The following is a 288358-nucleotide window of genomic DNA, read 5'->3' as shown; positions in this document are numbered from 1 at the left end:
GCTGCAGAACATGATATAGTAGAGAAGAATACATAGAGAGAGACTTTTCTGGGAAGATACTGTGAAATTACAGGAGACGGTGCGCTGCAAAGACGTGTACTGTTTTTTTCAAAAGGGTGAAACAAGCTGTAAACAACTATCCAGGTGCTGTTACTGCATAGCTAGGATTGTAGCCTTCACCTTCTACTGAATAGTAGATGGCAGAGGACTGACTTTTCTGCGTTGCGCTACCAAAATGCACATCATTTTTTCACAGGCTGTGCAGTAACACATGCTGCAGTGTAAGATGTATAATTTTTTTTAGATGTTCTTAAGTTGCTGCTTTCTGCAAAATGGAAATGGTATACTTTTCTGTATTTGTAGTAAATAAACTTTCTAAGCTGTTTAAAAGTGGTCTGTGTATTTGTAACTTATTCTTACGTGGATGGTATACAAGAGTCATGCAGTTTCCCCTAAAAATAATGTTTCCATTGAAAGTACTGGATTAAATTTTAAAGTATTTTTTGTAAACATTCCTCAGTTAAGTAGTGTTGCATTGAGATTATCACTGGTTTTGTACATGTCTCTTGGAAGGAAATTGAGGTGCGTCAACTTGGATATTCTCAGTGCTGGTGCTGGGTGTTGTCTTATATTAACAGGGAAATTTTTGTCATAGAGTGGCTGTAAACTTCAAACATCTGGAAGTTTATATTTCTATCGTAAGATAATCAGCTATTATCTAGGCAATTATTACATTGCTTCCTTCCTGTACCCCCCCAACGCATTTTTAGATTTTTGTAACATTTTTACTGTAGTTGTGGGTAGCATCTAAGTTGAGTTAGTAAGAAACATCACTACCTTTCTTTTTTCTTTTTTGTTTTTCAATTAGATTCATGATACCAATGGCACTGTCAGCATCTTTGTCACTGCAAGAGTTGAGAACCAGGAGATTTAAAATATTCTGAGTCACTGTGCTGAACATGGGAATTTTATGTTATAAACCCTGAATTAGTCAGAGTTCCTTCAGAGCAGATCTGTAATCCCATGGGGCATCATTCATTGCATTCCTTACAAGCTAGTGGGAGAGTTAGTACTTCTAGAATCAGCTTTCAGCTAAGTCATATGAAGGTGCATGTGCCCTTGCTGTGGCAGCAAAGTCCAGCAAAATTATGTAATAGAAATGTGGTATTAGATAGAGCTGTGAGACTTAAAGGGTTTTCCCTGTTGTATTATTCATCTTTCACCTATTCCAGGACCAACAGTCCATTTTTACTGCAGCTGCTTATAAAATATGATTTGGAATTAAGGCTCTCCTATAACAGCCATGATTAGATGTTAGGATCAGCATCAGTAAACAACTGTTGAGCTTTATTGCTAACTGTATCACTTAACTATGGTTTGCTGCAGACAAACACATATTTTTGGAGTTTCATTAGAAAATATGATGATGCTTTGCTTCTGAACTGCATCTGTTCACCTAGTAAATTTGGTAGTAGGGAGTTAAGTGGCTTACAAGGCTCTTAAGCATCCGTAGGTTTGGTATGAGTCGCAGATATATTGTTGCTTAATAACTTAGCTATAACACTTCTTAAATTTTTTTAAAATGACAACGCTGTCATTATATATGTACATTATTTTCTTGCATAGGATGCATTCTAGTCTAGTTAATGGTTATTTTCCTACGTAAAGCTCACTTGTACTTTTCAGTGCAAGTGTGAAGTTGTTATGCTCTTGGATGAATTTACTGAGGTTTCTCTTTAAATGTTAAATATAACATGTAAATTAAAAATAAGTCTAAAAACACAAAAAGGATGCGAAAGTTTTTAAAATTTAAGCAAGGCTGTAAGCCATACAACAGATGACTTCCAGATGAAAATTAACAGTTTTGGAATAGTAAAAACTTGTTACTGTTATATGTTTTCACTCCAGAAGAAAATTACAGCCTTTTGAATCCTTATGGTCTAGTTTTAGAATTATCTATATTGTGGCCATTTCAGCACGGCTTGGAATGTGCTGTTCAGTAGTGAATATGAAGAAAAAGCATCTCTGAACGTTCACGTGTATCGGTCATAGTTTTATATTTCTTGCATACAGAATCATAGAGTGGCTTCAGTTAAACAGAGCTTTCTCTTTGCATGTATTTTAAAATGTTGTTTTTCCTTACAGATATACCACAGATGAGACCAAAGCCACACTATGTAATGGTTAAGAAAGATGCTGAAACCAATGAGGCAATATATTGCACAAAGGAACCTTTTATTAAGGCTCGTGTTATTGTCATTCGGTGGTTGGTGTCTTTCTGGCTTGAGCCAAAACCCCATACAGGACCTCATATTCCTGGGATTGAAGGTGAAAATGTGCCAAAGAATATTCAGGTAAAGCCAAATACACAACATTTTCTTGTTTTTATGTTTTTCACTTACTAGTATTGCCAGCAGTATACAGTCTTTTGATCATTATAATTAATGAAGAATTGAAAAAGGGAATTTCTAAAAAAAAAAAAAAGAAATTTCTGCTTATGAATTCAGTTTAAAAGGAGTCACTATAGTCCTTTTTTTTTAATCTGCTAAATATTTGTGTTGTAATCAAGTAAAAAGCTTTGAAATACTATAAATTTTATATTTGTTCTTTTTTAAACAGTACAGAGAATTCGTGAAAGAGTATTTCTGTGTGATTTAAATTGTGCCATTCAAATTGTATTACTAAAATGTGCTATGAAATACTCTCTTAATTTTTCTTTCAGAGAGCAGCTGCTAGCATGGCTTCAAGAGAAGACAGCAAAAATGACAAGCAGGATACTGACAAGCAGGATAGAAGTGCAGAGCCAGAACAATCGCATTCTAATACAAGTACTCTAACAGAGAGAGAACCAAGTTCTTCTAGCCTCTGCAGTATTGATGAAGAACATTTAACTGATATTGAAATTGTCCGCAAAGTCTTTTCTTCTAAAAGAAGTAATGTCAATTTTCTAACTGAGATTTTTCGACAGGTAAAAAAAATCTTCCTTAGAATACAAGAGCAATAAAATTACACTATAAGTGATCGTTATGTCATATTTTTTCAAGTGTATTAACTAACTAGAACATTATTTAAATGTACTTTTTTTGGTCATTTTGACTTAAAAATGCTTTTAAAATTAGAAGATATTTCAGAATCTTCACCTCTTATGTAGAATGTCTCTGGGCCCTGCTTTTTCTAATTCTATTACTTTGATAACCAGCTTGAGAGAATTTAGCTTGGACTTTACAGTTTGACAGGAATGTTTTATCTCTTCAGCCCCATAGCTGTTATAACTCACAACCAAACTTAAATATAAGTCTGCAGCTGTTCAAGATCTGTTTTAGCAGCAGTCAAATGACCTTACCTTGTCAATATTCACCAGAAAAGTGAGACAGATGGCTACAGAAGGTAACAGATTCTGTTTGTAACTCTACTGCAACCAGACACATAAGCTGAACATACTCAAGATAGTTTTTTATAGCTGGAAACTTTACTGAACAAATTTAAACTAAGAGTATATTCCAGAATATCAAGTCTTTTTTTTGTAATACGAAGATACATTGTTTTGAGTTCAAACCAAGACAATTAATGGAAGATAGACTTTCTTTATGCCCTATAGCTTAAAGACTTACAGGTGAAAAGGTTTTTCCTAATAGTATTAAAGAAAAATTCCCAACTTTCAGTTGAAATGCAAATAGATTTCTTTAAAGAATAGGAAACTAAACATTAAAAAACTCCAGTATTTCTGGATGAAATTGATATTATTGAATGAGGTGGATGTCAGAAGCTTAACAATATCCAGTGTGTTGAAGAGTTTGGACACATTAATGAAGAAAAAAGCAGTTACTATGTGGAAACTGTCACTCGAAGGTTGACAGTCTGAGACATTGAATGGAGATTCTAAATTAACAGAACTATTAGAACTCCTTCCTTTTTTTTTCCCCACACTTATTTTTAGTGTGATATTCATATGATATATCCATTTCTGGAGAGAGAACATCTTGTTTTTGTCATGTGGGTATGCCTTGAAGGCATGGTCAGTGAGTTTTCAACATTCACACTATAGACTCCATAAAACTATGTGCTAGTATGGTTTATCTGTTTGTTTTTTTCCTAATACTACTAGGTCATTATAGTCTTTGATAAATTTACTTGTGGTTAGTTGAAACCTGACTAATATTAACACTTCCTGATCTCTGACTACTCATTACAGGTACAGCAGTTACATGAAACATCCTGGAGAGGGCAGAAATCAGTCATACACTGACTCAAATACATGATTTTTTAAAACAATAATTCTGAAGTCTTTTCAGTGAATCATTAGTTTTAAAGCTACTACTCTGACTACTCTGAATCTCTTTTAGATGAAAGTAAAATATATGACTATGAGTAATGAATATTGCTTGCATTTTTATTAGAAGTTTAGAACTGATTTAATTCTAGTCTTCCAAGTGCTTTAAATGGAAGGTATTGTAGAAGAAACTTCTACTCATTTGTTTTCCATGCTTTTGATGAGTATTTAGGCTTTAATTTCAGCAGTGCAGACACTGAATAGATCCATCTGTGTAGATTCTCTTGTCTGTCTTTTTTTGCAGAGAAGTTTTCAAGTTTTCTTGATAGAGCATTTTCTTTACGACCTGTTTGCACACTTTCACATTACAGATGAAGAAAGTGAGCAAACATTTAGGCTTGTGAGAAATCTGCTAGTCAAGATCCTACAGTGGTTGTACTTTATTTTCTCTTATCCCTTAGAGCTTGCCTATTATAAAGCAGTGCTTAAGTGAGTTTGAAATTAATCCTAATGCTTCTTTACTTTATACACTTTGCACCTAAAAATGTTCAGCTCTAGATAGCTTCTAGCTTGAAGCCACACCATTTTAGCCATTTTTCAAGTATTGTAACGGGGTTTTGTTGGTTTCTTTGTCTACTCCCAGGCATTTCTGTTGCCAATATGTGAAGCAGCTGCCATGAGGAAAGTGGTAAAGGTGTATCAGGAATGGATTCAGCAAGAAGATAAGCCTTTATTTATGAAAGAATCTGAAGAAGTAATGCAGTGTGCAACTGTAGATTGTGATGAAAATGTTGTAGACCGCAATTCATCAGAGAAAGCAAAAGAAAGAGAAGAGGTGAAATACTGTTGACTGCTATTTCTGCATCTTTTGCACAGCGGGCAGAGGCTGAGACCAAGTGGCTTATTCAACAGATTATATGTGGTTTGGGTTGATGTTAAAGCATCTGTTGGGGGAATGAAGCAACAATAATTAAACAGTGTGTGTATGAGCTACCAATTTGCTCTATTATCTGTAATTTTTTAATGTGTTTAGTTCAATTTTAAAAAGTCATAAAGTTTTATAAACTGGTTTCAAGGTATGGTTTGTATAATAATAACATATGCAAGCTTTCAGCTGAGTACAAGTTGTATACAAATAAGAGTGATGAAAATATCAAGTATTTAACCAGGTACTTGAAAATAATTCCTACAAGCCTTTTAAAACATGATGCTGTCTTTAAGATACGTGTTAAACTTCTGTCTACAATTTATTACTACATACTTTTTCTTTAATGTAAAACAAAAATACCTGTCAAAAAATCAATGTGAACTTTAAGGGCAAAATATTTTTCAGGAAAAAGCTATGAACTCCAGTCATGTTAGGAACTCAAACTGGGCAAGAAATGGCTGTTACCAAGAGACTTTGCATAAAGTATCTGAGATTGATAATGAAGAGCAAAATGTACGAGCTGGAATGCAGTCAGTATTACAGGTATGGAATAGACTTAATATTTAATTTTCATCCTACTAGTAAAACTCATGATGTCAGCACGTAAAGAATGGAATATAGTATTCTTACAAAGGATTCCCATGCTCTTTCAAAGCATCTCTCAATTTTTCTAATTATTTTAGATACAATCAAGAGTTTGGAGGGTTTTTGAAATGCATTTATGATCATGTAAAATACATGCATTTTATGTATAGTATGTACATGTACAAACTCACAAAAGTGTGTGCATGACTTCAACCTTCATAATATTCGTCTATCTGGAAGAAAATTGATTCTAAACGAAACAGATATTCATTTGCTACTCTGTTCTTTCCAATAACAATGTAAATGACCATTCTAATTAAGATTTCTGCAGCTTGAAGGATTTCCTTAAAAAGGATTTCCTATAATGCTATAATTAAATATAAAAATAAACTTTGTAACTGAAATGAATTTTATATTCAAACATAACAATTTAACCTTCTTAATCTTTGCATACAATATGTAGAGTATGTATGAAATGCTACTAAGAGAAGAAAGAACTGTCTCTCAATTTGAATTAATATTTAAGTTTACGTATCTGTGAACGCTTGGGAGATTCTCCATGTTGATGTTTTTTAGACAGAGGATCATTTGAACAGCAAATATCTTTCTTAGCTTGGAAGATTTAAAAGATGCCAGACTCGAGGCATACTACCTCAATACAGTGTCTGAATTTGAGAGGTTTTCAGACCTGGAACCATGTTTGCCTTTTCTGTGAATCAATAATCAAAGACTTTTGTCCACTGAATTTTCTTCCTGTTCCTAGGCTTATTTCTAGGCTCTTAGAGACTTTCATTCTGAAAGCCTTAATTCACTGTCCATTGACATCAGTGCAGAACTGTCATTGACTTTTCAAAACGTTGAATCATTCAGCCTTAAGAAGGCTAGATCACCAGAAATAGTGTATGAGCCGCAAAAGTCTTTGCTAGACATTTTTTTATTCTTTGTAAATATACATTATATTACCATTTTTCATCCCAAGAATGTTACATTAAGCAATAATACACTAAAGAGCACTTGAGAGGACAGAATTATTTTCCATCTTAACAATTAGTGTGTTGGCCAGTAATTATTGGCTTCTGTGAAAAATATGAATGTATTTGGGCCCAACCTCCTTAATATCTCAACTCAAATTGATTAAAAAAAAAAACAACCTGGAAAAAAGTTAAAACAGTTATTTAAGCTCTAATAATATATATGTTTTTTTTTTTTTAATCTTGTTGCTGCTTAATGCTAACATAATATCATTCCACTGCACAAGGAGCAAAATTTAGTCAAAGCAATTCTTAATGCCACTGACTGTTTTTCATTTATTTCTGCGTATTATGAGAATTATATCCTTTTGGCTCTGAGCATACAGATTTGAATTCTGTTAACTCCAGCATGTATTTTGGCAAGCTTCCTAATGTAAATATCTAGGAAGTGGTATTTGTGAATAATCAATCTTGACAGCAGTTAATTGTGGTAGCATTTATTGTTTATATAGGACTATTTCAAGTAGTTTAGCATGTGTTATACTAGTCTGTTGCTGGCTTGCAGGGGAACTTTTATGCTTAAAGAAGCAGTAGACTTCTTTACTGTCACATTTTGTCCATTATATTAAATAATTGGATTGAGTAATTTATTGTACCATATATCTAGGAGAACAAAGATATACAAATGTTTTATAGAAAAAAAGCATTAAAATTAATAAGTCTTGTTTTATTATCAAATCAAACTTACATGTATTTAAATATATACTTCTGAGTGTATATGCAGCCGATTTTGTTAATCATGGATTTTGTCTTTCTTGATTACTATTAGCAGAATTGTTGAAAATATCAAAGTGCTTCAAGCTCATTACGCTTTTTTTTTTAACCTGTAGGTTTTTATAATAAATTCTTCAAACATATTCTTTCTTGAGCCTGCAAATGAAATTAAAACTCTGTTGGATGAACACACTGATATGTGTAAACGGATTCTTAATATCTACCGTCACATGGTAGTTCAAGTTACTATGGACAAGAAGACCTGGTAAAATGCTGTTGTTTTTATCTTAAATTATTATTTCATAAGATAAATGTGAAAGTGTTCTTTGTGGTAAACGCAATAGGATGGTATTGGCTGTGTGAATCAGTTTCTCTAAATCAATAAATACATGAACTGTAACATCACCAGCAACTTGCGATAGGGAAATTGGTGAGCTCCTCTGCTGAAGCCAATAGTCATTGCTAGCTAGTTTGAGACAGCTTAGCCTTAACAAAAAAAGAAATAAGCTGGTGTACATGGACTACTATTAAGTAGCTAGTGATGGCTTGCTTTTTTCCAGGAAGTTTTTCTCATGTATGAGAGTGCTAAGTATGAAGTCATGTATGTAGCTTCACAGTCTGATTTGAAAATAGACAAAAATACTCAGTTAAGTCTGGATAATTATTATAATGGGATGTGGGTTGATCTTCATCTGCAATTAATTTCAGTTTTAAAAGTTTGTGCAAGAGTCCATCTACTATTTAACAGTGTATTCCATTCCAGTGTTTAAGTTGCATAGGAGGAGCCTCTTACCAAGTCATTTGCATTATTTCCTCCTCTCTTTAAATAACTGTCTCTAATGAGGTAGTATATTGCCACCATTCTCTATTGCAAGGAGGCAGTAACAAGGGGATGTCAAATGGCTGATTTATTCCATTTTAACTTGACTTGCATTCAGTCTCTCACTAGTATCTCCTGGGTAAGTACCTTATACATCATGTGAAATTTGTCTCCTCTCATGAGGAAACAAGTAATTACCAATGGAGAATTAGGAAAAGTGACAGAAAACAGATCTCACTGAGTTGCTGTTTTCTTCCTCAGTATCTCATCATTTTAAAAAGTGACTCCAGACTGTGATGACAGAAATTCTACGTTACAAAATAATGAAGCTTTATTTATGATAATGTTACATTGTCAAAACCTGTCATTTATACATTAAAAAAAAAAAAAAAAGACCTTTACCTTACAATTTCATTAATTTCTTTTACAGCAACCAAGTTAGGTTGTTTGCAGTGTATTTGAGAAAATCAAGCTCAGATATTATTTTTAGAACTATCTTGGTATATATAGAAATATAACAAAGTGCTGACTTTAAATTTAATATTGCTTTGCAGGGAACAAATGCTACTTGTGCTGCTCAGAGTTACTGAATCTGTGCTGAAAATACCACCCCAGACTTTCTTGCAGTATCAAGGAAGAAAAAATTCCACTTTAGCAGGAAGACTTGCGGGACCTCTTTTCCAGGCAATTAAACCATAAATTCAATTTAATTAATTCAGTTTAATTTTAACCAAGACACATCAACTACTGTTGACTGATTTGTCATCTTAGGACATTGATTGTCCAGATAATGTGAATGGCGTGGGTTAAGCATTTGGCTACATCTTATACTGTCTAAAATTAATGGCGTTCTAATAATTGTTTTCACATCACAGTGAAATTAAAAAGAAATGCATTTCATTAGTTGAGTTAACTGATAATTTTAGTCCAATTCCGTTGCAGAATAAAATCTTAGCTCAGGTCAGCACAAAGTCTTCCGTGCTATCTTTGCCTATTGAACTGATTTTTGTATTCCTTTTTATATCTATAATAGATGACTTCAAACTTCATATTTGCAAAATGATGTTATGATGCCTTCTCTATAATGTCCTCAGATTCTTTAGAAGGGGAAAAAAAAAAAAAGGACAGTAAAGTTACAAATGTGATGAGAACTAATTGAGAATAGTGTTATAAAACTGTCTGGCAAAACTTGTAAAATATGGTAAGATCTTACAGAAGTTAAATCAGTTGCTCCTATATTTAAATCAAAAGCACATGTTAATTGATTATTCATGAAAAGTCTGTAAGTAATGGTGAGGAAATGAACACAAATTTCTATGGCAGTTAGGTACTTCTTTTTAAGCAGTAATGTTTGATTATTGTCATCTTTTGTTGATAAGCCAACATTTCTCATTTTATTCTTAGACTCTTATAGTAGCTTGGATCAAAGCAAATCTAAATGTGTACATCTCTCGAGAACTTTGGGATGACTTACTGTCTGTCATGTCATCACTGACATACTGGGAAGAGCTGGCCACTGAGTGGTCACTGACAATGGAGACCCTAACTAAAGTGTTAGCCAGAAACCTGTACAGTCTGGACCTCAGTGACCTGCCATTGGATAAGTTAAGTGAGCAGAAGCAGAAAAAACACAAAGGCAAAGGTAAGACAACACTGTGGTCATCATAAGAATCTAAGCAGAACTAATGAGATGTTAGATCATCAGAGCTTTAGTCCAGTGTTTTCAGGATACAGTTAGGCTTCTCTATCACCTAAAATAACCTAGTTTCTATAAGATAAAGCTGCTTTTTATAACCACCACAAAATGCTACCACAAATGTGCAGTCCGGCAAATAGGCTCGTAAGAATTTAATTCTTAAAGATGTGTAGAATTAAACCAAAAATTGTATGCTGCCATGGGTTATACCTTTCTACTGTTATCAAAACAATTAAATAGTTGAGTCCCCAATCGTAATGCCTTGAAATTAGGGAAGATTACATGTCTGGTGACAATTAAGTGGGTAGAAAGTGGCTATTGCAGGCTTAACTGGAACATTGATCTTGAAATCTTAAAAATGTTGATAAAAGGTGAAATGTTAGATGAATGTAGGTTTGGAGAAATAACTCACTGCAAAATCATGGAGAAGATTGGTTTTGTGAAAGTGACTGACTGTTGAGGTGAAAGTATACTAGTGCCATGTTTATGGTATCAATTTTTAAGCTGATTCCTATATGATGTAGAAAAAACTGTGTGGGACAAAACATAGGGAAAGAGGGTAGCTACTTGCTGATATTGCTACTGTTGAGACAGGAAGTCTGTCCTTTTGCATAGAATGCTGAATTGACATCAACAAAACCTGGATTCTGTTCCCAGATTAGAAACTGAATTTCTGCGTGTCACCATGAGAAATGATTTCTGCCTTGCTTTAGTCATCTGTAAAACAAGGGGAATAATACTGATCTTCTTTAAAAAGAGCTTTGAGATCTAATAGTAAGAGGCAGAATTATGTGTAAGACGAGTAATAAGGGTGGAGAACAAGTATGGTTTTCATCTACTTTTTAATCTCTCTGTATTCTGATTGATGTGGTTCTCCATTCAAACCCGAGGGAAGGTACTCACTACTTCCCTAGTGAGTGAGAAATAATCAGTGCCCTATTTTAAAGAGAATGTTCCTATAAGCTGTTTGTAGTAAAGTAAAAAGTAAAGTAAAAAATTTCACGTCTCGTTCCTCATCTTGGGCACAGGCATTTCACACTTTCATTTTCTTCTTCTGCTACATGACAGCTGAACAAACTTTCTTTTCTCTTCAGTTGACCTTGAGAGTTTGTTCCAGACCGTACATTTTTGTTTGCCTGTACTATATAGATTTTTTCTTTTGTCCATAAGAGAGTTTAAAAAATAAGTATGATGTTGGATAAGAATGTATATTGTTATTTTGAATACAGTCTTTAAAAATATTTTGAACTGTCTGCATCACCCATATGGAGCCACTTGAGAAGAGTTTATGCTAACTTTCAGTAGCAAAATTCCAGATAAAGCTTCTTGTTAACTGTGGGTTGCAGAACTAGCTCTAGTGGATTTGGGAAATAATTAATCACTTAAATATTATGCCCAATTTGTTTGGACCTGCTCATTTGTTAATTATAATGAATGTGTACTATGAAGGCACAATTTCCAAGGAGATGCCCTTTAATGATTTAATTGTGATCACAATTTGTGATCATGAGTCAGTTCAGTGTGAGTAAAGAAATACATTGCAAATGTTTTTTCAGTTCACTGGGATATCTTTTTTTCTTTTTCTTTTCTTTTTTTTTTTTTTTACAGTTTTTGGAAGATTCCGCTTATGAGCTGTATTTAATTTGATATAAATCTCAATTCTGATTTTGTTACATCTTTACATCTTTTTTTGATCTCCTTACACTATTTTCTTTTTGTGTGTGTGTGTGAATTTTTGAAGACTTATGTTTCTTATGTTATTATGTTCTTATGTTCTGTTTTACTTAGTTACGTGTTTGGTGTTAAAATATTTTATCTTTATTTCATGTTCCTCAAGTCACAGTTATTTGACAAACAGTGGCAGTGTTAATGGTACATCATGTATGATTTTGCATGTTTTGTCTAATAGAAATAGCAAAAGTTGAAAGAAAACATTCTATTACACATCTTGCCTATGATCTTTTCAAAACCAGTTTTCCTGTGATTTTGGACTCACTTGATCAGAAAAGAAAATCACAATCGCATGATAGCACTTCTGAAACAGTTTCAGGATCCCTCAGTTAATGCTGAGTGGGCTCAGAGATACTTAAAAAAAATAGTAATTAGCTGCTTGGCTTTTAGCGTCATGCTAGCTCCAGTCATTTATTCTATCCAACTTTAAATCTCTCTGAAAGAGCACAACTCTCTGGTGATGCTAGCATAGAAGTGTATAGATTTGCAATTCTATTTTTGCAGGAGTTGGTCATGAATTCCCCAAGTCTTCAGTGGATAAGTCCTTTTCTAGAGGCTGGAGCCGTGATCAGCCTGGACAGGCGCCAATGAGACAACGGAGTGCTACAACCACTGGATCTCCAGGAACTGAAAAGGCAAGAAGCATAGTACGGCAGAAAACTGTTGGTATGTATCTGTTAAGTGCTGATATAAGTGACATTTGAGAAGGGAGAAGGAATTAATAATTGGCTTTGTAGCTACACGGTTGACTTTTTTCCATAGAAGTATACTTTCTTAAGTAACTAGTTGAAGATGGAAGTGTAAATTGTGCAGTCTTGCATGTTTTGAGGGCAGCTGAATAGCTTGTTGTTACTACAATTGCAGTAAATGAAAGTAATGCAGATATAGTTTAATTTTGAATAAGTTGATTGCATGCTTAGCCTACATTAGAAAAATAATACAGTTGTAAGTGTGTGAAAAAGACAAAAAAAAAAAAAAAGCTGGAATGGTTTGAGCAATGTTATGGATAGGTGGCTCTTTAAGTCTGCATTTTCCTAAATAGTGCACAAAATAAGTTGAATATTTTCCAGCTGCAGAAAGAAAAGTGCAAGAAATATATACGTATCTGCATAATTCATAAAACCTGTTTTCTTTTACTATACCCAGAGTCTTGTGTTAATGAGAGATTGGTGCAAATGTGTGCAGTTCGCTGTTTCTGAAGTGACTTACTTCACAATTTCATTACTTGCAGATGCTCTTTAGTTAGAAATGAGTGATGCTAGACAGTGCTTTAGGTGGGTCGCTCAAAAGAAGACTCATTTCCATTTGTATGATTTGAGTGCAATGTCTTATTGAACTGGACTTCTAATTTCTTTGTTCTCTTGTCTCATCTTGCGGATCTTGGTGCTATCCATTATGTGAAGGAAGGTTATACTCTCTGTGCTTTTTCATTTAAAATAACATTTTAAGGACTATCTTTTGCTTTTTCACTATCTCTGTAATAGTAATGACTTCAGTCATGATGCATTTTTTTCTTCACTGATACTTCTTGGGAGCAGATACAATCTGGCACAGTTTAGGAAGCAGGAATGCATATTAGTAGTTGAATATGCATTCAGTTATGTTAGCTTTTCAGAAATGAACATAGTTATCTTGTCACAAAGAAAAGATTTTTTGTGTTTTTTTTTCTGTCACAGATTATTTTGCCAACGTTTCTATTTGAACATCTAAAGAAATTATCTTACTCCATTTTTACATTTTGTTTACTAGTAGCATCTGAAGTCTTCTATTTGGTTGGCAGAGCTGATTAGTTGTAAACACTACTCCAAAAATGTGTATTTCCTGTATTCAGATGCTACACAGCTTTTCCTTTATTTCATGCTGACTGCTCTAGCTTGACTCAGCATTTTTCCTTAGAGATCACAAATACTTTAAATGTAATTTCTGCTTCTCTGTAAATAGTCTGTGATTGACTGTTGCAATGTTTTTCTCGTTAAGTCTTAATTGTCTTAACAAGGTAAAGCTCATGTTAAAATTTCTCCCTCTCATACTGTTATTTCAGATGTTCTGTAAGAAAGTTATACCGCTTGATCAGTTTTATAAAGGTTTTATTTTGCTTCTATTTGAAAGATGACTATTCATATGATGTTAGCCCTAAAATCATTGAGTTTATCTAATCAAGCTATGTATTGACCTCATAAGTAGCAAACTAATCTGATTTTAGTTTCACTGTACTTTAGCTTCCTTCATTTGGTTCCTTGTCTACTTACATATTTGATATTAATAAGCCAAGTTTATACTTTTATGACCAGTTAAAATTTCAGATCTATTTATATTGTAGTACACCACTTGTGGATAAGCATCTCAGTATTGGTAGGATAGTTTTAAAAGATTAAAAGCCCAGACAAAGTTGCCAGCTCTGGAGTCCCAAACTCTTCAGGTTTTAAGGTGTTGATGAAGCATATACTACATAAGCATATGCCCTTCTTACTGTCTCAGGTCTGCTACGAGTCCTGATAAGGTTCTTCCTAGTTTGCACCAGTTAAAACAGGGTTGCATATTAAAAAAGTGGCTGACAGTGACAGTAAGTGAAATTTTTTGTATAGCATTTTGCTGGTCAGATTGTCTCCTTCAATTTAATAGTAATGCCACAAGCAAAACCAGGAACTGAGACAGACCTTGGACGTGTTGCATGATAACTGATATACTATATATTTCCTGTGATTGTGAGTAATATGCTCTTTATATCTGAGTAGGGGAGATGTGCATGTCGAATATTTTATGGTAAGAAAAAGCTGGGTTTTCTTTTTCTTCTGTTTTTTGTTGTACACATTTTGTGTACGTCTGCAAACCTTTGTTTTTCGAGCCATCCTCATACCAGCGCACATCTATGGCTGCACCAACTTTGTGTGTATGTGGTTTACTCAAACAAAAATCACAGCTTTTCTGATATGCAGTGTGTACATTTTTAGCCTGAACTTATGTAAAGTAATTTTTGGTAAAGGGCCTTTAAATGTGATATGCATACGGGTTGAAAAATCTTTTTAGGGCAAGGTATGGAATTTGTAGCCTAGGCAGCAGGTCCTAGTCCTATAAAAATATCAGGACAGAAAGAATCTAGGATTCCATTCCTCTGCTTTTTTTCTGTAGACAATAGTGGAAGGTTTTAAAGCAGCAAATACCTAGTTCACATCCTGGTCTCAAATCTGCCTCTACTCAGCTAATTAATTGATATGACACATCTTATTTAAAATATTCAGGGAGATCACGTTTTACAGCATCTCAGAGTAATTTTCCTTTTAAGTATCTCTAAAATTTCCTTCTTCCAAACAGTCAGTGAGAAGTCCTGACCCCTCTTGCTAGAATCAATGTAAAATGGTGGGAAAGATTCAGTCAAATTAGAAGGAACGCTTCTCTTTAATGATTTGCATTCAACATGGTATCCAATCTCAAGAGTTTGCTGTTTTCTAAGTAGCTTGATATTTTTTTTTCCCTTGCCTAGATTCATTTAAAAATGCATAATGATGAATGCAATGCAGCTAACTATTGCTGTATTCTGAATTTTAATGTTGTATCTCTTAAAGAGAACTTACAACTGTGCAGGTAATTGCTTTTTTTAAAAAAAAAGTTGCTTTCTGTCTTATGAGGTTAAATGAATGGCTTCATTCTTAAAACATTTGTCTTTCTGAATTTTTTTTTTTCCATACTGACGTTAAGATTCTGCTTAAGGTGTGCTGCATTTGTCAAATGTGTTTTCTGCTCTATATATGTTGGCCTACAGAAGTTATCTTCTTGTTGCTGTGTTAGGGACAGTTCTCTAACCTGATGTGTAAGTGATTTGTGCTCCAGCTTTCCTGTACTCCATTCTGTTCTTATGACTTCCATGCAGATCAGAAGCACTGAAATTTCAGAGGGTATATTCCCTGTTGTTTTGAAATTATGCATACAAAAGTTCAAAGACTACCTAAATGCTGTGCTGGCAGTGTTTAAGATGCACTAAATTTTCCTTAAAATAAGCTCATCAACAACTGTCTTAGCATAAGTTCTCAAATTTGCAATTATCTGAAAACTGCTTGAAACTATAAACGTTACTTTCTGAAGAACTTTTGCTGTACTTTGAGATTGAATGCAATATCAGTTCTTGCGATATCTTACTCTGATAAAGGAAAACAAGTGTAATAAATGTTCAATTCAGATCTATTGGAAAAGCTATACGTATGACCTTGATCCTATTCCTACAATTCTTATTTAAGTTTTCTTTCTATAGGGACTGTTGGCAGGAGAGCAGATACAAAAGAGATTAATTAGGATCAGTTTAGCAAGATTTATTCAATATCTAGAAAAATAAGAATGTAACACTTTGTTGACAAACAATTTCATTTCAATCTCTTCATTTTTAATGCAGAAACATGCTGTATTGTATTGGAAGTTTCTCCACATACAGTTGCTTATTTTCTTTTCACATTTTTGAATCTCTTTCTGAGAATCTTGAATTAAAGACTATGGTTACAGGTAAAATTTAGATATACTTGTCTGTGAGTAATCCAAAGGAAAGTAGAAAAATATAAATGTAGAGTAAGTTGTTTTTCTGTTTAAGAAAATCTAAATTTCTGAGTGCTTGTGGAGTGGCTTTAACTTTGATTTTTCAACCCTTGATGCAGTAGGAAAAAACTGTTAATTAGTTTCTTGGTTTTCGAATGCAAAATCTCTGTAATAGTCGTAATAAAGGCATTGTTACTGCTTTACATAAAAATTAAAAACTCAAAATGTCTTATGTGTCCACTGATTTTTTTTCTTTCTTACAGCTCTGCCAATATCTGCCGTGCTGAAATGTTTTAATTTTTAAATTTTCTTCCTTTTTATCTTTGTTTTCTCTGTTGCTGCTTTTTCTGTGACACGAGCCTTTCATTATAGTCACTCTTCTTTTTTCCTTCCCCACTTCTTTCTTTTCCTTTTTAAAGCCATGAGAAGCCGATCCATTGGTGAATGTGCTCTGCCATCGGCCTATATACGCAGTGCTAAAAGTGCTCCTGTTCTGATCCATACTTCCAAACCCTTCTTGCCTGATATTGTTCTCACTCCCCTTTCTGATGAGCTTTCAGGTAGTGCCACCTCTGCTAATTTCTGCACCCCCTTTATCACTTTTTTAAACCTTCTGCTTTCAAATTCTGCAAAATAGTTAATTTTTTGAAAGTAAAAATACTTGGGGGATGGGGGGAGAGGGGAAGAGATTAAGAACGAATATTTGGAGTTATGTAAAATATCATGCTATTTTCCAATTCATTCTGGAACTGTTAGAAGTTAGTGCTGTGCCAATGTTTACTATCATAAAAAATAAAACAAGAGGAATATCTTGCTTTTATAATTATTTGGTAAGCAGTAATACAACTTCTGTCTACCAGAGAGTACAGCTCATGTAAAGATTTTGTCATTAATAAGGGAGGAAAAGGAGGAAGTTTTAGTTTGACTTGCCATTTACATCTTTCTTCTTAAATTCCTGATTTCAGTTCTGGATGTTGTGTGGCCAGCCATGATAATGATGTAATTTAGCTCCCATGAAAAAAAACCCTTATGAAGTGTGTGGTTTCATTTAATATGCTTTACAGAGTGCCTGATTTTATTAATATATAAAAATATTATGCATATATATACAGTATTGGATTCTGGATTCTACATTTGGTTTTCCAAATCATCTGTCTTTACAGATTTGTAATTTTCTGTAATGTTGTATTTGGCCACACAGGATGATTAGCTAGAATTTTTCACAGTAGTTTTCTTTTGGATAATTTTCTTTCAGCAAATAGATAAGACAGTTAGGATTATTTCATATGAAATGTTACAGATAATATTGTCATTTTTTTCCTTGTATTCCAGCTATTGGGTAGAAATTAGTAAAGTGTAAGCTGACTGTTATATTATACCTTTGTCTCAATGAATGAAAAAAACAAAATTGCATTCGGAAGGCTACATACAAATAGGACTTAGTATATTTTTGTAAATAAGATAGGTTTAATTTTTTTTGCACTTCTCACCTGCCTCTATTACCCAAGAAGAATCAAGAACTGTACGTTGGAAATCAGACTTTATTGTCATATACATGCCAGAATGTGCATGTATTTTAGCATACATGTTTCCCACCTAATGCTGAAAAGCTGCCTTTTCTTTCCATCTTCAAGCAGAAAAATAGGAGGTTAGGTTGGTGTAAGGAAAGTTGCAATCAATTGGGATTAGCTAGAACTGCCAATTTCACTTTCTTCCTTAGTCCAGCTTCTTAGGAAGCAGATAGTATTTCTTCCAAATAAGTGCACTGTTAAAGATACAGTCCTCTGCAGCAACAATTGTAACGTGTTTGGTAAAAACTCTTTAGGAATTGTTAGATTCCCATTTTGATTGTAACTAGTGTGCAGGCGTGAGCTCTGATTTCCATGGAGGCTGTTCATTTGGATTTTAAAACATTATCTATATTTTCAGTGCTGATATTACAATAACAGTGTATTTCCTTAATTTCTTCTGTTTTACAAAAATGAATTTTCTACTGGCACAAGCACTACATGTTTGTATGAAAATCTGTGTGTACTTGTATGTGCTATTCACACATACGTGAGCGCCTGTTAAGTAATACTGGATCAATGTTGAAATAAATCTAGCTGAATTTATTTCAATGTGTGGAGCTGCTTGGCGTGCTTTTAGAGTTCTCCATCCAGTAATTTTTAACATTCTAGAAAATCATAATCACTGCATGCTTGCCTAGTATGCTATCCTTAGGCTGATAAAAGTGGAGTTTATCAAACATGCATATTGAGGCTTAGGATGAGATCACTTTATCATATTAATTTCATCAGTTATATTATTATACAAGTTTTAGATGCATCCTGTGATCCTCAGATGCTGCCTTCATTAAAACCTATTTCTTAAAGCTACGCAGAAACTATTTAAGAATAATCCCTGCTAGTATCTGCCTAAATCAATTAAAGAATCTGAAATACTAATTCTAGCTAAAGAGTGACACCCTTCATTTCAGAGGATGCTACTCTGTATAGTCAGTAATAAACAGAATAGGAATATTGTTGAAAAATTTGCTGTCGATGAAAGCTGAAGAGAAAGGAAAAGGTTAATAAATTGTGCACTATACAGCTATTCTCAGTTCATGTTTATTTTCTGAAAGAGCTTGTATGTCTACTCTCACCGTAGACTTCTATGTCTTGTCTAATAGCTGCTATAGAGTTCAGTAAACTTTGAATCAGGTCAAACTTAATTTTCAAATTAGAGTTTCCTTGAAAAATTGAACTTTTCATCTTATTTCAACACATATGTTAAGTGCAAATGTATCTGATTCCTCCGGGTTATATGCTTTGCTCAGAAGGAAATTATGACAAAATTCAGCTTCAGCTCTGACTTTCTCAGAAAAGTGTGAGCACTTCAAAATGGCCATTTAAGGTGACTTCGGATTATCATAATGTTGAAATAGTTGCTGACATCTATGAAGTAATCATCTGAAATATTTTAAAATCAATTCAACGTAATTTCTTGGTTTTGACAATAACACATCAGATTTGAGGGAGGGGAAGGGGCTTAAATTGTGTGATATCGTGAATTTAAGTAAATGCAGTAAATTTAAGTATCACTCAGTGCTGAAGATTAGACAGAACAACAAGGTAAGTCTGTTTACTGTGGCAAGTAAGTGTTGTTGTTCATTTAAGCTCTTTATTGTTATTCCTGTTTTTAGAAGAGATCTAGAACAAGTGATAGGCCTTAAAAGATAAATCTGGAGAATAAATGATTCTATGAAAATGAAGCCAGTGGAAAACTAAGCTGTTTTTATCTTATGTTTCAAGTTCCTATCCCATAAAGAGCGTTGAATTCATGCAATTTTTTGAAGAGACACTTATCCTTGTCTGTGTTGTTGATTATATAGTATTTAGTATTCCTATTTATCAAGAATTTTGATGAGGAATGTGAAAGTTCTTTATTTTGGTGGATGATATGAAGTGGGCTGAATATATTTCTGTACATTTCCTCAACGACCCATGTTGAAACTGTGGCTTTCTTGCAGTTAACTATGACTTATACCGATGGTGAAGTATTAGCAGCCTCAATAGAGACAAGGAATTGCTAATTTAAGTGGTCATAACAATGGTTCTTGTCTCGTTGTAAGTAAAAGTGATTTTACTTCAATGTTAACTGTTGTGTGGCTGCAGGATTTGTTCAATATCTTTATTATCAAATTCTTAATTTGATAATTCTTATGAGTTCCTTGGGTAAAACTGAAAGAAGGTAGGGAGGTTAGCTTCCTTTTAGCATTTAGTTTTGCAATTTCAAGATGAGACATTTCACAAAACATCCTTTTAGGGAAAAAAGATATAAATATATATATATCCATTATTTATAGTCATCTTCAGCTCTTCTCTGTTGTTTAAAAACTTTAAATAAATAAATAAAAATTCTGAGTCTTCAGGTACACACTACATTATGTTTGCAGTAATATATAACTTTACATTACTATTGTTTCTGATATTTCAGTAATTTATGTATGTTCACATAAGTTATGAAAAAAGTAATAGTTTATCTCTTCAGTAGACAATACTAATTTGCCAGAAAACTTACATGTTCTCTTTGGAGTTGTGCATTTTTCTGAAGATGTAAATTCTATGAAGAGTAATACTGTTAAGCTAATTTTTACAGGTAAACATTTCTTCAAGGTAGTTGGAATAATATTGCTTGAATTATTGAACTTATTGGCACAGCCCTAGCTTTAACTGTATTTCCAAATGTTCCATGGTCTCACTGTTCTCATGCATGTTAACATTTAAAACTGTGTTCTGATGGTCTAACTCATTTATATTGCATTTTGTACTGGATATTACATGTGTTTGTTTTTAACACTCTAGTACTGAAAAAGTATTTTCATTGTACATAATTAAACAAGGCTCTGGACTTTCCTGGCTTTTTCAATCACATGATTAGAATGTAGCAGTAAATACATTTTATTTTTCTATGTAAATTCTGGTTTGTATTACATACGCTTTTTTCCTACAGACATTGATGATGCTCAAATTCTTCCACGTCCACCTCGAGTCAGACATTTTTCACAGAGTGAGGATGCTCCAAGTGAAGTTTTTGGTGCATTAAGTGAGGAACAACCACTGCCACGAAGCAGCAGCACCTCTGACATCCTGGAACCATTCGCAGTTGAACGAGCCAAAGGTGCAGTTCCTGTCATTGACAGTTCATCCCATCATGCTCCAAGTTTACAAAGTTCCACTGAGACCTCTTCAATGCATAGATCCACTGAAAGCCATATTACTGATTCAAATAGCAGAGAGTCCTCCTTGGAAGTTGGGGATAGTATTTATGACCATCTTTGTCATTTAATAGGGCCAGTAGAATTTGCAAACACAACCTTTGAACAAAACCAGTATGTTGACCTTGAAGGTGAAGATGATCTTCTTTCCTCTCTGAGAGAATATCTTAAAGAAAAAGAAGAACTTTGCGGTAACTTTGAGATAGATGAATGTGAGGCTTCTGCTCACGAAGGTGATACATCAGTAAATAGGAATGATAGATTACCACTGGATGGATTAGAAAATAGTGATCAGACTGGTCAATGCACGAATAGCATCACTGTTACAGAAAGACCTGATAACCCAGAGCTGCACCTAGAACAAAACCAAAGTGGCTTTATAAGTAATATTGCGCCTACTCAAATTGACATTTTTGCAAGAAATGAAGCACTCGATAAAGTCAGACAGTTAAATATTGATAAACAGTGTGAAAGTCTGTTTGATCATGGGCCAAGTAGTCCTAGCATCAAAGAAGGAAAAAGATATCTGTACAGGCAAGCAGCCACTGAAGCTGATGTAGATTCAGCTGTGGAAGCAGCATTAGCTGAAAAGCATAAAAGTGCTCAGTTTAACGAAAAAATAACCAACTCACGTGTTATGCATGCAAAGAAAATTCTTCCTAAAGCACAAGTTAACCCTCAAATGCCTCACATCACAGGTACAAGCAAGCTGTCACCAACTAAAAGGAGTATATCTGAAACAGTAACTCATAGGGCCAAAATCATGAAAATAACAGCTAAAAAAAGAAATAGCGTTCATGTAACTTTTAGACCATCTACAGAATCGGTTCAATTTTACAATCCTCTTGAGAACAAAGAGGCTGCATGGAAAGCAAGACTTCGTAAACTTAGTGGCTTCAACAGTAGTGGTAGTGGTAGCAACAACAGCAGTAGCAATACAAGCACCAGCCCGTCAGCTGCCGTGGAGCTGGTTAGACCTGGAATGTATAGACCTCTAGATGCAATCAGTGCTGCTTCACTTAGTAGCAAGCAAAGTAAGGAAATTGCAGAAACTCAAACAGCCATGCTGCAAAAGGAAACTATTGCAGTTAATCAGTTCCATAATCGTAGTGCATTTAGATCATCAGGTCAGGAGTCAGCGCAACAGCAGGGCTCCCTGGGTGGTGTTTATAAAACTGTTGTACATGCTCTTTCGAAGCCGAAGGCAAATGTTTCCCCACAGAGGCAGAACAGAATGCCAGCAGAGGCTCCACTGAGGGATCTGTACAGTCATGTAATGGGCTATTTTGGAAGGAGAGCTGCAGGTGAGCACTGACAGTGTGCAGAGTGCAAAAGGAGAAAGGCAGCACCAGTTTGGCTTAATGCAACTGAAGCAAGCTCTGATAAGCAATCAAAAGGCTTTGGGATGATCACTGCTTCTCCTGTTTGGTTATGCATGCGCCTATAGCCAGCTGATTTTTCTCCCAGCCTAAGTTACTTTTACATACTTTAAATTACTAATTTTCCTTTTAAATATATTTGGTTGAACCTCTTTGCTGCTGAAGACCATCAGGCTAGGGAAGAGGAAGAGACAGTAAATGACCTAATAAAGACTAAGCCTTGAACATTTTGAATTTTCATCTACCATATAGAGCCTCAAAATTCCGCCTACTGAATGACTGGCACGCGCACATTATATCAGAATGTGCTATTCTGCTCCAACTACTTTGTTTGTCAGAAGGACCTGGCTACCTACCAGCTAGGTTCAGTTAATTTTATTTCTGGTTCATTTAGTGTATTTTCTTCCTCCTCCTCTCCCCCTCCTCCTTATCCTCCTCCAAAACAAAAAGGCCCCTCAAATTTACATTTGGAGGTCAGTTTAGATATCTTTTTAGAAGTAGTTTGGAACAGAAAGCTGTTACTGAAATGATTTTGTTATCACATTTCTCTGTGAGTAGTCTTAAGGTTTTGTGTGACTCTTTTTTGAATTGTGCTGTAGGCCTTTCTGTATGCACTCATCAAAATTGATACAGTTACATCTTGGCAACATCGTGGATGTTCATGAAGGTCTCCTGATCGTCCTCCTGCTTACTGTGAGACCTCCATGGATTGATCAAAAAGAAGGCTGTCGCTCTGATATCCATTGGCTTAGTACAAATCATAAATAACCTTAAACGAACAATAAATTAACTTTCAGCAGTAATGTAGGTTTTCTTTTTTCACCTTGTTACACTGGCATGATTAACAGCAGATTCTGTAATGCATCCTGCATTGAGATGTTAATGCCACCTGAGGGCAGTCTGTGAAAGCAGAGCACCATAACAAGTGGGCAGTGATGTGATTGTCACCTTCCTCAAAAAAGTTTTCTGCTTCTATGCAGAATCTGAACTTCTGGAGAAAAATTATTTGAAATCCATAAAATCTAGCAGAGCCTCACTATTAGGATAAACAAAAACCCTGTTGTGGTCCCATGAGAGAGGACACTGAGGGAAAAATTATTGCAGAGGAAAAATGAACTGAGGTAACCTGAAAGCTTTAAAAGATCATACAGTTAGGTATAGCATCCACAGTCAGATACAGAAAGTACAATTCTATCAAAAATACAAATTGATAATTGAGTGAACTTAATAGTTCATCACCGTTGACCACCTAGAGATTGAATTTTCATTCAAAATAGTAGCATGTTATTTTATTACATAACATTTTTTATTTGCACTATTTACACTAAATGTATACAGTGCCACATTGCTCTTCATTAAGAGTGCAATGAAGGAGTACCTATAGGAATTGTATAAAATTTTTAGGATTTATTACTTATTTTTTTTTGTTATATGGAGGAAGAATACATGCTGTATCCTTAAAGCAAGCATTAACAACTTTAAGTAGTGCTTACCTATAAGCTTTCTTGCTCTTAAAGGTTTTACTGGAAATTCACTAACACCTGCTTAGTGGGAAGAAGTGGTTTTACTAATTCCTACAGTAGAATCTGCTTAAAAAGTGGGAGAGTCTTAAAATGCATGTTTGGCAATTTTGAATTTTTAATTTCTTCTTATTAGCAGGGCTTCTTTGTTTATCTTTTGTTTTGAATATGTGTTGATGTGTTCTTTACTATATACAATTATTCATTTGCTTTTAGCTAATAGAGAGGACATGAGTCAAAAGCTGCACCCTATTGATAGTGATATTGGCAGTAGCAATACAAATGTTCCTGACCTCATGGATGAATTTATAGCTGAGAGACTCCGCAGTGGTAGTACACTGGTAAGCCTTTGAACTTCTCCTACATCTTATGATATGTAAGTCTGCATGTCTGTGTGAATATTCGTGTCATTTATGAATGATTTCATAAGTCAGCTCACTACTTAATAAGATAGTCTTACTCTGGATTTTATGTATCAGAAAGACTTCAGAATATCACTAATATATTCCTTAGCTGTAAATCATTTTTGTCACAGGCTTATGTTATTTCATGCATTTTTTCTGTCATTTCTATTAGAATTTCATTCTTCAAGCAGAGCAGAAGTAACTGGCTGGTGACTAGTCTCATTGAATTAAATGGTTTTAATTGCAACTGAGAAGGTTGTCGTACACAGGCAGTTTCAAAGCAAATGTTCACGTGTAAATTTGATGTGCTTAGTGTGTTGCTGTATTTAGGCACCATACTGGAGTACAGGAATGTGGTACTATTCTCTACAATTTTAGTTAGTGCAACGGACTACAAAACTACATTTGCATGTTTTTCCTTTTTTTTTTTTCCTTTCACTTAGAAGTGTTGAATAATTTCTTGCAAATAACTTTCTGTTAGAAGAACCATTTTTTTGTATTATTTCTTCCTACGCTTTTCCAGCAATGTTGTTGTGGTTATGTTTCATAATGGAAAATTTCAATCAATTTTAAGTCAATAATTTCTGGTTACCTTTTAGTACTTGCCAAACAAAGCAACTGATTTGAAGTGTTCTGAGGGCTTAGTTAAGTGTCACAGAAGGGGGACATATTCAAAGAAATGTTGAAAATGAACAGAATGGGTAATAATTGAGATTGTTTCAAAGCTGTGTACCTTTAAATTATTATTTTTTTAAGGAAAAGGTTATTTTAGACATGTCAAGTAAAAGTTGTGTGTAAAAGTTGTCAACGAATATCATAGTTGTTGCAAATGAGGAACAGAAGAAGATTTTTCAAAGTGATTGGAAAAATTGATTTATTTATCATCATCTTTAAAAGGTGGTAAGACAGGGCCTGTAGGATTTGTTCACATGTATGCTTTTTACTCTGTTGCTTTGAATTTATTTTTATCAGACTTTGTTTCATCTTGAGTTGCAAGATGAAAATGCTGTTTTGAAATACATTAAATATAAACTTCAGGATGCACATCAGTAAAACAGAAGTCATCACTTCTGTTTTTCTGATCGCAGGAAAAAAAAAAAGAAAAGGGAGCATTATTCATGTTCACATAGATGGGCAGGAATGTTGATTGTTAGTCAACATTCAAAAACTATTAATAAACATTTGAAAAATTGATACTTTTCTCAGGTAGGAAAAAAAAAACAGCCCAAGGTAAGTTTGAATAAGCACTATGAAACTTTGCCTGCCAGTGAAGTTGCAATCTAGCACACAAAAATGGTTATTCTGTCTTAAAAAAAAAAAAGAGTACCAACTTACTATTTTTTGATTGCTTGATCAATTGAATACTAAAACCTTGTATGTTGTTAGAATTATCAGTTAAAGTAAATAGCTAATTTGTAGCAGGATGTTAAAGGCAGAAGTGAAGTGACTAGACATAAGATAATTCGCCTTTAGTCCCTTGATTTTCAATGCATAAAGAATTCAAGCTGTTTCATAAAAAGGCTTATCAATGTTTATCTTAGTTCCCACTGAAGCAGACAGCTGTACTTTTCACTGCCTTTTCTGCTCTGTGAGGAGTCTTAAAGACTCAACTAGAGCAGTGTACGTTTACATGAGCAAATATGTATGTGTTGTTTCTTCTACATGCTCTTTTTTTGTCTTAAATCAATGCTAAGGTTTTGGCTTACACATAGGAATATTAACGTGTGAATTAGGAAAATTCTTTTGCTTGTGGTGTATGTTAATTTTTTTGCTTGTATCATCATAGCCTATTGACCAAAACCCAGCAGATTTCCTGAAATCTTTTTTTCTGCATGATTCTGAAATCAAGGTTAACAAGACTTGTTTATCAATTTAGACATAACTTGGAGGTAATGTGTGTTTTTACTATTTTTTCCAAAGTCTTACCAAATAAAGTGGGGCATATTTTGGTTTGTATCCAGGTCTTTTAAGGTTTGTGCCCAAGTATCCATTGTGAAAGCAAAATTGAAATTTACCGAATTGTGTGACGGCACGGGTTCTTTGCTTCCTGCTTTCTGGGGTTTTGGAAAGTCTTGCTCTATAGGATGATGACAATTTTTGGCTTAGGTGCTGTGTACAACTAGTTACATACAGACATTTGTGAATGTGTGATTGCTTTTCCTATTATAAGTAAATAAGTCATCCAAGATTGTAAAATACTTCATATCTCTTCAATATTTAGAATGTGACAAGACGAGGAAGCAGTCCTGGCAGCCTGGAAGTTCCAAAAGACCTTCCTGATGTATTGAACAAACAGAATCAAATGCGGCCTATAGACGACCCAGGCGTGCCTTCCGAATGGACATCACCTGCTAGCGCAGGCAGCAGTGACCTCATCAGTTCAGATAGCCACTCAGACTCATTCAGTGCCTTTCAGTATGATGGACGCAAATTTGAAAGCAAGTATACTTTTTCAAAAGTAGGAACGTTTTTGGTTGACTGCTTGTGAACTTCCTTTTCCTAATTTTTATAAACTAAATACCAGTATTCTTCTGTAAAGAGAGCGTATCTTGATTCCCCATTGAAATCACTACTAATTTAATGGAACAAAGCAGAATTCATGAGAATAACATTTGTGTAGTATACTAATGAGCAAAACAGCACTGAAACACTGCTCTACAAAAACTGAACAACAGTGCATAGAAGTTAGGAAGCGATACTGTCTGTGTAGTTTTCTATTCATTAGAATGTAAAAATGAAAGATAGCTTCAGAATTTATCTTACTTCTGAAAAAGTTTAGGTAAAATGTAAGGAAGGTCATCTAATATTTTTACAGTGGTCTTTTTATAGCTATAGATTGATAAAGATACTAAGAGTGTTATCATGGTAAAACTAGTAAGCTTTTTTTAAAATAACTTAATATGTTTTTCATTCATTTCCTGCATCTGTTCCTACTTAAATGCATACAAAGGTTATTGCAGTTGCTTAGAATTGTGATTTTCATAATTTTTTATTATTTATCGTATATATTGTAATGTATCGTATTACATAAGAGAGTAATATTATTTGGTAGAAGTATTTATTGTATTTCTATATGTATTGTGGATATGTAGATGGTAGGTAGCTAAGTGATGCTAATTAAACTATGTTTCAATGTGGCATCTTCTCTTAAGTGTTGAGAATGCAATTTGCCAGAATGTCATTTGTCATAATATTTTTAGCTTGAAGTTAGTTCTTTAATGAACAAGTTGGCTATTTCTAAGCTTATAAATTTTGCAAATAAATTCCTTAATGTAATTTTCCATTATTTTTACTTTATTCTCATTTAGGTACACTTACAGCGACTAAGCAGAATACAGGACATGCAATAGGAATGTCTTCTCCAGAAGTTCAGTCGCAGTTTTGTGACAGAAATGAGAATGTCCATAATAGCCAATTACTTTCTGCTTTTACATCTTATGTAAATTGTGCAACAGTGTGTTGGAAGCATAGGAGATGTACATACAAGTTTTACATGGAGGATTTTGGAGGTGCTAGGCTTTTGTATTTTATATTAGTGGTATTTTTAAGTTATCAGTTAATACAGCTCTTTCCTCATACAGATTTCAGCTTTGGCACAGAGGCAGGGACACCAGCTTCCGCTGATGCTGATGCAATTTCAGGACAACAACAGAGTGCTGAGGAACAAGAAGTAGCCAGTCTAACTACACTCCATATAGATTCGGAAACAAGTAGTTTGAATCAGCAACCATTGTCTGCTGAAGCTGCAACTGTTACTGGTAAAGTAGTTAATAAATAAATAGTCATTTGTTTCAGAAATTTTCCACCCATCTTGAAGCGTTCAAGACTCAGCTTCTGCTATGAATCTATATTCTGTAGAAGACGATTCTTGGATTTCAGTTATTTTTTTATTGCCGTTGTACACCCATTGATGGGTGAAATTACAAATGGAAAACTTTTGTCTGACCTAGTTACCTTCATAATCCTTTACTTGGTGCTAAATGCCTTTTAAATCCTTAGTGAGAAAATCTATACAATTATCAGAGAAAACTGTTAGCACATAATGTAAGCTAGATCTTACGAGTGTTTTTATACTACTGTAGTCAAAAAGCTAATTTTCAGTAAGCTATTTTTTCTTGAAAGGCTTTGCTGGTGCTTTCAAACTAGTACACCAAAGTCTTATGGGATTCCTTTGTGTACAGCTGTCTTAACTTCATTGTATTGTCTGTTGTGAAATTTGAATCTTATATAACGTGCAAAAATGTTCTTGTGACTCGTAAAATCAGTTTCCATTTGTGTCACTTATTTTTCTACTGGTATTTTTCCTTTTTTTTTCTCATGAAATAGTCTTTTACAAACTAAATGAGAGTTTCACAGCCCCAGTCAGTCTTGAGGCCCTACCAATTTATTTTACAAATATTTATTGAGAAAGGGAGAATAATGCAATTGTCAAATGATACAAGTAAGCAAATTGAATGGGCTGCTTTCTGAAAGAGAAAATCTTCCTCTCTGAGGAGTGTTTAGAAGGAAGATCTCTTACCATATTTTGTGAATGAAACATTCATAGACATTTTTATATTCCTTGTTCCATAACTGTTAAATACTATCATGCCTAACAAGTGTAGAACAAGTATACCTATTTATCTGTGACAGCTTACACCTACGTAGGTTCTGTTCTCTATGACAAATCAAAGTGCGTTTTCAGAGATGTTTAAGGACTGTCTTCACTTTCTTGTAACTATTTTCATGTTCAAAAATTGCCTTTCTGTTGAAAGAAGTATGATAAAAGCTTTTTCAACATTGTTGTTTAACTTGTTCAACAATAGTGAGGTTGACTTTTATTCTCTTTACTGTGTACTTGTTGAAAGACCTCACAGAGAATCTGTTCTTTATCTGTTTGTTTGTTTGTATGTTAATGATTTCATTGCTGTTTGGTTGTTTTGTCCAAGTTTGCATTGTAATTGACAAGATTACAATTAATGACTGAGTTGTCCACTGAGAAAGTTCTGTGGCTGTCTTTTCTTGTTGTTTGGACCACTGTTTTAGAGAGGTGTTTTTTTGTGTGTCTCTTCAGTGCCCCCACAAAGTTGGAGCCCATTGTCTAATTTCTGTTAAATTCACACGTAAGAAGAAAACAGTTTCTTTGAAACTTTTTGAAACATAGGCAGCTGTACAGTGTAAATCACATGCATGAAGAGTCACCTGATAGGGAAGCTGCAGTTTGAATTCGGTGTGATTAGATAACAGAAGATCCATGTGGAAACTCAACTTCAAAGCACAGCGTCAAAGTTGAAAGCATGTGTACTGGAGTATCTTTTAATGCTTAGAAGACTTCAGTAGATCAGCAAATTTTCCATTGTTATTTCTGTCTATTGTTTTCCATCATATAAAATCTCTTTCCCCCCTCCCCTACTCTCCTTCCCTCCTTTTTCCCTCCCACTTTCCTACCCCATCACTCTTTTTTTCTCCTTCTCTTGGTCAATTTCAATCCCTCCCCTCTTAGTGAACAGAATGAAGAAGTAGGAAAGGATTTCGTAGGGCACCTTTAAATGTGTATTTTACATTAATTTTGTACATTGAAAACAAGTGGTCAGTGTCAGGTGGATGGTCTCCTATACTTATAAATGCAGAATATGGAGTGAAACAATATTCTGTGTGTGAATTAGTAGTGGAAGAGGAAAGGCATTGCCACGGTTTGTCATTTTACAGAATTTAGTGATGTTCATATGTATGCCTGTCTCTCCTACATAGATGCATTGATTTAAACTGCTGGTAAAAGCTGCATTGTTTTTCAGTCCAGTAGTGCAAGTTTATTTAGCATTGTTTCTGTTCTGATAACGCTTCACATTTTTTGTCAAGTTCTTTAAAATGTTTAATTTTCTTTCAAAGAAAGAACATCTAACAACCAATAATTTGGGAAATTACTATTTTTAAGAGCCTCACCTTTTCTTTTATGTCCTTAGAGTTTAGTTTTACCTCCAGCACTGAACTTCACACATATTGTAATATTTTTTGAATCAGTCATTTTCCAAGAGTTAAAATTCAGGGACATTAATTCTTCCATTTTAAAATGTCCTGATGTGTAGGGAAGTATATAGTGAATACCTGTTCTTTATTTCTACTGCTGTCTCAGTTTTCAGTATGAACTTGCCGTTTTTGGAAGAATCTTTAAGCAAATTCAGAAAGTGAAATTTGTTTAGCAGAAGATAGTGCAGGAGCCAAGTAATAGTGTGTGCTGCTCCTATGTAAATATCTCCGTAGAGTAGATCAAGTAACTGCCTAGAGAGATTGCTCTGTGTTGATCATGGAAGGATGCCTTTGCACACTGCCATTCAAAAAGCTTGTATTCTTCCTTCAAGGAAGTAACATTCCTCTAACTATACATAGAACATTCCCTCCATACAGATTTTCTGATCAGCAGATAAACATCAAAGAATATGAGAGCTGTTGGAAAGGGTCCAGAGGAGAGCCACAAAGATGATCAGGGCACTGAAGTACCTCCCCTATGAAGACAGGCGGAGGGAGCTGGACTTGTTCAGCCTGGAGAAAAGAAGGCTGCAGGGTGACCTCATTGCAGCCTTTCAGTACCTAAAGGGAACCTACAAACAGGAGGGGAATCAACTCTTTGATAGGGTAGATAATAGCAGGACAAGGAGAAAAGTTGAGAGAGGGAAGATTTAGGTTGGATGTTAGGGGGAAGTTCTTTACAGAGAGAGCGGTGAGGTGCTGGAACAGGCTGCCCAGAGAGGTTGTGGATGCCCCATCCCTAGAGGTGTTCAAGGCCAGGTTGGATGGGTTCCTGGGCAGCCTGGTCTAGCACTAAATGTGGAGGTTGGTGGCCCTGCATGTGGCAGGGGGTTGGAGATTCATGATCCTTGAGGTCCCTTCAAACCCTGGCCATTCTGTGATTCTTTAAATATCAGTCCCTGGTTTGAGCTTTGATTTTTAAATCAAACTGCACACATCCATAAACCTGGAAAAACAGTTGTTTCAGCAAAATTTCTGCTTAAATCCCTTACTCAGGAGAAATCTACATGCAAGCAGAATAAACACATTTAAAATTATTTTGATTGAAAATAGAGCTCTGTTAGTCCATTCACCTATCTGATTTTGATGTTCATCTCTTGCCTTTCCTGTATGTAATTTGTTGTCTCTTGAAGCACGATTCACAGGGAAATCTGATAGCAGTTTTTATATCATTTTCTTTTTTGGCCAAATTTGTTACATTAAAGTATTTAAATTTTCTTTTAATGCTGTGTTTAGAAATTTCAGTAGCTCAAAAGAACAGAAAAGGCTTTTAAGGTAACTGTTAAAAATTGCATTTGCAGGCTCTGAAAGTGCTTCTCCAATCCAATCTGCTCTTGGATCCCGATCACAGACACCCTCTCCTGCCACTCTTCATGCAGATCATATTGAGCAGAAGGATCTGCAACTGGATGAGAAGCTCCACCACTCTGTTTTGCAGACGCCAGATGACCTAGGCAATATCTGGAATAGAAAACATAAACCTGTTTTTCCTTTCTTTTGAATGCAATACAGTGAAGTAGATAGTATCCCATTAGCTGTAGACAATCCTGTACAAAGCTATTTCATCTGCACTTTTAAAAATATTTAATTGCAGTTATCTTCTCAGAAAGCAAACAAAGACCTTTCTACATTTTGTCTTGCATTTCATTGGAACTATTAGCAGTGGATTTCTAGTCAATATATTTATAACTGTTCTTTTTTGATACATAGAGTTGTGCCAACTTAACCTAGTATGTGGTCCTGCCATGGACAGTAATGTAAAAGTAATAAGACCTAATTTTTAAGTAATGTTTTTATTTCTTCTTTTCTCTTTAATATTTATACAAGTTTATAAGTTTTAATTACTTTAACTATCCAAGTTATTGAATTTTAGAATACATCTGCTTTGTAAACACAAAGTTCTCATTTCTCCCCTGGTCAGTCTCATGGAAACAGAAAAATGTCTGATGGGTATTTCAGACCCTTTTTTCTTTAAAGTAGTCTACTGATGAACACAAATACCATCATTTTACTTTATATTTTGTAATTTGCAACCCAGAAGCCATCAGTGTCTCTACCACAGTGGTCCAGATCTTCAAATGAAGAGGCTATGAGATTAGGCTGAATTCGGATTTCATTTTCATTTTGTATGCCTATGGGAGCTGCGTGAAGATCTCAGCAAGTTCTGGTGCTGAGGTGTTTTTAAAACCTATGTGAGAGGTACAGGAGGAAGAATGTGGATACCTTCTGCTTTAAAACTGTGGTTTCCTTAGGTAGTTTGCTTTGGCTGTTTAACCACATAAAGTGTGAGCCATTGTAACGTGAGCATTCTTTCTATGGTCAAACTGGAACAGATCTTCCACTAAAAAGGACATACATTGTGTAGAGATAATGTGTAACGATGCATAGGAAGAATGAGGTGAGAGCGGAACTGCCACATTAGGTTACTGAATTAGGGCTCCAGTAGTAACCTTGAATGTTACTTGTGGACAAAATATATAAGAAACAAAACAATGCTTCTAGAGAATTTGAAAGTAGTTATGTAGTTAAAGTTTCAGTTTTGAGATGGCTTAATGGGTAAGAAATATCTTAATCTAAAAGTCTGATTTTTTTTTTTTTCTCTTTCAGTTTTAAGGAAACTATGTATGTAATAGTTCTGGCAGAACTTTTCTTTCTGTAAAGAGGTAGATCTCACTGTGCTTTTTTCTTCCTTTGCAGAAACTAGTGAATTCCCCTCGGAATGTTGCAGTGTTATGGCTGGGGGAACACTTACAGGATGGCATGCCGATGTTGCTACTGTGATGTGGAGACGAATGCTGGGAATTTTAGGAGATGTCAACAGCATCATGGATCCAGAGATTCATGCCCAGGTTTTTGATTACCTGTGTGAACTGTGGCAGAATCTGGCCAAGGTAAAAAAAAAAAAAAAAAAAAAAAAAAAAAAAAAAAAGCCTCTTATCCAAGCTGTTTCAACAAGAGAAGGATTTTCAGAGGGAACAACCATCACTTTATATATTTCCCTTACTTTCATTTTATTTTATTTTATTTTAATAATTGCAGATAAGAGACAATCTTGGTATTTCAACAGATAACCTCACTTCACCATCTCCACCAGTTTTAATCCCACCACTGAGAATTCTAACACCTTGGCTGTTCAAGGTAAATTTGAGCACTAAGCGGTGAAACAGAAATAAAGATATATTGTTGCAGAAGTGTTTAATTTACTTTTTTCTTTTACGAATAATCAATGTTTTTTTAAACTGTAGGCAACAATGCTGACTGATAAATACAAACAAGGAAAGCTACATGCTTATAAACTCATTTGTAAGACAATGAAGCGAAGACAAGATGTATCTCCAAACAAGGACTTTTTAACTCATTTCTACAATATAATGCACTGTGGACTTCTTCATGTTGATCAGGTAAGTTTAACTATGATGTTCTAGTTAAAATGAATACTAAAACTAAAAATGAAATAGTCAGAAATACTGGATTTTTAGCTGAGTAATTCACTTTTCCTTTAAAAATAGTTATGTGACTGGTACTTTTTCCAGGCTTTGGTAAATGGGCCTATATGTTCTTCATTGTAATCAGAAATGCTTTTTTGTGGTCTATTTTAAGCAAGTAAGAGGGCAGAAAAGGTGTTCTTTTTCTTTTTTTTACTGAGTGCTGCAGACTGAAGCACGCAAGAATGAAGGAAGCAGATATCTCTAATGTCTACTGGTTTTATTTGCTCCCTGATGGGAGCAAATGGGAAAGTGAATTGTCATCACTATATGTCTGGTGTAGTTACATCAGGTATAGAAACTAGCAAACAAAGACATTTAATCAGAGGAGTAGATCTTACATGTTTTAGTATGAACAAGTCTGAAAATAGTACATGGATTAAATGTTCTTTTTAGAGATTCACATTACAAATGTGACTGCTTCATTAAGCCTACAGTCCTATAATTTAATGTGTTGAATGACTATTATGACTATACCAGCAATGTTATAAAACACTATGTCTTTATATGTAGTTGTCTTTATATTATGATTACATAAAAGATACATAAGAAGTTAACGCTTCTTTTAATATTATACTAAGGTGACGCTTGTTGGAGAGGATTTAAGCATGTTGTTAAGAAGATATGAGCAAACTTATCTAGTGGAAAGTGACACTGCCCATGGCTGGGAGGGTTAGAACTAGATGTTCTTTAAGGTTCCGTCCAAATCAAAGCTTTCTAAGATTCTAAATAATAGCTGGTTATCTCTCTGTCTGTTCTGTAGCTATTTAAATGAATTGTTAATCATTTATAAAACTCTTACCATCTAAACATTAATGACTTAATACAAAGGTGGTACAGTAGTGTCCAAGATTAAATTGATCTATAAAGTATACTATACTTACATTAAGATGAGTATACATATGGAATGTAACTTTTTTGTGCTACTTCTTGCTCAGTAGTGAAACCTAGAATGTTCCAGTTGGCACAGTGAATTTACATGCTTTTTTATTCCCAATTTTCTGTTCAATATCTGCCTTTTTTTCATTATTTGTTCATGTTCTTGACATTCTTTTCCTTTTTTTTATTCTTCCTCGTACAAGGATATTGTCAATACAATCATCAAGCACTGCTCTCCTCAGTTCTTTTCACTTAGTTTGCCTGGTGCCACCATGCTTATTATGGATTTCATTGTAGCAGCAGGAAGGGTGGCAGCTTCTTCTTTTCTCAATGTAAGTGTTCAACAGTTCATTCTCATTAATGGGCAAGTTAGAAGGATTTGAGAGAAAACGGAGCAGTATTTTTCTTTGACTGAGGTCTTAATTTGTCCAAAGAAGTCAATGTAACAGCAAATACAGACACTGTTAGTGTTTCATTCTAGCAGGCTACACATGCAAGTCCTTTATGGAAAATGTAATGTGAAGAATACTAAAATTGCTGTTGAAACAGTAATTTTAGAGTTCTAGAATTTATGATTGCCATTTATCTGCGCTTCAAAATGTTTTAAAATGAGTGGTCATTTTGGTTATAACTTCATGTTAGAAATACAGCTATATTTACACACATACATACACACTGCAATGACTTTCATAGTCTGACTTGAAAACTCCTATGTCTGATTATGTTGGCCTTTTGTATTTCCGATATAGCACCTAGGCATCCTCAGCTTTTTATTGCAACGCTGATGTGATTATCCAAGTGCTGTTGACCTTGTGTGACTGTATTTATCAAAAGTCCCTAATACTCCAGTCCAGTTGTCAGTGACTTTTGGCTCTTCTCATATAATTCACCTTTTAACTACTTCTGAAATTCAGTTTTCCTTAAAGCACTATCAGAGCTGATCTTTGCATCTTTTTATGCTTTTCTCTATCATGTCCAGCAATGTTAGCTGTCCAGGCCTAGTTACTTAGTCATTTTTCTGTAATCTTAGCAAATCCTTAATTTCCTTTTGGCCAGCTTGGAAAATGGGCATAGTGTGTGTATGAGTAGTTGTCCACTGGGATATGATCTCAGTTTGCTCAGCTTTAGAGAATTTGGAGAAGGAAAAAAGAGATAACTGTGCAGAGTTTCAGCCATTGTTCTTATTTAAGGCAGCTAGAAATGTCATCTTTCTGACTGCAGTGAAAGTATGTTTCCCCTCACCTGTTTTTCTTTCAGGCACCAAGAGTTGAAGCGCAAGTTCTTTTAGGATCTCTTGTCTGTTTTCCCAATTTATATCATGAACTACCAGCTCTTCACCCAAACATTCCTGACATAGCTGTGTCTCAGTTTACAGATGTTAAGGTGGGAAATTTAAAGACTATTTGAATAGCATTCTGCCACCAATTAAATTATAATATGATGATGTTCCAGGAAATAATGACTAAATTTTTTCACAAGCTATTTCAAATAGATCCTATAAAATATTGTGAAACATTATATTAATAAACTTAGTGTTTACATAAGCTTTGATAGTAACCTGCAGCTTTAGGGACATTTTGCTGCAGTCCAGTCAGAATTATTCTTGACATCATTCTTAAGGCCTGTAGTCACTTGTTCTATGGATACTTCCAAGGACTTTTCTAATTAATAGAATTTTGATTAGGAAAAAAAAGATCATTTAGTACCTGCCTCAAAGTAACTAGCAGATGAATACTTTCTGTGATATCCTTTGTGATTGTTCACAGAAGTTAACTACAGGATGATCGTTGTTTGTTGGATTTTTTTTCTTTCTTTCTTTTATTTTTTTCCCCATGATACTTCATGGAAATGTTGGATGAATCACCAGAAATTAGGACAGTAACCTGTGAGATGTTCTTGAGTTAGCACAATAATGTACTTCTGTGTCAGACTAGAAATTGATATAGTGGCAGCAAACAGTTCTGACCAGAGACCTGGAGAGCCAGCTACATGATGTGTCTGTCTGTCTCATAATAAAATTCTAATTTTCTAACATTTTATGTGATTGTGTAATTGGCAAACCAGTGAGCACTTTCCTCTTTGTTTTAGGAGCTCATAATTAAAACTGTGTTAAGTTCAGCCAGAGAGGAGCCATCTGGTCCTGCACGGTAGGTCATACAAAAAGAGCTTCTAAGTTAGTAGTTACTTTTATATATTATGCTATTTTGAAGAAGGTAAATTAAAGGTTGTAAAGTAAAACTTTGTATTCTGTTCATGCTTTTCTTCACTACCATCTAAACAGTGGTCTACCATTTTAATTCAGAATGGTTTTTAAGTAGCTAAGCTGCTGTCCATCATATTTGAGAAGTCGTGGCAGTCTCATGAAGTCCATGATATTCTGGGCAAATTTCATCCTTGTCTGCTGCTTTGAATGCATTCATCTGAATATTCTTGATTTAAAGATGTCAATGAGTAGAAATTTAATAGCAAAGTTTTGTTGTCTTTAAGCAAGGTATTCTTTATTAGCAGTGCTGGGGTAGCATCGAGATGAATCTCCAAGAATGCTCCTATAGTTGATCGTTCGTGAACATGTTATATTTTCATGTGTATTACATATTCATTACATTTCCAAGTTCATTATCCTATCCACCCCCAATGGTTGCCCAACAGACATAGACGTATTTGGCAATCTTCAGTGTCATCTAGCCTTTTAGCACCGTGATTGTGCCCTGTTTGTCCATTCTTAGTCCTTGGGGTGGTCGTTTACTTCCTCCCAACAGTCCTTTTGTCCCAAAGATTCCTGTGGAATGCAAGGACAATCGAGAAGTCTCTGAACGCACAGATAAGGAAGACAAAGGGAAACATCTTGATGCAGTCTGTCACATTCTAGGCATTCCGTTGTTGCTTCTTTTGCCTTGTTAAAGTAGACCAGCCTTACAACATGTCTCCCCATCTACAATGCTACATCACAGTTATCATACAGTGGTGTTGCAAGCAAGTATTAACAGAATATTTTGCGTAATTACTTCTTGAAATCATTCTTTACACTTTTTCACTCAGAGGGTGGTGATGCACTGGAATATGTTGCCCAAGGAGGTTGGGTATGCCCCATCCCCATCCCTGGGGGCATTCAAGGCCAGGCTGGATGTGGCTCTGGGCAGCATGGTCTGGTGGTTGGTGACCCTGCACATTGCAGGGGGGTTGAAACTGGATGGTCTTTTCAACCCAGGCCATTCTATGATTATATGATTCTGTTTCCAGATTTTAGAGGAGGAAGCAACAATAAAAGTTACTTTTAATATTTAATCAGAGTGCATACAGTCTTTAGCATTCATTTACTCCTCTTCCATTCATCCTTCGTTATTGCCAATCTTTAAATACTTAAACATATGTGAAGTAATAAAGTACCCTTCTCCCATTTATTTGTCTCAGAAGCTCTAAACAAATATGAACAAACTCACACTGGGTATGAAGACTTTCCTCCACAGTTTTTTCTTTGTCTTAATAAAATACTTTTAAAAGATAAAATATTAATATTAATTCAAGAAGTTAATTCAAGAAATTAAAATATTTATAAATGTTAAGAAAGATATTTTAAATCCATAAAACAAGCAGAGATGCAGGAGTTCTTAATTGCTTTTTGATTTTTCAGTTAGTCCTTCCTTCACTGTGCCTTGACAGAGGGAGCTGGTACTTATTGTTTTTTTAAGTTACAGGATTGTAAAGGTTTTTGGTGTAGAAAAAAATATTTATTAGGCTTTAGCAGGACATGTCATGAATATAAGAAGTGTGCATATTCTTGTAGCATGCCTTTCAAGTTATTTATCCTCCAATATTGCTTTGCAGATGTGTTGCTCTTTGCAGCCTTGGTATTTGGATCAGTGAGGAGCTAGTTCATGAATCTCATCATCCTCAGATCAAGGAAGCCTTGAATGTGATTTGTGTTTCTTTAAAGGTGAGAGACTAACACTTTTGTGATATATTTTACCTTGACCACAAAATCCCATCCGCCTACATTCTTTGTCTGTTCACTTCTAAATTTGCGAGCCATTGCGTTATGTAGTATAGTTTCTCAGGCATCAGCAGATGCATAGAGGTAGGTACAGTGCCTACACCACATGCTTGGAAGCACTGGAAGATGTGTGATTCCCTGTGGTGAAGTTCTATACTCATTTCCAGACAAGGTCACTCAGGCCAGAATTTGTTAGGCAAAAAAAAAAAGAATCCAAAGACTGATTAAGGGTTTGCATTAAAGTTTAAAGTTTATGTGATTAAACTACCTGTTGAAAGGGAATAATGAGTAGTATGATTTTGGGAAGAGATAACTTGTTTTTATATTAGAACAGGAAGTAACTAGCCTGCTTACTCAGGCGTTTGTCTCTGTGGCCGTCTTATAACAGCAATTCATAGTCTTTTTTCCTGTTTACATGGTTACCAGAAATAAAAAACGTTGATTAAAACTTTGCTTTCTGTTCTTTTGCCTATGCTGCTTCTTTTTTAGTCTCATTAGTACCTTAAATGTTAAAAGTTATAGCTCTGATTTGCAAGAAGCTGGTTTAGGGTAGAGTTTTATTCCAGTGTATTTCTCACCTTTGAATTATTGCCATTCAAAAACTTTTATTTAGAAATTCTTAATTGTTCCATCCACACTTCATTGCCCAGGTGCTTCAGCTTTCTTAAAGCTTTTTTTCTTTCTTTTTTTATATATATGTGAGATATACCTTTCTCTGATAGGTTAATAGAATTGGACTTGTTAAGAACACAATCTAAGAAGCCAGTGAATTAGATCTAACTATTTTTATAACATAATTATTCTGAATTCAGAAGTCAGCACTTGGCCACCTTGCAACACACACCTGCACCTGTCATAGCTTCACTGCTAAGTAAGTGAAATTAGAACATGTAAACTAATTTATTAGCCTTTCAATAAAGGAGGAATTCTAAAGTCACTCATCTTTATCAGATAAATAAAATAGGATTTTTCCTGATAAAAACAGTAGTACCTAATTATTTTCTGGGTGATATGTGATTTCTTAGAAATAAGGTTTGGAGTACTTATTTTCACTAAAGACAGTACTTAAGTAATAAGAATATATTTGAAGTCCTTCCCTTCCCCAATACCTTGAGGCTATTGCATGTAATTTTTTCTTCTGTGAATTCTGTGCTGTCTTCAAAAGTCAGTAGTTTGACTATGCTAATAACCAATTTGAGTATATCTTAAGCTCAGAGTTGTAGAATTTTCATGTGCTAGATGAATGAAATTCCCCTGTAGAATTGAATTTGTGTTTGATATTTGATGCACAGTTTATATTTTAATGCAACTATAGCACACACCTCCTCAGTTACATGTCCTGTGCATTAACACTTTAGAGAAATACACCTCTGCCTCTTCTTTTCTTTGTTTTTCCCTCATAGGAATCTAGGGCAGCATGTACATCAACTAGCAAGAATGGAGAGCAATTGTACAAATGCACTCATGTCTGCCTTGACAGTAACAGTTCAGGAGCTGTTTAAAGCAGGCTCCTGTGCAGTATCATTTTCCAACATTTAAAAGAGTACAGAAAAGAGGAGAAGTATAGAAGCCAGAGTGCATTCATTTCCATTCAGACAAGTGCTGTACGTAGCAGTCACTAACAAATAACTGAACAATTAATCTCACTATTTTTAGTACTGTGTCTTGTACATTAGATACTTGACTGTTCACCTGCCTCGGTTCTCAACAAAGACCTCTGATTTCAGAATCCTGGAGTTTTTCTCCAGTGATATGTTAATAATAATGCAGATAAGAAGTTAATTTGTTTGTTCTGGCTTCATGATATTATCCTAACCAGTCTGAGGTTAAACATCAAAGAGTTCTTTCCCATTTCCTTCATTCTGTGCAACTTACTTGTGGTCTGATCCAGACCTTGGATGTTAGCTGATAACATTTGTTTTTGATTATAAAATCATTTCTTTTATATTTTGCAAAAGTTGTGAATGTGAATGAGTACATGAGAGCCACATGTTGGATTAATTCCATCACTGGAATTCCTGACCACCTCACCACTTAACATACTATTACATGAAGTCACAGTCATCATTACTGCACTGTGTTCTTTTCTAGTTTCCAAATAAAACAGTAGCTCAAGTTGCCTGCAGTATGCTGAACATGCTGATACATTATGTGCATAGACTTCAATTGTATCAAGCTGATTCACCTTTAAGAATTATTCAAGTAAGTAATTTATTTTTTTTAAAGTAAGATATATTTCACTAATATTAAGATACCACAGTATTGACAAGTGTGTTTCACAAAATGTGAAACTGATATTATCTTACTGAACATCAACAGTATGGATTCATGTAATATTTACTTACTGACTCCAGTATTAACATGGCTTTAGCATGTCTTTTTTTCCTCCAGGATAACTTCATCATTATATGGATGAGCATATTTTAAATTAAGTAAATTATTTCATATTAGATAATGGCAAATATATACGTTTAAGTTTAGTAAGAAAGCAGCTATTTAATAGGCATCTGCAATTGTATTTTGCATATCAATTGATGTGTCAGTATAAAGCAAATATATTTTTCTTTAATACACTTTGAATAACAAGGAATTAGGCTATGGCCTCTGTGAGTCGGAGCAGAAAAAAGATAGAGGTCTCCCAGGTAACCAGAAAGGGAATTGTGTGGAAGCTTCTTGAAAGGCATAAGAAGGATTTCTCTGCTCCTGTGCAGACATATTATTGATTAAATGAAAAGAGGTTGTTTACAAGTTCTAGTATTTCAAGAAATAATGAAATTAGTATGGTCCCATATACAAGCCATCAGGATAATTCCTGCACCCTACAAATATGTGGAATTAAGTTCTCTTCCTGCCTGAGTATTTGGAGTAGCCATGTGAGTGCATTGAACCTAAAGATTTTATGTTACTATGAACTTATGTCAGTCATACATAACATTTTCCTGCATCTGAAATTCAATTAAAAGGGTTTTATTTATAAAATAAAAAAAAAAGGCAAGAAATACTATGATTTGTCTTAAAATAACCTAAATGTAATTCAGCTATGAGTCTAGTATTGTGTCCTATTTATGTGCTTAAAAAATCACTTTAAACTTAAGTACTTTATTATTTCTAATTGTAAAGAAACTATGCTGTATTTTCTCCAGATTCTGATAGCAACAATTACCCATCTGCTACCTGGTACAGAAGCTTCATCCTATGAACAGGACAAGAGGGTAAACATTTTTAGTTTCTTTTTACTTACAAATAACTTACAAATGTGTGACAGTTTTGTTACAAAATTTAAAATATTCCTTTAAAGCAGGAATCCAGCTTAGTAAATATAATGCAGTATTGTCTTCCCAGACTTACAACAGTGTTCTCTATGCAAGTAGAGACTTCTGAATGACTTTCTGATTTTTTTGCTGAAAAATATGCTTTTAAAATTAATTGAAATAGATTGCTTTCAGTCATTAGAAAGTCTCCTGTCGTCTTCTATCTTTAAGTTAAGCAAGGTAGACTTTTCAGACTTGGCTTATAGTGAAAATCTATTTTCAACTTCTTGGGAGTGCATTTCAAAATACTCAGAAGGTTGTGAATTTTTATTATTTCAAGTAAATTTTTCAGCAAGACAGTCTGTAATATTCAGATGAATTTAATTGTTGACATCCTTCAAAACAATTGCTGTCTTTTCATATTTTCAGTGGATCTGAGTCCCCTGTTTATGATGGACTCTTTTTTCTTATACTTATAACCATCTTATACTCTCAGTTGTGCTTTCTGCCTCCAGAAAGTTTTGTCTTCTCTGAGTTATATTAGTTGCTCCAAAAGTAATCTGTCCTATTTATTTCCAACAGATACAAGGAGTATAATAATGCTGTTTAATAGAACAAATTCTCAACTGCAAAATAATATTTTTCAACATAGTCACTTCCATTAGCTTTGCATTTTCAGTGAAGAACAGGAGCCTCCATGCTGTGCTCGTAAAAATTTGCAACAGCAGAGGTAATCTGCTATCACTACTACTTTCAGAGCAGCCTTTGTGTTTGGCTTTGTTTTTGGACTAGGGGACCAAGAGCTGTGGGACACAATGGTCATTTAAATTTTGTCCCTTTCTGGATCAGTTTGTCCACGGAAGCTCTGTTCTTCTGGACTTCTCATTGCAGTTAGAACTGCAATTCATATGTCGATCATTTTGGCCACCAGATCTACATTTCATCTCTCCTCTTTGCTTGAGAAGTCAGTAGCTGTTGTAGAATATTGAAGTATATCATGTTAACCAACTTTCAAGTTGAGGATGATTCCCATATGTGAAAACATTCCCCATGAATGAATGCTGATAATTTTAAGCCAAATACTGCATCAAAAATGTACCAAAAATATGTTGAAATATTTTGATAAACTTAGTCCTAATGGCTTTCGTAAAAATTGCTTTAATGTAAAAATAATTGGAGACATTCATTGTTCGATCTATTTTATGGTGTCTTTGTGAGGCAAAATTGCAGTGTATTATGTGAAACAATTAAGATGTTTATGCATCTTTTATTAGTGAATTGCTTAGGTGGTTTTTTTTTGAAAGACATATATTTGGAAAATATTTTAGAAAATCCCACATCTATTTATCTGGATTTTTTCCTCTTCCACAGCTAAATTTTAAAAATTAAAAGCAAATATTTGTAGTAAGTTATTAATAATTTGGTGTGTGTGTCTTAATCTGTCTCTGTTCTAGTCTTTAAAAATATCCCCTAGAGGGAGTTGGTTGTTTTGCTGACTGAGTACAATAGAGAAAGCAGTTGTATTGCTGTCAGATGATACCTCATGCTGCGTAGCAACATTGACAAGATGTGAAAGAAATTCTCTATTATTTATAAAACAGTAAATGTATGTGAATTTGTCCACTTTTGTGTAATCCTTGATTCACTTTAACGTGAGATCTACATTCAGAATAGTATGTCTGCATTAACTTGTATGTGTCCAATCTGTCATTTTGTAAACAGCATCCTGCAGACCAATTCTGAAGAATCATGGGTATCCTCACAAGTACTGTAGCCACTTACCAATTTGTCATAATGAGAAACTGTTGTATGGATAATCTTTGTTTAAGTATTTAATTATTAAAATAAAGCAAAAATTTTTACTCATACTATATAGCATTTGAGCAAACTGTGGTTTTTAAACAGGTGTGACCTGTAATGTCTGTGTAAGTTTGCCAGGTTCTCTAAATTGAGAAAAGAAAGCAAAACAGAGAAATAAAATACAGTGATAACTGTGAGGTAGCAAGTGCTGTTTTAATTGATTTGTAATTGAAAGTGTTTGTTACAGTTGGTAGTTTCCTTACTTCTGTGCTTATTGGATTGGATAATGGCCTTGCCATTAAAGACCTTGCTGCAGCCTCTCCACGCTACAGGAGCGGAAAATGATAAGACTGAGAGATCTGTTCTCAATTGTATTTATAAGGTACTTATAAATTATAAGTTTCTTTACTTGCTAAATCAGAATTTCTAGACATGAAGGAAGCGTCAGCTTTCATGAAAACAAAGACAGAACTTTTCTGTAAACTAACCTCATTTTACCACTGAAATTGTTCTGTCTTTAATCTTGTACATTTTGTAATTAACTGTGTGATCATTGGTATATTTGGAGTTCTTAATATTATCTTACCACTTTGTGATTAACTATATTAGGTTATATATGCCATACCAGTAGCAGACGCTTGTGTTGTAGAAGACCAGCCATGCATTTAAGGCATACAAAGATGTAGCTTTTATGTACCAAACGATTTTCTTATCAATAAGCAAAGCAAAGTTATCTTTACAGGTAACTTTATTTCTTTCTGTAAATGTCAAGCATCTAAAATTTCCAGGATTTTGTCCTTATTACCTGTTCTTACAAATTAATTTCAGTGTAAATAAAATTAAATCTAATTTCTTATAAAACCATCAAACAGAAATTTCAGTAATTAACGTAATGAAATCCTGGTTTTGTTGTAGGTTCTACATGGATGTGTCTATGGATCTCAGTGTTTTAGTAACCCCAAATATTTTCCCCTAAGTCTTTCTGATCTGGCATGTGTGGATTACGATCCATTTATGCATTTAGAAAGCTTGAAGGAGCCAGAACCACTGCATTCTCCAGACTCGGAGCGTTCTTCTAAACTTCAACCAGTCACCGAAGGTTTGTCAAACTGCCTAAGTACATTTTCTTTCAAAAAGGTTTTAACTTTGTTTTCCAGTACTGAAATGTTTATTTAAAGCATAAGTTTTAAGTCATACCTTGACACTAGGTAGCAACATACTTTTGAGCAATTGCTATTTGATTAACTGAAATAAGTATCTTCTGAAGAACATGAAGATCAATTTGATATGGATTCTTCTGTGCACTGTATCAACAAAAAAAATTTTGAGTACTGGAACATGAATAAGCATTATTTTTCAGTAATTACTTTCAGTAACTTTTTTTTTTTTTTTACAATTTTATTCCTTTTTCTGAGAGTATTTTGGGCTTCTTTTTTCTTTTCTAAGCTTGCAATATTTTAAGCTTGTTGCTAATTTTTTTTTTTTTACTTACTATACTTTGTTGTTGATCTCTTTATGCTTTTAGAAGAGAAATTTTCTCTCATCTGCTTGGAACTTTAAGAGACCTGGGAATTAACTTTTTCTTCAGATCTCAAAAACAAAAATAAATCAAGAAACTAAGATACAGAAGAGCAGTATTATACAGCATATCTAGTAGATATGAAATGGCTACATCGGGAAGAAAATTGAAAAAGATGAGATTAATACAGGCACCAGAAACTCTGTGTAGTGCTATTCTCCAACCATATTAAGTTGTTCCATTTAGGCTTCCTTAAAGGTATTAAGAACCAGATAAATGCAGAAGCTCTTTGTAGCAGCTGTGTGCTAACAGCAGGTGATTTTGTGGTCTGTAGTGACTACGTGCTGTTTTTTATGTAGAGAAAATGGCTAATCATTGTGCCCTTGTCTAAGGCATGCTTCATCATCCTCAAGTACTTTTTTGGCCAAAGAATTCTAAACATAGAGCTGTCCCCTAATAAGCTCAGTATTGGATTGAACAAGTCTGATTTGAGAACTATTGGCAGGAGGAGCTGTAATTATTAAATTTACTGAAGAATGAAGCAAGGTACTATAGTTGGCTTTTTGTCAAATGGCTGTGGTTCTTATTAGTAAAAAGTAATCATCTGCTGGGTCAGAATGAAAGAGGCTTCGAAAGATTCATTCTGTCCTAATTACAGTCTCACCTATACATATTATGTAAAGCTAATATTTAAAGCATTTGCCAAAATTAACTTCCACCGCATGTTCTATTACAGTGTGGAGAATTGTAGTAGCTTTTTATGCCTGGCATCTTTTGTATTCAGTAATAATCTGTAATTATGGGTTTGCAGCAAATGCTGTGTGGCTTGTTTAATCTGACAATCTGAAAAGACAACCCTGAATAGATTTCTCTTTAAATGAATGTAGTTGCACAAAGCCTTAGCATCGATATCTTCATTTTGCATTTCTGTATGTGATCTGTTTCTTTTGTGATTTCTTGTTAAATTTCTAAATAAAAGTAATTTCAGGCGTTGCTTTTCTCTGTCCAGATAAGTTAAAGAAGCCATATGTTTTCAAGGTTTCAGAGCTCTGGAATTTTAAGTCAGTTGGTGAAATTTAGTTGACAGATGACAGTGCTATAATGCAACCCTGGTCTTGCAGCCATGGCACTTCTAGCCTACACTGGCATTTTCTAACCCATCACAGAACATCTGTTCTGTTGGCATTGAGGGGTGGAAAGTTAGTGTGTAGTGACCAGTCTGGGGCTCATTCAAGACAAGGGGAGTCAGGTAGCACACACTAGCAGCAGAGTAGTATGCTAGTGGGTCAACTTCTTCTTTAGTAGAGTACAAGTACTATCGTATTTTTTTTTAAGATAATGGAAACAGGTAAAACAACAGTTGTAGGGAAATCAAAGACGATGGGGATTGCTAGACTCTTTCCTTAAGATCACAAGCAAAAATGAAAGCACTGAAACAGCATAATTTTAAAGACAGGATGGTTTTTATCAGTTGAAGAGATGACTGACATACGCACTTATGCCTCCCATTGTTCAAGATCAGTCGTGTTACGGTTGTGTGTCAGTTCATTTTGTGGACACTTACCCACAGTATGATGCAGAATGAAACAAGTATGTGGGACTTTCTATGATACAGCTATACTGTGGGGACAAGATCTATTCGGAGGTTAGAGCAAGCTGCCAATAAACAACAGGACAAAGATTTATTAAATCCTCTGGAAATAGGCAGCAGCAGGAGAGAAGACGACTATGCCCGTGTTTGTTTCAGTGACTTTCCAAGGGCTGTCTCAGAGGAAATGCTATATACTGGATAATCATTGAAACTGTTTTTCCTCCTTTTGGCCTGCCCAGGGAGGTGGTGGAGTTGCCGTCCCTGGCAGTGTTCAAGAGGGGCCTGGATGAGGAGCTACAAGATATGGTTTAGTAGCTTGTGGTACTGATAGGAATGGGAAGGTGGTTGGACTAGATGATCTTGCAGGTCATTTCCAACCTTGTGATTCTATGATTCTTTTTATAGGTTTCAAGTGAAATGGTAAATTGTAATGTAAGGTGCACGAAGAACAATTTTGAAATTGTAGTAAGATATTAAAATGTTACATTTAGATCAGAATGAGCTTTTAGTAGCTAAAAGTAAGCAGCTTTTCTTGCTTTATCATAACTTCCATAGTTGAAATCTGTGGTGTTTTTGTACAAGTACAGAATTACAGGGCATATCTACCTAAAGGCTGATGAGCAGATCCTCTAACTAGCATAATCAACAGCTTCCCCTAGCTACATTATAGGCATATGGCTGTTTATGCTAATTATCTGCATCTGTCTAGCTTAAATTCAGCATCACAGCAATACAGGTGTGCTTTCTCCAAGGAGGGGATAGCATTACAGCCATTCACTCCAGAGTTTAGTTGTATTCTGCCATGATCTGCTTACTTGCTTCAGACAATGAATGTATGTGAGAGAGAATTAAAATGGAACCTTTTGATAAAATATTTTGGATTGTTTATATTAAATGATAAAAATATTTATTAGAAGTAAAATTGAGGTCTTTTTGTAATGCTAACATATGTGAGAAAGGTGGTTACATGAAAATATATAAACATCTGCTACATATCTTCTAATATTGATTAATAGCAAAATCAGACCAATGAATTCTAGTTGGAAGGAAATAATATTTTACAGGATTTTTTTTTGCAATTTTGGGCAGAAACACTTTGAGTCCTGTTCTTCATAGATCACAAATCTGTTAAAGATAAATGAGATTGGAAAGGCAGTAGTTCCATCGCATAGTTTCAGTTATATCAGATGTATCAGCTATTGATTTTGTCTATTTTTTCCCATTTCTGTCATTTCTTCTAACACTTTTTTAACAGTTTTGTTTATACTGATCATTTTTCCTAATATGTTTCAATTTCTAAGTAAATGATCTTCTCCATCCAATATAAATTTAGTCTTTTCTTTAAAAATTAGGAAAATTATGTACTTTTGCTTTACTTTGAAAGCTTTGATGCTGATTGCCTTTTTTACTGGAACGAGACGAAAAAAAAAACACCACGTTTTTTTTTTAAAAAAAAAAAACAGTTTATGCATGTTAGCACAATTTGTGTTTTGTGAAATTTATTCTAAACAGAGGTTCTTCCTATACCCATAGCTTAAAAATAGAACAAGGTAAGACTTTCGTAAGCTAGTGTAAAATTTAGGTATCTAAGCTATGTTGAACTCTCTTGCGCTTCTTGTAAAAGTAATGGAGAAAAAGGAAAATTTCCATAGAATGATTCGTCTCATTTCTCCAATTTGTGTTTATTACTGAGATGAATCACTATGTACAGGTGCATCATTCTTTTAGGAAGTTAAAAGGATAAACAGAGTTAAATTTTGCCATCAGTCATTACTTTTTCCTTCTACTATATAACTGCAGTTGTTTAGAAGCTGTTCAGCCAAAGTTGAAGTAAAGAGTTAACAACACATCCTAAGGAAATTCAGGAATCATCCATTCCTGGCACTGATACAAATTAGTGGTGATAGACCTTCGTTCTTCTCACAAAAGAGGTAATTTCAGGAACTGAGAAAAATAGCCAATATAACATGCTTCTAGCAAATTACCAAGTGATCATGTACACATACAAATTGCATTGCCCAAGTGAGAGACTGTACCATTGTAAAGAGAGCAGAGATGTGTTCAGTCAGTATTACATATTGGCAAAGCAGCCAGTAACGTGTAATGTTACAACTTGGTTTGAAGAATTTGTGGTAAAGTTCTCATGGTTGCATTATTGCATATTTTGATCTGCCCTGCAGAAACACAGCATGTGGTTTGGATATGCATTTTAAGAATCCTAGTGGAATGTCCAGTTGTTCCTGTTTGAGGAGGTGTGCTTCTATGATCAAAATGCTAAAATGTGCCCTTTATGTTACAAATTTGATTTAAAACTGAGAAGTGAGAAGTACTGTACTGATTTTTAGAAGAGGCTTTTATAGATTTATATTTGAGTTCTTTTTTATTTAAATTCAAGAATAAAATTTATACAGGATCACTGTGGTAGTATCATTCTTTGTATCATTATATCACCTTTCCTTTCTGTATGTCATGAGGCTCATAAGGGAGTATCTTTAGTAATATAGACACCAAGTAATCATTATATGGTTTGAGATTTTTAGGATTTTCCAGAGAACAGTAATAGTGATATCTTACAAACTATGGAATCCCTCGTTTCTTTGGTTGTTTCATTAGAAATACACTAAATGCAATTAACCTACTCAGTGTGAGACTTCACCTAGCTGGGAAGCTCACATCTGTTCCTAGGAATCTGAGAAAAGTATTTTCTTAGTTATCTGTGCATTACCAAACATTTGGCATTAAATCTGCTGACAGAGATGAGCCAGCATCTGCATTCTCCAGCTGCTGACTAGTACTGCATTGGTAGATTATTCTTCAAGCATCCAACTTGATTTCTCTTTGTCTTGTATACATTTGCTTACAATTCCTTCTTATGTTTCAGCAGATGGCACTGTAACTTAATTTCCTTGTATGCTATCAGTATCTGAGCATTTAATTCAGCTTCACTGAATATTTTTATGTTTATTAATTTTTAAACCACAAGAAGGCTGTAGATGATAAACAAACAAACAAACAAAAACACCCACACGTAAGATCGAATATGTTTTTATCAGTTTCCAAGACCTTAACTCATCAAAATATTTGAGTTTTTCTGAGTTTTGGAATAGGGTAGAAATTAAGTTGATTTTACCAGTTATTAACAGACTGAGATGTTTCGGTTTTTGCAGTTCAAATCTAGTGCTCCCTAAAAGGTATGGAAGAGCCAGAAATCCAAGTGTTCCTTACATGCTTTACCCAAACCTTGGGAGAAATATAAAAGGAAATTTGTTTACTTCTGCAGATACTAACTACATCCAGTCCTTCAGAAACTAACTGTCATGGCAGTCATTATGCATTACAAACATTTAGATAGTGTTGTATACAGGTGGAAGGTATCCAAGAGAGAATGTAAGTGGCAAAGCCTTAGAGAAATACCAGTAAATTTCACAGGATAAATATAAGATGGGCACTTTTAACTTCTCTTTCCAACTGGAAAAACTTGGAGAAAAACTTTTAAAAATGCAATTAGGATGTGAGTTGTATTTTTTTTTTTTTTTAACATTGCTAATGTTATTATGTTCAGTGTAGGTAGCCTAGTCTTTGCTGTGGTACTTTAAAATTATCCAGTGTTATTCTCAACCTAATCCACATCTATATGCTCCCCAGGGAAATTAAGATGAATTAGAGATTTTGTCCATCTATGTTCCTTTGCTTTTTATAGGGTAATGATGTGTAGAAATAATTAAAAAAAAAATTGCAATTTGAAATGATCTTCTTACAACATAATTATGATCTCTACTTCATTAGTAATTTAAGATTTATTTTCACTAGACTAAAGAATGCTACTGTTTATTTTAGGACCATGCTGATTACCAACATATGATAAGGAAGTATGGTAGGCTGTAAAATAATTAAGATACTTCCTTAATTGTGTTAAGACTTTTCATGTTAGTTATATATCAAATCAGTGTTTATCAAAAAACATATTTTCCTAATATTACCATGCTGTTTGCATTGCTGATCCATTCTTTTAAACTCCCAAGGAGGAAGAGGCCAGAAAACCAAGTAAATCTCAGTGTTGTTTCCTTAACTCTTACTTAAAAACCTATGTTCTTTCTCTCACAGTGAAAACTCACATGCAACAAGGATTAATTTCTGTTGCTGCTCGTACTGTGATCACACATCTAGTCAACCACTTAGGCCACTATCCTATGAGTGGAGGACCTGCTATGCTAACTAGTCAAGTGTGTGAAAATAATGACAATCCATACAGTGAAAGTCCTGAACTTTCTCCTGAACTTTTTGAGAACCCAAACCTCCAATTCTTTGTGTTAAACAATACTTCCTTGGTGTCTTGCATACAAATCCAAGCAGAAGATGACATGCCTGGGGGAGGACTATCTGCTGGACTTGCGTCTGCTAATTCAAATGTCAGAATTATAGTGCGTGATCTGTCTGGCAAATACTCATGGGATTCAGCCATTTTGTATGGACCATCATCCTTATGTGCATCTTCACAACAAACATCTTTTGCCCTTTCATTATCTCAACAAGAAAAAGCTGAAGATCCTCTTTCTTCTTTTGAGCATGTGGAGGATATATCTGCAAGGGATGGAATTACACTCCAAGTAAAAAGGAAATTCAGAGACACTGTACCAACATGGGATACAATTAGGGATGAAGAAGATGCCCTTGATGAGCTCTTGCAGTATTTAGGTGTTACAAGCCCTGAATGCTTACAGAGAACTGGAGTCTCACTCAATATTCCTGCTCCTCAACCAGTCTGCATCTCAGAGAAGCAGGAGAATGATGTCATCAATGCAATTCTGAAACAGCACACAGAAGAGAGAGAGTTTGTTGAAAAACATTTCAATGATTTAAATATGAGGGCTATGGAGCAGGATGAGCCAACATCGCAAAAGCCCCAGTCAGCATTTTACTACTGCAGACTACTTCTCAGTATACTGGGAATGAATTCTTGGGATAAAAGGTAAAAAGAAAAGATGAAACCACATTTTTATGAACTCTTTTTGAAAGAATTGCACTGCTCATACTGTGTAATAATAGTTGTTCATGCAGAGGGATTTTGCAACTTGCAGCTAAAGGAAAATGGCAGTTTTCTTGTGTATTTCAGCCTGTCATTTAGACAGACGTAAAGAAGAAGCCTATTCCCATTATTGCTACTTTCATTCTTAGTGTTGGAGGGAGAATTGGAGGAGTTGTATCTTTTCTAATAATCCTTTCATCAGCTGTACTAAGCTGTACTACCATGGGTAGACATGGCATATTTTTACTTTCTTGCTTCCCTTGTATGTTCTTGCAAAAATTGTTACGTTTCTATGCCAGAATGAGTCTTTGAAAGTGTCACATTCTCAGCTATTGTGTTGCTGGGTGGTGTCCTGCTGCTCTGCCTGCTAAGAGCATGCTTGCATGCAGCTTCCTTGTTAGCTAACTAGAAAAGTGTCTTCTACTATTTATTTTGACATGAACAATGTTGAGGTATTGTTTAGAACAGGAGACGACCCACTTTTGGTTATGAACTTAAATGTCTCTGCTTATGTTATCATTATGATTTGTGTTTAGGTGCATTTAGGTATATGTGCACATATACGTAGATATGTAAAATATTAGCATCCTAGAATTTAAGAGTCTGAAGCCTTCTTTTGCCATATCTGTCAAATTCTGTATTACAGACATTGAAATACTCTCTTACTTTGAAGGAAAATGGATATTCTGTAACTTATGTCACCAAGTTACTACTGGAATCAATTTTTGTTTTACTTCAAAAATTTTGGTGTTATGACCTTTAACTCCTCAAGGCAGTTTGTTTTTGAACACCGCTGCTCTTAAATTCATTCCACTGTTTTATAGGGAATATTTAAAGTGCTTTTTTTATTTTTAGAAGTGCCTTCCTTACTGTAACAGATTGTTTTGTGTTTTCTTCAAATTGTTACAGCTGGCTGGGTGACTTCTGAGCTATATTCTGTTCTCTTCAGTAATTCAGATGAGCAAAAGTTCAGTATTTAACGCACTAACTCCTTAGAACAGTTAATTGCTGGAGTGTCTTTTGGCACTAGTAAAATGTGCAGATTGTATAGGTGTCAAAAGCCATTCTGCCCATTCTTCTGCAGGGAGCAGATTGATTGCTGCTGTACCCAATAGGTTGAATGGAGAAGACAGAAAGAAATAAAGTTTGCTTTCAATATTATAATGGATGTAGAAGATTTCCTAGAGTTAAAAATGGCTTAGATTTTTTTTTTTTTAAGATACCTTAATCATTTTATGTAAGAAAGGATAGTTGAAAAGGCAAAAGCATTTGCTGGCTGTTTTTACTTGGACTTTGCAATGTTCTTGTACAGTTCTTTTACTGTTCTGATGTTTCATAACTGAACAAGTAATAAGGTTACAAATTTTTCTATTTAGAAGGAGCTTTCATCTCCTGAAGAAAAATGAGAAGTTACTTCGAGAGCTCAGAAATTTGGACTCAAGACAGTGGTAAATTCTTCTAATGGCTACTCTACCTTATTTGTTTTATATGCTTGTATTTAAATAGCTATAATTTGCATAGATGAGAGAATTGAACTGATGTTAAAAATAATTTTTTTAACTTTTTTTTATATATTGCAGTATATTGTAGTTATTGTTGTTACACTGAAATTATGTTAATGCTACTTGTAGAGTGAAAATCTACAGGTCAAATATCATGAAATAGAACAAATTTCAAAATAACTTGGATTTACTAGAACCTGGATATGTGTAACATGGGATAGTTTTAAAACATTCATATGTAAGTGTCTACTTTTTTAGTTTTAGCTACTTGTTTAGCTGTTTGCCAACACCATTTGTATTTGAAGACATGGAATTGTAGGTGGAGATGTAGCATAGAATTAAAAAGTTGTATAGCTTTACTTTACTTCCACAGTCTTTTTTGAAATTTAAAAACCCATGCTCTATGTGTAGTGTTTGCATATTTTGGTTTCATATTAGCAAAGGCACTGTTATGTGATGACCATTCCATGTTTTACAGCCGAGAGACCCACAAGATTGCAGTGTTCTATGTTGCTGAGGGACAAGAAGATAAACACTCCATTCTTACTAATACTGGGGGAAGTCAAGCCTATGAGGATTTTGTAGCTGGCCTTGGATGGGAGGTATTTATTCAATTTTTTAATTCTAAATTTGTTTACAGAGAAAATGATATATTCCTACAGTTCTTTGGCTCTTTAAATTACCTACAAGTACTGTTTCTCTAATAGGATGCAGAGAAGAATTCTAATTTCATTAGCAGTACTAGATATTTAATTCTAAGCTCTTTCGATTTAGAAAAGTTTATGCAGGCAGGGATTATTCATTAATATGCAATTCCGTACTTCATGGACTAATGAAGCCAGGCCCTGTGTGCCTGTAAGGTATGAAGTTCACTGAAGCTTTAGTTTTGTTCAAATTTGTGAATCCTAAGAATATGAGAACGCATCTTTACTCATGTTCTCTTCTAGCTCCCTTCCACTGCAGGTATATGTATATTCACAACCACTCCACTCTCTTCACATTTCTGACTGCTGGAACAGACATGCTGCAATATGCCCCATCATCTCTACAGCACTTCAGTTCTTCAGTCAGTAGTCTGATATTGCTAAAAAGATTTCCCTTTTTCGTGCCCTTTGTTTCAGACTGCAAAAGATTAACTTCCTGAGACACAGCTCTGTCTCACAGATACAGGAATCACTCCTACTTCTGGCTGGCTATGAAAAGTGGCCATCAATTTTTAAAATTCAGTTGAAAGTGGATTTTTAAAAAAAGTTGTATATGAACATTGTATTTATCACCCGATCATTTTTTTTTTTCCTCCTAATGTCTCCTGGATTTTACTTTTAGGTAAATCTCACAAACCATTGTGGTTTTATGGGAGGACTGCAAAAAAACAAAAGCACTGGATTGACCACTCCGTATTTTGCTACCTCAACAGTAGAAGTAATGTTCCATGTGTCAACAAGAATGCCTTCTGATTCAGATGACTCTCTAACAAAAAAGGTACATGTTTCTGATTAAAAGATTTCCTTGCAGTAATAAAACTAGGAAAGCAAAGATCATTCTAAATGAAAATCCAGTCATTTTCTCTTAGGAAATAAATTGTAAAACACGATACATTTACCGACTGATAGTGGGTATTTTACAGAAAGAGATTAAGCCATGTAAACTATCTGTCATAATGGTGAATTTTGAGATTATTGCAAATACTGATGAGATCATATGAATACTGGTGAAAAATGAAGGAAGGTAAGTGTTTGTGTTGATGAAAAGAGTGCATAAAATTGTTTTTTTATATTTGAGACTTGGTGAGTACTTTCAAAAATGACTTTTTATTTACTGAAGGGTCACACGCTGTCTATTAAACTAATTTTCCCCTTTAAAAGTTTAAAATGTTAATTTGACCATGCTTATCACATATCAGGTGTTTTGTTTTGGAGCAGACACGAATGTTCAAGAGTGATAGAATCTCTCATTGACATACTAAGAAAAGAATGATATTCTGTATTGGTATTTTTTCTTTAGAATTTTATAAATTCCATATTATTGTTAATAAGTTACCTTCTCGAACACGTGTCCTGTTATAAATGAACAATTGGCTATCATTAGATTGTCCCCTGTCCTACATACATACATCTTCAGATGTGCTAATCCATTCAGTAGACACGTTAATGAGCAACGGTTGAAGTGTAATATTGAAGGAACTGAAGCTGGTTGACCTCAGTGTGGAGTTTAATACTTGTAATTAAATTAGACAACAGACAGTCAGTAAAGAGAGTAATAGCCATGCCTCTGGCAAACTTCAGTTATTAATGACTTTTTGTTCTCTGTGTTCAACTTGAAGAAAAAATATAATTGTTGTTCTTGTTATTATTATAGACTAACTGTGGGTTCTGACTTCTCACTGCTCCATCTTAGACTGTTGTTTTTTGTTTGTTTTTTAATTAAAGATATTTCTTTTTGTGTGCCTGTAGTGCTGGGTCCTTCCTGTTCTTTATTTCATTAGGTATAGCCAGAGTAATAGATTGTTAGTGATTTATAAGAGTGGTTTAATAGATAATATAACTAACTTTAAAATAAGGTTGCTGCTTTTGTTCTAGTATAAAGCAAATATATATTGCTACAACATATATGTTATGTTAACTGGCTTCTGTATGTTTTTAAAGAAATTTGATTTTGTGCAACACAGCTTATAATTATGTTTACAATTGTTGCACGTAATGTTTGAATTAGAGGATTGTAGAGTGTTGGAAAGGAGAAAGATGGATCACAATGAAAATTAATTTTTCTCAAATAATTTTCAAATGCCATAGGCTTCAGCAGAACACACAGAAAAGATCTCATGTCTGTTTCCGCGATCTGAATCTGCATATAGCTGTTCTGCCAGACAAGGTTCAATGCTGGTCCAGGCCTTCTGTAATTTAACTTGCGAAAGTGGTGTCAACTGGACTTTTTAACAGCTGCAATTTACCCCAGGCCCATTTCTATCCTCTTTCACAATCTCACTTTTTAGTAATTAGGAATATTCGAGGTCTGTATGGATATGTCAGTGGAGTATATATCAGAAGGTTGAAATTGTAACGTTGCTGATGGGCATTTACCAAGTTCCTTTATTCTCTGTGGCTTTCTTTCCTGTTTCTCCTCTACATTTGTTCTCTATTTATTTAAACAGTTTTCCAATGAATGAAGGCTTGTGAGCCTGTCTTTACATCTCTCCTCCCTTCTCTAATATCTCCATTTCAATCCATTTCAATCAAATTTAATAGAGACAGATTGGAAAGTATTAATTTCATGTATGTTCAGTGAAAATAGGCTAAGTAAAGGAGTAAGAGAGACTGTTAGTGCTGATCCTACTTGTCAGGTAAAGACTGTGTGGAAAGAAGCATTAGACATCAAGAAACCATCACCAGAGGTACAGTAAGTGTCATCCCAAATTAGAGAAAATCAACTAATTCAAATCTTGGGAAGAATCATCAAGTTGGATCAGGAGTTATGAGTAGGGAAGCAAGTTTAGTGCTTAATTCTTTTAGTGGTTCTGAAACTACTTGTGCTGCTTACACTGTAGATGGGTCAGAAAAAAAATATATTTTATGTCCTGTGCAAGCTCACACTCGGTAGAATGGACTTCATTTCGGAATTGTGCTGAGCACAGTACTGTTCATGACCTCAAAAGAAACTTGAGTTTTGAGTTTCTCTGCAAGTCTTTCACGTACTTTCTTTATCTATTTCATTCAAAGAGAAAAACAAGCAAACTTCCAGTACTTGGCTTAGAACTGCTGCTGTTTTTATACTGTAAATGTGCCTAGAGGTGCATGATAGGTCCATTTTATAAATGGAGATCAAATTAAATTAAAACAAAACTTCTTCCTGCCTGTCCAGCTACTACAAAATCAAGATTCTGCAGTTTCAGAGGCCAACCCAATTTTAAACTTATTTTCCATCCATCTTGCAGAGTAGTAAATAAAACTTTTAAATGTCTTGAGTACCTCTGAAGCATTTATTACTGAAGACATGAAAAAGAACAAGAAATAGTATGAATTTGGGAAGCACAAATGAAAATGTGAATATATAAAGGAACTTAACATCGAAATGCGTATGTAAAGCATGCACTTAATTTAAAAATACTGAATTAAAGATTTAATACCAATAATATAACCCAATTTGTTTCTTTTAGAATTAAGAGTTAGATTAAAAAGCATTTTAAAAGCCTTACAAGGACAAGCTTACAAAGAAGATGTCAGAGTTTAATGAAGCTGCAAAGACTCAGTTTATAGAGTGAAAAAGCTCATATTTGTGCCTCTACCTTATCACCTGTCTGGTTCCTCCTTCCTTAGCCAGATGGAGGAGTGGAAACATTGTAGGTGATATGCATAAATAAACAGTAGTAATGTTATTAACAACTGGAGTACTAATTCATCTTGGGCCTTTGCTGTATTACATGATTCTAGTGTATCTTTGATGTTGTCCTAAAAGAATTATAACTCTCAGCCTTTGTAGCTACTTTTTTATTCTGTCTCGAGATGTATCAGGGAGTTGAATGTTTATAGACATAAATTATTAGTATTTTTTGAGTTACAATTAAATACACATGCCACTTAAAAATCTAAAACCGCAACAACAAAAACCACAATACCATAGTTCTTAAAGTTGTGTGAAAAATTCAACCAGAGGCTATATATATTACAAAGAGAAGTGCTTCCTACATTCAGTGGGCAAAACTGGCTGCAGTATGCCATTACTTCAGATGTTTCTGCTCCTTCTGTTCTTGTCATAATGAACACTTTAATTTTTGAAGAAGCAGCAAATTTGGGGATGTTGCTGTATCAGAAGGAAATATAATAGCCTTTTTTCTCCCTCCTTTAGGTAAGTGAATATTAGAAATTACAGTAATTTTGGCAAGAGTTCAAGGGTTAATGCAACAGATAAATAAAAGGAATTTTTGTAAATTGAGCCCTGCATTATTTCACTTGTCTTGCCTTTCCAAACCTAACTCATTTAATTTTAAAAAGTAAATACTTAAATTCTTCCTGACAGTGTGCTTTGCTTTTACTATCGTTTATTACTTCAATTATACTTGGTATCACTTAGAACAATCTGCCATTTGGAAATTTCAGTATAGCCTGCAGCTTAGTATTAAGTCTGGCTGCTATTGTAACATGTACAGCATATGACACTAATGTATCAAAATTAGATTTGATCATCCCTCCTGGTTATATTTATTTCACGTTTCTTTTGTATTCAGTTAACATAAATGTATTAAGAGAGCTGACACATGATGATGGCTATAGAGTAAGAATATTTTAAAGTATTTTGAGTTAAATTTGAAATTTCAGGTAACCTTACTGTTGGTCATTTTTATATATTTATTTTAATGGAGTAGAGTTTCAAAGCAAGCCTAAAAAAATCTGCTCATCTCTGACATTTCCTCAGGCTGTCTTCCCGTCAGCTCAGGTTTAAAATTGGTAAAACAGAGCTCTTAATCTATTTCTCATTGCCACCTTTGCGGATCTCTATGGATAACATGACCATTGTGCCTGTCACTTATGCCCATAGCCGGAAATCATCTTTAATTTGATCCACTTTTCTGAATTCTTACATTCATTTGGTGCTTATTGCTCTGTTCCTTTTTTCCATGTAACATTTCTTGCAATATAGCCTTTCCTTCTCCACACACACAGCTAAAATTTATCTACTGTGTCCTAAACTGCTATATTGCTTGCTCAACTTTCCATTCTCTGGGCTTATTACATCCTTTAAGAATGCTACTGTAAAAGGTATTGGACTTTTTACCATTTCTTTGCATTTCCCCATTTCTGATTTGTGTACTGCCTTATACTTCAACAGTAAACTATCAAACACTGTATGTGTCGTTATATAATATTTCATATTTTAGAATATTGGTATATAACTACAGTTCCAGGTGTTTTGGCTGCAGTGTATTACCAGTTACTTGAAGTATAACACAGTTTTAGCAAATTTTACTATTTATATTATTGTTGTTCTTCAAATCTCTAGTAAATATTTGCACTCAACTGCTTGCAGTCGTACATACAAAGCTCTAAGTTTAGGAAAACAAGGTCAGGAAATTATTTTGAAGATACAATGGCTAACACAACTGCTGATGGAGAGTTTTGAATAACCGTTGACACAGATTTCAATCTTATTACCTGTATATTCTGTACATGCCACATCTGATTCTGCTAGATAACAGTGGAACCACACTTTCTTCTTCACTAGCTATGTTGCTGTCTGTCCTGTGGATTCAATACACAGAAATGGTTATAACTCAGTACCTTTGTGCCACTTGTGTCCAGGGCACTGATTTCTGTGATGCTTCCAATTCAGTCTCGAGGAATCCAGATTGAAATTGAAAGAGGTTAAACTCTGACCCTTCTGTGGTGTAATAATTACAGTGTATGATGAATTCTCCTAATGTTTGCTTGCAGGAGAGCTTTGTGGTGGAGCAGCACTCAGTTTCAGGGTCATTGCAGAGGGAACTGAAAAAAGAAGAAAAATTGAAATTCTTCTTTCTAAAAAGTTCATGCAAAAGCTAGCAGACCATCAAAAGCTTTTTGAGACAATTCCAGGTATTGGATCTCTTCCATGAATCAAGTGCGTTCATCAGTCAAGTTATAACCATTCAAACTTTCTCGTTAGCATTGCTTACTGACCATGATGAGGTCATGTGAAAGAAGCAGTAAGGAGCTCTTTTTTAAGATCAGAACTCTTTTTGATCTGCTCTTGAAAAGTGAATAGAATTATTTATCCAAGATTCAATTCTTCTCCAAGCATAAAGATAAAATAAGCAACACCCAATCTTTTACAGTTGCGTATTCTCCTGTTGCTCTTCTTCCTCCTATGATGAGCACAAGGCATTGATCACAGTTTTGATTTTGAGTACATTTTGTTATAAACTAGCACACACAGTTAATACCATCATTTGCCTACTCACACCATATAAGTTTGACACAATGCACTGTGTGTCACAGAGATGCCATTCTACACTTAAAATAAGTCTTTGTCAAATCATTTTTGGGAGTACTCATGAGATGAAGGACAGCTGACAAAACTTGGCATTCAGTGGAATCATCCAATTCATTGTTCTTTTCTTCTGAATAAGTTAGTGTTTTTAGCCTGGAGTGTATCTTCATACCTCTATGGAAGTAATAAAACAAATTTCCAAAATGGAAAGAAAAATCACTGATCGCTTCGGTACACTTGGCATCCTAAATTATGTGCTCTTTATCAGTAGTCTTTGTGAAATAACTGCACAATAGACTTTTATCACGCTTTATCACTCTCCAAAATCTATACCATTCTGATTTGCAAGTATTCATCAGTAGTGATGCTCCATCTCAGTAGCTATCCCAGAAATGCAAGAATTGTTGTCATATCTGATTAGCTGTAAATTTTAGTTACAAATACGCAGGGGCAACCTTTGATAAATGAAACTCAGGTACATCCAGAAACTGTACTATCTAAACTCGATATGTTTAGGATTTTAAAGCTATTTATTTGGCATGTAGTTTGTCTCTATCCATTATTTGAAATGTAACAGTGCATTATTGTCTCTGAGTCCGAAGATGATAAGTAAAGTCATCTTCTAATTAATAGTTCAATATTGCTGAAATTAAGAATCGTACTGTGCAGTGATGAGTGTATCAGTGATGGGTGTTCTGCTTTTTGGCAGTCAGTTCATTAATGGTGTACCAGATGACTGACCATACCCCAATCTAGGATCACGCTGTTGTTTCATATTTCACAAGATTTTCTATCTGACCCTCTTACTTTCTCTTTGATAAGGCTGTCTCATCCTTCCTGAACTTTTCACCTGCTTCTGAGTGTGGGCCTGGCAATTCCACGTGCCCTTATGTCATTATCATATTTTGATGCATTGTTTGTCACTTCACTTTGGAAGGTGGAAGACTTTTAGCCCCTCCCAACAGCTCCACAGTTAGTTGTCTTTTACAACACGTTATTGTAAACATGTCATCCAAAGTTTCTGCAGCTGCTGTTCTTGTATTCCATATCAGTAGTTCAGGTTGCTGCCTGGTTTTGTTCTCATCTAGTCAAATAAAACTCAACATCCTGAATGCTGTTGTAACCAAGTCTTCTCTTGGTCTAGGTTTATGGTTGGCACAATAGCATTCAAGTGCACTTCAAAGTAACTCAGACATCTATAAAAGAGGCAAAAATAGCTCTCTTCAAAGAAACTGCACTCATGGTTCTTTACATATATGTATGATCTGGTCCAGGTAAAACAAATGGTTTGTTGAGCATCACAGAAGGCATGGCACTGATGCCGTCTGTCCTTTGCCCAGTCTGATACTGAAGAAAAAGCTTTTATTGTAAAAATAATGTATCAGTTTTCAGTCTGATACAATGCAAAGCCAGCAGAGAAGAACAGAAGCGTGGGTTTTTTTCTTATTTTTCTTTTTTTGATTTGTTTTTGTAAAGACTGCTACTTATGACCAATATAAGCCTTCAGGTAAGACAAAAATAGTGTTCCAGGAGACTGTATAAGAGAAACAAGCAAATATTTGAAATGATATTTCTCTGTGTATGTTTTCCTCTTATTTAAAGTGCAGTTATATTGTAAAAAAAAAGAAAAAAAACCAGAAAGTTGTTGACTTTTTATACAAAACAACAACTTGGAAGTGCTCAGATTTGTATCAGCATGTTACTTATTAACAGCCATTCACAGTGCTGTCCTTTGAATAACATCAAGGCAATTGATTGACAAACTCAAGTTGGCCAAAGCTGTGCAAGCGACCTGAAAACTGTGGATAAAGAAAATTGTCAGCTATATCTGGTGATGCACAAGGAGAAAAAAATTGTGGTGGACAGTTTAGAATTTGGCTAGAATGATGAGGTTAAAAGACTGGTCAGATTGATGTCTCTTAAACAGATGTTTATCTATCTATTTTTGAAATTCATATGGAATTTAGTAGATAGTTTACTGCCTGTCAATGATGGCAGTCTTGAAACCGTTTTGGCAAATCAGAATGAATTACTTGGCATTTTTGAGATAAAATCAACAACATTTTAGCTTTTATTAGTCTCTATTGACATGATTGTTAATTTAAATAGTAATTGGCAGCAGTGTATAAAGATCCATAGCAAAAACCAATACTGTAACTGAAAACATGAGAGAACTGTAGTGTAATTTATTTTATTCCTCTTTATTTTCTTTTCGTGGGTTTTTTTTTTTTTTTCCTATTGAAATAAGAGCACTTAGTATAGCTGTATGGATACAGAACATATTTAAACTGATACTCTTTTATTTCTGCTTTTCCAGCTGAGACATTTAGGGAACGATGAAGTACACATTGTTTGGTCAGAGCATACTCGAGATTATAGAAGAGGAATAATTCCAACAGAATTTGGTGATGTTCTTATTGTTATCTACCCCATGAAAAACCATATGTTTAGTATCCAGATCATGAAGAAGCCTGAGGTAAGCCAGGTGGTGGGTTGTGTTTCCTTCATGTGTTTATACCCAGGGAACAGTGAAAACTGATTGAGCATACGCACAGGGCAGAGAGAAAGTGTATTCTTCCTTATGTTCCAAGTTCATGAACTAAGTTCTATTTTGTATGCAGGGCTTTGGTGTAGTAAACTGATTCAACAAGGTGATCTTTCTTCAGCGTTGACAATTACAGCGATAGGAGGAAATGGGAGAACTCAGAACAGTGCATAGCAAAACAAGTAACTTGAACTTGCAAAGGGCTGATCCTATCAAGCAAATCTGCTGGCATCATAAACTGCAAAGAAATCTGCAATGTTCTACTTAATTATTTAAATTCTAAGATAATCTTTGAAATTTTCTGTATCAAATTGATACATGATTGTGGCCATTAAATCATAGCCTGCTTGAGCTTTTCCATCCATGTCATATTCCCCTTTCTTCTTTCTCAAAGCCAATTTTCATCTCCTGGACTCAACAGGAACTTGAAAATAAATTCAGCAAAGCAAAGACCATTCAACTCTTAGGCAGATGAACACATATCCTTTCTAATTTCTGTTCATCAAATGACTGGGCTGTCAGTGGTTTAAGATAGTGAACGCTGACCGAGTAAAAGTCATCATGAATGTTTGTACTGCAAAATTTCTCTATATGATGTCACTCGCCATAAGTTTCTGTGCTTCATATATTGAAATGCTTTCTTAAAAGTGTTAAAATTAATTGAGATATGACAGAAGTAGGAGCATAGGAATTCATCCATGTGATAACTACCTCTGATTATTATAGGTATGAAATGATACCCAGTATATGGTCTTGTTATCACAGGGTTCCTTGTATTTTAATTGATAAGTGTATTGTTTTCTTTACTGGCTTAAGTACAGCATGTTATGTTATGGGGGATATAGTAAAGGGCTTGAATGTTAAAAAGGAAAAAGCAGACTGCCTACAGTATTGTTATCTGGCCTTGCAACCTCATAAACATCATATGCATGACTATTCTTTGGATTTTTGGCAGCAAATTTTGAAAATAAGCTTTGATGAGACATAGTATTAAAATGGTTGCTTAATTTTCTTAAAATACTTTATCTGTTACCAAGGATATCAAGCAGTTATATGGCTGTATGTTTCCCTAAGAGAAAAGGTCTGTCATGGAGCACAATAACTGGTCTGATTATCTAAGAATGAGGAGAAAAAAATTATACCCTTGGGCACTCTATTGTTACTGTTGATTGCTAATTGTTACAGCTTACATCTTGCTTTATGTTGAATTTCTTAATTTTTTATTCAGGTTCCATTTTTTGGTCCACTCTTTGATGGTGCTATTGTGAATGGAAAAATTCTTCCTATTATGGTTCGTGCAACAGCTATAAATGCAAGCCGTGCGTTGAAATCGTTAATCCCTTTATACCAAAACTTGTATCCTTTCACACAAGTGGTTCCCAAGGCATATACATTCCCCTGCAGTTCTACTGCTATGATCTTCACCTTTTATGTCCTCTTTTATTTTTGTCAGATTTAAGGATAATGTTTTCAATTTATGGTGGTGTCATTGCCATAAAAAGCATAGCAAAGCACTGAAAAAGACCAGCTTTTTTAAATAAGCAAATAATAGATTCAGCCCTAAAAAGTCATTTATTTCTGATATTTTATAACATGGTGTAAGTTCTTATCACTTTGTCTTAATTATTATTATGACCGATTAGTGGTCTTAGCCTTCCTAAAGCAACAATGTCCTGGTGTTACTAATCTTTTTCTACTTAAAGATATTAAGTATTTCCCTAATATTAAAATTACTTATCTGTATTTTCTAATTCCAATGCTGCTTTCCTTCAAATTGTGTAATTAGTTCATTTTTCTCCTAAGGATTTTGTTTAGCTCAAAATATAGTGTTGTCAAAATGCAGTTAGTGTCACTGTACAGATGTCAGAAAAGGTGATCTCATTTTTTGGTTGTAACTGACATTGTAGTATTTTGAAAGGGCTTCTCTAAGGCGAATAGATTTACCAAACGAAATTAAAAAACATAAGGTAAGTCAATCTTTTCTGCTTCTCCCCTTCTTAGGACTGAGTTCTGTTCTGTTCTATACCTGTTACCTATGTCAACAAGAATGTACTATTTTTTGTTTTCATAAATTGAAAGATAAATTTGAATTTTGATCCAAAAGAGATTCTGTGCCTAATTTCTACCCAAGCTGTATATATTTGTATTTTTCATGTGATATATTGTTATTAGAACACTTTTTTTTTTAAGGCTGTTAATACTCATGGAGTTTTGGATTTGTTCTTCCTCTAGATATGATGAAGTGGATTTAAAGATGAGTGATGGATGGTGTTTGGTGTGATAACAGTAAATGACGTTTGTGTCATTTCTGTAGATGACAGATGTTGATTCATGGTATTTCTATGCTCAGAAAGGTCCGATCTTTTTGTCATTACTCAAGTAGCTTAATCAAAGAATTTAAAATGTATTATCATCATTATACCATGAAAAGTGATGGCTTATAGCATTATATTGATATATAGTGATGAGCAATTGGAAAAACATTTACTTTGAAATAGCAAACTTTCAGTGCTGAAAAATACATTCACAAAAACATCTGTGTTTCAGATTCTGTATAGAATATACAAGTTTTTATAAATTCCTCAGACATAGCTTGCCAACTCGGTATGTAGGAATTGGCCAGGTCCTAAGAGCTGTTTATATATGTTCACTTACAATTTGATTCTCAGTACTTTTTTTTAATATACTTTCATCAATTCATCTCATGTCATTTATGACATTGCTTCCATAAAACTGTTTATATGTGTCCCTTAACATGGTTATTATGATAACTGTATTTGGTATTAGATAGTATTGGTTGGTGGTTTTGTGCTCCTTAATATGTTCAGCATGGTAACTGTGAAAAGCATTAACTAGCTATAATATTAGATATTATTAGTTGGTAAGTTACATACCATCACTTGGTAGGCTTAGTAAGCATCGTTTGATTGGGCACTGATTTTAAAGAGTGGATTTGTTAAGTACTCTTTGGAATTGTTTTTCTACCTGACTTGGAGTATTGTACTCAGTGCTTTGCATAGTACTTCAAAAATTAATGTGGGGCATGAGGTCTTCTTTAAAAGCTGTTGGTTTGGAGGGAGATTAGAAAAAAAAAATTCTACTTCTTTGGCCTGAGGGGAGTCAATTGATTCAATAGGAAACGGAAAGTAAATAGATAAATAAACTTCAAAATTTGGCCACCTTCTCTATGGTTTAAAAACTCTTGAAGAAAAATGTCATTTCAATGCTTTAGGTATTCAACCTATTATCATATTTGAGGTCTAGAAAGAATTTCCCTCAGATAAGAATGGCAAGGACTAGTAGGAGTTTTCCATAACACAGACATGATCTCCTAGCTAGGAATATTTGAAAATTGAATCCAGTTTGGTTTTGCAATAGAAGGGAGTCAGAGATGTTGAGGATTGTCCACTCTTTTCCTCTGGCATATTTTAGCTATGGCTCTACTAACTTTCAAGTTTGTTGTAAACTGAAGGGTGTGGGGACAGGAGGATTTTATGGTCCGTGGTTAAATAGCATTTATGTAGACCTCTCTAGGCTTGATGACTCTTCTGGAAGACAGAACTTAATGAGCAAATAAAAAGAGGGCTTAGAGTGGTGTAAATGATATTTCTGAAGAGGGAGGAAAATAGGAACAGAAAAGACATTTTTCAGAAGCACACCAAAAACAGAAATCCATCTCAAAAACTGAAGCTGATAATCGAGGCCTCCCACATGTCCAGGAACATAATGGTCAGTAAACAAAACTTCCTAACTGATCTGCTTGAAATTAATTTTTATTTGTCTATGAGTGTCTAATATACTGGAGCTGTGTTGTTAATTTTGTAGCAACTGTGATGAAATTTGGCTTATTGTGGGTCTTCGGGGGAACAAGAATACTTCAGACTTCTGTTGAATACATTAAGAATTCAAATCCTATACTTGTGCATTGACTCCCCTTTAACTAACATAGTTGGCCATCAGAATCAGGGAATTTCAATACCAGTATGGATATCTCTGTTCCTGCAAGGCTGTAGTTAATTTCACTGTGCTGTAGAATATTTGGTGGAAATTTTCTGACTGTGTGGAGTCGATACGTAGATCTGTGTTTATGTATACTTGAGGAATATTTACGTTGTGTTGTAGATCTTTGTAATGAAAATGGGTCATGGTAAACTCTTGATTAAGCTAGTTGTGAGTTGATTTGAAAGTATATGGCATGTGAAGAAAGTGGCACTGAAATGGGCCCTGTTACTTCCAAGGAGGCTTTATCTGTCCTTTGAGTTGGTGCTTTTTCTAAATGTGGACCTATCTGAAAAAAAAATCGGCTGTCATTTGTAATCAGCTGAGATATTCATTCCTCTTCATGTAATCTGATTGCAGCTTTTCCTTTATTGCTCTAGTCTGTTAATCATGATGTGGCAATGGGTAGCATGTGTGAATAGTATAATAGTGGTTGCATGGATACAGGAAATTCTGCTCATCTCCTTTTTATAGTCTGCTCCAACTTTGAGAATGTGTGATCTGAAGCAACTTCCTGACACTGAAATACTCAGTCATTCACCTTCCTGTTTCTGATGTTATTTTGACACTTCTGGTAGCAAACTTAAATAGCTTAAAAGATTTGATTTTGTTAATGATTTTTAAAGGTTTCATCTGCTCTGTTTTTATTCTCTGCTCAGAATACTGTAATAATGTGTCAGTATGGTAGTATTTTAAGATTTAAAATTTACTTTGTATATTAGCAGCCATTGCACGGGCATGGCAAATGTCTTGCTTTGACTCTGATGCTTGCCATTTTCATCGCTGTTGCTGCATGAAGAGAGAATTGCCATTCATGGATTGAGCTTCTTTGTTAATTTGTGGGATTTGCTTTAGTTTTTTCCTTCAAGAGTTCTTCAACCCCTCATTGTCTTTCAGTGATCTTACTTTTGTTTAACTCCTTCACCGATAGGCAGCATGTATGCACACAGTAACAGATGATACACTCAAAATACTTGCATTGTTGTGCTAATGAAACAGCAGTACCCTTTTTCCATCTGTGTTTCTTCTCATTGCATTAGGAAGTGCATGCGTATCTCACGAATACGTACCAACTGCGTGTATGCTGGAAATACTGCTAAGATTTATAACTGCAGGTGTAGTAATGGTACTGGATGTTGAGAACAACCATTCTCACTACCATGTAGAATAAGAAGTCCATCTTTTAGGGGATAATCGAATATTTTTTATTTACTGATTTCTATGCAAATTTCTGATAGGATTGTTTTTATTAATGGCTTCAATATCAGAGCACACTGTTAAATTCTGAATTTAGAAGTTACGGTGTAGGAAATCGATCAAAATGAAATATTTTGAGATGTATGTATCATGTATATATAAAATATTTAGACATGTACTTGAACTTCCTGAAGTCAGTCAGATGGCAAAATGTACACAAAGATGATGTTTTTTATGTGGAATTGTCCAGTGATCCAAGTAGTTAAAATTGTGCTTATCATACAACAGATCAGGAAAAATACTGAAACCTCATAAGAGTGAAATCTGAAAAATCTACTCTCCTACTGTGTTACACATTGTACACAAATGTTGGAGTGCTAACAAGTATTCCACAGTATCTGGAATGAGATTTGTCTGCAGCTCAGGCACCGTAATGCTTTCTTTCTATTGCAATATTCCTCCCCATAAGGATGCTACCTAGCAGCACACATTAAGAAATCCTACTTAGCATCTTTTAAATCTAAAATTTGTTGAACTTTTACAAATCTGGATAATTTTACCTTACCCACAATAATCATACCATAATTTTCACTTCTTTGTAATAATCTACCGTGTATTTTACCTAATGCAAAGAATTCATCAATTATTTTGATTTTTTTTGCCTTACTAAATGGTGAACTTAAATACCAAATCTATAATGCTGTTTTAATTATTCAGTCTACAAAATATCATAGAACAAATGATAATTGAAAGGATTTAATTATTTTTTTGTTATCAAAATTGGAAAATTTACATCCACTCATCTTTTTTGACATTGTATTCCTAAAGAGTTGGTATTTGATGTATTTCAGCTAGCCTTCTTAGACAGTTGTCTTCCAGAGATTAAAGATATTGACTTTATGATATCTGACAAGGCAATCACTACTTTACAAATAAAATAGTATGTTTGAGGGGGTCTTAGAAGTTTCTTCTGTATTAAAAACTCATAGTACAGAAGGAGCTTTCTTGCTTGATGTGAAGGACTCAGATGCCCCAAAAAAGGGTTTTATTTGAAACAGAAGCATATTTATTTGTTATGTCTGCCTGATAGTCATTAGGCACAAGATAGAATTTCAGACACCATTTATATTTAAAAAAAAAAAAAAAAAAAAAAAAGTCTAATTACTAATGACATACAGTGAGCAAAGTGCATGTTTCGCACTGTCTGGCCACATTTAATTAAGATATATTTGATTAACTTGGGTTTGTGTAGGATTTGTGAAGGTTCTGGAGGTTTCTTACTAATACAGAAACTTAGATATTAAAACTAGAAGATACTTACTTTGGCCAGCTTTTTTGTATACTTTGTAGATATTACTTTATATGCTTTACAACAAATAATTGAAGATTTCAGGATTTCAGTGAATATTTATCCCGCCCCTGAGTCATACTATTGAAGCCTTGTTCAAATAAGAGTCATGCATGAGTTTGTCATATGAGCCTTGTTGTCTCTTCCAGGAGAAAATAGTTATTTCTAGAATCTATTTTACTGTTTGGCAGTGGAAATCTTTTTCAAGTTCAAACAAGAATCACAAGGTAAAGAAAATTATAATCAGTATTTCCTTTTACTTTGACATGATCTGTTTTTCAATTTTCCCAAGTCCTAGTTTGCTGACAATTCTTTTGATCTTCTTAATTCAAAATATCATTAATTAAAGGCATGCATACAACAGTAAGACAAGAAAAACTGAGAGTTTCCCAGGAATCTGTAAATATCAGATTGTTTTTGTAGACTGTTCAGTTATTTCTGTTTCAAGAAATAGGATGACAGTTTCTCTTTGCATTCTAAGACTTAAATGTAAGAGGAAAGTTCATCTCTATGTAGAGTCATACGTGTGTGTGTGTGACAATTTGTAGGTATGTAATGATAGTAATTTTTTATACCATCTTTATGGATTTTTTTCCTTGAACTAATGCATTTAATTAATGTTTTTTCCCTCGATGCCACAAGCATATTTGAACAAGAAGAAACTGTTGTAAGAAAAATCCCAGAAGTATCTTTCACTATCCATGGTTTACAAGAAACCAAATCCCAGGATTTGGTTTCTTGTAAACCATGGATAGTGAAAGTACTCAAAATGGCAAACAACTAATGAAAAAAAGCAAAATGAGCAGTCCATAAATAAATGCTGTTTTTAAGAATGTTCATATCCAAGATTAGTGCTGTAGTATGTTATACCAAAAGTCAGTGCAGTTTGAATATCTCCCGTAAAGGAATTGTATAATAATGGCAATGTAACGAGAACCACACAAAGTAACTTTTGTATGAGTAATAAAATCACATTGAAGTTTTCCCCATTAAAAAAAAGGACCAAATAAAAAACCAGTGAAGATTCCAAAGCATAAGTTATTTATGTTCATTAAGTATTATTTGAATCCTATCATAGGAATACCTTACCTGACTATATATCTAATGTTCCACAGTAAATGAGGCAAGTATTGATTGACATATGCTGCTTAAATCGATCACCTTGACAGCCAGAATTACGGTAATCTGTCAGTGTTAATGACTGTCTTTCAAGCTTTGATACCTCTCCTTCACTCATCTTGTCTTGCCTCTCTTCTATTTGAAGTGCATTTTCTTGCAACCTCTGGTTTTTTCAGAGTAGGTACTTTTGTAGTGTTTTTTGTCCCCTGAGTCCAATTTATTGGCTTGATCGTGCAATTAGACTTAAAATGCAACACCAGGGAGCAATAGTGTTCTGAGTAACAATTGGACCTCAGGGGTAGTGCAAGCCTGTTCTCAGCTGTCATTTATTAGTTACCTGTTGAAAGAATAGTTCTGTTTTGCTATGAATAATTCCAAAGCATCACTTTAAATGCCTTTGATTTTAGCCACTAGAGACAACTGATTGAACCAACATTTGTGATAGGCTTTTAAACTCTTGCCTTAGTTTTTGTCATACAGACACTTGAAGTAACTGCTGGAGTGATACTTGCAGGTGTGTGTACAAAGCTGCTGTTTCTACTGCATTTCCATGTAGACACACACATCATTTCAGTTGGTTTTCTTCAGTGCTCCTTTTCCTCTGAATAATGCATCTCTAATATTAGCAGTGAATAGAAACCAAAAGCACTGTGTTGCAGTGTAGTGTATTTTCATGCATAGATTCCACGATTTTTTTTTTTTTTTAATTTTTTTGCAAAATATGCTATGCTTTTCTCTAACAGCAGTTCTGGATTTGTATCTGTTCAGGTAAACAGATTTTCTTTAGTAATTTTACTGCTTCTGGTCCCACAGAACCTGCCTTCTCTACCCCAGTAGCTCTTCTCTCTTTCTCTTCTCGGGCTGTTGGCAGAACCTAGCTAGGACACTAGCAGTGCCTGTTAAGAGCTGTAGCTCAAGCACTTAGGTTTAAGAGTAAGTACTGTTGTTGTCATCACATCAAGATATCATAATTTGGTTTTGAATTAGTAGCATCTTTATTATTTATTCTTCCCAAATGAGTGCATGAGACTCTCTTGAAAATAGTAAAAGAGCAAAGAGCAAAATATAAAATAATACAAAACTGATTAATCCCACTAACACAATGCTCTGCTAATAATTGTAAAGAGTGTTCTGTTAATGGGGAGACAGTTTGAGGGGGATTCAGGTATTTTTGTATTGTTCAGAAGAAATATAGGGCTTTTTACATCTACATTCTTTCATTAATTGAATTTAGCCATCTGAAGGGGCTGGGGAGATCTACTGTTCTCTGTTTAAAAAAAAAAAAAGTCTTGATTTTTGTATAAAATGTGGATAGGCTTATTCAAGTGGCATTATGATTTAGAATAAAAGGATGTTGGTGGGCTACCGTGAAAGGCAGTGAAATACTTTCTCAGCCTGCTAGAACTTCTGAAGTTAGATCTTGTCAGTACAGATGGCTTGAAGGAGGGAAGTTCTTTGTTACTGTGTCTTTTTAAGGTAGGAAGTTTGGGGTATATTGTAAATTGAAAATTAGTAGAACAATCACTCTTTCGTTATAAAATGCATTTTAAAGGTCTACATATCCCTCTTAAAAAAAAAAAAAAAAAAAAAAAAAGGCAGAAAAATAAGGCATATTCCTTAAACTGGAATAGAAAAAATAAACTAGTTCAATCATATGCAGAGTAATTGCTTTGTACATAACACAAAATGACAGGTTTTTTTGTTAATACCTACTTAACCTTATTAATTAATTAAACGGTTTGGATAACAAAAGCCTATTGTTAAAATGTTAAGACTCTTGCCCTCTTAAGGTGTTAAAATTCATAGAGATTCCTTCGATAGCTCTCAGATGTCTGAGAATAAAAGGAGGGAAGACTAAACATTTTATTTCTGATATTTCTAGGATTTAAAGAAAAGAATTAACAACAACAACACTATTTAAACCCTGCTTTTATTTTGCTAAAGAGAGCACTGTTTGTTGATATAATCCTTTACTGGTCATGAATTCAGCCCTAATAACAGAGAAATTGCTTGAAAGTTTTGTATGCTAAAACTCTGAAAGCTGGATCTATAAAATAATAAGCATGTACCATTGCATATGGTTGATTCTCTTATTTAAATTGGTGGGAAATGTAGGAGGTTATTGGTAACAAGCAAAACTGACAAATACTAGTGTCTGTGAGATAGAATTTTAGGGTGAGCTGAATAAGATAGTGACAAACTGTTCCTACATCATTCTACATATGATAATCATGACAGATGATGATATGTACCAAATAAAAAAACAAGGAGATAATAGAAACAAGTTCATTAGTTGTCTTTGTTCTCTAAAACATCTCCAACAAGTCTGTTGTCATTTATAGAGTAAAGGGTTTTATATAATACCTGTAAATATGTGAAAATATCTAGCTGGAATATATTCCATGTAACTATATTCACTAACTGAAGAAGTCAAAATTACAAAAAAAAAAAAAAAAGGATATGTGTATATAATGTATTCTGGATGTGCCACAGATTTAGTAGAAAAAAAAAACAACAACAATGTAATAAACCAGCATAAAGCAAGGATTAAAAGTTACTATTGCAGTAATTGGAATTACCATATGGTAGTCCAAAGAACATGAGTCCTAATCATGGCCCGGCCAATCAAAGTAATCACAATATACTTTCTAGATGTTAGAAAAAATAGTGTAATTGCTGATTAGCTGCAGCTGAATAGATCTTTGGGTCACAAATGTATCTATTTCCTTCAGAATGCTGCTTCTTCTGAACATAGAAGAATGAAGGGTATTAGAAAATCTTTTAATTTCTGCTTGCCAAACCATAGTTACCATCCATCTGTTCATGCCAATTGTGGAAAAAGGTCAGTTTTCAGCAAAGCCATGTATTTCACAGAAGGTATGTGAACTGAAATTTCACAGGGGAGATGATGGTTCCTGATTCTTAGTGATAAACCATTGGGGCCAGCAGGGTTGGCATATGGTTCGGCATGATATGAAGGCTTGGGTTCCCTGGCTTCACTTCTTTGGCGTTGAACTGATAAAACCTGGCTCTTAAGTATTGTTTCACTGGACACCAATCATGGGCAGCAGGAACTGCCCATTTAACTCTCTGTGGGAAGGGAGCCCAGACTGCATTCACAATAGTACCATTGTAGTGTTGCAAACTGCTCTCAACAGCTTGACAGCACTAGGGAGGAGGGAGAAGGGGCTGATTTACTAATTGCTATTCAAAATAAAGGAAGAGGGAAGTAACTGAAAATTCGTTTTTGTTTTCATCATTTGAATGAAAGATGCCTCTGCCAGTTTTCTAGTTCTAAAAATTGCAGAAGACTTTGCTACCATCCAAAGAGGCTTACAAGTAGATTATCTTGTATCCACTGCAGCAGCCCACAATAAAGATAAAACATTCTCTAGGTAGTTGTAATGATTATTCACGTGTAGATTGGAATTAAAGACAAAATTTCTCATTTGAGAATTCTCTCTGTTACTGTGTAGTGTGGAATTGCAAATTAATTTGTATCTGTAGTCTTTTTACTGAACAATACTTGATGTTATTTTATATCTTTAATTTTTGCAGTTTTCAGCAAAGTCTTTTTGAAAGGCGTTTTCATAACTGTTTCTCTCATCAATGAATACATCTATATATGCAGAGGTACTTAAGATAGAAATTTAAACTTTTGAGTAAATGAGAACAGTGGACTTCAGCATTCATGCAACTACTTGAAGCAGAGCCAGTTTTGCTTTTGTGTTTTTACATGCATGAACCTTGATTGCTGGAGTTTAACCCAATACAGTGCTGAGTGTCGGAATAGGGATAAGCCCCTCTCCCCAAATCTGGAGTCAGTGCATGTGGCAGCACTTCCCTCTGGCCTATATATTATTTGTAGGCTAAAGCAATGGTTGAAATGGCTGGACATACCTCCCTGGCACATTTGGGGTGGCATTCTTAATAAACTTCAGCCCTTTGGCTGGTCATGTCGTTGCTTCTTCTGCCGCTTGTCTGTAACGCAGCAGTGCCACATTGGAAGCACTTTGTGAGCCATCCTGTCTGCCTCGGGGAGCCTGCTTCCAAAGGAGACCTGAAGCTGGGTAGCTGTGATCGTCTGCAAAATAATTAACACAACCCACCTTCAGGTTTCATTGATTCTTGTCTGGGCAATGTTAGTAAGACAAATCCTCCCTGGAAGGTGAAGTGGAAATTCTGCCTACATGAGAGCTGCAGCACTGTACCTTCACTGTTTTATTTTCACCTCCATAGCCTGTTACCACAACATAGGCTAGCGGGAATGTTTGTAAATGCTGTAATTAGTCTTCTGACTACATCACAAGTAAATTTAATGAGTAATCTGTTACAATCTTGAGGTATTTTTCCTTCCAGTACTGTTAGTCATTTGATCACACTGTTGTTCATGCTGAATTGCAGTTCAGGGGTTGTAAATTTTGTACACAATAAATGGTAGCAAAACTGAGACTTTCTTCTATGTTTGTGTTAATCAGCTGCTGCTATATTTCAAACAGATAATTCATTGAATGCCCGTTCTTCCTCTTACTGCAGAGAAGATTATATTTAAGTCAAGATTAATGGATAGATTCTGATGTTAAAACCCAGTCTCTGAGCCTGACATTCCCTAGAGGCATATAGTGCATTAGTTCAAGCCAATATGCTGCTTATCATAGATGCTATGACACTGTCTTGAATGACGGTTTACTGTACTTTGTTACTGCTTACTCTGGTAATAAAATCACTATATTGTGTTCTTGATAATTACAATATTAAATAGAAACTTAATTTGATTACTGCACATTTAGATACAGATAGTTCTTAAGTAATTGCCCGCTGTAAAATTTCTGATATTCATTTTTTTCACTCACGAGGTGTGTTCTGTCAGTTTAATACTTAGTGCAGTCACCTTAGCTGAAAAAGTGTTGAAAAAAAGATCACAATGGGATTTTCAGTAAAAGGCAGTACCTTTTATCTTTTTTTTTCACTTGAACCATCATTCCTTAAGATGCTTTTGTTTGCCAAAGTCCTTAGAATAAAATAGCTGTAAGGCTACACAGAGTAGAAGAATTCAATAAATAGTAGTAATTCTGAATTTTTTCATCTTACCTTGGAAATTGCTAGAAATCTGGGCATCAGTGTTGTCTTTTTTTTTTTTTTTTTTTTTTTTTTGCATGAGCAGTTGATCGGAATTAGAATCTATTCAGTTCAATAAGTGTAATCTCAAAATATTTTGATACGGTTGCCTTAAAACAATAACTTCTTATATAGTTGTTTTTTATATAGTTCAATTCAAGAGAATACTTATACTGAATGTGAGATTTATGGTAAGTCCATTACACTTGCAGTTTAATTCTACGCATCTTCTATGTGCCTTTTCTAAAGGAGCTTGGTACAAAGTGGTTACATTTTTCATTTCATAATTGAGTGTTTTAAGTGGTTAAGCATGGTCCAAATTTTATCTAATTCCAGTTTGTGTTAATGGTGCTACACTCACACTGCTTTAGCACCTGTTATGGATTTTGAGTCATCTGGCAGCCCGTGGGACTTAGATAAAGAAGTACCAGGTGTCCTGCCTGTCTCTTAATTGAGACGCAATGTAAACAATATAGACTTGGCAATATGGTTACAGGAATGGATTAAAGCCTCGCTTTGTCTGCTCTGATGAATCACAGCTTTTTCTTTGCAGAAGATGTTATAAACCACTGAAGAATTTAGTTAGCTTTAAGATCTGATGGAACAAGATAAAAAATAAACAATGCATTAAGGTTGTTCCTAGAAGGACAGTACTGGGTTTTCCAATGAAAATGTAAGCATCAATTACAATTTCTTGCAATAATTTAGTAAATTTGCAAGTGCTTACACAGTAAAAATAAAGATTATTATATAAATCCAGATATAGTCAATGCCTTTCAATGTATAATGTAGTGGTAAACTAGGCAGAAAGCAATACACTGACTCATAAGCACTCAGTGGCTGCAAATTTGCCTAGACTATGCTTGCCCTTTTCATCATTTAACTGTAGTGTATTTATACTGGAATTAATCACCTAGTACTTTTAAACAAGCTTCTAAATGGCAAAAATGTATGTTGTTATAATTTACCCCCAAATTTTCAATTCATTAAAATATATTGAACTTTTTAGTAGCATGTAGCAAAAATAGCATGTAGTTTTAATTATATTCACTTAAAGAATTATTTAAAACAATTTTCAAAATCCAGAATGATGAGATTAATTTGTATGGATTTATCTATTCATTTCCGTATTTTAATCATGAAGATATATGCCTCAGAAATTGTGTCAGAGAACCCTTTGGCAGTCACAGTTTGTGTTGAGAAACATTTTCATTAAGGATGCTAGATACTGTGTTTTATGTTTATTTAAATTCTGTAGTCTGTTACTTACTTTTAATACTGATTTAATTTTTAACAATATGTCTCCTTCACTTGGTAGTTTGTCATATTAATGCATTACTTTTTAAATTTACTGGGTTTTGATAATTAGCACTGAGTCCCTTCCACAGTTTTAAGATATCTTCATGAAAGGCAACTTAGAACTTTAAAAATATTACAGTGGGTCCTTTGAGTTTAATGTTCTGTTTTATGAGTAAGGAAATAGATTGTTATGTTTTACAAAAGTGCTGTCACTAATACTGAGAATACGATTTCTCTGGGGGTAAAAATCACCTTAGAAAACTGTAAAATTATTCACCTTTTCAGTAGTGTCAAGCATTGTAATTTTTTTTTTTCATCTCTTTAACCTGAAAATCTTGCGTTGGATATGAGAGGCATAAACTGAATTCTACTTTATAAATCATCGGTGATGTGGATAAACTCCAATTGCGTATGCAGGCACTGCTTTCATTTACAGCATATCTGTGTAAGGCACAGAGCAAAATGCTTATGTGCCAACTTTTAATATTGGTAATATTTAAGAAACGGAAAAGAATCTAGGCTGACTTTGAGAAATAAGTTGCCATGAGTTAATAGAAGTTACAGTTGGGAAAAAGAATCTTTGTATACCGTGCAAAATAGATGCAGGAGCCACTGAAGTGCATTAAGTAGGTGCTACTTCTACAGTCACTTTTCAAAGTAGAACAGAACTTTAAGTATTCCTCTCAGTGTGGCCAGTTGATACTGATCACCCACCTACATAGAAAACGCAGCTAGTTGCAGGGCTTCCAACACTAGATCAATAGCATCCCAACTTAGATCCGTAATTCTAAGAGGCAACAAAAAGTACAAATTGTTGTGACTCAGTATGACTTCAACTGATTTGACAACCACTGAACAGTCTCTTTCAGAGTGAGATTTTTCTGGAAAAAAAAAAACTTCCATTTTTACAAGTATGATGGTTGGGTTTTGTCACATTCTACTAAGGTTGTAGCCTTAGGTTTTAATCTGTACTTGTTATCTTTTTCTGGAGTCAATCATCCTTCACTTCTTTATGTCAGAAATTGAAATTTACAAGGAAGAATCTGCCTAATATAATCGTTGCTCTCTTCATTCTAAATACCTCAGATTGTAGCAATTAATTCTGTGGGGTCTGAACACCTTTTCAGACCCAGGAATCTAGAAGCTTAAAGTCCTACCAAAATCTGCTATTCATTGTGCCTCACTGTTTTCTCTCTCTCTTTTTTTTTTTTTTTCCTCTTGTCTTTAATATCCTGGGAGCTTTTTTGACTGTTGACAATATTGCACTGTTATTTTTCCTTGCAGAGAAGTGAGCTTCTAAATTTGATGAGGGGGTAGATATAAACAAAAAGGTGCCATCATAAATAGCTTTTCTTAAAACATCTTTAATCTCTTTTATACATTGTGCATGTAGTCAAAAAAAGCAGCCTCTTATAGGTGTCCATTGAGCCTATGAACAAGTATTTCTGGATGGAAGACTTTCATTTTCCAGTTAAAAATTGAGCAGTACTTTGGCTACTGCTTACCTAAACTGTTTTTCAAATGCCTGGCTTGTACTCTCCACAATCATATCAATATATATTGACTTCTTAGATGATTTTGCTAACAATTGAAACTGCCAGGGATGCAGCTGTACGTGTATTTCTAACAATAGTTCGTAATTTAACTTGAGAAGGTCCATCATGCTATTTAGAAATGCATTCTCTGGCTTTTGTTCTAAAACGTATTTCTAGGCAATCATCAGAAGATTCTCTCTTCCCTAGCAATGGAATCAAAGGCTTTCAGATTCTACATACCGTCAGTGTTGTGATCACATATACACTGTGACACCAATACACTGTTTTGTTGTGATATGCTAAATGGATGTGCACATATATATATACATAAGCATCAGAAGGAAAGATTTATTAATAAAACTTTCATAGAGGTGCTTGATACTGAGATTTTTATTCAGTTTGTCTGGATGAGAGACAGTGATAGGAAAAAAAAAACAAAAACCAAAAGTCCACGTTTTTACTCTCTTTCACATACCTTTTGGAAATTCCTTCCCTTTTGTTATAATTCTGATTTCTAAGAAAACGGTTGTGTTTTCTCTTTACTGGGCTTAACCAGCCCACCAATTAAGGGGCTAGAAATACCTGCAGCGTTGCTGGGCTTACAGCTTGAAACTTTGTAGTTGTGGAGTATTTACTGAACTATTGTGACTTTGATGCCTTTTAAATCCTGAAATCATACTGAAGTCATTTACTAAAATGGAAGCTGTAGCATAACATTTGATTGTTGTATCTGAAATGGTAGATGCTTTTTTTGACAGGTGGAAAATTACAGGATTTCTGCCATTCATGTCTTTTGGTACTTCACACATAAAGTCCTTTAAAATTTTTTTGAACAAATGACATAGTGACCTTTCAAAGAGTATTTACAATCATTAGAGATCTTTCTATAATCATTTTTGTGTATTACTGAACTGTGCCTTCAACCCTTTTAAAATTTTCTGTCTTTGAATGCGTTTTCCAGCATAATCTTTCTCCTTAGAAGCTCCTTAGGAAATCTGTTGTGATAATACATTTTCTCATGCCTCTTGCTCATGCCTCTGTCTATCTGTTGAGTAGAGGTTGGCGTTTCTTTACTCATCTTACTTGTAAGGCAGCAGTGCATAGAGTTTTGAAAGTATGCTTACTGGATCAGTTCCCACACAAATACAACAGGAGATAACTCAGTAGTTATATCAGTCATCTAGGAAATGAGAGAGTGGTTTCCAATTTTGAGGCCACATCTACTGCCTCTTACAAGAATGTCATTCTAGCCATTGGAACTGAGGACATTTTGTAATAGGTGCACTTGGTTCACTGCTGAAATTGCTCTTCGTTTCATAAAATATCCTTATCACAGGGAGAGTACGTGCTCATCTGTATAGAGCAGAGGTTATAGTACTTTACTGAGTGAGAAGAGTTCCTGGCTTATGGCCCCTGCTCAGGAAGTCTTCAGTGTCAGCACTAGAATTTCTTCTCCAGCTCTTTTGTAGATCTAGCACATAGATGCTCCTGTAAGACAGATTACGCAATTTTGAAGAGCCGTATTCTTAATTAAAGTCTTGACAATTTTACTCCACATTGAAACTACCTTTCCTTTGTATTTTCTCAGCTTCATATTAAATGAAATATTAGGATTGGTACTCCCGTGATGATTATTATGTGCTAATCATAAATTTGTTCTTCTTTAATTGTTAAATACTAGATAGGTTGCTTGCAATACATATTACTCAATTCTAAAGCTTACAGGCTGACTTTTTACTCAGTTTAGAAGGATGTAAATACAAATGGAGACAAAAAGTGTGCTTAGATTGAGATTATAAACCTATGGAAATGATTACGAATAGATGATTTGATATAAGAATTTGAAAGATGGAGACAGTAGACGGGGCTGGGCAACGGGAAGTACAACTTACAGAGATTGCATGATTAGAATTGCAAGAAAGAAGAATTTGAGACAAAAACCTAGAGATGTAAGTAATTAGGAAATAGATTTCCTCATCAAATGGAAGGATGACAAAACTGTGAATAAAAAAATGGATCTGTGAAGGAATTGTTTTGAGTATGAAAAGGAGATGAGGATGGTGCATGAGGATGCATGGAAGAAAAATATTTTACTTGTATTATCACGTCATATGTGTAACCATGGACAGTGTATAAACATGACCATAGACCACAGTCTCATTATACTGAGATGTACAGACAAGTGATGTTTGTGTCCTTGAAGTTAAAAAGTTAAGGAGGATGCAAAACATAAGGATATGTGAAACAGTAGTGAGAAGTATGAATGGCTGTGTGACCTCCATGCCAACAGATTATAAGCCTTCAGATGTCTTCTTAGTAGTTTTGATCAAATAGTTATTGACTATTGCAAGGAAATGGCAGATTGAAAATGATATCCAAAGAGAATGCCCTGTCAATGCCTTATGGCTCTGGGCAGCCTGGTCTACTGGTTGGCAACCCTGCATATAGCAGGGAGGTTGAAACTAGATGATCATTGTGGTCCTTTTCAACCCAGGCCATTTTATGATTCGAAGTGGGATGCTCTGAAATTGGACTCTGCAGTTCTGAGTATACAAAAATTCACATCAGTTGTAATGCAAATGAAATGTTAGTTGCAGTGACTGCAGCTTGAATGACCTACATAGGCACATTTCTGGCTTGTTTGTTGTTGTTATATTGATTGTATATTGCAGGACTACAACTTCTAAAAAAAATACAATGAAATCATTTCATCAGATCTTTGTATGTTTTATTATGCTTTTTGTGTTAAGTTATGTATCTGCCAATTTTTAGCTGACAGATTTGAGTGAGTGTCTGTACGGTTAATGTATATCTTGCACTTTTATCCATTCTTTTTTTTGTCAGTTAGCATCTTCTTCAGAAGCAGAAAGCTTATGGCACGTTAGTTTGTGTTTAGTCACAAACTTTCTTTTTTAGTCACAAACTGATTCTTGCTCCGCTGGTTTTGTCTGTGTGTCCTTCCCATTCTGTCTTAATTGGAATGCCAGTGGCAACATCGACTCACAGTAAGAATATAGTCCATATTTCCACTGTTATTACTAGTCTTTGAGTTTGTGTGTGCCACTCAATTTATAGGTGCTAATAACTCTTCCCTAGAGAGCAGTATTTTAAAGAATAAATGTCTAACCTAATAGAAGTAATGCAGAAATTAACCTCCATGGGATTATGTCACTCTTGCAGATAAATAGCATTTAAATGAAGTGTAGAGCTGGATTATCTCAGTCACAAATGCATAAAAATGAAGATTTAAAATACTGGAATATTCTTCAAGTACATGTGAGTAGATGTAAGTATCCAAACCTCAGCTACTCATTTTCTAACACAGAGGAGCTGTTCTGATGAGGTTGTATCTTCTTAGTGCAAGTTTTGGACTTGACTTTCACATCTGATTTGTGGATGTTTTTTTAGCAGAGTTCTGTTTTTGATGCAGTGCGGGTAGTTTTGAAGATTGCTAAGATGAGAGGCAACCAGGCCAGCTGAGTTACCTTTCTCTGGGTGTGCTAAGTGTGCATTTGAATTAGTCTTCTAGAGCTGATATAAGCATGTCCTCTCCACTGAGTAACAAAAACATCATTATCCTCCTCAGTCAGCATCTGTGTCAAGACTTCTTTATTTGGTTAGGAGATGGGTGCATAGACTGGAGAATGAGAAAGTCCTTGTTGCATTCAGAGTGGTAACTTTCCTTCATTTCTGCCTTATTTGTGTGTAAGCTTTGGATATAATAGGATAACCTAAAAGATTTTCTTCAGAGACCTCTGAAAGTAGAGCATTTGAAAAGGAGGTAGGTGTCTCCACCCTACTTTACCATGAACCATTTTACCCATTCAAGCAGACTTTTAAAAACAGCTTGTTTTGATAGCAGCCTGTTCTCCTGTGGGCCTTCAGCCTTTGCTTCCTGGCAGCACCTTTGGTGCGAAAAGAGAGTGATCAATTGGGAGACTATCAGTGCCAGCATGCATAGAGTGATAAGTTAACACACCACTGGGAATTTCTAGGGCCCACCAAGATACTTCACTTCTAATGTGCTAACAAGCTCATTTTTCTACCTCTTGCCTCTTCAGTTATTTTTTTTTCTCAGAAGAGCTTAGAAGTTGAGTGCATCAGGCATAATGAAAAGCTCTGTAGGAGGGAGAAGCAATAACCCCATTTTTCCCTTTTCAGCCAAATAGAAAATTAGTTTCTGGTAATACACAAAGGCCAGTATATTTTGTGCAAGGGGCACTGCTGTGAATCAAAGGACTCTATTAACTGCAGAAAATTCAGCAGCTGTGAATCTCCCCCAATGAAAAAAAGTGCTTTTCAACAAGTTGTGAGATACATAGTATTATTTAGACTTCAACCATCAGTTTCATCCTCTACCACTTATATGTAGCCTCTTTAAAAATGTGCTATATTACTCTTCTCTCTTAAGGCTCAACACTGTGTTTATCCCCCAACCTAAGAGTCTTTACAATAGGAGATTTTTGTATTTTCTCTTGTCCCAGTGCTTCTATTATAGCTTCTCAAGATTGAGAATTCTGCTGGGTTTCAGCTCTCTCTGGATCCAAAAGACAAAAATTGGAACACAGATTTTAAAGGTAAAATTGTTTTGCAGTTTCACTGCATAACAAAGTTGTGGTCTAAGGAAACACCACTAAGGTGATCGTATTCAGTAGAAAGTTATTTTCAGATAATACATTCTCTCTGCATTCCAACATATTAGATGTACTGCAAAATATATAGCAAATACTGTGCAGAGGAAAAGTTCTGTAATAGTTGAACTCTACTTTTAATAGCTAAGATGAAGGGTATTGTTTCCAGCTGTAATATAGGGCTGAGAATTTTATTATGATAACTGAAAAACAGTTATTTAAAATGTTAGCAATTGTTAGTAAAAACTTTAGTCACTTCTAATGCAGTTCTCTTGTTTAATTTACTAAAATATGTGTGCAAGATACAGAGATGAATATTATCCCCATTTCACAGACAAAATTGAGTCTCGAAGTTTCCTCACTCCCTCTCCTGCTCAAAAAGAGCAGCAAACCAGAAGTCAGAACTCAGAACCTTTGAGAAACTGATTCTGAGTACATTCCTCCACTGAATGCTGATTTGGATTTTATTGTGCATGTTTTTTGTTTGGTTGGTTTGGTTTTGGGGGCGGGGGTTGGGTTTTTTTGGGAGGGGTATGGGAGGCAATATATATGTACGTATGAGGCGAACACAATCTTACTATCAACAGATAAAATACAGAAACAAAATATGCACAATCATAACTGTCAAGAAAAAATTTTGGTCATGTTGTGATTATGTGAGATAACTTGGGAAAATCTCTGTCATTCAGCATATTGAGTCCAGCTGGAGGACTTTGAAAGTTGTCAGAGAAAAGGTTAACTGATTTCTCAGTTCAGGAACTATACGACATGGAGTCAGCATGGTAGTTTTTCTTGATAATTGTATGTTGCTGCCTGCTGCTCTACATTTTGACAGCCATTTCCATAGTTGCTTTCGTGAACAGCAGAAATATTCTCTCTTTTTCTCGCTCTCTCTGTGCTAACAGCACAATCAGGCCTGCTGGAACAAGCAGCCTGGAGAGGGTTCTTCAAAAGCAGCAACACTTCAAGACACTGCTCTCTTGTCAATAATATCAGAGAGGGAGAACAAGGTGAAAAGGAAGAAGTACAGTATTTTGCTGTCAGTGCCCTGCCAGCTCGCTGTTAGCCGGTATTTAGGGGTCTTGCAGATTTTTTACAAATACTTTCGCGTGTTTTAACAGCATAATCAATTAGGCGTTTTTCCCAATACCCAAATTTAACTCTGTATTTATCTTAGCTGCATGTGTGTTTACGGATTATGGAAAGAGTTGGTCATTGCAAAGTGCAAAATAAATTATTTTGTTAATGCTCATGTTACTGTTCATACTGTATTCTTAAAAATGTGGGTATTTAAATTTAATTTTAACCAGAGTAGCCAAAGCATTTTGTTTAGAGATAACATTTAAATTGCTGTAGTTTGAAAAGATTTTCAGAAAGTGTTATATGAAGCTTGAAAAGGGAATAATCTAACAGTAAGGTTCACATTGTTGTATTTGTCGTAGTTTCTGTTAATACAGTGCTTCAGATAATCTTATAGTTATGTAAGGAATTAAAAATAAGTGTGTACCGTCATTGAAATACATATTTAACATTAAGAGCTCTGAATTACTAGACACTGATATTTAGCAATTACAGTACATGATAAAAATTATTCCTTAATTCTCGGCTAAACCAGCTATGAGGAGAGAGCACGATACCTGCAAACAATTGTTCAGCATCACCTAGAACCTACAACTTTTGAGGATTTTGCTGCTCAGGTTTTCTGTCCAGCACCTTACCACCATTTTCCCTCAGATGCAGGTAAGAAGAACAGTGAAGAACTGTTCTTACACAATCTTACATCAAATGCAGTATCCTTACTTATAAAGAATGAAAATGCAAACCTTTTCATATCATTAATGGTTTTCATTACTGTAAAAGACTATATATATCTATTAAAGAACTTCTACAAAGTTACCTTTAGCCCTTTTTCTTTTGTCTGGCGTCATGAGCCAATGCCAGACAGTAAGACTTGGCAAGCTCCTTTAATATAGCAAGTGTATTTTCACAATGTATTTTATTGCATTCCCCCATATAAAATTTCCATGGCTTGTCAGTACTGATTCATGTAGGCTAGTGTAGGCTTCTTTAATGTCAGTACGGCTTCTCTGTAAAAAAAAAAGTTTTAAGCTCTTTGCATTTTTAGAATGAAAAGTTCAAAACTAGAAACCTGAGAGCCTTGCAGTCATCTGTTTCCAGGTTGTTAGTTGCAGAGTTTTCTTAAGGTCATTTTTGCTTTCCACTGTTTTATAAGAGGATACTGCATTTTCAGTTACTAATAAGAAAATTGGTAAGAAAATGAGTAACTCAAGGCCTTCCTGTTCTGAAATTTCCTGAACTCCTTATGATTATTTCATTTATTTTATTTCCCCTCTTTTTAGATCATTAAATATCAGTTCTGTTTATCTGAAGGTAAGACAAAGTGTCCAAAAAATCCCTTTGTTCCTATTACTTTTTACTAGAGCACTAAGCTTGTAACCAGATTGTATGCAAACTTTCCTTGTTGCCCTCGTTCACACTAAAAAGAATTTCACACTGATTGAGAAATGACCACTACATCTTAAAGTTTTAGTCTTTTACTAACCTCAGGTCTGCATGAAGCACTAACACTGGTTCTGGGATTAAGGTAACTAATGGTAGAGACAGTTGTTGAATGAGTAACACTTTATTGTATTGACCTTCGTTTCTCAGCATGAACAAGTAGTACTGAATGGCAGTGGTGTGTTTTGTACCCTGTACTGTCTTTCATTGATGTTGTAAGGCATTCTGCAGTGATAACATAGGAGAGAAGGAGAAGAAGAATGTGTAACACTTGAAATTCTTTGTTCAGAAACCACTATTTAAGGTCAAATAAATCAAAGTGCTATTGAGGAAAAGCTGTAAATGTAAAAAAAATAAATTTTGTAAGAATTAATTTGGTAAGTTATTATCTCAAAATTTGTTTGTTAATTGATAAATTATGCAGAAATAAATTTCAGAATTACAAAAGCATTCTGATGAAGTCTGCAGAAAGAATGACTGAGAGGTGTTAAAACAGTGAGATTCTTTGGTGTGTAAGTATAAACCATAAATAGAAGTTAGTTTCAGAATGTAATTGGTAGAGCTATCCCAGTGTAAATAATCAAAACCAAGGGGAAACTAAATTAAAAGGCAGTAATTTAAAACTAATTAAATTAGTTCAAAGATAGTAACATAATTTAATGTATGACAGCATTTGAATAGGAAGAATCTGTAACTGGAAACTTTAAAAACGGTGACCAGAGACACCAATCCTTGCCACTTTTCCTACCTAATGCTCTCAGTATGTATTCAGCATCAGACATTCCACATAGTGTATATTCTAGTGTGCTTGTATCAGTTCTGCCTGTTCACTTTTGGAAATTTCATTCCAGGCTAAGTAGTTCTGTGTTCTTCATCCAGCTTATTCTTTCAGGGAGAAGCAAAGCTGCTTCTCTCCATTGCACCAAACTAATACAGGGCATTGTTCCACAGTGGCAATTCCTGTGTTCTTTTAAAAATTGTCTGAGTCATACTTACTTACTCTAACTTGATCTGGAAAAAGAATTCTGAAAAAAATTGATTTTTGTCTTAAGCTTTCTCTCCCATGTAATGTTTTTCTGCAGAAATCTCATGCATTTCACATCTGAGTGAATGCGCATGTTTATACTCCACAAAATGTGATGTCTTGTCCTAAGGGAGACATTCTTCTGGACCTCGTGCCATATAGTAGCAGTCATCTCCCAAGCTTGATTAGTCTGGAAACCACCAGTTTCCAGTTCTAATGAAGGTATACCTGTGAGCAGGGTAAATGCAGATGACCCTCAACTTTGAAGGACCATGGTCCTAAGAAAGATTCCACCAGATTTCTACTTTCCATGGATCTGGCAATTCTTGAAAGATGAGTCTAGAGGTCTGACTTGTTCCAGGACTGCACATAGAAGTGGCACTGTAGTCCTGCCTGGGCATCCACACACATTCATTGCACCCAGAATGACTCAAAACTTTGCAGCCTACCTGCCAGATGTTTTCACATCACCTGAAAATTTCTGACCAGTTTCTAAAATTATGTTGCAGTTATTTTTCAAAATTAAAAATATTTTGTCTACTTTTTATGAAAAAAGACCAGAAATAACCAGAAAATACTTCCACATGTTAGATATTACAGACTTGGTTATTTACTTGGATCATGATCTCAAAGCTTATAGTTGTTGAATATGTTCAATTTTTATAAATAATACTACATACATACAGTTCCTTACTCTGAGACAGATATATGGAAGCAGTGAAGCTACAAAAGCCCACTGCAATTTTGTTGTGATCATATCAGCCACTTTCAGCATGCCAAACTTTTCAATTAAACTATGACAACTGGCCAATAGAGAACATGCTGTTCAGTGACAGTGTACTTTTTCTGTTTATGAAAGCTTCAGTCCTCAACAAAAACTGTTTCCTTCCTTAGAGTGGTTGCTCATTGATACAATGTTGTTTTGGCAGCAGCTGTTTTATCTAGATATGTAGGTTATCCTGTCAAAATATCTGCAAAATCCCCCTTCCCAGGCTTAGGGACTTGACTAATGTAATGTATGTATGCTTTTTTTTTTTTTAAATTGAGATTTACCTCTGTTTAGTCACAGAATATAATTCATTTGTTACTGCATTTTTTACTTTTTGCTGTCTCTAAAGAAAGAGTAACTGCAAACTAATATTTCCTGCTATACAGCCATTGAGTAAACCAATTTCTGTGACACCAGAGTAGTCCAAGGAAACTGTCAGTGACAAGCTCAATGATATTGAAGGGCTTATTGACCTCACGATGCTAAGATTCCGAGTTTTAAATTGTATTGATGATTTACTTTTGGTTCTTCTTTGTGGTACTTTTTTTTTTTTTTAACTCTCTCTGCTACCATAAATGGGACCACAGTATAGTAAACCTCATAGAAAGGGAACCTCTCAGCTATAGTATCTTACTTGCGATGCCAGCAGAAGACCTTTTGATCTTATTAATCATTCCTGTGTTTTCAAGCCAGAGTTCAGTACAGTTCTGTTGCCTCTCTCCCACAGTCAGCAGGGATGCTGACTTACATGTAGAGAAGTGGGGGAATGTGGAGTCAATGGTTCTTCAGCCTTGTACAAGAATATCTCACGTTCCAGAGCTTGCGTCATCATCCCTGCTGCTTGTTTGCTGTGTACCTTTGAATAGAGAATTTGATAATCTTTTTTATTCTGTCTTAGCCCTTCACAGGTGGTGGTGGTGCTTTTCTCACTGCAGAGAGGTCTAACCAATGCTCTTGCTGATGGTTGGAGTCTGTGATTGAAAACATGCTTAAAAGCAGGAGAGTTTTATGAAGGCTGTTTGTCTAGTAAGGCTGCGAAGAGTTTCTCATTATTCTTCTCCAGTCCAGTCTTATTAAGAATTTTTTGTACTTCCAAGTCAAATCAAAACCACGGAACTTAATAAAATTCCACATTGGACAACCGAAGCTGAAACATTAAATGGTTCTGAATAGCTGCTGACCACTTTGGTCATAGTAAGCTGAGAATCCTCAGCACTTTGAAGCAGTAAATTCATTGTGGACTGCAGCAACCTGATCTAGCTTTAGCTAGCTTTAGATGTCCCTGTTCACTGCAGGGGAGTTGGACTAGATGACCTGTAAAGATCCCTTCCAACTCAAATGATTCTGTGATTCTCTGACTGCTGGAGTCCCAAACGAATCAACTTTGTACACTTAATGGCGTCTACTGAAAAAAATGGAATTTGGTTGCCCAATTAAAAAAGTCCCATACATATATGTACCAAGGGATGACATTAAAGCAGCATGTACAGTTCTAATTCTGATATTTCCTAGCTTTTGAACGTTTGACTTTATAGATCAATTGTTTTGTAACTACATTTAATGTGTAGGTTTTTCCATTCTTGTTCTTGCTTAAGGCATAGGACAAAAGAGAAACTGTAACACTGATTAATAGCCATCATGATTCATAAGCAAAAGTGTAGCCTTAAGATCCACCACCAATTTCTGAGAACTGGGGCAGTGCAGTGATTTGTGGTGACAGCGAGCCATCTTACCTCTGCCTGAACCTCTACCAGTGGAAAGAGTGGAAATGTTGCCAGTGGATGTTCAGTGTTGCTGATACAGAATAGGTTTCTCCAGTAGTCAGCTTTCCAGACAGGTTCTGAAAAGTATTCTTTGCTGGACGTAAGCTCTTCCACTCATATTCCATAAACCCATTTTGGTTGTGCATCTTTCTTGTGTCTGGCTCCAGCTTTTTCTCTCCTACCTAGCTCCAGCCCTCCAGGTCTCCAGGCCACTCATCATCTCTGCCTCTCATCTTGCTTGGCAACTGCTTTTGCAGTCATCCTCTCTGTACCTGCTTCTTGCTTCTTTTCATCTTTTCCCCAAACTATTGATAGATACAATGCTTTGACCCTAGCAAGGCTCTGCTGAGTGGAACTGATAGCCTGGCCAGCTTTGGGCTGGTGTTTGTGAAAGTGGCAGAGGGCACAAACTATTCAATTGATTGTTCTCTTCTCTGGAGGTCAGGCAAGTCAGGGCTTGAAGCATCTTAAAATCAGAATTTACCAACATGGACAAATGGTATTTCCTTTGGTGGTTGTTCACAGAAATGATACTCAGAAAAACACTGATCACACAACTGATGTGATACACCAGAAACTCAACAGGCAACAGATCAGCGCCCCACTGCACTCGTGGTCTAAATTTTCACCTCTGCAATAGTCAGAACTGTTGAGTGAGATGTGCCATGTAAATGGGTGTACTATGTTGTATCTGTATCCCTTTTAAGTCAGTCTGTAGTTAGGATTCCTTTTTATGTTTAAATAGCTCCATTCTGAGACAAATAAAAATCCTACTGTCTTTAGAGGATCCTAAAAATTGCAGATGTATTGGGAAAATGTCCCCTTTCAACTCTCTTGAATAGCTTCCATGTTCACAGACAACTGAAACAGCTTCACGCTGTGATCCCACACTATCAAACTGGTATCAAGCTGATAAAATGCTCCGTGCCAGTTCGGTCAGTTGTCAAGCTTAAGAGACTAAAAAAAATGAATGACTTTTAAACATTTTTCAAGCTCTCAAAAAAGTTAACTCATCTGTTTTGTTTATTTTAATTGAATTTTCTTGTTATAGGTTAATTGAGAAAAAGGCCTTCTTATTTAATGCTATTTTTATAGTTTGGATAACTAAACATTTCATTGCACAAAGATAGAAAACTTCAAACTTACACTGAAGGTTTTAAAACTTGCGAATTTATATAACCACACTGTGTGTGTGTGTGTGTGAGTGCATATAGATATATATTCATATCTAAAATCCAAAGAAAATAAGTTATGAATCAGTCTGTTGATTCCCGTGAGACTTTAAATATATTTTAAGTGCCATTATTCTTCACTCTTCTGGTGTGGTATGTTCAGATGTGAAAATCACTTTACATGACTTCTGTTCTTTAGCAACTCTAAGTCAGTTTCTTAAAATTGGACTATATGTGAATTCTGTGATTTCTAATGTCTGTTTGCAGTAATCATAATCAAAATGTTAAGATATTACAAAAATAATACCCTGATTGAAATAGTTTAAGGCTTTCCTTATCCAGCCCTTGATAAAATTTTGAAGTATGGTTTTACTCCTTAACTTGACTAACTAGTTCAAATCCAGTGTTTTTTCTTCTTGACGTGATTTCAGAGTCTCTTGTTGAGATTGGCTATAATTGTAGCGTACATAAAAGGTGGAACAGCTGGGGAGCAGAAGCCATATGTCAAACTGCCATTTGTTTTTCCTTCTCGGTTGTGTGTACGTGTGTGAGTATTTAACTGTTTTCACAGACTTTGAGAAAACGTTGCAGACAATGCTTAGGATGTATCTGTTGCTATAAACAAGGTTGCTGGATCTGGATAATGTCATAGAATTCTTTTCTTTCTCTCTCCCTTCCTTTTTTCTTGTAATGCTTAGTTGGTAAGTATGACACCGGATTTCTGAGCTGTTGCTTCATTGCACATAACTAACTCATCACTCTCTTTAACCTGTAGCATGAGCAGCAATTACATAATGAAATTCGAAATTCTGTTTTCTGTACTCATCTGTTAATACCCTTCAATCTCTGCGGTTCGTGTCTCATGTCTCACACCTGTTATCTTTTATCTTTTCTCCTCCCCCTTCCTCACTTCTTTCCACTTCTCCTTCCTCATCACTTCTTCATTCTCAACAAAGAAAGAAATGCTGTGATATTTCTTCTCCTTCCAAAACCTCCACTAGAAAGCATTGGCCACATCAAGGTAAAGGGCAAAGGCTTGAAACGGAAGGTCTTTCACGCTAGCTGTGAATGGTATGCTGTGCAAAACAACAACGGTTATTTTCTGTTCTCTAACTTCCACCGTTTGAAATGCTTTAATTCCTTGTAAAATTAGAACAAGATAGAATTTCAGAAAATGAGAGTGCATGTTTCCCTGCCTGCCTTTTTTTATGAGGCGCAGTAAGTCAGGCATTATCGTGCTTTTCCAGATTGTTTGGCAATGAAGTCTCCAGCTCATGAAGAGAATTGCTGTCCCCAGCTGGGGAACAAATAGCAGCCCTTTTTCCTCCCCGTCACCTCAGTGGCTGCTGTAAGCTGGAGAAAGAGAGTGTGGGGCCTTGGTGGAACAGGCGGGTAGTTGCCAGGCCAGGAGGGCTCCAGTCACCCAACCCTTCAGGCTTATGGCAGTGCTTTAACTGTACTCTCAGGCTTCCTACCTGAATTTTTTGCCATGATTTTATTTGACAGCAGTCTTTCTAAAGAAAAGAAAAGTTCTGTTTTTAGCAGAGAGTTTTTGAACCCATTATATGTGAAATGTTAACTGAGAGAGAAATATCTTCAGTTCTGATTATTGCATTATTATTATTATTTTAAAAGGATTGCTGTGATGCAGACAGAATAGCAGGTGATGTTCTTTCTGACTTACCGAAACTGGCAGAGGTTTTCCATTGACTTCTGCAGGACTGAGCTGCTGTCTGCAGTTTACACAGCTTGGAAGTGGTCAGCAGCAGTGGGGGGACTGGGGCCAGGCAGCTGTTGGTCTCTGCAGATGGCTGATCAAGTCAGTTTAGCTTTGTGCATGTGAGTTTGCAGCGTCCCAGTTCTGTACTCAGGAGGCAGTCATGTCGTGCTGCCTCTTTCCCATAGTATCTATTGGCAGAAGCAGGCAGAGCTGTATGAGAAGGGCTTCTGTGGGGACGTCGCTGCGGAGCAGCTCTGGGCGTGGGGATGAGCTCTGCACCGTTATCTCAAATTCATCTTGTTCCTTTTACAAAGAACGTGGGATGCACAGTGCATCCAGCTCGTATGATCTGTTCAAGCTTTGCCTTGTGGGCCCTGCAGGAATTTGGAGCACTGACTGAAGTTCAGGTGGGAAGAGGCGTTCTGCTCTCCCAGCTCACTCCACCTTTTCAGTTGCATCCCCAGAGCTCCCTTGACACACGATGGGCTCTTATCTTCCATGCTGTCATAAGGATTGAACTCTTTGGGGCAGTGGCCTACATAATCCCTCTCCATCCCCGGAGGGAGCTAGAGAGGGGTCAGTCCCGCTGCATAGCAGAGTTACAGTGCCCACCTCAGTGCTGCGTCAGTGGCCGAGGGCGGTGGTTTCCGTGGCCTTGCAGCCCGGTGCCCCCGGCACCACCCTTTATCTAGAGCTGGTGCTGCGGCAGTCACTGCAGCCACCCGCAGCTGGTGAGGGGCTGGTGCACGTGGTGGGCTGCTGGCAGCACGGGGCTCCTGCCTGCCCTCGTGTACGGATGCCCACGCCACGGCACGGAGGCAGCACTGACAGCCTCGGTTCTTGCTGTCCTCTGCAGGCTCCTGCCCAGAGACTCAGCCGGGAGAGCCTCCAGCAGCAGCAGCAGCAGCAGTGCAGGCGGATGGAACAGACTTAGCCTCACCCATGTCTCCTCGGACTAGCAAGAGCCGCATGTCCATGAAGCTGCGGCGCTCCTCGGGCTCAGCCAACAAGTCCTGAGAGCGGGGTGCACACAGCTTCCTGACAGCACCCACAGCCTGCAGCTGGAGGACGGCACCCGGTCCTGCCTACCCATCTGTGTGCTTGTTTTAAACAGTGACACTGGAATTTTACTTTCGTATTTTAGCATCTTTTGTTTTTAGTTGTTGTTTTTTTGTTGGTTTTTTTTTTTACTCAAACCCCAGGCTCTTTTTTTTTTCCTCCCCCTTTTTTTTATTACAATTTTTTCCCTTTTTTTTATTTAGTGCAGCCTGCCCTCTGTACCTGTTACTGTGCTGGGTGATGTGGACACCTCCCCAGAAGTCCTTTTTAGCTCTGGTTGATCTGAGTGACATGAGAATTGGAGACTGCCGTTTGGCTACACCATATTTATTGTGCCCCATTGCAGTTTTCTCTGAAACAAAGAAAGAAATATGTACAATTTGAAAAATGAACGTACAGTTTTAAATTGGAGTTGCACTTGTAAAGTCTCTGTCAGATGTCACAGTGCTAATGCACAGACTGTGTGCAGATTATTTATGTTAAGAATGAAATACTCCAACAGTCTTTCAGGCATTACAGAGCCCAAACAGAGTAACTTGCACGCAGCAGCAGCTCCTTCCTCACAGAGCAGTGTGTCATGTCGTAGCAGCGCAGGTGGTGCCATCATCTATGCCAGAAAAGATAAAAATCACTGTGCTGAAGTTCTCCTTCTGCTTGGCTTCCAAATATTTTTATAATGTTTGCTTTTCAAAGTGGTATCAGTAGTCAATGCCACTGAGTTCCGTGAGTTCTAGCCTTTCTTACCAGGCTGCTGGGCTATATGTGTGTCATTGTTCCTTAAAAACCAACAACAAAAAAGCACTTTCCTGACCTAAACTCATTGCTCTGATGCTGTGTACTGCGGAAGCAAAGGGAACACGCTGCAGGATTGGACCTGCGGTGCCGCTGATTCGAGCCCCGAGAGCAGCTCCGTACACGCATTCCACCCATCCAGAGATATTTTCCTACCGGAGATGAGATGCTCGCATTTTGGGGCTGGCAAACAACAGAATGCTGTTAACAAAATGTAGCATGGCATCGGTACTAACTGCATGTGTAAATATATCATATGGGCAACAGTAAAAATATAAATTATGTATTGTCATTCATGTAGTATCTACAAATTTGTAATGGTTGAAGAGAAGACATGCTATTTAATAATACAATAAAATTATTCTTACCACCTTTTGTGTATTAGTCATTCACCTCAGCCGCTAGATTTCTGCTCCAGTTTGTAAAAGGTCAGCAAACTGCACACAGGGCGGCTGCCAGCGATGTGGGGCTTCCACTCCTACCGAAGCTCAGGCTGGGAGCCAGCTCTGAGGGGCACTTCCCCATCCACCACAGGAACGTGTGGGATCCCCATCCCCAGACTGGGGAAAAAGGTGCCCGGCAGCACAAAGTGCAGCTCAGCGCTGCTGCTGACTGTAGGAACAGCCAGCAATCGTTGGGTCCGCAGACCCGTAGCCCTTTTCCTTTGCTCCAACAAGCAGAGAAAAGAGCATGGTAGTTTAAAAACACTGAGCTCAGTGTGATGAACAGGCACTTCTAGCTGAACCTCAGTTACCACCAAGGGTCTCACAGACGTGCTGTTACAACAATGCCCGTTCTTCTGTGCAGGGCACAGAGGGCTGCAGGTAGGGCCTCGGCGGGCGGCACGGAGCAGCCTAACAGGCTGCTGGATGCTTTCTGTTTTCCGGATCCTGGAACCCAAGCACAAAATGAAGCATTATCACTTGCTCTCAGCCCTCGGGCATGATACATGCAAGCACCCTGTTGTGTGCAACAAAATACAGAACTAGGGAATTCATGGCTTTTAATGAAAAGATGGAAATACTCTGCATGCTCCTTTCCCGGGTTCGGTTTGGTTCTTCAGCTTTTCCCCCCGGAATTCAAGCAAGGCGTTCGCTTTGTTTTAGACCATTTATTGAATTTGCTCGTCCTTACTTTTGGCCTCATCCGCGATCACATTTGGAAACAAGCAGCACCGCGTGAAAATAAATAAATAAATAAATAACCAACCGAACGAAGAAATACGGCCCGGGACGCCGGCAGCGGGCGGGAGGGCCGCGCCGCGTCGGAGCGCTGGGCAGGACGCCGCAAAGCACGGGGCTCTCCGCACTACAGCAGCAGCGGCCCGGCCCGACCCGGCTGCGGGACACCGGCTGGCAGGAGCGCGGAACCCGTGGCAGCCCCGGAGCCGCGCGCACTGTGCCGGAGCGCGGACGCACGGAAGGAGCGGGAGATGCGTACTTAGCATGGAGAGCAACGCCTCGCGTCTTAGCAAGCGGACAGCACGAATAAGTTCCCATACGATTTTCTAGCTATTATGTGACCGGACACCGACTGAACGGGAACATTCACCTTCCTGACTATTTGGTACATAATACAGCGAACGAAACACTTCACAATAACTTCAGTGGTGAAGCTCGGGGGCTAAGGCTATTGAAACAAGGTCGCTAGGTCGGACTCCTTTCTCACGAAAAAAAAATAATTCCTCTCTGTAAGTACCGCCTGTACAGCCGCGCTCCCGCCCGGGCCGACGGCAGCCCGGTACCGCCCCGCCCGGGGCTGCGGCCCCTCCGCCTCGCGGCCGCGCGGACACGAACCGCGACGTTCCATAGGAATTACAGCGCGGCCGGGCCCGGCCCGGGCTCGGGGCACTCGGCGGGCTAGCAGCCCGGGCGGACGGGCACCTGGAGCAGCAGGACCTGCCTGCCTTCCGCCGGGTGGCACTTGCTGGCGTGCCGCGCCAGCCCGGGCGCGCTGAAGAAGGTGGCGGGGCACTGCTTGCAGGGGAAGCCCTGCCGCTCGCCGCCCGCCGCCCCGCCGCCCTCGGGCCGCCCGGGCGGCGGCGGCGGCGGCAGCAGCAGCTCGTCCCGCACGGCGTGCCACAGCCGGTGCTTGTCCCTGATGTCCGCCGAGGGGAAGCGGGCGCCGCACAGGTGGCAGCCGAAGGAGAGCTGCCCGCGCTCGGGCGGCCCGAGGGGGGCGGGCCGCGGGGCGCCGTGCGTGCCCAGGTGCTTGCGGAGGTAGGCCTGCCGCCGGAACCGCTTCTGGCAGCACGGGCACGCGAACGCCTCCGCGCCGGGGGCCGCGGCGCCGCTGTCCGCGCCGCCGAGGTGCTGACGGGGCGGCGCGGGCGGCGCGGGCGGCGGGGCGGCGCGGGGCCGCCGCTCGGGGCTGTTCTCCTTGCCCGGCGGGGCGGCGGCGGGGCCCTCGGCGCTGGGGCCCGGCCGCGGCTTGTGCCAGCGGCGGTGCGAGGCCAGGTTGGCGGGGCAGCTGAAGATCTTGTGGCACTCGGGGCAGCGGTACTCGACGCGCACGATGCGGGAGCAGCGGTGCTGGGCCAGCGCCAGCGGGTCGGCGTAGCGCTCCTTGCACAGCTGGCAGATGAACTCGCCCAGCGGCGTGCGGCCCCCCGGCGGCTCCGCGCCCGGCCGCCCCTCGGGGCCCTCCTCCTTGATGCGCAGCCCCAGCACGGGCGAGGTGGTCACCTCGTCGGCGAAGCTCAGCTTCCGCGCTGCCTTCGCCCTCTTGGCGGGCGCCTTGGCCCGCGACGGCCGCTTCAGCGCGGGGACGGGCGGCGGCGGGGGCGCGGGCAGCGGCGTGCGGGGCGGCGGAGGCAGCTTCTCGGCCGGCGGGAAGGCGGCGGCCAGCGGGAAGGACTCGGCGGAGGCGGGGGAGCTCAGGCACCGCTCGAAGAACGCCGCCCGCGGCCCCGCCGCGCCGCACGGCCCCCAGCCGCCGCACGGCCCCTCCGGATGACCGAGCCCGGCGCCCCCGGCACCCCCGCCGCCCGCGGTCCACGTCGCGGCGGCGGGCGCGGGGCGGGCGGCGGCGGCGCCCCCCTCCTCCTCGCCCTCCTCCTCCTCCTCCGCCCCCGGCCGAGCGGCGGGGCCGCCTTCGGAGGCGGCGGGCGGCGGCGGCGGGGCGGGCGGCGGGTCCCGCTCCCGGGGGCGCGCCCGGTAGGAGCCGCCGGGGCGCCGGCTGCGCTTGACGAGAAAGCCGCGCGGCATGGCGAGGCGGGGGACGGTGGGAGCGGAGCCCGCTCTGCTTTATACCCCCGCGCCCGCTCCCGCCCGGCCGTCATCCTCCCTCCGGCGTCGGCGGCCAATGAGGAGTTGGGGCCGGCGCTGGCGGCGGCGGGGGCGGGGGCGGCCGGACCCGGCCGGGGCTCCCCGCTGCCGGGGCCGGCGCGGAGAGGGCGATGCGGCCCCCGCGGCGTCCCCCGGGGCGCGGCAGCTCTCTCCCTGCCGGAGGGGGAACGGTACGGGGCGCGGCGGCATCCCCGGGCCCAGCAACCCGGCTGGGTCACGGCAGGAGCGCCCCTCGCTGCCCTTCGCGGGCCGTGCCGGCAGCCGTCATCCGCCGCGAGGCCGAGCCGGCCGCTCTGCCGGGTTGCCTCCTAGGAGCTGGAGGGGCTGCAGGCACGGCTGTCGGCGCACGCCATTCTACCGCACCTCGAGGGCGTTTCCGCCGGTCACAGTGCGGGCGTCAAGGAACGCCGCTCCTCGAGAAGCTCTGCCGCTCGCAATGCTCTGTCACCCCGGGAGCTGCCGCGATACGGCACCCGGCCGCCTCGCCGCTAGGCATCCTGCGGAGCGAGAGGGATGTAAGGCCGAGCCACGGGGCAACGAGTGGCCGCAGAGCCGGCTGTGCCCCGCTGCGAGCCGCGGACACGCGTGGGTGCCACGAGTCTGCAGCCGTGCGCGGAGCGGGAGCGGCGGTGTTCACCGAGTTGCTAACAGCCGCCCTTGGAAAGTAGTGCTGTACGTGTGGGGAGGAATTGCTTTGCCACGGTTCCTCCGAGCCGCCTCAAGTTGTCAGCACCTCACTTTCGGGTCTCTCGGTTACCCGGGCTGAGCCGGGACAGTCCCACGGCGACTTGGCGAAGCAGCGTGCCATGGCCGATGCACGGGCTGGAGCCTTGCTCCGTGCGTTCTGCTGTGCCTGGAGCCCAGCCCCAGCCACGGCTGTGCCGTGGGGACCCACCGAGAGCATCCCCTGCCTGCAGAAATGCGGGCACATGGGGACGGCATCCCTCAAGCCGTCTGGCACCCCTCAAGCAGGGAATTTGCAGCAGTGGTGGTGAGGATGTGAGCCCTCGTGCAGAAACAGAACTTGCCCCACCTGCTCCGAACACTCAGCCACTTGTCTGTGTAAGTGCTCTGATTACATTTGCTTAGCAAACTCTTAATCATGTTTTACATTACTCTCCTATTTTCCCTCATTTTCATTGTTGCACTGAATTTTAAATTAGATTACAGGCTCTGTGGGCTAGAGATCACCCTTTGTTAGTACAAACCACTCTAATTGGGACCGATGAGCCGTGCTCAGCACAGCTGGATCCCTCCCTGTCTGACTGCGTGATTTTTCCTAGTGTTTGGTTGACCTTTGTTACTGGGACTTCCCAACTGCATTTCTCACTGAATTACCGCATCCCCACTTACAAATACACCGCGTTTCACTGCTCCTCTTGCAGAGTGTAAATAGCTCTTTTGATTTGCAGTGCTTGTCTCTCTGCGGTCACGTTGCACAAGGAGCCTGTGGTAGGAACGCCCCACGTGCCTGCAGGCTGAGAAGCCTGATGGTGCCTCTTCCTTTCGGGAACAGCCAAGGTCGTGCCAGTTGGACACCATCAGGTGCACTGGGTGTGTTAACTGGTACACCAGACATTTCCAGCAACAGCACCTGTGCTGCAGGCTGGGGCTGTGACAGGAGTGTCCCTGGGTCCCAGAGTCCAGACCTGTCCCCAGAGGATGCAAGAAGGCTGCAGGCACTACAGAGCCTCCCAGCCTGAAGCAGCACAGCCCAAAGAACTGCTCCAGCCCCATCCCTTATCACCCTCTGTCCTTCTGCAGCTCTTTCTCTAACAATGGTGTTTCTGAGCCCCCTGGGCCTTGCAGCATCCACAGCACCAACCCTGCCTGGCTCCATGGATGTCTGGGCCTGATGAGCTCATTGTCCCATTGGTGTTTCACACAGCAAGTGCCTGTGAGATGTTAACAAAGATACTGCAAACCTGTTCTGGGATTTGTGCCTGGTTTTGCCATGATACGTGTATCATCATCTCTGCCCCTTCTCCTATGCTGGCTTCCAGTTGCTTGACTCCCACTTAGAGTTTCAGTCCAGATTATTTTCGCCCCAGCCCCGGTGAAGTTCTCCCTGTCGACTGTCCTTGCACTGGATCTGTGAGCTGCCAGGTTTTCAGGGTTGTCATGTGGAGTTATACCCTTATCTTCAGCCTGTATTTCTTCTAAAATTTTAATAATTAAGAATTTCAGGTAATTTATTAAAATATTTAACAATTCTGTGCACATGCACATACAGATCCTGAATCTGCAGGATTTTTATCCACTGACATTGAATTCCACTGGCACCATCACACTGCTGGTGGCACAGCTCTCGGCCCATCTAACCACAGAATGACAGGGAGCTTTATGTTGAAGGTTTCCTAAGCAAGGAACTGATTGCTCTCAGGAGAACCGGCCAGGTCTCCTGCCATACGCTGTGTTCTCTGTGGTCTGATCAAAGAGGATTGGGCTTGATCAAACGTATTGGCAACTTAAGTAGAACAGTCATCTGTAGGTGAGACTGGATTAGCCGAAGGGTTAATCCCACATTGTATGAAACTCACATTTCTAGCTGAAAAATGCAATGGCATCCATTCTGATGTAGGCCTGGTGGGGGCTGGGGAATGAGGTGCGATGCAGTGTCTCAGTAAATTGGTGCAGCTGCATTTGGAGCTTCTGAGCAGTCTTCAGGCACAAAGAAGGAGAGGAATGTATGTATGGCAGCGTTCCCGGCTGCGAGGGAAAAGTCTGGGGTGAGGTCTGGTTCTCAGAGGACCCCTTCTGGGGGCTGAAGGGGCAGAGAGAGAGAGAAGTGACTCTGGCTGCTTAATAAAAGAAAAAAATAACCACAGCTTTAAAAAATAAAAGTCAAAACTAAAATAGAAAAGGACTATAATCAGAGGATTAAAGAATATTCTCCCCTTCATGTGTCCCCTCCCTGCCACAAAAAAAAATCCTTGTGGTCGAGTTTTTTATATATTTTTGAATTTCAAATAATGTTGACTTTTAAATCTTTCCTCGGCATCTGGTTTGCAACGACAGAAGCAGCAAGCTGAAGGCAGACAGCAGCTGCCTGTCCCCGGTACCCACAGTGGCACTGCCAGTGGAGCAGCCCCAGCCCCAGCACTCACACAGACAGGCCCCGCTGCTCTGGTGCTTCTGCTGGGCTGCCACTTGGAGCCGGTGGCAGGAGCTGGAGGAAAGCTCTGCATTATGATGGTCTGCGCTGTCTAATTTACCTGACCTTGATGGTACATTAATTGGGTTTTGTTTTACCTGAGGACAATCTGCCTCTAGGGGGAAATTACGCTAACAGCTGCTGTGTTTTCTTTATTGCTCAAATATTAGCCAAAAGGTTTCCAGAAGAGAAGGTATGAAACACTTTGTTCTGTGGACTGGAGGGATTTTAAGGCATTTTAGAACACTATGAAAGCATTCGCCCTCTCTTCTTTTTTGCAAATGGAGTCAGGCCATTGTTGCCCTGGTCATAGAGCTGTCGATGTGGCCATGATGCTGTCACTGAGCAGATGAAGACAGGGTCACGGTGCTGTGGCTTCTGGCCCTACCCCTGTGCCAGAGAGCTTGGGGACCCTCAGTGTACCCACAGAGCGACCTGTCCCCACCTCCAACTCACCAGGCCTGCTTCAGGGCCACTGGGACCTCTCCAGGGAGCTGCTGACATGCCCAAACTCCCACCAGTCCTCCAAGGGCCTCCATGGGACCATCAGGGCTGTTGTGATTTCATTATGGATTTCAGCTGGTGTCCCACAGGCTGAAGCCATTTGCCATTACAATTTTGCTTGTAATGGAGTTATTTATTGATCTCACAAAGTCATAAATAGGAAGCTCAGGCGTTCTTCAGCATGAGATACCCAGCAGTCTGTTTCCTACAAACATCATTATATGTCGTAATTCACTGAAAAAGATACTCATTTTTATGGAAATGTCACAGTTATTAATTATATGAATAGCAACAGCAGCTCCCAGTGAGATCGCTTCCCAGCTGCATGCTGCATGGATGTATGCACAGACAGGTGGGCAACTCTGCCTGTGAAGAGCACAGCCTGAAAGATGACAGGAAAGCAGGGTGAGAGAGATGGAGCTCACTGGGCTGCGTAACTCCACACCTGCCTCCAATAGAGTTCAGGCAGGAGGGAGAAGCCCACAGTTTCTCTGTTCATTTCCCTAGAGGGCTAGATCCAGGAGGATTCTGGAGCACAGAGGGCAGGACTAGGAGAACCACAACCACAAAATATTTTGTTGCAGTGCAGGGAAGTCCTCATCATCCCTCCCAGCAAGCTGCTACCACTGTCCAGGAAAGATGTCATGGTCCATAGCCATAGGATGCTTGAGTTCTAAGACTTAGCTCCTTCTCCTAAGACCGTGTGTGTGCTTCCAAAAACTATAGAATCTGCTCCAGGTAAGGCAGTAGAACATAGAGGGAAAAATGAAGCTCCTAGGTGAGCTGCCCGCCTCTGCCCATACCCAAGCACTTGTTTACAAGGCAGAAGAGTGCAGGCAAGGAATAAAGGACCCTGGGGAAGGAACACTTTTGGGCTCTGGGAGCTGGCGAGCTCCCATTTTCAGACTGGTGAGGCTGCAGCTGGGTTACAGCGGGTCGCTGGGGGGAAGCTGTGCTCATAGCAGTGGTGAATGGGGGGGAACCCCCCGGGCATGAGGACAAAGTGAGCTTCCAGATGAAGAACTCAGAGAAGGAAAAATGTGATGGTGCTTTAGGGTGCAGTGAGCCATGGCTTCTGGCATGGAGACTGGGGCTGCCTCCAGCAGCGAGGAGTAGCACAGATCAGAACTCACTGCCTTTCTCAAATCGTACCATTCTTTAAAGATATTTGTGCAGTTAGGAAATTGCTGTGTTTACTCCCAGGTCAGAAAAAACACAGGGGATTCAAAACCAGCATCAAGTCTAAGGACGGCAAACACTGGTGAAGACCAGCAGTCACCATACGAGATTCTCCAAATGTGTCTGTTTTGCTTCTTCTGTGACATTTGATTAAAGTCTTGCTATCCTGGCTATTAATTAAAGTGTTTGAAGGTGAGGCTGAAATTTCAGCTCCCCTCCCAAGTTCACCAGCTCCACACTCCTCCTCCTCCAAATATGTTTTTGCTATAAATTACTGGCACTGTTTCTGTTGATAGTCAACATAATCAAACATTTGTAAGCATGCTGTCTCTTCAATCTGTTCAGTTGATGCACTTTACCTGATCTTTCATTAAAGTAATCAAAACACTTGCTGTGCCGCATCTAATGAATGTTGCATGTATGATTAAGTACTTTCATTCATATTGCAAGTTTGATTTAATGTAATCTGCCTTTCAGACAGCCATTAGCCCAGCTCCTGTGTGAATTCGATTAATTGGCTGAATTCTTCCAGATGTCCATTAAGTATTACAGGAATTTCTATGTAAAAACAGCAGGGACTGTCTAGCAGAGAACCAAACAATGATATGTTATATTGCTGCCATGACTTACAAAAAGCTAGATTCATTTTCATTAATAAAACATCTGTACTCCTGCACAGCTATGCATCAAGATGCATTTATTTTATATGTTTATTTCTCTTATGACTATAAATAGACAGTTAAACAGAAGCACAGTATGTTCTGTTGGAAGATACACAAACAGAAAAGCATTAGAAGTGAAAAATGGGAATAAGGAATGGCTGAGTTAATTCTTCAAATAAGCATCAGGTGTTGGAACAAACAAGGCAGCCTCTCCTATAGCTGCATGATATTTCCTCCAATAAATACGTTTTCCTTTAGATAGCTATGAAACTGCAAAACAGGCAGGTCTGGAGTTGAAAAGTCCTGTGCCTGTTCTGTGCTACAAGGTTTTGTCACACCTTTAGGTGGGAGCCACAGCACTGCTTAGCATTTTTAGATAATATAAAGAGTAAAATTGCCATTAAAATAAACGTTTCCTTCTTAATGCTTAAAAAGGGGATTTTCTTCTTCTTCTTTTTTTTTCATTTTGCCATTTAGAAAGGAATCACTTTTTCCTAAAAAGCAGCTTGAATTTTAGTGTCTGCCATACTGAGCTGTTGTGAGGACAGAGATGTTTTCAGGGGCGAGGAGGATGCTTCTGCATGAAAATGGGGCTCTCAGCTTTGCACTGAGCTTCTCAGCTGTAAGAGGGCCTTCTAAAGCACCACGTGGGTCCAGCAGACCTGCTTTCCCCTTCTGCTCCTCTACCCCCACCAAATGCCCTCCTCCCCTTGGGCATGGCCAGGAGCCTGGAGCAGCAGTGGAGGAGTTTGGTGCTGACTCTGAGCAGCACTGACCTCTGCACAGCTCTGTTGCCCTGATGCTCCCTTCATCTCCCCAAGGGCAGGGAGCTACCAGGAGCCGTGCTTTCCTTCACTGCCCCTGTGTTCAGGAGCTGGTGCAAGCCAGTTTGCTTTCAAAGGTTGCTTTAAAGATGCTCAACTTACAGGAGACAGTGGAAAGAATACCGCCCAGCAAAATCCAGACTGTACAGCAGGAGAAATTCAGATTTGCTGAACTGTAGCTCCCATTCTCTGCCAGGGGCTCACACAGTCATGCTGTTCGCTCTCGTTTGTTTACACGCTGCCTCCTGGTGCCACCTCTTTCTCCATTTCTTGGTTTTTTTGCCATGTTCTCTACTACCCTCATATAGAAAATGCACACAAAAACTCCTGCCAGCCTTGCACGTTTTTAGATCTCAATGCTATTTCTATTCTGCAATGAAAAACACTTTAAGACAATAGTTGTGCTGTGAGACCCAGGCAACAAAATAAAAGTCCTACCCTATGAATTTCAGCTGTCATACCAAAATATTTGCAACAGCTCCTTGCAACATTCCCCCTGCAAATGACAGGGGAAAGCAAAACATCCATCTTTGAATGATGGCACTGATCTTCACTGCAGGAGCATTAGGTTGGCAGTGAGAGCTGCAGCCTGCAGTGAGCAGAGGGCTGCAGCGTGTGCGGGGGGAGCAGAGAGGATGCACTTCTCTGTGAGCTGCACAGCCCCAGCAGCAGCACCAGGAGAAGCAGCTCCCCAGTCTGAAATGCATCACAAAGCCGGCTCCCAGCACAGCCAGAAGCAGCTCTTGGATTGTTGTGCATGGCAAAATGGTGTAAATATCATTTATTGGTGACAAATTTCAAAATGTAGCAAAACAAACGGAGCCCAGGCAAGTTTACAGAGCTGTATGTTTTTTCAAGGCAAATGCGGACATGTCACATCTTCTTTTGAAGCCTGAGAGACTGAAAAATTAAATCAGTGGGCTTTGTTACTGATGTTTTTCTAATACAAATGTTTTGAAATCCTGCCTTTCATGTGTTGCTTACAAATAAGCAGAAATGTGCGATGAATCATCTCAGCTTTTAATTCCTTTAATAGATTCTTATCTCACCCACTAACATCTAAACAATTTTTGTTTCTGCAACAATCCCTTCCTCAGTGGTAAATATTGCTCTCAGAAAACATCTTGTTGTTCGGAGGTTCATTATGTTCATTCTGTGGCTGAGACTCATTATACTCACTTATTTATTTAAAAGAACAAAATGACAGCAAATGCCTGCATTTATCCTGTTTCGCTTTACACATTTATAAAATATATTTCGGCAGGAAGGCCCAGCCACTTGCAGTTTGGATGAAGCAGCTGGCTGCCCTTCGCAGCCATCACCCCCCGACAAAGCAATGCTTAAAGGCTGTGCTGCAGTCTCACCTCGCTCGCTAAATGAGGCTCCGCCGAAGCTAATGGGTGATTTGGCAAAGACAGGAAAATAATTTGTGAACTATTTGCATTTTTTTCAGTGACAAAATAAAAACTTTGGGAGTCATTACAGAGAAAGAAGCAAATGAAAATGCCTCTGTAAGACGTGGTAAAATGGTACCCGTGGAACCAGTCCAAGAAATGGTCCGGATACCTGAGGATGAGTTTGAAACTCTGAAATAACAGCTTACCACTGTAGAGGTTGCACTCTGCTATGCCAAAAATCTTCACTATTTTTCTTCAGAAAAGACATCAACCCTTTAAACTAGCATTTCACGTGCCCAAAATCTGTGTAGCAGATTTTTTCCTGTTCGTGTTACTGTGATACAGTCCTATCACCACATCTGCTAAACCAAACCTCAGGTCCCATGATGGCACCTGCTGTTCCCACCAGACCACACATGTCCCCAAAAGAGGCACTCGCTGGCTCAGTCATAGCAAAAGGCTGTTGAGATGCCGATGTAGATAATTGAAATCAGCCTAATTAGAAGAAGAGAGAGTGGCTTGGCCTCGGCGAGCTGTAAAATACATTTTTAAATAGGCCGTTGATACAATGGAGACAAGGTGAGAAATGAGAGAGGAGGGCAAAGGTTGGGCTGTATGGCCATTCTGGGAACTGCCTGAAAAACAAGAACAAGGCTATTCAGGGAGGAATCGTTAAGGAAAAAAAAGTCTAATCGGAGACTGAAAGATAGGAAATAGAAATATGACACGGTATCTTACAAAGCAGAGGTCAAAAAGACATCAGTAATTAATGGTGAAAAGATAAAGAACCAAGCACTTAATTTAAAAGAAATAGTAGGAGAAGGCATAATGGTAATGCCAGGAAAAAGAGATTTTGCAGAAGTAAATGAAAATGAATAAGATCTCAATAGGGGAAAAATGGATAATTGAAGAAGTAGAAGAACTGTAAATTGCTGTAGAAATTCGCCTGGAACATAAATCAGTTGTTTAGGACTGAAGGCAAAAAACATTTCTGAATTGATCAATTTTTTCTAAAGGACCTCTAAGCACACACCACCTATTTTACTCTGATATCCTTCCATATTCGGTTTTTGTGCGTGGAAAATACAGGTGAAAATGTCTACTGTGTTTGGAAGTTTAAAGCCTACTTTCTGAAGGTAAGACCAATGTGTTTCACTTCTGCTTAACCACCAGATACCTACTGGAAGGTAGGAAGCACAGGCCATGAAAACTGAAAATGTCAGATATTATCATTAGCATCTTCCCATATTCTCTGCTACTTTTCTGAGCAGATAAACAAAAAAACAAAAACAAGAAACAAGCAAAAAAGAAAAGCAACCCCAAGAGCAACAAAAAAGATAATGCTGAGGGTAAAACAGCAGGGGACAGTCTGCACTGGTACAACCACAATTATTGTCTTGACCCAGAACCAGGCAGTAAATCTCAAGAGGAAACACTAACAATCCCCAGTGAATGTATGGCTCCTCCACAGCCACGGAGCTGAGGCTGTCACACCACATCCACCAAGAAATATACGGAGGAGCAAGTGATTTCCTTACAGCCGGTCCTTGAATTGTTTCTGCTTATTTCTGAGATACGCCCCTTTTTCTTTTCTCCAAGAACTACGTGAGAAGACGTACCTACCAAAAAAGAAAGAAACAAACAGAAACAAACAAACAAAAAAAGCCACCAAAATCCCACCACGATTGTTAGGCGTCTTGTTAACCAGGTCAGGCTTATCGCAGCCATTGGACTTCCCGTGAACCCTCTTGGTTGAGCCTCGATGCCGAGGGCTGGAGATGACTGCCCAGCCTGCACATTCCCGCAGGACAGCAGACCCAAACAGAGCCACAGAGAATTTATATCTGCTTTTTAGAAGCAGCCGCTGCACCGGAGTTATGATGTATTATGCGGCACTACAGAAGCCCTTACACCGGTGACTGCCCCAGTCTTATCAGACAAATTAATAACCACATCAACCTGACATTGCAGAGCCAGCTCAGACACGGCAATTCCCAGGGGCTGGATCACAGTGCTGAACTTGTACATGGATATGCAACATGGGGTGTTGCAGTCTATGAGGTGCAATGAGTCTGCCTGGCAAAGAGCGGCAACAGGTTCACCTGGTGGAGCTGCAGCCCAGGGCAGGGCAGGGAGCATGTGCTGTGTGTGAAGGGGACCTGCTTTAGCAAAAAAGGCACGGTGCCTTCTCTCAAGTGCTGAATGGATCTGGCAAAAGGCAGTTTGTGACATTCTGTGTATCCACAAGACTTGGCAAAATATTCCCTGGCACCCTCAAAAACAAAGTAAAAGAAATCTTTGCAGCTGTAAGTGCTGAGTGAAGGCACAAAGCCCTTGAACACCGTAAGTCACAGCTAGGCACATCCTCTGAACGCTGATCTGTAATCCCCAAGGGATCAGAGGACTAATCCCTTCCAATAATGGGATGAGCTGGGAGTCCTATCTTCTCAGGATTTATCCCACACTCCAGCACATGTGTCTTCCAGCAGAATAAGAACCACTTAATATATACTGAATTCGTATTTCTACAGCCATTCATTTTAAATCCTGTAGGAAAACCTGAATTACAGAAGTTATCTCCAGCTCACCAGTGGGATATTCCCAGCCAGCTCGGCTCAGCAGCAGCATTCTTGCACCCTCATGGCCTGGCACAGTGCACCTCCTTGTGCCACGCTCCCTGCCACCCTGCCAAGTGTGTACTTTGTGTTCACTAAGGAGACAGCAGTGGGAAACAGTGGGCTGGAGTCTGTTGCTTGGGCAGGACAGCAGATAATAGGTACTACCTGTGAAAGGAGAGCCAAGGGATACACTGCTATTTAACCTTACATTTTGTTGGCAAACAGTTGAGACTCTTACCTGAAAAGTGATCTTCATGGAGCTCTATTGGTGTCCTCCTATGGGGCTATATCAGTCATATTTATTTGTGCCATCTGAATGCTACATCCAGTGGAATGATGTTTGCTTTGTAGCAAAACTGTTGCTGGAGAAGTTTTTGGTTCCTCTGAAAGGGAAAAGCAAGCCTGACATCCTCTGTTCTCACTTAATTACTGTGTTTTCTTCATGTCAGCAATCTCCCATGGATGAAACAATCAATTCTCTGGTCAAGAACAGATGAACAGCTAACACATCTGAACCGAAATGAGAACAGAAAGGAGATATGAAATAGAGAAAAACAGACTTACAATGAAAATTAGCCCAATCTTTGGCTGTCAGGTGATAGTCCTGCATCTTCCTTTTCCCATCAGCTGTGTTTTCTCATTCTTCTCTTATATACCCACATAGCTGCTTCATCTGCAAATTGGCAGAGTCACAGGGTTCCCTTGGCTCTTCCTCGGCAGCACTTGTCTCTAGCTGCAAAGACCTTCTCTTATTTTGCCAGGGAAACATTCCAGCATTATTAACTGCAGGTTTTTCAACATTACTTTAATCTTGAAAGACTTTTTTAAATCAACAGCAGCAATGCTGGCACATGAAGACTATCCCTTAAGCCCTGCTTTGGAAAGGCGAGGCTGTAGCAAAAAAAGCAAGAAAAAAAAAAAAAAAAAAGTGGAAATGCAACAACATAAAAATCAATCTAGAAATTATTCAAATCTGTCCTTAACAGCCAGAACTGGATGCTTACTATGCAAACCTGGTAAATGAAGTAGGGTCAAAAATCAGCATTATTACAGTTTTCTAGGAAAACATAGAATATCTTGATCTCATTTAAGTGCTGCCTCAATAGAATCACTGCCTGTGGTTAGGGATGTGCCCATACTAGAGAAGTGGCATTTGTTTTCCTTCCTGTGTCTGCTTGCATGTTTCTCAACATAGTTCTGCAAGTTCCTGGAGTCATAAAACTATGTGGTGGCCACATGCCTGTGGCTGGACAATAGTTCAGAATAACACAGTCTGAGAAAGACAACAGGCTCAGCATCTTCAAGCCTTCCTCTTGCCCACAAGGATGGTGTATGCCCCGTCAGTAAGAGAACAAGCATCTTCCAACCCAAATTCACAGAATCACAGAATCACAGAATCACTAAGGTTGGAAAAGACCTATAAGATCATCCAGCCCAACCATCCACCTATCACCAATGCTTCTTGCTAAACCATATCCCTCAACACAACATCCAAACGTCCCTTGAACACCTCCAGGGTTAAATTCACCTTTTACTCATCACTGCAGTTGGTGGGAACAAGTGATGGTGACAGGGTATACTTGAAGAGGATGTCAGAGTGATAAAATTAAATATGTAGCATTAAATGGAGCAGAGCAATAGCTTGCTCAAGGAATCAGAGACAGAGCTGGAGCTCAGCACCAAACCTGCACAGGGTCACTGCTGCAATCTTGCCTTGGTGTCCGAGAGTCACACCCAGTCAATGGAAACAAAAATGAACGTGCAATGGGTCTGTTTACCATTTCAAAATACTGTGATAGAAGAAACCCAAAGGAGATGGATAAAGTATTTTTCAGATTTAGATATTTTAGGGGGTTCAGCAAGCCAAAACACAAACAAACACAAATTTTCATTTGTCTGGCAATACAGTTTTATGTCCCATAATAGTTTCCATCAGCATTAAAGTCAAAAAATTGCCAATAAAATAAGAGCTGCCGGGATTGCTAGGAAGAATTTTGCGACAGGCAACTTCCTGTTAATAGCCCCTTATACGCAATGTTGTGGAAGAGAAAGAGGTGAAAAAACACTGCTATAAGCAATATGGCCATTTAATCTGTAACATGGGAATGTATTTCTGCTCTTTTTCCCTCCCTAGATTCATTTTATGTTCCCATCAGAAGGTTAATTGTGTTAACAGGAGTTATGGCCACAGGGGAAAAATGTGATTGAATGCTGAGTGCAGTTTTAGCTGATAACCTCCGAGTGAGTGAAAGGGCACAAAAAGGAGCTGATCTCCTCTAAAGGGGTTGTCAGTCATTCAGGAAAAATGCAGCTGTGGGAGAAACAGCCTTATCTCCCTGGCCACGAAGAAGAGAAGCTATCAAAACAATCTCGAACCTGCACTCATCCTGGGCTGTGTGCCTGTGCCTGTGGATCTGACAGCCGAGTTAAATATGAGTGACTGGCTATGCTGTGGGCTTGAACAAGGCAGCCCTGATTCATGCACATTCTTGAAGACTAATTAGATTGCATGAAAATATGTAATTAACAACAATAGGATCAAAACTATTATATTTCTAAAAAGCTGGCATGAAATCCTGACACCTTTAACCTGGCAGCACAAGTCCTGTTCATTGAGCTGGTAACATCATTACTTTCCAAGATTTTAGTTAAACAAGCATCAAAGTCTTTCCCATATATATAAACTTAATTAAAAATGCATGAAAAACAAGGGCTTCCTTCTCCATTGATCATTTAGGTCAATGTCTATACTCATTCTGCAAAACTACATAGGATTTATGGTAAATAGCTTAAGGAAGAAGAGATTGTTTTGTTTTGCTTTGTTTTGTTTTTAAGGTTAAATATTTCTGTAGGCTGCAGTTGATAAGAGTGGGTATTTGCAGAACTGTCCACATTCACAGAGACAGGACAAAGGCCCAGAGCAAAGTAAGGGCTAGAATATGGGCAGTAGGTTGGCAGCTGGTATGCCCTACAGGAGCGCTGCAGACTCTAGAAACACAATGCCTTCTCCACCCTCCACTCTCCATGTGTACCATAGAAATACCTGCTGTTACAGTTGCATCAGCAATCCTTCTCTGCTTTGAACATGGGAGGGATGCTAAATCTCCAAACAGAAGTGGCCTCTTCCCACTGAGACTCTGGTTCTGCTGCCTTTACAGCGAAGATCCTTTTCTTACAGAGATAAAAATATTTATCGGTTTGCCTGGTTATATCCTGGATATACCAGTTCAGTCTTCTAAGAAAAGAAAGTAGCTGGAAAAGAAGTGCTTGGACTTTTATCTTAAAATGCCAAAATATAAACCTACCGCTCATTTTCCTCCAAAGCTTCCAAGTACAAAAAAGTTCTGTAATATTAACATCAACAGTGCAACCTGAACAAAACAACTGAAATGCTTATTGACGCAGTAGCAGGGAAAGCCAGTTTGAAATATTTGATCCTAACACCAGCTAAGCAAGTATGTGTAAAGTGTAAAGCCTGCACTTGTTGATTTCTGAGATAAAAATCAATAAAACTGTCCATAACCTATAACTCCTTGGTTTACCTCTCCATAGAGATCAAAAGAGAGTAATTAGATTTCTGCCTGACTAGCAGGGGTAGAAAACTGTTTCATTTTGGATCAAAACCTTCCCAGAGGATTACACCTTCTAGCCACTGCCTATCAACACTTAACAATTGCTTCTGTATTTGACTTTGACAGAACTAGCAGAATGTTACTATCTAATTTTCAGTGCGGTTGATACAAGGTTTTGAAGCTTTGTTCTAGTGTCAGATTTTAAAATTAATTCTTCCCCCTTTGTATTTTACATTTTTACTCTCCTTGGTGTTTTGCAACATACAATCTTGCTAATGCTATAAATAATTAAAAAACAAAACGACAATACCCATCCAACCCCTAATTTACAACAAGCAAGAAAACCTTAATCTATTATTGATGATCCAGCCTTTGGACTCAGATATAATTCTAAACAAGCAGTTGTCTGCCTTGGATTGTCTCTGCATTTCATATTCAAATGAGGTTGATGCTGTTGCATATATTTTCATCTGATGACATTTTAATATCACCAGATGCTATTGCCTGCATAAGAGATAACTGCTTCAAATGCAGCCTCCTTCCCCCTCTAAGCACAGCAATATTAAGGGGCAGCAGAAAACAGGTCATGTTTTAAAATAACAGTTTTATAACGTTTGCTTCTATCACCTTATTCTCACATTTCAACAGTCCTCCAATCTTTCAGTAATAATGGCTTTTTAAAGAGAAATGTCACTCTGCATTTTGATCTTCCTTAACTCAGCAGCTTTTTGAGCAATCTGAGAGCATGAAATATCAAATAACAAATAGCTCTCACAACAACTTCACATGCTAGATAGAGATTAATCTATCAGAAAATATGTGACAGCTTAAGTTCAAGTTCTGTGTAATGAGCTGTGTTGATGGACAGATGCAATAAATTCACACCCTGATACAGAGGACTTTGTCAGATGAAGCCCAGGTCACAGACAGAGTCCCCCAGCCCCCTGTGCCTCCTGCTGTACTCCCTGTGAGCAGATGGGGGCATTTTGCACTCACTTGCATACAGGATTAGCAAACATTTCCATTTGCACAGCTCTGAGCATTTTTTAAAAAAATGAAAATTAACCTCATTTTTAGAAAGAACTGAAACTTGCCATATTTAAGCCATGACACATTATTTATTTATACAAATGCTTGAATTGTGTAAAATTTGAGCTTACTTTAAGTGTATGAGTTTAGATTGAAAGACTGATTCACAAGTCCCGAACTCCCCAGTGCAATATTCATGCACCTTTAGCATCTCCTCTTAGGAAGCTGTTTCCACTAGGACAGTTTGGATGCTTTCTCCCTTCCATGACTGAAATAGACTCAAATGCCAGCGCTCACTCCCCAAAGACAGAAACATGGCTACACTTTGTGGTTGGTGATAACTCTGCTCAGCACATCCAGAAGTAACATCTCTAAGCAGCAGACAAATGCTCCATTTCTGCAAATTCGTAAAGATGGAACAATTTGTCCTACTTCCCCACTTTTTCATCCTTGCACATCTGTTCTCCATCACAACAGCTGTTGTACATGCAGAGACACTAGTTTATACCTGAGCAGTGGATCCGTGTGGCTTTATACGGGGCTGTGACTGTTTGTGAAATGTGGCAGTAAACACTGTAGACTTACATATACATTTTTGAGACCCATTTCTCTAACCTCAGGACCATCAACTTATTTTCCTACACTATGCTATATTTTAAATCAGATTCAATTCTGTCGTTGGTTTTATTTTTCCCCTAGAAAAACATATCTTTATCTAATCTTAATCTTTTATCAGTTTCCATTAAATCTTGTCCAGATGCATTAGTATTAAAACAGAGACAGTAAAGATTTTCTATTCTATATCCACTGAAGAGTTACACTGGTAGAAACAATTTTATGTGCAGTTCCACAGCACAATTTCCAAGGGCAAAGCCAGTGTTAGATGATTTCACTTCTCTCTCATGAGATTTATTTTTCCCACCCATTGGATGGACAAAGCTATTTGAAGAAATGTGTCCTAATTTGCACCAGTTACATATGTTTTTAGATAGGTATATATTTAAAGAGTTACTGTGTTGTTTTAAGTAGTTGTACTGTGATAACTGCTCAGGGAATTAAACTAAATCAGAAATTCCTCAGCTATTGTCACCACTGAAGACATCATAATAGGAAACAAATATGCATTTTGCTGAGATGCAGATATGCCAAAGGGATCCATTCCTAAACCACACCCAAAAAAAGTGTCTTGACCTTTCAGAGGACATCAAACAGTTAGTAGGAGTTAAGGGAAGGCATCCGAGGAAACACAACTGAACAAAGTGCTTGTCTTTATGAGACCTTCATGGTCTGGTAGTGATAGGACAAGAGGGAATGATTTTAAGCTAAATGAAGGGAGATGCAGACTAGACATTAGAAAAGATTGTTTACTCAGAGTGGTGAGGCCCTGGCACAGGCTGCCCAGAGGAGCTGTGGGTGCCCCATCCCTTGAGGTACTCAAGACCAGGTTGGATGCAGTCCTGAGCAGTTTGATCTGGTGGGGAGCAGCCCTGCTCATGGCAGAGGGTGGAACTAGGTGATCTTTAAGGTCCCTACCAACCCAAACCATTCTATGATCCCACGATTCTGTGATTCATGTTTATTTTGAAGCAGTAGCCAACACGCTTTGTTGAAATGGGACTAGTGACTTAATCATGAAGTTATCTGTATTTTGTTTCACATTAGGTAGAATAATTTTATTAGATAACCTAAGCACCTAAGGAGGACAGTTACATTCTAGTGACATTATCTGAGCCATTGTTCACCTGGCATTTGGGCACTTCATGTTCCTTCTCCTTCTGATTTTTCTGATGAGAGGACTTTTCTGGTCTCCATCGCTACCCTCCATTTCTCCCCTGCCTTATTCTTCTTTCTGCTCTGTGAAGGAGGGAGATTTCTGTCTGCATTAAAGTCACACCAGTCAAGAAGTACTCCCTTGACATGTAACAGGCTGAAACACAACAGATTCTGAAGAGCTGGCAATTGCAGATTGTTCTACGATGCCCTTTCTCTTGGTTCTACTTTTGGAAGCAGGTGATTGTGTGAAAGATACGTACAGTTCCTTTCCTGTGTGCACGTGTGGTTGTACGACTGTGCACCTCAGCTTCACAGGCATAGGAATTGCACACAACCTATTTCCAGGCAGGCAGTGTTCTTAGACCTTTCTCTATAGATGCCAATTAGAAGATCAGCCTCTTTTCTCTTCCCCTCTTTGCTATTAAATAGCCACACAAAAGCCGAGCTGACAAATTGCTCTCTCCATGGTGTAGGACAAAGACAGACAATAGATCAACATCATTTACTATACTCAAATCCTATTAATCACAGATTAATGAGAACATGTCTAGAGGGGGAGAAATTACCAGAATGTAGGCATACTGTCTTGTTACTCATGTAACATCTGCTGTAGCTTTACCTTTAGTGTCATGTCATCTTTTATCACATTGAAATAATGTTTGCTCCAGAAAAATAATTAAGATAATGTGTCCATCTTTTAGCAATCACTGAGGTACAGTAGGATTACGTTTCCCAGACATTTGGTTTGTAAAAATCTCTCTTAACTACTTTCTGAATATTTCTATAAATCATGTGATTAATAACAATGTATTTGTAGGCATTAATAGAAACATGTTATCTTTATAATTGTTAATTATAGTTTTTCATTATTTTTTCCTCTGACAAATTATACAAATACAGAAGTAAAACTACATTTTAGCTTTAAATTTTTTAAACTCTTTCTCTTTTGCAAGTAACAAATTTTTCATCAATTTGTATTACAACAGTATTTAATGTTATCTTTGTTTTGATAAACGTACACTTTCCCAGCCTCCTCCTTAAAATAATTCTGTAGTTGAATAGCTAATCAATTTGTTTCCCCATTTTCTTTTCTGTTGCTACCACTGGAAAGGAATATTGTTCAGATCAGCAGTCTAGTACGCATATTGTCTCAGTACATTTAACCATCTACACCGACTCAAATCTGATTTTTCAATTAATTCCTCCATTCGCCTTTAAGACCTGAAATTTGAAGTTCTGGGTTTAAGCAATTAATATTCTTCGTGAGGCATCCTAACGCTGTTATCCTCTGTATGGGGGAAGCTCCTCCACAGATACAAAGCAAAGCAATTACAGCTATAATCAGCCGACAAATACAGAGAGACTACAGCTCACACGTATGACAGTGTATTTTAGAAATTAACTGCCCCTCGTTCTCAACGTCCCAAGCGCTCAGACTCCCCGGGGTGAGCGGTGGAGGAGGCGGGGAGGGGCCGGCAGCGGCCAGCAGTGCGGCGGTGCGGTTGCCGGAGCTTCAGCACCACAGGGAGGGACAGCTCTGCAGCTCCGCCCGCCGCAGGTGATGGAACTGTAGGATCGTTAAGGTTGGAGAAGACCTCTAAAATCATCCTGTCCAACCGCTGACCCATCCCCACCACGCCCCTCAGCGCCACATTTACATGGCTCTTGAACACCTCTAGGGACAGTGACTACATCACCTCCCTGGGCAGCAAGTTCCAGTGCCTGACTGCTCTTTCTGAGCATATTTTTTTCCTACTATCCAAACGACCTCTCCCCTGGTGAAACTTAAAGTCATTGTCTCTTGTCCTATCACTCGTTACCTGGGAGAAGAGGTCAACTGCCACCTTGCTACAATTTCCTTTCCACCTACCATCCCCTATTTGGAAGTCCTTTAAGTCTGCTTCTTCATCTCACTAGTTTAAGTAAATGACTTTGCTTTCTGCTGCTGCGCCCAGTCCAGAAGTGCCAATTTCTCCCAGTGTTAGCATCTCCCAGAGAACCAGGAGGGAAGCACATAGGGTAGCCAGCTGGCAATGATGAGTTTGAATTTTCACTTCCTTGTGACTTGGTACTCCACCTCAGCGTGGCAGGTATATGCATATTGGGATTCACAGACCTGCACCTTTTTCTTAAGGTAGTTATGTTAGCTGTGCATCTAGAAAACCAAGGGATGCATTCCACTCCTGTTAGTTGTGAAAACTGGCCAAAAAATTTTGGCACACTCAGAGGCCAGGGAAGCAGATTCACTCTGTGGAAGAAATGAGGAAAGACCTGCTCAGCAGGCTCAGGCAGGAGAAAGCTTAGACATAGCAGCTGCTGCATTCTGATGAGACTGAAGTTCTTCAGGGAAAGAAATCTTCAGTTATATGGGACTTTAATGTCCAAAACAGAGACACATTCAGACCAGGGAGACTTTAAGTAGCATCTGCAAGAAGTGGCCCTGAGGATTAAATTTGGATGTAGGTCCCTCATTTCTGCCTAAATTCCACATCTTTTTGTGGCTTTGGTCTGTAAAATGGGGATATGCAGCATTTCCAAGTGACTATGAGGATAAAAGTATTCACGGTTTTGAGGTAATGGTGCTAAAATTCTGGTAATAGGGAGCCAGAGATAGATGAGGGCTGCTTACTCACACTGTGCTTCCTTTCTCAATAACTAATAGCATGTCTAGGCTTTGATGTTGATGGGTAGGCAGAAGAGTGGTCTTGATTAAAAGCATTAATTTACCTCTCTGAGATAACAGATTCATATACACAGGTCTAAATCAGGAGTAACTCCATCAAAATAAACAGCCCTCGGGTAAAACAGGTGTAAAAGAGAAGAGAACCAGGCCCTGCATCTAGCAGATGTACGACAAGGTAAATGGGTGAACACAAGGAAAGTGAATTATTGTTATTATATGTGCACGTTACATTTGGTACCATTAAAATCTAATGCTACAAAGAAAATACCTTTCAAGCTTGCAAAGTATAGGCAACAGTGGTTGTCAAGAATTCATCAAAATCTGCAAACGTTTCCTTTGTATGTGCTGCTTTCACTGCAACATTGATGTAAATAAGGAGGTTGTTCATCCGAGAGGAGAAAAAAAAAAAAGAGGTCTGTTCAGTCAAAAGAAATTAACTGAGATCCATTGACTTGGGAAAACCTTTAGAAAATTTGAATTACATCTTAAATGAACATTTAATTTCATAATTTGTCACCTTAGATAATAATGTTAAGAGATCTATGCTGGTACAAACCATTGTGTTAATTACAGTAAAAGCCATCAAATTAAATTAAATTTCAGCAATCAATAGCATTTATCCAAGTACCATCCCTAATGACAGCCATACCTTTTATTTGGTGTTTTATTAATGCATGTGTTTTATCTATCACTTTCTTCAGTTGTGAGCAAACTCACTATATGTTAATTCACGCCAGATAACAATCATTTTTCTCTTAGTCTCTAATCCTCTCAAGACTCTAAATAAGATATACCAACACCTATAGGGTTTTTGTTTGTTTTTTTGTATGTTTGTTTGGTTGGTTTTGAATTTTGTTCTATTTTTGTTCTTCTTAAATTTTCTGCTAAATGATAGTTTCCAGTAATCTTAATTATAATGGACAATGAAAATGAAGAATAAAAGCTTTACTCTCTTCGTTGCAGTCTCCAATGTAGGTAGGTAGCTGTAGATGCTGTAGACATGCTAGGCAGTAATGAAATCTCAGTCAATAAACTTTTTAAAGTTTATAGTTTAGAAGTTTCTCACTTCACAAGGAAAGTACTCAGCAAACCATGGCTGTATTGACACAGATATTTGCAAACACTCTAAATTGTATGAAGTTCAGACCTAATACTTTAGAAAATTCACCATCACACCATCCTTCCTGTGTATCGCATTTTCACACTGTGCATCACAGTCAGAGCATCACCTCCTTCAAAAGACACTCTCATGACAAACTGCCAGGATACTATGAAGATTGCTGTGAGTGCATAACACCTTATGCTAATTTCCAGCATGTTTAATTTCTGCAGTCTTACCTCCTTCTACCAACCACATAATTAATGAACTTTTCCAAAGCAAAATCACCTTAATTACATTTTAATTTCATCATAGAGAGAATTGACGTATTCATTTGCTGTTGGGAGGCAATTTTGAGGTTGAGCTGCAGGTATGTTTGTTTTTTTTTTTTTCCATGTTGAAAGTTTTTTGGTTGTTTTTTGGTTGTTTGTTTGTTTTGAGACAAGGCACAACTACAGTTAAAGTATTAGAAAAAGACTTTGTTTTCCCTTACTCTTAGTTGTCCTTTAACAGATTATGAAAATTATGAAAACCAAACACACAAAACAAAACAAACAAACAAACAAATAAACAAAAACCCACCACCAACAAAATCCCACAACATTCTTCCTGTGACAATAAATGACTCTGTGAACATCAGGTCAAGACATCCCACCTCTTCTCACCAACATTTAGCCATGTAAAAGACAGCTGTCCAATCTAAATCAGTTGGCTAATCACCTTCCACAACAGGATGCCTTCAGGGGCATTTGAATCTAGCCTAGAATGGACCCAAATGTAGTTTTTTTCTCTCTCTTTGTGGCACAGCTGGGACCACAGGCAACTCAGCTTAGGTATGGTGAGCCCACCAGTGAGCTTCATGTTTTGTTCCACAGCACAGGTTTTACAAAGGAATCTCCACTTAGTTTTACTGCAGACCAAGAAGCCTGCACACACAATGTTTAGCATTAATAACCCATGCCTGAACTCAAACCCCAGGCTGAAGACAAGGAGCATCACAGGGAGAGGGAAGACTCCAGAAGCAGATCAAAGTGAGATGGGGAAAGCTGCCAAACATGAACTTCAATGATAATGAAAAACAAGTCGTAATTGAGCCAGCACCTACACTAAGGTAAGTGGAAGTGTTACCAGTCTCAAATGAGAAACTGAGATGTTATGAAGTATGACAGAAATAAAGAACTTCTATGACCTGTGAAAGACTTGAAGTTAAGTGAGCAGAATCCACCTTCAGGTCCCAGAGTCCCCCGGGACGTGTGCCCAACAAACTGTGGAGACCAGGACTACATGTCCTGATGTCAGGGATTACCTATCCTCACTAAGTTTGCAGCATTGCTCACCTCAAGTAATGCTCATCTGCGACAGTACAGAGTAAGGAAAGGACACTGTGGAAAAAATGAAGCATTACTGTGTAAAACAAGTCTATCTCCCATTGCACACTTGGATGGCGTCAGATAAGACTGCAATCTGATCTACTCTAATCTAATCTAGAAGATTCTCAAAGATCATATATTTTGACATTTTCTTCCCTCCAAGTTCTTCATGTTTGCAATCTTGACGGTGTTATTATGATTTTTGCTATTTTATTTTCTGGTTAACTTTTAGTTTTCTGACACAACTAGACTAGCTGCCAAAGACTCATTCACAAAAAAACAAACAAACAAACAAACAACAACAACAACAAAAAACAACCACCAGTGGAGATTTGGAAACACTCTCCCAACAAGGCAGCACAAAATCACCTCTTCAGTTGTATTTGTCCTAAAAATACCCTATTGGCTCAGTAAAAACCCACCTGGCCTAGTATCTCCTATAGTGGCCAAAAGCAGATGCTTGGGGAAGTGTTTAGAAACAGGAAAGCATAAAATGATACTTCCTCTGAATATCCTCTCAACAGCCAGCAACCTTTGGCTCTGGCAATTCCTGAGTGTTGTCTTTGTATTTAATATCTTTAATAGATAGGCTTTTTCATCCATTCACTTTTGACATCCTGTCAACATTCAGCATCCTCAAGAGGCTGCAAGAGGCAGAAAAAAAGGGGCAGGCATGGCTTCAGACCAGGCTGCAGCTGGGATCCTAGGAAATAAGCATGTGGTTACCATGAACAGGGACTGGTGTTGAGCAGAGCAGGGGGCCCTGGATCCGACTGGGGACTGAGGCATTGGACGTGAGGCAGCCAAAGTCCTTTACCACAGGCAACTGTGGCATTCAGACTTCAAGCTAGGGTAAGACAGCAGCAGAGTGGTGGTTCTCATCATTGCAGCTTTGAACTGAAGCATCTGAGCTCTGCCAAGTCCTGCAATTACATCCCTCTTATGGCTGGATGCACACCTGCGAGTCATTGTTCTGGCATCCCTGTTGCTGGTACTTTGCTTCAGTAAAAGCTAATTAAGAGCCTTTAAAGCAGTTCCAACAAGACTTCATATAATAGAAATAATATTTAAAAGATTCAACATTAATGAACGTGCATTAATCGATATTATTCAACATTATTAACATGCTGTTACTAACTCTTATAACATTTTGAAGTGCCCACAATAGCTTATTAATTTAAGGAAAAATAACCAGAAAAATCACCTGCTTCCCCTACCAGATGCTGAGGAACAAAACATTTCCCTTTCTTGCTCAGAGACTCTAAAAATCTTTTCACATATTCATCTGTCAAAATGAATGAACTGTGCCGCATACTCTCCACTTGCCTATTGTCTTTCTGAAGGGAGAGAGCGATGTCAAGGAGGATGCACTGAAGTGCTTAGGTAGCTTTATTAGGATGAGCTTTTGAGAATCATTGCAAAATGCCATCTTGATGATGGCACATTCATACATGAAAACCAAAAGGACGGTTTGCAATCCAGCAGCCTGTGTTGCATGTGCTTCAGGGGGCTTAGTCTGCACCCAGGCACTGCTAAGAGAACAGCCGCTCCATGGCCAATAGCAGCTGCTTACAAAGGAGGAACCTGGTAGGTCAGTAGGAAAATATGAGGGCTGCTCCAAAAGTAATACCTCCTATTTTATCATGTTGGTCCACAACATCAAAAACAGATGTTGGCAGAATGGCAGTAGAGGCTGAACTTTCCTGCCAATATTCCATTACATTTAGTCGCCATGCAACAGGCGGCAGCAGAGGGGTGACAAAATGGCATATGACATGGAAGTATATATGAAGCAAATACGCGTCATCGAATTCCTCCTTGCAGAAAAACTGGCACCAACTGACATTTATTAATATCTGAACCTTTCTGGAGACCAGTGGGTGTGAGCACAGTGAGGTGGTGAGAGGTGCATTTCAGCAGTGGCGACAGCAATATGAAAGACAAGCCACATTCAGATGGCCACTCACAGCTGTCACACCACAAACTTGGTGTGGAGCATCTTGATCAGCTCATCCACACAGATTGGCTAAGGGCGGTAACTGTTGAAAAATCATGTTCTGCAGCTGAGAATTTTGTCTATCAAATAGTGTCATTGTGCTCTTTGTTGTCATTTCCAGGGAAATGAATAATAAGCATTACTTTCAAAGCAACCTATGTACATGGAGAAAGAAAAGACAAGGGCAATACAGGAGAATGTTAGCATAAGGATCCCAACATGGGACTCGAATCAACAACAGGTGTTATTCCCTTAACCTCTGCTCTGCATAAAACTGAGCTTGTCCCAGCAGAGATTGTGTAATGAGACCAAATGTGGGGAGAGGGTTTTGTTAATCACAGAATCACAGAAGTACTGAATATCTCCACTTGGCAGAGACTCACAAGGATCACTGAGTTCATGTTTCAAGAGCACTCTGCCAAGCGATGCTGTTATTGTTCAGAATGGACAACAAATGGTAACTTTGCATATTCGAGGCCAGATCAAGTGTTCTTCATAAAGACGTGCCTTGGGAGTCTAATGAAGCACAGAGGAATATTTTTGCAGTAAAATCGCTGTTGTTCATCTGAAGACATGCTGCAACCTTCTCGGATCGGTCGCTGAAACAAAGACGAGTTCTGTTAGCTCTGAAAGCCATCACCCCATCCATCCCTGCAGATTAAGGCAGCTTGCAGGCGGCTGCACTTTTCTGCAGGGCTCAGGCACCACTAGAGGGAAGTACAGCACCACGGAGGGAAGCAAACGCGGCATAACAGAGGGAAACGCACAAATGCAGAGCCATTCTCGGCAGCGGCCGGGAAGAAAGAAGCCGAGGGCCGGGAGGGAGAAGAAGCATTGGAAACCCAATGTCTGAGAGCGATGCCTCTTGAGCTTCAGCAGCTGTGATCACTGCCCCGGGCAGCCTGTTCCATGCCCACAACCCTGTGGTGAAGAGCCTTTCCCTAACCCCCAGCCTGACCCTCCCCTGATACCGCTCTATGCCAGTCTCTCCAGTCCTGCCGCTGTCACAGAGAGCAGAGATCAGTGCTGCCCATCTTCTCCCTGTGAAAAAAGATGTAGGCTTCAAATGTGTCCACCACATCGTCTCTGAAGAAGCCTCCCAAGAGGCTCATAGCACCAGGACACATCAGTTGCAGGGACACAGGTCCTCCCTTGCATCATTTCTGTGGTTGCAGGTGCCCCCAGCTCAGTGAAGGGTCACCGATCTGCCTAGCCAAGTGCAGATAGTTCTGTTCTGAAGTACTCCTGGGTCAGTTTGCTACAACCAAGATAGCTATTGAAAGATAGAACAGTGACAAAAAAAGTTTATGAGAATGATCAGTACCATCATCCTTGTTATAGTGTACCACTTTTACTTTGTACAATAGACATGTTTTCTCCACATATTTAGTCTTTAAAGAAAACAATGTCCTCTTCTCACCTTGTTGTTTTCTGTGTATCTGAAAGACATAGAAAGCAGAGTGAAGAACCAAGCAGAAAAGACCACAGTTGACACAGAATTAGGCATAACAGGTGAAGTTGTGACAGAAAAGAAGTACAGAAATGTTTAAAAATATGATGTAGCAGAGCAATAAGAAGTCAGATTTTGCATTAAATTCTGCATCAAATGCACTACACAGCACCCAAAGGGAAAAGGCTATTTACACATGAACCAGTTGTGAGCTTTAAATGAACTGTTTTGACTAGAAACAATTCTCAGAGCCACAGTGGATACTGGAAGTCAGAGCTCCATAGAAGCCAAAAGAACAGGAAAGATCATCAGAATTAATACACCATTCTGACTTTCTTTAAATCCTTCTTAAATACTATAGATTAAATACTATAGATTAAATACTATATCAAAAGGACAGAAAAAAATAGGTTCTGTAAAAGGTGACCATGTATGGAAAAGCTCCATGAGAAGGAAATGAACATGTTAGGAGTAAGCTAGGTGAAGCTTAGAAAGGAGACAGAACAAGGTGGCTACAGCTCAGTTACAACACACATGGCCTAAGGAAGTGGAGAAGAAATGTCATTCTTTGCTTAATATGTCAGGAGCATTCCTTTTATAACCTAATAGTTTTAAAACAAACACTAGGAAGTGTTGGTGGAGCTTTGGTTTTAATGTATTTATAATGAATGTAACAGGACACCATGGAGACCAAAGACGTAGAGAAGCTTAACAAGGGATTAGATACATCTACTGCAGTTAAATTCAACGACAGATGCTGGGGAAGCTCCTAAAGCAGTGAATGCTGAGCATTAACTTATTTTTCTCATAGGTAGCTTCAGATGACCGATGTCAGAATGGATGCTAGACCAGGTGAATTGGCATGGTGTAGCCAAGGGGGAAAGCTGGGTCACAGTATGGCTGTGATTTTCTGCAGTTCATGTGAAACTTAGGAAGGAGCTGGGAGCTGATTTCTCATCTACAAAGCACCATACCAGGGGTACAGGAAGGATTAAATGCAGGAGCAGTTTCTCTGCACAACTGCAAGCCAGAGTCTCACTTGCTGCTCTGGAAATGAACCAGGCAGTAAAAGCAATTAGCAGTGGAAAGACACTAGACAGCTGTAATTATCTAAATGCCTTCCTATTAACCATGTGAGAAACTAAATCTTCACAATCACATTCGTTAATAAATGCTAATGACAAACTAACTACATGAAGTTTCATTTGATTAGATGCAAGAATCCTATTCCAACATAATTATGTTACATAGAACAACCTAAAAAAATAAAACCAGCCGGCCTCAGAGAACAGATGACTGTTCATGCTAAGAGACAAGCAGAGAAGCCCTGTCCTTGCACTATGAGGGCTGCTTCTGCTGCCGAGCAGCATGCTAACAACAGCTCACATGACACAGCCAGGCTCCTCCGGCCAGTGGCCAAATGCCACAGAGGGGAACTCCCACCTTGCCGCAGGACCTGCTGCCCTGACACATCCTGACACAGCCTCGGGATACAGTGGGTACCGAGTGGAAGTGGGACAGACCTGGCGCTGCCACAGCACATCGTGGTGATTCACTGTCTATTAGCCTCATTCAGAAAAACCTGAAATGTCATAATGAGAGCAGGAGAAATTTGCCTTGATGTCTGTCCTGTTTTTCACCCCAGGGGAACAACACAGTTCAATGGATGGGGCATCGATGTGAAATGTGCGAGCACATTCTGGCTGCCGCTGACTTCAGAAGTGCCAGGTTTTTTGCCATCCCAGGCACCTCGCATTGTGAAAGTGCATCACTGGTCCCTGTGCTAAATGTGCTCACTGCTTCCTGCATTTGCAATGCAGCATGAGAGCTATGCATAAAGATTCATAGAGAAATGTGAAAACAATACAGCAGACAGCTTTCAGAGCAGACTGCTTTCTTGGTAACTTTGCTAACTTTTCTATTCTTGAAATATCGCTGAAAAGCAAACATTACTGAACTCATCTCTTCAGACTATCCACCATAATTAACTAAGAAATAGTTCTTTTCATGGTCTTGTTCAGCCCAGCTTGCATTCACGTTCAACTGCAATTCAAGAGCATCTCCTGCTCAGCTCGCAAAGGTGAAGTGGCACAGACTCGGTGCTTCAAGTTCTACAGAAGCAGGCTCCTCCCTCGGTGAGCAAGGACCGGGCAGGACTGCCCCAGCAGGGAAGGAGTTCACTATGCCTTTGTGGAAGGCTGAAGCCAATGAAGGCTGAAGGAGCTCACTACATCTGCAACATCCATCATTCTTACATATCCAGGTCCCGCAGTGACAGGCACAGTGTCAAGTAACGATGTGCATCATGGTCATTCACAGCATGAAGTTAGGGACATGGTTAGTGGGCATGGTGGTGATGCATCACTGGTTGAACTAGATGATCCCAGTGGTCATTTCCAGCCTTGATGATTCTATGATACCTTGAAGTACTTCATAAGAAAGTCCCTCCAATGCCCATGAAAGCCACGGGCTTGGGCACCCTATCACCACTCCTTTGCTACTCCCCAGACCAGATGACTGCTGTGTTGTTAGCCCAGGGACAAAATGTACATGCAGACCACACAGTGGGCAGCCATCCAAGCACCTGGCTACTCCCCAGCCCATCCTGCATCAACTCCGCAGGTAAATTCTTTATACATAATCAAATAAACCAGAATGTTATTAGATTTGAATTAGCATTCACTAGCACAATTGATTGTGTGGATTTATTTAGTCATCTGAATGGTCAATGGTAGGACATTTGGCTAATTATTATAGTTCAGTGATATTTCTTCAGTTAATTGCTTTTATTGAATGACTCACTGTGAAGATGCAGCTGAAACTAGTGTGCAGCTGAGCGCCAGAGGACAGGCTTTTGTCTGCCCAGTCCTCCTCCCAGAGCTGCATCCTGCCCATAAGGCAGCACATGTGTGTCCCTCTGAATGCTCCTCAGGAAAGGAGCCAGTGGAGAACTATTTCTCCCTCCACCCATCAGGGTTAAACAGAACTGAGATAACTTGGCTAACTGGGCACCTAAGGAAGACAGGCATGTGTGCCATCAGGGCTACACTGTGTGCCTCCAGATGTCTCCATGGGGCCTGTGCACAAAGTAGGAATACTGGAGCTTATCTTAGAGGTGTTTCTGCCTGTGAAACACCAAAGCCCAACCTCTCTAAGCATAACCCACTAAATCTGAAGAAAACAAAGCCCTGAAAGGCATATACTGAGTCATCCCAGGAATTGATGCAACCTTGCAGAGAGAGAAAATTAAACTCGGTTCAGGCTGAAACATCTGCATGGCATCTCCATCTGTTCCTATTTCCTCCAGAGCCCTGTTAATGACTCCCAGCCCAGCACTGTAGACTCCTTACTGTGTTCCCAGGTGAAGCTGGGGGACTCCAGCAGCTAAGGGCATGGGCACCCTCCAACACTATGTGCAGTGCTCATAGTGATCCCTGCTCTCTATAACTCAGCCCTCATGCAGCCCTGCTCAGCAGCAGCCTTTTGTCAAGTCAAAGGAAGCATGGGCTGGAACAGCAGAACATTGTGCGAAAACACATCCAACCCTGGCCAAGCTGCCTGCATTCCTTACAGGCAAAGGCAGCTCCAAAACTAGTCCAGAAAAAAGGAGCTTCTGACAGGAGCATGCCACACTGTGGTACATGAAGGAAAGTCTTCCCTGGTGCCAGTCCAGCAGCTGCTTTATGGTGGGGAGAAGTGGGGCTGGGGCCAGCCAAAGACTTCTTCATTTGCAGAGGGTGTGCACAGCAGGAATCAACCTCAAGACCTCTGCTTGTAGTCCCAGGGTTTTTTCAGGAAGCACCCAGCCCAAAGTTCATTTTATGCGGTGCTTTTTTTTTCTCTTTTTTTTTTCTCTTCTCCTCAGGGTTATGCTCTCTGTATTCTATCTAGTATTTCCTGCTTCCTTCCCCTTGGCTCCCCTACTATCTCACAGATGCAGTTACAGCACTTGGTAAATTAACCCCTGCATTTGCCACATCCGTCCCCAGGGAAATCCCTGAGCCCACACACAACTCAGCTACTAATTCAGGCTGCCCTGTGGCTGCTTTCTGCAGAGGGCTCCAGCTGCTTCAGCCGCTTCCATATAAGCAGCATATCTGCTTACTGAGATGAAGTGCAGCCTTTGCACCCACCAACTTTAGGCATCAGAGCAAGCGAGGCCCACAGTGCCTGGACTCAGACTGCAGCCAGCCCTGCTTCACCTGCCTGCTCAGGCATTCCATTTGCTCAAAGTATCATCTTGTACCACTGGGAAACTCACATCTAGACCCAGCTTCAGCCTTCTATATCCCAAATTCAAGCAGAAAGGAACGTAACACCTTAGTACAACCCTACTTGCTCCCTGTGCCTGACAGGAACCCTGCCCTGAATTCCTATAGCACTGCTTTTCTGCACCGTCCCATGGTACTTCTTTCCCCACCTTTGCAAGCTTCCTTCTTGCTGGGAAAAACTAGAGAAGGTAATATTACCAAATGTCACAGCTGCCTGCAGGGGAAAGTCCCTTTGTAATTGTCAGCATGCTTCCAGTTGGTGTTTTCTGTTTCAGGTGCTTCCACTCTGCCGTAGGAGAAGGGGCCATGCTGATGGGGAGCACTGTTATTTGTGTTGCTGAAGGGGAAGTTGTACTACAAGCCCATGAGACTTGCCTGTGCTCCCCCTCACACTCCACAGCTTTTCTTATACATGGCAGCAAGTTTTTCTGCAGCAGGCAACAAGCATCAGCTCAAGGCAAAGGCACTGCGAGCAACGTGCTGTAACAAAACTTCCATGGAGAGAAATGGGAATGACACCAGAGAAAACTTGCCTTCCAAGTGGTAGCAGATTTCAAATGAAGTGACCTATATTTACCCCTAAGGCATAACAACAAAAGCATTTTAAATTTATATCGCACATCTCATCCCTAAGGATCTCCAAACATGCAAGCAATGGATTTATAAACAACCCCACAGTTCACAGAGAGAAATGCAGATCTTCCCGGGGATGCAACAGTCAATTTAAGAGACATCAAAAATAAGACACAGCCTAAAAATAAAACAAGAAATCTACATAACATGACAACCCTGTGGAGCTTTGGCTGGATACCCTGGTGAGCTCCATTTCTTCAACTATGGAACAGCCTTAAGATTTTAAATGACTTAATTTGGACCTTGGCTATTCCTGCTGAAAAAGTACCTCCCACATAGTTTGCTTGGTTATCATGTCAGCCTGAATAAGATAGAGAAATGTTTCCTCTTATCCACAGCTCACAGTTTTGGGGCTGTTCTTTGACAGTCCCCAGACAAAAATATATGAGGGGGAGGTGAACAGCCCACGCATAACACTGTGAGTTGATAAAAATAACCTGTGCTTAAGTCTCTCGTGCCCACATGGGCTTCTAAAAAATCCTTACAAAATAGCAACAGTCAAATTATTATTGGAAAGCAGGAGGGAAACGTTGTCCTCGTTCAGCACTGGACAAAGAGTTTGGAACTGAATGCTGCCTGTTCCTCATCCCTATAGCAGCTGTAGATGAGAGACCAAGATAAGCTGATTTTAACTGCAAAACACTGTCAGAATAAGTGTTTTCTAGCTAGTGTTTCCTAGCTTCCACTGAACAATAAAGTCTTTAATCCTTTGAATAAATTAAGGGGAGTCCTATTCCAAAAGGGCACACAGATTAGAAAGGGGACACCTCACGTGGACCAACACATGCAGGCAGTGTGCTTACTGCACTGCTTTGCTTTGCTTTTGTTTTTAGCCTGGGCCAAGATCCTCCTGAATGCTGTGAACTCCCTTTCCTGTTATGTTTACTCCTAGACATTCACAGTCCCTGAGATTAAGTGGGTGGAAACAGTTAATAGATATCTGCAGTGGCAATCATAAAAGCACAAAGTTGAGGGACCAACTCTGGTAAATCAACAGTATCACAGAGACAGCAGTAGACAGCTCTCATGATTAGTGTGGCAATCAGGAAATTGCAGTTTAATGTGTTTGCTTGAGGAAGCAGCACGAGAATCTTTCATGTACTTCAAAAATGGATTAAAATCCTACTGCCCCTTTCCAGCAGTCAGGCACGCAAGACTGTTTCTGAGCCTTCCCAGCCAGAGGCAGAAATAAAACCAGACATATTCCCTGCAACCTGGCAGCACAGCAGATGGGGTGTATAGGGCAGAGGGGACTTTTGCAAAATCCAGTCCTCAGGTAAGTCCTGTCCTGTGTGCAAACCCACACAGTCCCAGCCTTTTGCATTGGCACAGCACTGTTCAGGTAGCCCTTTGCTTTGGGAATGCCCTCAGTACTGTAATGTCCGTGTAACAAGGAGAAGGAGCCATTTGCAGAGCATCTGCACAGCCCTTCACTGAGTGCCACAAAACTGCCTCCTTCAGGCAGAAGGGACGCCTAACATGATCACAAATACAAAATGCAAATACCCTGGGTCCCAAGATGATGTGTGTGAAAAGCACTCCTGTGAAATGAGTACACTCAGAGTAGACCTTTTAACCAGCATGTGCAAGAGGATAGAGGCCTTCAGGTTGACACAGACCATGGCAACTGACTCTAACCTCTCCTGGGTCTGAATGGCTGCTCTGACCCCAGGGGCATGCAGCACACAGGTGAGGGACTGTGCAGCAAATCTGAGCAGCAGGCAACCAAAGGACAAAACAACACACTGAAAAGCTGAGCTTGTTTCTTTCTATCATATTTATTCGTGCTTGTGGACTATGTGGAAAATTGTACAGAATGATTGATAGAATGAGTTAATTTTCAGCAAGAGGACAGTGCCTCAGCAGCATAAAAACAGCACCAATGACCTCCCACAGCTTCAAAACCTTTGTGTCGCAGTCTCCTACAAGCTTATGCTCTCCCTCTAGGCAAATACTGTAAACAACATTGTTAGCTGAGAGGAGTTACAGAGAAGATAGCAGCTTTATTTGTTTTAATAGATCCTGCTTGCCCTGTCATCCACTGGCTGCTTGCTACTTCACACAGGGACTGGGGCACCGGCAGGGCTGGTCCTTGATCTGAGCTCTTGGCTGCCTCACAGCCTGGGCACCAGCCTGCGGCCCTGCGGTGAGACTGTCAGAGCTACTGTTAACTCACTTTCTTAGAGCAAAACTCAAAACAAAACAGGCATCAGTGAACATGCAGCACAGACGTGCACCCACTGGCCCTGAAGCTCAGCCCCTGCTGCCAAGGGCACGGCTGGGGCACTGCAGCCAGCAGGAAGTAGGCTGACCTTTCCAGCCAGAAATCATTTTGCCATCTCCTTTCCACCATCTACAAGTGTCTGAAGCACCACAGCTCCCAGACACACGTAAAACGAGTACACCTCCACACGTGCACCTCCAAAATGAGGCCTGGCAAATGCTTTCTAAAAATAGCTTGAGGTTGCCTGTGACAGCAGCTGGAAGTCATTTGCAGAGGCAGAGAACTTGTTTTGCTGAGCTTGGTTTCCAGCTGCTGCAGTGTGGACGGGAAGTTCTGCAGTGTAATTTCTGTATGGCTCCAGCAGAACCCTGGTGGGAGGCTGCTCAGCTCAGGCCTGTGCCCAGCTCCCTACCCTGCCATGAGGCAGGCAGGAGGAGATTCATTTGGTAATTAAGTTCCCCCTGCCAATTTACATTAAAAAGGGGAAACCCTTTCAAGAAGCTTGCAAAACTTTCATAACCCTATAACCTATACAAGAAAAAGTTGCCTGGCTTTCCTAAACCTGCCCAAAAGCACCAGCGGGCTGTCCCAGGCTTTGAGATGAATAATGAGAAAAAGGCCAGGAATGGTTTGGCCGGACTGGAAAACAGGACCAGCTGTTTTCAGGAACCCATGTGCCCTCTCTGCTTTTCCTCCCCCTTTCATCTCTGGGTTTTCTCTCAGGGCCCCTTGCAGAGGGACACCATCCCACGGGAAAGTGGCCGGAGCACATCTCAGGCAGTTAGTCAGCCAGGCCAGCAATTGCTGCAAGAGGAGAAAAATTCTTAATGGGAATCCCCCACATCTGAGAAGCAGCAGAGAAATTCACCAGGGAAAAATTCGGCATCACTAAACCCCACGCTGCCTTTAATCCTTGTGGGAGGCTGTATTCAACCAGCTCTCATTGCAAGCAGATGGGAGGGCATCAGTGAAGAGCAGAGAAGAAAAAATTAAAGTGGACTCAGAGAATAAGGATGCAGACAGAATACATAACTTCTTAAGGGGGAAAAAAAGTTTGTGATTTTTTTTTTTTTTTTAAATGCACAAATGTTCTGAAGGGTTCTGTACAGTCATTGGCAAGAACTGCATGCACAGAGCAGAGCAGGACTTTCCTTCCCATCCCATGCCACTGAGACAGATTAAAATCCTCCACAGCAGAGGGGTGAGTCGTTCCGAAGGCTGATGCCGTACCTGCAGGCCTGCGGCCAGCGTGACATAACGCGAGTCATGCACAATACTGCATGGATCTCTCAAATAAATTATTATCACCGCGACACTCTCAAGGCTTTGGGACACGGGGTCAACGCAGACGAGCTCCTCTCCCGCAACCCCAGGCCCTGCGCGAAGCTTCCCTCCCCCGAGCCTGGTGCGGGACAGGCAGCCCCCCGCAGGGCAGCTGTGGGTGCTGTTGGGAAAAGCGGGCCCGAGGACGGAGCACTTGGGGCAGCGCGGCGGGGCAGGCGCTCAGCGCGCTGACCGCAGCCTCACATCCACCCCTCCGGGCAGCGACGGGCTTTACAGCGCCACCTCGCCACCAGAAGGCCGAAATCTGCCCCCGGTCCGACGCGCGTAAAGATGAGCGCTGGTTAATGCCCCCTCGGGGAGGCCCTCATTCCGCGCCGGGCGGGGGAGCCCCGGGCGGGCCGCAGTGCGGGGCAGCGGGCCGGGCCGCAGGGAAGTACCGCGGGCAGCGCGTTACTCAGCGGGACGGCGAGTACTTCCCCGCGCCGAGCCCCCCCCGCGGGCGCGGCAGGGAATTCCGCCGCGCTGGGCCGGGCCGCGCCGCGTTGGGCCGGCCCCGTTCCTCCCCTGCCCGCCCCTGGCGCCGAGCAGGACCGGGCTCGCCCGGAGTGGCTGGAAATTCCCGCGGCGGCGGCTCCTCCCCCGCAGAAATCCCCTCGCCGGGGTGTATAGGCGCTCGCCGCCGCCGCCGCCGCTCACTCGCGGATGCCCGCCCGTCTCGGAACGCCGTCGCCAGCACCAGCACCAGCAGCCGCGGCGCCGCGCCGCCCCGCCAGCCCCGCCGCCATGCTCAGCGCCCACCGCCCCGCCGAGCCGCCCGCCGTGGAGGGCTGCGAGCCGCCGCGCAAGGAGCGGCAGGGCGGGCTGCCGCCGCCAGACGACCGCCACGACAGCGGGCTGGACTCCATGAAGGAGGAGGAGTACAGGCAGCTGGTGCGGGAGCTGGAGGACATCCGCCTGCAGCCCCGCGAGCCGCCCGCTCGGCCGCACGCCTGGGCCCAGCAGCTCACCGAGGACGGCGACACGTAAGTCGGGGCCGCGGGAGACCGGGTCGGGACGCGCCGGCGGCGGGGAGGCGCCGGGCGGGGAGCGGAGCGGAGCGCGGAAAGTCCCTGGAGCGGCGCCAGGAAGAGGCGGCTCCGCGGCGCGGAAAGCCCCGGCCGCCGAAAGCCCCGGCTTTCGAAACCTGCACGTGACTGCGGCCGTGACCCGGGCGCCGCGTCAGCCACGTCCCGCGGGGGGATTTGGGTCTCACGTAGCGCGCTTCCTTGTTTTCTTGGTGCAGTTTCCTCCACTTGGCGATCATTCACGAAGAAAAGGCTCTGAGCCTGGAGGTGATCCGGCAGGCCGGTGGGGACGGCGCCTTCCTGAACTTCCAGAACAACCTCAGCCAGGTACGCTGCACCCCCGGCCCGGGCCGCCCCCACAAAAGGCCCGCGGGGAATTCCCTTGGAAAAGTTTCTCTGTAGTTGGATGGATGCTAAGTTGGAGCCCACGTTGGGGAAAGTACCTGGCTCGCTTCGAGCAGTGGGGTGCAGCACTTTGTCCTTCTGCGGCCTCTTACATTTTCCATATACGATACAATGGATTGTGTTCCTTTCCATTGGGATGTTAATGATACCCCTCATACGGATGGAATGTCTGATATCTGGAGAGCCCCAAGTCCATAGTTTCTAGACTAAAGAGCAGCAGTGTGCTGTGCCAGGAAGCACAAAGACCTGACTTGCAGTACTTGCACTTGGGCAGAAGTCCTCAAAAGCCACTGCGGGGTTTGTGTATTTGTACATTTGCCACACTTGTCACGTAACTCAAAGCTGTGTGTTCCCTCCTGCCTGCAGACTCCACTCCACCTGGCGGTGATCACAGACCAGCCTGAAATCGCTGAGCACCTGCTGAAGGCTGGCTGCGACCTGGATGTCAGGGACTTCCGCGGGAACACCCCGCTCCACATCGCCTGCCAGCAAGGCTCGCTCCGCAGCGTCAGCGTCCTCACGCAGCACTGCCAGCCCCACCATCTCCTCGCTGTCCTGCAGGCCACCAACTACAATGGTACGCGTGCACCGCCCTAGCAGAGACCTCTTGAGAAGTATCTTGTTCCCTTTGCAGTGCTGAGGAGGCCCCAAAGCAATGCAGTATTTGACTTCCTTAAGATGTCGTGGTCTCAGCCTTGTGGGCCTTCTTGCTCATGATCATTGGCTCTCATGGGCCTTAAGTTTATTACTTCTGCAGTACTCACAGCAGTTATGTTTTTTGTTTTTTGTTTTTTTTTTTTTAATTTTTAATTGTTACAGTAAGGCACAGTTAAACACTGGAATGAAGCCTCTAAGAAATCTTTCCAAAATCCAACCCAGTTATCCATACTTAATGGAAGCTGGAAAGCTATTTTGAAAAATATGTTTTTGCCTTGGTTGATTTACAAACTTAGATACTGTCCTGTCATCTTGACTTTAAACAAGTTATGGGACATTGGGTAAGACTTACTCAAATTTTGCCATCATTTTTATCTTCCAGGACATACATGTCTCCATTTGGCATCTATTCAAGGATACCTGGCTGTTGTCGAATACCTGCTGTCCTTAGGAGCAGATGTAAATGCTCAGGTATGTACTTTATAATATGAATTTAACTGAGCTGTCTAGTCAGAAGAATCAACAGGTGTGACACTGCCAAGCCTCACTCTCCTAAACCAATACCTCATGTTGTTTCCAAACAGGAGCCGTGCAATGGGAGAACAGCACTACACTTAGCCGTAGACCTGCAGAACTCAGACCTGGTGTCACTTCTGGTGAAACACGGGGCAGATGTGAACAAAGTGACCTACCAGGGCTACTCTCCATACCAGCTCACATGGGGACGAGACAACTCCAGCATACAGGAGCAGCTGAAGCTGCTGACCACAGCTGACCTGCAGATACTGCCTGAAAGTGAGGATGAGGAGACCAGTGAATCAGAGCCAGAGTTCACAGAGGATGAAGTAAGTACTGTTTGCTTCTTTTCAAGAGGAGAGTCACATCCTGCCCTTTGTTTGGCTGGTGCTGCAGGGATGACCTCTTCCCTATGAAACTTTTTGGGATAACAGCCCATGAAGTAAGGCTGTGCTGCCAACCATCAGAGGGGTGGCAGTTAGGGCAAGGATATAAATAGAATGAGCTCAAGAGTGAAATATAAATAATACAGGAACAGAGGGTAGCTTCACACTGTGTGATTTCTCTGAGCTTATACCTACAGAACTTCATGAGATAAAATAGTTAATTAGTGGATTTGGACTTCTCAGCATTCGTTTTTGTGATGGTCTTAATGCTGTTAAATAGCAAATGTAAACATTTCAGTGTATAAGTTGCAGATGTACTGGAGTTAGGGCATGTGGAGTTTGGCTGCTGTCCCAGAGTAGATGGGATACTCCTAGTAGGAGTTTGGCATTAACAGCACTTTGTTTTTCTTCCAGCTTATGTATGATGACTGCTGTATTGGAGGAAGACAGCTGACATTTTAAAGCAGAGGTTTCTGTGAAAAGTGACTGTGTACATATGTATAGGAAAAAAAGGCTGACTTTCTTCATTTAAAAAGAAAGTCTACACTTGAAGGAGAAAAAAGTACTGAGATACTACACTGCCCAGCCAGGAGCACGTCATGCTAACAGGTTCCATGTTCTGACCTGTGCTTATGTAACAGGAATGGGATCTGTAACATCGTTAAGAGATCAGTGAACATGCACACCACCTGATAAAGAGCTACATTATCTAATTTTCTCTCCCACATGAGGATAACAGACTGCACGTCCAATGTACTGTTAGAAATGCATTTGAGAGCTGCCTTGTGACACTAAGTGCTGTGAGGAGTGCTCGTCCCCTCGATGGCAAGACAGGCTTGCACAAACGTCCCATCTGCTTGAAGACTGTGAGGTTGGCATTAGGTTAAGGCACTGCAGTGCCCTGCTCCCTGACCCTGGCTGCTCAGGGTTGAGGTGCAGCAGGTGGAGAAGTCCGACCATGGGAGAGGTGACCTGGCTGCTGGGAGGAAGGTAGCAATAATGTTAACTGTGGGCATTGGAAACTGTGTGTTTCACACCATGTGTGTCATAGTTGCTACACTTTTTAGCAACTGTATAGAATGTAAATACTGTACATTTTTGTTTATAATTATTTTGGTACCTGTGAGATGTGTATTTATTAAAAAAGGCAAATTTCTGTACCCAGCCTGTGAAACAGTTCATTGTCCATCTCATCATGAGCTGCATGGGATCCACATGGTCAGCTCTTTCAGAAATAGCTGATGTAGTAAACGTGAGGTCAGAGGCTGGGGGGTTTTGGGTAGTTCACTACAGGAAGAGTAGGACATGTAAGCAGCTTTCAGCTCCCAGCACTTCTGGTGCAGCTAATTTTAGCAGCACTCGTAGGTGTAGCTTCCTGTGCTGGTTGTTGCAGTGGGTAGGGGGCTGGGATTCCCCTTCTGCTACACAAGTGCCAGATTGTACATGCTATGGAGAGACTGAGTCTACCTTCAATGAGAGGTGCCCGCTTTAGGGGCACCTTTTTTTCCAGCTCCTGGTGTCTGGGGGTGAAGCGAGGATGCAGAGCACAGCTTGAAACCTGGTTACTCTTGTATTGACTTGCTCAGGGACGTTTGCAGAGCAGCTCTGTGCCTGCCTTCCCTCTCATTTATCACAGCCTGACTCTGGTTTGAACTTGGACACCTTCAGACTTTCCAGCGGGGATTTCCACAGGAAGGAGTGCATGCCTGGGAAGGAGCACTGCTGCCTTTCCCCAAACTGCGGGTGGGGGCCTCCCCTCCTCCCTGCTGTGGGAGCTGCAGCTCTCCCTGCCCAGCCTGCAGCTATGAAATAGGTGCCCTTAACACACTTCACTTATTTATGTTTTCACCAGGAACGAATGCAGATGGAATAATTCTGCTTAAACTCCCATCTGCATCTGATCGCCTTTTGGCAGTGTGGTGCAAAGCAGGCCTAATTTTAGCTGCAGATACTGGAACAGTATGTGATGAACATAAGGTGATTGCTCAGTTGAGTGAGGCATGACCACAGCCAGCTTTCGGGCTGCGTTTCACCTGTGCCACAACCTTGGGATCAGGGTGGAGTGCGTCAGAGCTGCTGACGCAGGACAGAGCTCTGCTAGGAGCACCGGCCAGGGGACTTTTGCACAGCTGGCAGTCAGCCAGGCTCAAAAGCCAGTGTGGGTGGTGATGGCTCCAGGTTGCACAGGGAGACCCACTTCCTCTCCCATCAGGGATTTCTGATACAACCTGTGCGAAGGGCACAGGTATGAGGAAGAGCACTGCATCTGCCTGGGTGCTTCTTAATTTGCATGGGAGCCAAAGGCTGTTGTGGAAGTGATTGTACAGAAATTGTAATCCTGAGTCATTTGTATTTCCTCTCCACTCTCATAGCATTAGAATTGCCCAGGTGTACACACTGGAACTTCCTTCTTGTAGAAAGGACCATGCCTGAAGTTCAGGCCTGCACATTTTCCAGGACTGGGTCTGCACAATAGTCTTTTCTGGGGCTTTGAGCCTCACCCTGCACTCCTCCAGATTAGCACCCACTAAATCTGATCTGCAGATGAAGTGGTGGGGTTTTATCCACCTACTGCAGGGTTTTCAACAGCAAAGAATCCCAGACAAATTTCAGCCCTTCCTGATTAAGCACCATGTTGCAACAGCTGAAAATAGAAAACATTCCAACATCTAACTACATCACAATTTCCCACTGGGCTAGAAATTATGTCAGGGTCCTCTGGAAGCATTCACCACCTATAGATACCAATGTGCTGGAAGTGCTGAGGTATGTGGCCAGACCTGGTATACAAATATTTAAACAGATACCATCTGAATACAAATATTTTTTACTCAAAGGCTGGAGAGAGAGAGGAAAGTGCAGTTATCAGGAGTATCGGTCTGGTTGAGTACGTTCAGAGGCAGTTGTATGTTCCCTGGCACCCAGTGCAACATTTAGACAAACAATACCTTAGGCAGGTGCAGTTATAACATCATAAGAGTTCTATAATGACTTAATAAATGAAGCAAATGCTGTACAAGGAAGTTCTGCAGCTAACCAAATCATTGTCAAGGTACTGGTTATCCTACTGTTTGCCTTCATTGGTCATGCAAAAGTAACAAAGTAGTGAAAATGCAGGACATGCAGTTAAAGCAAATAGGACAGAGAGTAACGTGAGAGTATGTGTCTGTTCACAAAGTAGCTTTGGGCATGTTTTGTATTTGCAGCCACTCCACAGGGTACATTGCTAGTGCAGTGTTTTGCCTTTTCGCTTGATGATGGAACTCAATTGTGCTGTAACACAGAAGTGAAGATCATCCATTATAAGTTACCCTCCACCTCCAAAAAAAAAAAAACAAATTTTGACACATGCCCTTAGCCACCACTTATCTGCACTCTTTTCCATACCTACGCATTTGGAAAGATCTTCTGAGACTGGTTTTGCTGATGACCTTCTGCTTCCTTCTAACACTCTTGTAGACACGTCTCATTAGGGAGAACAGGAAAGGAAGATCCTTAAGCATTCATTCATTCTGCCAGCATCACTTGGTTCTTATTCTGCCACCATGGCTGCTTTTAGCAGAACAACTCAGCTTGCTCTCACTTGTCTGCTCCCTCCTACCAATGCTTCTCCACATTGGCCCAAGACTTTCTTCCAGCACCTTGAATGCCTTGATAGGGCACTATGAGGCTCAGCAATCTTTAAAGAGTTCAAAAGCATCCATTCCCCATACAGATCAGGGTCCGATTCAGTTTTGTTTCAGTTTCCTGACTCTGGCAACTGCCAGGAGCATGCACTACAGAAAAGCATACAAAAAGAGCAACTATCAAGCAATACTGAGCACAGTCTCCTAACTTCAGCAACCTGTGCTTTAAAGACTGCCAGAGATCAAGGTGGCCTCCTTCTGTGAGATGGTTCTTCGTGAGGTTTTATTGTACAGAACTTGTTAACTTCTGAAGTTGCTGCACACCTCCAACACCAGCAGCATCTTGTGACAGGATTGCCCCAGTTCACCTACAAGTGGTGTGAGGAAGCAATCAGATAACTTCCTTTGAAATGCCCCTGACTACAGACAGATCCTCATAGCACATTCTCCTTCTGGTTTATCCTGTGGTATCACAACTCTGTTTCCTCCTGGGACTGCAACTTCTGCTGCCTTCACACCATGAACATTGCTTCCCTGGAGCTGCTGGGGACTTCCCACCACAGGGTCCCTCATCCCTGCTGTTCTTCAGAGCCAGGACAAGCAGACAGCAGTACATTTCTCCCATTCCTTGGGAATTCCGTCGGTATTTTTTCTTAATGTAGTCACACCTACTGTTATTAGTAGGGTCAGTTCTCTCCATTAGCCCACCTCTTCAGCACCTTTGTCCTCCTCTTTTCTGCTCCCAAGCAACAATACAATCCACCTTTTCCTGCATTCCAGACTGAGCCCTTCCCTTGGGTCCCTCCTGTTCTCCTGTGCCAGCTTCCCTGTGAGCTCATTCACTCACCCACTTTCATGCACTGTACTGCATGAGCTAGCATTTTTGTGTCCATCCCATGCCCTTTGCTCTGTAGATCTCTGACAATCTCTCAGGGATATTCCCATACTTACTTATATTGCACACACAGGTCTGAACTCTATTTCCTCCCACACCCTCCTCTTTCTCTTACTACTTTAGCTCCCTGCAAGCTTCTCTTACCCCCCAGCAAATTCAGAACCCCTCTCTTTAATTCACTTGGAAGTGCAGGTGTCTCACCTCAGCCTCTCTACCCTCAACAAGGAGAGGTAGGACAGGCAGCCCATCTGTTAGGCAGCTCACAGCATGAGGGGCCTGCGCTTCAAGATTTAACTCCTACATTGCAGACTTGACTCTACTCTGCAGGATTTAATGCCTACAGTGTGGGGTTTAACTCTTGCTCTTTTCCTGCAGCCCTTCATCATTAGGAAGTGGCTCCCTGTTGACTCTTCGGTATTTAACATACCAGACATAGCACAGAAGCACTACTGGGCCAGACAGGGCCAAGGCACAAGGTTTAGCAATAAACTGGCCCCACATGCAGCTAGTGGGCCCTGCTGCCTGACTGCCTCAGCAAGGCTCAGTGCACTAAAAAGCAGGGAGGACACCAAGATCCTTAATCCATTTAAAAAACAGCTGCTGGCTTTACTCCACAGCTTTAATTTATTTATTTGGGACAGGAACTGAGGCTGCTCATCTCCAAGAGCCAGCTACAGCTCTCTGAAGCCTACACATCAGAACCAAAAGCTGTTACATTTAACGTGGTTTTAGTGTAAGAAACTAAAGTCCAGACAGCTTGAAAGAAAACCACCCCTTCCCTGGAGGTCTGACTTCCCTCCTTCCCCCTCACTTTAGCGCTCAGCTTTTCTCAAGGCCATGTGCTTGTCCAATTCTCCAAACAGGACTTTCCAGTCTGGATCAGAAGTCTGGGTTTTTCTCTGCTCAATCCCTTCTGCTATGTCACTGCTTTAGAGCCATCACAAGCAGCTGCAATGGGTGCTGTCAGTTCCCAGCAGTGGTCAAACTGTGTCACACTTGTCCACCACTGCCTGTGGCCATGGAGGTCTCACCACCTTTCCAGGCAGACTGGTCTCCACACTGGTCCCACCTCCTACCTCCTGATGCCCTGCCCATTTATTGAGCTTAACCTGGGGGATTAGTGTTCTTGCTCGGAAGGAATAGGCCCCCAAATCTTCAATTTAAATCGTTTTTATATTCCCTGTTTAAGGTAATGAGATTAATTTTCCTGTGTGTCTTTCAAAGGACACCCTGAAAAGCAGCTTGTCATCCCTCCAACCGAAAATAAAACACAAAGCACAACATGAAAACAAATGAGTGAATGTATGCAAAGTGCTGCAAGATCATCATATGGAAAGAGCCTTAAAATGCAAACATTTCTAACTCAAACGCACCCAGAAGAGTGCACATGGCTGTGATTACAGAGCAAGTTTTAATTCAGTTAATTATTATCCCAGGATTTCAGTAGCTTGGAGGAGGGAGTTTCACAAGGAAGGAGGGAAGAGTTCTGTGAGCACTGCGCTTCACAACCCTGTTTGTCTGCACCTGGGACTGCCCAGGTGTTGCACAAGAGGCAGCTCACACTGAGCAGCTGCCAGCAAGGGGCTGTGCTGCTCACCATGCACACAGTGCAGGAGGACCTGAGCTGTCTTTTTCCTCTCTGCATGGGAAAAGGACACGCAATTTCTGAGCTAGAGGTCTAAGTGTGTGTTGAACCGAGGACTGAAAGTCAGTAATGATAGCTGCCTGGCCCAAGCAGCACACAGAGCGAAACCACCCTCTTATTTCAATTTTTCTAAGAGGAGAACTTTCCACTCCAATCTGCGTCAGGGCTGATGCTTCTGGACTCGAGTTAAAACATCAGCCTGACTTCTTGTAGCAGCCTCTCCGAGAAGCCCTGCACCAGCAAACAAGAAAACAAACAAAACCTTACCTCAGCTTGGCATGGGCTGTGCCAAGCTTCGTCTGAGGAAAACTCTTCAGAAGAGGGGGATTCACACCACCCACTCACCTCTAAACACACTTGACCTGCACCTCCTGTCTAACAGCCTCAGGAAATTTCCTGAACTGTAGCAAAACGTCCCACACTGCCTGTCTGCCCAAGACCTACCCATTCTCCCATCCTCGTAGGCTTACCCTACAGCAACAGCAAGCTGAAATGCCTGGCATTGAGGTGCTGGCATATCCTGTGGGACTCTGCCCTCTTCTTAGGGTGTTTATTTTTCACATGAAAAGCATTAAGCTTTTCCCACTGTATGATTTTTGGATCTGCTCCCAGGGTAAGAGAGGTGGACAGCCACACACAGCCAGCACTTCTGCCAGCATTACCTTCTGCCCTTGGTGATAACGCACCAAGCCAGTTAGTTTCCTTCCCTGTGCCCTGGCAAAAGAGGCTGACCTCCAAAATGCATAGGTACCTGCTTCCCTTTGTAAGCCATTTCTGTTTCCAAAGGACTTGTGAAGTTAGGAACCAATAAGTCTTCATTTCCTTTTTCAGAGAACTCTTGACAAAGTGGGATGAGGAAGCCACTCAGGTTATTTTGCAGTTCAGTGCTTCCTTCCCCTTCCAAGTAGCATTCAAGGTGGTCTGTTGAGATTGGGTGCTCTGGGAAGCCCATTCCTAAAAACAGCTGTGCTGAAGGGTAGGAGATAAGAGGAAAAAGCTGTATCCACACACTGTCTCAAACTGGAGAAGAGTATGTCAGTACAGCACAGCAGCAACATGGCACAAAAAACACCTAGCACACTTTTCACAAACATTTAGGTATGCAGAATATGCAAACGTACCTGCACTGCAACGTCCTGAGAATTAATGCCAATCTCACCAGGCTCTCTGTTTAATTTAATAAAAAAGTGGATAATTTAAAATAGCTATTTTTCCCCCATTTTCAAAGGAAATATTCTGTTTTGCTTTAGTTAGAAACAATTATTGTTAAAAAAAAACCAAAAAACTATGATTAAAATAATATTGAGAACTTCTGAACTAAAACAGAATACTCAGGAGGCTTAGAAAACAAGCCTTTATTTCATTTTTTCTTTGTCTTTGGAAACATCAGATGTTTTTGTCACTCACCTGTAATAATTTTTCTCCCAAGCTTTTGCAATTGTGATAACATAATTTCCTCTCCCACTCTTCTCCTAACTCACGTGAACTGGGCATACATCTGACCTGGGGCTCGCTGTCTCATCAGTGAAAAGCCAGCCCCAAAATTTGCATCCAATTGCAGTCTCCACAGTAGCTATTAAACTCCTTGGGTTTGTTTGGGGGCAGGTTTTCAGTTGGCCTTGCAGCTGAAAGCCTTCACTCAGGTCTGCTCAGCTGCCTGTTGCAATTTGAAGCATTCCTTCACTTCACACATGTGGATCGTATTTCCTACATCCACTGACTCTATCAATTGGCTGCTCCAGGTGAACAGCATTAGAAGTCAGCTCACAGGAGGGGATATTTTCAAAATAGATCCAGAGAATTATGTTGTGGTGGAAGTTTTGGGGCTGGAAGGATACAGCTTCTCATAGGTTAATGGATGCTGATTCGGGCACCTTGTGGTTAGTGTCCTGGTGTGTAAAATGTTACCCGTAACTTAGACCATGACTCCACGCTGATTCAACCAAAGGCGTGAAGCCAATGCACATGACCCAGGGCTGCTAGGTGTTTCCCATGCAGATGCTTTCGTTTAGCACCAAAGTTGCATGAAAGGAACTCATTGTGTCCTCCTCTTCCTGTGGGTAAGTCCCTTGCATTGCGAGCGAGTTTGTCATGAAACACCACCACAAAGGACTTCTGAGCATCGCTTTAGGAAAAACGTTATCTCCACAGCTTCATTAACTGTACAACTGGACCCTTGGCTACTGTAACCACAGGGGAAAGATAAATTTGTATAGCCTTATTAATGATTTTCCTTAACGTTGTACGAAATATCATCTTCATCTCCAGTCCCCAAAGCATCCGAGTCTTTGAGCATAGCTAAAATTAGCCATGGAGCCCTTTGGGAGCAGCATTCCTATGGGTGGAGGTGAGCTGCCTGGTGAGCAGGGGTCCACCAGTGCAAGCTGCTTTGGGGAAGTTGCTGCTGTGAAGGTTGTGAATGACACCATCCTTCCTGGAGAGACAGCAAACCATCCCAGCACGGGTGTGAAGAACGATGGAGCACTGCTGGGTCCTACTGTAAAGGGGGCTTTCAAGGGTGATCTAAAATGGAGGTATGCCCTAATTCAGGTTGGGAGAGGCACCATCTGCCCACCAGTTCTGCTGAAGTGAGCAGGAGTTCAGCACCTCTCCCATTGAGCCTCCAGGAGTTCTCCAGGCAGGAAAGTGCAAGCTGGCTCCCAGTGAGGGATCTGACTTTACATTATTTTGTGAAGTGGTGAAAAAGAGGCAGTGATGGTAAACGCAAATATCTGCAACACATCAGGGCCTCAGCACGGAAAGCATTTTGAACCTGCTCACCCCTTGCAGTACACAAGCATGCAGATAAGGGAGCAGTGTGGCTGTGACATGTGATTCAATGGGCCTTGCTGCAAAGACCAACTGCTCTTCTGGAAAGAAATGTTGCTGAAAACTCTCATTGACTAAGGAGTTTTTGGACTCCATCTAAGACATGATTGAAATAGGTGCTGAAGATCTGCTCTTAAAAGAGAGTGCTTGACACGCACTGCTGCCTTTGGCATTACAAGAAATGAAGAAGAAAGAGGAAATGATCTGAGCTGTGTGCACGCAACATGAGCTGCATCGAACAGCAGTTAGTACGATTCTCCCAGGACGCAGTGTTGCAGCTACATTAATGTCACTCTCTCTCTTAGTGCTGACAGCCAAATTATTTCTTGCATAGCTGTGTTCACACACCTAATAAGCTTGATCCTGCACAAACCCAGAGCATCTTTCCTTTGCTAACTGGCATTCTGTTGGGTCCTGTGCCTGCACAGCACCAAGATCTCCAGTGTAATGCCAGACGTGGTGCTGGCATGGCTCTGAGCATCCCCAGGGTGGGTCCCAGCTCCACCCAGCCCCTGCAAGCTGTGTGCTCCCCATCTGCCAGCCAGGCTGCGAGTGTCACAGGAGAGAGCCTCTGTGCCAGCAGCCAGCACAGCGCACACTGATTAATACCAAAGGAATGAGGGAGAGGGAAAGAGATGTTTTTGCTAGCAAGCAGCCAGCAATTAAGGATTGCAGTAATAGCAATGAGCCTGACCAAGGGTGATATTAGCTTCTCAAAATACCTGTAGCAAAACTAATACTACAGGTCTGCAGTGGGGAAGACTGAGGTGCAGCTACTTGATGGCTTATCTTATCCCTGCTCCTGGGTGCCATAAATAAAGCATCCCTGATCCATCAAAGCACTTTCCAGGGACAGTGGGCAGCAGGGGCTGAGAGAGTGAAGACTCTAGCCCCGTCACTGCTAGCCCACGTCTGCATGCACCCCAGGTCACAAGGACCCAGCACAAACCTGCCCTGGAAACAAGGCAGAGCTTGCAATGGGCATGCAGCCTACAGGGCTCAGGCTGTGAGCTCTCTGGGGCTCAGGCTGCTTGTAAATATGATTGTGCATCTGCCTGGGGAAGGTGTACTGCCAGTCCTCTCCTGTGCAGGGCCACAAGGATTACAAACTGGTAAAACCAGCACTGGCAGAGTTAAAACTGTGATGCTTCTAGCTGTAAGTGTACCCACCAATGTCTGCTGTTCAGGCCCTCCCTCTGCACAGGGCCTCCCTCAGGTGCATTAGGTTCCAGCAAAAGAGCAGATTTCCATCGATGATATATAATAAGGGGAGGTGAAAGACTGTGGGCTCCTGAGCAGAGTGAGATGGATATTCAGCAGGATTTCTGGCTGGGCCCGGCCCATGCAGTTGCAGCAGGTTTCACCTTTGCTCAGCCCATCTTGCAGAGGCGCTCTATGCAAATGCAGTTCTCAAGCTCTAACACATGTGACTTTTGAAATGTTCAAGCTATTCAGAAAACAATTTATAGGATCAGATTTTCCTACGTCCCCTCAAGTCATTTTATTAATCACTGGGACCATTCTCAAACGCCTTTCAACACTGAGAAATTCCAGTTAATCACAGCCTGCCGTGCTACCACCCTTCTCAGCATTAGATGGAGAAAGAAATGATGCAGTGAGGACCTTAGTCACACTAACAGTACTTCAAGGCTAAGTGGGGAATGGGATGTGAATCATCTTTGCCTTTTCTTTCATTTAAGGGAAATAGAGAATACAACTGCTGCTGTGAGTATGAAACGCAGAAGACAGTGACAGCGCTTCCTGCTTCATTCCCACACGGGTCCCTGCAGCCCAATCCTTCCCTGCATGCAGTTATATGGACTGAAATAGCCCAGCTCTATTTAAAGCCATTCCTTGGAGATTTGCTGACTGCATCTTAGTGAACACAAAGCTGTTATCCAGGACTGGCTGTGGAATGAACCAAAGGATACTTTCCAAAAAAGCCAGTTCCTTTTATGTAACTCAATCTCACCCTGTCCAGAGACTTTTTACACATTACAGATATAGAAGGGCAGCAGGATGTGGTGTGAGGAGAAAGCAAAACAGCTTGTCAGAAAAGTGCAAACATGGTAATGATAGGCACTGCACCCCTTCATTTTAAAAAAACTTTCACTTTTTGCTGAAATCGACAGGGCACTTTTGGCACCCAAGGTACGGAGCAAGGAGCAGCTTGAGCAAGCAAAGGGGAATGCCGAAGCCAGAGGCCAACATAGTGGGGAACAGAAGGTGAAGCAGGATGTCCCTCATGCAGCCCCACAGGAGTGGATCCCCTGCTGCAAAGGAGCATCCAGAATTTATTTATGTGCTTTGAGCAAGGGCTCTGCTAGAGAGCTCAGATCTCAGCTCTAGCTCCATCTACCACTTCAGCCTGCTCCTGCCCTACTAAATATAAAGACCTTTTGGGGCATTGAGGCCATGGTATCTGCAGTGGTTTCCTGCCAAAGCAACAGGAAGCTGCAGGCATCACTACACCCAGCAGCTGGGCATGCTGTGGTGCCTTTGCAAGCTGCCCGAAAGGGTCAGGGCCAGCAGTGAGCTTGTGGCAAGGAAAAGCCATGCAACTCACTGTAAGCCGGCTGGGCAACTGCTTGCTGCAAGCAAACAGCTCATTGCATGTCTGCCCTAGGGAGGAATCCTAGCGAGCTTCTGGACAAGCAGCAGCTGCTGTGCTTCTGTTGGAATTTCCTGGCCTGAAATACATGTATATGTGCTGTGGTGCTGTGCATACACTGGGCCTGGCAGGTTGTATGCATCAGGCTTCCTGCACAGTGGGCAGCAATCTGCTCGGCGTGGTCAGAGAGCTGCAGCTGCTGTTGCACAACAGATCGCAGGATTTCCAAACACTTGGCTGTTGCTGGGCCACAGCTGTAGTGCTGCCTGGTGTCAGCCCAACCAAAGCTCTTGGCTTCAGTGCCAGCATCACTTTCAAGGGTGCAAAGAGCTTGTCCAGGCACAAGGTGCCCGCTCTGTGCTTGGTGCCCTCCTTCAGGAACTAGGATGTGGCCACCTGCCCCTGCTGGTCCCTTCCATGAGTCCACATGCACACGCCAGCAAGCTGCTGGCCTTCCTGGCTGATCTGAGCATGACTCTGGATAGCAAGCTGCCATTTATCTAACAGCCAGGTTTGCACATTGCATAGCTTGTCATTAACTTTGGTACATCTCACTTTTTTGTTGACATGGGTTCCTAGCTGTCCATGCTCAAATGACACGTAGAACCTGGAATCTCCCCACCCCCAAACCCTTCTATCACTGGATAAAGCCACCTCCCTAAACCATGGCCATCAGCCTAACTGCAGCTCTCAGCAGCATGCCGGTACTAACACACTCCCTCACTGTAATGCCAAGGTCACAGACTCAGGCTGCAGCCCTGTCTGCAGAGATGGTGTTGACAGTTTTCTTGTTCTGCCCCAAAGCCACTCTGCACTCCCCCTTCCCCCCACTGCTGCCAGCTAGTAGCCATGAAGCAGTGTCCCCTTACATGCGCTCCTGTGCAGAGCAGGCTAGGAGCTCACTTTTTTGTTTTGCTTGATGAGTTTTATCAGCCTAAAGGGGATAAACAGGTCCGTTCCTAGAAGCTTTGCTGCAGGAGCTGGCAGCCTCCACCAGTCACCAGAGACAACAGTGTGAGAAGGAATGCCAGAAGTTACGTGAGATGGCAGCTTCCAAGGCTGCTCCTCTCCCTCTATCAGCCTGAGCACGTCTCCCCAGCAGCCCTGCCACAGCTGCACGCTCCTGCAGAGCCTTTGTGAAATGTGGGAATCAAAGCTGTGCTTAGGGCAATCTGAGCTCATGTTGGCTAATACTTATAGATGGGCCTCGTCCTCTGAGTTGAGCAAACCCATAATTTTTGCTGGGGATGATGGGCTCTGGGAACACACTGAGCCACTGGGGGAGCTGGTCACGTTGAGCACTGCTCTGCAATTTGTTTGCTGCCCAGAGCATTTCAGGCTGTGTCAGGGTTACATGAAGCTCTCTGAACAACAGGCTGAGTCTGATACTTAAATATATCACAGTCACCATCCCAGAGATCTTTCTAACCTGGTATCATCTTCAGCCATGTCTGATGCTTGAGATGTCAGCTCCCAGCCAAGCAACAGAACAGACCTGTGTAGGGAGATGTTCTGCCTGTTAGGGAGACCATCTGAGCCACCCAGTAGCAGGACTACTAGCAGCCATGTACGTGATCCCAGCTACAGCTGTGCTCTGTAATGCTGCAGAAATGCAGGAGCTTTTCAGCCCCAGCTTCAGGGAAAGGCTGCTTGCTGCTCAGCAGCACAGCAGAAGTTTCTCAGGCATAGATGCCAGAAGAGACTTCAGATCCTCAGTCATGATGCTGGTGGGCTGTACAAGCCTACATTCAAACTGAGCTGACTCTGAGCTGACTCTGAGACTACTGAGCTCCAGGATGCTATGGGCCAGGCCCTTTCTGCCTGGCATGAGGTGGGGCTGCAGAATGGCAAACACCATAAGCCAAACCATTGGCTCATACAGTGGGAAATTCCAGGTTGCTTCCACATGTGGAATCTTCATTTGCAGGCTTGCTTTGGTGGGATTCCTGCCTACACCCAGACTGTATGAACAATATCAGGGCTGAAAGTGAAGGTATCAGCTCTATGGTATGCACAGAGCTCCTGAATCAACACTTTCTTTGCTATGTGGTATGACAGACATCATCCATTTCCCCAGTAACGTTCAGTTAAATCTGATGAATGCGTGTGAGGTGAGCAGCACGTGCCATCACATGTGCTGGTCTTGGGGCTGGCATTCCCCTCATCACCTGCTGACAGGAGGGTGCCTGGGTGACTCAGCTCCCATGACGTGCTGCCACTCATCAATAAGGGTTTGCCACTTTCAGCCTAATTAGCGAGGCCAGGGTCACGTGCATTTGAGGTGACCTTTCTTCTCTGCATCACTGATGCACTACAAAGGGCCAATGCCCTTCTTTCCCCATTGCCTTACAAGGCAGATAGCTACACTATGGATCTACCTTGAAGAAACAATTCCCATAGCAGATGAAGGGCTGCAGTGTGCACACTGAAGAAGAGAACAGGGAATGCAAAAAGCAGATGCCAGCGCAGAATGGTCTTGGGGCAGATAAACCCTTTTTTGGCTGGCAGCACTCTCACATTACCACACTGACTGTCAGAAGCTGGGAACGCTTCTTAATGAGGGCAGGACTAGGACAAGGCCTGGAGGAACTCTCAGAAGCCTTGAGGAGCTTGGGGAGATGATAGGAAGCTGAAACAGATCCAGACAGATGTATAAAGATGGAGTTGTTGTCTGCAATTGCTATCCTCAGAACAAAATTACCCCTGGATCAAACTGATATAATTTCTAACTGGATGTGCTGGATTTCAGCAGATGGGCGTGTCATACAGATGCTCTCCTAGTGTTTTAACTGAGAAACCAGATTGTTTCCCTTGGTAACTTGCTGAGATAAACTCTCCTTCTCAGCTCTGGAAAGAAGAAAATTTTCCACACTCCCTAAGGCACCTCTCTGAGGGGACACGCTGGGAAGAAGGAAGGATTCTGGTTGGTCCTGGAGCAGCGGGGTTTGGTTCTCTTCCTTACCCTTTTTTTCCCCTTTCCTTTTATTATGCCTGGCTATTGCTGAAACAGAGAGGCAGTGGCTCCCTTGGAAGGCTGTGACTGGCAGAGCTGTGCCAGTGCTGGTGACCAACCACCGGTTTGGCCTTAACTGTGGTTTTCTGGGGAATCACCCCAGTGATTTTATGAAAGCAAATCAAGCTCACACCCGATGGCTCCTGTTAAAGTGCATCTCATCTCCCTAACTCAGGGAGCCAGCACCCTCCACAACTCTGGCTGGGGCTGCTTTGGGTTTGCAAAAGCTGCTAAGGCTGGAGAACTTCAGGGAGATTTGCAATGCTGGTTCACACAGGTGATCAAGCAGTGCTTTTCTCCATGTTACCAGGCCAACCTCCTTCACTGTCACACTAATCAGCTGGTTGTATTTCAGTATTAACAGCTACTTGAAAAAAGTGCCTTGTGCAATTTTCTGGTTAATGCACATCTCCCTAGGATTCTCCTCACCTACTTTCACAGTGATTCAAGTGGAAACACTGCTATGGCCCTATTTCCACTGAGCAAACAGATTCACGGGGCCACATGCTGATGGAAGGTTCAGTGGCAGTTTGTGTGTTCTGCCCTTATTTTAGCAGCAAAAGAAAAAACGGATGTTTCCAGCAGACAAAGATAACAAAGCAGCACTGCCACTCTACTCAGCTGGTGAACCAGAAGGCTGCTGTGTGGAAGTGCAGCCAAGCCACCTAGATGCAACACACAGGCAAAAAGCACCAGTACTACTATGGCTCTCTGTACTGGCTGCTCACTTACAATGCAGGGCGACAGAGCATCCTCCTTTCTCAAAAATGCATTCCCCATCGCAGTCCTACTTCTGCATCCCAGTAGCACTCTGCTGCCCCAAAGTACCACAGATTTTTGGTCCTGGAGTTGAGATGCCTTTCTTTGAGCCACGTGTGTCACTTTGAATCTCTCACACATGTGCAGACCCCAGGAGGAAAGTCTTCAGGGATGTTTCCAGTGAGCCTGGAGAACTGAGGTGGGAAAAATATGCATCTGCAAGTCAGATTTGGTAGGTGGGAAAAAAAGGACGGAAACAAGCTGATGGCAACTGCAGGATGGACATGCCATAATGCTTACTTGAAGAAAGGCACATTCCTTCCACTTTTTCAGCCAGCTTTGCCTTGCAGCTAAACAAAGCAAGAGACTTCCATAGTAACAGAGCATCTTCCCAGGAACACTTTTTCCTCTCTCTTTCTTTTTTTTTTTTTACTATGGTTTTTTGTTTGTTTGACAGCTTTTCACACATCTTATGTAGCAGCAGTTACATAAGAGACAGTAAGAAAGGCCACGCTCTGGCCTCAGCATTCACGGTTTCAGCTCACTCAGCTTCTCCTTCTGGGGATTTCTAGCAGAAGGTCATGAGCACCATAGCTCACGCGACTTCTCCAGCAGCCCATAAGCAATCCCTGCATTCCAGCTGAGGAGCATGTGCCCTTCATCAGCATCAGCTCTTCCACATGACCCATGCTTACCCAGACCTCATCCCGCTAGCAGCAGTGAGAGGACCACTGACCTGTTCGTAGCCCTTCATTCTCCAGCCCCTGAAACTGACGAAATTGGGCTTTTGGGATTTGAAGGGATTTTCAAAAGATTCCTTTTTGTGAAAAATATCTGTCAAAGTTAGAATCTCCACTAGTACTCATTCTGCAGCACCTGCTCTTCTCCATTTGCACACTACATGAGTCTGTTTCCCTTTGCTCCTTATCTGCTTAAAAGCAGGAACATTTGGGTCAAAAAGCTGTAAGAAAACTTGTGAATGTACAAGCTACCTGTGCCTGGAGGCACTGTCATTCCTCTTGGCAAAATGACTGAGAGGAAAAAATGGAGATCCCTCACTCCTTGCCCTACCAAAGATGCATGAGAGTCTGCAGCAATAACCATGAATGGAGCAGCAGCTGCCTCCCATCCAGCGGGGACTGTGGCATGGCGTCAGCTCATCACTCAGAAGGCACTGTACGGTTGTGCAATGACAAAGCTACTACATTTTAGGAAGAAGAAAAGAAGAAGGAAACCGTGCAAGACAGGGATTTCCCAGACTGCGACACCACCTTCCTATGAGGTACTTTTGAATGGAGGAGTCTGGAAACAGGAAAACCAGGAGGGGGTTTTGCTGCCTTCACTTCTCCATGCTGAGCCGAAAACCCAGGTTCCAGCTGAGGCCATGGCACAGTTCCCTGCCTCGGGCAGTGTACTGCAGGTTCATGTAAATACAGATACTGAGAGCTGAAAGATGTGCACACAGTGCACAAGTGACCACCTGCACTGACTGCTTGCAGACCTGTGGCACTGGGAAATACTGCCAGCACCCTTGAGCATGGTGCTCACCCTCCTTCCCAGCACCTCTGGGACTGGTCGGGGCCACTGCAGCACCCTGCAGACCTTAAAACCCTCAGCCTGAGGACCTTGCTCAGCTGCAGCACCCGGTGCAGAAAGAATCTGGATGTCGAACTGCTACCTTGCACAGCCACAGCTGAAACACAATTAAGTTTGACCTGCAGCCCCAGGCAGGAAGATGTCATTGCCTTTCTGACCACGAGAGATAAAGCTGAGAGCAGAGCAGACTCAGCTTAACAGAGGAAAACCATTGTTCATTGCTTGTAAAAACAGGAGCAAAGCAAACACCACACTGCCCTGCTGCAACAAGCCCTTCTGTGCTGAGCAGATACAGCTGGGCTTCACCGTAAGAGATTCAAAGGCAGTGGCACAGCAAACCCCCTACAGAAGGCTGAAAGCCATGCACTTTCCCACAGCCCTTTCTTTCCTCGCAGGATCCATATCACAGCTCCATGCTGTGCTGGCTCAGTACTCCCTGCAGCTGCCGAGCGTGGGAATTCCCTGCTGGGTGGGGCCTGGGTGCGGTGTGGGCACACAGCAGCACTGTGCTACTGCGTGCAGGGTGGGCCTTTGGGCAGCCGCCAGCATTCTGTTTATGGCTTATCAGAGCAGCAGTTAAGTGCAAGGTGCGTGTAACTTGGAGGGGACAGGGTGAGGAGAAGCACTGATAGGACAAATTTCAATTGATATTTTATGTTACTTTTCTACAGAACTTCTTGTCATCTGTGTCTCACAAGTGTGCAAACAGGCCCACCTGAAACAAACTGAGCACGTTCTGCTGCAGCTGTATTTAACTTTGCTGTGAGTCCTGCTCAGCAACATAGGCAGAGCAGTGGCAGCACAGAGCATCCTCTCCAGCTCAGGTACCCTCGTGTGACCCTCGGCGCTGCAGGCAACACACACACATACCTCACGTTGCTTGCAGCAACACAGCCTGGGGATCATGCTTCTGCTGGAGTGTGTCATAGGCCAGCGATGTGTGTGAGGCTGGCAAAGAGCAGCTGTTTATTCTCCCAGGTAACCAACCAACCATCACAGAAAGATTTACAGTGCCAGCACAGCATAACCACGCAGCCTGCAGTACGCCCATCTGCATCAGTGCGCTTTCTACACTCTGGCAGAATGGAAGAAGGGGGGGGAAGGCAGTGTTTCCCATTGGGTCTGTAAAGGTGCTGTGGCCCTGCACCACACTGCTCATGCCGAGCTGAACGCAGTGAACCTGAGCCTGGGGCTGGAACAACGCCATGTGCCGCCCTGCTCTTACAGCACTTGGCACTGCCAGCCCTCCACCCTCACACCCCCCTCCCAGTGCTGGCTTACAGCACATCCAGCCTACACACGTTCATTCTTGTTGCGAAGCACAAGTGTTCACACACTGATTATGTGTTTTGAATTGCTACTGAAGTGGGGCAGCATACATTGTTACCTATGCCTGAAACGAGGGTTGTAAGTCATTTTGAAAATGACTTACACTTGAACACGCACTTCATCAACAGAAGTAGTTTCTCAGTCTTCCTGCTGACGGCGCTGTACATACTGCTGCTTGTCAATAGGCACATCTTCAGAAAGCATAAATCATAGAATATTCTGATTGGAAGGGACCCATAAGGATCGTCGAGTCCACCTCCTGACTTCATACAGGACCTGGAACCACAGGCTGAAAATCCATCAGAGGCTGAAGGTTTGGGCACACTGCCCTCCACCTCGCTGCAGGTCAGGCCACCTCCCTGGCCACCACTATAAGTCTTTTGTCTCCTACTTCTTCTGCCAACAGCATTGAGACCAATGCTTGGCTTTCTCATAGTCACATCCTGTCACCTTCAGACACCAGAGACTACACTGGGGCAATGAGAAGCTAAGCTGCTCCGGTAGCCTATTTTCAAGGTTCACCACATCCTTAGGCGTGAAATGTTTTTCTGCCAGTCAAGCATTTTGAAATACTGCTAGCCAAAACAAGGCTAACATCGAGTGCAAATCAACTCCTTCATGGTACCAAAAGGTATGCACAGGTGCAGATGATTTGAAGGACACAGATGGAGAGGGGCAGGAAAGAAACTCATATGTTCCACATATGCTAAAATCCAACCCATAGCAGCTGCTCCACTAGCATCCAACTTGTTGTAGGTTTTCTTAGCACCTTTCTGAAGCTCTGCCTTCCTCACACCTCAGGATGCACTGATCTCAGACCTCTTCCTGGCTGCCTGCGTTTCTCTTTTTGGATTCCAGAAAGAAGGCTTCCACATACTCAGAGAATGAATATTGCTCCCCTTCCCAAGGAAAATATTTACTCATTTGAGAGCCTACCAGAGAGCCTATCATGCCTACCAGATGCACCACTAGTTGGACCAGACCTGTCTGCAGTTCCTGTCCTGCACTGCCCCCTGTGCTGGTATTACTGGTGGAGGACCAGCAGCAAGGCTGAACAAGGAGCCAACACAACTTCTCTGAATGGATTATTATTTTTTTTAAACATAGATTCACTTCTGAGCCAGGTTCCCTGGGTAGCCCTGGAAGTTGCGGGGCCACGCAACAGGTATAGGAGCAGAGAAGCCAGGAAGAAACAACTAAACAACAAATATGTTTCCCCAAAGAAACATCCTTCAGTACAGTACTGGCCTACAGAAGGGATGTCAGTGTCAAGTTACAGCTTGTGTCACCTGCTCACAGATGTACACTGCACTTTGGAGGACCAGGTGTCATTACCTGAGTTTAAGTAAAGAGTGATCAGGGGAATAAATGAGAACTCTGTTCCTTCCCTCCTTTGGTGATGCTGACTGTAATTTCCACAGTGTCTGCTGTTCATTTGCCTTTACTCCAGCCCTACAGCTACTTTGATCCTACAGTGATCCAGGCCACTAATCCAAAAGAGAATGAATGCAGAACAGCAAACCTTGCCATCAGTTTAGTAAACAGAGTGGCTCATTACAAATTTAAAAGAGTCCCACTGCTGGCTGAAGGAAGCAGACAGACATCGCTGGAATCAAAACAGGGAGGAGTAACTCCTCCATTGCAGAGGATCATTTGTCACTGAAAGGAATTTCCACTCCCAGTTATGCAATCCCAGCCTGTATACACTCATGCCATGTTTTGTTGTTGTTGTTGTTTTGTTTTTCTTCAAAGAAACCCTAAATATACAGGCAATTCCTCAGCCAGTGTGTAAACGACATGCTTCTTTTGCCTTGAGACAAGATTGCTTTCCTCAAGCCCATTCACAACTGCCTTTGACTGACTTGAGAGAAGTTGGAATTATAGTCTGAGGAATCCATTTTCAACAACTGTTTGTGCAAGTGGGTGTCACAGAAGGTAGGGATTTTTTGTTGTTTTGTTTTTCTACTCTCCCTCCCAGAAAACAGATAGAACTTACTGGCAAAAATTTATTTGGGATTGGGTTTCTTAACCTGCCCTGCATACTGCGCTGCTAAAGTCATATCTAGAAGAACTTACTCCAGAGGCTGCTGGTGCAACATGCATTAAATCAGCTGAGAGTGACAAGTTGCATAGCAAGGACTTCTGGTGAATCGACAGTGACCAAACACTGAACTGTAGCTGACAGAAAGCACTTCAGTGTGGATTACTCAAATCTGCCAAATGCAGTTAACTGGATTTTGATACTGCTGAGACTATTTATCCTCCAGGCTAACAGTCAGACGCACTACAGATCCTGTATTTAACACTGCAGCACAGAATTCTCCTAGATGGTAACACAGGAAAGACTACTTCTAAAGAAGAGGTTGCTATGCTAAGAAAGGTGTGGTGAGCAGCAGCTGTTAGGAAAGATTTTTTATAGCCATTTTAAAAAAATGCAAGGTTATCTGTACAGACATATAGCATAATTATTTAAAAATATCCTATTACTTTTTAATGGAAGAATCATAATGAAGAGACAAAATCCTGACAGCAGTTGCTTTAAGCAGCCTTGCACAATAAGCACATGACTCTCTGGGTTTTGCTGTGGACGTGAGCCTTAAGTTCACTGTTCCAACAAATCCTGAACTACAGGATATCTCACATTGTTTCCAAAACAAGGGGACGGAACAAATCGTTACTAGCAAGAACTGGCTGGAACAAGCTGTGACAGTCTATGAACTTCCCATCTGAAAAAATAATACAAAACAAAAAACAACTCGCCCTCCCATTATTACCCCAAGGAGTATTGTGCTTTTCCTAGAAGGAAACATGAATACTCCCACAGATACGCTTCACAAATTTGATTTCATGAACCAACAAGTTCTGAAAAATTCAAAATAGCAGGCCTCGCTCCATGTCAGGTGAAAAATGGATTTTCTTTTCTTTCAGATCAACTACATTTTCCACGTTACTTCTAACAGCACACACTGAGTCAAAACATTTATTCTTTGGCACTTCTGGTCAGTACTTAAAGAGGAATGGAGTAGAAAAGGCAGAGGAGAATGCAGCACATTACTCCATGTCACTAACAGTGCTGTTTACATATACACAAGAACTCACTCCACATGAATTCCTAATTCAGCTCTCTATACTTAAGAAGACTGGCACCACTGCAGGCTTTACAGTGAGAAGGTATGGTCCAACAGTGTGCATCACAAGTTGATTCAGTGCCATATACTGCATTTACAAAGTACCTGAAATCCTAGGAAGGTTCATTACTGTCTGCCTTAACATTTTGTTTCTGGATGAGTACACAGACAGCTCCTGATGATCCATATCTTATTTATATTATGATTTCCCATTAAGCTAATTGAGTCTATAAAACACGCCTTTACTGTTTTACTGTGGCTCCCTCAGGGGCTGGGGGGCATTGCTCGTAAGTAATTCAACTGCTTTTCACCAAGGAGTCCAATAAATACTGATTTACCTAAGCAGACTGCATGTACTTTGCATTTGTGTCCTTTACACTCTATACTAACAGAGCACAGGTAATATAACATGGCTGCAGTTATGGGGCTATGCAGGGCCAGCCCAAGTTTAGTACAGCTAATACTCATCTAGGTCAAGTAAGACAGATTCGATCCTACTTCTGCTTAACAATTCATGCACTCACACTCTAACCATATCTACCAGCCTGCAGCACTGTCATACAAACTACTCTTGAGGCACTCTACCCCAAACCAGAATTGTTAGGATCACGCCATGTATCCCCAAGTTTCTCTGCATGTGCCATACCTAGACCAGCAGGTGACACCAGGTACAATTCAACACTGCTCACAGCTGAAACAGTTTGGCTGCAGATGCTATCTGCTTAAGAGCATGAGAAATGGGATACACTATACCAGTCATACATGGGGGTTTTCCCATGAGGTCAGGTATCGATCTGTTCCACAGCCTTTTTGCCTTAAGTAATAAAAAGCTTGAAGGAAAATCCCCATCATTAGTTTAAGAGAGAACCACAAATCTTCACTGCAGGACAAGGTACCAGCAAAAATGGCATTTCAGCTGCCACAACTTAAAATTTGCTATCAAAAAGGATGCAACATTCCCAAACAATACACCGTAGACAACGTATTTCATCATGTCTAAACACGAGGTGCAATGTTCTGCATGCAAAAACATGAGGTATGAACAAACGCCCACCACCCTCAGAAAAACAGTGCAAGTTACACAACCACATACAAGCTTCCAAAATTTGGAATTAAAGGTCTTGAAGGGAGCTTTAATACTGAATACCATGCAAATATGCTCTAGTCATATGACTCCCTGTCATATGCCTTTTAACTGGTTTTGTTCAAGATTTTATGTGTAATTAAAGCCAATCAAGAAAGTATCAGTGGATTATGTTTTATGACAAAGTAAATAATGACTCCAGTTTACTCAAAATTCCAGGTTGTTTTATAATTGTAGTATTAGGAAAGTTCAGAAACTCAACTGTCACTCAGAAAGACATATGTATACCTTTCCAAATGTGCCACTAGTGTTTAGCCAACCGTTGCACAAACCTCACATTCTCATATAAGCCCCTCACTCCTAACTCTCCCCAAAAGCAGAAATGGCTTCATCTTACTATCTGTAAGATACTGTTGCATTTGACATGACAGAAGCTGAAATCTAGGGGCAGTACTGAAAATTCAGGGAATCTGGCAAAGTCAGCATTTCACACTATTTTGGAAGCATAAGAAAAAACATTTGAGATTAGAATCTCAAGTCAGCTAAACAATTAGCATTATATTTTATTAAAGCCAAACAATGAACTGCATCTCTTTTACTACAACAAACTTGAAAGATACATGTTCAAGAGGCTTTAAGTGTAAAGCAGAGGAAAAAATAAAAATAAAAAAAAAATCGAGCAATCCCAGCTTCTGAAAACTTACAAGGCCTTCCCAGAGATCAAAGAGAATTTTAGAGCAATGAAGACCAGTGGAATTGCAAGACAGTGGAAAGAAGGTAAGGAGCTAAGTCATATTAGCTTGGTGTCTTTTCAGGAGGATTTTCATGTCCACCCAACAGTTATGAGTATCTAGTAATCTTTCCTTTCTCAGTCTCTCCTCCATCACCGCTCTGTTTGCATGGATATTGAAGCCTCTTTCAATTCTAACAAAACAATAAAGCAATTTCCTTTACTTTGACTTAAGTTTTTCAGTCTTAACTTTCCTCCTAAGCTAGAATCTTTGAAGAGGAGAACTGCTTCCCAGAGACATTCTTGTTGATGGATGTTTTCTGTCTGCCCCATCCAGCCCAACAAAGGTTTTGGCATTACCCAAGGACTCCAGCCAGGCAGGTAACATCCAAAATCCCAAAGTACACAGAGAATCCGTTTCCCCTAGTAAGTGCTAGCTTCAGAGCTGTTCAACTGTAGCAGACATCTGTTAATATTCCTTCCCCCTTCCCAGACAAATTTGTCTGAAGGAATGCACAGGGAATCACAGCTCAAGTTTTTTCTTCAGCTTTTGTTATACTTTCTCATACAAACCTGAGCAAATTCTCAGGATTTAAATTAATATCCTCTAATTTTTCCAGGGATGAAACAGTAATGTTATAAGATTTTCAACATCAGGGAAGATGTTCAACATCAGAGAACAAATGGAAATGTAACAATTATCAAGACACACACCACAATCTGATACAAAACATTACACTAGGAGTAAAATAGCTCAGATGAAAACTACAGAGCTGAGGACAAAATTTATATTAAGATAAAATTAACAGGCAAATAATCACCACAGAAACATTCAAAGCCATGTATTTTGATGAGAACTTCATAAAACAAAGATTAAAAAATACATTAAAAGGAGACACTGAGTATTTCAAAAACCTCTGTTTTATTTGTACAGAGTAAAATACATTGTATTGTGAACATCGTTTTCATTCCATAATCGAAAGCCATTATTACGTGTCTTCTTTTCACCAAATGCCCTGGTCAGAAGCACAGACAATGGAAATAGGAAAGCTAATTAGTCTCTCTCTGCCAGAGCTACAAGGTGCATGTCAATCTCTGTTTCTGTAAGGATCCTGAAAGAACAAAAAGAAATCCTGAATAGCTTCAATGATTCTTCCCCTTAAACTCCAACCTAATATCTATTCAAATTGGTTTTATACATTTCAGCCCTTTAAAGCCCTGCTGCCAAGGCCAAGCCAACATTTCAACTGTTTTTGAAAAACAAAGGAAGAATCAAAGCCACTAAAGAGCAAAGTAGCAAGTGGTTGAAAAAGAATAGGTAATTTGTCCTGTGCAATACATCTGCAAGCTGGGACCTGGTGAAAATAATGGGTATAGTAATTAGTGCAATTACTCTAAGGAATACACATGTTTTTATAGCTTTTTCCTTCTGTTTGTTACCCATCTTTCTGAAAAGAACATGACTGGTAAGTGAAGTTTGGCAGAGGGGTAGCATTGGAAAAGGGATAATTCAGCTCTTGTATGCTTCTTCAGAAATGCTATGCTATTCTGTTGTTGATCCATTATCAAATGTAAAATCACTCATCAACACCATGTCAACTTTATATGCATTAAGAAGCACCCAGAAGTTTGCTCCTGTAGGGCTCTGAGGTTTGAAGCCTCTCTCCTATCCTCACCTGCTAAGTGATTAGACTGAAACAGCAGAGGATTTCTTCCCCACCCCAACTGTTCCTCAGTTTTTTTTGTTTTATTTTAATGAAAAAAATCAAACCAAGAGACAATGAAAGACTAAGGCAAAAATTAACGAATGACTCTATGGCAAGCTTGACTAGTAACACATACCTACATGGCCTTTTTGCATTAATCAAAATGCCTCCAGATTTATTCTTACATTCTTTCACACTACAATATGCTATGAGAAGACTGTCCAGCACACTGTATCTAATGTGAGGCACGGCCTGCAGCAAGACTTCCAGGTATTGTCTGGTTGGACTGACCTCGTAACTGTGCCACACACACAGCACTCCAACTCAGACAATAGTGGAGGCAGCAGGGAGGAAATGGCAGGTCTTCCTTTCAATCTGGGTGGGAGTGTGATGTACTTGGAAAGTAAATGTTCAGCCAGTTCCAAATCACTGCAGTGATTTGTCCAGAATATTTTAATCTTGTCAAAATAACTGCATTAATTGTCACAATGAAAGTAGATTCCAGATACTAGTACAAACCATTTTTTTAAATTCTCTTAAGCATTAAAAAATATCTAGAGCAGACATAACAAGATTTTGATCATCATGCAAAACAATACTCTTTTAAAAAGACTGGATTTCCTAGCCAGTTTAAATACTTTAGAACAGCGTATTTGTTTTTTATTATTATTTGAACAATGTCTTTTACACATTTTGAAATTACAAGTAAAAAAATATAACAATCAGAAAACAAAGCTCAATATTCATGTTTTATCAACAGTGATCACGATCACTTACCTGAACTTCGGATTTTCCACTGTAACTACACCAACTTCTATTTCTGAAGGTTTGAAATCAATGGATAGTACAGTAGACAGGCATGTTATTGCTGTCTGAAAGATGATAAAAAATTATCAACAAACAGAAAGAACTAAAGCATTTTTAGCAGATTTGGCATTAACAATTATTCTCTCTTCTAGTTTTATTTCCTTCCATCTCTAAACCTCAGCTGCAAAGTTTCAAATAGTTTCCGTTTGGTACAGAATATACTGCCTCTCCAGTTCTCTCTCAAAGAAGTTCTATCTAAAAAAGCCAATGGATACATTTACTTAACATTAAAAAAAAAAAAAACAAAACAAAACCAAAACCTTTATCAGGCAAAGATTAACATCTCAGGTCCTGAGAACAGAACACGTTCTCTAAGTGGCAAACAAGAGATAGAATCATTACAGTCCAGGATTACTCAAAGCATGTTACTTGTGTGGCTTCCATTTCGGCTTTTCTTCTGGTCACTAAAATTACATTGGCTGTTTTTAGAAGTTGCATTTAATTATGGCTTAACTTGCCTTTTTTTTTTTTTCACCTTAGTCATCACCTGTTTTAAAAGGTGTTCTTTCCAACTTCACTCATGCTTTGAAGTCAAGTCATAATAATGCTGAAGATGTATTCCTAAAATGATGACTGACCACAAAAAGCTCTGTAAAACTGCTACATAGCCAGATGCTTACCAAATCAGTTATTCTGTATAGCATTCACATGTCTTAATACAATACTCTGTTTTAACTCACAGTGGGGTCAATTGCTTCAGATTTTATACCTTATTTTAACCGCTGATCTTGCAAAGCAAGAGACCTAACATTACAAGAGAACAAGACCAGGCAGGAGAAACAGGTGGGCCATAGAAGAGGACTGCTTAGACAGCTCTCTATGGTGTAGGTAAAAAGGATAACTATAACACAAGCTCATTAACCTGCTACATAATCAGGGTATGCTTTTATAATGGGCCTTGAATAACAGTTCTCACAGTAAGAATAGCATCTGTTGCTCTGTGTGCTGAACTGAAGCAGTAGTGCTCACCTTGTTTGAAACACATTGTTTTAAGCACCACTAAAGAAATATTAGTATGTCCAGAATCAAGCAACAACTAGCTACCAACTACAGCAGGAGTGCTACAGCCACAGGTTCCACTTCAGCTAATATAACGCAGAAAAACCAGATGAGAGAACTCTAAATGCTTACTAAATACCTTCAAAGAACTTTCTGGTTGAAAAGCTATCCTTGCTCTGGCAACAGTACAAAACAGTCAGAATACAGGAAATGTCTAACTGCACTCCTCTGTATCAGAATCCTGCATATGCAATAGTCATTAAAAATACTTTGACAAATCTGCCTTCTACCAGCCTACCTCTACAGTTTGTTCATACGTCCAATCAAATTTCTTCTTTACTTTCTTTTCAAGGAAACTGGTCGACTCTGTCTGTTTAACTCCTGCAGCTGTGGCCTTGAATCCACAATAGTAACCTGCTGGATCACACTTGTACACCTGAGGGCCATGCTCTTCATCAATACCAATCAAAATCATACCTTGAAGAGAAAGTTTGTTCATTATTATTTCTTTTTCCAATTTTAGCAGTTTCATTGAACCAAAGAACAGTTTGATACTCCTCTCCTAAGAAACACATGCATGCAAAGCAGTAAATCCTTAGAAATAAGTTCAATACCTAGACCTGAGTGTTCCTTTTTATCTCTCATTTGCCTTTTCTTACCAGTGACTCACACCAGGCATGCAACTCACTTTAGTGCAAAGTAGATTTCTGTCATACCCAAAGAAAGCTATTCCTTAAAGATAGCCAGCAAGTTTTGGCCAGCCTCAGTGTGTAAAGAACAACAAAGTCAGAAAATAAAGTAGTTTAATCCTGATACAAGGCTCACCCAGCTACAGTTCATATCCTGTGTATTATATAACAATGAGACTTTGAAAGCATAACAAAATAATTCAACAAGGATGTTTTTTTTTGTTTTTTTTTTTACCAGAAAGCAACTTTACAAACACGTTGACGTTATCTGAAATATTAAAAGATCACTTTTAGATTTTTAAACAGTGAGGAAAAAATAAAGGAAATATCAGAAGACAAAACAGAATCTTTGAAGGCCATTTGACTAAGCATTCTCCATTTGCCATTTCAAGTGGTATAAACTGGTTAAATCCCTGCAGTGCATCTGTGTCCACCTACACTTCCAGATCTACAGTTCCAAAGTTTCAACATACACATTAAAAATAACTCAAAATAACAACAACAAAAAGAAAGCATCTTCTACTGCTGTTAGCTTTACACTCATGTGACTTTTAAATAGTAGTTGCAGCTATGTCAGCTTCTGAACAACTACTACTGCAAATGAAAAATAAATCCCTATCAACTTCTCAAAAAAAAAAAAAAAGTATTTCTTAATTTTGACATTTTTCTTCTTGCACAGAAAAAAGTTCACTTTCTATCAGTATCAAAGTATGGGAAGTGCCCAGCAAAGAAATGATTGTTCCCGAACATTACAAGTATATAAGCGTGGGAAAATTTCCCCATCATGGAAACCGTGGTGCAACTCTGAACGCTGCTTTAGTAAGAAGTTCTAGTGCCTACACTTCTGCCTTACCAGAAGTGATTCATCAGTTCCAAAAATATTCTCTTTAAAAGAAAATTAAAAAAAAAAAAAAAACCCAAAACAACAACAACTAAAAAAAAGTTAGGCAGAATGTTTAACGAAACAGCAATTGTGGAAACATGAAGTCTTTCACTTCAATTCCCAGACAATCTACCAATACAGCTATACTTTATTCATGGCCAAGTGTAAGAGAACAGAAAAGAAAGGAAGTCAAAACCAGCCTCAAAATACAAGGATAACTATGGTAGAAATACACACACATATATATATTTTTTCATTTGAACATAAGTTACATTTGCTATTATGAAGGAGTATCTGTGCAGAAATGTAGACAAGTGAAATTAAATACATCTTCCCTACAACACACAGAAAATGATCAAGTTAAAAGCATCAGTTAAGCTTATTTTTAGCCTATACGCACTACTTAGATACAAAACAGTTGAAGTCTGCATAACCTGCATTCTCCATATATCCATGATGTTTATGCAGACCACATATGCTAGTAAGAAGAGCGTCTTCCATTAACAGCCATCACCCTGCAAGCAGATTAGGCCCATAAAACTAAAGTAAAATAGCAACATATGTTTTAAAAGCACTTAAATAATTCACTTAAATTCAAAACCTATGGTAGAATCATGCTTTCAATTCAAGACTTCCAAGATTATTCTCATCTGGTTGTTCATCCCTCTCAGTTCTTTGGTTACATTCATGCAACTTTCCACAATTTGCAAACAGGTGAGAATCTCATGTAAGTTGTTGCAAGACTAAACAAGGAACAGCACAGATTTCATATACTATACTTACAGCAACCAAGAGGCCTCATTTCAGCATTCTGCGTATAGACCTGAGAAATATCCGCAATCCTTTTACATAGCATATCCACAGGGATGTCATAGCCATACTTATACTTCCAGTTAGCAGCCTCATAGCGGGCCCTCTGCACCTGGGATCTGCTGTCAGCTAGAGAGAAGGAGTTAATATTAATTGCACTGTCTGTGTACCACATTTATTCCCAGCATTTGAGAAAGCCACACCCAACTCTAAGTTGTCTTAAAATACACACATGAGAACTAGACAATTTTTCTAAAACTAGACTGAAAGAAACAAACTTCCTTGGGTGAATAATTAATTTTATGCAATACACAGTTGGTAAATTAAATAGAAATACTGACACTTCAGATAGTTAAAAAGATGGTAAATTAAATACCTGTCATTCCTGTCATCACACAGCCAATATTTTCAGTAATGCTGAACAAATGAGTAACTGTGTTGGAATCCAGTAGCTTGTCCTAAAGAAGAAATAGAATGACAGAATATCCTGAGTTGGAAGGGTCCCACAAGGATCACCAAGTCCAACCACCTAGCTCCACACAGGACAACCTAAAATCCAAACCCTATGCCTGAGAGCGTTGTCCAAACGCTCCTTGAACTCCAGCAGGTTGAGGCTATGCCCACTGCCTTGGGGAGCCTCCTTGATGCCCATCAACCTCTGGTGAAGAACCTTTCCCTAAGCCCCAACGTGACCATCCTCTCATGCAGCTCCGTGCCATTCCCTCAGGTACTGTTGCTGTTACCAGAGAGCAAAGATCAGCACCATCCCTCTGCTCCCTGTGAGGAGCTGCAAGCCACCACAAGGCCTCCCCCTCAGCCTTCTCTGTTCTGGGATGAACAAATCAAGGGACATCAGCTGCTCCTTGCCTTCCAGACCCTTTACAATCTTTGCAGCTCTCCTTCAGACGCTCAATATCTAGAAAAGGCTGTCAACTAAAGCACAACCAATACCGAAGTCCTTTCCTATCTCAATAAATTTTGAAAACAAAACAGAAAGACTTGAGTTCCTAGTCCATGTTGTCTTCAAACACAAGAGTTTTTTTATCCCTTTGTCAACAGTAGAACACCACTGTGCAGAAACGCTCATGAAAACATTATTGTGCTACTGGCACACTGTTTCTTTTTAAGCAGGAATTAAAGAAGAGAAATTAGAAAACTGACTTAGGGTAACTCAGCCCTTACAAGTCAGAATGATGTATGCACATCATAGTACACCAGACCCTAATATTTTAGTTTTATTCCTTCAGCAGCTCTAGAGAAAAAACATTAATGCAGTACTTGGTGACAAAACATACAATGGAGCACTAAACAAAGCTAGAATTCAATGTAATCAGAACAACAAGCTATCCAAACTGCAATATATGTCAGTGATAATAAACATAATCTTAATGGTGTGGCACTGCATCCTCTGCTTATTTTATTCCTCACTTCCTCCCAGAAACATTATTCCTCCTCCCTCCATCAGAAACAGACTACTTACAGGTACTTTCTTCTGCGTTACGATGACTGCAGAGTCTTTCCCACGAACAGCTACAGACGTAAGGCCGCCCTGGTTTATGGCCTTAAAAGCATACTCTAGAAAAATATACAAAAGATATAAAAAACTCTATTAGATACGTTAGTACGAGCAACTCTGTCACATCTACACCCCTCGAAATCTCACCACGTTCTATTAGTGCTTCGTTCAGGTATTTCTAAAAACTTGCTTTTTTCTTCAATGAGAATACCTAATAATTTGTTTTAAATTAAAATGGCAATTCTGCATTTGACCAAAACATTAATTTAACTTAACTGTAAATCTTACACATCATTTTCAACATCTGGAGCTTTCAAGTATTACTACCATTGCAAGGATGTGATTTCTTCTGTCCTTTTCAGTCCATACAGATGAAAACTGAAATAACAGGCAAGGCAGAGAAATCTTATCACATCTTCTGACTTGATATTCAAATACTACAAAGTTTTAATTTACTTTATAAAACAAAATCTGTGTACACACCTAGTAAAAAGCATTATTCAGACAAATGATTAAAGTTCCCTTCGGGTAATCTAAGAAATACATTTCCCTTTATTAACAATTTCAAAAGCCTCAAAAGCCTTTAAAAAATCTTTATCTGGTAATATATGATAAGTTCTCAGTACTTCCTAATATCTAGTCAAGAGATGAAAGTTTCAGGCACTAACTAGATGTAGATGCTTTTTTTTTTTTTATTAGTTATGTGAATAAGGCTGGAATGCAGAACAATCTGCTAAAACTATATTCTAAAACAACATGAGAAAGAAGGTAAGCTGTTTTAAAAGCTGCACTCAAACCTGTGGAACAAACTGGAACATCAGATCTTTCCTTAAGCATCAGGCAGTGCTTCACAATTGTGCAGCTGGCTGAGTACTAGCACAGGCTGCCCAGTGGCTGTGGAGTCTCCTCCTTGGACATCTTCAGAAGCAGCCTGGACATGGCCCTGGACACTGCTCTGGGTGTCCCTGCTTGAGCAGGGGTTGGAGAGGATGGACCCAGAGGTCTCAGACATCTCAACCAGTCTGTGACTCTGACACGTGGGTGTGAGCAGGAATAAGCACCCTCAAAAACTTTTGCTCACAAATACTGAGAATCAGGCAGAGTGCTGGCATTTCAGTCTAGTATCAGTACACTGGAGATCTCTGTTCTGGAAAAAAAATCAAGTTTTAAGACAGCCTTAGAGCAACACATGTGCCTACACCTATCCTCAACAGCACCTGATTAACTGGAATCTAGCATGCATACAAAGATTCGCACGATTCAGAAAAAAAACAAAAAGGCTGGAATCATATACTTGACCACAAGCAAACATATCTTCTGCCCATACTGTGGCTAGATATTAACCAGGAGAGACATTAGTGTGGGATCATTCCCAGCTTATCAACCTGGCTGCTGGCAGAGCGATCTCATACTTACTTGAGGTTAACTAGAACACCTAAGTACTTATCTCCCCATCTTTCCCTAGCAGACAGGTACTCAAAGTACCTTTAATACAACTTCAAACTGCGTGTAAATATTCTCAAACACACATACAGATACTTCTCAGACCTGGACAAAAGATATGCAAGTGCCATACATTCTTCATATATTAACTTAACTGATGAATATATCCAGGAGGCAGAAACCCTCAATTTACTCTTTGCTATGGGATAGAGAAACCATGACCAGCAAGTAGTACTGCAGCAGAGAGAGCCAGAAAGGTGTTCCAGACCAACCAGCATGCTTTAATGGCAACTGAAGGCTGTATCCTGTGACTCTTACATTACATAGCCACTGACCACCAGTGCAAAAAAATGTTGTTCTCACTAACCACACATATAAGGCTTACTGTGCAAGTTGCATACAAACTCTACCTGTGCTACAGGTATTAATAAAGCACCTGCATATGTATGTAGCTAGTACAGGTAACTTTCTACCTACATAAAGACAGCCATAAACGTGTAGTTTCATAGTCGTACCTTGTGAAAAGGACTTCTCCAGGACTGCACAGCCTACCCAAGAAGCCTAATCGACAGAGAAGGTTAGACACAAAAGAAACTACTGGCTACTTCTGACAACTTGTGCAGACTGATCTCAGCAACCTCCTTTCCTGGAGAACAGATGAATACACAGATGTGCCATGTAATGCACACAGTCAGGCTGCTGCAGAAGAGCTGCCGGGATCTAGGGAGAGAGCATCAGGATGGTGCTGCAAGAATAACTAACTCACCTGGCCCAGTTCTGAAGATCCTTTAAGCATACTGTGGATAAACTGTCTTTTCACTACTGAAAATTGACTACATTGCTACAGAGGACCCTATAAAGAGCACCACTAGGCTCTTCTACAGAACTGTGTGCACTGGGAAAAAAAAAAAAAAAAGTAGATTCAGTGACCTAAAGAAGAAAAAGAATTTTGGCTGCAACTTAATCTCAGAAGGTTTGCAGACGCTGGAAATAAAGGCTGGTTGCTATTATCTCACAGGCCATGCTGCACAGGACACACGCAGGTGTTCAGGTGTAACAATGGGGAGCGCGGATTACCGCCAAGCTGTGACTCTGATGTTCGGTACCGTTTGGGACAGCCCGAGTCCAACTCCAAACTGCTACCGTACCTCTCAGCTCCCAGAGCACAGCACTGGGAAGCCTAACAAGACTAACTGGAAGAAACACGTAAGGGGAACAAAGCGCTGCGCGTGCAGGCCGGAATGGCACAGAGGCACAGGACGCACCGCGCGGCTCTAAGGCCCCCCTCACCGCCAGCGAGGCCGCCCTCTCAGCCTGCACGCACGACCGAACCGCGGCAGCCCCAGCTCCCCTCTTCTCGCCGCGGCACCGGGTAGGGCAGGAACCGAGCCCCCGCGCCAAGCCAAGGGAAGCACCACGCCTCCCTGTCCTCCGAGCGGCGGCCCGACACGGCGGAGCTCTCCCGCCCGGCACCGCGGGAAGGCCCGGCCCGTGACGGGGCAATTCAACGGCGCCATCCCCGGGGCTCGGCACCCACCGACTTGGTAGAGGCGGCCCTCGGGCGAGAAGATGGTGATGTGGCGGTCGAAGCCGGCGCTGGAGCCTCGAGACATGGCGGCAGCGGGAGCGTCACGGCCGAGGGGCTGTCAGCGTGCGGGACCCCACCGCTACCGCAACGGGCCGCCGCCGGAGCGCTTCCGGGTCACGGGCGGCGCGCAGGCGCCCGAGGCCTCCCAGCTCCCGCACCGTCACGCTCCGTCCCCACCGCTGCGCACGCCCGGACTGCGCGGCACGCCTCGGCCTCGCGCCTCCCACTGCGGAGCGTGCGCAGTAGGGCGGCGGGGCTCGGTCGCGGCCGGGCTGAGGGGTGGTCGGGTGAAGCGGCGTGACTTGTCGCCTCCGCCGGACGATGCGGGAGCCGCCGGGACGCTGCCCGGCGGAAAGGGCAGGCCGCGGTGCCGCGGGAACGGCCGTGAAACAGAAAAGCTCCGCAGTGAGCTGCGCGGGCCGCCCGGGGAAGAACAGCCCCTTCGCTTTCCAAACAGCGTTTCCACGCGTTGTCTCAGTGAGCGTCATTTTAGAGAAATACGGCAGCCTCGCAGAGGGCGGTTGGGCACTTCTGAGGAGTCCTTGTTCCTACAGCTGCGTTGCAGCGCCATGTTTGAAGACTGCCTCAGTCGGCGTCCAGTGCGGAGGGAAATCCCCCTTTAAGCTGATGGCCTGCCTTTCGGCAGCCTGGGTTTCCCCCGCTTAGTTGGGGTGGGTCTTATTTTTTTTCTTGTTTTTTTAAGTCAGGCCATCGAAAGCTGTGGATGCTGTTCGGACGACCACACCTTCACTTTAAAATATTTCCTGGTGAAATAGCGGGCGACAGGTGCGTTTTAGAGCGCGTTGTTTGCCCCACATTAGGTCTGCTTTAATTTTTTCCTTACAGCCATCCTTCTTTATTAATGGGACACTGAGTATTTATTACACAAGGCGGTTCCTGTCCCCTTCATTTTGGAACGGTGCTGTGGGCAGATGAAAGACGTTTACAATTGGTGGTGGGAGGTCTCCAGCCCAGTGCCCCATCACCAGCTGTGACCAAAAGCAAATGCCCAAGGAAAAGCATTAAGGCTACGGAGAGCCTTTAACGATGCATTCACTGAATATTCTCCCAGCCTCCTGCTGTCTGCAGGGACTTCCCAAAACAGTGATAGCATCTGGTTATTTAATAGCCCGTGCTGGCGTTCTCTTTCATGAACTTGCTGGTTTCCCTTTGAGCTCCAGTGAAAACTGCCTACATCCACAACATGCAGTGGCAAAGGGCTGCTCAGCACAACAATGCGTTGTGAAGTTTCAGGATTCCTAAGACCTCTGTTTCTTTTAAGATCTCTTTTCCTCTGGGCTGAGGATGCCTTAGCTTCTTACTCCTACCATACACAAAGCAATTTTATATTGCAACATAGGACTTCAATACCAGATGTTTTAGTTTTTTCCTGACGAGTAAAAGGAGACAAGAAAAGCGGAAAGAATGCTCAAACATTTCATCAAATTTCCAAAAAGCAACCAAGCAAGAAATCCTTGGCTTTAAGTGTTTGGATTCAAAGATTCAATATTTTCCTTAGACCAAGACTGAGATGGAACAGTTGCTCAATCCCATCAACATGGCAGAGTGGAAGTCATACTACTTCGAGGGTACAGCTTCTAGAAGTTTTCTCCATCTATGTAGCAATTTCATCAAATTCCAAAGTATGGTTTTGTTTCACAAGAGTAATCAAATACTTTCCATGTAGTATCCATCATCTCTTATCAGCCATATGAAAATCAAAGTGCGTGATGAAAGCTTCTGAGAAAGATGTTCTCACATCTTTTTTAACATTATAAACAGTAAGTGGATGATCTTGGAGATGAAACTGTTCCACAGTAGCTACTATACAGGCTCAATCAGTTCACTCTTCCTCCAGTCTACCTTCCCAATGCATCTCCATTACCATGGCTTGCCAAAGGCCAAGCTGAGCATTTGTTCCATCTCATTCCCCTTCCCTTCACTCTGTGGACTATCAAAGGGCACCTGTGCCATTTGCAGTGATTGCAGGCATAACAACTTCTGTTGCATTTGGAGGACTTGCCAGAATTGGCCTTTCTGGATTTAAACATAAGCCCATCAATCTGATAAAGTAATACCAGGAAAACATTAAAATTCTTGTGTTTTTGTTGCTGTTGTTGTTTTTTTGCAGTACTATTGCACTAAAAGGTATTAAGCATCAAGTAGATCTCAATGTGCTGTTTTATTATTGCCTATAAGAATTCCTAGTTACTGCCTATTTTTATTTAGAAAATTCAAGCATTTCCATAAGAAAACTAGTTCAGTGGCATGAAAGCTTGTCAGAAGTAGCAAATCCAAGACTCTGAAAGAACAACCAGTTGTTTTTACAGACAAAATCTTAATGTATGTTGTTACAATAAATCTTTTGCATTGAATACAATCAAATGAATTCTAATTAAAGTGAGGAAGTATTAGAGCTACATGTGCCAGACCAATGGCAATCATGCCATTTGCCTCAATAAGCTCTATTTGCTAGGTTCTATGAAACACTGCGACAAGGTCAGCATGCCAATTTTGAAGGTACTCTGAAAGCCTTGCCTAACTTTTCTGAAGAACAGAGTTCATGAATTTCAGTGTAGATGAAAAGCTTCAGCAAACAAACAAACAAAAAAAAAGATTTAAAAATTTTTTAAAACAATAGATACATCACCTGAAATTCCAGAGGGAAAAACAAGTTTTAATTCAAATCACGTAGAGAGGGTACAGAAATTGCTTGTTAAGATGGAAATAACAGACCTAATTCATCCTTGCTGGACTACCATTCGTGTCCACAGGTTTATAACAAGAATGAGTTTGACAAAAAGCAGTTACTGAAATTTCTTTAGTTATAGGCCTCATACATTAATCCCATAATTGTACTGCTGAGTTTGCAGCAGCTGCCTAGCAAAACAAAAACAAAAACAAAAAACAACATCACTGAAGAAGCTTCAGCTTGTGCTGTATTTCTGCTGAAGGCAAAGCCATTTTCTTGGTATTTGATAGGAATATTTTTCCTCAAAAGTGTCTTTATAGGGGATATGCCATGTGTCACCCGTTGTCTGTACCACACAGTCATAACTGCAAGCAGGCTGTGGGATAAAGAAAAATAAAAACAATTTTTTAGATTTTATTTAATACATTAGTAAAACGCTGACTATAGCTAGCTATTTTCCTTAGAATTCTGCACAGACTCATTTCTTTAGCAACTCTCAATTATTTGCTCCCAAAAACAAATTATAAGATTTAGTACTGGAGGAAAAATTAAAACATCCTTTAGTATTTTGAGGTCTAGGTGGCATTATAAATGGTTAAAATTCCGTCTTCAATCTCCACAGGGTAATAATGATTTGGACATAACACATTACATTTTCAGAAATACAAAACTGTTTTTCTGTTCAGTTAAATGAAATCATATGGGAATTAGTTCAGGATGTAGTGTTTGGCAGCTTGAATTCATAGGACACATTAAAGACATCCTGCGTTCGTCCCTCCAGTGTACCTCCACAAACTGATTTTTACCAAGGATGTTTTAAGAAAAGGAGTTCTCAATAACACTTTCAAGAACAGCCAGTCAGACAAATATAATTCTGGTCTACTGTGCTACAGATATATTAACTCAACATGTGCAATACAAATATAAAAAATCACTGGTTTGAAATTATGATTCTCAGAACATACTGTCACTCTGTATTTATATACTTGGAAATCTATGATTGGGAATGTCCAACATCCAGAATCATTTATGTGTGAATTAAGATTTGAAAATTACTAGCCCTGCTACAACAATACTGAAATGCAGGTATTTTCTTATGGCTTCTCCTTTAACATAAAGATGAGAGAAATTCTATTACACAATTAGAAGCATAATAGTGCTACAGAGAATTCTATAGTTCAAAATTTAAATCAAATGAAAAAATACTAGCACTTACATTTTACAGCAGCAGACAGACCATTATACACAAAAATACAACTACATTGTAAACGTTTAAGGTGACAATTTCTTACTTCTTGACAGCTTTCATGTTTATGCCATGCTTTGTGAATATAATCTTCAGTAAAAATGGAAGTTTTGAGCCCACTGGTACAAATCTGCTTCTTATGCTCCAACAAAAAACTTTTTGCTTACTGAGTTAGAAACTCCATTTAATTAATATCCTTTGTGTGCTTTATGAACGCAGCAGAAAACTTACCAAAAATGTTATATGTTTTCCTCCTGCAGAAGGGGAAAACACTATTTGGTGTCCACGCTGCCACTTACGGAACAGATGACGAGTAACACTGTCAGAAAGACAAGCTTTGTGATCCCGGAGGAAGTCTCTTGTAACAAACTTGCAATGTTTGCCTGACCGAAGAGTGGCATATAACAAGAAGGCATCATCTTCAGAACTTAACAAAACAAATGGAAAAGACAGAGATCATTCACAAGGTTGTAACTGACTGCAGGAAATGAATCAAATGCTGATCTGAGATTCATTCATCAGCAACACAAAATTCCCATCACTATTTTAGTTCTGTGTTAGAATAATTTCTGCTTACCATAAGGCACCAGAGGAGAGTACAATACAAATACACACTACACAGAACATTCTTTCCTCTTATTACTGTCTACTGTCTAACAATATAATCTTTTGTCACAAAACTTAACAATGCAGTACTATGTGGAACAGAACTGCTAAAACAAGAAAGGGCAGCCCCAAAACTTTGCTGAAATATAAACAATCACCACCGATAACAAAGCATAATATAGGCAATGGCTCAAATCTGTGAGTCCCTGTAACATGGATAAATATAATTCCAAAAAAAGGCCTGGTGATTATTTGCAAAAGGTATTCAACATTAGCCACTATTAAACAAAAATAGCTTTAGGGGAAAATCTCTAAAGCTGAATTTATAGTTCAGTATATATATATATCTGAAGTATATAAATATATATATATATATATTATATATATATCTGAAGATGCTGAGGAGAACTTTGCTTGAAATTCCTTTTTTGATTGCCGTGGATTACTGTTACAGTAAGTGTCAGGACATGAGATTAGTAAGGCTCTCTATCCAGGGTGACAGTGTCCCTTTTGCTGGTGCTCAGATAGTAGAAAGGAAAGCAGCTGACTCGACAGCAAAGATCATGAGAGCGAGAGCTAGAAGGGTGATGAAGGAGAACCAATCTGAAAGAAGGAGCAAGACAGAAGAGCCTCGGACTGGCTGTTGGGACAAGGAACCTGGTCAGAAGTTCTGGGAACTGGGATCACAGAAGAAGCAGCAGAGACAGGTAAACAATTTCAAGTGATGAAACTCTTTATAATGCATCATTTAATGTGTAGTTTTTTGAAGCAAGTATAGCGAGGAGTATGTTTCTTTTTCACACACGCAAACTAGAGATACTAGTAATAGCACTAAAACCTACAGCTATTAATACTAGTTAAAAACACACATAAATCAGGTGTTAAATTAAATTTAGGTATTTTCTTCAACTTACATATTTTCAGCAAAGAAAAAGTCTGCCTTATTCTGCATTTCTTTCATAACCTCTCTTTTCCAATTGGAAGAGTTGGTCAGCATGTGTTTGCGGCCCAGCACGAGTAAACGGGCATAGTCTTTTGCCAGGCAGTTGACAGCCTCAAATAGCTGCAGAAAAACAAAGCAAAACAAAAAGATTTCCTTAGCTGTAAGCAAACAGAATGGCACAGAACACTTTCACATCTGTGTGTCAGCCAGTGGGACTTGTGACACACCATCATTTCCCACAGATCTTACCTGCAACACAAATTAGGTAGGTAACTAATTTGATTCTTCAATAAAAAAGTAAAAAATACAAATAAAACAAAACTTCTCACAGGAAGCTGTTCTCAAAATACAGAAAATGCATTGCTTCTATAAAGCTTTCCCAGCTCTTGCAACTTTGCAATGAGCTACCTTAGGGACCTAGATCACTTTGGAATTTAAATAATGTCTAGCCTTGGAAAAGATATAGCAGAGAAGTCCTTGCTGGTACTGGAGAGAAGGACCAAACCCTAAACCACACTGCTTTTCCAGCTCCACCTGTTGTCAAAATCACAGAATTACATTTGATCTGTACTGCCTGTGAGGAAGTAGCAAGCTACAACAAAAGGAAATTCGTGACCTCAGGATGAAGGGTTTATGAAAGCCACATCCAGACTAGCCTCCCACTGATGAACCAACATCCTGAGGTGGCAAATTCACTGCTGCATCAGCTTCTCTTCAAAGGGACTTTTTGCCAACCTCCCAGAGCCATAAATGCTGTTCAGTGTACGCATTTCTGCCCAGCTCCCTCTTCCAGCTGTTCTTCTTCAGCGTGTTTCCAGCTCCTGTCCTCCCCCCTCTGCTCTCAGCAGGCAAAAGTTCTGATATTCAACATACACATGGGTACACCGCAGGAGTTGGTAGGTGTCACAAAGCACTGCCACCTGAATTCTGCCCAGAAAAAGAGAACTGTTTCTTCAGACCGAAGGTTGATGACTGTATTCTCAACCTCCAGGGAAAGGTGCTTCCTAATTTGCAACTGTTTGCTGCCACTGTTTGTAGATACACAGTCTCCTGATTTTTCTCCAATCTCTTTTCCTGCTTTGCTAGCTACTTCCCTCTTCCCCGTTCTCTCTTCCCCCGCAATACTTCCAACTGCCTTTCTCTTCTTTCCTGTTTTTCCACTCTTTCCCTCCCATTAAGCTCCCTAAATTAACTGGGCTCACCATTAAAAAAAATGGCCCAACAGCATGCCATCCTTCCTCTAATTGCCACAAAGACTACGCTTTACTTACACTAATAAAATGTAGAATGCAGGTATTATTTTTAATTTCACAAGATACAGTTAATTTTGTTCTGCACACTGCCTTGCATGATGTGACTTTACTAGAGAGCACTGTGTCTCCTTTGAGGCTAGAGCACCAGCAGAGGTGGCCTGCAGAAGAGTCACATTGCCCAGGTGGGGGTTTCCTGAGTGCCGCTACTCCCACCCACAGCTGCTTCTTGAGAAAGGAACACATGAGACACAGTAACACTTGCTTTAGTCAGAGAGGAAAATGAACATAATACTGTTAACAAAGCAGCAGCGGTGATACTTCACTTAACAAGAAAGAGTATTTTGTTAATCTCCTGTTTCCAAGAGTTATCTAAAAGTTACTGTTATGTGCCAAAGTGCAAGTACTCTGTATGCAACAAGCTTTGTGCAGATGCACTCTTTGAACGTTCCTACACTAGGCTGGCAGCAAATGTTGGCTGTTCAATAATCTGCTCAGAAGGCAGTGGGTGGAAAACGTTAAAAAATATATAGCACGTACATTCCTCATGTCACTCAAGAATTTCTTGAGAATGACGGTTACAAAATAAAAGAATGACCTTTTATACATATCTATTTATAATGAGTTGGTAAACCGAACTCTGATGGAGCCAGGGTGCAGCCACAAGTCAGTCTGAAGCTACTACAGATCAATGCAGGAATGAAGACCAGGTTCACAGATGTATGTTGATCCCCAATGTGGCTCTCTGAAATACTTTGTTATTGCTTAATTTTTATAGGAAAAGCATAATTAAATTGATGCATGTATACAGTGTGTGCATTCTAATTCTTATTTCTGCTCCCTAAGTTGTGAATCAGAGAAAAATCAGCACTCTGGCTGAGTATGTACATTCATCTTTCCTCGGGACAGTCCCAGAGATAAGCGCATGCAGCTATTTCCCCCCAGGTGAATTCTTTCTTGTTTCTGATGCAGTGTTATTTTAAAGAATTTGCCACCACCACCACATTCTTGCCCGTGCAGTAAAATGCATCTTCCCTGCCAGCTGTGCTGGAACAATCATTAACAGTTTCCCATGGGAAGGGAATGTCCAATACTAGTTCCTGGAAGGAGCTTTGCAGAGAACCACATTCACACAAAAATTGTGCACAATTTACCAAGGATCAAACCCAGGAGTTAAGCTGAGGAGCAGACAGTCTTTGTCACACTGCAAGATGAATTCCTTTCCTTCAGTTGTAAAATAGTCTTATGAAGTAAATGCACAATTAAATCTCCACAGTGATTAAATCTGCACAATGCAGCACTGGGAAGACAGGCTGTGAGCTCATACAAGGGACTTTGAACAGGGCAGGACATAGATTTCCCAAGGCTTCACTGCCAGCCATCCCTTCTGATCACCCTATGCCACGTGTCACATTTTCAAAGGTTAGCTTTCTGCACACAGCACTTTTCCTTAGACATTAGCGGTGCTTTCCCATTTGTCAGATGGGAAACCCCTAAGTGCCATCACTCAGAGGCACAGCACTCAGGCTCTCAGCAAGAGCTGGCTCACCTGCACAAAGCTACAGCAGGAAGAAGTAGCCAAACAAATAGCTAAAGTCCATTTGATGCTAATAAATTCATCTTAAACATATTCTAAACATTGGGTGTTACTAACCATTATTTTAAAAGCAAAGCACGTCCACAATCTGGTGTCTGCTAATAACAGCAACAAAACTGCTCTTACTGCTATTGCTGTTTTCCCCCACTGGTAGTGCTGCCTCCCACCCACTCCTGTAGCTGTGAATTACAGGGGAAACCACTGCGCTGATGCAGGTACCAGGCCTGAGCACACTGCCAGCTGCAGCTGAGCATGAGCATCCCCAGGGTTATGCGAGGAATGAGTTCGCACCATCAATACATTCATTTGAATTCCAGTTTCATCATTTTTAGTTCCTTTTTTACATAATACAGATAAAGAAGCTCAAGAAACCTGTGCGCATAGCTGATACACGTAATAGGAGGAAAGAGGCTTTCCCCACAGCACCCCAGCTACGCAGGAAGGCACAAAGGCGCACAAGACAGGCTGGACTTTCCAACTGAACCCGGTAATTTCACTGAATTCAACACCACCATCAAAGCAGCAAACACAATAGAAACTTCTTCTTATATTCCTTACTTTATTACTGAGAAAGCCTGTTTTCAGAGGCATCCTGAGGATGCTTCTGCAGCCAAGTCTGACCTGTGTACCAAGACACTTGGTGTTTCATCACATTCAGTACTGACACTAATTGCAGGACTTGCTCAAGTGCAGCACTGCATAAATACAGACACATCTTCACCCAGGTAGAAACTAACTACAAGGGCACTCCATGCCCTTGTAAAAAAAAAAAAAGAAGCTCTGAAGTAGATATTTTGTAATATATAATCCAATTACAGCTATACCCTGCTCTTACACTCAGGCATAACAAGTAATCATTCGATGGATAACGAAGCAGTATTTTCTACAATAATTAACAGAATCAAATGGGACCCTTGTAGGCATCAAATAAATATACATATACAAACTACACACAATTTAACTTGCTAGTGTGACATGAAGGATGGGGAGGCAGGAGCACAATCATCAGTTGGAAGAGAGCTTTTTGGAGTCAGGCTTTTCAGAACTGATCACCAGTTTGGAAGACCTCAGCCCCTTCTCAGAGCTTACACCTCACAAATCTTTTAGTGTCACCATATTTGCACACTCTTGTTGAATGTCACTCTTTTTGAATGATAATATTTTCATCATCATCATGATCTTCAGATGAATAAAGGTCAGCTATAGATAAATGAGAGAAATGCGTAATGACAACAGCTAGCATAGCATGTTATTAAATGAACAATGCCAAGAACTCTGAAGTGATAGCTAAAAAAAGAGAAAGAGTGGTAGGGAACTGCTCAATTTTGTAGCAGAATTTGTAGAAGAGAAAAATAGTCTCACTCTGACTCTTAAAACAACTCAAGAAATATGTGGAAACACAAACATTCCTCAGTTGCATAACTGAATTTTTGAAAGTTGAGTTTTGAAAGTCACTGCAGCGCCAGTTAAGTTTCTTAATCCACAAACTATTCTGTTATGTAGCAACAGGCTTCAAGTTGCATAGAGAAGTTTTTTGTTAACCAGTTACAATACCATTTTTTCTCAATCACTTAAAAATACATATATATATACTATCGGTTTATACATGCAAGCGGCTCATTGATGTTGGCTCAGTAACTATGAAGTAGGCATAAAGAGAAGGGGTGAATTTGAAATCCAAAGCAGCATTCTGACAAAGCAACAACTAAAACTGGGAAATGTTTGTATTCACAAAATAATGTAATACAGTCATTCTCTCCTTTTGTCATAAGCGTAGCAAACTTCCTTAAGATTTTAGGAATTCAGAAATACACAATGCAGTTATAATCAATAATCTGAAACCTACACCTAAGCTTTGACTTACGTGATCTCAGAAGTTGCACCTCTCAACATCCTGAAAAAAAGTTCATGTGTGAGAAACACAAATCTAGGCTGAGATGGCTCCTGCTGTTTTGGCTCCACACTGTCCACTTGGCTGCACAATTTTGAGGGGCAGGAAGATTAGGTGAGTGGCTCCTGATCCTATGTTCCTATCTAACTGATTTCCTGACAAGGGGCTTGCGAAGGGAACACGGAGATTTCTGCTGCAAGGGAATTTGTGGGAGGCAGAGCTGCTCATCTCTACAAGCAATTAAAATTGCTTGTAGAGATGAGCTATACAAAGCTTATTCTGATTGTAGAATTGTAGATTGTAGAATTATATTTCTTAATATGTTATTTTCAGACAAAACTGGGCAATAAAAAGACATATGTATCATTCATCACTCATAAGCTTGGTACATCAACTCTAAACATGAACAGTTTTAGATTTCAGTTGTTCTCCCTGAAACTTTCACCCCTGTTAGAGGGAGCTCCTTAGAAAGTAACATTGAGCACCTGTGTCACTCAAGTCTTTTCAGGAATCATAGCATGATTTGTTGGAACTCTTAATATTAAGGATAAAATCTCTTTCTTACATATGTATAAGTTTTAAAAATACAAATTTTATTCGTGTTTAAGAAATTAATTCTCCAGAAATAATGGCAAATTTACAATAATGTTATTATTAATTCCTGGACGTTTCCCATTCTAGATAACTCCTTTCCAGGAGTTAAGTATCAATACCATAAATTAAAAAAGATGAGCCATTTTTTCCTTACATTGCAATTAAAAATGAAGAAATGATATAAGGTTTATTATGAAATCTGGAAAGTCAATTTACACAAATAAAACTACTATGGTACAACATACTACTATCATGGTACAACATCCTTCCCAAATTTCAATAAATTCTGCTTTGTGGGTGAACAGCTGTGTCACGCTGAGCTGCCTGCAGGATTAAGCCACAACAGGAATCTCACATGGAGGGGTTTTCTTATGCAGACTTCTACTGAGTATTCACAATTTTGTACCATTTGTTCTCATTCTTAAATTCTTCCTGCCTGCGCTGCTGTTTCCTCAACAATTATTTTCTTACTGTTCACTACTCACAGCTTAATGGCACCTCATACTGCAAATACACCATCTTTATTTTCATGAACAAACAAGTTTTATGAAAATTAGAAGGTATTTAATTTATTTTATATAGCATGCAGAAGTGAAACTTCATCTATTGGAACCACAAACTGTAAATGAAATAATTGTCCTAAATGAAGTTGCAACTTCAGGGATCTGCCATTACACTGTCATTTTTGCATTTCTATTATTACTGCAGCAGCTACATACAAAAACCTCTAGATCACATAGGAGTTTCTGTTACCATTTCACCTTTCAGAAAAAATGTAAAAAAAAAAAAAAAAAAAAAAGTTATTAGAAAGGAACATTTGTAAACTAGATGAAGCTGTACCAGTCTTACATTTTTACAGGCTGCGTCAGAAGGTATGCGTAAGTACCGAAAATCCAAAATGTGAGCAGGATCTCTGGGTGGTGGTGGCAGCGGTGTTATGAAAATGAAAGAACAAGCTTGATTGATCTTTTCCATAGATAGGAAATAACTTAGCGCAGAACTGAAATTAGCTTTGTAAGACTGAAAATGACAGTTAAAAAGATACCAATATTTTAGTTCTCACCACTGTCTTATGCAGATGTCTGTAAAGCACCACTGACCCAGTACAGTGTGAAGTGTTTTCCCCCTTTCCAATCTGTGGTTCAGAAAGTCCCAGGCAGTACTTTTGTTCTTTGAGGAAAGGAGCTGCACCAACTGGGAAGACCAGTGGGATAGCAGGCATAGGTATGATGTTGTTCAAGGCCCAGTAGAGCTGTACTTCTGCAGTGACAATTTACCTCTCAATAAACTTGAGAATTACAGAAAAACTTTAAAATATAGACAGTTTCTGTGCCAAGAGGTAAACAGGCCTGTGGCCCAGTAAGAATGACACAATAACAAGGAAAATCATCTGTAAATCAACGGCTTGCAATTAAAAATAAAAAAATAATTCAGAAAATCCATAGCATGCAGCAAACATTTGTTGCAGAATTTTCACACAGTTTTTGTTCTGTTCCTCATTACTATTATTTTCCATCTGTTTGCTACAGATTATTATTCACAGCTAAAGACGCTACCTCCAAAAACCATTGTTCCAATAAGAACTTCTAGTCCTTTACACAAATAAATACATTAACCAATACTATTCAGATCTGGTGATTTCTATTTAAAAGATGAAAATGTGCTTAATCTGGCAGAGAACATATCAAATGCCCTCTACCTTCTAGAGGGCAAAAATTAGAAAAAACAAACTACAGCACAAAGGCAAGGGTGGAGGAGCAGCTGTACGGCCAGAGCCAGGCCCACCTGCCCTGCACACATACCAGCTACCTGGCAGACCATGCAGTGAGGCTTCTGGTAATGAGGGATCAAGGAAGCAATCTGCTTAATACTAACGTAAGCATAACTAATATTTATCAGGCTGGACAAAACCTAGGGGACTTCAATATTTCAGCATTATTCTTATCAATATAGTCATTAACTTGGATCGTGCAACAATGTAGACTCATGCTATTTTGCTACCAGTATCACTGCTGCCAACATCCGAGGCTAGAGATCCTACAGTGAAGACTGAAAGTACTCACCATGGCTAAGATCCACAAGATCTAATTTACTTCAATGGTTTTAAATAGAAGTGTGTTGATAACAGTCTGAAATACTCAATAGCTGAGCACTAGGTGGGTCACTGTTTATCTTAAGTACTTTTCTTTAACTTAGGAGATAAGATAATTTGACAAACTGATAATATTGTCAGCTTCCACAAATTAATTATGGGTAATATCTGACATTTGTCTGAAAGCTCTATCTCCCGGAAATAACTGGTTATATTAAAATATTTGTCTACTCTGTTAATTTTTGTCTCTGTCAGAAAAATAAGCTCGAGAATATTAAAATATGATCACCAGAAAGGTTCAAGCAACAGAAGCAAAATAAGAACATTCCACCAATTGTTTCAGAAAGTCTTTCTCATTTCAAAGCAGATTTCATTTTGGTGACTTGGAACAATTGTTTCCAGCTATCTGTCTGTGACTATACCCACCAGCCCATTTGAGGAATTCCACAGCATCTTTGCCCACTTCTGTGAAAAGAATGCACATACCACATAATGGCCTCTGCAGCACTCAGGACCAAATGTCTGCATTCAAGTGCAAAGGATAACTTTAGTTTACAGACAATACAGCCCAATTTATCTGATAATTCAGTGTTAAAACTATTTGATATTACTGGTTATGTTGGCTAGGCCAGCCCAGCGAAGGAGCTTGTGGATATGAGAGCGAGTGGGACAAGAAAACAGAAATCTCTCTTTTACTGTTGTACTCCTGAAAGTCCCTTTGGAGATGCTCATTCAGTGGAAAGACAGAACTTCCTACTTTTCAAGGCAAGAAGACATGAAGTATGATGTACATATCAATGACAAGTGATAATGTCAAAAGCCTCCAAGTATTTTATTTTAAAGCTCTTCCTTCAACTACTGCATCTTAGGGCCATCATGCATAAATGGACTTAGAAAGTGCAATGCAAAGTTTTTCAGGGTTATAACGTGTAAACAAAAAATGACTTTAGATACTGAAAGCAATACAGCAAAATTAACATTAGACAAGCCCAGGAAAATGCCTCCTAATAATGAGCAGGATAAATCAACGCCATTAAGGCTGTCTGATTCAGTTATCTGACTATACTCTTGCATCCCACTTACAACCACTTTATTTATTTATTCAAGTATATGCCAACTTAGGGCTGCAGTGGAAGAAAATTCCTATCAATTAATCAATCAGGTAGTAGTATAGGAAATACTAGCATCTAAGGAATGCCCGTTTTCCACTCAGTTTTCCCCAAACTCGTATTAAATATCAATGCTCAAATTCCAATGAAACACAACTCTAATAAACACCTATATCATACTTCTATGTTTAATTTTCTCACTGCATAGTGTAAGCACTACCTAGTTTACCCAATTATCATGCAATTAGGAAAAACAAGCAGAGAAGGCAGCAGCAAAGAGGATTCTTCTACACAGGTACACCATGTGTGTTAGGAACAGCATCACTGAATCAGTGGAAATGAACTGGTTCTTAACTTCTTTTAGAGAGCTCACAACACAGTGTACATAACTTGCTCAAGGAGCCATATCAACATGAACCCTGGAAAGCATATTTTTAAATCAAATAGATTAAAATATTGCAGACAGTAGAAATATTACTGCCAACCCGTTTCTTATTTAATGACCACAGCAGTGAGCAGGTAAATAGATGAATGCAGGAAAGCAATGAGAACAGATATAAGCACATCTAGTATTTCCTCATTTACCTCAAAGCTAAGCTGGTGTCATAAAAAAATCTGACGGGTGCGTGGGTCCACTTTGAACAGTCACTACAGGAAAAATTGTGCAAGGATAGAACAAAGCAGCAGTTGGAAATGGTATAAACAATTCAGAAAGTATAAGTTAATGTTGATAAGGTTCTTTGGAAAATAGAGTCTTTACATTCACACAGTTTTGACAACATCTTTAGCTTCTGGCTTACTTGACTCGCTATAGCTTGAATGCATGTTTCTGAATAGAATCATGAAAAGAACTATTCAGATTATTAAAGATGTGCATGGTGAATAATAGATCAGGAGGAACACAAGTATCACAAGCTAATATCCCTGTGTGGGAAAAAAAAAAACAGCACATAGTTGAAAAGATTAAAATGAAATATGTAAACGATTTGAATCGAAATGGAGAATTTCTCAAGAAGATGTAGGCTTCCTAAAAATATGAGGCTGTTTAATGCAGTGTCAGAGATGAAGCATTCCAAGTGATTTAAAATGTGGTTTTGGGGACCACCTTTATGGATGAAAATCAAAAGTATTCCAAGAAGGTAATTAAAGAAATTTGTTAGAGGAAATTCCAGCAACAGCAATTAGATTTGCTGGTCAGGATGCAACTTCTTAATCCACAAGTTCCTATATCAGTAACAAAGTCTGGGAGACTGTAGCAACAGGAATCATCCCTCCAAACTTGATAGAACCCATCAACTTCTGCATCTGACGTACAAAATCAGTACTGGAAAAAAGTATGCTTTTCACAGTAACTGTTTGATGTAGGATTCACCTGTAATGGGCAACAGTATTTTACATTAAGTGTTTTTAGAATATGTCAGAAGTCTGAAATATGAATTCTAGTGAATTGGTTTTGAACAAGCACACTGCCAGTAATCACGTTCACCGTGCTGTCTTCATTTTGGTAGATTCAAATAGGAATTCATAATTTTCTTGTTTCAAAGATGAATGTGAAAAATCAGCTTATAAATAGATTTAGATTAGAAGCTGTGGAGAATTTTACTCAATTTTCCTGGAAGATTAAAAAAAACAATTTAACTTTGGTTTTAATTTTCACTGCAGTTTGTAACCATTTAATCAATTTGAATAGATTTAGCTACCTATACCTATTCCACTCTAGCTTTACAAGTAGTATTCAACTAGAGAAAAAACAATAAATGTTGGTTAATAACTTGTTGAATCATTAATATGCATGTCAATATATTGAAATCTCTGGGAATAACTGATTGTGCAAGGAAGTCTAGGCTTTCATAATTTCAAAAACAAATCAAAATGAAATTTATGCTTAGTTTCATTGTATCTTCCCTCCCTCAGATAACACAGCTTCAAAGCAGGTGTATTTTCTTTCTGCTAAAAATAGCATATCAGAATACAAAAGCCAAGAGAAAATAAAAAATTGATTGTTTTTTGAAGTACATAAATTCATATCCATATAAATGAATGCAACCACTGTTCTGATGATTTTATCTACATTATCGTTAAGATGACACACAAAATTAAACCACAGTATTTCTCAGGCTCAAATCAAATATTTATTTTTACAAAGAATTAGCCCCTAATATACCAAACTTCCTGTTTTCTGGCCTACTCTCCATATCTTAATGGCACTACTCAATATGGAGTTTCCACACAAGAATAACTTCTAAAGATATAGTTCAGTTCCCCGAAGACTGGGTTTCAGGTCTGGAGGCAGCGCATACTATTACCATAGAGGTAACAGTTCCATAATTAGATGAATCAGTTGGGCAGCCCAAAGAAAGTTCATCTTGCAATTCTTTAAGGGGGAAGTGAAACAGCAGGATTGAAACTCATCCACTTCATAGATGCTATTTGATTTTATCACCTAGATTTCAGTGGGACTTCTCTAAAGCACAGCAAACAACCTGCTGCTACAGTTACAGAGGTCACTGGGACACAAATCATGAGGCCAGAATCATTCTGCTTTCTTGAAATTCAAGCTCATGTATCTGGTGATGTACAAGAGTTTTTGTTACAAAAAATGCGATGCAATTCCCCTCATAAAAAAGGAGTGCCTGCGTGCTCCTCCACTCATCCTAACATTTGATTTGCTGCTACTGCCAAATACAAAGGCAGAAATCAATAAATACCAGAGAGGAATCAACACAGAACCTTCATTTAATCACCTTTATTCAGCCTTGTAACCACCAGCAAAGGTTGCAAATAAGTAGGGCAAGGCACCACAACAAACTATCAAAATTAGGCAGAAGGCAACAGGGAGAGGTTCCCTAATGGTCAAATGGCTCAACCTGCCTTCATTCTCCCCAACGAGGAATGCAAAAGCAGACTGGCTACCATTGAAAGGAAAGTGAAAGCATACATCCTTATGACTTGGAGGTCTATTTCTAGAATCTGTGACACTCGTGACAAGTATGCTTTAAATTATTATGTATGTGAAGCTGTATATTAAGTGTTCTTTCATTTCTTTTTTAGCTACAAATGGAAACTGCCAGACCTTTCCAAAGAACTGAGAGAAGACAGTCTTCACTCTAGTTTCCTTCACCTCTCCTTAGAAGCTTAACAGCTATGCTCTTCTTCAAGATCCGGTGACCAAAAACGTATGAACTTGATCTACCATATTTTACATGGCCCTGGTGTGGAGGGGAAGATTTTAGCTTATCAGTCTTTTACACACGACTTAGAAGAAGAAATTGAGTGTGTCAGCAGGTGTACTGGGTCAAGGACCCTCAGAAATTAACTGAGGAGAGATAAAATGCAATGCTGAGAGCACTAGTCACACACCTCTAACACCAAAAATAAGTGAAGTTGCACGAGTACCTGCTAGTATTTGAATTCCTTTTCTCTTCTAAGAGAAAACTTGAATATCAGTAGAGGTATCCTGTGACTAAATCAAATGAGGATCATATCATGTTACACTGATGCTGGAGGTGATTTTCAGTGAATCCACCAAATATCTTTATCATTTGACCAATACTCAGAGGAACTGAAAGCACAGTTCCAAAGACTAAAAAAGATTTTGCAAAGACAAATTCCTACTGTTTAAAGTAACAAGGCAAACTTTCAGTCATCATGGAAATGTGAACTTGAACTATCATAAAGACAGAAAAGAGAGAGATGGAAAAGGCTGAGAGCAAATGGACAAACACGTCTGACAACTTTGCTGAGTGGTAGGACATGAGATGGTGGGAGGAAGAATTGATGAACTGTCACAGTATGACAAATAAGACCTCTGTTGGATGTATTGATTCTGAACACAGAATGACTCATGGATCTACTCAATTTTCACTTCATTTAAAGACACTAAAGTACTTGAACAAATCACAGATGCTGCCAAACAAGTCAACGAAAAAAAAATTGTTTTCCATGCATGACTTGATTTGGGGCAAATTCATTAATAAATACTTACTTTGCAGGACAGCTCATACAGAAGTGCTTGTTTTGTACCAAGTATCACTGTCTCACCAGATCTCATACACATGCAGCACACTAGAAACAGACTTAATGACTGGGAAAAATTACTAAGTGAAAATCTGGGTATATTAGTACCTGAATTTGTCTACTATGTGTAAGCACAGGTATTACTTCTTTTGTTCTTCACCTCCAAATATATTCAGTACATCAGACATGAGAAAGTTTTGCTTGTAGTTTAACTCAAATACTACAAGTTCCAATAGCTTTTTTTTTTTTTTCCCCTTACATCATGGTGCAAGAGACTTCAAAGAAACAAAGTTATACTCCAAAAGTGATTGGAGTTAATAATGATGGGTTACTGCATCCCTGTACTTTTCCTCCTCTTTTTTTTCCACGTTAAGAGCTGTATTTTTAATCTTCATACATGGAGAAAGAGCCTAGACATTGTGAATAAGGTTCATATCAAAACAATAGTTCTGAGCTGAATTCACAACAAGTAATTCTTCAAAGTTTTTCAACTCCATAGTCTTTTTTTTCCCCAGAAATTTAATAAGACCATTCACTATTTTCCTGTAGGCTAGCATCCTTCATCCTGTTCTACTTCGCTATTCCAGTGGAAGTCTTCCCACTGTCAGCTTTCCCTTCAAGGTTGCAACCTCTTTCTCCCCTTTCTTTTCCATACTGCCAAGGTTGGGGAGCACAGGTATAACTAACACAAAACCACTAGAACAACTAAAACTACATTTAAACTTTGACAAAATTTGAGAACTAATTAACATGAAAAACAAATGCTGTAACCAGTGATTGTTATGCTACTTGCGACCACAAAGTTCATCTAGTCATAGAACCTTTCTCCTGTTGTTAAACCTCCATTCAGCAAGTTTGCTATTTCCCCCTGGCAGAGAGAAGAAGTATCTACCAGGTAAATCTCAACCATCTGCCTGTCCTAGAGCTGCCCCAACAGCCATGAGCAGTCATGGCTTTTTTGCCTGTGGAAGGCTGTGAGAGATGCAGGAAGGAAGTTTTGGTGGCTCTTCTGGCAGGGGCTGACTGCTGCTGTGGGGAGGAGGTGTGGTAGGACTGGCTGCCAACTGCTGCCACCAGGCTGGGATGAGAAGGGAACAGCAAGGGTCTGGCTTTGTCAGCTGCTGTACAGGCCTACTGTAGTTTGCATGGGAATTATATGAACTTGTGTAGTCCATTTACAGAAATGCTGATTAAGTTTGGAAGCAATCACTTTGAACTCCCTACCAAGAGTGAGAACTATTCCTTTGTGCTTAAGGAACTCAATCTGGAAGTATTTTACCAATCTTTTCAATGTCTGAGTTCAATACAGAGATTAGAGTAAAAAGCCAGGGTTGATCAGGCCTTAGTGGTTGAACTGTTTGAAGAAGGGAATTGTGAGTTTGCTTTGATCTATTCCAGTACACATTTGAAACGTGTATATATATGTATGCATTTTTTTCATATATATTCAGTTATGTCTAAGACCAGCTGGGTACAGCTACAAAGGGAACTGGCTGCATACCTCATTTACAATAGACTAATTTCAATGCAAATTAAAAATAGCAAAGCCCTTTCCACATCATGCTTGCTTCCTACCTCTTACCTTCTGCTCTGGCCCATACAATCCAGAGATAATTGGAAAGAGCTCAGCAGAGCTTCTACACTCCTCTCCCACAAGGGAAGTGGGATGCTTCAGAGCCTTGGTATCCCTGCATGCAGTTACATTTCCCTCACTTCTAAGGAATACTACAGAAAACTGATAAACCAGAAAAAAGTGCATTTAAAATTATGCAACATTTTTGTTTAACAAAAGAACCATGCAGCTAATGTGTGGAAATTCCCTCTCTTGACCTTTACGAGGTGAAAGGCAGAAGCACTGTAGGGAGTCAGGGCAGCAAGGGACAGGGAATTCCAACTGATATTGTGCTAGCTGAGGATTTATGTCATTAGATACATCTGGATTAACTCAAAGTCACAACACAGCCCCAGTGACCTTTGCTTAGTCAAACAGCAAGGCTATCTCAGTTTGTACTGCAAAAATGGTAGTTTATAAACTGTGACTGACTCATCAAGGCAAAGACATCAGGAGCAGTCTTAAACAGGAGGAAAGTATAATGCACAGAAGACTGTAGGAAATACATGACTCAACTATTTCACACTTTATGGGAGTCTGTTTCTGTTGCCTGGATTACATAGCAAGAATAATTTCCATTCTGCCATACCTTTTAATTAGAAATCAATTTTAATTTTTAATTTAAAATGATAACCTAAGTTGCAAAGGGTTGAAAAGAGGTACTGCTAATACCTAGTGTGGCAGTTTTACAGTGACTGTCTTCAAAAGACATCTCAACATTCTATTCCTCTACAAAGTGTTTGACCCCACCCTCATGCTCACTCCTCTTTTGTCAGTAATTGATGCAGCTGCATAGTGACGTGCATCAGGAAAAACAGCTCTAGTTTAAAAATCAACCTGGCAAAAAAAAAAAAAAAAAAAAGATTATAATTACAAAGTGACCATAACATGTAATAGAGAAATAACCACAGAATATTCCTGTAAATCTGCCAAGTCAATAAGATTCATCATGCTCTGTTAAGTAAGTGCTAGTTGTGAAAACTGAAGGTGCCTGTGGCTACTGGAAGTCACATATCTCATTCTATAGAATGTCAGAATACTTTTGGGATTAAATGACTAAAAATCATTCCTTCAAGTTCTGCTGTTTTTTTCGTTTCTTCTTACCCCACAAACAAAGTACTTGTATAGGCTGGGAACAGATTTACCATGCAGTATCCTGCCTAACTTTGACAGATGCTGTAATAAGCCCTTGAAAAGAGCACAGATGATTCCCAGCTGGAAATGTAAAATAATTTAACTTTTTCTAAATAAAACACGTTGGGTTGTCCAGCTTTTAACACAAGGTCTTGGAAATATGCTCCTCTGTTATCATTTCTCAGGACAAGTAGAGAAGGTCACTAAAGAGTCACAACAAGCTCCTCTTCTAAATCAGCCATGCTTGCTGTGCTGGACATCCAGTTTGACCTCAGCAGCCTTCGCTGTTAACTTTATCCTTCACAGTTCCTCCAATCTTTCTTGCATGTATTTCTTCATTTCATCCTCTCAGTTCTGCCCTTTGAGCCCCACTCCTGCTACTCTACGCTTCCCAGTCCGCTGTTTCTGCTGTGATGATAGCAGCCTTCAGCAAGGACATGGTAGTGGCATCACAAGCCCTCAAAGGGCAGCCAGGTCAATCATCGTGCACAGGGAACTATTCCTGCAAAGTTGGCCTGTCTTTCCATTATCCAGAGGCAAAGTTTGGGGGCAGAAGAAAGAGTTGCACTGTTCTGCATTGCTGATTCTTTTCCTCCTTTTCTTTTGTTTAGCAGTTGCTGTCCTGTTATGCAAGACAGAACAGCGTACATATTCTCCTAGCTTGTAAGTACCTAGGACTCATGAGGAATTCAACCTGTACCAATACAGAATCATCTAAATGGAAAGCTGATGTCTCCATATTGCCCTCCTGGAGCTGCCTGGCATGGCAGATCCTAAGGTCCTTCCAACAAACATGGCAGAAGCCAGGAAGGAAAATGTAGCTTATGCTGCTCAACATGCCAATATCTCCTAGAAAGACTTCTGACCAGAAATCAGCAGTAACCAATTTGACTCTTCACCCCATTGCCTCCAATCACACAGACTGGAGGGGTTGGAAGGGAATTCTGTAGAGATCATCAAGTCCAAACAACACTGCAAAATCACAGTAGGTCACACAGGAAGGAGTCCAGACGAGACTTGAATATCTTCAGAGTTTACTGAATACTCAGGATTTCATTCAGAGCTCCCACACTGGTACAGGCATGAACCAATGCTGGACATCAACAAGCCAACAGTTCATTTCTCTTTACCCCCTTGACAGTATAAATCTGTCTTTATAGGTCTAAAAATACTATGCTACTGCACACTGCCTGGGAATCTTCTCAGATAATCAACTCTTCTCCATGATCCCATACAAACTTGTAAACTTCCTTTTCTATTTTCACACTAAGGAAAGTACCCTTTTCATGAGCCAGAATCTCATGAAACTTCACCACAGCTCTCAGACATCTTTCAGCAGGTTTATCTAGCTCCTAGTTCAGCTGCTTTTATCTCTATATATGAAAGGATATCCGGCCTCTTGTGAATAGTTTTAAAGTAATTCTAAGAACTAAATTGCTTTTCTTGTAATTACTAGAAGTAAATTAAACTTTCAAACTCTTTAAATTTAAAAAGGAAGTAAAGTTTGGCTTTGAAAGACATACCCCAAGTTGGAAGGAAACCATAAGAAACACCGAGTCCAACTTCTGGCTCCCAGAAGTCAGAACATACATCTGACAGCGCTGTCCAGACACTTCTTCAACTCTGACAGCTCAGTGCCAAGACCACTGCCCTGGACAGCCCATTCTATTCCTATCACCTTCTGGTAAAGGACCTTTCCCTAACCCCCAATCTGACCCTCCTCTGACACAGCTCCATGCCATTCCCTTGGGTACTGCAGCTGTCCCTTGGTACTGTAGCAACACTCCCTGTGAGGAGCTGCAGCCACGAGGCTTCCCCTCAGCTCTGGACTGAACAAACCATGAGACCTCAGCTGCTCCTCATATGTCATCCCCTCTAGAACCCTCACCATCTTCATAGCCCTCTTTTGGACGGTCTCTAATAGTTTTATTTCCCATAATTACTAATTTAAAATAGATCTTGAATAGGACAAAAGCAACAACAATAAAAAACATGAAGCCATTTCTTAGTGAAATACTAAAAAAGGAGTATCAAGAATTCTCAAAAATGGGCACTGGTAAAGAGACAGGAGTATCCTAAAAACCACCAAAGTGGAAAGAAATGAAGCTTGTTTGCCGCTTGCTAGTACAGGACTCAAATGCTTAAGACAACCAAAATGAAATTGAAACTTGCACAGGATACAGTTTGAAATAAGAGTTATTTCAATATATGAGCATAACTGTATTAGACTAAGTCTTTGATACAGTACATTTATTCTGTTCCCTATTATGAAAACAGATACAATGTATGTCCTAATAAAGTTAGGCCTATCTCTGAGCATGATACACTAAGGGAAACTTAGGTATGATTTTATTTGACTAATACAGTCAAATATGTAAGAACGACCATCTTTCATCTGATTGTTTTAATCTGCAAAGTCTAGAGTCTTTGAATTTGACTGTAATATGCGCTACAAAAATGTCTGCTCAATTTCTCAAGAGGGTAAGTAATAATGAGGCACTAATTGTTCTGCCATCAGCCTAAGCATACACATAATCCTTAATTAATATTTAACCAGCACTTACATTTTCACACTGCACCTTTCTGGGCATTATATGGGAAATATTGAGTCCATCAATAACGATATCAAACGGAAGTCGATTTTCCACAAATCTTTGAAAGGCTTCAAATTCCTGAAATAAATTAACAAAAGGATATGGGAAATAACAGGTTTCATTTAATAGAAATAGTTTTCATTCAATTTTTATTATAAAAAACAAACAATCAAAGAAGCCTCCACTAAATCTCTCAATTTTCTTATTGCATATTTGCAAAAACAACAACTTTGAAAAGCAGAAAAACTTTCAGAAGACATAAATATTACATCGGAGAGTTTTGACATACTTTTAAATTACGTTACTACTCAAAACCACAACTTTGCAGTCATCCAGATTTTAACAATTGTAATCTGCATTACACACTTTCATAAGGATGCATGTCACAGTCATTTTTTACAGAACAGCTTCAAAATAAAGCAATTTTACACCCCCAGGAGACTGTGACACTATCACAAACATTTCCAAACATAAAATAAGCATCATCCTTAATTTCTCTGTAAGAATCTTGACATCTCCGAATGCCAGTCCTTGGATAACAGATTTATATTTACATAAGCATTCATTTACAGCACAGGCCTGCGTTTCTGAAAGATACAGTTTTAAGTCCAGCAAACCAATGAATTCCTTATTATATCAGAAACATAACACAGAGATTAAGCAAACAAACGCATCCATCCTGGTTGGTATTGGAGGAAAAAAAAACAACTAAAACCAACAGAAGGAAAATCACAATTGCTTTACGCCTGAGATCCCAAAGGAAGAGAGTAGAAAGTTTTAATAAAGCCTTCATGAATCTGTGATTTTACTTTTAAGACTTACTGTTTTTAGCAGACACCTGCATTACATTTCTATCTCATGCTTCTGACTGATTTTAATAGGATTGTCAACCGTAATCCATCCAGGTGAGCAGTTCATAACAGACTCTTTTGTTAACAGATAAAGCCTATTTATTGGGTAATAGAAGTTTCAGTCTAAAGCTACAAATAATCTCACATAAACTCACAACAATCACAAATCTCATCTCTGTTGCTAGGAATTCAAGAACCACTCCTTCAACCTTCCCTTCTCCTGTGTAACCACATAGCCATATACAAATCTAAAGAACTATAAACCCTGTGTCCATCACACCAAAACAAAAACATGTGTAGCACATACAATTCTTTCTCCGGGAAAGAAGCAAAATAAAGAATGTAATTGCTCAAAAAGCATACTGCTGTCAGGCAGCAACATATGATCACCAACTTCAAATTTAGTTGGAATGTTTATGACAAATTATAATACAAAAAAGATTACTTTTATTAAGAGCACAAACAGACAAAGTAAGATAAGAATGCCTCTTTCAGACATTAAAATTTCAGGTATAAATTCTAAGTGAACAGACCTGTACCAGTCAAAAGCACACTGTTAAAAACACAGACAATGCGGCTCCGCCTGGTACCACCAGAATCAAATGCCTTTCAGGGAATCTTTTTACTTCTCCACAGCTTAAATAAATATAATTTAGAAAGAATAAGAAATAAGGCAAGAAAGCTATAACCACAAACAAACTGTTGACACCTGTAAAGTGTTTCTCCCCTAACAATCCCCAGATATTCTATATAGATTAATAAGTGTTCCCATTGCCACCTGAGGGATGGGGACATCAAGACTCAGATAGGACATCAGTAGCAATGGCATTGGAGCTGGGTTGGGGAACAGGAAGAGAGACAATTGAGGTAAAAAAAGATTCCTGGCTTCCAGGCTCATGGTATTCATCAGAACTCCTCATAGTTCAAAATCAGGCAAGTCATTGCTGCAGCACTGGACAGCTGTCTGAGATGAGGAGAAGAGGAAAAAGAAGGAAACAGAGAGAACAAAGGCAAAATAGGAAAGCCTGGAGACAAAGATAAGAAAAGACAAGGAGGAAGCAAATGAAAATACATGGGAAACACTCCAACAGGGCATTATTTTTCCAGTGCCAACAAATGCCAACGTTACTGGACGCAACACTAACAGTCAAGTAGATGTTTTTAGAAAACATGGTGTATATGTAATCTTGTCTTTAAGGGCTCCATTCCTTACAAAACAAACACTTAGTGAAGACTCTTCACAGGGGTATTTTATTTCAAGTGACAATAGCTACAGAGCATTTCCTTACACAGGTGGGTTACCCCAATGGCAGAGAGTTTTTGTCAACGAAGTGCTGCAGCACAGGCACTGGAAGAACCACAGAGGAGCTGTGTGCTCTCTCCACACCCTGTGCTTTGCTCTTCCTCCTTTCGTAGAGGGGCAGACGGAGCAGGAGTTGCTAGGACAGGCTCAGTGCCTTTCAGAAGCCACCTTTGGCTCTCTGTGGTTCACTTTCAGAGCAGGAAAGAAGCTGAACCCTTTAAGGTCACTCTCTCAACCACCCCACCCCACCATCTCCCTCTCCAACCTCAAAGGCCCGCTTCCTTGTGTTGCTACCAGCCTCCAGATCTGCACTGATCTGCCTCATTACCAGTAATCTATGCAATACAGCAATATGAAAGCATATGAGAAAACACTCCCAATACCAGGAGACAATGTAACATAGTTGGAAGAGAAGGCTTGCTGCCATAGGAGATTTAAGTCACACAAGAGGAGGTGAGCAGTTAACATTAGAATAAGTGCAGATAACAAAAGGCCAAATTCACATCCCCAGATTCAGAGGACTACAATGATAAGCCTCAGAGAGACTAGAAGACCCCAAGAATCTGTTCATTTTCTCCATTCCATCTACGTTTCCCCAGCAACACAGAAGATTGCTCCTTTCCTTTCAGGAAAGCAAAACAAAAAAATCAATTACCTAAAAGAACCACATATAAGATAGCCCAGATCTCCTTCCCTGAACAAAAGAGAAGGATGCCATCCAGGGGGACCTGGACATGCTCAAAAAGGGGCACATGAGAATCTAATGGAGTTCAACAAGGCCAAGTGCAAGGTGTTGCACTTGAGTTGAGGCAAACCCAGATACCAGTACAGACTGGGAGCAAAACCCATTGAGACCAGCCCTGTTGAGAAGGGCTCAGGGGTCCTGGTAGACAAAAAGCTGGACACAAGCCAGCAGTGTGCACTTGTAGCCCAGAAGGCCAACAGTATTCCGGACTGCATCTAAAGATGGGTGGTCAGCAGGGTGAATGAGGTGATTGCCCCCTTTACTCCTGCAGTACTGCGCTCAGGCTTGAGGCCTCCGCATAGAGGAAGGATGTGGAACTGTTAGACTGGGTCCAGAGGAGGGCCACAAAGATGATCAGAGGGCTGGAGTGCCTTTCCTACAAAGAAAGGCTGAGGGAGATGAGCTTATTTAGCTTGGAGAAGAGAAGACTTTGGGGAGATCTCATTGTGGCCTTCCAGTACTTGAAGGAAGCTTACAAGCAAGAGGGGGACTGATTTTTTACAGAGTCTGATAGTGACAGGACAAGGGGGAATGGATTTAAACTAAAAAAGGGGAGATGTAAGCTAGATACTAGAAAGAAGATTTTTACTTAGAGGGTGGTGAAGCACTGGAACAGGCTGTCCAGAGAGGTTGTGGATGGCCTATCTCTGAAAGCATTGAAGGCCAGATTGGATGGGACACTAGGCAGCCTGATCTAGTGATAGGCAATCCTGCCCAAGGCAGGGGTTAGAACCATGATCTTTTATGGTCCCCTCTAACCTAAGCCACATGACCAATATGACTCTATGAAAGAGAGTTCAAGTTGCCAGATTTCCCATCCTCTTCAGGCATAGGGAAGGGAAAAGGGCAAACCCTGAGAATTAGCAGCAGGCTATACCACCCGGACGCAGTACAAAGGGTTATTCAAGCACACAAGCACTGACCTACATTAGAAGAGATACAGTATAAAAATTGAAAGATGCTGATCTTCTAAAGATCAAGAATTGTCTGGGCTTTATCCAGCTGTTACTTACAGCTACAGTAATCAAGAGATGATTCACCCATAATTCTCTCAAGACATTCCCCTCACTAACCATCTGGAAAAAGAAATTGAAGATCTTCCTTATGAAATGTAATTAAGCAGAGCACAGCTGCAGCTAAGCTACAACCTATCAGAAGAAGCCAGACAAAATTCACCAATGCAGTACAATAATGACATGAGGGCCAATTTAGACAAAAGGAATTGTGCCACTCAAACAAGCTTCCCCTTCCACACTGAGAACCTGATCTGCGTGCAGCAGTGTTTGCCAGACAGGGAAGTAACGAACACAGGAAGACCAAAAGGAACATTTAGATGAAGATGTCCTGCTGAACACAACAGGGTACACTCCTGCAAAACCCTACAAGACACCAACAAGTAGCAGAATATCTCTCTTTACATACAAGGACACTCAAACAAACACAGTAGACACTACACCAATTTCTAATTTGGGTTCATCTCAAGAAGCTGCTGAGGAAAAGTTTATCTTAATGCAAAGGAGCTACAGAGAAGTACCACAATAAGCTGTACAGCAATTTCATCATACTTGCTGCCAGATGTTTTACAGCAGTCTGTATACCTGGTGAGCATGCCTCACTGCAACAGGACTGTGGGGAGCCTACAGAAGGGAGGTTCCAGTCATAGCCTCTTAGATACTATGTTCAAAAGAAAAGGGAACTGGGAAAAGAAAACCACTCGATTTCATTCACTGCCTGGCTGGGAAAACAGGGAAATGCTAACTACACAGTCGGTAGAAATGATTCACAGCCATTTCTATTAAGAGAACTTATGTTTGCAAATGGATATGGCACTGACTACATCAGTTCTTTACTAAGTCAGCCATAAAATCCACAGTGGAATTTATCCTTATATGAAGAAGGCATTCAAAATACTTGTCTGATTATCCACTAGCATGTGGGTGGCTGAAATCCATTCATACTTCAGCAACAGCACAAAGCAACTTCAAATTTTTTAGGTACTCCACACCATCTGGATATCCCATGCTCTCTTTCACCATCTTTTTCTTTTTTTTTCCACCAGCATGTGCTGACACTAACACAGAAATAGGCGTTTCTACCTTTTCCCTCCCCTCAGCCATCCATTCCTAAGCTCTCCTCTACATATGCGAACAAGTTTGCTGGAGCAACAAGGAAGACAGGAGCAGATTAAGAACTTACCTGACATGAGCTGAGTCAATGGAACAGACTTCAGCCTGAGCCGGCTCCCCAGCTCAGGTCAGTCTGTACGGGCACAGCAGCAGACAGCACACAGATTAGGAGTGATGCCAAGGGCAGGTGAGACTACTGCAATCATCAGGTAGCACTGACCGAGCTAACTTACAGCACTGTGAAACTACAGAATTTTATGAGATTTTCAGTATCTCTCTATCTGAGACACCGGGTGAAAGTTTAAGACCACAGGAAGGTTAGACCATTTTTTTTTGCTCAAGTCTAAATAGAAAATATCTGGGCAACCAAATATAAAAATCAGTCTTTCAAATTCATCACCAGGCCAAAACGCCCACTGAGCTAAATGCTAAAAACAAACTAATGTAGCATGCAAAGGAGACACATGGATACATGAGCAAATTCATAGAGGAATTTTAATACAAGAAAGGCCTTTCTGTTCATGCAAACGCATGGAATTTGGAAAAAAAACAAAAAAACAAAAAAACAACCCTACCAAAAGCTATCAAAACCACTGCAGAAACAAGAGTTTGTCACATCTACACAATAAAACCTGTGCTCACTCATAAGGAATGGTGGAAACACTATAAGATGTGTATAAGAACAGAACTACAGTTATTGATACATTTTCCAGAAACATTTGCAATTCTAAGCTTTGAACAAAAGAAAGATCAGTCCTTTCTTCACACTGAATGGCAACATATGCAAGTGCAAGGAAAGAGCAAATTATATTGAACAGAATGTTATACTGCATTTAAATATTATGCAACTCTATCCTAAGCATCAAGCAGGGCATTTTTCAGTACTGTGAGAGCAGTTTTTAGAGAACTGAAAACATTCACTTTTTATCAGTTTCATAAAACACAAAGTGGTGCAGGCTGCTTTGCTTTTGGCAGCATTTCCTGGTATCAGAAGAAAAAACACAGGAATAGGGGTTAGTGCATGAGACACAGAATCCAGATGTCAAGCTGAAATCCAGACAGTTTTTTAAGGTGCTTTGTGTTGCAACTGCAAGAGTACCCTTAAGTCTGCTGTTGTTATGCCTGAAGGCTTTAAATATTTCCCCCTCAAGTTTCAAAGCTTGGAAATCCCCTTCGAACCATTATAACCACGAAGGCTTTTCTCAGTAATGTGTATGGTATCACTATGTACTCTGGATTAAATACAATTTGTTTGTCCTCTATTATTACGCTTGCAAAGTTAACAAATAATGCAAGAGGTTCAAAGTACTGTGGCTGTAACCTTCAGAGACACTGTCACAAACAAGAAGGAACCCAGCAGCAAAGAGTAGGCAGGCAGACAGCCAGGCTGAGGTGTGCTGCGTGTTGCCAGCTCATGCTCCTGCGTCAGCAACAGGCAGTGCTGCTGCAGGACTTGCTGCTGCCTGATGTGAGTCAATCCCACCACCACGAGTGCCCATGCAGAGCACTTCCCGAGTACGCTGACCATGGAGAGAGAACAAGCAGTTCGTGCTGCTGTCCTCAGTGGAAAAAATACCCTCAGCTTCGCAATGCTGACATCTTATATGAATTTGAATGCCAAATAATACTGCAACAGCCATTATACAAAGACAGCAGGGCATATAAAAGCACGACAAGTACATGAGGCCAGCAAGCATTCATTTAGACAGTCCATAATCTCCATGTGGAAAAATGGAGTCAGATGAAGATCAGACAGCCAAATATACCCCTGTGCTGCTGTCTGCTCCGCTGGTGCAAACGTTTGTAGTGAATCTAAGCAAGCAACTCATCTAGCTGAAAAAAGGTGAAAAGTCATCCAAGACAAAACACAACCTTATTTTGCAACCTAGCCATGTCCCCTGCTCACTATGGGGACACGCTCACCTTTTTTCTCCCTTGGCACACTTGAAGGGGTCAGAAGTGAGCAGCTGGGAGGCTGGTGAGGCCAGTTACACTAGTTTGAAAAGCACACTGCCACCAACTGCACATGTTGAGTAATATTTGCAATATCAATAGAAACAGCAGCCACTTCAGGGACTGAATGGCACCAAATGTTCTGCCCTTACATTTCTGGAAACGACTCAGAGAATTATAAAACCTATGCACCCATCATCTGTACACTGTAATAAGATTAAAATGACAATTAAAAACAGTACAAAACCTCTGGAATACTATGATCTGTTGGAGTTAGATGTGCATACCTTTTGCAAAGGAATATTTAAAAAAATAACTTCCATGTGTTTATACAAAAGGTAAAAGAAATGCAGAAAACAAAACACAACCTGACAACTTCATAAAAGGCTACTAGAACACTGAGCTAGCTATAGCATCTTAAAAATGCAGAACAGAGAAAACAAAGGGTCATGCCAAAAAATTATTAATTTCCATATATATAAAATGCTTTATAGGTATTTAGAAAAGGGAATGGCAAAGAAGCCAAACCAGTAATGAGTACAAAACAAAATTAAATTTAACATATGAAGGATGAAATGATGCACGCTGTAGGAAAAAAAGTATTCTTATATTTTACACATTTCTGGAGAAACTGCACTGACTGAAAGGATCATAATGTGTAATGAAAATATCTGCTTGAACTGTTGCTGTTCTAAAACAAAGCTAATTAAATCTTAAGAAATAAAGCATCGGATAGATAACATGAAGTTATTATAATCTGTTATGCCATCCCATCCTAATTACCATAAATTACAATGCCATCTTCTGCAGTATCAGAAAACGCTGGCTTTGACCAGGGCTGGAAAGCAGCTCCTCAGTTTTGAAGTAGCTTTGGTGATGGAACAATGAAATGGTAAATGACCACTTGATAATGCCCAAGTTAAAGGGGTAACCTTTAGGGGTAAAGCTGTGTGAAACCAACATGTATTCACATTAATTTTATTTTACAAGTACTATAAAAAAAAATTAGCAATATTCAAACACAGAAAATACTTCAAAACTGCATCATGCCAGCACTTCTCAAGAACCTTCTCAGTGGAATGGATGATCAACAAGAACCATACTATGTACTCAAGGAGTTCCTGATAAAATAATCTCCCTATAATTTAGCTACTCAGCTAAGTCAGACTAATTTAACTCTGGTGAAAATTTACTGTTCTAATTTTACGTTTATAGACCTATCTGCATCTGTTGAACAAACAGGAAAATAAACTAACAAGCACGAAAAAAACAAACGCTTTATTAGGGTATGAGATTCTAAAACTTCAGTGGATTCTCCCCGTTTCTTCTTATGCGTTCTAGATAATGAAAGAAAGATACAGGTCTGAGAAAAATCACTGCATCAGCAAAGCATCTTTGCATGTTGCTTAGCAAGACCTCCAAATTACATACAGTGGAAATTGTGTATCATTAGCACATATCTTTTCACCACGCAAAAAGTTCTCAAAAAGATTTAAGATCAGAAACAGATTGTCCAGCATGTACCATGTTAGGAGAATTTTCAAATACAGAGGTGATAAAGGAGTTGTTAAAAGAAATAACTGTGGTGGACAACAAAACATTGGACTCTTTTACATTGGACTGGAAGACAGAAATGTTACTTTTTTTGCATGATGACCTATTTTTGCTGAACAATCAGTTAAAGACAGTGACCTGAACAAAATCTCAATGCATTCCTTGTTAAATGAATCAAGGAAAGGAAGAATGGGCCACCCCAGAAGATCTGACCCAACTTCAAGAACATTCTCTAACAATGAGGTAACCAAGAGAAAGAAATACATGATAAATATGTTTTCATCTAGATCTATTCCTTGCTACTAAGGAAGCAGCTTAGTCTTTTACTCTTCTACCAAAATAATCTCTGTGCTTCTGTTTGCTTCCATTATAAATCAGGAGCCTCTGCAGTAAGATAAGATGCAAGAAAAGCCTTAAAAAATTCCAGCTGCCTTTGTTTCTCAACACTCGTTTTCCCACTCAGTCTTTCTTCTTCTCCCCCCCCCTTTTTTTTTTAAAAAAAAAAAAAAAGTTCTCTCTGCTCTAGTCCTAAAAGATAATATCAAAGGAAGAGTGTAACATCCTCCCTGAATTAAATGGAGCTAGGAAGACAAAAAGTAAGCAGGATAAGCCCGCAGTGTTCTCAGACTCTGTCCAGGAAGTCCAGTACTGGAATTATCTGAACATTCACCATAAATTTACCCACCTTTGCTTTATGCTTACTGGCCCTTATTGTACTGGATCAAGCACTGAAGCTAGCGTTCTTCCTAACCCCCAAACTAGCCTTTGTCTTACCAAAACATCACAACCAAAAGAAACCTGCAACTAAACCAGAACCCCATGCAATCCAGCTCTCCTCTGTCCCTGTGGATCTTACAAGACCTAGCAGCAAACCTGCCTTATAATGCAACACAGGATACTGCTGCACCCCACTCTGACTGAGTCCAGCAGTCCATACTTAGCAAAGTGAAAAAAGCATATTCAGTCCTATCTACAGATGGATTCACAGCAGGCCTAGTGGAATTAACACTCTTCTTTCTCCCTGAAAGGATCAGGCAAATTAGTCATGGCATCCAGGTGCAAGATAACCATAATCATCCAGGCATTTCAGAGCAGGTATGAGTAGCCAACCTCAGAAGCAGCCAACTTCATTAGGCTCACATGGGCCCACTTCTCCAGGTCCCTCTGGGCTGCACCCTTTTCCCTCAGCATGTTGACCACACTACACAGCTTGTGCTGACAAACTTGCGGAGAGTGCACTCAGTCCCTCTGGGCTCAAAGGGCTTTGAGGCAAATCTTGAAGTTGGGAAATGCACACATCAAAGGAGAACCAATGCATTATACAAAAGCCATCAACTTAAATGTTAAGACAGAGAGATCTACTTTCAGAGCTTCACAAAATCAGCTGCAAGAATTACAGGTATATGAATGGATCACTTTCTCTTCTCCCTCCAGACTATTACATTCTAAAAGAACGTGTAGAACTCCTTTACACACTTAGACCTCGTGTGGGGACTATACATGCCCACAAATCCATCTCTTCCTGTTTTCCTCACAGCACACGTACATCTGCCATGCACTTCCTTCCCCATGCACATCAGCCCTTATTAGGAGTATGAAGTAGCTACAAATAGAATGATACTACTAGACTATTTGTGAAACATCCAAGCATGAAAGTCATCCAGCAAGAGATGATACTGTCTCTCAGTATACTGATTATACTATCTTCCTCTTGATAGTTTAGCTCCCAATTAAATGTAGCCAGAGTAAACAGGAATCCAGCTGAAAGTATTGTATAGACGTTAATACAAAGGAGACAGCCTCGTTAAAATTGTTTTCTTCCTACATCAGTTTGTAAGGCTGCAACTTGCTACATCAGATCACCACCTAACATCTCACAGCTTTTGGTAGATGTATATAAATATTTGAATTTGTATTATCTATGTAATAGATATTTTCTCATTACAGTAACATTTAATAGTTCAGGCAGGCCATCTTAAAAATATTTTTAAATACTGTTCACTGCCATTCTTATGCATCACACTAAATTGTTTCATTTTCTTTGCTAGAAGTGTCTAATCACATAGTCTTTGTATTATTTTTTTTTAAATATAGCATAACAGAGTACTTTCAGAGGGAGGATCCTCAATAAACTAAACCTTTGCTTCTCATTAAATACTCTGATTGCATTTATGCCTAAAAGGAGTAAAAGCAACAATACTGTTGCAAGAGTAAAACAAAAGACTACACCGTGAAGAAAAAAGAAAATTCCAAATGCATTCCATAAAGCAATTTAAAGTGTTGTCGGAATAAAACTTTTCAGAGCTCAAAACTACTTAAACCGTTTCCCTGTTTAATCAGCAATGCACTGAAGAATATTAGTTTAAAAAAAATAGGGAATAGAAAGCTGAAATGTTTTCTATTAGCGGCTGCTACAAAAAAAAAGCATGACTGACTGGAAAATGGAAAAAACCATCTCACTTATACTTGTCTACACTGTAATTTCAGCCTTTTCACCTAGTTTCCCCTCTGGAAAAGCCTGGCTGCAGGAGAAGTCACACAGTCTGGCATACCTAAAATGGGCAGGATATTTTCATTACCATGTCTGCTTTCACAATGCAAAGGCAACTAAAAAGTCCCCAAGTTATTTCTGGAAACCTCCAACACATCAAAACACCGCTTTGCCTCTGCCACACATCCATGCTAAGCACTGGGAGAAAGCAGAATCAGCTGCACTGCCACCAATAAACACACCATTTTTATTCCCATTCAGCCTGCCTGCTGGTACAGGACTGGACTGAGGTCAACTCTTAACAGCCACAAAGGTGGCCCTGGAGTGGTAAATGACAGAAATTCAGCTGTCACACAAGACACCAAAATCTGAGGGCATCAAAACTTGAAATCATAGAATCACAGAATGACCTGGGTTGAAAGGGACCACAATAATCATCTAGTGTTCCAACCCCCCTGCTATGTGCAGGGTCACCAACCACTAGACCAGGCCACCCACAGCCACATCCAGCCTGGTCTTGAATGCCTCCAGGGATGGGGTATCCACTACCTCCTTCTTTGTTTCATTAGATTGCATTCATATGATCAATCAGGTCCTCACAGCGGTAACGTGAATTGCCTTCCTAAATCTTCCTTACTCCAACAGTACTGTTAAAAGGCTAGCTCTGAACACTTTCCACATTTGAAATTTTGTTCAAGACAGCAGTCACCATATACAACACAAAGCTTTGTATAAACTGCTTAAGGAATCAAAGTCTTGTCATAGCGTTCTTTAATAAACCTACCACAAATATAATTTTCACCTTTTCACAAGACTGTTAAAGAACAGGTAAAGTTAATTCTACAGCATGCAATAAAACATATCCTTTCATTTATCTTATATTATGGAACATCAGTAATCACCAAATACTTGCTAGTGAATTACTGTTACATTTTTAAAGATAATTTCACTCTCCTCTAAAATTCACAGCTAGATCAGCCAGAAGTCCTGAACTGAGATGAATATCTGCACATAAATTAGAGGTCTGAACTGGCTTCAGGTACTATGAGCACCCTGACAGTTCCAAGTTCCTCTACCTGTTACACATGTATAAGGAAGAAAGCAGAAATCCTTACACCCTAAACCCGGTGAGTCTTTCCATATTTTCAAAGTCCACACGGACCAGAGTTGCCACCTACAGCCAAGTCACAGCACTGCTCATAAGGTAATGCAAAACCACCCCACAATGTGGTGTGGGCTCCATCTAGTGGAGTTCAGCTTCATTCAGTACCGCTAAGGCTGAACCTCTGCACAAGAAGAGTAATGAACAGAACTGCAACAATAGAGTATAGAAATTACGCCCCCTCAGATGTTTAAACCATCCTTTGAAAAAGCTCAATACTCTTGATGTATGCTGTAATTATAAAGATGAAAGTATATATTTAAAAATAAAAGACGTCAGTAAGAATCTAAAGGCTTGTTAATGTTTAAAGCAAAGGGAAAAAAAAAAAGCCAAACATCTGTGCTGGTTTCAGAGTACATCAACACCAATTGTATATTTCTCTCTCAGGCTGACAGCACGCAAGAATTACCTGCGGACTTGTCTTTCTGAAAGTATCAGTCCCGTGTATCACATCTCTAATTATTCTCTCTCTCAGATTATTGTATTCCTCTTCGGTGAGCTCACTATCTTCCAGCTGATGGTTGCAAACTGGGCACTGTCCACTGCAAATAGCGAAAAAAGAAGATAAAACAAATATCTTAAATTTTACAATCTTAATGGGCATCTGACTATAAGAACATTTTTTCCCACAAATCCAACACAATAAAATAAAGAGAAAATTGGTTGTAGTCTTTCTGGCATGCATCCGAAACTCTGAAGTCACTGTAGCCACTTCTAGATTTTTGTATGATCTTCCAGAACTATGCCAGAAGAAAGAATAAGTACCTTTTTGAAGACCCAGCCTTTTTAAAGTTGTTTCATGTCCCACAGCCACAGTCTCTGCCACAACCCACATTCTAAAGGAAATCAAACTGTAACTGTCATTGCTCTCAAGCACCATTTATTCTTTTTTTTTTCTCCTAGTTGTTTCCCTCGCTGCCTCTCCAAACAAAACCTGTACATCAACGCAATGCACAAATCCATACTCCAGTCAAAAATGTGTGAATCCTGTATCATTACCTTGAACCTCTGGAAACTGGAGTATGGGAACTCATATGTACACAAATGATCATATTGTCAAGGATTAAAATACTGCCTTAAAGATTCAGAGAAAAGTTGTTTTACAGTTATGAAAGTTCATCTTATAAAAAGACAACAGCACATTTTTAAGTAAAACATTGCATTTACCTGTCTTTAATACTGGTCAGGTGTCCTTTCCAGTTCTCTCCTGGTATACTAAAACATACACAGGAAAAGATAAATTACAGCATTAGGTTCTCAGTTAGCTATACCAGCATTACAGATAACAAAAAAAAAAAAAATCTATTCTGGTCAATATTTAGAAATAGGCCCATCATCTACCCTGAAGAAAAAAAAACAAAGAAACCAACCCCACACAAAAATTCATACATAATTCAACAACTTGAAGTACCAAATAACAAATCAGTGTTTAACAACATGCTGAGAACCGACACCAAGTCCTTCTGTTTACTTTGTCCCCAAATATAAAGATACACAAATAACAAGATTGCATTGACAAGTTTCAAGGTGCTGCCATACACGTTCATAAAGCACTCAGAAATCAGATGGAAAAGCAGGAAATCAAGAATTCTATGCAAGTGTAATCCAAAGATTTAGAAAAACACTCCTAAGAGTAATAATGTTGGTCATAGCAAAATGCTGCACTGAGACTTTCTGATGCCACATCATTATCATCACCTTCACTATTAACACTGGTGCCACCACACTGGTGCAAATGTTCCTTTTTGCCCACAAGATCCAGAACAGAATAGGCTACATGCACAACAGCATGAAACTGCAGATACCTCCCTCTTTACCACTGTCTTTATTATCTTTGGTTGTACAGTTATGTGCTGTGGACTTTTGGATAGCCATTCCACTTCTTGCCTCCTTTCTCATTCTGTATGATGATACACAGAGGTCCTTAAGTTGTTTGCTTTTTAACAAAGACAACAGGCAGAAGAAAATATTGTGATTGTTAGATACTCAGATCACTATTGGATCTGGCTTTACTCACTAGTAAAGTCAGCGCTGGGCTTCTCTTCAGAAAAATCATTATTGAAAATAACACTTTTTCAGTTACACACACTTCTGTGATTACTGTAACTTCTGTTTCCTCACAGATCCTACTTTTGTTTGAGAACTTCACATAAACTACCTATTTATTTTTAGCCAACAGCACAAACACTCTTTCAGGTATCTTATTAGATTTAATATATGACAATCAAAATTGACCCTCAAGAACTGGAGCTTGCTACTGAAACATTATTTACCTTTCAAACCACAGCTTTATACTCCGTATAAACGTTTTGTGAGGGTATACTTGGTTCTCTCTCAAATAAAAGAGGATACCAAACAGCTCTTTTTGTAACGCAGAATTTTTCATACCCCTGCTGTGGTCAAAAAGGGCCTGCAAGACATCCAAGGTTGGCACTAAATCCTTAGCCAACATTTCATGGTAAAGTTCACAAGCAAGGGTCATTTCTTGGTGACGGCCAGCTGCTTTGATGCAGGATTCATAGTTTGATCGTGAGGGAACTGTAACCCTTTTAACTTCTTCTAAAAGAGTCAATGCCATTCTCCACTGTTCTGAATTACTCAGTCCTTTGATAAGAAGGTTGTAAGCCCCACTTTCTAAAATCTTAAATCTGATTTTCAGTATGTCGTACACATCACAAATTTCTGAAGTTTTCCCCTGTTGGACACACAGTGCCAGATATTTGACCAATAAATTATACCCAATGTCACCATTACTCTTTGCCACATGAGTCAGCAAGGACTTAGCCACGTCAATGGGGCTGTTGTATCTGATCATACTGTTAAACATCACTTCTTCAAATATTTCGGGGGACTGAAAACTTTCCCTCAGTCTACTCCACTCCTCAGCACACAAAGGGCTTCCGGGAGGCTGTACAGAGGCAAACTTATGCCTTGATACAGTGTGATTCATTAATTGTTTCTTCAAAGCTTCCCCAGAGGAAGAAAAGCGGAGTTTCCCTTCATGCATTTCTTGAGTGTCCTCATCCCATCCTTTTTCTTCTTCATAATCAACTTCAGACCTTTTCTTAGATGGACAGGCATCAGTCCCTTGGGGATCCACTGGTAAAGCAGTGCTGGAAGATGTCATAAAGCTGAAATAGCTAACCTTGTCCCTTTTAGGGATACCAAAAGAGGTAGTAAACAGTTGATGGCATCTTGAAGCAGGCCAGAATACACGGCTCTTCCACAGCAAAGCCTGTAAACCATACTGACTGAGTTGAGAAAAAAGTGCCATCACCAAAATGAATTACTTCACTATTAGTTCACTGTACCAAGTAAAGTTCTGAAGTGGAAAATGCAGTTTGCATAGGAAAGTTTATTAGTGAAGCCTAAGAGCTGTCAAGCTGAATATGCTTCACTTTCAGAATGTTTGTTCTGCAAGTCCTTTATAGCTCTGACGAAAGCAAAATATGGTGAAATCTTAAAAAAACAAAACAACAAACCACCCAGCAACCTCTCTCAGAGCTACGAGGGCATTCACCCAGATGAGGCTGTTTTTCTTTCTAGAGATGTTCTGCAGGTTTGCAGCTTACTGTTCCTCTTTGTCAGATGTTGTGAAGACGAGCACTGCATGTGCTGCACACAGTCTGATGCTGCCAGGCAGAAGGCACAAGTTTTTTCTTTCTTGCCTTCATCCAAATTGAGTCGGAAGGCTTCCTAAAGATGAAAATCACCAAAACATCACACTTTAGGCATATGAGGAACACCACATTTAAACTTCCACGCTAAGAAAGCTTGATAGGATTTCAGATCAGGAACACAAATTCCAACTCCTCAGCCAGCCCAGGACAGCACGCCTACATGAGCGCCCTCAGGCCTCCACCCAGGGACCGACACGTTTCTAGGGACCCGAGCCACAACCGCCCGGAGAAGCCCAGCACTACAACTCCCACAGTGCACCGCGCCCCAGCGGCGCGCTACCTGGTGGGAAGCACAGTCTTTCCCACTCTCCCGCATTTATTCCATCAGAGCGTCGCGAAGCGCGGACCCGGCGCAGCTTATGCTCTTGCCCTGAGAGGCGCACCCACCTCTGTCGCTGCGCGGCGGCCATAGGCGCGCGGCGCCACACGATGCTGCCCAACCACAGCGTAGGACAGAGACGACCGCGCGGCACGCACCGCACTCCCCACCCCACTCTCACCCGGAAGTGCTACCAGGCGCGCTCAGTGCGCTTGGAGCCAATAGCATCTTGCGGAGCAGCACGTGACCCAGCGCGGCCTATCAGAGCGCTCCACAGCGCTCCGCTCCTTCCACCATGTCAAAAGCGAGTCGGGCGCGTCGGGCGGCGTACGGCGCGTGCGTGGGGCCGCCGTGAGGTGCGGCGGGGCGATGGACTGGAAGCGGAGCCTGAGGAACCGCCTGGCAGCGCGCCGCACCCGTGAGCGTGGGGCCGCGGGGATGTCGCTGCGTCTCGGGAGGGCTGGGCGGGAGGGAGCGGTTTCGAGCCGCGCCGCGGGCTTAAGTAAAGAATCTGGCCCTCGTCACGTTGCTTGGCCAGCCGTGCCCCGTCTGTCATACGCGCGCCTCAGAGCAGCTGGAAGCGGCCCTCGGCGCGTATTGAGGTGGGGCACGCGGGTCCTGAGGCTGCGGCGTCTGCGGGAGGTGCGTGCCGTCCCTTCCGTCTGTTTGTCCCGCTCGTTAGCGGGGCTCCGAAAGCCGTACCGCTAATGCTGTTTTTCAAGCGCCTCGTTAGGTTAGAACTCTCCTTGGAGTCCGATCTGAAAATCCTTTTCTGTGTTAATTAGCCAAAAAGAGCGAACAGGAGCTGAAAGATGAAGAGATGGAGTTGTTCACAAAGTATTACATGGAGTGGAAGGGAGGAAGAGCTAATGTCAACACGTCATACGCAAACATACCACGATTTTATTACAGGGTAAGCAAGGTGTCCAGGTACATCTAAAGAAGAGGCTGTTTTATAAGAAAAAAAAGTGTCATGTCTGTTCAAAGGAGCATTTCAGCTCATGAAGCTGAAGTACGTGGAGCTCTGAAAGATGCAAATTGTTAAGCATAATTTGTCTTTGACATTGCATACTTGTGAATTTCAGCAGTTTCAAATAATTACCGAGCACCTTTGGGTAGAATATGCAACAGTTAGCTAGTTGGACCATAGACTTGGGTGTTTACTAAAGGTAACAAGTCCTGTTTCTCTTTCAGAGATACTTCTTAACCCTGCCCATAACAGGAGCTTGAAACTAGATGATCTCTAAGATTCCTTCTGATCTAAGACATTCCATGATTCTTGTTTTCATGTTTTGACGTACCATTGTTACAAATACTTATCTCCCTATCTCTATATATACACAATAGGCTGCTGCTTTGTGGAAAGGGTCATTAGCCTTGCAGACTAAAGATAGAGCTGTTGTTTGCACCATTGTGGTCAGACAACTTATTTGTGATATAAATCAAATTGACGTAGGGGAATAAAAGCAAAAGTTCAACACCTTTGATATTGGTTAGCAGCTGTCTAACCTTGCATCATTCCTTAATCCTCAGGATCTGCCAATAGAGTTCTCAAATACCTATGTTTCAGCTGATGAATATACATGCAGCCATCATTCTGATAATTCTAGACAATTTTGTGTGTAAACAGAGAATCTTCATGCAAACCATTCTCCCATCTGTTTTTCTGACCAAAAGGTGTCTAGTAGATGTTCACACTTGGGAGAGTCAGGCTTACCATGAAATAGAAAGTGCTGCTCTCTGCTCACTGAAATAACAGTAGTAAAAGTTTAGGGTGCAAGCCCTTCTGTCCCACAACAGTGGGAAAGCTAACAAATAAACTATAGAATAATGGGTAATTCTCTGTCTTTCATGACAAAGATGCCCTGCTTTAAATAAATGTGCCAGTATTGAACTAATTTGAGACAGTATACAAGCCTAGAAGTATTCCTGTAGAAGAAACAGGTACTATGGTAGCATTCTGGTAGATAGTTGACTACTTTCTGTCAAGTAAGCAACTTCATCCAAGTGTATGAGGCAGGGGTACCTAAAAATAGTTAGTGACTGTTTGGTTTTTCAATAGAACCACTGTACAGAAAATTGAAATGCCACAATTTCTCTAGCTGCCAGCTGAAGATGAAATCTTGCTTCAGAAATTAAGAGAAGAATCTAGAGCAGTCTTTCTGCAAAGAAAAAGTAGAGAACTGTTGGATAATGAAGAGCTTCAGGTAAGAAAACATTTTCTGTATGGCTTGTGATGGTTTCTGACAAACTTCTTTTCTCTACAGAGTTTGAGCATCTCCTGTGGGTCCACAGAATGTTGTGTGATTGGTGAGGTGCTTTGGATTGACACAGGTTAACTTGTTGTGAAGCACTAGCTAAAGCCAAAGAGCTAGTAATGTGAATGCAAAGCCTGAGGAATAAATCAGTGGCTTCTGGTTTTCCCACTTGTTCTAATAATTTTCTAATGGGCTTGGAAGAAGTGATAAGTTCTGTTTATGTATCACTGAGAGACTCAGAGCAGTATAAGGCTGTTGAGCTAACTGCAGTGTGAACACAAAGAGATGTAACCCTAGAAATCCCAGTGACATGTTTATAACAACAGTTTTGAGGGAGTGCTCCTTGATTGTTTTGCTGGTTGAAATGATGATGTGTCCCAGTTGAGACAGCCTTACAGTAAAAACACTTATTTGCTGCGTTTTGTAGATGCTTTATCTTAGATGCATTGATGTATACAGAGTAATAACTTCTTAGTCAAAAATGTAAATATCTTTCAAGAATCTATGGTTTCTACTGGACAAACATCAGACGTCACCAATGATTGGGGAAGAAGCGATGATTAATTATGAGAACTTCTTGAAAGTTGGTGAAAAAGCTGGACCTAAATGCAAGTAAGCATTTCTTTTCTTGTTTATGCTTACTCTGGCCAAGTTTAAATGGTGCTGTAACTTTTAACTGCTCAAGTAAATTTGACGGTCTAACTGTGAGAGACGTCATGAAGTTATTGCTGACCTAATTGGTTTACATCCTTGCAAAGATATATTTCTCTGCATCTCTGCAGAAAATTTTCATAGGTTTGGAAAAGAGAATACTGTGTTGTTTGCTTGTTTGTTTTTAAAGAAGAAATTCTCACCATCATAAGCATTTTTACGCTAGTATGGCCACTAAACTGCACACATTATACTTGAAAAGGAAATCTTGTCTGCAGCAACATTGTCCAGCGTTCCCTCATATTTTGATGGAAAATTTCCTATAAAATACAAAATATTCTGTGTATGTCATGTGATGAGTATTGCTGTTTTACATTCTTGTTGGGGACTGCTGTTGCACACATGCCTTTGTAATTGAGTTTTGGGCAAATTGGTTGTCTTTATATCACTGAAGAGGATTGGGAGCTACCAACTATATTGTACCAAAGAGAAATTAAGTTGAAGAAGAATTAAGAATTCACAGACCATTGATGAGTCTCATGTTTATGAGCGTCAAAGGATGCTGCTGTTTATTGAGTTTACCATTGCTATTTGGTAGGATCCCAACTACACGTGTACTTGCTATGAATACACTCAATATTTGTGGCTTTCAGGTTAGTGAATTAATGTCTTTGAAGACACAGAACACGTTCTGTATTGTTAAAAGTCTTTTAGATTTTCTGCAAGTTGGGAGTACTGGAACTGCATCTGTCAGTGTAGTATAATCAGGTGCAGACAAGTAACTTTCTTTGTTTTACAGGCAGTTCTTCACAGCAAAGATTTTTGCTAAATTACTCCATAATGATCCTTATGGGAGGATATCTATAATGCAGTTTTTCAATTATGTCATGCGAAAAGGTTAGTTGATGCTTCTCGTTTTAATGAGAAGTTATTTTATTTTTGAGGCTATTTTAAGCTTTATTAATTAATTGCAGTTCTCATCAACAGCAGTAGAATCCTATCCTTGAATTGCTAATGCTGTTTTCATAGAGATCTGAGGGTTTTCTTTCTTACAGGCAGGTAGGAGTTCACAGTACCCTTGAAGTCCGTCAGCCAGCGAGATCACTGATCAGTCTATTAAATATATTAACTTATTATATAGATTATCTTTCTGATTTTCTTTATTCAGTCAATGTTGTGAAGTACAAAACAGTGAAGTTATATAACCCGTGTGATCCTAACTGTTGTCCTGTAGATTATCTGTTTAACGTGCCTTCTCATTTCAAAAATACATGCATGTGCTATTTAAGTTCTGCTGTTGTATTATACATCAAAAGTGAGATCAGGGCAGTTGGATGGTAGCTGCAATGCTTCATACTGCACAGAGGGCTCTAGCAGTCTAATGAGTAGTCTATATAGCACATTGTCCAGCCATTTTTAATGCATGAAAATAATTCAGTGACAGAGAACAAATATGTAGGATTCCATGTACCAGGTGAAACATGGTACCTTCTCAGCTATTTCTCAGCCATTTCTCACAGCTGGTTATTATAGGGCAGGCTTGGTCACAATGCACCCCTTATCACTGCTGACTCTTACCAAGTTGTAGGCAGGATCATGGCTTTTCAACAGAACTGCTTAAACCTCAGAAAAACAGGAAATACAGAGGCACTTAACATTAAACAGTGCATCGTGCATTTTAGAATAATGTCTAATTTTGATGAGGCTCCAAAAAAACCCTCCAGGTTTCTTTCCTATAATTCTCTTTTCTGTTTTACAGTGTGGCTTCATCAGACAAGAATAGGTCTCAGTTTATATGATGTGGCAGGACAGGGCTACCTCAGAGAATCAGTAAGTACATTCTTAACTAAGTTGCTGTCTGTATGGGAACTGCTGAATCGCAGCCTGAACTTCTGATTGATCACCTGAGGTGAGCAATGAGTCAGCTGTGGGAGCACAGGTGAAGGCAATTCACCTGTGCTGCCGGAAGGGGTGGAGCCTGGCTCCACCTCTCCTAGACCCATTTAAGAGCTGACTACCAGCGGGGAAGGATCTCTTCTGGAGATTCACTCTGCTGGAGTTTCACAAGCGAGCCCAGGATGTGGGTAAGTGTCCTATCTTTTCTGCTTTAGTGTAATAACTATGTAGCCAATCTCTCTGGTATACCTCATAACTATAACATCTGTACTTTTGCTCACTGTACACTGTCTATCTTAACTCACGTGCTATTAGAATTAGAGAATTAGAGAAGGTCCAGATTTCTTCAATTTTTGTGTCACAAAAACAGAATCACATTGTAGACTTGGATAAGGTGTTGTTTATTCAGATAATTAGCAGTCTTTGTATACTTGAAACTTGGTGGTGAGTGCTCCTAGTCTTTTTAACTTATAGATAGTTCCGAAAAAGAGGTTGCAGATAGCAAAGTTTTATGTGATTGGCTCTTTACTGGTTTTGTTAGGATACAGTAGAAATCACACAAAAAAATATGTCTGTAGTGGGTCCAGAGTGGGAGTTAAATTAATTTCCTATTCTGTCAGGAGTTAATATTATAAAATAACAAAGTTGCAGTTACTGCTGTAACTGAAATGATACAGTAAAGAACTGATACAATAAAGAACATTCAGCAATAGAATAATCCAATTAGGAATTACATACTGGTATTTGAAAAAGTTGCAGTTGAATTCATTTATATTTAGATGTGAATGTCATACTTTTTTAACATTTTGCTAGCAGACAGTTTCAGTTGTGGCACCTCATGTGCATGTTATGTGTCTGTCCTAGCATTTCTTTTACAAAGAGATTTGTATTTATGCCTTCACTTATGCTCTTTGCTGTATTGCTGTATTTTTAACTGAGTATACATGAAATTCAGAGTGGAGTATAACAAACACATTCTTTAAACAACCTTAGTGTTTAAAGCTTCTCTGTGTAATTCTCTTAATTCTACAGGATTTAGAAAACTACATTTTAGAACTCATCCCTACTTTGCCACAACTGGATGGCTTAGAAAAATCTTTTTACTCTTTCTATGTCTGCACAGCAGTTAGGAAGTTTTTCTTCTTTCTGGATCCTCTCAGAACAGGTAGGTCCATGTTTGATGTGGAAAATACACATATTTAGAATGTGAAAAACAAATATTTCTACTGAAACAACTTGTGCCTTTGAACTAATGTATTGTCGTCTTTGTAGGCTCTTTTTTAGCAGTATTGTATTTTAATTTTAATCTCCCCTGAAAATATGAGTCTTTATGTGTGTCTGATAGTCTACTTGCAGTGCTAATTAGTTTTACTGAAAGCTCCATCAGTTGTGGTACTCTGTGTTACAGAAATTAATAAATAAGACATTCATAACAGCTAATTCAAATGAATAGAAGGTGTGGCAGCTAACAGGGAACTCAGAATGTGTGGCAGAATACCCTGCAAGCTGTGGAAATGCTCAAGAATGCTGATTGATGTTGTTTCCCTATGATTAAATGTGTGCACCATGTAAACTCATCACAAATGGTTTACAGTTATGGATGCTAATCATCTTGTTACAGATGTTGCTTACTGGGACAACAGTTTTGTTTTTCTATATCCTTCAGTTCACAAACTGCACTTTCAAGATTTCACTGTGCCACTTGAAGGCAGCAGTGTTGTGTGGGCAGTAGTCTCTAGCAGGGGCAACAACAAGCATATAGAGAACGTGTATGTGAAGTTACAGTGTCATTATTCTGCACAGCCATTTGTGCAGTCTCTCTCCACTGGTTAAAGGTACAACAGCAGATGCTCAGTCTTGTACCTCAGCTTTGTCAGGTCTATAGTTTTGGAAGATGTGAAAAAGACACTATTATTCTAATAAGTGTTTTAAGCATGTGCTTTCTTTGTATTTTTCTTTTGCATTTTTTGTTGGACGTTTATGTTTTTATAAAGTTTCCTGGCTTGCAAGGTTGCAGAATAACTACCAGAATCAACGAATCTTGTTCTGCCATTTTAAAAGCTATTTTTGTTTTATTATTTAGTTGTCTGCCTTATCAATTTATGGGATTTTTTTTCCTTAAAAATAGAAATTTGCTTGTTTTCTGGTGAGGTCTACCTAGATGAGAACAACCAAAGGCATATGTTGGCTGAATGAGTTAAAACAGTTTTCTTCTCTTTCTACAGGGAAGATAAAGATACAGGACATTTTAGCTTGCAGCTTCTTGGATGACTTACTGGAGGTAAAGATCTCTTAACACATACTGCTGTATTTTACTTTACTATTTCTGAATTCTAACTTTGTATTTCACTTAGTTAAGGGATGAAGAACTTTCTAAAGAAAGTCAGGAAACAAATTGGTTTTCTGCTCCTTCTGCACTAAGAGTTTATGGTAGGTTCCTTTTATATATGAACACTTTTTTTCTGTACCTTATATGACTTAATCAAATTCCTGGTATTATTTTTCCTGTTTTTTCATTAACTCCTGATAACCAGTCTTTTCAATGGTTCTAGCTGTCTTCTCAGTGCATCCTCCTAACTTTCATTACGATTTCTGTTCTCCAGTGTTGCTTTTTACCTCAGTTTTATTGTCATTTTGTGCTTCTTATTGCACAAGGTATAAAATTCCTTCTCTTTTGACAGTTCTGTTCATGCTTTTGCATCATCTTTAGCTCTTTTTTCATCACAACAGATCCATTTTCTTGTGCTCCTTTCTCAAGTAAGCAGCCTTTACCCCCTTCTCACCCCCACTGCTTCTGTTGCTTGTTGTGATGATCCATTAATGTTTTTGTGGTTCTAGCATACTCCCACTTAACTAACTTTAGTAAGAATTAAATGTGCTGAGTTTTCTTTCTCCATTGAAACACTTTGTTGTTTCTGTAGGAATGCTATATTTTGTCTTCTTTTTCCTTCCTAGGACAGTACTTAAACCTTGATAAAGATCACAATGGCATGCTCAGTAAAGAAGAGCTGTCCCGGTATGGAACAGGGACCCTGACCAACATATTTCTGGACCGTGTCTTTCAGGAATGCTTAACTTACGATGGAGAAATGGTAACTGCATGATTTTACTCTGTTCACAGTACTGAAGTTTTTACTTATTAATAAGGGAAACATCTCACGATCAGTATCTTTTTCTAAAAGAGTAGGTCAAAGTAAAGTAACTTTTATTGGCTGTTCTTAGATTAGAAAATAAATTTTCTAATATCAAGATGATTGCAGTGTAGTTGGAAGACGAGTTTCTTGTTTTGAAAAGCGGAAATGCTACAGAATCCAGGTAGCCCAGGATAAAGCTTCTCTTCCACTTCAATACATAAAGTGCATGTTGGAAAAAGATGTATACATTTATCCATGTTTTTAGAGGTCGTTTAATTCTTGAAAGAGAGATGAAGGCAAGTGGCGCACTTGGGGCTATCAGCTAATCTATATGTACATAGCTAATCAGCTAATCTGTACGTTTCTTCATGAAGAGAGTAGTGGATTTTTTATTGTAGGCTTTGCATAGTTGTGAAGCATGAGAAACCTAACCAAATCAGAGTTAAAATGAAAAATCTGTGCTGTTTATTTTGAAATCTTTATGTAATGTATCACTACTTCTGTCTGTTTTCAGATGATTAATTACCTCTAAAATGTGCTAAACTCCAGTTTACTATATAGCATTGCTGCTCCCTTAGTAATTTTTTGTAGAATTGCTGAACCATTGAGCTCAGGAGATGTCCTCTTAGTTGCCCTTTGTTGGATTTGCTTTAGTAGGTCTGTACTCTTTTGTACTCAGGAGTCCAGAGCAGAACATAGCACTCAGATGTGGGCTAACCAGTGGTAAGCAGAGAATCATCATCTTCTCCAACTTGCCAGTAGAGCTCTTCCTTATGCAGCTCAAAATGCTGTTGTCAGCTGCCTTTGCTGCAAGGGCACATTACTTATGTATATTCAGTTTTGTTGCCCATCAAGACTCTCAGCTTATTCTATCCAAAGCTACTTTCTGGCTGGTTAGTCCCCAGCATGTGTTGGTGCACACAGTTATTCCTCCCTATGTGCAGAACTTTGCGTTCCTTCTGAACTCAATGTGATCCCCATTTCTCCTGTCTGCTGAGGTCCTTCCAAATGGCAGCAAACCCCCTGATGTTTAAGATAGACAGGGATGTTACACACACAGGACTGTGGGCTTTCCGTCCTTAATTGTCACAACTGTATCTTGATCAGAAAACCAAAAATGAGTATAAGCAAAAAAGTAAGGAAAATGTAAGAAAGGTACATATCTGTGATGTTTACTAATGCTTCAACCTCACAAATTGCCAAACAACTTCTGGTCATAGCTTCAGTTGGTCATACGGTTCGCTCTTGGATGAGACTAGGGTTATTACATCTGAACACTTCTAATTTGTGCTAACGAAAACTACTATGGCTTTTCTTAACTGATTAGGTATGTTCAGTGTTCTAAAGATGTAATAAACATTTTTAAAAGTATACATAGCCTGTTTAATTTGGATTTATGTTTGGAATTCTATTTTACATCTAAAAATGGAAAGATTTCCTCTCCTCAGCAGTCACTAAGAACTAACTTTTCTGTTCATGTTGGTGGTAGCAGCCATTTTCCATTTTATTTTGTCTTTTTCAGAAAATAGACTGATCCCCTACAATGAAATAGCTGCCAATTATAATGTTCCTGCTTGCAAAATCAATTTAGAAAGAAAACTATAATAAACATGATTGTATCTACTTTTAGGACTATAAAACCTACCTGGACTTTGTACTTGCATTAGAAAACAGAAAGGAGCCTGCAGCTCTGCAATATATTTTCAAACTGCTTGACATTGAGAACAAAGGATACCTGAATGTCTTTTCCCTTAATTATTTCTTTAGGGTAAGTCTCTTTATACAGGTAGGCCATTTTCTGTGTTTATGGTGTTATAGCCTGTGTGCTTCTGCATGCAGATCTGCAGGGAGTCCTTTTAAATTACCAGTACCCACTGGGAAGCTGGTAACTGCTTGTAAGAAGATTTAAAACATTAAAAATTATATTCCAAAAACTTGGAAAGAATTCAAAAGGTATTCAGCATTGTTTTTCTGCTGTTGAAATTAACTGTTTAGACTTAATCGAGGAGAAATATTTTTGTTGCTTAAAAGAATTTTATTTATATATATATATATATATGTATATGTGTGTGTGTGTGTGTGTGTGTATATATATATGTGTATATATATATATATATGTAATGATTACTTGTTAAAATCACTTAGAATGGTTCTAGTTGGCTATTCTCATGCTTTTAGTTTCCACTGTAATCCTAAAATTTGGTACAATAAAGGAAAATGCTGAAGTACAGTGATGGCCTGTAAAGCTGTGGGATTTTTAATCCCAGGTAATCATTGCAAAAAGCTTCTCGCTTATGTCATTACTCCATATTACTTGACAGTTTTTAGAATCATCCAATGGTTTGGGTTGGAAGAGGCCTTTAAGATATGTAGTTCCAACCCTCCTACTATAGGCAGGGACACCTCCCTCTAGACCAGATTGCTCAAAGCCCCATCCAGCCTGGCCTCAAGTGCTTCCAAGGAGGGGGCATCTACAACCTTGCTGGGCAACTCATTCCAGTGTCTCACCACCCTCACAGGAAAGAATTTCTTCTTAATATCTAGTCTAAATCTACTCTTTTCCAATTTAAAGTCATTTTCCCTCATCCTGTTGCTACATGCCCTTACAAATAGTCCTTCCCCAAAAAAGGCAATAATGAATTTTCTGATATGAATATATTCCTATCTTGAATAATGAGTGATATGAGTGTCTGCATATCCTGTCTTCTGAATGCTCAAATGATGGTCATAATAAAAGTTGGATTCTTGTCATACTAGAAATGGTGGACTTGGAGATGCACATCATTGTACCTTAACTCACCACTACCTTACATGTGGAAGAGAACTGATGGCAAGCTATTCTGTTAATGCCTGGTTACACAGCAGTGCATCTTAACAAGCAGAAGCATGTTCAGAAGGTATCATCCAGTGTCAATACTGCACTGCCTATTTCTAACTTTTCTTTTTTAGGCTATTCAGGAACAAATGAAAATCCACGGACAAGAACCAGTTTCTTTTCAGGATGTCAAGGTTGGTATTCCCAAATAGAGTACTACATGAAATATTTGAATAAATGTTTCATAATTTACCAGTGGAGTATTGTAGCTTCTAGATTGATATGTATTTAATTGCAGTGTAGTAGAGGTGAATCTGACTTGTGTGTCTTGTGGGTTTGAAAACATCTTTCTATTCAACATGTGTTGCATAAGAACAATCTGATATTCAGCTGTGCTAGTAGCTTCCATATTTAATAGATAAATTGTCTATTAATATATACTGCTGTGCCCTACACTTCAAGATAGTTCCTATCATTTGGAATCATCTCTCCTTCAGGACCAAGGAAGCATGGAGTTGATGATTTTCTTGTACTGCCTACATTAACAGTTTCAGTACTAAAAGTACAAGCTTCGGTAAAGTTAAACTCACACGGATGAGCTGAGTTTCATTTTGCCACTTGAAGCCCAAAGGCTGCCCGAAAGCAAGCTCTTATTTGAGCTGTGGGAGCTGAGCACACTGTTCCTATCTGTAGTTGTTACTATGTTTTATATTTTACATGGTTAGGGACTTAACAGCCTGTTTTGTATATTAGTATGGATGGCTCTGGTTATCCTGAAATCCTTCTGTATACAGTATGAAGTAACCATTATTCTGCTCAGTAATGTGTGTGGGCTCTTCCCCCTCCCAACTCCTAATTTTGACTTTTTTCTTTCACAGGATGAGATCTTTGATATGGTAAAGCCTAAAGATCCTTACAGAATCTCCCTTCAAGATTTAATCAATAGCAGTCAAGGAGACACTGTTACCAGTATTCTAATAGATCTGAATGGATTCTGGACATACGAGAACAGAGAGGTCCTTGTGGCAAGTGATAATGACAGTGTTGCTGATGCTGATGATACGTGACTTTCAACAGGAGTAAACTGTATCCATTGAAATCTCTCTTAACTGATGCATTCATTAACCTGGATACTGGGAACATTATTTAAATTGATGCCTCTTCCATTTTACTGCCCTCCTATCTTCATCAGGCATGTAAGATAAAACTCAGTATGTAAAAATTAGTTCTGCAGATTCTTTGAAGTGAAAGCAGCAGGTCTTGTTTAAGAGGTAACTATGATCTGTTGTGGTTTTGTTTTTCAAATAAATGTTTTTGGATTTTTTCCTTACATACTGAGCCTTTTTTAATTTGAATTTCCTAGAATGTGCATTTATATTGAAATTAAGGATGTATTTCTTGAGCATTCTCAGCACTGGCCTGTATCCACTCAGTCACAGTGTTCTACATGGCTTAAGTATCCTACTCTAAAGGAGAAAGTCTTCTGTAAGAGGTAAATAACATAGCATAACCTCCTTTGTAAATATTATAGAAACTTAATTATATAGCTGAGCTACATACAGCAGTAGTTAAATCAGCAAAACACTCATTTTTTAATAAATTCACACAAGCATTTCGTATTTCAAATGAAGTTAGAAGCCCTGTACTGTTTATCACTTTGAGATAGTGCTGAAAATGGTGAGTTTGTTAATACATTCTCCATGAAGTTGTAAGGAAGGGGTGGTGGCATGGAGATGTCTTCTGTCAGTGTCTGGATCTTCTGCCAGGATGTGTGTGACTCAAGGAAGATGGAAACAGTGAACAAGCACTACAACTGTTTGCAGGCATAAAATATCAACCACCCCACAGTTCTAAAGGAAAAGCCACAGCCAACTTTCAGTTCAAAAATTATATTAAATATAAAATAACCAATTAATGCATTTACAGAAAAATTAAACTATTATGAAAGTAACCACTTTCATACAGTTGGCAAAAAAAAAAAAAACTGAAGGAAAGATTAAGTTAAGGCACAGTGAGTAATACAGCATATTATACAAAGAAGTTTAACCCCAAGGCAGTGAGAGTATTTCTGATATACCAGACAGTAGGGACAGAAGAAAACAAACACAATTGACATTAATTTCATGGCAGAAAAACAAAGCATCTTTCGGCTCTGAAGTTTTCATTGTTGAGCTAGGTGAAGAAGTGAGGCTTTCTCTTTGCCACAGTACAATAAGAACTCCCAATATTTTTCTATGTATTCCCCAGGTACTGATCCATGCTCTTCCTTGCACTGTTCAGGGTGGAATGATTTTACACAGCTGTCAGCAACCTCTGTATTACCATTCAAAACAAGGTAAAGAACAGAGCATCTAAACAGATAGCTGAATCTTTCCAGAAGATCTGCTGTAGTGTAGAAAGGCATGTGAGAGAAGAAAATCTGTGTTATACAGGATACTAGTTCAGAGAACTAGCTGAAATACGTAACTGAGCTCTGCAAACTAATGCCCAATGTTCCTGGCCTGTGCTGTTCCAGCAGCTCCTTGGTTAGCTATAATAGTGGAAACAAAACTGGGGAATGATGATATCCAACAGAAAAATTCACTGCAGGTTCTTGAAATTTTTGAATTCTCAAGGACAGAAACAATTATTCAAATGGTCACTACATATTATAAGTTTTCTGCTCATTTATCTACAACTATTCTGTGAAGGAAGTGACTGGGACAGTTACTTATTTCCCTGCCTGCAGCAGTGACTCCTGATTGTCCCAATGTAAACCATTCACCTTTTGCAATTTAGAACTAGGATCGCAGTCATTGCAATAAATTCCTTTAACTGGTAACTGGGGATAGTTAAAACTGGAGTGAAACTGCATTTCATTTAAAAAAAAATGAGTTTTGTTTCAATACTGAAACAAGGGTTTTTTGTTTTTTTTTTTCATTTAAAAGAAGATACATAAGCCTGATTTCCTAATTTCCAGTTATTTATGAATTCTGCACTAGGGAGGAAAAGATACCTGCAATAGCCCATTCCTTACTCATAACATTAAACAAACTGCCTGTTCAGGTTAATTAGGTACACTGATTCAGGTATCATATGACAAAAGAGGAAAAAAAAAAGTGGTGTAGTTACAAGTTGTTACCATACACAATGTCTACCCCATTCACTATAATTTAGCAAGACTTGAGTTTACTCTCTCTGCCCATTCAGAGCAAGCTTGTAAAGGAGTATTGGAACAGGTGGCTCACTATTAATTCTTGGATCTAGAGGGACAGCATCTTATGCTGATGCTAGTTCTGTACTTGATTATAGCACTAAATGGAACAGCTGAGCAGTTAGCTTCCAATAGTGCTGGTACTAGTACCTATGTACTCAGGGGTGTTTATAGCCTCCTTTAAAGTTTAGAGTAATAATAAAGTGTTTCATTGGGCCCTTAAATCTAAATAACATTAAATCTAACATCTCTTGTGTCAGTAACGGAAAGACACATGCACACAGTAGTGACAACAAATAGGGGAACTCAGAAGCTACTATGACTTGTGAGTTATAGGATATCGATTCTTATTAATCTATTCATAGAGAGCCAAGTTGCAAACAGTGTACAAATCAGAAATAGGTGTTTAGAAGTAGGAAAGAGTACAACATCTGCAATCCACAGTGCCAGACAACAATTTAAATGTTCTACTTGCTTTACAAGAAATTCAATTTTAGACCAAATGTTTGTAGCCCAATTTTCATTTTAACTGAAGTGCCAATTTGGCAGAATGCCTCAGCCTTTATTAGGCTGACAGAAGGAAGAGACATCACTTAGCTCTCTCCTGATCAATAAGAATGCTAAAAGTTGTATTACACTGAACAAGTATAATCCTATTTTTCTGCTTGTAGCCAGACTGTGACACCTGACACTTCCTATTTCCTACAGTATACAGAGCTTTTTTCACTTAAGTAGGAACAGAAACTACATCTTGCTTATTTTCCACAACAGACGGGCAATCTCCCTCATTTTCAAAGTTTACATTCACAAAGGAAGTACTTGTTGTTGCTTCAGGCTGGTCTGTTTGGACAGGAGCCTCAGCCTGTAGCTTCTCCTGCTGCTCCTGATGCTGCCTTTCTGCTTCTTCTGACATCCTGTTTTCCTGTTCCTCCTCTTCTTCCTAAAACAACCAACCAGGTTCATAAGCTACTGTTTCCTTGAAGTAAATAAGGCTTATATTCTGTAAGAACATACCAGTTCCCATTACAAGACACAAATATTTGTTCTGCTTAATAACAGAGTCACTAGCTTATCATAATTCTACAACTCCCATTAAGGAAAAAAAAAATACCAGCAAAAGTGAAGGGTTAAACTACCAACACAGAAAAAATAACACGTGTCTAGATAAGCAGTCTTTAGTGAACAGCAGTAGCAAATAGGTCTACTTTCTATGAAGCATTTCAATGCAATTTTAATACTTAAAAGCTATTGAAATAAAATAAGTGTTAAAAGTGTTAAAGCTTTAATTTTTTTTGCATAAAGCATTGGCTACGTATGATTCATTTTCAATTAGTTTGGAATAAATGGTAACGTAACATTCAATTTCCCTTGAATTCAGAGTTGGTAAGTACACCTACTTTAACTGAGTAAAGTGAGGCAGCTGCCTCCTTAGAGTGTTCCTTTCAACTTTCTTGCACTTTTGACTTAAAAATGTGTTGTAGAAGAGAAGCAAGCAGAGCAGTGGTCAGGACCCAACCAATTCTAAGACCGACAATCTGATGAGAAAATGCTCATAGATAAGCAAGCATAAATCATGGATCAAGTGAAACAAGGTGAGCTGAAGCAGAGATTCTGAAACTTAACTTCATTTCAGTAATCCGTGTAGGAATTCCGTGTAGGAATATATTTTATTTTTGAAAATGCCAGGGAAGATAAGTTGGTAGAAGAAAAGTTTAAGAACCCAATCTCACACACATACCTCTTTCTTCATTCTGTAATACTCATCAATGGCGTACTGGTATTTTGGAGTGCTTATCCCCAAAACAGATGCAATCTTTTCCCCAAGGAAATCACACACTGAAAACAAACAGAAGTTGATAAATGATTAATATATACAAGAAAGTTGTTGAACACAGTTTCACTGTAAAAGGTGTCAACTTTCCTGAATGGTTTTCCATCATTGTACATCACTTAAAAGAGAAAATCTGCTATGCTAAGCTACTTACGTATAGATCTGAGCTTAATATATTAATAACTGCTCTTTAAAAAAGAGAATGAACAAAAAAAGAATATGGAAATTAATGAAAACCTTGATAGTGATAGTGCTTGCATTCTAACAGCTTTAGCTTTGCATTTAGGTGTGTTTTGCTAAGGCATCCATTAAAATTTAAGCTTTCAACTGAAATTTAACTGAAGATTAGATAAAAACATATAGTTACCAACTATAGTGGTCCTTCAGTCTAATGACACCAGAGAAATTATTTAATGATAGATGTATACTTTAATCCAGTATCAGTTTTAGCGATGCTCTGTCTTGCATACTGATGGATTGATACAATATATAGATTTTAGCTGTCTCAGTTTTCAAGGCTACATAGAATCATATAGATACATGCAGGATTACTTTGCCAAAGCATGTAGTGAAGTCAGAAGTACGGCACAGGTGGGCTTGGGTCAATTGGTTGCTTTATCAAGATGATGGTTAAAGCACTATTGCTTCAATAAAAGCAAACAAGAAATCAAATATATTGCACTTCAAATTACAAATCTGCCCTTAGGACACAAATAAATTACTCAGTCATCTTCAGTGAAAACAGAAGTAATCAACTGAATGGTTCTGTGAGTGTACAATCATTTTGTAGATAACCTTACAGACAGAGCTCTTTCAAAAGATCAGTTTAAATGGCAAATACAGGAGGCAAAACTTAAGAGGGAAGAAGGAAGCACCTAGCAGTTCTCAAACTCATAAAAGACTTCTGGGAAAAAAAAAAAAGAGAGAGCAATATCTACCTGTGTGAATGAGGAAAAGATACAGCAATGAACAGGACTGTAGTGTAAAGTGTTTCTAAAAATAATAATAGTTTAATCAATAGGATAGACTGCCAATAGTCTTTTAAATATTCACAATCAGGCTGTACAGTGATGGAAATCCCACAGATATTTGTCAATATACAATACAAAATACTTCACACATTGGGAAGAACAGACTAGGACAAGCATTCTAAAAACTTAGCAAATTTTTTTGAGGTCAACAGGTCAAAGAAACTTCTGTGTAGTGAGTTTAAGGCTCTGGACAATAAGTCCTATTTTTGTCTATCTTGCAACCTCAGCAGTCTGTTGAAAAGTACAAGACTAGGTATACTCTTAGAATACTTGCCAGTTGTCTGAGTAAAATCTGATGATTTAGTTAGGTAAAAAATTCTTTCCAAATAATGTCACTCAAAATGGTTCCATAAAAGACTTAATAGGAAGCTGATACGCTCCCTTGCCAACATCGTCATAAATCCGTATGGAGGAAAATAGAAAAATAAAAGTGTTCAGCAAAAGGATTCATGCTTCATACAACAGTTGTTGATTGAAAATAAATAAATAAATAAATAGCATGCTGCCTAAAGCAAGGGGAAAACACCATTATCTCATTTATACTTTTGAAAAAAAAAAAGACCAGTAGACTACAAAGATTATTTACAGTCTGTCAGAGTGACTCAATATTCTTCCACGTGTTTAACTAAGAATTAAGTGAATCAGTACCTGATAAGGTTGATGTGGCAACTCGCAGCATATGAAACCATAAGTAGGGTCCCCATGTGAGCGTTGTCTGTAACCACAAAAACAATACCAACATGTATAGCTATATGTTAAAGATACATATTAAGACATGCAAATGCTCAAATAGATCTAGAACAAAATCTGCAATGCACCTGTTTGCAGCTACCACAATATTTTTGCTTTACAGTAAGTATAGACCAGGCATATCTGAAGCAAAATATCACTACAAGATATAAAAAAATAACCATGGTTTACATCTGGGAACATTATTTTCACCTTTTGTTTCCTGCTTCCAGACTTGGGAAGCAACAAGCACTCAGTTCAATCCCAAGATATTTCCTACAACTATAAAGACCTTTTCATTATGTTCTGAATTCTGTCAGACCAAGCAGAGAACTGGGCTAACCAAATATTCTCTGATTATAATAATGAGAGAAGCAAAAAAGGTCTGTGAGGAAAAAGATGGGGGTGCCACCATTTGTGTAAGAGCAGCTGGAGTTCATGGAGCTCTGCCCGGGCATGGATAAGGGCCAGCTGAGAGCTTACAGGTAAGGATTAAAGCATTGTGGTTGACACTGTAGCATGTGCATGCTATAGGGAAAATGACCAGGAAGAGAAAACCTATGAGACCTGCTTCACACAGTTAGAAACAGTCTCAATGGTGACTTCCATCACCTTAACACCTGCTGGAGGAACAACACAGCAGAGCATAAACCAGCATGGTCCTGACCACAATTTCTTGACACAAGTAACAGAGGAGACTAGAAGAGGTGCTCTGGACCTCATGTTCACCAGTGAGGAAAGCCTCACTGGGGATAGGAAGGGTTGAGGCAACCCTGGTTGCAGTGACCATGAGATGATGAAGTTCAGAATGCTGAGAGGAAGGAGCCAAGCAAAAAGCAAAATCATAACTCTAGGCTTCAGGAGAGCAGACTTCGGCCTTTTCAGGGATCTGCTTGGAAAAGGCCCATGGGAAAAGGCCCTAGAGGGAAGAGGCGTCCAGGAAAGCTAGCTGATACTCAAAAATCATCTACTCCAAGCTCACAAGTGATCCATCCCAACAAGTAGGAAGTCAGGCAAAAATGCCAGCAGGCCTGTCTTGATAAACAAGGAGCTCCTGGCCAAACTCAGCTGTAAAAAGGTTTATACTGAAGGTGGAAGGAGAGACAGGTAGCACTGGAGAAATATAGAGCATTCTGACCACTCAGAGACAGAATTAGGAAAGCCAAAGCACACCAGGAGTTGAATCTAGCAAGAAAGTAAAAGTCAACAGGAGGTGCTTCTGTAAATATATAAGGGGCAAGAGGAAGATGCAGGCTTACTGCAGAAGGGGGTGGAGGTTCTGATGACTGAAGACACAGAAAAATCTGTGGTAGTGAAAAATGCCTTCATCCTACATTGTAAGACTGGACTTCAGAAATCTAAAGGACAAGGAACAAGGTGTGGTGTAAGAAAGATAGTACAAGAGGATCTGCTTCCAGAATACTTAAGCAAACTGGACACAGCTAAGTTTGTGAACCTTAATGGGATGCAAAATTACTAAGATGGTGAAGGGACTGGAACATCTTCACATGAAGGAAGGATGAGAGAGATGGAGCTGTTCAGCACTGAGTAGACTCTGGGGAAATCTCATCCATGAGTACAATCTGTCAAGCAAGAAGCTCAAGCTGGCAGGCACAAGTAAAACAGATGCTACATATTTTTGGCAACGGACATTAAAAATATCCTGCCAAGGTAAAAGTGTAAGCAAAACCAGCTGCTATCCTGCTTTTACAAAAGCACCTCCAGCTTGTTGATTACGTACGCAGTTGGCAGATAAGCTAACGACAATCATTTCTCAGTTTGTTCAGTTGAAGAGCTCAAAAAAAAGTGCTGGAAAAGCTCATTGCCACAGGTGCAAATAATGGCATTGACAAGCCTTTGTACAATCCTTCATAACGAGGTGACGAGGTCAAAAAGCACTCACAGAGCGCACAGAACAAACAAAAGCCTGCTGTGCAGCAGTAAGTAAGAAGCTAGAAGAGCCCCTTTAACTTTTAAGGATAAAAAGAGAAGCTGAGCTTCAATGTGACAGAAGTAAATCAGACATAGAGTATTCTAATGTTCTATTGCAGTGCCACAGACATTAAATTTGAGTCTCTGCAGGCACAGAGATGCTTTCTATTTCTGCTACTCCCCCCCCACAATTAAAGATCAGTTTGCTATGTTAGAAGTAATTCTAAGTTCAACTTTGTACAAATGTCTGCTTCCTACAATATGTGTCTCCGACCTAGCTACATATTTCTTCACTCATTCCAATATTTTTGTGCCAGTTCTGGTAGTTTAAAAAAGGAACATTCTTTCAAGTGTCTCAAAAGGCAATACAAAGCCAAAAGAAACCACCAGAAGATTCAACAGTAAAATGAAATGCCTTGTAGAGTAAACACCACTGAGAACAAGCAGGAACATGTGAACACATCCGGGAGAAATAATTCTCCTCTGTTTTTTTTTTCTTACTTCCTCAGGGTAAGTTTGAGCAGCTTCTGACAGAACCTCAGATACTTAAGCAAGAAGGCCAAATATGAGGTGAGAAGAGGTACTGGAGAGAACCTTATGGGTGATAAGAACATAAACGTTCTGCAAAAGCTGAATACAAATTAATAGTACTATATGAAGTATCTTTGATTTACTGAATGACACTGGAAAATGGTACTGAAGTCAGGTCTTACTTAACCAAAGTCAGTTCAGTAAGAACTGCACACCCAGATGTTATGTATCTTCTTTGACCAGAGAAGTCTTAACATTCAGTGTAATCAAAACAAGGACAGATAATACTGTATTTCTTGAATGGAACGCAGGACACTAGTTTTAAATGAGGGAACAGTATTTCTCCTACCATCATTCTCTTAAGTGTATGTTTCTACAATGCTTAACTATGCTATTTTGCTATCATGATATAATTTTGTTTTTTAAAGTTAAAAATATAATGGTTATTTACACTTGATTTTAAATTACAAAACATCCTAATGCACAACTGTAATCTAAAACTCAGCTACAATATGATCTGTCCAAGTCCATGTACAGAAGGTGTCAGCGCACTGCATTTTAAATAGGAATTGACATAATGAATTCATCCTCTGATAAAACCAAGAGGGCTATGATTCAGCAACAGAACATGATATTGTTCCCTAGTATGGTGCTGCCTAAGAGCAGACACACTCTGCTGAACTTCTGAATGTGCCATATAAACAATCCACATCCATATTTCTTTTGCTAGATTTCAGTCCCTAATAACACCTCTTGAGCTTTCTAAAGATTGTAGGTTTGCCACTTTGTTTTTTGTTAAGTTGGTTTTGTTTGCTTTGTTCTGTTTGTTTGTTTGGATTGAGTGTGTGTTTTTCCTCAGAGAAAAGGGCAAAATGAGATAAAGAATCATTTACTGATTTAAGAAAAAGCAAGTTGTGTTTTATGAGTTAAATATTGCCAGATACTTCTCCATTGTTTACTGTGTCAAGACGCAAGTTTAATGAGTTTAATTACTGATTGCCTAGTCACTGGCATAACAAGTCCTTCAGTGAACGCAGCAGGTGAAACTGCTATCACAAACAGGTTAAAACAAGATTGAGGAGCATCAAAATAAAGCATATATCGTGTGATGAATAGCAATTATTTGGTCACTGGCTGACTTTCCTCCCTTGTTGCCAAATTCTTAAAATAAAATTAGACTTTCTGAGTTCTCAATAGCGTAAAATAATGCTTTTTTGCTATATGAAGTTAAGCTCCTTTTTGACTAGGAGATACTGGAATAATCTTCCTGTAAGAATATCTTTCAGTCTTTTCAACAAAATTAATCTGTTCTGGAGCTCTATTGCTGAAATGTTCTCGGGATGAATGCTAAGGTTACAAACATATATAGTTGCTTATAGTTGATCTGCAAAGGCATTTCTGCCTACTCACCTAATAGGTGAAGGCAACAAAGTGGCAATCCAGGCAAAAGCAGAAAGATTATCTTCTGGAGCTGGTAAGGTACAGGTTTTTGTGGACAGTATTGAAGGAGATTTACAATATAAATTACATTTTTTGACAGAAGATTCAGTTATGAACAAAGCATTTACAAACACCAAAGAGACAAAGGAGAACACTAATAATAAAAAATGCTATATTAAAAAAAGAAATCAGAAAAATGTAGTAAGCATGCCCTGTGTTTTGGATTCAGCTCCCTCTCTTAAACCACAACAGACCGGCAGCAGCAATGAACTGCACTCTGACTTACAGAAGTGTCAGAATCACTGCTTCAAAGCAAAACTTGAGACTCGCTATTTTATGAGAATTTGTTTTGGGTGGCATCAGCCCATCACACTGAGTTCTTTGGTTGTCATATTATCAGAATACATACATATTACTTCGCTTAGTACAGAAGACATTGCCACTGTCTGCCTAGCTCTGCAGCATAACTAAACCAAGGTATAGCTACTGAAGAAGTTTCTTTACAACACAGCAAAATATTTGTTTCTCTTAAGAGTTAAGTTTAAACTCTTAAGTTTAAACTCACTTAGAACCTGCTATTATGCCAATACCAGCTGAGCTTTGAATTTTCATGATTTAAAGTTTCTATTCCAAATATTATGTGCTTTTTCTAAAAATAAAATGGTCCAGGAACAGCTATTATTTGCAACATACTTTTTAGTATCCCAACCGAGATAACAAGTTTTAGACACGCTGGTCTCAGCAAACTGACTACTTAATTGCTTTTATAGAAATCCTACAATAAAAACATTTTCAAGGCAGCTGTTGGCTAAAACATCAAAGCTCAGCTTGGACTAACATTTCTTCAATTCAGTGGCTCAGTTGGGATACACGAAGCATTCAGCAGATAAGGTAAACTTCACTTAATGGCAACCCTTGGTCTAATCAAGTTTATTCTGCCAAGGTAAAAAGCAATGCTTAATAGGGCATACTGTGCTCCACAATAAAGTATTCTGCTTTAGAAGGTTCTTTTATTATTAAAAAAAAAAAAAGAAAAAAAGTAATAAAAATTAAATATTTCATAAACTATAGTGGAATCAAGCAATTTTATCTGTACCATACAATATGCTTTTTGGTATTCAGAATAAAATTCAAATTAGGAAAGCAGGAGTATGTTCCCACAAACTTCTGGCAGTTGGGAACATTTGAGGACTTTTTAGTTAAGTGTCCATTTGTACAGCAGTGTGTACTTCTCTGGCCTCACAACACACATATCAAGTCCTGCGAGCCTTCCATTATGCTAATGCAGTGAAATTGTTCTACTGAGGGGAAATGACAGAGAAATTACACAGATCTAGACCCCTGCTAATTAGAATTGAAAAAAAAATAAATCTCTGTATGTATCTATGGATATCTGACAGAGCCCTCAATGTGTGGAACAGATCTGAATCTGAAGATCCATTAACATTACAGCAATATTCAGTAAGTTTCACAGTTCTTGCACTTCTAGAGTAAACCCTTAGGGGGGAAAAAAAAACATAAAAATACCCAACAGTGTAGCTTAACAGCTATCATTTATCAATTGTTTATAAGTTAAATATATTTATTTTCAATGATTATGCTTCAATTAACACATAAACTTGACATGCATTTTTATACTGATACACCTGCTCTCAGGCTAATGTTACTTTTCTTTGTATAAGAAAGAAGTAGCAATGCCATCAGTCCATCCAAGTCTGAATGCAACAGCTTTATACATGAATCCTTTGGAGCCCCAGTCTCAGCTCTCCATAGTCTCATAGCAGCTCAATCCTCAAACTATTACTTTTTCTTCAAGGTAAATTAACTTTACAGAGGGAATAAAGGAGAACTGATTGACAGTTCTTCACAAAGCAAACCCCTTGTGGCCATACCACTTCTTCAGAAGAGAAAGAGAACAAAGTCAAACTGTCCAATGAAATCCCTCCCTCTGTATCCCTGGGAAGGATGCACACACAAATAAGTATAGCAGCTAGTCATACAGTACTTAGCAAGCTTTAAGCACAACATTTCTTAATCTTAATTCCCATACCATGGTGCACAAGTCATTTCAACAGCATTGCTTATGTCAGGTAGAAACCACCACCAGTTTTTGTGTGTGCAGAGACTCTTATCTGAAGTGTAAGAACAAGCAGCTCTAAACAGGCATTTGCCTCCAAAGCACAGGCAGGCTGGCTGCTGCACAAAGCAGCAACCCCCAGCCACCTGACAGTACTCAGCACATGGGGAAAGATCCAGCTGATTTCTGGGGCCCCACTTCAAGCTCAGTACAGGCAAACAAGGCAAAGAAGGCCAGGAATGGAGTCCCGCAAGTAGGCAGGGAACAGGACTGTAGACTCAATTTATGGGAAGACAGAATCGTAGGAGGGTAGAGAAGAAATAGTTGGGATACCAGTTTGTGGAGCTGTCATAAAAGAAACACAAGACTGTGGATGTGGCAAATATTTCTAAGATTTCTCAGTGCCTAGAGCCAATTGAATTAACTCAATCTTTTATACACCATATCAAATTTGTAACATCAAAACTACAGGAAAAAATGCAAGTAGTTATCCAATAAACCAGTAAGCAGAAATGCATCAAGTGAAATACTTACAGGATCTACAGGAGGCAACAGGTCTTTTTTCTCTTGTTCATCTTCCTCTTCATCTGTGCTGTATTCTTCCATTGTTTCTCCACTTGCAAAGTGAATAACCCTCCTTGGAACTTTCTTCTTCTTTCCTATGACACCCAGCTCCACATTCTCAAAGCCTCTATCTCCATTTGTAAGTTGCTACAAAGAAGAAAAAAATAAAAATTATCTCAAGTACACTTCTATACAGTTAGCTGAAAAACTGGACTTTTCCCTTAAAAAACTTCATGATCTGTTTAAGAATTTTAGATTGTTCAGTATACATCTGCAATCACCATTAGCACAAGGGCGCATGAAAAAAGCACACTTAATTTAGTGGGTAAGGATGAATGAAAAAGAGAAGTGTGGGTTTATTCTTCCAGTTGCTGAATACTACAATGCAGTCTTCAAGTCTAAAAAAAGCACTGGGAAAGCTTTACTTCTGGTTCAGAGGCCAGTCCATAATTCTTTAGGATAACAACTCACGCGGATGGAGGATTTTAGCAAGTTTCATGTTGTATCCATCAAAAGAGAACCATCATTTCGGCAGAGCATTTAAATACTACTGCAACAAATGCAAAAGGTGTTTTGAAAATACTTCTATTTTACAGAGAAGGACACAGAAGACATGAAATGTTAGTTGCTCTTAATGTACCATGCAGGTTTTTAAAAAGCACACAAGTGCATGTATTGTAGAAGCGTGTCATAAGGAACTTAGGGAAAGAAATGTATGCATGCATACATAGAACTAACTTTCTTCCCATTTGACTTTGACATGTTCCAATTTTTGACTACTTGTCTATACAGCCTTAGCAGTCTTCACAGATCACAAATCAAAAATATTAGTAAAAATGTGTATTTTTAACACACAGTTGTAGGGTTACCCTTAATCCTAAACACAGTATTGCTCTTCCTGTCACTTATGTTGGGTTCACTAGGAAAACCAATGGGCACAGTGCAGTGGGACAGGTGAAGGTAGGGGGGCAGAACTGCCTCCTTCATTCCAGGTAGTAGATTTATCTCATGCCCAGAGAAAGGGAGGGAATACACCGATCACATGCTATGCCTGACTATGTGGAGAGGGAGTACACACTTTCATCATCCCTTCTAGCCCTCATACTGCAGCTGCAGAAAACTGCAAGTCATTTTGGCTTCCTGCAGCATTTCTTTAGGTACCATGGCACATTCTGTGTATGTTTCTGGAGGAAAAAAGCAGAATGAAGTGGCAGAATGAAGTTTTCAGTGGTATAATCCAGCTGAAATGGCATTACATTTCCATGCAAAAGCACAAAGCTGACAGCCCTGGGGCTAGTGGACTCTGTTGAGTTTCAGTCCTGAAAACAGCAGCAATAGAACAGCAAGTCTACAGAAATCTGTGTGCTGAAAAAGTGGAACAGCCTGAGCACAGGGAGCGTCCCTTGTGCTGCTGCGAGGGCAGGCACTGCTCACTGCAAGTTGGTTCTGTGTTTTTTGGAGCACAGAGCACCACAGAATTGGCCTCTTAAAAAATTCCACACTTCTTCATTGGCACAGGACAATGATTCCATTTTTCATGGTTAGTCACAGTACTGAAGAGCACAATTTCTTATGACTATTTATTGTGATCAATAACAGTAAGCTTCACTATAAGCTCCTAGAAATCCTTCTGCTGATTTTGATTCATTTAACTCAAATACTTCAAATATCTTTTAGCTTAGAAAAACAGTGTAGTAAGTTTTTAAAATTTAAAAGCAAGCTTTAATTCTCTGGCTATGAAAACTGTACTCTTCTCGGTGCATTCTGTACCCCTCTTACACTACCTATGGAAAGGAGCTCAGCACGTTTGATGCTGGTACAACATTTTGGACAAATGTAGTCAACACAAAAAAAGAATCATCAAGGAACAATGAAACATTTCCCTTGGTAATCTGGTCCAGAGACCTAAATTTATTTAATAAAATAAAACACATCAGCTGCTGCTTTGATTATTACATGGGCAGGAAACGTAGATGTTGTTTCCAGTCATCCCTGTGGCGTTTGTCCCTTTAATTTTCACATGCACAACAAAAGCCTCCTTTCCCAGCTGCAAGCAGAAGCCCAGTATCAGTACATTTTATTTCCCTTCCCAACAGGGTCTGCTAAAAAATGTGGCAATACAGATCTTATCTATAATTATCACCCAGACTCACTTTAAAGCAAAACACAACAGTATCTTCTGTTTGAGACCTTACACATTTACCTTCTTTTTCCAATGCAGGGAGCTGTCATGCAGATCACCCCTCTGGTCACGTTGCCATTTCATTTTCTTCCACAGGCCTATCCCCACCACCACATTACACAAGTCCTGAAAGCCCTGGCACGTGGCATAACAAATAAGTGCTACACAAGCATTTACTTTGGCTTCCATACTGCAATTCCATACAGCTATTAAACACGAGGCTAGTTACCTTTGTACTTTCTGCTTCAGCTTTAGTTGTGAAGATGCTTTGTGAAGTCTGCCACGCTATTTCCTTCTCCTTTCAAATGCCCCCTTGGAATTCTTAATTCACTTTGTGACCCTCACACATCTTCCCTGTTGGAGGGTTACATCCCAAAGTGCTGTTCCTCATTACTCCTTTCAATCCCTCTCACCTCAGTTTTTGGCAGAAGCACGCAGAGTAGGGAGCACTTCAGCTGTGCTGGTACAATGCCCAGCACCAATGACCAGCCCACAACCAAAATGCCAAAACAAATAAACTACGATTAAGGATGAAGTGTGTCAGGACACCTGCAGCTGGCAGCGCTCAGCACAGCTAAGACAAGACAATGCAACAACCTCGAGTTTCATTGAGAAGAGGAACAAGCAAATGACAAAGAGGAGAACAGACCACTCGCTTTGTCATCCTCCAGTCTGTAGGAACCTGAGGCCACGTACTGAGCTTTCGATCCAAAACGCCAAAGCTCGTGCCTCTCTCACTGCCCCAGAAGAGCAATTAGTTCACAAAGAGCTGCTGGTCTGACGGCATTAGTCAGTAGGAGGCTGTAATACTAATCAAGACACAGCCCTGCCCATGCTGTCCTGCCTGCTTGCATTTGTATTATTTTTATTTTCGGTGCATCCTCCTTAACTTTCTAGCCCGTGTTTCAAGCGAAACTAAACCGCACGGGTCTTCCCCAGGCAGAAAAGGCTGAAGTAAGGGTTGGGAGAGCAGAGCTGTACGGAAGCCTTCGGAACCGCCGGGCTCAGGACGGCAGCGCGCAGCCAAGGCGCTGCACGGGAGCACCGCGCGCAGCCCGAGCCGCTGCCGGAGACCCGGTGTCGCCCCGCAGGTCGAAGTCCGCCCGAGACCCGGTGTCGCGTGAGGCCGAGGCAGGGATCTCCGACACCTCGGCTCTGTCGCTGACACGCCGGCTGGCAGCGGAAAGCCGCCCTGATTCAATATTTATCAGGCGATTTGTAAGGCGTTGTTCGCCGGTGAAACGGAAGACGCCCGCGCTGCAGGCTGTAACTACAGCGCACTGAAGGGCACGGCCGCCCCGACCGCCGCCCACACGACCGCCGGCCCTCCCGCTGGGCTCGGCCACGCGCGCCGCGGCCCCGCCCGAGCCTCCCCGGCCTCTCCCCGCCGAGCTCCGGCGGTCCCGCTCACCTGCTCGGGCTCCATGGCGCGGGCGGCGGCCGCGGGGCCGGCGGCGGGCGCGCAGTAGAGGGTGATGGCGGACAGCCCCTGCTCCATCCTCCCGCCCGCCGCGGCGCCGGGGGAGGGCGGCAGCGGCCCGCCGCGGCCCAGGGAAGCGAGCGACCGGGCGGCGCCGCCCGTCACGCCGCCCGGCGGGGCGGGGCGCTGAGAGGGGGCCGCTGGGGCCTGGCGGGTCCCGCCGCGCTGCCGTCCCTAGGCCGCTGCCCGGGGAAGGGGGAAACGCGCGGGGCCCGGGCGCCTTCGCGAGCCACACGTCGGGCATCGCGTCCTCCAGCTGCGGCAGTCAGCCGGGAGAGCCTGGGGAGAAACGTACCGGGGATGAGCACCGGGAACAGGCTCCTCACATAGGGCCGGACTGAGCTCCCCGGCCTGCTCGGCGTCCCCCTCACAAATGCCTCTCCGCCCGTCGGGGCAGCAGGGGGCTGCCCTCTCAACTCAACTCAAGAGCAGGATTTCACCTCAGGAAAAATCATTAGAGCATTAAAGCACGCAGTCCTTCCAGCACAGCTGCCTGCAGATGGAGGAACTGTCACCCCTCACAAAAAAAAGAAAAGCAAGGGGGGGAGAAAGACAAATTCTGGACCTGTGGAAAAGGTCCCACCTCACGTCTTTTAAAGGAGAAACAAAAGAAAAGAAAAAACAGGGTGTTCTGGCCCCTGGGGCTTTTCTCAGTGAGAAAGAAAATAACATGTATTCCCAGCAGGCAACGAAAAGCATTTGCCTTCACTTAATTGGTTTGCTTTTGCTACTGCTAACTACCTTAACAAAGGGCCAGAACTGACCTAGGAAAAAGCACATCATCCGCTGCCAAGAGCTAGAGAACACAGGCAGAAGAGGAAGAACCTTCAAGATCCTGTTTACAGAACCAAGGAGTGAATCATTTTTTCAAGGTAGGAATCAGTAGCTGTAATGAGCACTGCCATTGTTTACATGATGACAAGGATGACACAGGATTGAAGGACAGCTGAGTATGGCTGAGTATGACTTTTAAGAAACTATGGTCTGTAGCACAGATAGGCTCTTGGAATATGTCTTAGTATTGCAGTCTCCCAGAGGAGAGCTGTCATGAGCTAAAAATGCATCCTTTTCAATAGCTGCAATGAAAGAATATAAATATTTGAGCTACCAGAGTCATCCTTGTTCTTTGCGAGGGTGAAAATTACATCAAACCTGTTGCTCTAGTCCTGTAGGTAAGCCTTCTCGTTAAAGAACAGCAACCAAACAAGCACACACTGAGAATACATGAATGATTGTTCCACAGCTGGTGAGTCTTTTTAAATGCAGAACACCTCAATCAGGGTTTGCGCACACTTTGACATCCACCACCCTTCCAAAAACAATAAACACACATCAGAAACCTGTTTCTATATTAATGTGCCCTATTAAGTACGTTCCTAAACTTGTTAACGTGCTGTGGAGAGGGTTACAAACTGCAGGATGCCACTGATTTTAAAGGAAGGATGCAGATGTAGAACATAAATATAAGGAGTTAAGCTTATTTGGTACGTTGCTTTCTTAGCCATTAGTTCCTCCTAGTGGCGTTCTCCAGGCACTACAATTACCTGATGACCTGAATTTAGATTTGGCCATGTGTCCAGACAGTAAAACAGGACACACACAAGAAGCCTAACAATAAAATGATATACTTGCACTTTCAAACATTGCTTGCACAAAGCCTCTCGTCTTAATGCAATTAAGAATACCAAACCAGAAGAACACAGAGTACATTCCACATTGTGCTCTGCAGAATTCACATTTTATTTCCCACACTCTTAAAATTTTGTTTTGTATTGCTCCTATAGAGCAATAAGAGGGTTTTATAGACCATTCTGTAAGTCAAACTTAAAAAAAAAAAAAACCAACAACAACAATTCAAATCTTTAGGCAGTTGTTCCTAACAGGCTCTGAAGACTGTTTTATTTGGTGTGATAAGAGTTCACACCTATATGTAATTGCTGAGTAATGTACTGCAGTTTGTTTATACCAACATATACCTTGGAAATAACAGATCACACATCCTACACTAACAGAACTGTTTCCCAAACTTGCCCTTGCCTCTTGCTAGCTGGGTGAGCTGGCAGAAGTCTATTCCTGTACAGTAGCAGCAGTGATAATATGAAAATTCTAAAGACTAAAACTAAACATGTGCAATGAATTGAAAATAGGAAGAGTTAACTGCTAATAACTTGCAGTCCAGCTGAGTCTGTACAAGAACACAGAGCTTCACTGTTCCATCCTCAATATGCCTATTCATGTATGATTTCCATCAACAGCATTCAAATTAACTATCCACTATCCCCTAACTTGCACACCAAGATTTATTTTCCAGTCACTGCTACATGGTTTTGTATATTGTATTAGTTTTTATTGCTCAAGAACTGAAAATACTACAAAAACAAAGTTTGTGTAAATACATACCATTTAAATAGTTGAGGGCAGCACCCACACAAGCTTGTGATACAGAAGTATTAATTGTTTTCTTGCATTTAATATATTAAGATCCAACTTAAGCAGTCCTTTCAGACTATTTATGTGGCTAAAATGCAGTGTTGTAGTGAATGGTGTATCTACAGATTTTTCAGCATCGTCTATAGGTAAGAATAGATGTACATAGCAGTGCAGAAGATAGTTCCACATTATCAAGTTAGTTACAGCACATCTTATGTTTTATTAGCAGAAGAGGATTTCTATAGGAAATGATGCTATCAGCTGTGTTAGCTGTCACCTTTTTAGAAAGCTGACATTAACAGTAGACATACTTTAATTACTGCATTTAATTTCTATCACTCATCTAAGAAACAGAAATGGGTGCATTAACAACCCAAGCACCTGCAGTATATTTAATTAAATCCATATCAATCTCCTTCCTTAAAATAAGGGTTAAAGAGTTTACCATATTTGTTAAAATATCAAATTTTAACCAGCTTGCATAATGCCTGTAAATTCCAATCATTTCAGACCAACACAGTGGATGATATAGGAAATTAAGATCAGAACGTAGCTGAGTTGGGGCAATATGGTCCGCCAGATACAGCTGTTTTTATTTCAAGTTGAATACCAGCACAAAGTTCTATCTACTATATATTATTCACTATCTTCACCACAAAAGAACAGATTAATTGGCAGTCTGGTATGAAGATTATCAAGCTGGCAAATATACTGAAGATATCTGTAGGCACACATTGTTAGTTGCTTCATTCTTTATGTATATGGAAAGAACTATAGAATTCTGAAGAACAATTCTGTGCAAAACAAACATACTTCCTTCAAAAATCTGAGCAGCAGCAGCATTTTTCAGATGTTGAACTAGTTACATTGTATATGCCAAAGAGTTGTGGCAGTAATTAGAAATATATAAAATTAAGGAAGTCTCATTACATACTAATAAATGATCAATATGAAAGAATTGAAAAAAATAAGCCATTCCTGTGTTTATAATTACTTAATTTTATTTTACAGTATATTTGTGACATTTTATGTACTATAACCAAAGATCAGGGTTGTTTACAAATATAATGGCTGCCATTTAATGTAAACAATTAAAAAGTGTCTCTAAATATTAAAATTTTACATCATTAAATTCAATTACTCTTTGTGCCATCAGGGATTACTGGAGAGGAACTAATTTAAGCAAAAATAGTTTTCAGAAATTAGATGTAGAAACTGAGAAGCTTGAATAGCATTTTAAAAGATCACTCCGCCCATCGCTGTAAAAAGGAAGAAAGCAAATCCTTTCACTGAAGTTGCAACTAATAGTCAAACCAGTCCATTTTTATTAAGGCTTCTTTACATATTATTGAATCCCATCATGCCTTTCATATTCCCAGCAGCACCTTGTTGGAATTGTCTCATCATTGACTGCAATCCTGCCATGCCACCTACAGAAAATAAGTGAGAGTATGTATGTGTTAGTTTTGAAGCACAGCTTTCTTGCTTCAAAAAAGCCTGTATGCTGTAAAGAGGCCATTTTGGTAATATACGAATGAAAACCCAAGACTCAACCAGGCTTAAATAACTATCAAAACATGGACATCTGACAAAGAAATTACAGGAGGATCTACAAACAGGAGGATTTAACATGACCTCTTCACTAAAATCTGACAAAATAAGAAATCTTGAAGGAATTATCATTATCAGCTTGCAAGACTGGAATATGGAACTTTTTACTGAAAGATGTTAATGTGAACATTACTCATCTGAGGCAAACCCTGGAAGAGGAGAGAGGTTCAGAAATAGATGCACTTTACAACAGACATACTTGAATTCTGGTGATATTCATTATTTTGTCAGACACTACTCCAACTGCTCATTTTGAGACCTGAATCCAAATGAAGAGTCTAGAAAAAGCATTTCTAAGTCCGAAGTATTCATAACACATCAACTAAGCTTTCTGATTCTTGTTAGAAGGCATGGAGACACTTAATACTGATACATAATGAACACATTTTTACATCACCTTCAACTCCATAATATTTCAAATGGATCAAATGTAACAGACCCTTGCTGAAGCTGTAAAAAGGCAGTGCGTACCCATATGATGAAGGACTCTTGGATCCATCATCTTTGCCATCTGTTGGTTCAGCTTGGCCAGCTGAGATGGGTTTACATTCTTGGACATATCACCACCTTAAAGATAATGGAAGAAGCAAAGCATATTAATGTACGAGGCTAAAAAAAACACCAAAGTTCTGGGTCATATTTGTTTTATCTCCTCCTTCTAAAATCCACTTAAGTCAATGATCAGAAGTTGCTACATCAGCCAAAGTACTTAAGGATGAACAGTCTCTGTCACCCCTCCACAGCAGACTCAAGTATCAGTATTGTAGTAGAAATGGACTCTACATTGGTTAAGCCAAAAAAATACAGTAGTTTTGACTGCCATGTTACACATCAGCATCATGAAGAACAATATAGCTCTCACTGTTACACAAGAGCTTACAAACATGAAAATTAGCAAACTACAACTCAGTCCTCCTCTCATAATACACATAATATACATTGAGTTTCCTGTGTTCACATATCAAGTGGCCTCCACACTGACTGTTTTACTTTCTTTTACTTTCTTTTACCTTTGAAGAGTCCTTTGATACCTCCCATCTTTTTCACCATCTGTGCAAATTTAGTGTATTGGGTCAAAAGCTCCTGGACATCTCTAGTAGAAACACCTGAACCTCTTGCTACTCTTTGGATTCTTCCTGGCTGCTTACTGAATACTTTGGCACCATCTGTACTGTCAAGTTCTGCAATTACAGGAAAGGAAAAAAAGTTTTGTTACTGATTACAGCTGGTAGCAGAAATGAAAACAAGTGTGCTGAGAATTTAGTTTTGATCCAAAGAACAAAAAACTAGTTTTAGAAGAGGTGATACAGAATTGTACAGAAATAATTGAGAGTATTCTAGGGAACAGCACTAGATGATTGTCCTTCATATGTTAAATCACAGTGGAAGAAAAGGTTGCTAGAAACAATTTATTCTTCTAGCATACCCAGTTGAAGCCATGTTTATAGGTTTAGCTCAAAGGTAAGAGTACACCTCTCCTGTAAAAGTTATGGATGGATTAAAAACAGCACACTTCCAGATACCTGGCTGTATCACTAATCATATTTGAGTGGGAGAAAGATACAAAGAAAGACAGTGACTCTGTGAAGATGAAAGACATTTTCATTTGTAAGGACAGCATTAATAATTTAAAAAGCATATCTACACTATGAAAAACAAAAATGAATTGTCAACAGAATGCTTTCAAATTTTATCTAGCCTCCACAAGAAAGCAGCAGTATGTATCCCTGTAACCAGCATATCTTTAAGAATGGACAGAAAGCTCATACAGCACAGGGATGTACTCTTTACTATTTCTAAGAGTGAAATGTTCCTTCCTCTCTTCTATCATCTCAGACGCACCCTTACGTCTACCTTGTTGCCCAAAACAATCTTTAATCCTGTTCAACAAAGAAAAATAGTGGTTGAAATTTGTTTTACCTTGATCATTCATACTGTCCATTATAGTCATCAATTTCTTTAGCCTCGCCATTGATTCTTGTTCATTGCCTTTACTCATGAAGTCAGTTCCAAAACCAGGAATCATACCCTATTTTAAAATGCAAAACAAAAGCTGTATCAGAACAGGCAAAGCTAACTTTAAGAAATACCTGCTAAACTAAAACTTCTTGTCTGTATGTATTCCAGTAGACAAATAATTTTATCTTTTCGAAAAATATAAAGTACAGATTGTAGTTCCAGTTTCAGTAAAGAATTTTAAGTTCACAGAAGAATTTTAAGTTCACAGCAGAATTTTGTCAGCTATAAAGCAGAAACCGATAAAACAATTTTTAGGATAACTAACCAGGATCTGACTGAATGGTCCCATTTTCATGATGTTTTGGAATTGTTCATACATATCTCTTAGTGTAAACTGACCTGAAGTACAACAAAAAGAAGATTAGCAAAGGTTAAACTAACATTTCGCTGTTACTACCCTTTATCAATTATTTTTTATTATTGAGGGTAAATACTATACTGGATAAACAAGCAGATAAGTAAACTTCAACTATTAATATGGCTAAGCCATTTCTGATGGCACAGACTCAAGAGTTTTATGCTAGTTCATTTGCAATTACAGTTCTACTTGTCACTTGATGAAAAATATAACTATTTCTTGCCTGAAACATTTACTAGAGAATGACCATTCTTCAGTATGCACTTGGAACAAGTTACTTGTCTATGCATTCAAGCTTTGGAAACAACTTACCATGTTTGAGCTTTTCTATGAGTGCCTCATTATCATCCAACTTTAATTCATTTACCTTATCTATCAATCCTTCAATATCGCCCATACCTGGAAAACAAAACCAGATCTGAAGTTGGCATTGAAGAAATCACACTTTAACTTTCAATTATCCAACTCAAAGTATCTTGTGCACAGCTGCTTGTAGTACATACCAAGAAGTTTGCTGATGAAAGGCTGTGTTTTGAAGGGTTCGAAGTCATCTATGTGCTCACCAGTTCCAATAAAAATAATAGGAGACTTTGTAGCAGCAACTCTGCAGTAAAATATGTATATTATGAGACGACCTCTCAGCTAGAGATCAACACAAACACAACATCAGCACAATCTCTTAAGTATCTTTTCATACAGCAAAAAAAAAAAAAAAAGCCAGCATTTACGATGGGAAGCTGGGAGTAGCTGGCAATATTTCTTCATTGCCAAGTTCCAGAAACTTCAGAGGATAGAAAGAAAAATAAATCACATCCATTTTATCTCTAACACCAGGAGGTCAGATGTTGGCTAATTTTGTTGTCTGTTGTGGGAAGTACCCTAAAAAAAGTTCTCACTTTCAACACAGGAAAAAACAGGAAGAGACATGAAAAAAATCTAAACCTTTTAAAGAATCAATCAGTAGCAGTAACTTTAAATGAATTCTGTTTCCCATCTGCAGAAAGTAAAGAACAGACACAGCAGACAGCATATATAAGCACATGACAGTAAGAACTTATTTTTGGTATTTTCACTTCACTTTTAAGTTCAGTTTTCCATCACTGTGCTATAAATAACAGCAAAATACATATGGCAGATGAAGAATTCTAACACTTAAAATCCAAATCAAACAGTGATTTAGCAAGTTGGTGTCAGATAACTGTTTTGACATATAATCTCAGCTCCATGCAAGCTGTATCATCCAAAAGCAGCTGGAGGTGAGTCTAACATAGAAGCAGAAGATAATATCACATGTTCTAATCAACAAAGGTTGTCAACATACAGCACAGTGTATGAAAAGCCCAACAAGAACGAACTTCAGAAAAACAAAACTGCTGATTTACCTTTCACCAAGATGCTTGACACTGAATTTAGAAATTTAATGTGCATCGCAGCTCTAGAGCCATTACATTTGACTACCTAGAATTTCTCCCATTTAATTAAAAATTTTGGACATTAAATGAAAGGAAAATAAACATAATGTGAAAAGATTACTACATCCAATTTTATATTTGTATTTTTAGTTAGAAGTCCTGCTAAACAAGATGCAATAATAATTGTATTCTGTTCTCAGAAGACAGAAGTCTGATGCAACAATACTACTGCATTGGAAGTACATTCTAATCATTGATACTGAATATCAACACTGAAATTAGGATAAAAATAGCTTCTTAAATCTCCAGGTGCCCTGTAACTTGACAGTGATGCTTTCACTTGACAGCTTTCTGTGAAACACTAACACATTTGTCCATCCATGGCCAGACACCCCTATTATATCACAATACTTACGCACTAAGAGCACCACCTCCTTTTGCATGTCCATCAAGCTTAGTCACAATGACAGAAGCTACATCTACTTTATCTTTGAAAGCTTTAGCTTGAGCTTCACAAGCTTGGCCAATGGAAGCATCCATCACATAAACAATATTATCTGGTTGCTATGAAGAAAAAAAGAAGAATTTTTTTCTGCATTCTTAATGTTTGTTCATGTATTATGTTCAGTAACAGAAGTTCTTGCAATACAAATGAGCAGTATTACCTAAGGACTGCTTGAAAACCCGTATGCTGTATTACTACCTGCAAAAAATATATCTAACACAGTATTAAAATTTAATAGTTTTGCAGTTCTTACTTGTGTTTTGAATGATTTCAGATAGTATCCAAACCAGCAAGCTAATCAGCACCTATAAGCAATGAACATCTTCCATTTGTTTTTCATTAAAAACTTTAATATGTCCATTCCTTTGAAAACAAGTTACCCATGAGCATGTCTTGAGTGGGAGCTGACATATTGTTATGCAAGACTACAGAATCAAAAATTAGATATTTTGAATTCGCACAAGAAACACCAACTTCATTTACATATCTAACTTGCTGTTTCAAGGCAACTATTTGTAACAATTGCAGAAAAGGTTGTACACATAGCTACAGAAACTTAATTTTTTTTAAGATCTAGTTTCACACTGCAAAAATTCTGAAAGGCAAAGTTAAATGCAAGCATCCTTAAATTACAGATTCAACAATTAAAACTGACTCAATGCTATTAAGCACTGATCATCTCTCTTTTATTCGTATCAGCTCATAATTTTCAGCATATTCTAGATGTTAAATGTGCTTCCAGTAGACAGAAAACCACATAGAACACTAGGAAGCAAGCAATTGCATTACTATAACAGTAGTGAATGTATTTCTTGAAGCTACTCACTATGGCATTAGCAACTTGTAACATCTCTTCAAACAATGAGTCTTCCTGTTTGTGACGTCCACTTGTATCAACGATGATAATTTCAAAGTTCTCATTCTTAAATTTTTCAACACCTTCTGATGCAATAATTACAGGATCCATTTCTGTATAACTGATCAAAGAGAAATATCATTACACATGCAATTCTTTATTCCCAAATTAAACCTCTTATTGCTTGACTGTAAACTTATTAACCATAAATCTACTTGGATTTCAAGATTGACTTCCTCTTATGTCAAGCCCAAACCGATTAAGATTACACCTTTCTAAATCATTTACCCTTACTTCGTGAACTGAAGTACCAAGGACTGTCGCATCTACTGAAGACTGCACTCGGTCCTTGCCCTAGCTGCACTAGGGTGCTAGCCCTTCTCTGAAACCCTAGTTCATCTCCACGAGCTAGCAGTGCACCTCTGTGGCAAGAAGGCCAACGGTCTCCTTTGCTGCACTGAGAAGAACATTTTGAGCAGGTCACAAGAAGTTTTCCTACTCCTCTACTCAGCTCTAGTAGAGCCACAGCTGTTCAGTACTGGGGAACCCAGAACAAGAGAGACCTCAACCTACTGGAAAGAACACAGGGCTACAAAGATGAGGGGCCTGGAGCATCTCCCTTATGAGGAAAGGCTGAGAGACCTATCACTGTTCAACTTGGAGAAAACAGAGGGAATCTTATCAATGTATACAAATATCTTAAACGACGGAACCAGATTCTTTTCAGTGGTGCACAGTGACAGAGTAAGAGGCAAAGGTGCAAACTGCAACATAAGAACTTCCAGATGAACGTGAGGAAAAATAATTTACTGTGAGGGTGATAGGGAAGTGGCATTGGTTGCTTGCAGAGGTTGTGGATCCCCTTCTCAAGAGATACTGAAAATACATCTAGAACTGATCTTGTGCAACCTGCTCCTCATGACCCTGCTCAAGCAGGCTGGGGGTAGACTAGATCTTCAGAGGTCCCTTCAAACCTCAACCACTCAGAGCAAATGTTATTATAAATAGTATATATATATATATAGTTAAACAACAGCAAACAGGATTTTGTAGAGATGTTCAGTAAGAAACAATATATCATTAAAACTGCATTGTTCTCCAAACCGATTCTGAGAGATGCTTACCTCCCATAAAAAGGAATTCTTGCTTTTGTTGCATTCTGCTTTAATTGGTCAAAAGCACCTGTAAGACAGGTATGGTCAGGGAAATATTAAAAAAACACACAAAAATAATAAGCATTAGAGTGAGAACTATATCATTAATAGCTGTTTGTATTACCTGCTCTGTATGTGTCTGCACATATTAAACATGTCTTCCAACCTTTCCTTTGATAGAAGTATGCTAACTGTTAAAAAAAATCCAAAACAAGTGGTTACACCAAAATTCCACAACAAAGTATAACGCTACATAATGGCTTAAAGTACAAACTGAGGACAAAGTCAAGCCAGCCTTGGTATACCTGTGATCACTTAATAACATCATACAACCATCAAGTGTTAGCATATTGGGAAAGCATGATATACAAGTCAGACAAAATAGTGGCTTGACTCTGCTTCTGATTTCAGTTTCCTGAACTAAGAATAGCCTCTTTTTCTATTTTATTGGTTCTTAATAATGCAAATAGAACTAGCTTTTGGATTCTAGCTAAAGTAGCAAGTTATTAACAGCAATGGCTAAAACGTCAACATTTCTTTGCTTTTTTTTTTTTTTTTTTTTTACTTCCAGAGGAACAAAGATATTCCAATTGCAAGGATATGTTTCAAAGCAATGAATAGAATCCTTACTGTCACGTAACACTTGCAAGCCTCACTAGTACAACAGACATTCACAGAACGTTTGATTCACCCAAATAAAGACTTCCAAGATACATTTTCCTACAGAAGAACTAGAAATGTCTTATGAAATCAGAGCAGTGATATATTTAGCAGGGTCTACATATGAATCTCTCTGAGAGCAAGTGACAAAAAAAAGGCAAGAAGCATGCATTGGTCTTTTTCCATAGGACAATTTTTTCCTCTTAAAAATAATTATTAGGTTAAGTTGCTCTGAATTGAGCATTCTTTTTTAGTCTTGAAAATATAAATCTAAATTCCCTAAATAAACTAGCAGCTAGAACAGGTTTCATACCATCCACTCATGCTTACCTGGGATACCTAATATAGAAGTCAACTTACACTAGTTCCCCTAAACAGGCAATAGAATGAGAAAGGTTCCACTCAGTATCTTAAACCCATGAAGTGTGGAGTGGAAAGAAACTGTTATCCATACATAATATTGTTTCATTAAATGTTCAACTTAAAAAAAATAATCTTGAAGGAAGTTCTGCAACTATAAATAAGCTCCAAAAGAATATTACTTTGGACATTTGTATCATCTAAGAGCATCCTCCACAAAAGTATTTCTACAATGTAATCAGTAATAAAAACAGCAAGTCACAAATACATTGTACATTAAGTGTTCAACAACACTCTCCTTCACAAGAAAAAAAACACAACAGAAAATCCAAACAGATTCAGTGAAGTTACCTTTGAACAGGTTGTCGTTTTACCACTTCCTTGCAAACCAACAAACATTATAATGTTCTGTTTTCCTTTGGTAGGTGTCCATGCTTTAACTCCAGGATCTACAAGCTATAGAACAAAGGTTTTGTGTTACAAAACTGAATTTCAGAGACTCATAACACTTAGTGCCATACTTGGCCCTGATCAGTGCCTGTTTTCACATTCAGCAAAGAAAGCAACTTTTTTTTGTATATTTGGGTCTCAGTTTGTTTAGATGCTTTAAATTCACAATGAACACCCATATCTCTAGTATGTAGTGTTATACATAATCATTTTTGATTGAAAACAGTTTTTTTTCATATGACTAAGCACCAAAGGCAAGGGAGCCTATACATATTGCATAAATATAAGAATGAACATAAACATAACCTCCACCCCAGCATCACTGCACAAGATGGATCTCTTCTGGTGAGAATCCTAGAACATGGAAGACTTTTTAGGCTTAGTCTCTTACTTCTGGAATGAATTGGAGCATACATCCCACAGAGCCAACATATGCATGATCACAGACTACAGATGAACAGAACATTTAATAGGAAAAAGGACAAAAACTGATATCAGATATGGACTCAACCAAACAAGCAGATAGAAAAGTTGCCATAGAAACTGCCAGGTTGTTACTTACACTTTTTCAATGTTTTGTAAGTAGTCTGAACAAATCTTCCCTAGAGTAGCAAGGGTATACTGCTAGGACAACCAAAGACAGCAGTTCAGGAGCTCACAGTCCCTTATCTTTATTTTGTCTTTAAATTTACTTGAAAAGAATAGCTGAACGTGAAGGTTAGTCTAAAAGATACACTCAGAAAGTAAAGTTCCAATCAGAAAAAGTACTACTATTTGCATAGGAAGTAGCCTTAGAACAGAAAACCTGACAACCCAAACAGGCAGAACACCTGTTGGTACTGTGCAGTAACCTTAAAACTTAGCTTGCTACTGTACTGCTCACACAACACAGCCTGCACAAAAGTGACATAACAGAATTATGAAAGTCCTACTTTAACAAGTTCCTTAAAGACAGCATGCTGAATCATTTTTCTCTTGTTAAGGCCAGATGCCATTTCTTCAAGATCAATTGCAGACCTGAGTTAAAGAAAACAGTTTTAGAAAAATTGAAGCCATGAAACACTGCTATAGCTTACAGCATTGCTTCAACCTAGTAGTAAGTGAAGTCTCTGCAACTGGAACAGCAACCTGATTTGCCTTGAGTTTTTAGGTACAATGTATTCAAGAAGTGACATACATTAGAGACAACATCTTAGCATGTAGGACAAAGCCAGGTTTCTAGTATACTTGTATCTACTTGACTTACACATCTCAAAATAACAAGGTAACAGTACTGAGCACTCACACAGATCTACCTATACACAGCACAGAACGTTGGAGTAGTAAACAAAGAGCTTGTTTATTATTCCATTCAACTGACACTGTTTTTTTAAAGAGAGATCCCAGCAATTGGCTAAACTCGAGGAAGATTATTTTGATACAGCTGGCTAGATGCTGTTTGAAACTGAAATTTCCCGTTAAAATGAAAACTAGGGTTTGAAGGTAGACTGGACACGTCTAAGAAAATCACATACAAATTAGAAGTTATTCTTCCATAACATCAAAGTATAATTTTTACAAACATTAAAATTGATGTTGATTACTTACTTGACATTTTCTCTTAGTTGCTTCACAAGTTTAATATTAACATCAGCTTCCAGTAGTGCTGTGCATACTTCTTTTAACATAGCATTTAAAACCTTTGGAGTGTAAAAGAAAAATGGTTTTACAGCTCACAATGTTGACTAGCTCAGTATTAGTTTCCAATAACAATGAGAAAGTATATTTATGATATAGTAAAGGCTTTTATGAGTTAAATGCACATGGTCTTATTGTTATATTGACTGTCACAAAGTCTATGCGTTTGTTCATATGCAAATCAAGTTTAAATGTGAAAGGGAAAAGGAAGCACCTCAATTTGTCACCTGCATTTTCAGCATAAATTGTACTGCTGCTCTGTAGTATGGTTTTTCAGGCAAACATGTGCTTCAGGAACCCAGATCAGTAGCCATGTTTCACTTTGAAAAGTCTTGAACAAAAACATTTTTACTTATTTTTAATTAAGTAACATCTGAATAAGCAACCTCATTTGCACAGCTTGAACTCTCATGGGAGAAAAGCTTGTATTACCGAAAAAAAAATGCATTGGGTTGTATTAGACTCTGTTTGTTGTCTTCTAGCTTAAGATGTGAAAACCTCTCTCCTTGCACAAGCTCTAAAACCGTGCTTATTGGTAAGACTATTTTTTAGTTACTTCAGGCAACAAAACATATTTGTCTACCTGAACTTTCCAGTCATTTACTCAGAAGCAATTTCAAATCATCGTATCCTTTATTTTTTAAATCTTGCCATTCAGTCCTTACAACACAACATATTTACCATTTCAAAATCTTAATTAAAAAATACAGACTATCAAGTCAAATAGCTTCCAGAGTCACACACTGGCTAAGACATGAGGGCAGCAAACTTAACGCTCCCCTCATTTTAAAGTGCAAAGCCTACACTGAAAATCATTTCCTCTTCCATAGTCCAGCCTCTAGCAATCCAGTACATGTCCATAACACAGCTGAACATAAATGCTGGTGCATTCTGCAAGGTCTCAGAGTAGCTCCCACCGGAACACAGGCATAAACTGCCTTCTTCAGCATTCACCACTTCTGAATGCTACTTTCCAGGAGTACAGCTGCCAGTCATGATGACCCTGGGAACGTGGGGCCCACTATCTCTGAGGTGACTCTATATGCCTAAATCCAGCACTGAGTTTCGGCTATCAAGGGCTATAAAGCTCTAGCTAGAAATTTTACTTGAATAATGAAAAGAACCCAAGAATAATATCAACTCACTTTTAGCTTCTGATCAGCCTAATCTACCAGAACTTTGCTTTCCAAATGTTACAGTGCCATCACGCACTTGTTTTACATACCTCTTCATTGATAATTGTAGCATTGCTCAGTGAGCGCAATGCTGAAGTAATTTTTCTTCCAAGATCTGCTAGAACCATTTTGGCGGCTTCAAAGCTACCTCAGAAGAATCTGAAAAATAATTTAAAAAATAGTTTTAAAACTAGCTGAAGCTATGCCTTCACAGAGTAATTATTCCAGTACATTTTGGGTTAAGTAATCTGCTTTGCTCTCCAGAAAGCACAAGTTTGAACTTTTCAAGTATTATTTTTAGCAAACACTGGCCTGAAATTAGTTTTGGATATCCTGATGGCCTACTTGAAAATAGAAATACAATCCTGCAAGAATCATTTCACTGTCTGGTATATTTATGCCTAAAATTCATTGTGAAAAAACAGTCCAGACAGAATTCCAAAACAGAACACTCCTCCTTATTTTCTTACCAGGATGATGTTACATCATAGATTTAAAGCCAAGCCAAAGAGCCAAGAAGCAGTGCATTCTGCAGAGACAATCAGAAGCAGTGCATTCTGCAAGCAGGAGGAAACACTGTTGATCAGTATTAGTGTATCTACCCTATTCTAAATCAAACCAGATTTCCCACGTCAACAGTCCCATAAACATACGTGTATTTTAACTAGCAGAATTCATGCTGTGTTTTTAAACTGTTCTATTGGGAAACCAGACCATTTTCTGTTCATTACAAACAAATCTTACATACAAGCCTAGGGTAACTTGACAGTCAGAAAAAAATAGCTAAAAAGTAATTCTTGAAAGCTACACGTACAAAGTCAACATCTTAACCCACCCTGCCTCTAAATCTTTGGAAAAGGACAAACAAAAATTCTGATAACAAAGCTGCAGCACTCAGTCACTGCAGAAAGTACTGCTCCAGGCTCCTCTTGTTCACCTCCTGATTTTGCAGCTGCTTTCAAACACTCAGCTGAAATACCCCCAGCTCGATACCGAATCCAAACCTCACACCTGCGTTCTTCCTTTCAGACCTAAAAGCAAACTTCCCAATGTGAAACCATGCGTAATCAAAGCAGCTGACAATTTTCACGCTTTTCCCCACCCCTCCCCCCCCATATTCCAGATTCTACAGATAGCTAAGTACAGAAGGCTAATTATTTCCTAACGAACAAATATTTTCACTGCCGAGCCGTCACAGACGCCAAGACCCGCTGTGTCAGAGCGGCCAATCGCCCCGCAGCACGCGGCCGTGCCGCGCTGACGGCATCCGCAGCAGCGGCAAGCTCTGACGCAGCGCCGCGCACCGCCGGCACGGACAGAGGCCCGGCGGCGGACCGCAAGGCTCGGCGGCCGCCGGAGTTCGGGCACTTCGGGAGCCGCGCGGCGGAAGCCGGGCTGGGATTTGAGCCGCAGCCTGAGGAGACGCAGCACCCGTCCAGCCGGCACGAGCCCACCGCAACCCGTCCGCACAGACAGCGGCGGCGTGCCGCTAACGCGCAGCTTCACCCGACACCGAGGCCGGCCGGCCGGCGCGGGCGCTCACCGGCGGGGCGGCGCGGGGCCTGCTGCGGGCGGGCCGGGCCCGGGCCGGGCGGCACTGCGCTGCCTCCGCGCTCCGGCAGCGGCGGCCCGCTCCTACCGACGGGGGACGTCACCACTCGCCTACGCCCTCGGCGCACTTCCGCCACCGGGGCACGCGCCGGCTGCTCCGCTAAGGCCGCCCGACTGGGCGGCGTGCCCGCGCTCGGCAAAAAAACTCCTCGAGTGCCGTCGCGCCACCTTAAGAGTGGCTGGCGGGCGGGGCCGAAGCGGAACGGCCCTCGAGCGTGCGCAGAGAAGAGGAATCTCCGGCTCGAGCGTGCGCAGAGAGAGGGCTTCTCGGGGTCGCTTTCTGAGCGTGCGCGGCAACGGTCGCAGAGCGGCCGGGCGCGAGGCGGGGCGCCCCCTCGCGGCGGCGGCGGCCGGGCGCGCGGCGATGGAGTTGGAGGCGGCGCGGCGCGCGGTGTTGGCCGCCGTGCGGGGCACGTGCGCCGCCGACCTGCCCCGCCTGCTGCACTGGATGCGTCACAGCAGTAAGCGGCCGGGCGGCGGGAGGCCGAGGGGAGACGAGCGCCGGCACGAGGGGCCCTCCCCAGCCTGCGCGCGGGGGGCTCGGCGGGGCCCGTTGGGATGGGGGCCGCCGAACGCCCGCGCTCCGCTGCGCTGGGGTCGGTCTTGTCCGGGTGTGACGTCCCAGCGCCTCGGGTTGCGCCTGGAGAGGTTTTATAAACGCGTGGGAAGAGCCAGAGACCGGGCGCGAACCCAGCGGTGCTGGGACGGACAGCCGAAGCCTGGCACGGAAACCTGCCGCTGCCGGCACCGCGTGCTGCTCGTTGCCCCGGCCTCCGGCGTGGAGAGGGGCGGGAGGCGCTGCTGCGTCGGGAAGCGCAGCGCGTACCGCGTGAGACCCCGTCCCCCTCCCAGCCCGGGCCGTCGTCCGATAGGAAAGTTTTTGCCGGGTGCTTCAGGGCACGCGCGAGTCACGCTGAGAGCACAGACGGGGAGTCCCCGGGGTTTGATGAAGGCCGGCGTTTGATGGGTCTGATTAGAGTTAACTGTAACCAGACGTTCTTCTGTGCGTGTTTATTCACACATACGCATACACAAATACGTGTCTACGTGTCTCTGCGTGTATAGGTAACATCGGGGCACAGCGAGTCAGTAGCAACTGGTGGGATTCAGGCTAATTCGATTTCCCAGATTGACAGATTTGTGGAGAAATTTAGAGCCTGTGAAATGTGGTCCCTTGCCACTGCCTGCAGAAGCTGCCGGTCTCTGCATCTACTGGTCATGTTGTTTTGGCTAAATTACTATCATTTGCTCATTTTTCTGGATGCAATGTTGAGGTTTTATAGACTGCCTCCTAAAATGTACATGCATGTACACGTGCCTCTGTAGTAGAGGAGAGGGGATTAGAATGCTTTGTGCAAACCTGTAGGAATTTGTCATTGTTAAGACAATTATTGTCCAGATGGTTTCAGTGATTTGTTAGGCCATTAACCTATTCACATTTTTCCACTCTTCACTTTTCATGTATAGCTCTGTCCTTCTGGTTCATCTCTTTCCTTTTTTCTTTCTGAGTGAGCTCAGACTCCAGCAAAGAGCTCTCTTTCTGTTACTGGTTTATGTTCCTTTGTCACTGAGCAGTAAGTAAACAGAGGCATTTATCCAATTTCTGTTCTCTTTCTGTAGTTTTGCCAAAATCACAAATGTTTGGGGTGATGTTCCCAACAAAACACTTTGATGATTCCTCTCTATATGCTGCCTGTTTCTCTGAGCAGCTGTGTCTGCATGCTGACAGTTACCTTCACTGTGGTCTCGTCCCCCGCTCCCCTCCCAGCAGCCTAATTGTTGTGTTTGAGTGATCACTGTCCTCATTTGTCCAGGGTAACATGCAGGGAGAGCAGTGACAATTAGTGCTGGTTGGTCAGAGGATTGTGAGGAGATGGGGACTAAGGTTTCTGCTGTTGCACGCTGAACGCAACTCAGGAATTTGGAGTTCCTGTATGCCAAGAGAAAACAGTACTGTGAGAGAAGATGAAAAGGTACTGTATTTCTGTACCACACAGTAATATGGGTGAAGGAAAGAAACAAACCTGTAAAGAAAAAAAAAAAAAGTGGGGATGTAGGGATAGCATTAACAGTAAAAAAACAGTAAAAGTTAGGAAGGCTAGGATAAAAGGAAACACAGATGGTATCCTGACTGATAAGTTGTTTTGGTCTGTTTTCCCCCCGCCTCCTGCTGCCAGCTTATTCCCGTTCCTGTCAAGGTGTTGTGCTTACAGTTTTACTTCCAGCTGCGGAAGACGGGGCACAGTTCCAGTGCTAGCTGCGGTCAGGCTTTCTTCTTCTCTCCCAACAGAACGTGCATGTAGCCTCACAAAAGGCTATATGTAAGTGGTTGCCTTTTAGCCATGTTTATTTATTTAACTTAATTGATATTTTCTGATTTCCATGTGGATTAATATTAAAAATATATAAATAAATTTCCAGGAAAGAGCCAAATTATGTTTTAGTGAAACAAATAATATAAAGACCCTTATGTAGATGGAGATAAGAGAACAGTGCTTAAGTTCGCAGTTTAATGATTTCTGATTAATCTTTCTTAGTAATTGTGGGTATGAGAGTATGTGTAAGATGCTATTCCTTTTCTTTGTCCCAGTGGAGAACGAAATAACCAGTCATGCTTTTTTTAGTCTTGCAAATTTTAGAAGTTCCAAATCTTTACGTATGATGGAAGAAGACGTTACAGTTTTAAGGCAGCTGCTTAGCAACACAGCTTTGCTGTTTCGCAGTTGGGCAGCCCTTCCCACACACTGCAGTGGGACGTACGTCATTTCATGGTGACTTGCCTTCCAACTTTTCCTTTGAGTTAGTCTTAGATCACAGAGAAAATGAAACAATAGCAGTTGGAAAGTAGAACAGGAACCTTTGGTGTCTTAACTGATTTTTTTTTTTTTTAAATCATAAGATGATTAATGCTTTAATATCCTTCTGCAATAAGCACGTTCCAGAAGTTCTGGCTAAGAAAGCTTGGGTGAAGCCCAAGAGTTAATTCAAACCACTTGGGGAAGCCCCCCTGAAGATCCCACTCAGTTGGTCCCAGCATTTGATGTATAGCTTCTATATAAATGTGTGCATGCACGTATTTCCAATTGTTCTGCTGCTGCTCAAACTCATAAAAATTTTCAATAGCAGGAAGGGTTGCATTTGGTATGAGTGGGTGCTGGAGAAGATAAGCAATGAAAGCAGAGATTGATCAGGCTTCTGTATCTCAACAGAGATGCAAGAATCAAAGTAAGTAGCCCAGGAATGCTAATTTCAAGATTGAAGTCACCTAATCACTTTACTTAGTGGCAACTGTCTGTGGCAAATCTTTGCTGCACTTGAAGCTTTGTTGCAAGTTACCAATGCCTGTCTCTTGATAGATGTCAGTGAAGCACAGATAAGGTGATAAAAAAGACTCTTTGTGGTTTTCAGTGTACTATCATGGGATCTAAGATAAATGGAAAAAAAAAAATTTCAGCAGGGCCATAACAGACTAATACTAGCTTTTTCTTTTCAGTTATGTAACAGTGAAGTAAAGCAATCTTACAAGCATTTTCCATTTTATACATTCTGTTATCAGCTTTTCTATTTGAAGCTGAGGATTTCAAAGTGATTTAGAAGGCTGAATTGCCAGTTGTTCATACAGTGCTGTATTATTTGAAACAATAACTGAATAATAAACCATCACAGATCCTCTAAGTTAGGGATAAGTGACGTATAATTAAGTATGATGATATTTTTCTTTTGGATTCACTTGTACTGGGGGTAAACCAGCTTTGTAAGCGAGTGACATAGAATTTAGTTTTGTAACTTGGAAGTTGAGGTCCATCAGTGCTGTAAGCTCAGCCTTTTAGAAGGTGATGAAGGAAGGGTACCTGACAAAATTAACTTAACCAACCATGGTAGATATCTTTCTTTATTATAGTGATCTGCATACAGATAACAAAATTTTTCATCATACTCTCAGAAACGGACCACGTTTGTCCAGCTTTTATATTATGTAATTCATGGCCGAGGCGTTACTGTGTTCCTAGGCATTCCTAGGTAAAGTTAGCAGATGCTGATTTCTACAAAACAGACATAGAATAAAATAAGGAAAAAACCTCTCTCATAGGGAATGTTGTCTAATGTTTCCTTTCGATACTGTTGTCAGTGCAAGTGGAATGAGTTTTTGAAAAGAAAAAAGCATGGGTTTCTGTGATGTAACCAAGTGTAAGTGTAGTTTTCTGTGCACGTGAAAAAGCAATTTAGTACAAGGTTTTGTGTCCAAATAGGTAGAAATGATTTATCTGAGTAGAATATCCTTGCAAAAGAGATCAGGTAGCATTGCAGAGCCACGTTAGCAGGAATGTATTTCTTACAATGATACCATACCAAAAATCTTACTACTCTCTTGTTTGGTAAACCTCTTGTGTGATGAATCACCAATTTTAGGAACTGGCATTAATTTTCTTTGTTACTCTTGGTTGAGACAAATGATACTGCTGTGGGAGAGAGATCTTAGGAATACCAAGTACTTCTAAGTTGCTAGTCACTGAAACTTAATGAAGGTGGGGAAAGCCTGTGATTGGAAAATGGGTAAGTGAAATGACTAGTTTAAAAATTAACTTTCAAGTTTCTTAGAGTTTATGAACGAGAAGAACTAATAAAATAAGCTCCATTTATATTTCTGCTGGAAAAAAAAGCTGGATATAAAAGCTGGATATTCTTTACCAATAGTTAGCTATATTTAAGGATACAAAAAGCATTTGGAGTTCCTGAGGAAGCAATCTCACTTATTGAGGTCTGAGGTTGGTTCTGACATTGTTAGCCAGAAAGGGGCTAGTAATGTCCTAGAGATGTGGGACTTCCTCTTTGACCTGTTTGTCCAGTATCATAAAAGCACACTGCACAACTGAATTAGCTTTGTATCAAATAACATGGGTGGTAGTATTCGCTTTTTACATGTCTGAGGCTGAATATATATCTAGAAAACCATAAGGTGCTGGCTGTTACAGTTGCTTTTGCTAAATCCTCGTATTTCCACATGAAGTCATCTTCTGGTATCAGTACACAAGACCTGGCTCTGAAGATGCTAGTGTAGCAATCCTTTCTATACTGCGTGAGGTTTTGTGGTGTTTTCTTAGCATGTCTTGTATTTTCTTTAGAAAGATTGAGCAGCACCAGGGTGTTAATTAGAGTTTTTGCAATGTGTTGATTAAATGTTAGAAGTATGTGTTGAGTAGATCCAGTGAAACCGGTTTTTGAAGTAAAATACAAACACTCTTGCATTCAGACTTCCTCCATAAACAAATGATTGTGATTCATCTTGCAGCACTTCATGAACTGTGTGCTTCTTTCCTGGTTAGCTGTCTGCTCTATGAAAACCGGGTTTGCAGACTGCATTTCATATATTCAACAGGCACTAAAATGATAGCAAAAATAGTTTTCTATTTTAGTTTCTTCTTTGAAGATCCTCGTAAGTTGATATGGAATTTCTCAAGAGTGAACGATTTGTTAAACACCAGGGTGGAGTTGATAAAACTGTACCAGACTGAGGCAGAAATACATATTTTCATATTTGGCACCTGCATTCTCTACTTGATGGCAATCTGAATGTTTACATACTGCCAAAGTAATTGAGGCATTGTGGGAGCTGCTGCTGTTCTTGCTTTGACAAGAATGGTGTGACTCGGAGCCTGCATTTAGTCATGGGGTAAGCATGCAAGTGCAGAGCATGCCTTGTGCAGCTCCTGCTGTTTTGTTGTCCTTGGAGGAATGTATTCTAACTTCCTTCTCTTCTCTGCAATACTGACAGTCGGTAAGAAGTACTTCCAATGGCCATTTATGTTTCGGTATTAACGTCAATGGTTTCCAATGGCCATTTAGTTTTCTGTATTAACATTTCACTTTCTTCATTTGAGCTGCTCAGATGTTTTAAGATTTTTGGTAGGTTCATACAGATCATCCACAAGAACTGTTGTACATTGTCATGTTTCCTACGAGGAGCTCAGAGGGCCCCGTATAGAAGTTCATTGTTGTGACAAGTGTTGTACAGATGGTAGTCCCAGCAGGAAGGACAGTCAGGATTTGAGGAAGGGGAGCATGCTGCCCATCTTCCACTGACAGTGCCATCTTACTGCAGCAGAGACAGGACATGCCATGCAGCCTGTAGGACCATTCCTGCCGCCCTTGGCCAGGAGAGGTCCCTCAGGGTGTGAGGGAGCAGGCCTTAGCTCATCAGTTCTGCAAAGAATGGAGCTAAGTTGTGCTCTTGCCATGTGATATGGCTGGCACGGTGGTCTACAAACTCTTCCTGCATTTCATTAAACTCTCTATATATGAATTTGATACTCTTAACAGCTGGATGAGGTCTCTTGCATAGTAATAGTATTGTTGTAAAGCATCTGCCAGATGTAGGGGCTTATTGCCCCCAGACACCAGTCTGTACAGCTGCTAATATCAGCTTTCTGCTCTCTTTCTGTCCATGTCACTACTTTTCTTCTTGCTTCTTCAAATGTTTTCCACCTCTGCAGACTCAGCTTTCTAAAGGTCTGTCCTAGTGCCCATGGACCCATTCCTACATTATTTATTAAGATTTCTCCTACCTTAACATTATCGGATTTAAGCAACAATTAGTTTGTCCACTTTCCCAAATTTCTGGGTTTACTTCTGTGCATCCGTAGAAGCCTTCTGTAAGCTGATCAGAAAAGTCACTGCTTCTGGAATGATCCTAAAGAATCTGGAAATGCTGAGCAAACTCTGGGACTCACTGAGATGGGTGCTTATTAGAGGTTTCATGTTAAAACGCTGACAGGCAAGAACTGCTGCTTTGCACCTGTTGTGTTGTTCGTGCTGCTTCATCTGCAGCTGCCTCCTCTGTCCCGCCCAGTTCCTCTTAGCAAAGTTTGCATCTTCTGGGGAGCCGAGGTTTTGGAGGACAAATCTACAAACTGCTTCAAATGGCAGATTGTCTTCTAAGGTGTACCATGCCCATCAGGGCTTTGGTATGTTACTGCTGTACACTTGTGAATAGCAAACTAAATAGATTTTAATACTGTGGGGAATTTAGGATTATCTCTTGGTGTCAGTACTGGAAGAACCATTTACAGTTGTACCTTCAAAGAAGAGAGTGCTTTGCATTGATGAGTGATGGTTTCTTTAATAGTGTTCTTCAGACTACAGGGCTTAAGCAAAAAGCATTTCAGTAGCATTTAATACTTAAAAGTGTAGCTGGTCTCCAGATCCTACCTATATTAACCTTAAATTTTCTCACTGTTTCTGGCATTGCTTGTGCTTCAGAAGAGAGATTGCTTGTGCTAGCACAAAACTATGATATGTTTCATAGATTTATTTTGAACCTGCTTGCTGTCAACCTTGCTCATACAAATGTTCCACCTGAGACAGTACTGCTAACAAACATTAACTTTTTTATTAACACTTTAAAAAGCTGCCAGATGTTTTGGTGAGTGAAACATGTACATGTGAAAATCACAGTCTGTACCCTTAGTGGCATTCCAAATAGAGCAAGAGGCAAACCGGAAGGAAGGGGGATCAGGACAAATGTGTTAAGAAATCAAGATGGAGTGACTGTTTTTTAGGGTTACGTTTGTGGTTGGTTTTTGTTTTGTGGTTTTTGTTTCTTTTACACATATGTAGTATTGACCTGATGCGTGCTTTTGTTTAGAACCGGTTCAGTGTCTTCTGAGCCTATCCAGGCAAAAGGAATTTCACATAGTCCTTCTTTTGAGGAAAACATAACAGAAAAGGAACAACACAGGTGTACAGCAGATCTCAAGCTAAATGTCAGATAGGGGGCTGACACGAGACTAAGGTATGTAAGCAGGATGTTGTCTGCAAGGTGTGAAAAGTCTGGTTGACGCAAATAAACATTTAGCTAGATAAAGGGGTTTAGTTCTGAATGCTGCAGGTCATAAAGGATGAAAGAATCCAGAGGTTCCAAAGGGGATTGATGAGAATGATCAGACTCAAGGAAGAATGAAAGAAAGGACTGAAGAAGTAGATCTTGTTTCTTCTGGAAAAGCGAAGGCTGGGGGGATGTGATGAGTCTTCAAAGAAATATACAAGAAAAAAAATAGATTTCTCTATTTCCGTTGTAAATGAAACGTTTTCATTTACAGTTTCAGTTGTGGCAGAGAAATTTAGATTAATTACTAAGAAAAGTACTTAATTCTAATGGTAATAAGTGTAGTCGAGCACTGGAATGGGTTGATAAGGAAGATTGTAGATTGATAAGGGAGATTGTAGATTCTCCAGCATCCAAAAAATATTTATTTACTTAGACAATAGTTTGGGAGAAGTATTGGTACTCAGAATTGACTCTGCCTTGGAAGAAGAAGGGTTGAAGAGTTGGTAACTTTTGAAGGTTCCTTCCAGGTCCTTTTTCTAACTGCCTAACTGAAAAAAAAAAAAAAAAAAAAAAAAGTGTTGAAAGAATGCAGGAATATCTTGGAAAAATAGCAAGAATTTACAGTGTGGCTTTGCAAAAATTTACTGGTTTATATCTACTCCTATTTTCTTTCACATTTGAAATATTTTGATAGTTTTAGTCACATAAAGTCTAAGTTGAACTGTTGAACTATGCATTATCCCTGGTTGGTTTTTTTGTAACTAACTTTATTAGAAAGATTGGAATGTATAAAGAGAAACTTTTATAAAAAAAAAACAAAAACAAATCAAAAACCAAAACTATGTGTGTTCAGGCAACTGTGAGTTTTGTAATTTCTCCAATAGTTCAAAAACATCTTTGATGTTTTTATATCTTAAGCTGAACCAGTATCACTTTAGTGGCAGTCCAGACCATCATATGTGAGTTATAAGTGTATAAATATGAAAATAATTTGAGATTTCAAAAAAGTGATACGTTTATTTTCAGTATTATTACAACCTAAATCTGTCATTGGCTGGGAAAACTAACAAAGGCTGAAAAATGCATTTCAAATAAAAACCTTATCCATCTGGTATTGTTTATGTCTTGCAACTATATTGTATTGGTCATCACTTAGTCCACATGATCTACATATGATTGTTCAGAGTTTTCTGTTTGTTTTGATTTATAGGTGACTTTGATGAGTTTGTGATGACGAACAATGATGTTGTACTCAAAAATATCGCTGAAGATTTGCGGAATCATTTACCCATTGAGGCAATATTTAATTCGGAACATCTAGCTATCCAGAAAGTAAGCTAATCATTATGGTCTCCTTTTGCTGAACCATGCATTTATTTGGGGCTATGCAGTTTTACTAGCTGCTCATAGCAGAGAATGAGCATTGGATTGAGATATGGGTAATTGCAGTTTGGTTCTCAGGTCTGTTTTTGTGTAACTGTGTGACCTCAAGGAATTTGCTTCATACTTCTTAAAACTTTCATCATAAATTATTTGGCACAGCTTTTATTCTTTGTGGTATGCTACCTGTCATAGTGATTCTTTAATACTAGCTCCATAATAGATTCTAACAGCCCCCTGAAAGACAATAGAAATACAGGGCCAGTGTTCTGCCTTTGCCATAATGTGGGCAGCCCAGAAGCGGTTTCCAGTTCTTTTCAAGTTGTGATGGTTCAGAAAGAGGTAGGCTGTGAGCCCTGTGGGAAGGGAGAACATCTCTTCTACTTGTGTTGTTAGAATAGCTGGAAAGTGAATGCATTTCCTGAAAATGTTGTGTGGCTTTTAAATGGGAAAAAAAAAAAAAAAAAAAAAAAGGATTGGCCACTCTACGAAAGGGAGGAAAGGAACAGGAGGATAAAAATTATACCCCTAGAAATGATGAGAAAGCAAGCACCCCAACTGCTATTCTTCTGACTGGAAGTTACACTTGTGTAAATTGGGTGTGTCTAGATTCAGGCATAAGGCATCAAGATGAGACTACCTGGATGGCTGAGATGAGAAGCAAAATTGCCCTTTCTTAGTATATATTCTCCTCTTGTGAAAGAGAAGAAGCTTCTGTTAATTTGTACCTCCTCTATTGCCAACCATTTCTAAGAAGACAAAGTTAACAGCAGCTCTCCTACTCAGCTGTCAAAACCTGCAGCTTTCATTTCTTTGTCAGCTTCCACCTACTGGTTATTTCAGTGAAATTTGATGATCTAGTTTTCATGCGAGATTTCTGTGGTTTAATTTTGATTTGTTACTTCTGAATAAGGAAACACTTGGCCTCAGGGATTTTGGTAAAGGTAGACCAGTGAAGTTAAGAAATATGGTTACGCCTTTCTTACGTTTTCTTCCTTTTCTCAGATACATCAACATCCACTGCCCATGGTTCATGTTGATGCGTTCCTTTATGATGATGACTTTGTTGATACAATGTGTGAGGAGGGGAGAATGAGTAGGAACTACTGCACAGAGTGTGGCTCATACAAGACTGCATCTTTGGGTAAGTGCTCTTCTGGAAACATGAGAAGTGAATTCTGTTCAGCTATACATACTGGTTTGTGCAATGACTCAGCTGGGCAGCACAACATCCATCTGATGGAAGACTGGTGCAGTACACAGGCCAGTATTATTTCCCATAACCAGTAGAAGAAGTCTCCTGTATGTGTAAGTCCATGCAATTTGCTGTGAATCAGTGACCCTAGTTGCCCACAAAAACTGGATCAGGCTATGTACCACTGAAAAGGTATATATACAAATAATACTGTAGCAGCCCATGCAGTAGCCTCAGTCTTCTCTTGCACACTGAAAAACAGTGGAGAGCACCATCTGTCTTAAAGCTTGTGTTGCGTGGTACAGATCAGGCATTGAAGAAGGAATAGCTTATATGGAGAACATTCTGTTCCTTACAGCCTTAGAGCTGAATTTTAAGCTATTAATATGTCTGCTCCTAAAAAGATTTGTATGAATTGTGTTGAGTTTTAGGTACCATGTTTCCTTTTCTACATCAGTGATTCCAAGTTATTGTAATTTGTTTTGTTTAATACGTGTCAATGTGCAGGAAAAGGTAATTCAGTTTAATGAAGGATTTAAAAATTCTCCATGTAAAGGAATAAATCCCTGGACTCAGGGCAGTCTGCTGACAGGCTGGATCAGATCTGTAATCCCTGGTTCTCCTGGGTCCCCTGCACTAGTTGAGGAAGGAAAGCAAATGGGTTTTCAGTGATGGTAACTCCTCAGATTTGTATTTTATTGGTTACTAACACAGTAGTTAGTACTGCCCACCCAACACCTTTGTTCTGTTCTTATTTCCCAGAGTTTATTTCGCATTCCTTTTCCCTCATGGAACTGAAGTTTCTTTATCAACATGTACTGCCTGACCTGACAGGAAAGGTAGTGGTTGACGTTGGCTCCAGGCTTGGTGCAGTGCTATTTGCGGTAACTTCCAGCACAGGATTTTATATTTTATTACTGTAACAAACATATTCCTTCTTCTCTGACTTCCTATTCTCATTACTCAATCTTGGACAGGTCATTCTGAACAGCATCTATGATCTGGCTGAATAGAGTATGGTGCTGCTTCATAGTGATCTTAGTTTTTCCTCTTTCCTTGCAAAAAAGAATACCAGTGATCTTGCTTTTGGAGCAGAAAAGTCTGTTGTCCAACACAGCAACATATTGCTGTCACACATACTGCTCTTTTGCTAATTCCTGCTCTTCTCCTCCTCCATAAGTGAGTTTGTCCCATATGTCTTGACCATGTCTATATATAGATCAGATATGTTAAATTCCTTTATGAATCTGACAAACTGTTGAATTATACAAAGGAAGGCTTTGATATGAATTTGTCTTCAAAAACATATTGTCCTGCTCTGTGTTTTAAAATGCACATAAAATACTTCATCGAGAAACTTGAGTGCAATTTTGATTGCTTTTGGCATGGCTGGTGCAACATATGGCCAACAGCAACGCAAAACACACATTACAACTTTCTTACAAAAGTCAATGGCTGTTTAGGGCTCAATCTTGGAAACGCTTGAGCATGTAATTTTACTCATCTGAATAATCTAATTTTGGGATTACTCAAATGAGAAAAGTTACTCCCTTTTGTAAATATTTGCAGCATTGGGTCCTTTAGTGATAACACTTTTGCTAGCTGCTGAATTTCTTTTGAAGTACTTAAATGGTTGTATTGTTATAGTAGAAGATAGTCTCAAGAAAAAGCAGGAAGAATGTTTTGCAAGAAGAGTTCTACTTTTTATCATGTTTAGAAATGATAACTTTGCCTTCACAGGTTGCTGTCACTGAGTTGAATGAGTTCAGAAAACATTAATAATTAGATTGCAGTATATAGTCATCTTGAACTTTCTGTATCTTCAGACTGTTTGCTGGTGTTCCCCATTGTTTGCAAAGTGTTCTATGGAGACAGTGGCAAATAGAAGTTAAAGCAGTATCTCCATTAGGGCACTACAGGCTCAAGTGTTTTTGTTCTAGGTTTTTTTGTGTGTGTTTTATTTTTTACATCTCTTACAAATTTCTAAAATCTCAGTCCGAAATAGAACCACTGAAGTATTTTAGGCTTATCATTTATAATTTCTCATTTTTTTTCATATGCATCTCTGTAAAGCACCTGAAAATGGCAGTAATACACTATTTAGAGGTGCTGACAAAGACTGTCCCAAAATAGCCCATTATATTATGAGTAAGATTGTCCTCTGTCTTCACTCACATTAACTGTCCTAGCTGTTTTTTCTTCTCTTGCTGTATTTATTTTCTTCTTCCATTCTCACAAGAAAAAAAAAAAAAGTACAATCTTTCCCCTTCTTGCTATTTTTATAATTTGGTTTCTACTGCTTTTTTCCATCCTAGGCCTTTTTCCATCTACTTTGCAATTGAAGTAAAGTTGAAGATTTCCTATGCTTTTTATTATTTTGACCTGTTGTTTTGGATCTCTTATTAAAAAATTTGTGAGACATAAGTGGAAATTGTCAAAACGGGCCTAGCTTTGAAAAATATATCACATCCACTGTAAGGCACATCTTAGCTTCTTTTTTTTTATTAAATACTTTCTTAATATTTACTTTTGCTGGCTTGTTTTTTTGGGTTGTTTTTTTTTCCATTTCAACTCAAATATTTGAAGTTGTTTTAAAGGCATCACGGTTACTAAACTTCCTTTTCCTAATGTAGGGTTATCTTTATAGCTCAGCATCCCAACTGTATGGAGTAGAAATGAATGCAGACTTTTGCCAGTTGCAAGAAATGACAATTACAAAATACCAGTTCATTGACAGAATAAAGGTAACTAAATATATGGCTAAGTGTGTATATTTTTAACCACTGTATAGTAGGTATCCTGTTTGCAAGAGCAACTGGTAAACTGGCATTCTGAAAAATTTTTTCTGCCTTTGCTTGCTTTGGTCTTAAGCAAAGGGTTTGTATTGGAAAAAAAATCTCAGTGTGGAAAGAAAGAGGAAGCTTTCCAAAATATGATAACGTAATGTATCTGCCCAAATGGACTTACCTGGCTCATGCGAAACAGATACATCTTAGCTGTTTCTCCCAGTGAAGTGAACAACAGCATTGCCACTAACTTCCTTGAAACTGAGTGAATGAGAGTTTCTGTCTTGAATAAGAAAATGAAATGTCTGTGCATTTCATTAACACTAGTGGAAGGATTTGTAAATTTGCATCTAAGAACACCTAAAGGACTTTTGGCTATTGGAATTTGTTTTCGTGGCATGTCAGTGCATGTGTACTTTCCACAAACAAAATGAGTTTCAAACAATATGATATCATTATGGGAATTGTTTCTCAACTCCTATTATGGAAATAACTAGTACTATTATTTTAATGAGAAAAATATTTGTTTGGTTCTTTTTCCCTTCTTGGGGAATACCGGTTGTTTTGTTTCCAGCAAAAATTGGTAAGTACAATATGCTGTATAAAATACTGACTTTAATCCTGTGTTATATGCATACGCTCTTGAGTGGAGTTGCAAAAACCACTGGGTGCAGTTATTTCTTGGAAATTAAAGTAACTGATTTTGAACCGTAAAGAAATAATAAACGTACATAAATATAACTCCAGTTAAGCAGTGTCATTGGGTTGCCCAGTTCAGTACCAACTGCTGGCAGTTTATCCGTAACTTCAGTTTTTGCATGTATTTTGTACTCGTTTGTGATGAGACTGAAGTCGCAGTTAGAACTTTGTCAAGTTACTTCAGTGGAACTGGAGATGCATATATTTGCTTTTCAGCCTTTTATGTACCATATTATAAGACTTTGTTTTTCCTTCACACCTTTTAATTCTGCTGATGTATTCATTTCAGAGGATAAAGATAAGAAGATATTATGTTTTCAAAGCAAAGCCTGAGGACTTTAGTATTTGAATTTCATTAGATGCTAATTTAGTCACATGACTTCTGTTATCACCCTGCTTTGAATATCTCATTCTTAGATTTTTATTTTACTTCTCTAGAGATACATACTAGCTTAAAAAAGTCAGAATCCAGCTGCTGATAATAATGTATGGCACAGATTTTGAAGAGACCTTTCTTAAATAACAACTGTGTTTCAGGATTTGCTGAATTTTCATTAGAACATTTTCCCAAAGGACAGAAGGGTGGAATCCTGATCAACATTTGATTTGTTAAAGTATATAGAAAGTTGCTCGGTGTCTTTTGATGTCTGAGCAAATGTTTAGATGCTGGAAGGAAAATAAAATAGTTCAACAGATTTAAAATCAGTTGCTGTCCTCTCTGTTGTGCCGACATATAACCAAGCTGAACAGAAATCAGGTACAGCTGACTTAGAACCCATTGTTTCAGCTGGAGTGGTGTCTGGGCCTGGCTTGTATGCAACCATGTATGCTCTTGTGGTCCTGCTTTCCCCAGTAGGAGCAAGGGTGAGTTTAACAAGAATGGGCTGCAAAGGTCAGTTTAATCAGCACAGTCACCTGTTCTGTAAAAGCAGTCTAATTTTAATTTAAGGTCTAAGCATTTTTGAAGTAAATAAGGCATCAGCCAACATACGTTTAAAATTTCCTGGTAGCTTATTTTTCTGAATGAAGGCTAAAAATACTAGGACTGCCATTAGCAGGACATGTAGAAAATTCAGTAGTAGTGTGATGTCTTGTGCCACTTATATATGTGATCTTTTCCTCCTTCAAGCTGTCATTTTCAAAAATTCCTTTGGGAACAGTCCATCAGTCACTTGAGTTTGAATTAAGCACTGCTGCTCAGGTATTCTGTACAGAAATGTGCCGGTTTTGTTACTTTCTCCCCTTGAAAATAAGAGAATAAATTAAAATGTCTCCTTTGCCTTGAAATTTTGACCTGAATCCCACTTACAGCATAGATGCAGTAATAAATTATGGAGGAATCCAAGTGCTGATACATGAGTTCCAGCAGATCTAGCTGAGGCAAGTTTTGTCCCTTGCTGTTTGTCCTGCCCTACTGCAGGAAGCTGTAGCCCATGTACTGTTATTTTTATTTATAGTTAGCAGTGGCTTTATGCAGAAGACGTATATTTGCAACCAGGATCTACCTTCTTTAGGACTGCTGATGGCAGCAGGAGTGTCTGTCTTGTTTCTCTTCTGCCTGGATGTTTGAACTTCTTTTTGATCAGATCCTTTGCTGGTGTTATCTATATTATACTATTTTAAGATAAATTATCACAAATATTAATTGTCTTAAAATATTCCATATATTATGAACTAACGGATAAGTAGTTCAGATATACACACACTGGAGATGAAAGTTGTCATTTGACTGATAACTCAGGTGTCCATATTTCTCAGTGAAATACAGCCTTCAAACACTAACCTGCCAATTCTGTATAAACTATAAGAATACAGTTACTTCCCTTCCACTCATTACAGGTAGCATTAAATTTAAGGAAATGAAGCCGTTGATACCTAATATTTTCTGAACAGTAGACCTTTGTTTCTGCTGTTACTGATCTTAAAACATTTGGCTTTAATTTCAGTTGCAATAATGTACCCTAATAGCATCAGTTGGGGATCATAAGCTGTGACAATTTGTCATCTCATTCCCCACTGGAACTCCTACAGGTTGCAGGGGTGGTAGTATCTGTTTCCTCTGTCAATCAGAACAGCATGCTTTCCATGTTCTTTATGAAGATGCATATGTATCTTACCCTCTCAACAAGTACTGTTATGTGAAGTGGGCAAAATGTTTTTCAACAGATAAATGCTTATTTTCTGTACAAACATTCAGAATCAAGAATTCTTTTTCACATCTTTTGAATATTGGAAGGAATCCACAAAATGTGAAATGTTGAATCCGTAACGTTAATGTATTCCCTGCATAACTCAGTTATAGTTCACACAGAAAAGACCAAGTGTTGATCAGGTTTTCTGTGTTTTCTGTATGATTTTAACATATGTGGATGCACTTTCAAAAATTTTTGTGGAATTCAAGGAGTATTCACATTGGCTTTCTTTCCATTATCCCCTCAAAAGATTTTCTAGCTTATGTTTCTCAGATTTAGAATGTGATGCACTTTTCCATGTTGAAGAGGAAATCAGACACATCTTGTCAGAGTGTTAATGAGCATTCACATTCTCTTGTCACTATAATCTCACCTGTTTGAAAATGACATGACGTACTAATATCCTTTTTGATAGGTGAAGGTAAATGAAATCAAACCAGCTCCTATGCTTACTGGAGAAGTAGTTACTTGGGAAGTTAAAGCACTTGCTGTCTTCCAGTGCCAGCGAGCATTTTGCCTTTCCAGCACTCCCAGTCCCTATATAGGTAATAAGAATTCAATTGTCAAATTTGTCTGTAGTGTTTTTTTCTAGCTATGATCCCTTAGTAAGGCACTGAGCTTGTGAGAGGCCTAGAAATATTCTCAAAAAAGTGTTTATCTAGTTTAACTTAATTTTAAGCATCTACAGTGAGGTCAGTGAAATACACCTTTTTGTAATGGGCTCAAAAAGGTCATAGCATATGTTGTAATATGCTGTTGGTTTTCGTGTTTATTTGAAGGAGGTATTTGTCTTTTAAATTAATTTATGCTCTGTGAATTTTTTCTCCTTCAGGTGGTTCACGCAGACATCTGTACTCAGGCTTCACTTCTTCAGAAGGCTGATGTTGTTATAATGAATAATGTCTTTGAATATTTTCTTGACAGACTGGAACAGGCCAAGTAAGCTATGTGTTCAAAGAAGTAATCTATTTCTTTGGCACTGTATGTGTAACCTTGTTGAAAACCATAAGGTTGTGCTTTTTGAAGTCACTTACATAAATTATGTTTTAAAATGCCTTTACTTAATTGTTTTTCTTAACTGCTAAGATATTACTGCAGTTGTTTGTTGTTAAACTCACTGAATACTGTTCTTTTGTTTACCCAAATCTTGCCCTGGATCCTTGCAGTGTTAAGGGTCTGAAGTGACTTTGTCAGCATAAAGCTTGATTTTCAGAAAGAAGATAGGTTGCTCTGACTTGTGGATGTCACAGCATTAACACAAATGCATTGCAAAACATGGATGTTAATATTTCTAATGTATTTTCATAAGGATGTGGTACAAATAAATGCATGATTAAGCTGCTTCTTTTTAGGGTACTGGATGCTTTCAGATGAGTGTTTGTTAATCATTATCCATTTAAAACTTAAATAACTTTACCTGCCAAAAGTTACTGTGCCTTTAGCATGGTTAGTTAAAAGAAAAGGGTGCCTGTGTTTCCACTAGCATTTTAAGTTAAGGTGTGTTCTTGGAACCAAACAATAATCTCAAACAGAGACAGAATGGATGGGTGAATTAGTGGCTGTTCCACATTGTCTGGAGATTTGTTTCAAGGCACATGACTGAGAATTCATTTAATTCTTCAAGAATTCAGTTGTAGTGGCTTAAGTTGCATTGGTACCATGAAGACAAATTACATTTGAAAAATGGTGAAAATTAAATTCTTTTTAATATGAATTGGTGTGCTGTTAGAAATGAACCAACTTGCAAAATCAGAAAAAAAGGAAATGCTGGGGGCTATATTTAGATATTTCTATTGCTAATGTTTTAAGAGACTTTTGTCACGACTGCAAAATAAGTATGTATAGAGCTGCTTTAATAAAACTGTGTGCTTGGGGGCTGGATTTTCTTCAGAAGTTTAAAGGGACCAAATGCTGATGTTTAATCTTAGTCCAGAATGAAGGTATTGACAGTACAAAATGACATGGATATATGTATAAGAGTGAAAAAATTTTTTAAAACCCCAACGTTTTAAGACCATGTATTCCCTCTGTTGTTAATATAAAGTCTGATTTTGTTTGTACAGAGTTATTTGCTGAGATGCAAACAGTGAGTGATCAGCATATATAACAAGTCTTCAAGCTTAGTCTGCCTCCATCAACTTTTAATGTTAGATTTGTTGTATCTTAGAGGTGTTTCTATCCCTGAAAATTGATGACGTATTTTCAAAAATGTTTCAGAGCTTAGGAATTTATTGGTTATAATATAAAGAAAGAATGTATTTCTTTCTCTAGAACCTGATGATCTGCTTTTAAATGTGTTTCAGAGCTTGGGAGTTTATTGCTTGTAATGTAAAGAAAAGAGGGTCCTTGTTAGTTACAGTTCCAAGCCTTAAAGAATCACTCTCAAAGCTCCAGGTAAGTTTTTTCAGCCAGTTTTAGCGAACACGTTTTGTCACTTTCTGTGGAAGTGGCAGTTCTGTTCTGGAGGTTAGATGCTTGCCAGTGTTGTCATCAGAAAGGGTGTGTAATTCAAAGTGTAGACTAAAATGTGCAGGACTCTATATTCTTTTCCAGATTGACCACCAACAATCTTCTGTACTTTAACTGTTCCTACTCATAAAATGGAAAACCCAGTCTATATCAATAGACTCCATGAATCATTGCATTATCATGTGTGTTATTACCAAGACTTTAGCTGTGAAGTTACGAAAAATAACATTGTATAAGCTGTATAATTATGTAAATTTTGTGATAATAATTTTAGTCATGGATTCAGGCCAGAACTGTGACAGTACTCACTCCCCTTAAGACTACATCCTGGTATAGGTGTAGAACCTCAAAAGTACACATATATTTACAAGCTTATAGTTAGAGAAAAGAATTCAAACTTTTACTTCTATTTGGCTTTACATTTGTGCATTGCCTTAAAATATGACAAACTGTTTCACTAAACAAGTGGGAAAAAGGAACATATTGAAGAAAGGACCATCCTTAATGGTATCCTATCTTCTTTTCTGCTGTCAGCATCAAGAGTGTTTCACAATATGCCATTATGAGCTATTAAAAGTACAGATGAGGAGAGATACGGTATCCCGGCTAGGCAAGTGACTCCTATCAGGTGCATTAGATCACTAACATAGCTTTAAATTGCAGTTGAAAACAAAAAGTATGACAGTGCAACTTTAAATGATGTTGAATATCCTCCGTTGCTGCTGTTCTGTTGTTCTCTGAGTATTTAATCACTTCTGACAGACCAGCTTTTGTTCTGCATCCATTCTGCAACAGGTCACTAGTAGCTTACAGTTGTTATGTGTCTGACAAATTATATGGGCTAGCTTTAGTTGGAATACAAAATGCTGATAATACATAACAAAGTTACTTATAAAGTGGCTTGTTAGCCAACAGTCTGCTTTGGAGAAGTTAAATCATTTGTTGCCATGTGCTGATGGATGAAATAGATCCTCGGCCCCAGGAGATGCAGTGATGTCACTTGATGTTTTCTTAATGTAGAGAGCAGTCACATACCAGCTGAGAACATCTTTGTAGTCTTATTCTGTATTCCCTAAACATAAACATAAAACAGGAAAGTAAGTGTGATTCTTCTGCAATACAGTTAGCTGTTCCCTCACTGCTTCTGTCAAAACGATGCCCTGAGATCAGGATGCTTGAGGCTTGTACACAAATGCAGTTAGAGAAGCAGTTGTAACTTACTAACAAAATATACAGACTACCAACTGAGATACTTTTTAAAATTTATCTTTATTACGTTCCTATTTAAGTTAAATGGCATTTCCAGAAATGAATTTATCCAGTGCTGCATAATTTGCAGTGACTAATCTGTCTAATTATGCCTTGCTTTCCTAACGTTGTGCTGGCCTTACTCCTGTTGTGTTTCTCAGAATTGTGTTAATTTAATGATCTGTTTTCATTGTTTCAGACGGATATACAGCTCAGCCAATGGGTAGAAGAGGTGCAGCTAAACTATGATGTATATGTGGAAAAGGATGTTGACAGAGAAGCACTTGAACAAATACATTTATACAGAATTCTGTAGTACCTGGAAAAACTTATTAATATCCTTGCAATATCGTATATTTTGAGTCCAAAATGAATTCTGATTTATATCTATGAATAAATTGAGTAAAATTTGTTATTGTGGTTTTTAATGTATGAGTCTTTCTTTTGAAACAAGATTCCTTGTGGAAGCATTTAGTCTAACCAGAATATATTGACTTTTAACTAAAAGATACATTTTATTTTTAGTAGAAATGTTAGAAAGAGTGACTACTGACTGATGGCAAAAGAATTTTTGTTCCCTAGCATTATGCACTGCTAAAGTTTGCTGAATATATGAAACCTAAGACTGGCAAATCATTATTAATGGATGATAGCAATACATTTAACATAGTTACTTAAAAGCTGCATCTATTAAGATGTTTCTGTTTTGTTTTGTCAAAGACCAAACCAAAACTCTTTCTCCTATGGAATTCTTAGATTTTCTTTCCACGGTCTGCCAGATAACTTGAGCATTTTCTGGCATTAGTTAAGAGAAATTACTCCATCCATTTAGTTAATCCTTAAGGTAAGGATGTTAATGTGAAACACTGAAAGGGGTACCTAGGAGGCAGTGAGAATTAATACCACAAGTCTGGAACTGAAGAACACTGTTCCGTGCTCTGTGCTTCTAGGGATTATAGAAAGTATAATAAGGGGTTAAGAAGCTGAAAATTCTGAACAGGTGTCATGGCTTAGCAGAGGCTTGGTGATGGCGTAAAACATTGGAAATTCGTAACAGAGCCTCCTCAGAGAAAAAAGATCCACATACGCCCACCACATTTATATTTAGATTTTACATTCTAAGGATGTGAAGCTTTTAGTCAGCTGAAGAATGTTGCAGTTTTTGCCAAGCGTTGGCAATCAAGTGCAAAAATATTAACTTTGGGAGTTTTGGACTAGGTGTGTTGTGAAGTCAGAAACATTGTTAGAGTCTGAAAGTTTACTACGCAACTTAGGGCTAATGCAGATAGGAAGACTTCAGATTGGATTTTAGTTTTGAAATGATTTATTGGCCAGTGAACTTTATAATATATCTGACAGGCAAAAAGGAACAGTGGCCATTAGTCAGTCAGTAACAAAGAAGTTCAATGGTACTGGATAAATGACAATAAGTTTTAAGAAGCTGTATTTTTAGTGGTTTGTTTGGCATAGAGGAGGATGTTTAAACTTGAGTGATACTGAATCACAGCCCTAAAACATGACTGAATCTGTTCTTTATGCATTTAAGAACAAACTGGATTTACTTAAAGTATTTATTTTATTATAGTAAGTAAATTGTTGATTGCCTAATTGCCAAAGAGACAAATGTCGCTAGAAAGGGAACCTAGAGGAGGCTGTGCAGTAGCTGGGAGGTAATGCATGGCTAATAGATCTAGCAAGGAAAGAATAAAAAATGGGAAAAGAAATGCATGTGCAATTCAGAATGAGGAAATGAGACTGCAGTAATAATCAGTACAATACAGTGGAAGCTGTGACTGAATTTGGAGTGTGTAAATAGTCTACTATAAAAGGAAAACTGGCTGGGTGTTTAAAAGCTACTGCATAGCCCCATTGTCATGTGAGAGAAAGAGACTGTATTGGAATGTTTCTTTCTTGTTTCAGAGGTCCTTCAAGATCTGCTCCCTAATCGGCTGCCAGGACTTCTGGTTCATGATACTGAATATAACCTGTGCCCTGCACCTTTGGTAATATAGGAATGATAGCTTTCATTGCAGTCATTTCCCTTCTTCATGCTGAGTCTTCAAATACTTTTTGGGTGTTGATCTCAGATTTAAAAAAAAAAAAAAAAAAAAAAAAAAAAACCAACAGTAGACTGGAGCAGATCACTAGCATATTTAATGACATCTGTATCCTCTGACTCTGGAAATAGCATGCACGCATCTGGAGCTCATATGTAATAAGGGTGCAACAGGGAAGAGCTACTCTTGTCTTTTTTAGACATCAGGAGAAAGTCAGAGGTGAGTTTAACTTGCTCAAATTTCTGTCTTCCTCTGCTGCCCTTAATAGGTCCTTGATTTAAACCCAGACATCCAAGTGTTTGCAGAGAAGTTTTGGTTAAAAATATTAAAAAATAAAACTTTTCAGTCCCTTCAGACATTTCTTCCTAACTTGACTTCATAGGGCCTGAGCTCATAGGGCCATTCTTAAGGTTGTTAGGTTAAATGAGGAAGACAAGCTCAAATAACTAGTGTGTGAGAGAGGGTGTTAATTGAATTTGTTCCTTTTCCAGCTTGTCTGGCTCCTGTTAGTCTTGTTATAGATTCCCCTACACAGGAGTAGAAGAGTAAGATGTAAGGAGGTCTGCAAAGTTGGAAAAGGAGGAGGTTTGTGAGAAGTTGGAAAATCTGTCCTTTTGTACATTTGGTCAGCCTGGGATGTCAGCAGAAATTCACCTGAGAGAATCTATATTGCCTCAGCTCGGGTTTTGCTTGTTTGGCCCTCAGAATCTGCATGTCTATCCAGTGGGCCGAGTCCCCATTCATGGTTCCGCTGCTGCTGTACAGCGTGCTCCTTGGCAGACAATTCAACCTTTCTCTGCCTTACTGTCTATGGTGAAAATAGGAGTAAAAGTCCAAAATGAAAGCAAGGTGCTTGTTGGAATCATCAGGAATTTCTGACGCACAGAAAGCCACTCCACTCTTCCCTGCAGCATAAATCTTCATGCTGTACTTTGTCTTCTGCAGAATGAGCTATCTGAAGTTCAGAACTATTGAGAATTACTTGAGTAAACCGAAGAAGGTGTTTGGGACCCATGGTAATAGGGCAAAAGCTGTCGAGCTTTAAGAATAGTATATTAACTTCATAAACTGAAAACGTTGCAGATAGATTCACTCAGAATCATGCCATCAAATGCCTGCTGTGGGCAGCCTGGTTGTCAAAGGTGTCATTTTCCATGTGTGCTTTTTCCCAGTAAGTGGTATTGGAAGAGTATAATGACACATGCTTGGGAAAACTTGACAGTGAGACAAGCTTGAAAAAAAATCCACCTCCTCAATTTCTCATCATCTGTGTTCTCTCCTTTTCTCTTTAGGTTTCTTTTATCTCCTGTCTCTTTTAAACTGTGTTCTCCCTCTCTACTCCCAGGGCCAGGACCAGGCAGTAGTGCAGCAGGAGGCAAGCAGGAGCTCTGCAGGAGTGACAGCAACAGAGCCAGCCACTTTAGCTGAGCAGCTTCTCAGGGTCAATACTGACTGGAAAGATGATGGAAGCACTTATAAAGGGCTGCTTCACACCCTCCAGGAATTCCTGTCAGGACCTCCAAAGAAATGTGCAGAACCGTTAAAAAAATGATGCTTTTGTGGCCTCAGGGATGAGTCTGTTCTGACAGGAGTGAAGCAGCACTGTGCTGAAGGTTTGGAGCTTATCATCCCAAGAGTCCACTGTGCCTTGTAATGTAGGAGCCCCCCACTTGATGGAGTCATTTCCCACGTGCCTCTTTCAGGAATGCTGACAAACAGATCTTAAAAATTCAGAACCAGGAGTTGCCTGCTTGCTCTAAGTTTTTCCTAGTGAGCATTTGGAATTCCCCCACTCCTGGCTGCATGACATCCCAGCCCCTCTTGCAGCTGTGGTAGTCCTTTACCTGGAGACCATATCTCAGAGACTTTTTGATTCATTCATCTCTGATGATCCCTCTACATTAAGGGAGAAAAAAAAAAAATGGAGGAAAACAGTCTTCATTTGCCATAGTAGGATGCAGCAGAGTCCTGAGCTCTGCCTCGTCTGTCCCTTTTTGTGTGAGAAAAATTCTGAGGGTTCTGCCTCTCCACTATCTGCCCCAGACTCAACCAAGGGGATGCTTGGGCAGAAGGCTTCTGTCCTCCAGCATTTCTGCTTTGCTGCGTTCCCCAGGTTTGCTGGAGCATTGAAGGCAGCTAACCCAAGCTGTCAGCCTGGACTAGGAATAGCAGGAAGGAGGAGAGTCGGCAGGAGATTTCATGCCAAAATTTGAAGCGAGATATTCCACCAGAGTTGCTGGCAGCCCAAACACAGAGCAGGCTCTGATTGTTTGCAGCATTGTGTGAGCATGTGCATTGTGTGTATATATATATACATATCCAAGTACAAATTGAGATTCTGTTCATCTTCAAGAGTCTGCTATGTACATGGGGAAAGGTAGAAGAAAGGAAGCATTTCCTGTCTTACAGAAAGGCACTGAATTGAGGGTAGTCACTGTGACTGTGTAAATGTAATTGCACACACGTGGTCTGCTGTAGTATTGGTGAGTGCACTTTTGTGGTCAGTAACTGACTTACAATTTTAAGCATGAAAATATCCACATTGCTGCTAAAAGAAACAGTTTCTATATTTAAAATGACATTAAGGAGATGAATAATCCACGATGGAGGGAGGAGGGAAGAGGAACATCACTGACAGCTTCCTGGCAAAGCATTTAAGACACTGGAAAACAGACACCGAGATGATATGTGGATAAACCTAGCAAGAACATGGTGTAATGAAGGGAAGAATTTGGGTGGAGCTGCCTGCTTCCCTTCCAACCACTTGAACAAAGAAAGAAATAAAGGAAGAATAATTGTATTAGTAGTGAGTTCAATGGAAAGCTGAAAACGTGAATCTTAGTGTCTGAAGAGTCAACTTAGCGTGATGCTGCAAAAGCACTTGCCCACTAACAAGGGCTAGGTGTCAGCAAGCACTATTCTGTACCTGATGGCACGCGCCTGAGTATTTTCTTTTTGACCCCACTTAAGGTATGCAAGCAGAAGATATACATGAACTGCTAAATTTTCATGGTAATTCTGAAGTCACCCATAACCCAAAGAAGTGCCAGGCAGTGACTGGGTCGTAGGAAAATGTCAGGGGTTTTGTAACCACAGATACTGCACATGTAAGTACATGTGGTGCTACAGCACTGCAAGCCTGTCAATCTGATACTTATTGCAATTAGCGAGGAGCTCCACTGCCTATTTAAAATCCATGTTTTGTAGACTGACTCCCTCCATTTCAGTGTCATAAAGGTGTCAGCCAACATTTCCGAAGCTGCGCTAAGACTTCTATGGAAGAGAAGACTCCAAAGTACGTACAGCTTTTGGCCCTCCCTCAGGAAAAGGCTGATTGTGGAGTGCACTGCATGTTGTTGGGCTTTTTGCATTTTTTAATGAATCATGAGTTGGACCTTATTTCTGTTCATTTTTCAGTGCCAAACAGAAATTGTTATTTAGGTCAAACTGCTGTTTTGGTACTAATAGAAGCAGACATCAGTTTTGTCTATGGATTTTACAACTACACATTTTTTCAAAATGAAGTTCCTTCTTTAGGCTACTGCTGACATTCAGCTGTGCTGGTCTCACACACTGGCATCAACACTACCTTTGCTGCATTACCTGCACATGTCCAGTCAGGGGATGCAGCAGCAGAGCTTCTGTTCAGACACGGTTCCTTTCTGTTCATGCAGGTTCTGGGTATGTCATCTCCTCCTCCCATTTCTTGCTTTCAGGCTGCTGCTTTCAGGCTGCTGCCCCAGCCAGGCTGCTGGCCTTTGCGTCCTGGCTTTTTTCTCCATCAGTGTGACCCTGCATCCTGTTGGTGTAACAGTGTGTATAGGACTCCTGTGGCTTTCCTTCAGTTCTTATCAGCTGAGGATCTTGCTCCCCACCTCTGACTGAGGCACTGAGATGTCTAAAGATGGAGCTTCAAGCCTGCTTTGCACAGGTAGTCAGATCCTGAGCTACAGCTGAAGGTATGGGCTGGAGGAGAAAGTAAAAGAAATGGCATTAAGCTACCTTGAAAATTCTTCCGTATCTGTATTACTTTGTTTGCTCTGATGTAAAAAAACACTTTAAACATCAACTGCTTAGTAGTTTTTCCAGGTTCTCTACTTCAGCTGATGTCTAGAAAGCCAAAAACACCTTTTAAAGCTGTTTCCTTCCTTCCCATCCTCCTTAGGCTTTCCTGTAGGTGAAAGGAACCTTCAAATGATATGTTTAGTTCTGAGAGGTCTTTGCACTCAGGAACAGCACAATTGAGGATTCCCTGATATTTAATATTTACTTAAATAGATAACAGGATGGTTTCTGTGAAGTTTTCCAGTTCCTTTCAGACTGATCCTCTTTCACAGTACATACATGACACAATCCAACACTGTTCTTTGTCTTGAGACACTGCAGTCTGCCTTTCTTGTTCTTTGTGTTTGTTTTTGTTTTTTTTCTGGTCAACTATTTTGCCCAACTTGAGTGTCTGGAACAACTGATGCCACCCTGAAAGCCGTCTGGAACAGAGGGATGTTCTTACATGTTTTCCTATTTTTTTCTCCTACCACTCATCAGTTGGAATTGATATTCATGCTCTGAATTAACAGAAGTTAGCTGCACCACTCACATTTCATCATGACTGTACATATGGTTCAGCTCTAACAAACAACAGGGATGAGTTTTTATTTAGTAACTGGATGGGGGCATCTCAACGAAACTCACAGGCACACCAACCCAAAGCTACCAGCCATCAGTCGTGTGGATTGTTCTTATCCTGTAACTGCAGTCTTAGGGTACCCAGCCTTTGGCTGATTTCTTTGTCTTTCCTGTAAGTGGCTGTAGGTATGTGAGGGAGAGAGCATGCAGTTGGTCAGGGAACAATTTTCCACCTTTGCAGGCCTTAATCATAGGGAACAATGCTAGCATAGGGGAGAGCAGGAAAGCACCTTGGGTATTTGGATGAAATCCCTGCTCACAACCTAGACTAGCTCCATTGCATGAGGCTCACCTCTGGCAAGGAAGCAGAAAGGACACTGCTCAGGCCTCAGGGAGAAGAGAGAAGTTCTACAACCCTAATAATGACCTGAACCAGGATAAGCTCAGCCCTGAACATCCCATCTTTGTTCTGCAGCCCTGGATTTACTAAGCCAGGTCTTCTCCCCACAGGCAAGTTTCTACTTTGCTTCTCACATGACCCAGCCAGCTTTCGCCCTTTCATCTTGACAAACCTTCACACCTCTCCCATTTGTGCTCTCACTGTAACTCTTCCTGTGGAGTTTTCAGAACAGCATCTCGTTGCCCCTCACCTCAGCAAGGGGAGCTGGAGTACAGAGGTCACAACCTAATAACATTTTCTGCCAGACCGGTTCACCTGGATGTGCCTGCCAGCTCCCACTGTGCCATATCTGCGAGATATGGTTTAGTGCTTGTGGCAGCAGTGGTAATGTGAAGACGGTTGGACTAGATGATCTTATAGGTCTTTTCCAACCTTGTGATTCTATGATTCTATGATTCTATGACTGGTTCCCAGCCAGCTCCCAGGAACTATGAGAGGGGCAACGTAAGAAGAAAAAACAGGAAAAAGTGGCAGCAGCAAGACTTGTTCTGAAAAAAAAAGGGGAAAAACTGCTGCAGCCAGGCAGGCTGGTGTGGGCTGTGATTTCTGCTCCTGTTCAGAGGACCAGGGTGATGCACGGTGGGAAGGCAGCCTGCATTTCCTCCGCAGTGCAGTGTAAAGGCTCTGGGAATTCCCCAGGGAAAGAGAGGTGGGTTAGAGGGATGAGGAGAGCAGGAGATAGTTGGCAGAAGGAGGGCTCTGCTAACAGCACTTCAGGGCCTGTCAGCGCCCACTGTGGAAGCAGCATGGGATGGCTGCTAATGACAATCCTGCCATCGAGAACAGCCCTCCTTCCACTTCACCCTTCCACTGCTGTACTCATGGCCCAGTACCTGGTACTTGAGTTTTTTCACATAAAAGCATTCTTTCTGGGCTGGCAGACCAGAAGTCCTCCTTCCCCTCCCCACTGTCATACAGTCTCCCAGCACTTACAGCTGCTCTCCCTGAGAGCCCTGGGCTCAACACGCTCCTACAGCATGCGTTCTCAGAAGCCTTATTTATGGATGCATCTAAATAAGATACAGATTTATTAATTTGCATAGGTGCCAGACACAGAGGTGCACAAAACTGGGCAGGGAGACCCAGAGGTGAGGGGGGTGCTGCAAGTGAGAGAAGATGGGGCCCACGCTCATCTCTCTGTAGCAAGGCTGATGGCCAAGGGAGATGGGGTTACACCAACCCAGAGGAAGCCTCAGATCAAAGCTGTGAAAGGAGTTATAAAGCTATTCTGCTTGCTGCATGCACTGCTTTGCTGTAAGCAAAACCTTCTCAGTGGTCACACCGCTATGCATGTGAAGAAGTTGCTGCATGAAGGCTCTGGAAAGGAACTGTGTATGAGATACCACAGTCAAACTGGGTTGGATTCAGCACTGACAGCTCTGCATTACCCAACTCTCACCTTCTCCCCCTTTGCAGAGGTCCCTGCGGCAGACCACACTGGATACCACGCCTCCCATTCTTCAGATCACAGCCCAGTGCTTTAAGCCAGTAATAAAGGCAGGCCTGTACAATGACACCCAGGTGTAAATGAGGATGGCCCTCACATGTGAGAATTCAGCTCAGCTACCTGGCAAAAGACAGCGACTTCCTATGACTGAGATATCTTTGACTGTTTTCAGCAAAGGTGACATCAGCAGAGGAGCTTCATCAGAGCTCTGCAGACACTCAGCTCCCCAGTGAGAGCATCTGCATAGGGCTTAAGATGTTGTAAGTTGTTTGTATTGTCTCCATGCCCTTGGCAGATTCATTTTAAATCTCTCAAGGGGCAACATGGCAAAAGTTTGCCAAAAAAACAAGGGAAATTTTGCCTGTAGGTTCATGACAACTCTGACGAATGATTGTGGAGGCACCTGTTAGCAGTGAGGTTACTTACATCCTCTTTGTTTTCACTGCTTCTCTTTGTTAAGGCACACTGGAAATTCTGCTGTTGGAGGATGACAGCAGTTTGGGGATGTGGTTATCTGCACTCTCAGCACTCCCTCTCAGTGGCTGAGTGGGATGGCTAGAAAATAAGGAGGATGTGGCTTCTGAAGTCTGAATTGTGACAGTTTTCACCCAATGCTCTTATTTCCAGTAATTAAAAAATCCAGCCAAGTACTGTAGCTGGTCTCAGGCTCCATGGGCTCACACTAGCTTCAGAACTACTCATAATAATCAAAATAAGTTTTTTTGTTTGTTTGTTTGTTTTGTTTTGTTTTTAATCCACTAATCTGATACTAAATCAAGGGCCGAGCTGAGTAGTAGCATTTTAAAAGTTGTTCTGTTACTTCCACTTCTCTTTATATTTCTTCCCTGTGAAGCTGTGAGTACCATGCTCAGTCTTTTGTAAAACCTTGCAGCAGGGTTAGGTACAGGCTGTGTGCTGGGAACTGTGAAGATCTGGGAGTGAAGATATCCCAGCAGTCTGACGTGGGCTGTTCCAACCTGCCTTGGGACAGAGAATGGATTTAGATGGCCTTCAGAGAGCCCTTCCAGCCCTTTTTTCTCCAGTCTTTGTAATATATATGGGAACACAATGACCATAAAAGAGATGGTTGACTCTTGCTTATGCAGATTTATTTCCAGTTGGTAAACTGATTAACTGTATGTGTAAACATATCAAATAAAAACAAACAAATAAAAGCCTGAGGACTGTCAAATATGTACCTCAGAGCTTTGCTTTAGATGCTAGAGACAAGATTAATATTTCTTCTCAGATCAGGCTGGAGTGTGTGGAAGGGAACTTGTCACCATTGTCAGTTTTTACCTGAGATTTATTTGGCTGGAGATGCAGCTGGTACAGGGCAGAGTTGGGTTTCTTTCTTCCCGTGCCCATGTACAGTAGGTGAATAATGCAGTGAATGATGAGCACTGGGACCTGTGGGCCCCACGAGATTCCTCTTGGTGATCTGTGAGCTGAGTTCAGCTCTGTCTGGTGATAGGATTATCTCAGTCCCTGATCAAGACCAAACAATGATGCACTACACCCACAGATATTTCCTATGAGAAATTGTGCTTGCAGCCTGAAGTTCATGCTGCGCTAAGCACTAAATCCAGTAGTGTGTGCAGATCAGATATTACATTAATATCTAATCCTGTGTGTAGCTGGACACCAAGCTCAAATTCATTTATACACGTAAGCTTCACTTAATTTAAAGATGACCCTGTGCCATGTTTTCTCACACTGAAGATTAGCTGACGCATCTGAACTGGGAGTTACTGTAGTATTAATCATTTTCCTGGCTACTGCTTAGCTTATCCCTGAAATTCATCTTCAGGCTTTGGACCACCTTTACCCTGGAAGCTGAACAAAACTGAAATGCAACAGTCTTAAATTCTGTCATAGCAAATCTTAAACTGCCTACATCTCATGGAAAAATCTGACAGGTGCCTTATTTGGAACTGCTCTGGTTTAGGTATGTCATTCAATTTTGTTCCCTTAATACTTTTTTTTTTTTTTAATGAAAATAGGGTTATGGTTTAGGATTTAATCTTCTGTGGATTGCTGAGTTCAATCATAATCTCTGACCGCATCACAATTAGCGGGGACATCATCTTCAGAACATCAGAATTGAAAATGATCTTTTTATCTTTTTTTTTTTTTCTCTGTAAAGGTCTGAAAGCTAAGCAGAAAAGCAGTGAGAAAAGCCTACTTTCATTTCACTGTTGTGTCATGCTCTAAGTTTTCTCATCCTTTCTAAACTACTCTTAGTCTGTACTGATTCTGTGGTATTGATTCTTGGAAAACTGTCTGTAAGCAGTTACACTTTGAGCAATGTATTAAATAACAAAAAGGATCTGGGTGCATTAATTAAAAAAAAAAACAAAAAAACACAGAACTCTTCTTTACATAATCTACATAACAGCAGAAATTCACTGCTGTCAGGAAGCAGTCCAGGTTACAATACTGCACTTGCTTTTCAGCTCTCTGTGTTAACCAGAAAAGATGATAATGATGCTGCTGTTGTCTCTCCCAGTGCAGGATGGCACACAGATGTGAAATACTGGGCAGGAACAACCCATAACTTTCCAGGAGTGATTGGAGAGCTGACTAAAGAAGCTGGTGAAAGATACACTCAGACAACATATGGAAGAAAAAGCTAGTAGCTTATACCAAGGGTTATATATATTTACTACCAGAAAGAACAGTGACAGCACTCTGTCATCTGCCCCAGCTGAACCAGTGTGTTATGTATGTTGGCTGTAGGGAGGTTTTACTGAAGCTACCACAAAGGGGATCCCAAAATAAGCAAACCAGCCCTTCCCCACAGAGCTGTTTCTCACTGCTGTGGGAAGCAGTGGGCATGGAGGGCCTGTGCACCATGGCAGTGGCTGCCCAGGTGGAGGCTGCAGGCTATGTGGTGTAGGGCCTGTAATTTCAGTGACGTTCATAAGTTAAAGATATGCAAAAAATGTTTAAATCATCCCGAGCGGTAAGATAACAGATGAATTAGCTCCATTCCAACAGCTTTGGAATTCCTTAGCATTAACGGCGTTGGCATAGGTACTAAATTATTCAGGTTGTTCTACAGATTATTCTGCACTGTATTTACATGTATTCTAAATATTTTATTTAAAACATTTTGATACAGCTTTCCATTTGTGTTTTAGTTTGTCTTCACCTCTGCTGTCCGTGAGAGGTTGCTTTACCGTAATCAAAACTAACCCTTACAAAAAGCATTTATCCACAATGGTTTCCTAGAAATTTTCTCCTCCACAGAATATATTACCCTCCTGGTACCGCAGCTGGGGGCCAATCTGCCCAGCCGGCATAAAGAGGGATGATTTAGGTCACTGAGCTCCGGCTCTTGGTTAGTGCTTTTTGCCATGAAATGCTTCAGAAATTAAGGCATACCAGAAAACTCACTCGAATCGCATTTTAAAAAGCATTTTCCACAAGTGACTATGTTAGCAGACATTACTGTCACCAGAAAGCCTCTGCTAATCTTAACAAAGCATCTGCGATGAATAATCTTCCCCTCCCCCATTCTTATTTGCTGCCAGAAACAGCTTATAAATGCTTACTTGAAATCTCTGCCAAATTTTGTTTTTAGGCACGCTGTTGTAAATAGTGAGTATTTCCACCGATCTGGGTAGGATCCCTCTGGATTTACATGGGTGCGAATGAAACCCAAATTTCGCCTGGTCTGTTTCCAGCTGCCCCTCGCTGCCCTGCAAGCTGCAGTGCTGCCGCCTCTGCCGCTGGTGGAAGGCAAGTGCTTGAGCCCAGCCCGTCCATTGCCGACAAATTATTATAAACAGATTCGAACAAATATTTCTTTACAAAACAAACTGGTCAGCAGGCTCCAGCTCTATTCTCCTGATGCATTTTACAGGAAATAATATCGTTAGCTATTATGAAACTACCCCCTCCTCACACACACGTAATTGCTTCCAGCTTTCTGATTATTACCCTTTCCTTAACTGATAGGGTGAGAAGAGAAATAAAAATATCTCCATACAGTGGGCCAAATCCTCATCTGGTATAAATTGACATAGCCCCATCAAAGTCAATAAAACCACGCTGATTTACACCAGTTGAGGAGTTGATGCACTGTAATTTTTTACTTGCTTTTAAAAATAAAACCTTATGTGATTGTGTAACCAACATTGCAACAGAAACCAGCATTTCCTTTTGTGAACTCAACGTGTGCCCTCAACTTTCAAACATTTTCACTTAGATAGTCCTACAGATATTTTTCCTCACCTTCTGGCACAAGGCTCCCACCGCACTTTTACTGGGCATCATCAGCATTATCACAGAGGTGCAAACTGTGCTGAATGAGAGTCAGACACAAATGAGTATTTTTACAGAGTAATGAGGAGAAGGAATGACATTCTGTCACTGTTCTTTCACACAGAAGAGGGAAAAGGGGTAAGTAAAGCAAAAGATAAGACAATTGTTTCTCTATTGCCTTTCTCTCTGGTCCCCACAACACTCTCTAGCTAGCTGACATATATTAGCATTACCAAGCAATTAGTATTATTCAGGAATGACAGTATTGTAAACTACTATTATAGATTAACTTTCTTTAAGTCATCTTTAAAACATACAACAAGACATAGAAAGTTTACTGCAGCTGATAGAAACTGCGTGCTCTGCTTGGACAACACGAGGTTTCTAAAATCTCTCTTCAGCCTTCACTGCAGGTTGTGAAACACATCGTGGATCTTTTGGGAACGCTCTGTCTCTTGTTCTGAGCAAGAGTATAAGTTATAGAGATGCTCTATGGCAAATCTTTTACATCCTTTGTAGGAGCTGTATGCACTGCTGTGTGGCCTTTCTCAAAACTGTCAACTTTTTGACTGGCTGTTTTGATTGATTTGTATATTCAGCAGTTCATGACAATTTCAAAAGCATCCTGAAAAATCTGAACAATTACTGTTAATGTCAACATAGTTTTGTCTTCGTTCAGCAATGGCCTTTATATAACATATAATATATTAATATTTATTATTCATTAATATTTATTATTATATTTATTATTTATATAATATTAATAAAACTTACATTAATTAATCCTTGGTAATTATCAGCAGCTAATAGCATGCTGGTAGTTCTGTGAAAGTCAATGGTGCTGTTTCTTTGTAGGTTCATAGCCTGTAATTTCCAACAGCTTTACTGTGTACTTCAACATGTTAAGGTGCAATAAAAAATTGCAAGAGCATATATTTCCTAATGATTTGTGCAAAATCTGGACAAGGTAAAGCTCACTTTAAAATGCATATTCCATTGCTTTGAATAACATCTTCAAAATCATTCTATGATGTCTGGAATTTAGTTGCAAAGATTGATTTAGAATTTAGTTGCATATTCTGGTCCCTGTTTTAGGATCTAATTTTTTTAATTTAATTCATAGGCCAGTCTGAAATGCATTCAGATTTGACTTTAAAGCTTCTTGTGGTAAGACTTGAAAATTTTCTCATCATATTTGGAAGGCATCACTGCACTATTTTGATATCATTTTGATTTGAAAAGATGTCACAGATTGTTTATTTCTATTAACCTGGGAGACCTCTGCTTTTGGGGTCCTGCTTTTACTGTAACCTCTTTTTTGCAGTGAGGATTTGTCACCTGGTTGAATGAATGACAAAGACATGGATGCAGAAAAATCCAATTCAGATTCTTCATTAGCTGTCTGTTTCCATGGCAAGATATGACTTGAAAATACAATCTAGACCCTGGAGAAAAGAGTGGTTCCCCAAGTACCCTTTAAGCAGATATTTATAGGCATCCACTCTCCAGATCTGAGCAGAGGAAATTAAAATAAAGCACGTTCAAACTGGCAAACACTTTCCAGTCAGTCAGGATTAAAAGAGTGTCCCAGTCTGTAAAGGAGGACAATGGTAGATCTTGCCAGTAGTCCTGTCACACATAGGGTAGGGACAGCCTTGCACAACTTGGGCAAGAAGCATCAAGTCCTGCTGGGGACAAACAAAAGTTATTTGAAATGCCAGGTCCTGTCCTCCCTGGTGCTGATGGGGGCAAACAAGTCCTTCCCAACTGAAGCTGCACAAGGAATCAAGCAGAGTTTTGCTTCCCTAGGAAGTGCAGTCATTGACAGGGCAGCGGTTGACGCTTGCTGACTCTCAGGAGGAGATGTCAGGGTCTGCGGGAGGCTTGCTTTCAAGCTGCCTGTTTAATAGCCCAGGAAAGCCCTCTACAAAGCTGACCCCATTTCCTCCATGACAGCAAGAGCAATAGTAATATGGCAGTGCCCACAACTGTGGGGCTTGAGCTTTTCCTGGGAAAGTCACAAGTTGTTCTTTGAGGAAGTGATGTCAGCCACTATCGAGATAGATGAGTTGGAGGCTGAGTCCCCACAAACCATTTGCCTGCAGGTTGGAGATGGGAGCCCAGATCAATGCAGTGCCCTGTTCCATGGAGCCCTGCTTCGGCTTTGACTGCTGAAAGCTCATCAACGCAGGGTGTTTCCAATGAAATGCTTCCAGCTCTGAGCTTGTTTCAGCAGAAAATGCAAATCTAACCCCAGCTTCCTTCCTCCGAGTCATATGGAATAGGCACAGAAGATTTAGGTAATGTCTCAGACTTGTCTTTCTTTTTATCTATAGTAAAACTTTTGTATTTTTCCTAAGTATGGCAACAAAGATTGTAAAAAAAAAAAAAAAAAGCATGGCACTGCCTCACTGCCTTGCCTTAAGTATGCTGGAACTTTATGGCATCTTTATACTGGATTCTTGGCCTTACATACTTGAGAAACCTGAAAGTGTACTGGATATGAAGTCAAAACAGCTTGTTACCCAACTTGCTTTTTTTCACAGAGTATTGAAATATTATGAACACAGGCAAATAATGCTTAGATACAACTGTCTTTGTTTGTATGGAGTTGCATTTGTTTGTTTGAAGCCAAGCTGGGTGGAGAATTTTGCATTTTATGTCTTCGCGGTGAATTGTGTGGCTCTGAAATGTGAGTAAGATAAGATCACAAGCAAGTAAAAACATGTGTAGGCTGAAAAATCAATATGTTTCAAAACAACCGTTGAGAAACAAATTATTCCCGTATTAATGTGCTGAAAACTAGCTTTAGGATTCTGCTATGGCTGATAATGCTACTAACATCTAATGCAGTACTGCCAGGGATTAGATCTGCCTTCATAGTCAGATGTTAGTCATGTCACCACCTAGAAGTAAGGTACTCAAAGCTGATAAAGGTAAATGCAATATAAGGATTTTTCGAGCTTCCCATTCTTTGCATAATAATTAGGTCTTAACAACAATAGTTCTTTTTAATCACTAATGCTGAGGTCAGCTCTTTCCATTTGCCCTGAAATTTTCTAATGTTTTAGCTGAATTATCCAGAACAGCAACTCCCTTGTTGAAGATGTTCCTGTTTTTCAATTCAGAGCTCAACGTCACTGTCACTGAAGGGTGGCAGAATTCCTGCTAACTTAATCACATTCAGACCTATACCATGCCTAACATCAGAAAGCCATTAATAACTGGCTTATGCCAACCAAAGTCTGCTTTGTCTGTGATGACACATCTTAAAAATAGTTTCCTCTGAATGAAATCTGTGTTTCTGTACTGAAGTATTACTTGCTGGGAGTCACTCTTTCAGTAATCCTTACAATTTTGCTCAAACACCCACTGCCCTTGAGAAGCACCTGAAGAAGCCATTCCTAATATGATACAATTTGGGAATAACTAAAGACAATAACTGAAAACTGTAGACTGCCAGCAATGTAAAGATTTAGTTTGTCTCCAGAACCTGGCATTTCTTTTTTCAGCCCGTCCTTTGCTTAGAACATTCAGGAATGCTACGGGATTTGAAGACTTGATTTTCAGAAATAATCCTAACAATCCTAACAATCCACAGTCTCTGTGCCTGGTACATAATTCACTAAGACAGAATTAAACATTCCCTGTTTGTATTTCTCTCTATATGTTGAAGTCTTCTGAGCGCTGGATTTGTCTACAAGTCAGCCATATACGTACTGTAAACATCTGAGTATTTATAATGCAGAATTCCCCAAATTCTCAATACCTCAGATAATAATTGACTTTTTAAGAAGATTCTCATGGAATTACAGTCTCATCCTCTCGACAGGTATGTATTTATTCAACAGCACTCTTTACAGAAATGCTGTTGAGAGGCAAAGGGACAGACTGCTGAGCTCAGAGGCTGTGGGAGAACTGTGGTAGGGATGTGGTAGAGCTGGGATAGGAACAGTGAGCCCGAGTGGGTGTTAATTCAGTCCTTCCATGTAGCCAGAGTGACTCAAGCAGCCTATCAAGGCACACCATGTGGAGACTTACCTTTCATTTATTCATTTTAGATAACATTTTAAGCATACTTGGCTTGTTTATATAGATGTAGTTCTACATAAAAGCATTCAAACAAAAAGAAAAACAAGGAAATCTTTCCAGTGGAACTCATACTAACAGTGCTCAAGATGGAATTTGGACCACAGGCCTGAAGTAAGAGTGTGTCAGAAGCTCCCAGTGTAGTTTCTTTGGTTTTTATGACAAGGGTGAGAAGTGCTGATTAAGACTGACAAAAGGAAAATCCCTACATGTTATGTTACATTGAAGAGGAAAAAGAAGAAATTAATAATAACAGAAGAATGACCTACTTT

The 288358-nt window shown here is 39.8% G+C and overlaps 9 protein-coding genes and 1 long non-coding RNA gene across 31 annotated transcripts in view; 4 read left to right on the top strand and 6 right to left on the bottom strand.

Annotated features, from left to right (window-relative positions):
- RALGAPA1 (Ral GTPase activating protein catalytic subunit alpha 1) overlaps window positions 1–94183 on the top strand; it is a 113773-nt gene extending 19590 nt beyond the window's left edge. Inside the window, exons 9-43 of one of the 10 annotated variants that reach the window (XM_031593825.2) lie at window positions 2146–2354; window positions 2723–2968; window positions 4914–5105; window positions 5604–5741; window positions 7645–7793; window positions 8903–9032; window positions 9753–9990; window positions 12280–12441; window positions 16716–16856; window positions 20791–22359; window positions 24171–24295; window positions 26580–26796; window positions 27667–27867; window positions 27940–28116; window positions 31666–31818; window positions 33062–33255; window positions 33404–33502; window positions 33610–33765; window positions 34932–35060; window positions 35986–36111; window positions 36817–36875; window positions 38554–38662; window positions 40811–40921; window positions 41863–41931; window positions 44018–44152; window positions 44686–44869; window positions 50985–51849; window positions 53283–53354; window positions 53887–54010; window positions 54735–54890; window positions 62686–62844; window positions 64142–64269; window positions 84775–84899; window positions 91364–91478; window positions 92984–94183. In XM_031593825.2, coding sequence (XP_031449685.2) covers window positions 2146–2354; window positions 2723–2968; window positions 4914–5105; window positions 5604–5741; window positions 7645–7793; window positions 8903–9032; window positions 9753–9990; window positions 12280–12441; window positions 16716–16856; window positions 20791–22359; window positions 24171–24295; window positions 26580–26796; window positions 27667–27867; window positions 27940–28116; window positions 31666–31818; window positions 33062–33255; window positions 33404–33502; window positions 33610–33765; window positions 34932–35060; window positions 35986–36111; window positions 36817–36875; window positions 38554–38662; window positions 40811–40921; window positions 41863–41931; window positions 44018–44152; window positions 44686–44869; window positions 50985–51849; window positions 53283–53354; window positions 53887–54010; window positions 54735–54890; window positions 62686–62844; window positions 64142–64269; window positions 84775–84899; window positions 91364–91478; window positions 92984–93086 — 7265 coding nt within the window. In that variant the 3' untranslated portion in view covers window positions 93087–94183. Of the gene's footprint in view, window positions 1–2145; window positions 2355–2722; window positions 2969–4913; window positions 5106–5603; window positions 5742–7644; window positions 7794–8902; window positions 9033–9752; window positions 9991–12279; window positions 12442–16715; window positions 16857–20790; window positions 22360–24170; window positions 24296–26579; window positions 26797–27666; window positions 27868–27939; window positions 28117–31665; window positions 31819–33061; window positions 33256–33403; window positions 33503–33609; window positions 33766–34931; window positions 35061–35985; window positions 36112–36816; window positions 36876–38553; window positions 38663–40810; window positions 40922–41862; window positions 41932–44017; window positions 44153–44685; window positions 44870–50984; window positions 51850–53282; window positions 53355–53886; window positions 54011–54734; window positions 54891–62685; window positions 62845–64141; window positions 64270–84774; window positions 84900–85519; window positions 85551–91363; window positions 91479–92983 lie in introns of all 10 variants that reach the window. The other 9 variants (XM_090141328.1, XM_090141332.1, XM_090141326.1 and 6 more) reach the window with 9 other exon arrangements.
- A 1460-nt stretch (window positions 94184–95643) lies between these two features.
- Window positions 95644–97184, bottom strand: INSM2 (INSM transcriptional repressor 2). Its single transcript, XM_090142032.1, has one exon. It carries the CDS (start codon window positions 97182–97184, stop codon window positions 95838–95840), a length of 1347 nt encoding a protein of 448 aa, XP_089998158.1. The 3' UTR covers window positions 95644–95837.
- A 34465-nt stretch (window positions 97185–131649) lies between these two features.
- NFKBIA (NFKB inhibitor alpha) lies at window positions 131650–135175 on the top strand. The gene is made up of 6 exons (XM_031593820.2): window positions 131650–132009; window positions 132270–132378; window positions 132823–133033; window positions 133496–133584; window positions 133698–133958; window positions 134430–135175. The coding sequence occupies exons 1-6, from the start codon at window positions 131690–131692 to the stop codon at window positions 134475–134477; spliced, it is 1038 nt and encodes a 345-aa protein (XP_031449680.2). The 5' UTR covers window positions 131650–131689; the 3' UTR covers window positions 134478–135175.
- A 953-nt stretch (window positions 135176–136128) lies between these two features.
- LOC116229368 (uncharacterized) lies at window positions 136129–141996 on the bottom strand. Of its 2 annotated transcripts, none has more exons than XR_016466968.1 (4): window positions 141589–141996; window positions 141303–141348; window positions 140933–141150; window positions 136129–138009 (listed from the first exon to the last, which is right to left on the bottom strand). It is a non-coding gene; the product is annotated as an uncharacterized LOC116229368 (long non-coding RNA). The 2 variants fall into 2 exon arrangements; XR_004167002.2 differs by lacking the exon at window positions 136129–138009 and adding an exon at window positions 139713–140412 and having other exon boundaries at window positions 141589–141992.
- A 16167-nt stretch (window positions 141997–158163) lies between these two features.
- Window positions 158164–167941, bottom strand: PSMA6 (proteasome 20S subunit alpha 6). The gene is made up of 7 exons (XM_031593818.2): window positions 167711–167941; window positions 164695–164789; window positions 163591–163672; window positions 163188–163343; window positions 161131–161309; window positions 159744–159838; window positions 158164–158372 (listed from the first exon to the last, which is right to left on the bottom strand). The coding sequence occupies exons 1-7, from the start codon at window positions 167784–167786 to the stop codon at window positions 158315–158317; spliced, it is 741 nt and encodes a 246-aa protein (XP_031449678.1). The 5' UTR covers window positions 167787–167941; the 3' UTR covers window positions 158164–158314.
- A 2433-nt stretch (window positions 167942–170374) lies between these two features.
- Window positions 170375–207512, bottom strand: PRORP (protein only RNase P catalytic subunit). 3 transcript variants are annotated; one of them, XM_090141322.1, is made up of 8 exons: window positions 207284–207420; window positions 206844–207019; window positions 204491–204538; window positions 203733–203865; window positions 191109–191216; window positions 173220–173368; window positions 171931–172126; window positions 170375–170829 (listed from the first exon to the last, which is right to left on the bottom strand). In XM_090141322.1, exons 1-8 carry the CDS (start codon window positions 207317–207319, stop codon window positions 170689–170691), a joined length of 987 nt encoding a protein of 328 aa, XP_089997448.1. In that variant the 5' UTR covers window positions 207320–207420; the 3' UTR covers window positions 170375–170688. The 3 variants fall into 3 exon arrangements, with proteins under 3 accessions (XP_089997448.1, XP_089997449.1, XP_089997447.1); XM_090141323.1 differs by lacking the exon at window positions 206844–207019 and having other exon boundaries at window positions 207391–207512; XM_090141321.1 differs by lacking the exon at window positions 207284–207420 and having other exon boundaries at window positions 205597–206977.
- Window positions 207513–207583: 71 nt separating this feature from the next.
- On the top strand, window positions 207584–219408 carry PPP2R3C (protein phosphatase 2 regulatory subunit B''gamma). 2 transcript variants are annotated; one of them, XM_090141324.1, is made up of 13 exons: window positions 207584–207740; window positions 208108–208235; window positions 209425–209529; window positions 210080–210192; window positions 211031–211128; window positions 211991–212061; window positions 213160–213292; window positions 214353–214408; window positions 214482–214557; window positions 215083–215219; window positions 216892–217029; window positions 218211–218270; window positions 218955–219408. In XM_090141324.1, the coding sequence occupies exons 1-13, from the start codon at window positions 207692–207694 to the stop codon at window positions 219141–219143; spliced, it is 1353 nt and encodes a 450-aa protein (XP_089997450.1). In that variant the 5' UTR covers window positions 207584–207691; the 3' UTR covers window positions 219144–219408. The 2 variants fall into 2 exon arrangements, with proteins under 2 accessions (XP_089997450.1, XP_031449677.1); XM_031593817.2 differs by lacking the exon at window positions 207584–207740 and adding an exon at window positions 207770–207964.
- Window positions 219409–219949: 541 nt separating this feature from the next.
- Window positions 219950–235157, bottom strand: FAM177A1 (family with sequence similarity 177 member A1). Of its 2 annotated transcripts, none has more exons than XM_031593819.2 (5): window positions 234998–235157; window positions 231375–231551; window positions 224780–224846; window positions 223008–223105; window positions 219950–222209 (listed from the first exon to the last, which is right to left on the bottom strand). In XM_031593819.2, the coding sequence occupies exons 1-5, from the start codon at window positions 235082–235084 to the stop codon at window positions 221997–221999; spliced, it is 642 nt and encodes a 213-aa protein (XP_031449679.2). In that variant the 5' UTR covers window positions 235085–235157; the 3' UTR covers window positions 219950–221996. The 2 variants fall into 2 exon arrangements, with proteins under 2 accessions (XP_031449679.2, XP_089997451.1); XM_090141325.1 differs by lacking the exon at window positions 234998–235157 and adding an exon at window positions 233608–233790.
- Window positions 235158–238477: 3320 nt separating this feature from the next.
- On the bottom strand, window positions 238478–251394 carry SRP54 (signal recognition particle 54). 2 transcript variants are annotated; one of them, XM_090141317.1, is made up of 17 exons: window positions 251277–251393; window positions 250204–250290; window positions 249784–249892; window positions 248469–248560; window positions 247814–247898; window positions 246783–246887; window positions 245536–245602; window positions 245382–245439; window positions 244228–244378; window positions 243312–243460; window positions 241988–242088; window positions 241797–241883; window positions 241392–241465; window positions 241028–241136; window positions 240118–240288; window positions 239579–239674; window positions 238478–238926 (listed from the first exon to the last, which is right to left on the bottom strand). In XM_090141317.1, exons 3-17 carry the CDS (start codon window positions 249859–249861, stop codon window positions 238835–238837), a joined length of 1515 nt encoding a protein of 504 aa, XP_089997443.1. In that variant the 5' UTR covers window positions 249862–249892; window positions 250204–250290; window positions 251277–251393; the 3' UTR covers window positions 238478–238834. The 2 variants fall into 2 exon arrangements, with proteins under 2 accessions (XP_089997443.1, XP_031449676.1); XM_031593816.2 differs by lacking the exon at window positions 250204–250290 and having other exon boundaries at window positions 251277–251394.
- Window positions 251395–251607: 213 nt separating this feature from the next.
- Window positions 251608–271549, top strand: LOC116229359 (uncharacterized). Of its 7 annotated transcripts, none has more exons than XM_090141320.1 (9): window positions 251827–252347; window positions 258987–259133; window positions 260380–260501; window positions 261555–261693; window positions 262507–262628; window positions 264378–264488; window positions 268254–268360; window positions 269725–269815; window positions 271338–271549. In XM_090141320.1, exons 3-9 carry the CDS (start codon window positions 260400–260402, stop codon window positions 271452–271454), a joined length of 789 nt encoding a protein of 262 aa, XP_089997446.1. In that variant the 5' UTR covers window positions 251827–252347; window positions 258987–259133; window positions 260380–260399; the 3' UTR covers window positions 271455–271549. The 7 variants fall into 7 exon arrangements, 6 of the variants coding, with proteins under 6 accessions (XP_031449670.1, XP_031449669.1, XP_089997444.1 ...); XM_090141319.1 differs by lacking the exon at window positions 251827–252347 and adding an exon at window positions 254468–257148 and having other exon boundaries at window positions 257189–259133; XR_004167000.2 differs by lacking the exons at window positions 251827–252347; window positions 258987–259133; window positions 271338–271549 and adding exons at window positions 251608–251805; window positions 267837–267966.
- The last annotated feature ends 16809 nt before the right edge of the window (window positions 271550–288358 follow it).

Source organism: Phasianus colchicus, chromosome 5, assembly GCF_987193195.1.
Source record: "Phasianus colchicus chromosome 5, bPhaCol1.hap1.1, whole genome shotgun sequence".
Classification (NCBI taxonomy): domain Eukaryota; kingdom Metazoa; phylum Chordata; class Aves; order Galliformes; family Phasianidae; genus Phasianus; species Phasianus colchicus.
Note: the sequence above shows the minus strand (reverse complement) of the source record. Positions and strands in the feature narration are given on the sequence as shown.

What these genes read in the sequence shown, in the direction of transcription:
- PPP2R3C (XM_090141324.1), top strand. Translation starts at nt 207,692, where the DNA reads ATGGACTGGAAGCGGAGCCTGAGGAACCGCCTGGCAGCGCGCCGCACC. An exon ending in TAACTTACGATGGAGAAATG is followed by an intron (nt 215,220 to 216,891) that starts GTAACTGCATGA and finishes ATCTACTTTTAG; the next exon opens with GACTATAAAACCTACCTGGA. An exon ending in TTTCTTTTCAGGATGTCAAG is followed by an intron (nt 218,271 to 218,954) that starts GTTGGTATTCCC and finishes TTTCTTTCACAG; the next exon opens with GATGAGATCTTTGATATGGT.
- LOC116229359 (XM_031593809.2), top strand. Translation starts at nt 251,709, where the DNA reads ATGGAGTTGGAGGCGGCGCGGCGCGCGGTGTTGGCCGCCGTGCGGGGC. An exon ending in ATACAAGACTGCATCTTTGG is followed by an intron (nt 261,694 to 262,506) that starts GTAAGTGCTCTT and finishes CTTATTTCCCAG; the next exon opens with AGTTTATTTCGCATTCCTTT. An exon ending in GACAGACTGGAACAGGCCAA is followed by an intron (nt 268,361 to 269,724) that starts GTAAGCTATGTG and finishes AATGTGTTTCAG; the next exon opens with AGCTTGGGAGTTTATTGCTT.
- NFKBIA (XM_031593820.2), top strand. Translation starts at nt 131,690, where the DNA reads ATGCCCGCCCGTCTCGGAACGCCGTCGCCAGCACCAGCACCAGCAGCC. An exon ending in TCCAGAACAACCTCAGCCAG is followed by an intron (nt 132,379 to 132,822) that starts GTACGCTGCACC and finishes TCCTGCCTGCAG; the next exon opens with ACTCCACTCCACCTGGCGGT. An exon ending in GAGCAGATGTAAATGCTCAG is followed by an intron (nt 133,585 to 133,697) that starts GTATGTACTTTA and finishes GTTTCCAAACAG; the next exon opens with GAGCCGTGCAATGGGAGAAC.
- FAM177A1 (XM_090141325.1), bottom strand. Translation starts at nt 233,775, where the DNA reads ATGGAAGCCAAAGTAAATGCTTGTGTAGCACTTATTTGTTATGCCACG. An exon ending in TGCCACATCAACCTTATCAG is followed by an intron (nt 223,106 to 224,779) that starts GTACTGATTCAC and finishes GTTTGTTTTCAG; the next exon opens with TGTGTGATTTCCTTGGGGAA. An exon ending in ATTACAGAATGAAGAAAGAG is followed by an intron (nt 222,210 to 223,007) that starts GTATGTGTGTGA and finishes TGGTTGTTTTAG; the next exon opens with GAAGAAGAGGAGGAACAGGA.
- INSM2 (XM_090142032.1), bottom strand. Translation starts at nt 97,184, where the DNA reads ATGCCGCGCGGCTTTCTCGTCAAGCGCAGCCGGCGCCCCGGCGGCTCC.
- PSMA6 (XM_031593818.2), bottom strand. Translation starts at nt 167,786, where the DNA reads ATGTCTCGAGGCTCCAGCGCCGGCTTCGACCGCCACATCACCATCTTC. An exon ending in TAACGCAGAAGAAAGTACCT is followed by an intron (nt 163,673 to 164,694) that starts GTAAGTAGTCTG and finishes TTTCTTCTTTAG; the next exon opens with GACAAGCTACTGGATTCCAA. An exon ending in CGTATGAACAAACTGTAGAG is followed by an intron (nt 159,839 to 161,130) that starts GTAGGCTGGTAG and finishes ATCATCTTTCAG; the next exon opens with ACAGCAATAACATGCCTGTC.
- SRP54 (XM_031593816.2), bottom strand. Translation starts at nt 249,861, where the DNA reads ATGGTTCTAGCAGATCTTGGAAGAAAAATTACTTCAGCATTGCGCTCA. An exon ending in CTACAATTATCAATGAAGAG is followed by an intron (nt 248,561 to 249,783) that starts GTATGTAAAACA and finishes TACACTCCAAAG; the next exon opens with GTTTTAAATGCTATGTTAAA. An exon ending in GACCATTCAGTCAGATCCTG is followed by an intron (nt 241,137 to 241,391) that starts GTTAGTTATCCT and finishes ATTTTAAAATAG; the next exon opens with GGTATGATTCCTGGTTTTGG.
- PRORP (XM_090141321.1), bottom strand. Translation starts at nt 206,597, where the DNA reads ATGGCACTTTTTTCTCAACTCAGTCAGTATGGTTTACAGGCTTTGCTG. An exon ending in ATAAAGCTGTGGTTTGAAAG is followed by an intron (nt 204,539 to 205,596) that starts GTAAATAATGTT and finishes TGTATGTTTTAG; the next exon opens with TATACCAGGAGAGAACTGGA. An exon ending in TTTTTCTTTGCTGAAAATAT is followed by an intron (nt 172,127 to 173,219) that starts GTAAGTTGAAGA and finishes TGTTTTGTTAAG; the next exon opens with TTCTGAAGATGATGCCTTCT.